The 282312-nt window shown below is 51.5% G+C and overlaps 5 protein-coding genes across 8 annotated transcripts in view; 2 read left to right on the top strand and 3 right to left on the bottom strand.

Annotated features, from left to right (window-relative positions):
• The first annotated feature begins 59839 nt into the window (after nt 1-59839).
• On the top strand, nt 59840-181749 carry CADM1 (cell adhesion molecule 1). 3 transcript variants are annotated; one of them, XM_034069516.1, is made up of 12 exons: nt 59840-59948; nt 138152-138298; nt 139216-139368; nt 142735-142872; nt 144588-144743; nt 152738-152837; nt 155006-155178; nt 158948-159019; nt 167713-167745; nt 172665-172718; nt 179014-179145; nt 179640-181749. In XM_034069516.1, exons 1-12 carry the CDS (start codon nt 59858-59860, stop codon nt 179756-179758), a joined length of 1368 nt encoding a protein of 455 aa, XP_033925407.1. In that variant the 5' UTR covers nt 59840-59857; the 3' UTR covers nt 179759-181749. The 3 variants fall into 3 exon arrangements, with proteins under 3 accessions (XP_033925407.1, XP_033925408.1, XP_033925409.1); XM_034069517.1 differs by lacking the exon at nt 172665-172718; XM_034069518.1 differs by lacking the exons at nt 167713-167745; nt 172665-172718.
• A 60744-nt stretch (nt 181750-242493) lies between these two features.
• REXO2 (RNA exonuclease 2) lies at nt 242494-247130 on the bottom strand. The gene is made up of 7 exons (XM_034069519.1): nt 246988-247130; nt 246821-246904; nt 246535-246612; nt 244881-244992; nt 244054-244162; nt 243722-243775; nt 242494-243012 (listed from the first exon to the last, which is right to left on the bottom strand). Exons 1-7 carry the CDS (start codon nt 247108-247110, stop codon nt 242883-242885), a joined length of 690 nt encoding a protein of 229 aa, XP_033925410.1. The 5' UTR covers nt 247111-247130; the 3' UTR covers nt 242494-242882.
• Nucleotides 247131-247330: 200 nt separating this feature from the next.
• On the bottom strand, nt 247331-249343 carry RBM7 (RNA binding motif protein 7). The gene is made up of 5 exons (XM_005143537.3): nt 249213-249343; nt 248966-249128; nt 248625-248718; nt 248413-248506; nt 247331-248040 (listed from the first exon to the last, which is right to left on the bottom strand). The coding sequence occupies exons 1-5, from the start codon at nt 249303-249305 to the stop codon at nt 247696-247698; spliced, it is 789 nt and encodes a 262-aa protein (XP_005143594.2). The 5' UTR covers nt 249306-249343; the 3' UTR covers nt 247331-247695.
• A 2669-nt stretch (nt 249344-252012) lies between these two features.
• NNMT (nicotinamide N-methyltransferase) lies at nt 252013-253295 on the bottom strand. The gene is made up of 3 exons (XM_005143538.3): nt 253085-253295; nt 252644-252851; nt 252013-252553 (listed from the first exon to the last, which is right to left on the bottom strand). The coding sequence occupies exons 1-3, from the start codon at nt 253242-253244 to the stop codon at nt 252118-252120; spliced, it is 804 nt and encodes a 267-aa protein (XP_005143595.2). The 5' UTR covers nt 253245-253295; the 3' UTR covers nt 252013-252117.
• A 17053-nt stretch (nt 253296-270348) lies between these two features.
• The window catches only part of ZBTB16 (zinc finger and BTB domain containing 16), a 52228-nt gene continuing 40264 nt past the window's right edge, over nt 270349-282312 (top strand). The window contains exons 1-2 of one of the 2 annotated variants that reach the window (XM_034069571.1): nt 270349-270451; nt 270814-272145. In XM_034069571.1, the coding sequence (XP_033925462.1) occupies nt 270884-272145 (1262 nt within the window). In that variant the 5' untranslated portion in view covers nt 270349-270451; nt 270814-270883. Of the gene's footprint in view, nt 270452-270813; nt 272146-282312 lie in introns of those variants that run through there. The other variant, XM_034069572.1, reaches the window with a different exon arrangement.

A 282312-nucleotide genomic window follows, 5' to 3' on the forward strand; every position in this document is an offset into this window, starting at 1 on the left:
CTGTGTTGAGAGGTGCTGCCCATGAGGAGGACTCCGGTCCCCCATGCCCTGTGCACACCCATTACCACTGTGAACGTTCCCATTCCGGGCTCTGCAGGGAACTGGATCCATTCTCTGAGCACAGGTATGGTCAGTTCATGTGTCAGTGGGTGCCAGCAGCTCAGCTGATATGTGCCAGGATAAATGCACTTATCTGCACCATCCCCAGTGGAAATCCATCCTGGATACCCTTCCTGGGATGTCCTCATCCCCAGGCAGAAACCCATCGCCACGTGCAGCAACTGGATTTGTATTCCCAGAGGGTGGATCCTTTGGAAGGCTCAGAAAACAGGGAGGAAAACCAAGATCCTGCCAGGCAAAACACAGGGAATAATGAAGCCCCTTTGGGTGGCAGTGGTGATAAATTCCCACTGCTTATCCTGATGAGCTGAAAGGTCATGGGCAGACCTTCCAAAATAATTATTAAGTAACTCTGCCATTTGTTCAGGATCAGTTGCAGCCTCATTACTGGGACCAGGAGATGATATCTCCGCATCCCGGGCACAGATCCAGAGAGGTCGTTAGTAACAATCGTCCCGGATTTCACAAGGGGAGGGACGATTCCCTTTGGTTCACACATGGAACCTTGCAGGCTTCTGTGTGGCTGGTAAACAACCAGCGAGCACTCGGGAGATCTGTCTTGTCTCCTTCCATCACTGTGTTCCTGAGGCCTTGGAGGGGGTGAAGGGCAGAGGCAGGAAGGAGCATCCCATCATTGCGAAGCTTTAAGCTCAGCAGAGTCAAGAGCCATAAATGTAAAGGTTTTTAGTGCACAGACCATTCTGCATTGTCCTCCCTGCACTGTGCTGCTGGGAGCTGCTCGCTCCTGCCCCACTGCAGCCTCCAGCAGTGTGCTGGGGACATGCAATGATGCAATGCTGCAGGAGGGCTGTGTGTTGATAACCCAGTGGTGAGCTCTGGCTCTCTGCCTTTCTGCCCCATTCCTGGACTCTTCTGCTGCTCCTCAGCCATCCGGATGTCCTGGCATCCCCCCTTGGAGCCCTGGCAGTGCAGCAGTGCTGGTAATGGGGTCAGCCGGCAAGAGCCATTAGTGGAACAGTTTGCCCTTCACTTTTATTGTGCAGGAAATTTAATTGGCTGCTGATTCAAAGGAGAGAAATCCGTCTTCTTCTGTGCCTTTAATCTGGCAGCCGCTTTTGTCCTCCTGGGATTCCAGCATCGGCCACCGATTCCTCGAGGACAATCAGAGCAGTCTTAGAAGGATTTCCAATACCTTGCATGCCTTTATTAGAAAGCGTGTGTCACACCAGCTAACAGCCAGCAGTGCTCCCATCCCGGGATCCTGCTCCCGGCGGAGCAGGGAGTGCTCAATAGCTCATCCTGATCCAAGTGGATTGGAAGCACAGCTTGGGGCTGGAGCTCAGCTGCCTGGTGCTACCTGTGCATCTGGGCTGAGCAGTGGCACAGGGAGCCAGGCTCTGGCATCATAAGGATGCTGGATGCCCTCGATATTTCTAACCTGTTCCCAGGTTGTTCCCCTCCACAACCACTCCTGATGGCTGCGGGTCCAGCCTGTCCCTGGAAAAGAGAGTTTCCATCCCAGGACTTAGCCAGCAGTGCCATTAGCAGCGTTCCCAGGCGCTCACTCATCTCGCTTTGGCATTAGATGCGTTTCTGATGTCGAACATGAATCCCCCTTGCTGCAGTTTAATGTTCCTCTTGTCACCCTCATAGCGAACATGAAAACCTGTTTATTTTCTTCCTTTCCAGAGCTTCCCTTTAAATGTTTGAAGACTCTTCGCATGTCTTCCCTCATCTTTCTTCTCCGGAATAAGCAAATTTCCTCCACTTTTATCATATAGCAGTGTTCTAAACTCTGCTTGCTCTGGTTGCTCTTCCCCAAACCATCCCTAGTAGATTCCCACCCACAGTAGCTCATCATCTGCGAGTAGCAATGGGAAGCTATGACCTATTCCCAAGAAAACCTGTCCTTTCCTTTGCCTTTCTTGCCCAGCTCACTGAAGGGCAGGAGTGTCCGGGTCCCATCCGGGCCCATGGCTATGTCACCTCTCCAGCTCATTGTGGGTACAGAGAAAAGCTGAGGTTTGATTTCTGGGGCTCTTTCCCTGGAGCAGCTCGGACTGGGGAGCACAGAGCAGGAGGGGGAGGCTCAGGGAAGCGGCAGGAGCAGCGCAGCACCTGAGCTTTCATTTCACTAAAGAGCACAGCAACACCGTGCTCCATTGATTACACATATTTTCTGACTGTTGTGACATTTGCAGGAAGGCTAATTTATTCAGGCATGGAAATCTTTAAAAACTTAATTAAGTTATTTCTGCTATTTCCATGCCTTATTGTTTCGACTTCACATTTAACTTTTATTTCTGGTTAATGGCTTTAAAAACACAACCCGAAGGAGAACACAAATGGAAAGAGAAAGGAAGACCCAGGGTGCATAACCTTTGTGAGTGATGGTTTGGGGGCCTGTCCCCCATGGTTTTGGCTGGCACGTGGGCATTGTATTGTCACAGCACAGAGTTCAGTAGGTGACCTTGGCCTTGCCATGGTGCTGCCTCATTGCAGGCAGTGCCAGGACAGCATCCTGGTTTGGAAGTAGATGGAAAGGTGGGAGGTTTCCAGGTTCACCCTGGGCAGGACACAATCCCCATCCTGCATCCATGCTGTCCTCACATCACTGTCTGCACCCTTCATTCTCCAAAGCAGGACAGGATGGATGTTCCTGGACCCCGAGCAGGCGGAAGAAAACCCCTGGTGTATTCCCACTGCTCCTTCACAGGGAATGCTGCCCCGGGAGCGGGTGTTTAGCTGAGCAGGATGCTTTGAAGGGTGCAAGATGCTGCCAGCAGAGCTAAATGCTGCGTTAATACAGTTTCTGACAGTAAATTCACTAATTAAGGCTCACAGATGGAGCTGGAAGCAATGCTTGCAGTGAAACCCAAGAAGTGTGAAAATTGCCTCCTTTTGGAGGCATGCTGCACGTCTGGGGAGAAACGAGGAGAAAGAAAAGCATCACCTGCTTCTTTCAGGGAAGCGGGATGGGACTGGGTTTGGTGGCTGAAAGCGTGGTTGGTCTTAGTGAGCTGGGGCCTGGCCAGATGCTGGGATCACAGCAAAGCTGCAGGAGCAGAGGTTTGGATGGAGTCCATGCTTCTCCAGTCCCACATTAGTTCCCTGAGCAACAGATTTCCTTGTCTGTGACAACAAAGACACATGCAAGGAGGAGCCGCGGCTGCTACCAAGCCCTCAGAGCCAGAAAGAGCTCCAGCCATAAAAGACAAAGTGCTACAAACTCTCCCCATGGGATCTGCAGGGTAATCCCTTCGCTGCTCAGCACTTGCTGAACATTAGGCTAATATCCCCTGGGCTTGCTGGCCAGAGATGCTGTGTTCTCACTGTATCAGTTTGCAGACATTGGCCTCTATTCTGACTCCAGAACTTGTTCAGGATGAATTTATGGCATTCCTCCCCGGAGCAGCGCAGTAATTCATGGCTGTGGTGAGCACTGGTGCTGATGGATGTTGCCCTGGGCTGGTTTTGTACTGAAAGGTGCTGCTTGGAAAGGCAAAGCTTGTTCCCTGATGCTGGAGGGGTTGGAGTCTCCTTGCTGTGCTCCAGATGCTGAGGTCTGTAGGTAGGAAAGGGGAAGAGCAGCCGCAGGAGCGGTCACATCCTGCCCCAGGCTGGGCAGGGAACAGTGAGAGCGTGGCTGCTGCCTGCTCTGCTCCCTCCCGCCGTAGCTAAGGCAACATTTGTACGTGTCAGCCTATGGCAACCCTTTGCATATGGAATACATTTGCTTTGGGTGTTTGCCATTAACATTTTCATTTCTGCTTAGTGTCAGGAGTTTTCGAGCCCTGGCCTTGCAGAGCAGCGAGCTGTTGTTGTCATGCTCTCTTTGTCACCAGCCTGGCAAATCACAGGATGGGAGCCCTGCCCTGCGGGAACACAGGGAGAAATCCAGTTACACACTGCACTTGGGGCTGGTTGCTCTCGGCAGTCACTGCTGGCAGGGCTTGCTGCATCCAAGACCACACATCCAAGACCAGCAGGGACTGGACAAATCCCTCTGTCCCCAGTCTCCATCTCTGCCTGCATCTCTGGGGCACACACAGGAAGGGGGCTGTGAACTGGGAGAAACTCGGTGCATGCATTACCCATCTGGTCTGTGCCAGCCTCTGGTGCATGGTCCTTCTGTCCCCTATCCCAGTCCTGCTTTGCTCTTCCTCCATTATGGCTCAAACTGAACTCCATGGAGTTGAGTAGAGATTGAATTGCTTTAGCCAGTGAAGAAATCAGGGCCAAGTGGGTGCAGACCCTGACGGCAGCAGGAAGTTCCATAGCTCTGAAGTGCTGCTGTCCTGAGATACCAGGAAGTTGTAATGTTTAGAAGTGAGCAATAAATAGCTCTCAGATTGGATGCTTGAGCATCCAGGATCATCCTCTGGGATCACCAGCCCACACAGGGGGCAGGGGAGGCACCACAAGCCTGCGAAGCTGTGGAGTTTTGCAACTGAACAAAACACTGTTAACCTCTGATTTAAAGTCTGGCTTCCCTTTGATTTCAAATGATTTTAAAGGTTCCTGCACTCCAGCAATCTAATTATCCCAAAGATTTCTGTTAGATTTTTACTCTCCCCCTTTGTTTCTAAAGAAGGCTTCCCAAGAATGCCACCAGGTTAGAGTCATTATGGTGTATAATGCTAACAGGGCCATTTATTGCATTTTTATGAGGGTACCGCTGCACCATCTAATAAATCTTCCAGGAAGGCTTCGCTAGAGAAAATGCTGAGATTGAGCCATGGTGGGGTCAGCCAGTGTGAGCTCTAATTCCACATCTAAGTAGTTAAGGGGGCAACATGTGTATTTTTCACTCTCCTGCTCTGGAAAGGGAAGGATGGGAGCTGAGGAGAAGCAAATGAATGCAAAGACGGGTGGGAGCTGATACAAATGAACTAGCAGAAACAGAACGGGAAGGTCCCGAGCTGCCAGTGCAAAGCTACATCTTAATAGCTGTTGCTGGCAAAGATTGGCTCCTTTCCCCATCAGCCTGCGTTTCTCTACAAGGTCTGAAGGGGTTGGCTTCTGCATAGCCACAGGACAGGTAGGTTTTGCCAAGGAGAGAGATGTGCTCGGTGGGAGAGGTGCAGGAGCCCCATCTCCATCCCAGATCGGGATCCAGAGCTGCTGCAGCAGCACTCCTGCAGATGTGTTTCTCTTAATCAGTTCATTACAGCAGGCGGGGAATCAATGAGAACAGGCTATTGATCCGAAATTCATACCTCAGATTGTGCTGCTGGTACCAGTTCATTTCTCAGTGGCAGAGACAAATTCACACCTCTCCTTCCCTGCAGGAACCTGGGCCAGTGCAGTTGGTGATAGCTCTGTTCCCATGCTGCCAGCACAGCCTTGCAACCAGGAAGAAGCAGAAGCTGCAGGTCTGCACGTGCCTGTGTCCTCACTGGGATGAAGCCCCAGCCTTACTGGTTCTTTCCATGTCATCAGTTAAGCAGAAGGCCCTCAGAGCATGTCCGTGGTGCTGCAGATCTCTCCCAGCTGTGTGAAGGTGCGATGCCCATGCACAGTTTGGGCAGCTCCTGCTCTCAGGCCTGGAGCGAGTGCAGGGATAAAAGGGGCTGCACAACACAGAGCATGTCCCCTCCTCATGCCTTGCACAGCTGCAGGGAGCCAGGGTCCCAGGATCCAGCTGTGCAGAGCCACAGCAGTGCCCCAGGGCCCATCCGCATGTGCTGAGCCTCTGGAAGTGTGCTCAGGGAGCCCATTGGGACACATGTGCTGGTGTGCGGCCCCTTCTATGCAGATCTCATGTGTGCAACAGCCCGAACGGGCTGCGGCTGCTGCTGGGGGAGCGAATGGAGGCTTGACAGCTAATCTGGTCCTTCATGCTTCTCTTGTTCTGCTGCTCACAAGCGGGAGATCAGAACTCCCTGCAAATGACCGGTTTCATGGGCTGTTTCCTCTCCTGCCAACACAAGGAGCTCAGAACTGTCATCACCGGCCTCCCCAGGAAAGGGAGGATTCAGTTACTTACCGCTGCCGCTCACAGCACTAATTGTATTGCTAACTGCCTGGTTCCTAGGAGGAATGTTACCTTTTTCCCAGGCAAATGGCTTCAGGTGGTTGAAGGGTTTATAAAGAGCATTTCATCAAACGTGTGGTTCGGGAAGGAGCTCATGGAGCTGCTGTTTCCTTTCCAATTCTCTGTTTGTATTATCGGAGTGGGGATTGTGGGAAGATCAGGGCTGGAGCTGCTAACCTGATTCATTCCTGACACAGGGATGGGGCCTGGGCAGGTGAATATCACCAAATTGGCTGGTGTTTGTAGGTAATGGTAACAATAACACGGTTTATCTGTCTCCTGTTGAACTCAAGAGGAGCTTTCCCAGGCACTTCAACAGGAAGAGGATCAAGCTGCTGCTGAGATTTCTCACTAGAGGACCCCAGGGTAAGTTTCTTCCAGCCCTTCAGACTCTTGGAAGCCTCAGGAGCAGCACTTGGGATCCGTGCATCCCTTACACACATGCGCATCCTTTACACATGTGTGCATCCCTGCACAAAAATGAGGTCAGAGAAGGAAAGGGCCAGGAGCTGCTCCCCCAAAGGCTGGGGCCCTCTGCCCGATGCAGCCCTATGGGAAGGTGAGGGCACAGCTGGAAGTGGGATGGGATGTGACAGCTTTGTAGGGATGGTTGTTAGGGATGAGCCTGCAGAGGATGGTTTTTAGCAGAGGCCCCTCCAAGGCTCCCTGTGAGTTGGAAGCTGAATTTGAGGGCTTTATTCTTCCTGTCTTTAGGGAAGGATGGGGTTCACTTGTCTGGGGAGGCTGCGGGCACCCCGATGAATGCAGGGAGCAATCCAAGGCACAGGAATGTCAAATCCATCCTGCATGAAAACATGAGTGTTTAAATGCTCCCTTCCTCAGCAGGCAGAAGCTCTCCTATCACATCTTCTGGCTTTCCAGAACCACGATCAATCTTCCCACTTAAAATACACCCCAAAGAGCGGCAGCATCCATCATTTATTAACTGGAATTAGTTTACAGGCTCCGTAACCCCTTCAGTGCCTGGCGTTCCTGCTGTCTGCCGGGGAGGAGATGCAGCCACTGAGCCTCAGCACTGCCTGCCCAGGTGTTCCAGCTCCTCCTGCATGGAGCCTCCCCCCCAAGCTGCCCAGGGCTCTGGGATGCACGGAGCTGCCCAGACCACAGCATCATTTTTCCCTGCAGGAAAAGAAAGGAGGAATGCCATCCTGTTCTCACCTCCACCACGTTAGGAGGAGAGAGGGAGCTTGTGCCAGGCCAATTCCGGAGGCAATGGGAGGCTCCCATTGGACCTGGCTGAGGCTCTTGGGATTCAGCTGGAGATGCAGCCATGGGGTATTTCAGCATTTACCCAGCTCTTCTCTGCCCCCTCCATTCCGTGGGATGCTCCAGACCCCATGTGTTGTCAGTGCCAATCCAAGAGGAACAGCTCTGTACCCGTAATGGGAGAGCTCTCAGGGATTCAACTGCAGCAGCATGATTCTGCATCTTACAGTAAATCGATGAATCTTCCGTGCATTGACAAGCCCTTGCCACTTAAATAGACAAGAAACAGGTAGAGATGGATACTGCGGGTTCCTCCAGATCATGAGGCATAAATCTCAAGAGAACAGCAGCAGAAAGATAAAACACTGCTGGAAACACGGGATAGGATTTAGGATTTCTTTAGAGGTTTTGGTGTTGACAGCAAGCAAGAAACAATAGCAGCATTTTTCTGCCGGGGGTTAGCAATTAGCATGGCAGCAGGAAAGGTAATTTCATGGCGAGCACAGCAAAGGCCTTGGCGCTGAGCAGCTCTTCTCAAGAAGCTCATTTGGAACGTCCTCTTTGACAACACATCCTCAGCCCATCCACTGCTTCAGCTTTGCCTAAATAAGAGCCGGGGAAGGTCCCCAGAAGGCAAGTCATGAGCACTCCAGCGGCCCTATCAGAACCCTTACAGGGCATCAGATGCTAAGCTAATGAGCTTGATGTAATTATCCCTGATGTAAGGAGATAGTGAAGTGTAAATGGGAACAAACAGATTAAACTGCCTGATGTGCTGCTGCTGTTTGAACAGGGGCCTGCCCCAGCCCTCCAGCTGCAAGAGACCAGTCCCGGGCACCCCTGCTATGAAGCATCAGGACAGGGCCAGCCGACCCTTCCCATCATGGGCTGTGCTGTCTTAGGGAGAACAAACCCTGCTTGTCTGGAGGAACAAGTGCTGGAGCTGTTGTGTCCCTTTCCTTCCCATTCTGAGGGAGCCGAGTGGAAATGTCATTTCTGCAATGTCATTTGGCTGGAGCAGGACAGCAGCAGCTGCAGAGCAAACCCAAATAATGCCTGGAACCATAATTGCATGTGTAAAGAAGAGAGAGAAAAGAGCAGGGGAAAGCGGCCTCCTCTCCTCGGCTCTGCTGGGTATTACAGATGTAGCTGTCATCCTCTCCCTCGCTGGAGGTGTTCACTCCTGGTACTCCACCGGGTGTTGTACAGAGATTGGAATCTAATTTCTGACACACAGAGGTCAAGCCATGAGGCTGTGCAGGCACATTGTGACTCTGACAAGGACTTATCCAGCTCAGGGCTTGATGCACAGCCTCTCCGTGAGGGGGGGTGAGCTGTGTGTGCCAATGGAGCTGGTGCAGGGCGGTGGGGACAGGCACAGAGATCTCACGGGGGGCTCCTGGGCCATCCTCAGCTTTGTCAGCATCTGGCATCATCCCGCTGGCTTCCCTAATGTCTTTGGGATCACAGGCCTGGGAGGTATTGGAGGTGGGCTCACTCCAGGGAGGGATGTGCGGATCAGTCCTCATTCTTGCTGCCCTCCCAACATAACCTGTGTCCTCTCAGTGTGCTGCCATCCGTTGTACCGGCTTGATGCTAAGATTCTGTGTTAAATCCCATCAGAAGGAATGCAGTGTGGTTTTGCTGTGCCCTAAATGAGGTGGCATGCTTTATACAGACATTAATCAATAGATAAAAGAGGCACCGCTGGGGAGGACAGGGTCCTTCGCTGTCAGATGAACTCTTTGCAGTGTTACATCCCAGCTCGTGAAAACCTGAAATCACTTTATCCATCTCATTTTCTGTCCGCAATTGATGCTCTTGTTTCCCAGTTCTCCCTAAATAGGCGGCAGAGCCAGGGAGCCATTTCCTCCATGTGTGGTCAGTGTCCTCCTCTTGGTTTCCCCTGATTCACACCATGTTGTTCCTATTCATGGTGGGGATGTGTGCTGCTAGATCGGATACAGAACTGATGTTTCCCTGTGGTACTAGGTCAGTAGAGCTTCTATGTTTTCTTTTTTGTGGTGCTGAGTTAACCCACTCCCATAATGCCATCCAGCTTCCCTGGATCATTAATCTTTCCCAACAGGCCAGGGGAGCCTTCTGCTCCCTCTCCTAAATCATCTGGCCGCAAACAGAGGAAGATCTCCATAGACTTTCCTCTCCATTCTGGGATGCTTTGAGGCTGGCTCACTCCCGCTTGCAGGCAGAAGCCTCCCGGGGATAAGGGACCATCAGAAGCATAAATCCTCCCTGTGATGGACTGAACGTTTCCGTCTGAAGGTATTAGCCAGGTAATCCCCGATGCTCTTTGCTGTCCTGTGCAGTGCCAGCTCTCGGCTCCTCCAGGCACTGAGTGTTTCCTATTTCTACCAAGCTGTGCAGCTGATGGGAGCGCAGAGAAGCCAGGACCCAGCGGCAGAGGACACAACAGCAGCACACACAGTCCCTTGCTCCTGCAGGGTGGCAGCAGGTTTGCCTCCGACTGCTCCGGCAGCTGTGGATCCAGCCAAAGCAGCGCTGCTCCGAAGGGCTGTAATTATGAATCTGCTAATGCAGACACAATGCACTCAGCCTCCCTCTCAGCCTCTCCTAGGAACGGGAAATAATGCTGGAGCGGCAATTACCTTAACGCAATTATCTGGGATGCAAAATGTCACAACAGCGCCTCGCGACCTGGCTTCTAGGGAATGGAGCAGGCAACAGGAGCTCCTCTCCTCCTGGAGGGACCAGAACAGGCACTGCCACATCCCACAGCCTGGCTGTCATCACAGCCTGGGATCAGGTGGCATCTATGAGCAGTGGAGGCAGGCATCAACCCAAACACTGGATAGAAGGAGCTTCCTCTCGTTCAGACACAGCTCTCCAAGGCCCTTCCCAAGGATCCAGCCATTGCGGTTAATGCTAACATCACCAAGGCGATGCCTCCAGCTTGCAGCACCCATGGCAACCCATCATTAAGGACACTCAGCAGGAAGATCTGAGCTGCAGAAAGTTCCTTGAAACACTCGCACATACCAATCAGGAGGGAAAACATGCTGCAATTTGTTGGAGGCGGACCAGCAGCCCTCATCTCCGAGGAAGGAAGGAACTAATTGCAAAGGATTTGTAAGAGAAAGACTGTAACCGGCCCCAAACAGTAAATGGATTTTACTTCCTCTCCTCTGATAAATATTTAATCATGGAACATAGCACAGGGCCTGGGGTTTGTCCCTGCCTGCTCCGATCGGCTTTGCTTTGCTTTCACACGTGTTTATTCCTATTCTGCACTCCCACCGCACCTGACATCCTTGTGTGGCATCCTCAAGGTGGTATCTCTCACAGTTGGACAGAAGGATGCTGAGCCCGGGGGCACCCATGAAAAGCCCATTTGTCACCGCAGCCTCCCAGCAGTCGGCTACCTGGGATTCTGGTGCAATCCCTCGCGATTCCTAATGTTTCATTATGAAAAACCTCAGCCCCATAATGTAATCGCTTGAAAACTTATTTACTTATTCACTTCTTTCCTGAAGGGATTCTTTACTGAAGACTCTAGGCTTTTGACTGCTAATGGCATACATTTATGTAATGGTGGCATCAGAACCCGAGTGACAAATGTGTGTTTAGGCTCCATTGCTTACTCATGCCTTCAGCTGGGGTTATTACTGCCCATTTGGGGTTATTCTGCCAGCCCGTGGCCCTGAGCAATGGCTCTCCCACACTGTGACCTTGCAAACCCCCCTTTCTGCTTCCCCCCAGCCTGCTCAATGCTGATGGATCATCTTTCATGGAAGATCCCAGGAAGATCCCAAGACTGGACAGAGCTATCCCACCCCATGGAGCCATTGTTGGAGCCGCATCTCTGGCCGACGGGCCCTGCTGGCTCCATCCCACAGCTGCTGCAGCCTTCCTGGACCTCAGTTCAGGCAGCTGGATTTTCCCAGCAGGACTGATAACAATATAGCCTTATAAATAATGTTCCCCAATGGGATGCTCTATTCATGCCTGGCTATTAATGGTTGTGTATTTTTCTTCATAATGTTCAACTGCCTTATTTATGATTAATGGGACTCGCTGTCTATCTAAGGAGCACTCAAATGGCTATTACTGCCTGCATTGTGGCTTTTAATATGTTTTTTCTAAATTAAAGTGGTTGTTGCTGTTAAAGGTCTCTACGTGTCCTTAAAGCCAGCTGGGAATGCCTGGATTTCACTCTTGGGCCACATGCGAAGCTCCTTCCTGCAGAGGTGACCCTCTCCTGCTGTGTGCCTGCAGCATCCCATGCTTTGACACAGAGAATATTCCCAACCGGTGTGGTAAAGCTTCTGCCTTGGCTCCAGTCTCAGCTTCACTTCTCACTGCATAAAGGTCTCTGTATCTGGCATTTGATGGCCTCAGCTTTGTAAGTAGCCATAAAAACATAAGGGCAACAAGCCCTCAAGGTATTGTTTCCCCATCATCCCCCCTGCGACACAGAGCACGTTGCTGTGTGCCCTCCTGGCTGCAGGGAAACAACAGCAAGCAGTTACAAGCAGTGCTAAAGGGGGGAGATTTAAAGGTCTTCTCCCCTTTACTGTTCATTAGGACCCCTTTGATAAGTGGCTTGTCCTGCATTACTCGCTGTAGCTGAGCAGAGGTAGCAGCAGCAGGGTATGGGCAGCACTGCCCAGGTACCCCCCCACCAAAGGAAGGGAAGAGAAGCACATCCCGGGAATCTGAAACCCACCAGGTCCCTGAGGAGCCCTGGGATGCCCTTGAGGCTGGTGGGTATCTTTGATGTCAGCTCTCACTGTCTCAAGATCCCCACTGAACCTACATCCCTCAGTCAGCACCTTTCAAAGTGCAGGGGAATAAAACTCCTATTTACAACGGCCTCCAAAATGCCTTTTGGCAGCTTTATTGCCTGTCACATGCAGGGAGAGGAGCAGATGCAGTTTAAGAACCAGAAAGCACTCAGGTAATTCCATTAATAACCAACCCAAGGCAAGGTGAGGGGAGCTTGGTTTTCACTAAGGAAGTGAGGGCAACCTTGGCTGCTGGAGCCCTGGCTTGGATCTGGAGCTGGTTTGGATCTGCACACTGCTGCTGGAGCCACAGGCACTGACTGGTGAGTGGGAAGAGGTTTGTACCAGCCGGGAAAACCAGACCCAGGGCTGGAGGGAATGAATCTCAAGAGGGGAGGTGTCAAGTCCCATTCATCCTGGACTTAAACACTTCCAGGGATGGGGCATATCCTGATTAGCATGGTGTGAACTGCATTGCCTTGATGGACATAGGGAAAGGGCTGCTGGGCCTGCCTGGGCAGTGGGCATAGACTGGCAGCAGCACAGCAGGTCTCAGCCTGACCTGCCTGTGCCATCATTATGAGCTGGCATCAAACCCAGCCCCAGAGCTCGGGCTCATCCTGCCCACTCACCCGCTTCACTGCTCCTGGCAGCACCACGCTGGAGACCGGCCCCTTCCTGTCCCTCTGTATGATGGATCTGGGTCTCACTGCATTCCCAGCCCCGTGAAAGAGGCAGGGAACTCAAGCACTGCTCAGTGCATGGGGTGCAGCCCCCTGACCCCCCAGCTGTCAGCCCCAGCAGCAGCAGCCACATGCCCCTGCCCGGCCCTGGGACACTGGTGGCAGATGGGCTCCTGCTGCCCAGATGTTGTCACTGGGAAGTCCTGTCAGGGGTTGCTGGCCGGGTCTCGTTCTCACCTGTCAGACTTGACATCTTCAGCGTCTAATTAAATGCCAGGCCGCGAGCAGCAGAGCAGGTGCATGCTAATGAGGAGATCAATTTTAATTATGATTTTAATTAAACACCCAATCCGGTAGGAAATATGACAAGCAGGTTAGAAACGCGAAAGTTATCATGGGGAGAGAGAACAGCGAGAAGATGGGGAAGATGGAAGTGAGGTGTGTGCACTGAGTGCGGTGGGGAAGCACTTCAGCAGGCTGAGAGCAAGGGGTGTCCCATGAGGAACAGGAGCCCCTAGGCTGGGAATGGGGATCCTAACTCCTTCTTTAGTCCATGGGGCAAGGGTGAATCCCTTCCACATCCTCCTTTCCTCTCTGCAAAGCATTTTGCCCTTCCCTGCTCCCCACAAGCCACACGACATCCATTTATTATTACAGGGTGGATGGATGGATGGATGGACAGATGGATGGATGGACGGATGACAACCCAGCTGGCTCCCTGGCTCTAGCAGTGCCCCTGCACATCTTACCCATGTGCTGTGAGAGGGGGTCAGGACACGTCTCTGCTCTGCAGTGAGGGCTGGCAGTGAATCACTTCTCAGCAGGATGCTCTCAGCACAATCAGCACACAAAAAAAAGAGCTGGAAATTTCTCCTCATTGCCATAATCTGATGAGGAAAGTTCACAAAACCACCCATTTAACATGCTGTTGTTTTTTCCAGCTCCTGTTTCCTGTACCCCTCTATAAACACTGCTTGGGCTGGCTTGGCTGCAGTGCTGCAAGGAGAGTGCCCGGGCATTGCCCTTGCTGCTGCGTGACCCCCACTGCAGTGGCTGGATGCCTTGCTCTGGAGCCCAATGGTGATGCTGTCACTCCTCCTCTTGAGGCAGATGTGTTGGTTCAGACTCGGTGGTAAACACAGGAGAAGGGGAAATGAGCTCCATGGGAAGCAGCTGAGGAGGTTGAGGAGAGGCTAATGGCCAGGGACCCGTGTGCTCTCCTAAACCACGGGCTGCGCGACCGCATGGCAGAAATGGGCTATAAAAGGAATTACCACTAAATGGAGAGCTTTGGCAAGAGGCTTTATAGCAGCCTGGGTCATGGGGGGGCTGTGGTTTTGGAGCACAGATCAGAAGGAGCCTTTGGGATCCCTCGGCACACAGCCCGGTACATTGGGCTGCTCCGGATTAACTCCTGCATCAACTCAGGCATGCTTCAAAAGAGCAAATCCCTTCCCAAATTATGGTCTCCCCAGAACAGGAAGCTCTGCACAGCTCCTGCCGTGGATAACGTCCACTGCGTTACTCATCCAAATCTGTCCGGCTCCAGCTCTTGAGCTTGCTGCCTTTGTGGTGTTATGGGATGCCTTTAATGGTGGGAAGAGGAGCCATGGGATGGAGCTGGTCCAGAGCCCCAGGAGAGGATGGGGAGCAGGGGGTACAGGCTGCCTCACTACAACTGAACGATGATGAGCGTGTATTTGACACAGCTCCAGAAGGCAGGAGTGGGGGTTTTGAGCTCATCAGTTATGTGAACTTGCCCCTGGCCCCCTCCCTCCCCAGCCTCCCCCCGACTCTGCAGTTATTGATTCTGCTGGTTTTCACTATTACATATTATAAATTGACTTCAGCAGCCCTTTTTCCTAACTAATGAGGCCATTAGCGGCAGGCTGTGGGCGGACAGGCAGCTCACCCCACATCAGTCAGAGAGGGGATCCAGCTGCCAAAGGCACAGTGAGGACGTGTGAGCCCTACAGGAATGTGCTGCATGCCCTACTTACCCCTTCCATCACTTCACTGCTGGTCCCCAGCCCCCAGAGGGATGTTACAGGCAGCAAGGCATGGTCACGGGGGGATGCACTGAGGACCAGTATGAGGACACAGAACCCAGGGTGCAGCGAGGCAGGGCAGAAACCAGCAGGTTCTGTGGGTAAATAGGAATGGGAGGTGGGTGTCCAGGGATCTGCTTGCAGTGCATTCATGCCTTTCCATGGCTCCTGGCCTTTTGAATGACTGTGATTGCAGCCATTTGGTTGGGACAGGCCCCACTTCCCACCTTCCCTAAGAGAAGGATGCTCAAAGGACAACCAGTGTCCTTCCTGCAACCCCTGCTGGGCCAGGCTCTTATCTGCTGGCTTCAAGTTTGCAGTGTGGGTTTGTCCCTCCCGTTTAATGAGCTGCTGCGAGAGCTCCTGCAGCAGCCGAAGAGCTCCAGCCTGCGGTTTTATATAGCACAGGATCCTTCCTGCGCCCTCTGCAAACGCCAGAGCAGTGGGGACCTCTGCGCCTGGAATAACCCCATGGCCCCCGAGCCTCCGCTGGCCCCTTCTGCCCACGGCAGCGAACACGAGCACCACGTCCGGCACCGGGAATCCCTGCGAGGAGGATGCGGAGCCACTGATCCGGGGCTCCCTTTCCCAGCCGGCGGGGGGGGGCTCACCTCGGGAGCAGGCGGTTGTTAGAGCTGAGGCACCTCTGGCTGCAGGAACCAATTTGTCTGACACGGCTCCTTTCTTCTCCACTTACTCCTTGCTCAGAACTAAAAGGGGCATCCGCTCACATGAAAAGCAGGGAAGGCTCCAGGTTTCCCTTGCAAGGTCTCTCCCAAGCTGGCACGGTCGGGCAATTTGTACAAATGACACTTCCCTGGGAGGGAAGAAAGAAGGAGAAGAACAAAGAGCCACCCCAGCTTCCAATTTGTGCCTCATCAGCCTGCTCCAGTTCCTCTTCTCCCCCACTTTCAACCTCCCGTGTGATGCTCTGGCTCTGGTCCCTTCTCCCGGTGCCTGGCAGCTCTCCCCAGTGAGTAGCTGTAGTCACAGGGGTGAGTGGAGCTGCCGGGATCAATGCTTTATCCTGCTCAGAGCCAGCTCCAGCATCAGCCCTTGGCTGGACGGGGATGTGCAGGCCAATGCATCCCAATTACCTCTCGAAGCGGATTAGTTAAACCTTCGCAGACTCCTTGGTGGGTGTTTTTCTTCGGTATTAGAGTGGTTCTAATTCGATTTATCTTAATTCACTTGCAATTTGCTTGTAATTAAACTACAGTGAACCAAGGGATCTGATTTACCCAGCGCACTGAAATCTGATGAGGATTGTGAATCAGCCATCCCAGTTCACTGCACAGTGTATTAATATAAATTGAAATCAATGGTGTTTTACATTAATGCTTTCTTGAATGTCCATATATGCGCAAGTCTGGGAGAGAGCACGGGAGGCATCTGTCTTTGGGGAGAAACACCATCTCCTGAGCTTCCCACCCGTGTTCCTCTCCTCCCGCATCTTCCCAGAGACCTCTGCAATGATCCCACCCCGCAAGAGGAGCTCCCACTTGGCTGGTGATGGGGAAACTCAACCCATCCTATCCCATGCCCCTGGCAGAGGAGGTGCTGCCCTCTCCCTGCCTGTTGCTCCTGCCTGCCCACCAAGGGCGCAATCATCGGCCTTGATTTGCAGAGTGAGCCCTATAATGGGACAAAAGAGTGAAGCAGAAGGATTTATTCCCCCCAAATCCCTCCTAATGGCCCCAGCACCTGGCAAAAGGGGGTCGTTATCACAAGATAATGGACCCTGCCAGCATTAAGCTCTCTCAGGGTGCAATTCTACACAGTCAGTTATCTCCTAATCGGGGCCATTTTGTCAGAGGGTATTGCCCTAAGGCATCAATGAGATTATATATACGTCATTAATATTTGATGGAAAATCATTCCCAGGAAAGTGTTAAACAGCTCCATGAACTTCCTTCCCTCTGCCCCGGGGACACGGCAGTCACAGGCTGCAGGGTCTGGGCCTCACCAAGCATCTGGCACAGGAAAGCAGCAGCATCCCTGCTCCGAGGATGCAGGTCCATCTCCTCACCTGCTCAGCCAGCTGAACTGCATCCCACAATGGGCCACGGGTGTCCTTGGTGGGATGTGGGGCTGGTACCCAGGGAAAACATCTCCATCCGACACCAGGGGAGGTGCCCTGTGGAAGGATGCTCTGAAGGTATTTTTGTGCTCTGAGTTATATTTAACTTGAGCCATAATATTTTGCCACTTGGAAACCTCTCTGTTTTATTAAGTAAAGCATTCGGGTACTTGCAAGTAGAGCTGTTTGGAAAATGGAACTGCAGAAAATTGCAGAGAGAATCATTTATTTTCATTGCTGTTTTTCCCAGAAACTATTGTTCCCTAGTACCTGGATATTCCTGCTCATCCAGGACATGCTGTGCCCTGGGCTAGGAGCTGGGGGGGCAAAGCCCTCTGCCCACTGCATGTGCACATATTGCTGCTGTGATGGGGCTGTGGCTTTGGTAAAGGCTTCTGAAACATAGCTCAGTGGACCTGTTACAGCAATTACGATTGTGCAGGCTGCCAAATGTCCTCAGCAGCCACAGAGTTCAGCTCCTGAGGAACAGCCGTTCAAATGAATGCCTTTGGAAGGTGTTTTCCAAACGTTTCTCTGGTGGCCTCATGCTGTTGCTGTTCTCTCAGGTGGGTTTCCATGCTGGCAAGAGCACAAAGAAAGAGTGAACTTCATAGAGGAAAAACCTCTACAGGAAGCAAGCAGTGCTACCAAACACTGTGATAGTCCTGCATCTTCTGAGATTTATGTGTGTAAATCAGGACTGCAGCTTTACTCCCTGTAATGGACCATTCGGAAGGAATAAAGCTCCTCACAAGGCACCAAAGTGGTCTGAGGCTGTGAGCCCTTTGCTGTGCTCCCATGGGCATCACGGGGCAGAGCGTATTCCAGGGCCAGTGGTGCAGTGACATTCCCTGCGATGATCCCTGTGTCCCTCCAGCGCACGAGGCGAGTGTTCCACATGAACAGGACTGACATATGGTGGGGTGGGCTTCTTTAAAACAGTTCTCCTCGTTCCCCAGGCACTTTTGATGTGAATATTAATATTAACATCATTCCATGATGATTAGAGAACACAATTAGCAACTATTAATAATGACACAAATAATGACATTTAAGGCCTCATTTCCATGTGAGTAATACTCTGTCTGGTGGTATTTAGGCAGCACTGTCAAGCACAATCACTGCAGTGCCAAGGTGCAGCCGTGTAACCACGGTACCTGTCAGCAGGGCTCCATCACTGTGAGGCAGCTGGAAGGGAAGAGGCTGCAGCCCATGGCCTGGAGCGATGGGGATGCTCCAAGCAAAGGCTGGTGGCTGTTTGCCTGCTCCAGGAGCTGACCCCTGTTTGTAGGAGGAAGAAGCTGCCACAATACTGGTCCCAGTGCCTGGCTGGGCTTCTGCAGCTGCCAGCTCCATGCCCCACTGTAAAAGCAGCTTAATGGGGCTGTTCAGCTGAACTCGATGGAGCTGGGCATTGAAAACGCCCCATTTCTCTTACAATGCACTCAGTGCCAAGCGCAGCCCCTGCGAGTGGCCGTGCTGTGCTAATGGGACTTAATGGAAACCTCCGAGGCAATTTTTCGCTCCCTGAAGAAAATCCCCCTGGTTTATTGCAGCAGAAGCTGAACTACTGCAAATAGCTCCCAATTCTGGGGAAGAGGGAAGGAGAGGAGGGAAAGGTGTGCTGCACTTCCACTGAAAGGGGGTCAAGTGAAAGGGGGTAAGTGACTGGTCCCTGTGCTGTGTCACAGGCTGTCCTCAGTGCTCTGCAGGGATGCAGCACATCCACCCGGTTCCATGGTAGCCCTCACTCCCAGTTACAAACTCCCACTCACAGGAGCACATGGGAGAAGGTTCCCTGATTCTGAGGATCACCTCTGGTGCCCAATGACTTGCACACTGTAGGAGTTAGGGCTGTATGGTACCTGCTCCTTCTTTACTGTCCTGCTATGGGTATGTGTGAGCCGGTACACATCTAATCCACTCAAACAGCATGCCACAGTAGACTAAACATTTCCATTAACTCCTGAGACAAACAGCTCCAGGCCAGTTTGCATTTCACTGCCCATGCAAACACCTCGGTACAATTCTGCTCCTTCAGCCTGAACGTTGACTTTCACAAAGCTTGTTTCCATCACCTTCCACTGGAGCATCTGCTCCAAGCCCTCTGTCCAACCTGGCCTTGAGCACTGCCAGGGATGGGGCAGCCACAGCTTCTCTGGGCACCCTGTGCCAGTGTTTCAGCACCCTAAACCCACAGACCCTCGTTGAATAATGGGGTGTTTATGGTGATTAAGCAGCTCATGGGGTTGCTGGGCTGAGCTCTCCTAAGAGCACATCACAGGCTCTTGCAGCTGAACCACTTTCTGCTCCCAAGCTCGCAGCTTGTGGGGTGCAGATGTCAGCTACCTTGGCCCACCCTTGGTGGAGAAAGGAGCATCAGAAGCAGCACACAGGTTCTGGACCAGCAAGAAGGAGAAAGCAGACACCGGCTGGTTTTCCCAGCTGAGGAGATGCTCCCAGTTTAGGATGCAGGCAGCACAGCATCCCAAACCACACAGCTGCGTGGAGCAATTCACAAATTGTCTTGTTGGACCACAATGTGCCAATTTCTCACATTTACAGCCATTTTCAGTAGTGCAGCTTGTGGTACCAGAGCCAGGAGGCTTTTCTTCATGGAGCAAGAATTGATGCTGAGGTTACCATTGCTGCACACTACTGCAGCACGGCTTCTCGTCCGTCTGCTCTAGGGGGAGGCACCAGGTTCCATCGGATCTGGGAGCAGTAGGATGATACCCGTCCACTGCAGGCACTGGGAATGCAATGCAAGGTTGGAGCACCCCATCTAGCCCAGGGGGGTTGGCAGCTGGTCCTGAGCCGTTTTAATATGCCTGGTTCAATTCCAGGCTTAGGAAAGTAAATGAGCCCTTGGGCTGGAGCCAGGGCCGTGGTACCTGTGTGCTTTGCCTGCAGCTCACAGGAGCAGTGGGAACTGATTGTAGCCATGCTGCAGGGTGCTGGGTGGGGGTCCCCGAGGCACATGCACTGACTGCAGCCCAAAGCACCCCAGTGTCACTGCTCCACGTGGGTTCAACCACGGGCATTTTGGCCACCTCCAGGCATCTCTGGCATTGATTTATTTACACTGAGGAGGGCTTTCAAAAAATCCCCATGGAAAGCATTGCGGGGCAGCCCCTGGCCCAGCTCAGAGCTAAGTTCATCACCAGCAACACCCACCCCAGCTCACAGCTCTGTCTGGCACAAACCAACACTGTATCAAACACACTCTGCTCCCTGGAGGCTGTGAAACCTTGGGCTTTGGTGGTTGTTTTCCATGTCCCCCCACCCAGCCAGTCCCATTCCCCTCCTCCACCAGTGCCCCACAGCCTCACATTCGTTTTATTACCGTTTATTTAGCAAGTATTTGTGTTTTTATGTGCAAACTTTGCTGTTACTGCTCAGGACAGCCCAGCTCCGCTCCAGCTGCACAGGGAGGCTGCAGGGCCAGGTGTAGCACATTGGGGCAGGCTGATGGTGATGCCCAGCACCTGGGTGGGGTTATATAAGGAGCATGGGGTGGAGATCCACCCCTTCCGCCGGAGCTGTGGGGCCGGAGGACGCTGCGGGACCGCGGTGAGTGTGGGGCCGTGCGGGCTGGGAGGGGGGGTTCGTACCGCTAAGTGCCGACAGGACGTCGCCGTCAACACAATGTTCTGCCTTGGTGAGCCTTCATCTCTAAAGATACTTAATGAATTAGTTAATTAATGAGTGCGGTTTGATTGATGGCTCATACCGAGTGCTCAGCAGGGTGAGCCTGACCCTGGGATATTGCTGCTGTTGCTTAACTGCGTCCCCTCGCTGGTCCGAGGCACTCCGTGTTCTGGCAATTTGCATGCGCTGACTGTAGCTGCTTAATAGGATGTAATGTTAGTGAAAAGCCAAAAGCATAGCAGCTGTAACTTAAAAGACAGCCCCATTACTGCAAGCCTTATAATTAGGGTAAGAGGGAGACTTGTGCTGCCATATGTTAAACTCTTTTGAGGTTAATAGCTCTGTAAGATTTTGCAATTTAAAAGAATTAGTCTTGAGGAAGGCTGACAAGGCTCGGCAGTGAGGATGCGCTCCCTGCTCCTGCCTTGCGGGGAGTGCTCATGGGCACCCTATGCCCTGGTCACTGTGCCCTTGCCCACCCGTTCTGTCACAAGCTCTCCCTTGCCCTCTCGGCTGTACGGGCAGCAGCAGTGCCTGTGAGCAGCCCTGCTCTTTGGAGGCCAGCTCGTTTAAATTACAAGTAATGGCTGGTGCCTCCAGGTCCCCAGCTGAGTGCTTGGCTGATAGGCTGGTGCTGGGGAAAATAACCCTTGTGCAATCCTTGTTTGCTAAAGCCCTTTTCCTGTGTAATCACTGCAAAGGGTCCTCTGCTTCATGCACCACAAACCCCTCGGTGCACAAGGACTGGCGAGTGTTTGGGGCAGAAAGCTCTTGGCTTTTCCCTTTGTTGCTTCTGCTGCTTTTCATCCTTTCCCCTATGGTGTGGGCAGATTATTCCACTGTACTGGTCCCAATTTCCTCATCCATAAAACTGAGACTAAACATGTGCTTGTTAAGGGTGTCGCAGGGCCTCAGAATCTACAAGGGCTTTGAAGTTGTCTTCTGTTAAAAGCACCATGGAATTGCAAGTCATCGGTTGCTTTCTTCCCATGAGATGGGTGGTATCAGGCAGCCACAAGGTGAGCTCTGTGATGGGCTGGATGCCGGCACCCTCGGGGGCACAGTGGCTGCCTGGCTGTGGGATTATGTGGGCACTGCCTTGTGTTCTGCTGTTGGCAGGTGATGGGTGAATAGTGTTTATAAGCAGCCAGGAGAGCAAAGATAGGATTGGGCTCGGGGAAGGTTGTGTGTGACTGTTATGGAGATCACAGCAAGCCTGTCCTGCTGTGCTGCCTGTGTAAGGATACATGGATATGAGGTGGATGGATGGATGCTGGGCTGGGATCAGGCCAGCCAGGCTTGCTGAACATTAATGATCCCAGCTACATAATGGAAGGTTTTAAGGTCATTCTGAAATCACTTTTGCAGTTTCCTTCCTGCCCCCCTCCCCTCACCCTATTAAAGTGTTTAATTGCTTTCTTATTTAAATGCATCAAGATTTGCTGATGGGCTCACCCGGTTGGCACAGGGGCTTGCTTTGGGAGAGCTGGGGGAGAAAATCATCCCGAAACTCCAGGTTACTGGGGGAGGTGTGAGGTTGTTAAAGCCTTCCCATCACAGCTGGAGCATCACCAAGTTTGGGGACTGTTTTGATTGCGAGCTGGGTTTCAGCTTTGCAAGCTCATTGCTTGTTCTTTTGCTGCTTGGAGAAAGAGGCTGCAGCTCTGTGTGGTTTCACTGCTTGTTACTGTTGCTCCTGGGGTTGTTCTGTGCTTGCTGAGGAGTCTGTGTACAACCTCTATTGGGAGTGGTAGTTTCAGGGATGTAGATCCCAAAGTGCTCTGGTGGGCAGGGCTGGTTTTCCTTGGGCATGATGGAGCTGTAGTGGCATCTATGAACCCACACAGCTCTCACAGCCTTCCCCTTGGGAACAGGCTGCCAGCTGCCTTTTTCCTTTCCCCATTGTGTGCTCCAATGTCAAAGGCAAAATCACTGTCTTCAGATCAATAGCAAAGCCATTAAAGGGCGTCTTCAATTTCTGTGTGTGATGCTGCTGTGTTCATCACTGCATTGGCAACTGTTCTATAACAAGTTCGTGTCTTTAGAGGGAAATACTTCACTGCCCTCTCTCCTGCGGGCTGACCATGAGGTGGTTGATCCTTATCAGGGAAGAGAGGGTCAGATTTGGGGAGCAGAGGAACTACTTGGCTGTGGATTCCCAATGTGAAGGAGGAGCTGCCAGCCTGCAGCTTGCTTGCATGTCAAAATACAGCTGCACCCAGTGCACAGGCGGTGCCAAGACATGTGGAACTGCTTAGGCTCCTTTTGCTTAAGGGGACTTGCACATTTGCAAGCATATTGGGAGCATGCAAAGCCCTTCGCTGCCCTCTTTGAGGCCTGTCATGCTCACTGGGAGCAAGCTGGATCAGCTGGCCCCAGCCTAGGGATTCATCTAGTACCGCTCTGCTGCCACTTGTGTTCAGTGCCTGGACAGAACCTGGTGCATTGTGAGATGCTCAGGGTGTTACTGGCTGTGGTGCCACGGTGCTGGGACACTCTTCAGTGCTGTGTTGAGCTGTGGATGCTCACCTGTGTCTGAAACCCTCCCCATCTCCCCTGAACTGCCTGTATGGAGAGGGGAGGATGCTCTGGTCCTGCGCTCCCCTTGCTTCCTCTGGCTGGGAACAAAGCTGACCCAGCAGTTCATTTGGGTTTCCATGTGCTGCTTCCACATTGGGAGGGAATGCTATCTTAGTTGTCTGAGGAGGGAGTAGTCTGTAATCATTCCTGGTGTGCGGGTCTGGGCCTCCTTGCCAGATAGTAGGAAGAAATCAATAATGTGTAAATTATTCAAGGAGCAGCACTGGCTCTGGTGCCAGTTCCTGTTCCTCGGATGCAGCTGGCTCTGGATGGAGGGGAGGGAAGGTGCATGTGTGTCCTACACCAGGACAATGAGTTGGGGTTCGGGGCACCCGGCCCATGTCAATGTATCAGCTCTGTTCCCACTGCTGCTGTTCGGGGTCCTGTTTAACACCTGGTTGTGGGGGAATATAGATCTGAACCTGATGGATGGGAGAACTCACTTTGGGAGCAGGGGACTTGCAGCCGGCACAGCGAGGGGCTGACTGGTGTGTGATGAGTGAGGACACCGAGTGCAACAGGAGGAGACAAAATGGAAATCCATCTTCTGGCACTGGGTAAATGATGACGGTGGTGTTTGGACAGCAAAGAAATATCCTTTGGGTAGCGTGACAGAAAACCTTATGGATGCTGTCAAACAGGCCCTTGCTCCTCGGAGAACATCGTTGATCTAGCTGCTCTGCGAGGGGAGACAAATAACCTCTGCGGCTAGCGCATGTCCGGTGTCCTCCATCCCTCTCCTCATGTGACAGCAGATGCTGAGACAAATGGGGTTTGCAGAATTCCATTGGGAATGGAGAACAGGCCAGGATGGAAGGGCCCCGAGCAGCTGCTGAGGTCCTTGGCTCTAGTTGCAGAGGTGGCTGTTGTCCCAGCTGTCCCATCGCCCTCTGACCCAGCTTGGGCTCCTTGATCTCCTCTGTGCTCGCCTGTATAAATAGAGGATGGTGGCAGTGGCTCAGCTGCTCTGGGGGGGATGGATTGGGGCTGTGCTGTCAGTGGGGGTGACAGGCGGGCAGCAGTGCATGGGCCTTTCCCAGCTATTGATAACTCCTGCTCACTGTTCCCTCCCTCTGCCATGTCCTGGCATTGCTGATGAGGTGCAAATCCTGGTCTGACCTCCAATTCCATCTGCACTTCCTCGGACAAGCCGCTCTGAGCAGCGGTTTAGCTGGAGTAATGCTGCTCACTGTTCTACACCTCTTTGCACCAGAGGGTTTCTGAGCCCTTTACAAACATCAGTGAAGAGAGCAGGTAGGGATTAGTGTGTTGATGTTCCTGCTTAACCCATAGGCATAGAGCAGAAGTGACTAAAGTGTCCTGTGGGATCAGGGCTCTTCTTCCCAGACCCCTGCTCTGTCTGTGCTGGGCTTTAGGAAGCTCCTTGCCTGGCATCCCTCCTGCAAGCCGTTGTGAGGAGCTGCTGCTCCTTGGGTTGTCGCATGTCCTGCAGGATAGGGGTGCTGGATTGTCTTGGGGATCTCCCATCTCTCAGAGCAAGGCACCAGAACTGAGAATCCGAAATGCAGAGCAACCTGTTGTGCTGTTTCATTTCAGTTTCTAAATGACTTAATTGATGAGCCCTTTCTCTTTATACATCCGCATAAAGCTGGTTTCCACAGTAACAGCCGAACCTGAGCCCAAAGCTTGGAGCCCTCGCTGACTAAATAATGCCAAAGCCAATCTTTGAATATTCAATTACATTCACTGCCATGCCCCTTTTATCTTTATTTGCTGTGGCTCTTCCGTAAACAGCTTTCATGGAAACATGGACTCTATGGAACACAGGGGAGGACTTCATTCAGGGGGATGCTCAGAAGAAGGTGCAGACCCCTTGGTAGCCTCAGCTCTGCTGGCAGCATCATTCCAGCTCCTTCATCTCTTGTAAAGCTGTGTTGGTAAATGCATCCCATGTGATGCCTCGTGCAGTTTGTGTTCAGTCCGTGACATGCAGTAATCCCGGGCTCCTTCCACAGTCTCGTTTTCCTAGCAATGCCTTCCAAGTTCGTTACCTTCCCTGAGTTCTTGGGTCACGCTTCCAGTTTCAGGATGGCAATTGATCCCAGACTTGCCCTCTGGTGTCCTGGTGTGTGGTCATCTGCAGATCTCATCATCCTTGCTAGTCCATTCTGCAGCCTGCAGTGGTTTGAGCCAAAGGGAATTCCTCCCCATGAAGTCCTTGCTGTCAGGAAAAGGAGGGCGGCCAGACCCGTGCTGTGGAGTGGGAGGCTTGTGAAGCAGCGTGTTCTGTCCCACATTTACCTTCCCACTCCCAGGTCAGCAGAGGCTGTTACACAGATGATTCCAGGGCAGAGAGCAGCAGCTGGATGTGGTAGGCTTGTAAATACCTGTAAAAACCCGGCCCCAGGCCCTCCCGAGTGGTTGGTCCCAGCGCCTTGTGATCTAACCCTAACCCTTGTGGTCCGCAGCCAGCTTTAAAGCCGGGTTTGTCCTGCACCCACCCCCAAAGCCCAACGAATTGCAGGGGTTTATTTTTGGGAACCTCCAAAGAGGTTTTCCTGGTTAGGACTGAGCCCAGGAGGGGTCTGAGCCTGGGTGCACAGGGTGGTTTTACTGAGTCCGGTGGCTGTGGAGGTGGTTTTGGTAGTGCCGGATCACAAGGAGGATGTGTGGACTGTCCAGGGGCAGGTTCAGCCTCCCCTGTTCTCCCAGTGCTGCTGTGTGGAGCAGGAGGAGGCTCAGCACTGTCAGCGTTGTCAAATGGCACTAATTGTCCTGGTTAACCTCGAGGCAGATCAATTATCCCTTCTGACAGGGAATATAATATTCAGACCCAGTTGTGTTGGTTTACTTACAATAGCTCTTTGGTGTTTTTCCATGAGATCGCAACACTTCTTAATCAGATGGTGAGTGGGCTTAATTAGGCAAAGTATAGGTTTTATTTTTGATTTCTATGACTACTTAATCTAATGGAAACACATTATCTGCTCCGAGGTCTGCAGTTTTCCATTTGTAATTATTGCTGCTCTTAATTGATGGTGCATCAGGGGTTGTGGCTGCAATATGGGAGTTGAAATATGTCGCCTTCCTTGAGCAGGGCTCCCAGTGCGCTGCTGTGGAAGAGGCTGTGCCCGGTGTGCTTGAGCAGATGGGCTCCATACCTGGCTCCTGCCAGAGGAAGGAGGAAATCCTTTGGAACTAAGGAATAGGAGGTGTGTGCGGTGTGGGAGCTCAGCATTGTCAAGCTTGTCGTGCCATTTTGTGCTGGAGATCAGGGAATTGAAATGCTTGGATGCAGTAGCTGGAAGCTGTTCAGGTGATGGAAGCAAAACAGTCTATAAACTTCCAAGAGGAGGCCTGGCATTTATGACTAAAACCTCGCATTTCAGGACGTGCAGATGGCTGGGGAGGAACAGCTTGGAGGGATGGGCTAATAGAGAATTATTAATTGTAGGGATTTTTGCACCTTCTCCTGAACGAGGGCTATGGGAGCCTGCTGCAGTGGGTCGGAGTTTGAGGGTGATGGGCAGCCGGTGCATGGTGATGCGGTGTCAGCATAGATGTACACCTTGTTAGATGTGCTTCACAAGTCCCAGCATCTCCATGAGGCTTTTGGGTGTTGCCTGTTCCGGCTTCTGCCAGCAGAGGGAATACAGAAGTGTGCCAAGTGCTCTTTTCTCCTCTATTTGCTGCCATTCCAGAGCCCCTGCTTTGCTGGGGAGCAGGGAGCTCACACCCTGGCAAGGGCCTTGCCGAGCACACGGAGGCAGGTTTTGTACATAACACTGGTACAGATTCCCTTGTGCCAGACCTGCTCTGGAGGCTGGAGGAGCTGAAGCTGTTCCCCAGCCTCTTGCAGGGTGACTGATCAGATAATGCTCCCTAAGCCAATGCACAAATAACGTGAATTGGGGTTGGCACTGAGCAGTGAGGTGTAAAACAGGCAATTTAAGGTGTTCTAGGAAATGCCATTGCTTCTAGGCTGGGACTGCTTGTCAGGAAGCTGTGCCCAGGGCATCAGACCCATGGGAGCAGCAGGGGAAGCACTGGAGCTGCCTTGGGAGACAGAGTCCAGATTCCCTCTGCATTCCCGGCTCCGTGTTTGACCTCCTTGTGCTCCGGTGTCATAAACTGCTCAGGGCATCCACCTGCAGCCCTTGGTGCGAAGGGAGTTGCAGCTTCAGGCAGGGCTCAAGGGAACTCAGTGGTTGCTTCCCCTGAGCAGAGGGTGAGCACACAGCACAGGGAGCTCAGCAGGGCTGGTACCAACCTGCGTGTTCCAGTTACGGCTCCGGCTCTGCCCAACCCATTCCTCTGCACGTGGTGGCTTTGATCCTGGGATGAATCCCGAAGCGATGCTCACACTGACCAGCTCCTCCTGCTCTTCTGCTCCATCCATGCCCTGGTGTGGTGGGAGCTGCTGCTCCTGCCTCCCTGTGCAGCCTGTGTGGGGAGAGGCAGATGCTATCGGAGATGGCAGCTTTCCATTTCTGCTCCATTTCCCTCCAAGCTCTGCTCCTCCCTCTCCCCAGTAACATTCATTAGCCGCAGATAGAGGCAAGGCTGGAGCACTGAACAGAGCAGTGTGTAACCTCTGAGTAACCCTGCCGCCGAAGCCTCCATCTCTGCACCCCCTCCCTGCTGCTCTCCATGGAGTAATAACTCCTCACCCCTGTGCCCTGCTGCCCTGTGTAATACCAGTGTTCCTCGTTAGCACAGCAGCACCACATCTGTCTCCTTTATGGAGCCTGCGTACACTGGGAAGCTCCCGGGGCAAGCTCTGCATTGCTGAAGTGAAAGGAGGGTTGTGAGAGGCTTGGGAATTCCATAGTATTGAGAAAGGCACAGCTTTGAAGTTTAATAGATGAGCTGCTTGTGGTCTTCCGGGTGTCACAGCCACTTGGGTGGCTGTTAATGTAAGTGGTGTTAGGTGGGGATGTGCTCAGCGCTGGGATGCTGGGGATAGCCTCCCTGCTCCAAGCCAAAGGTGATGGTGAGGCTTCAGGTGAGCAGCTGGCAAGGGGCTGCCTTCTCTATCCCCATTGGAGGCTCCTAGTGCTTTCCTCACATGTCTTTGCTGCTTGAGCATGGTGCCAGGACAGGAGCTAAAATACTCTTGCAGATAAGGATGCAAGGGAGTTATCTGGAAGCCTGCAGATGCTGTGTGTGAGGAGGAAGGTCACTGAAAAGAAGAAGGTGGCGGAGATGGAGATGAGGTGATTTGGAGATGGCTTGAGGGATTTAGTGGAGAGGCAGAGCTCCCATGGAGCATGAATGGGCAGCAGCACCTCTGATGGATTATAGGGAGCCTTGTTCAGAGGCTTTCCTTGCTGCTGCAGACACCAGCTGGGAAGAGATGGGGAAATCCTGCCTTGAGAGGAGGCTGCAGGGCTCCAGATAGCGGCATCCCTCGTTCTTCCTGCCCTGGAAGTGTGCTCACACACAGGCAGAGTGTGCCTCATGGTGCATCAGCACTGCTGCTGGCTCAGCTTGCAGTTGGGATTTACCCCTTTGTATCCTATTTCAAACCCTCTTATTTCAGTGAAAGCACGGGTTACAGACCTGCCCTGATGGACAATGTCCTGCTTATATTGTACTGGGGCTTTTCCATGCCCCTTCAGCACACGTGGCAAGCTGATAGTGCTGTGTGCTCACTGTCAGGGATATGAACTCCAGGTAATGGGCAGTGAGATGGTATCTTTCCAGCTGGACCTAAGCAGCAAGATCCCATCACAACCAGACAAACTGCATCTGACTTATCCTCTATTGTTGAGGACAAAGAGCAGGGATTTGTGTGCCGGCCTTAAGCTTTCTTAAGTCTCCAAGTGCATTGCCCAAATGTTTTTCCTGGCTGTTTTTATCCCAGTTGTTTGGTTTTGATGGATGTTGCAGTTTCTAATAGGTGCTTAGTAAATATCCTCAGTATCTTCCATTTGGAAATGAGTGCAAATGGAATGCTGTTTCCATTTGGAAGTGAATGCTTCTCCTGGGATGCTCTGCTCTCCCCATGGCAGGGCAGGGGACCCAGGAGCCTGATTCTGTTCACCCCTCTTGTAGCATGGCGCTTGCCTGGTGCTGGCATCATCTTGTGCCTCCTCTGACGCGCAGGAGGTGCCTGTATCCTGGAGAGCGTGTTAACATTTAAATCAGTGCACTGGTCTGGGAATAGCATCGAGTTAAAAGGACCTCTCCTGAAAAGAGCACAGCAGGGACCTGGCTGAAGAGTTCTCTCAGCCCTTCAAGCACACACGGCTGCATGGATTTTCATCAGCAGCCAGCTTCACGCAGCTCCATTAGGGCTTGATTTAGCTGCTTTTGGGGTGAGGAGGGAAGAGATTGAGGGGGCATCTCCCCCTTGATGGGGCCAACGGTGTGAGGGGATCCAAGGTCTGCTGGGCCCCTTCTGCTCCTGGGCTGTGTTCTCGGGGTCCTTCTCATGCAGGGGAGGCACACGATGAGCTCCTGGTGGGGTTTGTGCTGCTTTCACAGTCGCTGTCACGCTTCAGTCATGAAGCTCGAGGTTGAGTTAATAAATGTGTAATTATCTGCCGCGTGCACGAGGCTCCATCCGAGTCTCTCATAGTCTGAGGTGCTCTTCAGCATGAAAGGCACAGTTCAAAATGCTTCCCTGTGTGTGTCTATGAGCCTGGGTGCTCCCGGAGCTGTGTGAGTGCACAGCCCCACCGGGAGCCCTGCAAAGCCTTCGTCCTTGTGTCCCGTGGCAATAACTTCAGCAACTTCATTACTGTGCTGGAGGAATATTGCTTTTTATCAGCCTGGACGTTCTTCCTGCCTGGTTTTATTGAAAGCTCTGGTTCTCGTGTCCTGTGGGAAGATGGAGAGGTCCCAGTCTACCTCTTAGAGATCATCCATTGCCTTTTTATTGCCTCCTCTTACCAGTTGCCATTCCTAAGGCAGAGTCTCATTTTTTAAATGTGTGAAGGTCTTGGATAACTCTGAAATAAAGACCCTGCCCTCGGGAGATCCTTGTTTCTTTAGTCTCTGTTTTGTGGTAGGGATGTGGTACCATAGGTGGGATGTGGGATGCAGGATGCAGGAGCCATCCCCGCAGTGGTGCCAGCCCAGCCTGAGGCATCTTCCTGCCCTTCAGGAGCTTTCAGGGAGCTGTCTGTGGCGTTGGCAGCCCCTTCAGCTGAGCTGACAGGATTAATCTAAAATCCCATATGGTGCAAGACTTGGCTCTTCCCTCCCAGACTGCTCCCTGCATGGACAGCAACAGCATCGGGCATCTCACTGCCACCTGACCCGAGTTGCTGCTGCTGCCCAGAGCCCTTTTTTCCCCCCCCCAGCTGCCTGCACACGTGGCGTTGCCATTCTCGCCTTCCTGCTGTAATAAAGCACATCAAAGCCTGTAACCAGATGCTGGAGCATAGATGGGTTTTCAAGACCCTCCATGTAACAGTCTGATGTGGGGAGCTTGATGGAAGGGAGAAGCTTGAGTCTTTGACCCGACAGCAGTGGTTATAAAGGACAATAATCCAGTTGCTGAGTGGAATGTGCAGGGAGAGGCTCTGCTCCACATGGGCAGGCAGCCACACTGCCCCATGTGCTGTGCCACGTTCCCAGCAGGGTGGTGGGAGCGGGATTGTCTGGGGCCAGCAGCACACGGTGGGATCCAAGTCTGGATCCTGCTCGTGAGTGTGCCTTGATTTAATGCGACTGCGGGCAAGTGAATTCATCTTCCTGCATTTGTTGCTTTTGCAGCTCCCGTGCTGAGGTTTTGTTGCTTAATGTTTGCAAAGTCTTTTGAGTCAGGGCTGTTGGCGTGTGGGTCCAACGAAGGGAAGCAGTTGGGAACAATACAAGAATATTTCCCAAAATACGGTGTAGTAAAAGCAGCTGAGATAAGGGCTGCTCTTGTTAATTTAAAAAATGATATTTTTCCTCTTCCTTTCAATAAAAACTGATGAACTGACATCTTTAACAATTGTTTAAGCAGCGCAGGTTTAAATATACACTTCCTGCATTGGCTGCTGATGAGTCACTAGCACAGTTATTTATCAGGAGTAATCACTGTGTGCTAGACAGTGTAAGACGGGGCTCATGCTGCTCCTGCTGGAGCTGTGCGCTTACTGTGCTCGACTGCAGGGACCTCTGTGTGCTGCCCATCATTATATGGCTTTGAATCAACTTTAACATCTTTGGGGGTGCTGGAGGTGGTGCTGAGCATGCAGCATTGCGCATAGGCTGAAGGTATCCTCAAAGCTTCAGCTGTTCTCTGGGAGCATCATTACAAAGGTGTTTTGGGAATCTCAGGTGCTCCAAGCTGTGCTGTCAGTTTTTAAACACTTATGATCACATTTCTTTTGCTTTGCAATCCCAGCAATGCTGTTTGGTTAATGTAAGAGTAACTTGCTATGCAGAGAAAAGAACAAGGGCACTGTACTGAGGGCCGATGGTGAGAATATGGCTTTAATAAACGTCTGTAGGCAGCACACACCCAGCAGGCTTTTACTTGTGTCAACATGGGATGGTATCTAACAAGTATAGGCATTGTAAGGATGGTGCCTTGTGAGATACTTCCCAAAAGCTACCTCTGAAGTGTCACTTGAGAGCCTTGAAGAGGCCAGAGCTGTTGCATTTATGATTTGACTCCACCAGGGCAGGTCTTTGGCTGCAGTGAGCCAGGAGGGTGTTGGCAAACCTGTGTAAGGTGGATGGAGTAACAAGGAGGATGCTCGGTCGCTATGAACTGTGGTTGTTGCTCAGCAGAGCTCTGGGCATGCGGAGATGAGCACGGTGCTTTAGGGGGCAGCTGACCCTGTGGCTCATGGCAGAGCTGGTGTCCCTGCCAAGCTCCGTCTGCCTTTGGTGGCAGCGAGCCCCGAGCATCGCCGTGCCCTGGTGTGCCGGGGCCGGGGTCTCTTTGTGCGGCTGCAGCACGAAACACCTTTATTTCCTTTAATCAAATTGTCACCAGGAGACACATCTGTTCCTGCTCGCCTCGCCGCTTTCATCGGGGGTGAGCATGGAGCCGGCCCTTTGAGCGCACTGCTGCTTATGCAGAGCACTTGAGCCAGGCAGGGCTACTCGGATATCAAAGGCAGAGCCTGAAGAGGTGGCCTGCTGGAATTTGCATATGAAATTGCGAGCTGAAATCCAAACACCGGGAAGATGTGAAGATCAGTGGGAAGGGTGAGCATGAAAAGCATTGGCAGGCCGGGAAGGGGGGAGCGGCGAGGTATGAAAGAGGAGGAAAGCGAACACGCAGAATGCTTTAACGAACGGGAAAGTTTCTTGTAGTGCAGACAGATGATGAAAGAGAGACAGTGAGGAATTATTAGGCCAGAAGATAAGGAAACAGCAGAGATAGGAAATAATTATTTTTGTATCTGTCTTTATAAATGAAAATGAAGGGCATTAACTTAAATAGGATTTAGATTTTCAGGGACAGAAGGGGATGAATTAGGGAATGTTCAGATAACAGCAGAAATGATTATTAAAGGTCGGGGGCTCTTGAAACCGACTCTGAGATGAATGTGCGCAGGGTCTGTTTTCCCCCTCAAACCCCTCTCCTGTGACACACGGGTCCCCAGCAAAGGTGCTGGTGTTCAGGGTAATGATCATCAGGAACCCTTTCTAATAGTGCTGTGGGGTGAGAAAGCAAACCCAGCCTCGGGAAGAGCTTCCTAGAGGTGTGGTTTTATCCCCCTCACACACAGAGAGGGAAATTCAGCGAGTCAGGCGTTTTGATTAAGTTCTTAAGCCAAACAGCCCTGGGCCCTGTTACATTTTCATGTGCTCAGAAGAGCTCTTGCAGAGTTCTTTGCCTTTGCACTTACTTTCAGGTGATGCTTTCACAGATCAGCTTCTCCTCTTTGCGCGTGTGGTTTTGGAGCCGTGGTGCTCACGAGTGACAGCCTCCCGTGTGTCACTAATGAGGGTTGTGCGCCTGCTTCGCTGCGGCATAGGGAGGTTTGGATGTGCTTTAGTTACAGATGCGGAGCTTGGGCGGGTGGCTCATTTGAAGCAGAGCAGCGACATCAGGTTTAACATCGGACACTGCAAAGCCTGACCTTGGGAGGAGGCTGCATGCTAACGACTTCCTAAAATTGCTGCTGGAAGTGCTTTAGTTTGGGCGTTGAACCTCATGAGCCACTTGTGAAAATCCCTGCGGCTCCCCTGGCACTGGCTCTTAAACCTGATACAAACCTTCAACTTTTACCCCGATAAACAACATGTAATAGGCTTTAAATAAACCCAATAACAGTAATTTCTCTTAACCTCAGGCTCTTAATAGCACTTCTCTCTTGTATCGCTCTGATACCCTGAACTTCTCGGGTAATGGGTTTGGTGCTGATGCCACCGTAGTCTGTAGAGGATGAGAAGACCTTTCAGGGAGTCTGCAGGGGTTTGAGTATGGTTCTCCCCCGCCGGGGGCTGGATTTCGTGAGGGCTTTGCTCTGACTCTAAGTTCATCTGCTGACAGCATCAGATAAATCTCTGGCTGTGTCAGGCAGAGGTATTATTTGGTTGAGGGATGTGTGGGGATGCAGCTCGCTACCTGTCTGAGCCCTTGTGCCCTGTGGTGATTACACTCTGGCCACACAGAGATTGAGGGGACGTCTCTGTGTGATCCTCCTGTTGAAATCCTGTGTGGGAAGAGCTAGAGGAGTTCCATATGTCTGTTGCCTGAAAGAGGAGCGGGATCAACCTCTTGAGTGGGCGAGCTGCTTATTTATAACTCTCCTGCTGAGCACGAGCTTGTTTAATGCTTGGGAGCAGCTCAGTGCTGGAGAATGTGCTGTATACATTTGCTAACAATAGCGGCCGTGCCTATATATAAACCTGAAGACAGTGCGATCCATGGTGCATTCCAATTAACAGGATGATGCATGATGTATGGCATGTCACGGGGAATGTGGGACATTCCCTTGCTGCTGGTCTTATCACTCCTGAAACTCCCTGGGGGCAATCATTATGCCTCCCTCCTTCAGATGGCTTCTAAAACTTTTAATACCACCTGGTTTTGTGTTCTGCTGTTGTGTTTTAATGCTGCCTGCAGGAGAGGGGGATGCAGGGCACCATGCGGTGGCATTGCAGCATGGAAGGCAGCGGTTAGAGCACACTGCTCTGGGTGTTAAATACCTGGCACTGGAGAGAGGGGGGGTTTTACCCTATGTCCATTATAGTGTTAATTGTTAATGGCCAAAATGTGACACAGGAAAGGCCATAATTTGCATGAGGGAAGCTAAGCTTGGCCCCTAAATTACCCAAATGGGCTTGAGTCTCCTCCTTGGCTGTTCTGTCGGCAAGAAAGGGTCTGTTCATCTGCAAAAGAGCAAACCCATGGCTGAAATGAGATTTACAACACAGCTGTGGAGAGTGTGTAAAGGAGAGGCTGCCTTTTCCAACCGGGAACTGAGCAGAGGGGGGCCAGGGGAGTGTTCCTGGATATGGGATGGCTGTGGGGACTGTAGGGAGGCTCCGACAAAGCCTTGTGAGAACCAAATGGGAAACAAGCACTTGGTCAAAGGGAGGCTTCCTCCGGGACACTGTGGAGTGTGGTCTTTGTAGAGGAACTGGTTTGACTGCAACCTGAGCCGCGGTGAAGGCATTGGGAAGCCTGGAGGAGCAGACTTGCCTATTATGTGCTCTAAGGACAATTTATACCCTGCCTAAGTTTGCTGGGCACATGCACAGGCTCTGCTCAAAGCGGCTGTGCTCCCTGGCTGCTTGACATGCAGCAGCCATAGCAAGTTATGCACTGTCCTAATGGAGCAAAGTAAATTCCATCAGCTCCAGAGGCTGGAAGTGGACCTGGGGAGGGGCTGCCCCAACCTCCGGGTCAGCCCAGCCGCAATATCGCTGCCTCATGTCATGCAAAACAAAAGGTGCAATTTAAACTACCATCCTTCGGGTGCACTGAGCAGCATTTGGTTGTCAAACCTGGATTTCCTTAAGGCAGTGGTCCAGAATAAACTGGTAATGAAGAGTCATTTGACAGCAGGCAAGCTGGAAACAGGCATATGAAAATCAGATGTGGGTTTGTAGCTTGTGCCTTTAGCCAAGTTCTTCCACTTGCAGCTCCTTACCACAGGAGGTAAATCAGGTGGCTGTATTTTGGGGTGGGAGGCTGCAAAAGTAACTCGTACACATGGGAGACGTGTGAAGGGCCATGTTAGCACCAGCGTACATGTGTCTGAGGAGATGCTTGTGCTGGGCTGTGCACAGCTCTCAACTCCTCAGCTCGGGTGGTTGTGGTTGTGGAGCTTGGGAACAAAGGCTTGCTCTGGGCACACGGCTATGCTTGCACTGCAGCTGCTGCACAAGTGACTGTTCTCTTGGCCAGAGCTTTGGCGTGGCATCTTCCACATCAAATGCATGCTCATATGCAGGAACCTTGTCTCCTGCACAGCCAGTGTAGCAGATAAACACCCGGCTCCTCGATGCTCGCATCCTTCCTCTGCAGGCTGGGAGAAATGGCTGACAAGACCTATTATTTTTCCAGTTATCCAAACTGTCTGCATCTTAACAGCTTCCTACTTCAGTCGAGACAGTCTGCAAAGTTTAATATCATTTCAAATCAGAGCGCCAATAAAACTTGACATTATTAATATGATGTCAAGGGTTTTTCCAACTGCTTAGGGAAAAACAACGTGTCCCATTAAACAAAGCTCCCTGCATTGTGAAATATTAAGTGACTTTTCAACGAGTGCCAGCTGGAGCTATTAGTTTTCCTTTGCTGCCGTGGATGTGGAGAGGAGGTCTGACTGAGAACCTTTTATGAAGACATTAGCTGAATCCCTGCAGTCGGAAAGGCTCTTGCCTTGCGAGGGGCTGCGGTCTATCTGGGGCCGCATATGCAGCCATGAATTATTAAGTGCAGTAAATAGATTTGGTGGATGTGCACTCCCCCCCTTAATGTACTTGTTACACTGGGGAGTCTGCATCCTCTATGGGGATTAAATCTGGGATTGTAATGAACAGAACCCAGCAGGAGCCAGGAGCATCACTGGCTCCATCTCCCATTGTCCGACTCAGGGCTGGGCTGTGCTCCCTTGCTCCGGTGCTGCTGCTGGGCAGTGTCTGATCGCAGTCCTGTGCCTTGCCTGGTGCTGGGGGTTAATGTCTCAGAAAGGACTCCCCCAGTGCTGCTTTTCTGGCTGGGTTGTTCCTCCTGTGGGTGCTTCCAGCAGCCCTGATGTTTCTCCTGTCTTCCCTTTCCCTCCCGGGCACTGTAAAACACATTCACTTCATCTCTTTGTCCAGACCAAACACGTTCTGCACAGCAAAGCTGAAGTGTGGGGGCTTTTTTTAGACTGCCTTTGGTAGCACACCCGGGACCGAGCAGGTATGTGGTGTGCTTGAGGCTTTGTACCGCACATTAAAGCCTCATCCATACTAGATGTGTATAATGGGCACGTGTTGGTGCATGCTCTGAAACACACCTCTGAGTTCTGGTCTTGGCTCTGCCTCTGGTTTCCCCACCGGTGCAATAAACATCCCTTTGATGCCTCGCAGGGGAAGTGTAAGTGTTTAATTTAACTTTTATGAAGTTCTTTGACAATGTAAAGAGAGCCGCACATAAAGCAGAGTTCCAGGGAAGTCGAGGCACTGATGTCCCACTTTTATCTCCGGGAGAGCTCCTGCATCTGAGCACAGAGCTTCCAACCCCAGGCTTCCAGCCAGCCGCTCCTGCCTTGAGGCCAGAGCTATTTTTGCTGTTGTTAGCCAATAAACCCATAACCCCCTTTCACATTCTAATGCACCAGCACCGCTTCATGATCCCAGTGGTTAATGCCTCCTGCCCGGCATAGCAGTGATGTTCAGGGCTGGAAATCTCAGCTCCCTTCCCAAGGGTACTTGGAGCATGGGATTTGCCTCTCCAGTTGGAAGCTGCTCTGCTTGGATGTGGAAGCTCTTGACCATGGCCAGCTTTTGGGGTCCCTCTGGGCAGGAGCACGGGGCTCCGAGCTGGGCACTGTGCAGGCTCCAGGAAGGCAAGCAGGCAGTTAGGAGCCTTCAAGGAGGAGGAAGCCTCTCTCAGCCTTTTTCCTGCTGCACAACCTTCCTTCACCTTCCTTCTTTTAATGTCTTAATCAAGTGGCTGATAAGAGAAGTGATCCATGAAAAGGACGGGTATCTTGACAAGGCGCAGAGGCTTGTGGCAGCACTTTCCCCACAGATCAGCATCTTCCACGAGAGGGAGAGACAAAAAAGGCAGATTTTTGTACCCTTAAGCTTCCACCACTGCAGTTCAAAAGACCAATCTTTACAGAAAATAAATTTAAAGGAGAATTTTTGATGTATCTGATGGTCTCTTGTGGTCGACAGGAGTGCTGCTGGCAGTGTATGGAGTTATGCAAAGCCAGGGCTGGGATTACTTAAAAGTGTCTGTAGTTCTTTGATTAACCAGTGTGTATTTTATTTTTTATATGGCACAATCACAGCCCTACATTGGTAATATCTTGCTATTATTGTTCGATACGCGAAGCTCCCCCTTTTCCTGCAGCACACAGCTGCTTTTTAGGGCACTTTCTACAGACCTCACTCTCTGCATGTTAAATCCATGGTTCTGAGGAGGGTTTGTGTGCCTGGTTTGATGCTGTGCCCTCCTGGAAGGTGGTTTGTGGCTCTGGAACCACAGAAAGGGATGGGGGGAAGCACTGGACCAGGGGACTGGAGCATCCTCCCCCTGCTCCGAGGTGCATTTAGAGGTGTCGCAGCAGCAGCCATGCTGGTGATTGATGGTGCTGCTCTTGAGCACGATGCTCTGCCCCTTTAGGAGCGAGGCAGCAGGGGGGTGGCTGGCCCGAGGTGACACCTTGGGTCACCAGCATGGCCTGGAGCAGATGCGAGGGCTTTTCCCCTATGTGCCTGAGGTCCCTTTGCACCCCTGGTCAGCAGCAGCCTCCCTCAGCTGTCCCCTGCCCTGGACCAAGGCCGTGACAGGCATTTGCAAGCCACAGATATTAATAGTAAGCTCCAAGAGGGCAGAAGTGACTGATCCGCATCAGGGGTGGCTGAAGGGGAAGTCCAGCAGCTGAAGTGAAACAAAGGAGGAAGCTGGCTCCATGTGGAGGGGTGGCAGGGGCTTTGGGATGGCTGCTGCCTCCTGCTTGGTCCTGCCCTTCGGTGCCGTCCAGGGTTGGGGGAAAGCAGCGCAGAGCATCATGTGTGCCATAACACGTTTGTCCCTGCCCAGAAGTCCCTACAAACCTCTGCAGCTTTAAGCAAGGCTACAAGTCCCAGCTGGATCTGAGTCAAGCTGATCTCTTCTGCTTTTATCTTGTGACTGGCTTTTTGTTTGCTCTTTGCTTGTGGTCTCTCTGCAACACCAGTTCCCAAACTGGGACTGACCCAGCGTGGTGTTAACACTGAGGGTCTTGTGCGGGCTCTGCGTTCCATATGACACAGGGAGGCTCCGGCTCTCCCACTGTGGCTGTTGCCTTCATGGTGCCAATGGCTCTAATGGCTTCTTGTCAGGGGTTCCGGGCGTACTGCAGCCAGGGATGAGCTATGTCAAGGTGGCTTCTTTCCCTGCAGGCCTGCCTTTGGAAAGGGGAAGGAAAAAAGCATATGGAGCTTCTTTAGCACGCTTCTGAGGAGCAGGCTGTGCTCTGCATCACTTTGCCTTCGCTAAAGGCTTCTGTTTGCACTTAGTTTCTGCAGGCACAATGATGGTGTTAATAAAAGCTGTAGGACAGCCTCAGTTTGCTGCCCTCGGAGCAGTGCTGGGTGAGATGAGTGGTCCGAGAAGGAACAGGCGATGTGGGGTGCGGGAGTGGGTCAGGAGCAGTTTGTTCAGTGCCTTAGGAACAGAAAGGAAGGGGGAAAGGATGCACAGCCCTTTGATGATCTTCCTCCTTTTATAATGGCTTCACTTTAAATAGAAACGAAGGTATAGAGTAAATTTAAATCCAGAGATGGGGTCTGCTCCTGAATAGGCTCCATTCGGGGTCAGCGCCTCAGCAGTGCGCAGGATTGGGGTTTCAAAGGTTCCCAGGCATCGCTGCAGTCAGGTGGTTGTAAAGGGCCCAGCGTGATGACATTTACAGCCGGATCTTTCAAACCCAGCAGCAGTACTTCAGCTGCTGAACTCCTGAAACCTGCTCATTTAATTTGTTAAATGAGAGCGAAGGTCTCTTCAGATAATCTCCAGGCACTGCAAGAGCTGAGCTCTTGCGCGGGGAAAGCAGCTTGTTTGAGATGAAGCTCCTTTTGGTTTGAAGCACATCAGCCCGGAGTCACATAAAGTGTGTTTTAAAGGTGGAGAGGAACCTAAAGGGGCTAAGACGCGACCTAATATCAAAGAGCTGCTTTTGCATGGCTTGTCACTGCTATCTGGAGAGGGTTTGGTTTGCGACGGTGGTGCCTGTGCTCGTCAGGAGCCAAGCGTGGCATTCCCTGTGTGTGTGGGGCACTGCAGAAGGCTGTGAGTGAGCAATGGCTCTCCCAAGGCAAATAAAAGCACTTCTGTGACAACTCACTCCAAAGGTTTCAGATGCATCCTTTCCTGAAGAGCCTTTGGTGGGCTGAGGGCTGCTGGGGATGCACAAGGCTGAATTCATGGTGTGTGAGGAGGGCAATGCGCTCCATCTGCCTGCTCTGCAGCATGGGGCTGGTACCTCCTGAGCCCTGGGAGTGAGCCCTTCCTGCCTGTGTTTCGGGTTAGATCCCAACTGGGGTAGATTCCCAGCAGGAATCATTCTGTCCTTAGCTGTAATGATCCTCAAGAGGCAGAATCACTTCTGGCTGATCCCTGGTCCCTTCTCCGTTGTCTGCAGACCCTGGGGTGACTGCAGTGAGGTTCTGCCACATCCCTGCGCGTGCAGAGGGATTCAGGAAGAGGCGTCTCTGAGCACTGTGTGTTGATGTAGGGGGTGTGTAAATACCAGCTATGAGCTAAACCTCTTATTGACCTTTAACTACTTGGTAACTGATTCTCTCCTGCAATAAATATCTCCCGCAATTAATAGTCAATTGGTACTTAATTAACGAAGCAATAACAGTGGAACAGAACATTGTCACAGGATAATGGTCTCCCGCAGCCATTATGCTGTAGCTGTCCCACTAAATCAAGCTAAAGTGTGGTGTTCTGTGGGGAAAGCAGAGCCTGGCAGCTCCAGCTGCCTTGGTGCTGTGGCCCCGGCCCACTCGCATCCTCAGGCAGGCAAGGGGAAGGCAAAGAGGAGGCTCCGATGGGAATCGGGCAGGTAATTGCAGTGAAGGTTAAGAGTACAGAACAAATGGAAGCTTTAAATAATCTTCCCAAAGGTCTTTGAGGAGCTGCTGGTATGGCAGATGCTGGGAGCTGCTGCTGGAGCCTTGCGGGGAGCAAAGCTCAGCTCGCCCTAAGCCGAGTTTAATAACATGGACAGCACAGATCCTCTCTCCTCCTCTGCTCTCTTCTTCCTCATGCCAACCCTGCTCCGGCTGGCCAGGACACGTGCTTCCCTGCCAAGGGGGTTTTTGGAGTGATGCAAGAGCCTCTTCTTCTGGGGCTTTCTGGGAAGCGAGAGAGCTGCGCTGTAAAGCATCCCTGTGCTTGGTGCTGTGCCCTGTCCTCTCCAGTGCTTGCCTTAGAGGTGACTCCAGGCATGTGAACAGCAGCTTCCTTCCTGGTTTTTTTTTCCAAGTCCCATTTTTCTGTCTTGTCAGGTCTATTTAAGCATTTAATGAGGTGAGATAGTACCAATAAATTTAACACAGCACAATAACTCTGATGTGGGCCACAACCTAATAAACTCCCATCCTTGGGACGGTGCTGGCTTGCATCTGGTGCGATTGCTTCGCTCAGGTATTCCCGAGGTTGAGCAAGGACTTTGCAGGCACTGCAGGGTGTTCACTGGGATGGGCTGGAAATGGTTTCCAAGGGGCAAAGCTGGAGGTGGTTGATGGGCAGTGGGGGGGCTCCTTTCTCCTGTCTCCAGCTCTGCTTTGTCCCCCCTCCTTGGTTTCTGATGGTGCCTCTGCTGAAACACCTGCTGCTGGCTTCCAGCTCCAGCTGGTTTTTGCCCTGATGGTTCTGCTGCATCCGGCCTGGGTGAAACACGGGGAGGTTTCTGCTCTGTGTTGCAGTGTGGAGGGATTTGTACTTCGGCTGCTTTGAATGTCTCCTGAATGAGTAACTTAACAGATTGATTTTTATCTTTTTTATCCCCCTCACTACTTGTAAATCTGTTTGCAAGCAGCTTGCTTTCTTGGAGGAGGACTTGGAACCATCAGCTGGCTCCTGCATCCCCTTCAGTGAAGCATCCTTTCCTGTGACTGCCTTTGGCAATGCCTTTCTCTTGATCAGAATGGGGCTTCTAGGTGGAGAGAACAGGGAAAGCTGGGCTGAAGCCTTTTCATACAGGGGCACCGGCAAGGTTAAGGTTTATTCTGGCTCTTGGCATATGCATTTGTGGCTGGAGCAAAGCTAGGTTCAAGTGAGGAAGGACTGTCTCTCACTTTGCATCCAATGCCAGCCCATACTAAAACCCATCACACCCTGTAAGTGGCCAGGCAGTAGTGACACTGAAAGGGTAGGGCACAGTGAGGAAAACGCACATTGAGATTCCATCATCCAGTGGGTGGAAAGATACGGATTTGGAGCCCTAGAGCATGGCTTCCTCAGGCTGCTTCTCTTCTGGGTGTGCTGTGCTGAGGGACACACTGCAAGTGGTTTATTACAGCTCTCTCTTTGGTTCTGCTGCAGCACAGGAGCAGTAATGCAGTCATGCCTCGGCTCCATGTGGAGCCTGAGGAGCAGAACAACCTCTAGCTTTCTGGCATCCTGGCTGGGGAATCCTGCGGGATGGCTGGCTCTGCCCCACTGCCCATCACCATTCCTGCTTCCTAAAGCACCGTGCTGGGGAAACAGCTGCTGTTCCACTAAATACGTCTGTGCATGTGAGAGCTGGGAGCTGTGCCCATGATGTGGGCTCCGAAGGAGCAGGGGGACCCTACTGGGTTTGACATGGAAATGATGTGTGTGTGCAGGGTGTTGGGTGCTTGATCTGTCCAGAGCATCCAGAGGGATGCTTGTGCTTATTATCTGAGTGAGATGCTCCAAACAAGTCCAGAGAGAACTCGGTGCCCGGAGCAGGGGGTCTGTGTTCCAGAGAGAACTGAGCAGTGTGTGAACAGAGGGTTGCCAGGTGCGAGTGCTGTCAGGTACACAGTGAGTCAGTGCACAGCAATGCCTGGGCTGTGGGTCTGCTCTGCTGCAGAGGTCCTGAACTCCACTAAATTCTTGCAGCCTGTGCTCCTGGAGCTCCATGAAACAGACCTGGGGGGGAAGGAAAACATTCCCAGTGCCCCTGTGCCTCTGCAGCACCAACTGTTTCCAATTACTGTGTGGAGTGTGCATGTGCTGAGTTATTCCACCCAGTGCTGGAGGGTCTGAATTCCCCTGCTTGCTGTGGATGGAGCCTCTCAGCTGATGTCTATGGTCAGGGAAAACACAACATCCAGCCTTGTCCTTCATCATGAAAGTAAACTCTGCCCTGCACAACTGAAGAGCAAAGAGTGGTGTGGGGAGCAGGGATGCGGGGCATGCCCTGCATGTGGATGAGAGCTTCCTTGCTGCCTGGCAGCCCAAATGCAGTACAAATGCCGCATGCTTCTGGCTTTAGCCCTCTGGAGCAACCCACTTCCCTATGTTTGGCTCTTTTAGTTTACCTTTCTCAGACTTGCGCATCTCTGCCCCTCACCGTGGCTCCTGGGCAGTGCTCTCCTCTCCCATCCTTTGTTGCTGAGGCAAATTAAGCAGTGCCTCTGCTCCTTTGCCTTCCCACTCTCTGCCAAGTGAATCCCACAACTTTCCTGGGTGACGACATAAATTTGCAATGGTGTTGTACAAAAGCTCCCCACCAAACCGGAGCTGTCTCGCATCCCTAACAAGCTTATCAAAGGCTTTCTTTGCAGGGAGATCTGAGCCCTCCAGGTTTTGATTCGTAGCAGGTGAAGGCAGAATGTGCTGGAGCCTGATTGAAATGTGCGAGGTCAACAAAATAGAGCGGAGAGTGCACAATAATTGGGGAAGAAGCAGCAGCCTCGCTTTCTGCCCGTGTTCCTCTGATCCCTCGCCTGTAATCTCCCATTTCCAAAGGGAAGCCTGGCTTGCATACTTTATCACAGTGCACATTTGCACAGGAGGCCCCTTTGTACAGGAAAGGGAGAAACCCCCATGCTCAAACTGTCACTGACTTCATTCTCCCTCTTCTTGTGCAGCCCAGAAGGGAGACAGCTCCGAGTGCTGCGGGGCGAGCAGCAGCACCCAGCTTTCATTGTAAAGCATCTTGCTTCTCCCTGAGTTTGAGCCTTTTGTCTTACCAAAGGGCTGGCGTTTACTGCAGATCTGGGGTGAGGGGAGGTGTTCTGTGCTCTTCTGGAAGTTAATCTCTCAAAGTGTGAGGCATCAGGGCTGAAATAGCCGGGCTCCTTAAGGCAAAACATACGTGCTAGCTCATGTCCTTCCCTTGCTCTGGGAGCAGTTACTGTTTTGGGGATCTCTGCCCTTTCTCAGGCTTGGGAAGAGGTAGGAAGAGTTCCATTTGAAGTGCACGTTTTCCCCACAGGCTGTAGCACTTTGCTGGAAACGCTCCATTCCCCAACATCTGTGCACATTGAAGCCTTCCTTTGGGTTTGAGTGTGTGTTGGGGGGGGGGGGTTCCCTTCTCCTCCGCGTTCTGCAAAGGGAAGAGATTACAAAAAGCAAGAGGGAAGGGGGGAAAAATCTGTCCCCTTCCCCCTGCCTCCCATCTGTTGTTTAATCACCAGCTGTTTGTCCTTAAGCTTGGATTACAACCTCTCTGCCTGCCTGCTCCGTGCACGACGACGCGCAGTGGGGCTGCTGCATCTCGCGTGCTGCATTATGCATGCACTGCTGGTGGGAAGAGCATCGGCATTAAAACCTGGGGGAGGCTCCAGCCCCTCGCTGTGTCTCTGCAGAGGCATTAATCCCTGCTCTCTGTGCTCCTTGGTGCCCGGTGTGCAGAGCAGTGTCCTGTCCCAGCCGGGCTATGGGCCTGAGCAGGGCTTTGTGCCCTCGGATGCTCCTCCTGGCTCTCCGGAGGGAGCTGCGACAGGCGGAGGAGCTAATGGTGCCTGATGGAGTAAGGAGCCAAGAGTGACGCCGGGATTTTAGGATGGGTGCCAGCTCTGCCTCCATCTAGAAGAGCTGTAGGAGAAGTCAGCATAAAACCTAGGGATTGCTTAACAAGCTCTTTAGTGCTACTGAATGTGCTGAGCTCATCCCAGGAATCTGTGGGTGCCAAGGCTCACTTACTGATGGATTTAATACCATAGGGTGGGGAGCCATCGGTCTGCTACCTCTGCTTCCCATGTTCCCTTGGTCCCTGTGCTGCCTTAAGGGATGAGGCATTGTGCCCTGGGGCAGAGCTGGGCATTGACTGACTTCACCCTGAGTCATATAAAAACTAAGGTGGGGGGACAGGGGGAAGGTTTTGGTGATCCACCTGTGTGGGACACTGGCATTGAACACGGTGTTAGATACGTTCTGTTATGGTGGGGCAGGAGAGGAGGAATGGACTCCCTCTGTTTGGAGCAAACCATACGGGAATGCTTAGAGCTGGGATGAGTTCTGGACTGAAGGCTTGGCACATGGTTTAGGGCAGGATGGGCTCCAGTGCAGCCCTGTCCAGCTCTGATGGTAGAAGGAATGTCTGGAAGAAGGGCAAACACCACCTCATTCTTGATGCTGCCCACAGCCCCGTGACCACAGGGTAACCTGCCTCCCTGTGCTCCGAGCAGGGCTCATCTCACATTTCCTGGGAAACCCAACGATGCGAGCATAAGGAGCTCTCTGGAGCCAGGCAGGACATACGATCCTTAGTTAATACCTCACCAGAAAATGGGAGCCTCATTACATGAGGGCTAATCATTTACAAGCTATAGGTTTAGATGTGTGGCTTAAAGTCCATTACTTCATGCCGCGGGTATGTGCTCTGGTTTCCTGGCTCAGGGGTGGTGGCGTTGCCTCATCTTTGTCCCCCTGTGCGGAGGAGTCTGGTGATGGAGCGTGCATCAGAGTGCTGCAGGGGCTCTGTGCCGCTGGTCCTGTCTGGTACCCAGCACTGTCAGTCTCTGGGAAGAACAATGACATTGCAGCGTGGTGAGTCTCAGGGCGCTCGAGCAGCATCTGTCCTTTGGCTTCTGCGTGTGTGAAAGGGCATAAATGAGTGGAAACCTCAGCCTTCGACTTGCAGCAGGCTTTAGGATGCGACCCAGGAGAAGCCTCTCTATACTCCATGCTGGGCTTCACCCAGGCAGGAAGTGCCCTGTGGGAGGGTCTCAGCCTGGCCCCACTTGCTTCACAGCATCCTCCTCTTCCTCCTTCCCTGTGCCTCGGAGCTCCGTCCCTGTGCTTGCCTCTATGTTTCCCCTTCGAAGCAGCTATTGATTTTCCTGCCTAATGCGCCGGGCTGCATTGTGCACCACACACCAAACAAAACAAAGAGAACTCAATCAGCCACTTAAAAAAATCAAACCAAGCCCACCGCTTTCCATTACAGGCTGGGCAGATCACACAGTTACAACTTGAATGTGTTCCCATTGACCCACAGCACTCAGTTAAAATGATGGGAGCGGTGCAAACACAGGCTGGGGATGCAGGCTCGAGAGAGCTCTTCCCTTACATAAGAACACTTTGCTTTTCTCTTTCTTGTTACCTACAAATGAGAATGAAATGCTGCTCTCCTCCACTCTGCGCAGCGTTGTTCCAAGCGTATGAACGCTCAGCTCCCTTTTCCCTTAGCTAATAAGTAACCATGAGGAGGTTTGTGGCCTTGTTGGGTTATATTTAGCCCAGAAAACACTCTGTTTCTCCTCTCTCCTCCTCCCCCTGCCTCTTTCAGTGAAATGCTTTCTGAGATTTATTTGTAAGCCTGTAAATACAGAGTAAATAGCTTTAATTTACCAGGCTACTGTAAGGAACTGTATCTGCAAGCAGGAATTCCATCAGCCCCTGCTGAGTGAAGTGTCTGCGGATGCTGGATGCTCAGATCTTTCCCTCCTCCCCCCTGCTTCCCAAGGAGGAAGCTGCTTCCTCGCCTTCTGCTGCTCCCTTTAGAGGCTCTGGGTGCTGTCAGCGTGGGTCAGATGCTCGGTACCCAATGTGCAAAGGGCCTCTGTGACCCTGAGAAGGGGAAGGTTGTGAGCTGGTCCTTATGAAGCTGGTGAGGGCATCTCTGCCTGTCGCCAGCCCACACCCTGGGAGAGGCTGTTCCTGTGCTCTGGGGGTGTCTGGAACAGGCTCGGCATGGAGGGCTCAATGCTGGACTCATTCTGTGAGCAGTGTGTCCACAGAGCTGTGGCCAAGCAGCTGGCATGGGGATGAGGCAGCGTCTGGTTGGGGTAGGCTGGAGAAGGAAGATGGTTGTCTCGGCTCTGGCTGCTTTGCATGGCTCTGACAGCGAGAGCTGTTCTCTTCTGTGGTCATAGCAACTTGGAAATGAATTTTGCTTACTTTGAATGTGAAGTGTTTGCGGTTCCCGGGTGAGTTGTCCTCTCCGGCGCCCATCTCAATTACCCTGCTATGATCACAGTGTGTGTGGTGGCAGGGGAGAGCAGGAGTAAATCCTGCTGCTGCTCAGGGCTGGCATTTACAATGGGAGCGCGGGGGCTGATCTGTGAGGAGGGGTGAGGGGATGCCCTGCTTAATGCAGCTTGTCCCTGGGGCAGCCTCTCCAATACATCTGCCTGCCTATGGCCACTTACCTGGGGGAAAATCCAGTTTCTCCACAGTTCCAGTCTCCCTATTCAAGCCTCGGGATATGGACTCTGCAGGATGGAGGAGCCTCTTCTCCATCCTTTCCCTCTCCCATGCTGCAGTGAACAAATGCCATGGGAGGCTGTTCTCCATGGACCATCAGCCGCTGCCCCCGTGTCCCTGGGAGCAGAAACTGATGACACCAGGGTGCAAGCAGGGCACCATTTTTCCTAATTAGTCATGATGTCTTGCCCATCACAGGAATAAATAGCAAGCTTTCCCTGAGGATGTGAGATGAGAAGCACTATTTATCGTTCCTCTCAGAGGAAGCTGACAACATGACAGGTGAAATATCAGGAATAATTAAGAAAAATAAGGGCTTATGTACTTTATTGCACCACCAGCAGGGATGGATTGCCAGCATCCTTCTGTGGGCCCCATCCGCTGCACATCCCTGCCTTCTGGGCTGCGCTCCTGTGCTTGTGTGGTGCCTCTCACTGTGGTCCTGCCCAGTATTGACCAGCCCAGCAGCACCCGGTGCTGCTTCTGGCTTTAGCAGCTTGAAGGCACCAAAGCTGCCTGCTTGATGCAGGCTTGCAGTTGGAGTCCTGGCTCTAAAACATGAACATGTTGGATAGCAAATGTGTGTTCAGTAACTACTGTTTGAGCTCTTTGTCCTCGAGAGAGGGAGAGGGAAACCCAGTAACTTGTGTATGATATTGGGGGTTTTAGACTGTTTAAGCTGTTGTCTTGATGGAGGTGGATGGAAGCAGAGCCCTCAGGGATGTGTGGAGCTGACCGCCCCTGTTCTGCCCTTGGCTGTGTTAGGGAGGGCATCCCCTGGCTGGGAGCTGGAGCTTGCCGTGCTGTGTCCATGGAACCGATGATGGATGATGTGCTGGGGAGGGGGGATGGCTCTGCTGACCTGGTTTTCCATTGCTGCATTACCCTGGCCCCTGGGAGCACCCCAGGTCCATGCGGGTTAATGCCGGGCTCTGTATCCTTGCTGGGAATTGAGTTAAAGCTGCAGCCCGCCCGCACTGGGAGCTGTTTGCTTATGAGGCAGGACAGCTGGGAGCTCAGAGCTCTATCTGCTCCAGCAATGTGAAAACCTGATTACAGCGAGTGTAACCGGGCAGCTCGTAACTCTTCCACAGCAGCCCTGGCCTCACCTGACAGCACAATAGATCTCCTGGATGCATCGTGCACCCGAAGAAAATGCCCAGTCAAAAGTGCTTAAAATCCCTCTGGTTTGCCCTTTGCTGATGGTGCCTCTCGCTGTTGGGAGCAGCCTCCTTCAGCCTGGGCAGCAGCGTTCCCATGCGTGGTCACTAAGCCAGCCCTAGGAGAAAGGAAAGGTCTGTGCAGTCCTCATCTCGTCCCCTTTGACCGCGTGCCCCGAGTCGCTGGCACTGCTTTGGGGATGGTGAAAGGGACCCTTTGTTGGGGCAGGAGGAAGCCAGCAGCAAACAGCTCCCAGACGGGCAGTGCTGCTCCCGGGGCATTTATATTTAGCTCGCTTGTGGCATTGGCCCTTCAGTTTATGCTGATGCTTTTGTCCCTTTAAGCACCAGCACCAGAAGGACACCAGCCAGGAGCAGGCAGCTGCTTCTCGGAGGTGAGGGTATTTTTAACACAATGCCTGAGGAAAAAGGAATCTGCTTCCTCCATCCCTCAGTCCAAACCAGGCAGTGAGGAACCTCTGAAATCAAAGCTTCTGTGCACAGTGCTGGGAGCCAAATCCCACACAAAGGCTGAGGGTGTGCACTGGGGAACAAAGGGAGAGGTTCGTCCTGCCTGGGTGATGCTGTGCCTCGCTGCTGAAGGCAAGGGAGACAGGGACATCAGGTTAAAGCAGGCAGGATGGCTGGGATCCCAGCCCAGCGCAAGGAGCGGGTGAGGCTGAGCCTCAATGAGAGCCAGGCCCTGCCAAAATTAACACTGGCTTTTGTTCTGTCAAGTATTTATAGAGCGCTGTAGTACCTTGTGCCACGAGTGTTCCCTGAGGCTTTGCAATGGCAAAGAGTATCCAGAGTGGGCTTTGCATCCTCTGTGAGATGCTGCTCTGGAGCCTGACCTCAGCATCTCGCAGCTTCCCCATCCTGCCAAGGAAAGGCTTTATTCTCCCCTTCGCTACCTTGAAAATGTTTGTCTGCTTTATCAGGAGCTGGCTGGTATCAAGTCCAACAAGTCTGGAGTTTAACTGTGCGGCTCCTCAATTCTCCAAGCAAATAAGCCCACATAAGACCCAGACCTTTGAAGCCAATTGTAATTTAATACAGCTTAAACGGTAAACATCGAACAGTTGCAAAGGAAATATGATCAAAGCCATTGATCTTTTTGTAGTGACACAGTGTCTTTTTGAATCATTTCCAATAATGAGAAAACGCGAGGAAATGGAAACCTGCTTGCAGACATGATGGTCAAATAAATAATTAGCAAGGCGCTTGGTTAAGGTCTGTGTATGGAGGAGCAAGAGGCTGCTGATGGTCAAGTGCAAATGCTTGACTAAGCATCTTTTTGGGGGTAAACTGGGACAGAAAAAGTCACTCTGGGCAGTGTGGAAGATGGATTTGTGCCAGTGGAAGAGCAGGATGCTCTTGTGGAGAACAAACAGCCTTTTCCAAGCAGCATTGATCTAGTGCTACATGTTTTCCATGGCACAGCTCGTGTTTCTGGTCTGTGGGTTCATTTTGGAGCACTAATGAGCTGGCCTCTGTCGCATTTAGAGCCTGCAGGAGTTCTGAGGGGTTGTTGAGGGTATTTACACCTCCAGGGTAGGGAGCCTGGGCAGCACTGATGGGTTTGGGATGTCCTGCCCCAAGAAGTGAAGTGGGGCTGCCTGATGCCTGGTCTCTGTCTGGCTGCTGCATCCTGTCCACAGAGACCCATCCATCCTTATCCCATGCTCTAGCCCTGGGAGCAATGCTCAGCACGACACAGTGCTGAACTGCTCTGTCTCTCAAATGCTTCTTACTAATGGAAGCATCTCAGGAAGTGAGTATTTGGCTGTTTCCGTTAAGGAATGTGTTTGTAGCTGAATTTAAAACGTGCTGTCCGTGATGCCATATCAGAGGATAGTTTTAGAGCGCTGTTAGTGTCGTGTTGACTCCCTCTCTTCATTTTGAAAGGGCAAAGCACACCAGTGAAGAGCTTCGAGAAATAGGAGCTATTTGTTACCACTTCCCTGTGAGTACAGGGAAAGGAGATGCTCCGGCTCACGCTGAGCTCAGCACGGCATGTCTTGTGTCCTGGGGTCCTGTTCCCTTTGGGGGTCCTACACAGGCTGCAGGGCTGGGGACCCCAAGCCCTTGGTGCCTGCTGCTCTGTGAGCATCGATGCTGTGTGCTGCACCGTGGTCACAGCTCTTCCAAAAGGCAGCTCATGCTCTGTGGCCTAGAGCACTGATCCTGCCATTAGGCTGCACTGGGAGCAAATAAATGGTTTCTGGTTTACTTTCTGTTAGGTCCAGAAGCAGGACTTTTGTTTCTAGGCTGGAAACTGCAGGTGTAAGGTATTGGAGGCCTGTGTAACCCAGGGTGTGATGCTCTGTAATGTTCCACTTGTGGCAGATGCAGGGATTTAGTGGCACACATGAGAATTGCACACTGGAGGGCAAGAAAGTGAGGGTTCTGCTTTCTCCTGTGAGCACAATACCTGCCTGGCCATGGGTGCTGCTGAGGCTTCTGCTCCCTCCCCAGGCTGTGTTTCCCAGCAGGCATGTCCAGCGGGATGCTTGCCCGCATTCCCACACATTCAGGTTTGGGTTTTGAATGCAGTCCTGCTGGCTTTTGGGTGTTGGTGTTTGAGTTGGGTCTCAGGGCTGCTGCTCAAAGAGCCATCAGGATGTGGCAGATAATGCTGCCAGTCACATCGGGGCGATGCTGCCGCTTGGGGCAGGAAGCCCCCAGTTATTGTTAGTGCCAGGACCAGGCTCTCAGCGATGTCCTCAAAGCACAGTGTGCTCTTCCCCAGCCCTTCCGACAGCAATGAAAAAGCTTTCATGTTCCGCGGGGGAGGAGAGCACAATTTGTGGTGACCCGGCTCTGGCTGGTATTTGAAAGGTCACTTTGAGTGCCACACTATCGGAGCCCATTGATTGCACAAACCCCTCCTCCCCAGCGCTGTGCGGCGGGCGAGAGGGAGCAAAAATAGCTCTGGCAGCATCATTGTTTAAAACCAACAAAGAGGCACTGAAAGGCTCCCTGCTCACTGCTGTCAATAGCCACGGCAAGGGCACCGGCTGCGCTGCTCGGCCACGCTGCCATAGGCACGGCCTGGAGGTGCTGGGCTGGTGCTGAGGGTGGATGGGGTGCACCGCAGGGTGGGCACTGGAACCCCCAGCAGATCCATGGCTGTATGCGCTGATGGGCAGCACTTGTGTGTGCCCCTCTAATGCCACATGGAAATAGATGATCTTTGATGTGTTGTGTGGTCTGATCCTATGTCCTGCAAAGGGCCATGAGCCCGGATCGTGCTGTGGGCACTGCCTGCTCTTGCAGCAGAGACCCTATAGAGCAGAACAGTCTGCAGAGCCTCACCCTCGCTCATGGCTAAAGCATCACCTTGAAAGCATCCAGGGCTGGCAGAAACAAAGTGCCTTGAAGAGTCCAGCCCATTGTCAGCTCATTTGTGAGCATCAGTGAATGACCAGGAGCAAGAGCAGCACTGGCCTGCATCCTTGGAGTCATCTGTCACATAACAAGGGAAATATTGGCACATTGTCATGTTCCAAACACTGCTGATCAATGTTTGGATATATGAAAAATAACAATAGTAAAAGGCAGCCCTAAGGGAGCCTGGTAGTGGGGAACAGTGGAGGCAGCTCCTGCCCTCCAAGTGGGACCACATCAGGCCAGTGGTTGTGGAGCAGAGTGAGACCTTGCTCCTGTCCTGAGCTTCTGGAGCACATGGAGCTGCATTCCCCATGAGCATTGTGGCTGGTGTTCAAAGCAGGAGGACAGCGTTGCCTCACATGAATTGCTGCTCATCAGGGCTTATGGTATTTGCACTGGAAAGAAATGGGATGAGTTGAGCAGAGGAGGAGTGCATGCTCAGTGAGAAGGGAGTTTTAGTGGTAGGGATGCTGCAACAAGGTCTCTGTCTGTGAAATGGGGACAACAGCATCTGGGGGTGGTAAAGGCAGGTCAGAGTCAGAGGCTGCTCTACTGCTGCTGGTGGGAACAGTGTGAGTGTGGTGGGTGGGAGAAGCCCAGCAACTGCTCCCTGCTTTGTGCATCCACAGTGAGCTGCAGAAGGCAGGGGGAGAGGGGAAAGGGAAGAGTTGTGCTTGTAACTGGGTTAGTGGGGAGGGAAGCAGGGAGCTGTGCTCAGCCCAGCAGAGATGAGGAGGCAGCAGCTCCAGGCCTGGGTGCCTGGGGTGTGCTCAAATAGCAGAGCTGACTCTTGTGGAGGTGTCACTGGAAAGTGGTGTTTTCTTATTGACTCAGTAGGGAGTAGGAGGGCAGGAGGGAGGAGAACAAAGAGATCTCGACTGTTGCAGTGAGTGATGGAAACCCTTTCGCTCCAGGCACCAGCCCAGATGGGTCCCAGCCCATGAGGGAATACACAGGGAGGTGCCATTCATGGTGCCATGCAGGCACCAGGCAACACAACTGAATGGATTTATTCATCCAGTTCCCCTCAGCTCACCCGAGCTATATAAGATATAAGCAAGGAGAGCAAGTTAAGGCATAGATTATAAAAGTGATGGATCTATGGAAAAAGGAGATGGCTGAAATTTACTTCAAAGCCTGGCCCAGAAATGACCCTCTTCCTTCTCCTGCTCCGGATTTTTCCCATCTTGTGCAGAAAAATGCAGCTGGTCAGCTTGACAAGTGGAAACTGTAGCTTTGTCATTAATGCGCAGCGCTGAAACAATGATGTATGGCTGGCGATAGATCATGTTGGGTTTCCGGAGAGCAGGGAAGATGAAGGCATGAGACTAATTCATGATGCATGAACACATTGATCTTCCCAGCTCTGAAAATACAATGTAATGAACCCCTGCTAACAGATCATTTTTGTGCTGCTGCACTTCACTAATATCTAATGATTTCACCTTGCTCTGAGATAAAATATAATTGTATGGGAGTTCCAGCTTTGTTCTTTAATACTCGCGCAGACTTAACGAATTATGTTTTCCTCTGGAGCTGTCGGCAAGTTGAGACAAGCTTACAAAAGCCCTGCAATTACTGGGCTAGGATGCACCTTTAAACACGGCGTGTGCGGGTGTGTGTAGTGGTGTCTGCTGGGGACACGGTGGTTCCGTGTGCAGCCTGTGCATGTATGCTCTGAGGATGCTGAGGAGCGGGTGGCCACGCTCGGGGGTTACTGGGTCTCATCCATCCCATGAGGGAACAGCAATACCTGTAGAGGCTGTCACTTGCAGCATCCCCGCTGGTGAGAGCGCAGCAAGGCTTTGGTTATTTCCAGTACTCTGCAAGCCTTTTTGTCCATAAGCAAACGCTGTCTCCCTTCTGAGCCCACTCTGATGCTTGCAGCCCTTTCTGATGGTAAACAAGAAGGCTGCTTCTCAGTGGAAAGTAGGGCAGGCGCAAAGGGGAGGACAGGTAACCACTGCCTGCTTACTACAGCTGCGGGGTTCTGGGGGCCGGTACAACCAGCGCACATCCGTGTATCGGCAGCGGGGATGCTTCCAGCCGGGCTGTCAACACCTCCGGCAGTGTGACAGCCTGGGGCTGCCGCGTCTCGCTCCGAGCGACCCAAGCGCAGCAGCGCTTGTCTTGGCATCTTATCTGCAGCCTCCTGTCTGCTGCATTCGGTGTGGTGATGGGAGCGATCGGGGGCGAGCGGGCAGCAAACTCCTGTTTGTTGCACAGCATCTGCTGCAGTTGGGGTCCTGGCCCCTGGCTGTGGCTCCCGAGTGCTATCGCATTGCGAGCGATGAGCAGGAGCCTGCAGATGTGAGCTGAAGGTGAAGATGTTTGGGGATTCTTCAAAGGCGAGCCTCGCTGTTACAAAAGAAGTCAATGGAAATCTAACCGCTCTTGACAGCCAGAGCTGGAGTAATGCTGTTCCTCATTTGAAATTCCCTCTAGGCTAAGTAAGGCTTCTCCTTTCATGTGCGATGTTTGTATCCCTTCTGGGAGACCTTTCCTCTGTACCAGGCTTGGGTACGTGCCGTGTTGACAGATGATTAAGACATGAAGTCTCTTAAATCAGAGGAGCAGCCCAAGTTTTGCACTGTGGGCTCAGGTGTTTACCAACACCGTTTTTATCGTCTCAGCCTGACTTTGAGGTTTGGGACTTGCTGCCTCTTGCAGCTCAGGGTGTCCCTAGCAAAGCAGATGCTGAAGGGAGCAACAGACCGGAGCTGTACACGTGAGATGCCAGAGGGAAAATCAGGTCTTTGGCGGTAGCGGTGTATTTATAGCGATGATCTGAGTGGATTTGCTGTAGAAGCAGCCTCACGAGGTTTGCTTTGGGGTGACGAGGAGCAGGAGGTTCTCCCATGCTCCCTGTCCCCACCAAGCAAACCTTGGGAAACCTGCTGTGCCTTTTGGATGTCTGTGATGCCTGAGGTTGGTCGGCGTCGCTGTGTTGGGTCCATGCAGGGTTTGGGGAATGCAGGTGGGGCAGGCAACACCCACCAGGCAGCTTGTGGTGGGGAGATACGGCTTTTGATGGGATCAAAAGGGCTTTTTTCTTCCCAGCATCTCCTGTAGGATAACAAACAAACTGAGCCCCCAGCCCTGTCTGGAGCAGCATGGGAGCTGCCCTGCAAGCAGGGCTGCAGTTCCCTGGCATGTGTTTTGGTGGCTTGTGTGTCCCCCCTCCCTGTGGTCTCCATATCTGGACTCCTGCAGGCACTTTTTCCCTATAAGAATATTAAACGCATTTAAAACACACTTAAATGCTAATGCGCCGCCTGAAAAGAGGATGTCAAGCGCGAGAGGCGCTCAGAAGACAGGATGTCTCTGTAGAAGGGTTTGACCCCGGTAATCTAATTTGCTTTACGTTTCAAATGATACTTCATTCTCTTATTATAAGGCTCTGTGTCATTGGCTCATAAAGAGTACAATTTCTTGTCTTCCAATTGTAATAAATCCAACTCAAGCACCCTCTTGATTTGAAATTTGTCACAACAACACGCAGAGGGCACAGTTCCTGAGTTTTATGGCGCGGGTGCATTAGAGACTCATCTGCAGGAAAGATGATGCAAGACTATGAAATGATTTGTCCCTCTCCTTTCGCAATTAGATCCATGCTTCCAGAAAAAGAAATACCCCTCCCCATCCTAAATTATAGTGTATTCCTCATTATCCAGCAGTAAAAAGGTTAGGCTGGCAGGGGAGCCAGGCTGGCGAGCTTTGTCCTCACGCTAGGGAATAATATGGTTTCTTTAAAACCATCTGAAAATATTTCAGCAGACATGGGAGCTTAACCTTTCTGCTTGGAATTATTGGATATGATGGAAAACCCATCGCTGTTTTATGCATACATGTTACAGGCACTAATACACCCGCATTGCCCAGCGACGTGAGCGGTGCCAGCGGGACTGGGTCTCAATGGACAGACTGGCTTGAGGTGGTCAGTGTGAGGGAGGTTCTTGGCCTGTGTTTGCCCTGGCTGGGTCTGCTGGTGGTGCAGCAACGCCCTTTCTGGACCCTGTTGGATAAATGCACACTGAGACTTTGCTCACAGATAACTTTGTCACCTTTAGCGCTTGTTGTTCCTTGGGGGGGGTTGGGTTGGGGGTTTTTTGGCTGTTTTTAAACAGGTTTGAGGCGAGCAAACCCTCCCTTCTGCAGGGCTCTTTATTAAAAGATGAAAAGCTGGAGTTCACAGGAGTTAGCACTAAGTCACAGTACGCAGCAATCGAAGGTATTCACTGGCTGGGGACTCTCTCTGTTTATTTCAAACACCCTTTATCATTTGGTTGAAAGAGCGGTGTTCTCTGTAAAGCTCTGCCAATTGAAAACAGGATCAGATAATGAAGACTGATGCTGCACTGATGACAGCCCCTCCGATCCTCAATAGGGTTTCTCCAAAATCAAAAGACGTTTTTGTCTTATTGTCACACTTGTGGCTTCAAAATAATTAAATTTAATCTTTGAGCTCCAGAAACAAAAATGGAAATCTGCAGCCACCCCCCCCACGTGTGCAGGGGAGACAAAGCAAATGCAAATACACACTGGGTGGTGGGGAAAACTTTGTACCTTATAAAGGCAAACACTGTCCTTGTGGTGGGTGCCAGCACCCACACCTTGCAGTGACCACGTTACTGCTCCCAGGGCGTACGGCTGTGCCATGGTGTGTCCGCGGTGCTTGTCCCATTGGAATTGCTGTCAGTGCATTATACACTGTTGTATGTGTTGCTTTCGTCTATTGCTGTGGCACTGTTGTTGTCCAGAATCAGTTTGGAACATGCCATCCTTTCCATACCGATCCAAGCCTGATGCTTCTGGGGCCCTGTCCATGGCGAGGGATGGACAATCGGACAGAGCCCAAAACCTGAGCTGAGCATGGGGCTCCAGTGCGGGAGGATGTGGGCTCTGAGCAGGCAGAGATACTAGCACTGATGGGCTGGATGACACAACATCCCCTCCTCCCTTGGTGACAGTGAGCTGTGTTTGATGCTTCAGCATCCGTTTTATGCCTTTTAAAATGCTGAACAAATTTGTTGTTCATCACAGTGGGAGGCAGAGGAATGGAATCTATCGGGAGCTATTTGTACTGTAACTAAAGCCCCAAATTTATGGGGGGGAGCGTAGCGAGAGGTGATTTAGTCACAGTATGTGGAGGGCTGGAAACTGGGCTTTGGGATTCTGCCTGCTCTTTGGTGCGGCCGCACCGGGTTCCCAGGATGGGGACAGGTACCAGGAGCTGCTCCACTGAGCAGCGTGGCCCATCAGGGAAGTGCTGGATGCCTGTCAGGCGAGCCGTTAAATCCCAAATGCTATAACTTGATTATTCCTTCTCCGGTTCCTTCTGACAAACTCCTGCATCCTCAGAGTTACACAGGATTTAGCCCCACGTTGCCTTTCATGTGAATTGTGTGGCTAAACTTGCGTGCAGCTCTTTGGAAATCTCAGAGCCAGCTCCTTCCCCAAGATCGACAACTGTTTCATTCCTCTTGACAGAATACGTAGCAGGAACAAACGCTGCCATTCCTGGAGGAATCTTTTTGGTCGCAGTCTCTATATAGCACCTTTAATCTGAGGCTCAAAGAGCCGCTGAAGAATGGCGAGTCCCATGGTACCTGCAGAAGGGAGGTGCTGCTGTGCGGGTTCTTTTTCCCTTCTTGGTTGATGTAGGAAGGAATGGCAAAGGCAGGGGACTCTATGGAAGGCCACGGTGGCCAGTGAGTACTGTTGGTTCCCTTTCATGAGATTAAGACAAGGTAATTGATCATTGGCTTTGTAAAGCCATCTAAAACAGATCCTGCTGCAACTTCTTTTGCAGAGGATCTAATTGATGTCAGTTACTTAAAATCAGGCACCAGCTGGGTGATGCTGTGTCCTCTGATGCCATTCCCAGGGTGGTGGCAGCAGGACTGGTGCCAGTTTGTACTGGGACTGGTTCAGTGTCTGGCTGGGAGCATTAGCAGCTCATCCACACACCTATGGCTTCTGTTGCCAAACATCATTGCAGGCATATTGAAGCCTGTGGTCCAGGAAGGAGGAGCTCCAAGTGTATTTAAATCTGTGGGGCTCAGCTCTGCCTTTGGCAGTGCCACACTTTGGAGTTCTCATAGCTAAGTTCATTTTCTAAGTTCATCTTTGCTCCTGATTTGAATGCTGAGTTAACAAACAATTGATTATCGGCTCGAACATGCAAACCTGCCATCTGGTCTCTGAGATGCGCTCACTGGCGCCGGGGGGAGCTGGAATGACACATGTGAAGGATCTTTGCAAGTGGCTCAGGGAGAAGCTCCTGCTCTCCCATCCTCTGCAAAGTGGGTGAGGAACATGCTCTGTCCCGTGGGCACCTCTGAATGCGCTGCCTTTGTGCTGTTACATGGAGCTGGGTCACTGCATCCCATCATGGCAGTGGTACTGAGGCTGGAGCATGGCCCTGGGTACTCCTCCATCACTGGCTCCTTACCCCAGGTGCTGATGGTTTGGTTTTCCAAGGACTGTGGCCTGCTGGAGGAGCTTCCCAGCATCCCACATCCCTGTCAGTGTCCATTGGGAGATGCCTCCGAGTGAGCCACAGCAGTGGGTGGCTGTTTGTCAGCAGGATGTGTCACCTCATCCCAAGCTACCTACTGCATTCATGGTCAGGTCCCAACCCTTCTGTTCCCACCAGCCCTCCTGTGCCAGCTGCTGTCCTGGGACACAGCTACAAGCTGTACGACAGCTTCCATTCAGCACCCGCTTCCACTTAGCTGCTGCTGAACACGCTGTGACAAATAATCCAGGGCTAAGCTTTCAGGACAGAGGAAATTGTTTTCCTCTTGGTATTAAGGTCGATGCATAATGGAAAGCAGGAAGACGTTTCCAGCAGGAACACGGCCAGCTTCAGTGCATCTCGAGTCCCTTTCTGTCTGCTGAACGAGACGGAGGAGGTTAGAGAAGTCATTTCCTAGAGTTCAGGATTTGCAATTTACATTCTCTAATCTCCCGGCCATTTAGCAGCAGATAATTTGTCATGGTTTGTTTTAGCTGTTGTGATATTGATATTTATTATGCAAATTGTATTTCCTACTACTTATTGTTCTGCGCCCTATGAATACTTAAGTTATTATAAACCTTTTTAGTTAATGCAGGTTGCCTGTCGGCTGATGGCTGAGCTGAGCTGCAGTGGGCTGTGATGTGCGGTGCTGTGCAGAAGGGGCTGACCCAGGGAATGGGAAGAAGCAGGACAGTGGGTGCCTGATGCTGCAAAGGAAAATAGAGCTTCTCAGCCAGCTCCTGTTGGGCTCAGGTGCTGCTGGAGAGAGGGGTTTGGTGTCCCAGGCTGAGGGAAGTGCTTTATCCCAAACTGGTGGATGCATCTGGCTCAGTTATGAGATTGTAGTTGATTATGGTGACCTGAAACTCTGCTCCCATGGCACTCATTGGGTGGGATGGAGAGTTGTTGGGCATGGCTATGGAGCAGGAAGGCTTTCCAGTGTGGGAGAGGCTCTGTGTTGCAGTGGTGACGGTCACTGGTGACTGGGGATGCTCTGAGCTGAGCCCCAGAACACTGTTTGGCATTTTCTCAGGCTCTGGTGCCATGAAACCAGCTGGTTTCATGCTCCAGTGTGTGAAAGCTCTTCCCAGCTCCCCGCTGTGACTCAGCTCTCGCCCCCGATGGTTCCGGCCTTTGGGTGACAAAGTCAAGCTGACATCTCTCTGCCTCTGAACCTAATGAGCAGCGGTGGCATCTTCTGCCTTCCCCCACTCATGCTGCTGGTGGAGGCCCTGGTGTTCTGGGTGCCGTGGGTGGCGGGGGCCCCTGGTCCCTCGTGGCACGACGGCCGCGCATGGGCTGGGTGCTCTGGTCTGCAGTGACCGATGCACGGCCGGTACCGTGGGGGTTTGCTGCCCATCCCCTCGGTTTCAGGCGGAAACCCCCGCAGGAAGGCGCAGCCCCCGCTGCCGGTACCGGTGCCCTCCGCCGGGGGTGTCCGGGCTCCCGGCGCCGGGGAAGGCTCAACAGCGCCTCCAGCGGCCCGGGATGCTCGGGGGGCAAGGACAGCGGCGGGACCGGGACGAGAGTGCGGGGTGTGTGTGTGTGGGGGGGGGGGGGAGGGCTCCGCCTCCGCCTCTCGCCCTGTCGCGGGTGTCGCGATAGGAGGAGGAGCGCAGGGCCCGTGGGGTTGGTTTGGGTGCGGGTCCCGTTGTTTGTTCCGCCGCACGGAGCCGTTCTGCGGCTCCAGCTCCCTCCGGCTCCGCTCCCGGTATCCTTGCGCCCTCCCGCACCCCGGTGCGCCCCGCTCCGAGCGCAGCACTTTACCCCCGGCCCCTGGCTCGCAGGGCGGGGGGGGGGGGAGCGGTGGGTGCGCGGGGGGCGTGGCCAGCGCAGGCCCCGCCCCTCTGTGACGCGCACGCATCTCATTACGGTGTGGCGCGGTCGGCGGTGCCGGCGCGCGGGCAGAGCGGAGCCGGTGCCGGACATGGCGGGACGCGCCCAGCGCCGCCCCGCGCCCGGGCTCCTGCCGCCGGTGCTGCTGCTCATGGCCGCGGCCGCCGCCATCATCCGCACAGGTACGGACGGGGGGGGGACACCGGGGGGGGGCACCAGAGGGGGCACCGGGGGGGGGGGAGCGGGGGGTAGTCGGAAGAGCCGCTCGCTCCGCGCTGCCCCCGCCGCTGTCCCCGGCCCCAGCCCCGGTCCCCGGGGTCGGCGGCCGCGCGTGTCGGGCGGTGCGCGCACGCGGTTGCCATGGGAGCGGCTTCTCCCGCAGCCCCGGGCTCGTCGGGCGGCCCCGCAATTAAACGTTAATCACGGAGCGCGCCCCCGGTGCACGGGGGGGGTGGGGGGGGGAACGGCTGCGCCGCGCGGAACCTGTTGGAATCTGAGCGCAACTCGCGGGGCGCGTCCCCGTTACCCCCCCCCTCCCTCCGCCTTCCCTCCCCGGAGCGAACGGGGGTCCCGGGGAGCGCAGCCCGGACCCTCCGCGGCCGGCCCCGCTCCCGGCCGGTGGCGCTGAGCCCAAGAGCCGCAGGACGGAGCTGGGCTCGTGGCCGAGGCGCCGGTGGCTGCGGCCGCCGTTACCGGTACTTGACATGGGCAGCGTGTCCCTGGGGAGGCACAAGGCTCCTTCAGTGCCTGCCGCGGCCGGAGCACCGGGCAGCGTTTGCCCGGGACGCAGGTGAAGGAACAAGAGGGCCATTGAGTGGGCTGCAGCAGTTCGCTAATGGGAGAAGGGGGGATAAAGGAGCAGGCAGCTCGGCCGAACAAAGAGCTTTATTCACAGCCGTGTCGTACGCGCTCTGCCGGGCTTCCCCGCTGGCCTGTCTGGTGGGATTGGGGTGAGAGGGGGTGGGATAACGCCGGTTGTCGTTCTTATCCCGTTCCCTCGCTGCGAGAGATGCGCATCCTCCAGCCGGGGCTTCTGCCCAAGGCTGGCTCCGATGATGGAAACGACTCATTCCCTGGTCTCAGAAGTTCTGACGGGTGGCTCTGTTCTCCGAATCTGGCCGTTCCGCAGCCCGGTGCTCCCATGCAGGGCAACCAGAAACGATGGATGGATGGATGGACACCAGCCATCGGGATCAGCTCCTTCCACCGCACAGGGAAGCGCTTGCATCGCTTCGGTGCAGCTCGCTGGCACCTAGCGGCAGACGCCCAGATGTTTACGTAGTTGCTGTGTTCTCCTCCTAGTTTTCCAGGGAGATATTTGGTGGCAAGGTGCTTTCTGGGGAAGTTGCCTTTGCTTTAGCTCGATGTGTCTTCAGTTTCCCACGGGTTCGACCTGGAGACCTGCTGCTGCTGCGAGATGCCCCTATAAAAACAAAAGCCTGTTGCAGGACAGCCACCTCTGTGCTTTGTTTTGCTGTCTGACCCTATAAATGCCTTGCCTCCCATTCCGAATCCTTTCCTAAGCGCAGTTTGAACTCCAGGCTGATGCCTGCGATGGCCGCCTGGCTAACGGCACGGCAGCACGGCATGGAGCAACGCGGCAGCTTGAGAGGAACAAAAGCAGGGCTGGACGCCACTGCAGACGGCTGCGCCCGACTGTGCCAGGGCTTTTCCAGTGGTGAATTGGGATCGCGATGCTCCCGGGGGAAGATGCCTCTCCTGTGCTTGTGGTGCTCTGCTGTGCATCACAGGATGACATCCTGGGGCTCCTGCTTTAGCGCTGCGTAGACAGAGCTGCCTTTGCACCGAGGAGCTCGACGTTGTGGTGTTGTTTTTAATCCCCCCGTTTCAAAGCTGTGATTTGTGAGCTCCGGCGGGCTCAGAAGACAAAATGAGTGCTGTAGCAGTCATGCCTGGCGCTGATTGCAGCGCTGTCACCGCACCTTCCGTACGGGCTCTACCCAAGGCACGACAGTACCCCCACCACCGCGAGGTCCGGAGCAGGTCACGGTGGCTTTGCCACCCGTGTTCACTGGCAATGGCAACAGGCAGCGCCTGGACTCAGCTTAAGCTAAGCCGATAACTCAAGGTGGATCTGTGCCTTTTCGTGGTGCTTTTCTATCTCGTTTCAATGCTTTACAGTTAATTAAACTTCACAGTGCTTCTGCAAAGGAGGGAGAGGGCTGAGGAGCAGCGGCTGAGGGCTCCGGAGAGGTGGAAAACAGCATCCTCCTGACGATGTGGGCACCCCAGAAACAACAACTTCTCAGCCAAGGCCATGGGAGGCTTTGGGAGGCGGCACCGGCACCGCGCTGCAGCCCAGCCGTGGCACAGGCTCTGCATCCACCGGCATCACCCCAGCCCTTTGCCTGGACTGGGACCCCCTTGGAGGCAGGGAGGGCTCCCGCAGTGGCTGTGTCCTGCCAGGCTCCTTTGGAACACGGAGCAGTTTCCTTTGTGTGCCGGTTCCTGGCGTGCCGAGCTCCGGTGTTGACACACACGGTTGCGTTGTGCCTGCACCGCAGCGCTGAAGGAGCGTGGCGAGGCAGGGGCTGGTGAATACAGGGATCCATCTGGGTTGCAGCTTGGACTCATTTGTCTTGCATGTAGGTAGCTGAGTGCAGGTTTATGAGTGTGGCAATCTGGCTTAGAAACCAGTGCCAAGGAGGCTCCCGGGGATGGGATGACTGGGAGATGGCTCCGTGCAGAGCCGGGGTGGTTGCCAGCCCTTTTGGCTCCGTGGCCGCCCTCGATGCTTGCTGACCGTGGGCTGTTCCTGTGCTGTGTGTCTGGCAGAGGGGGCTCTGTGTGGGGAGCCAGGAAGAGCTGAGCTCCTCGGGGACCCCCGGGTTTATCAGCGGCTGCTCGCTGTTCTCTTTGTTTGCTTTCCCTGTCTTTCCCGGTGTGTAAATACAGGCGGGTTCATAACCAAACAGCTCCGGCTCCGTCACCCCGGTGGCTTGGTGTGCTGTTCTCCGGCCAGGCTGGGACTAAAGGTGGGTGCCTTCAGCTGGCCATGGTCTCTGCCCTATTGCTGGACTGAAAATGGGTCAGGTCTTTAACCCTGTATCTCCCTGCGGCCGTTGGGATGAAACGTTTTGTTCAGCCTGGATGTGCCCTCTTTTAAATGGAACATTAAATGCTCCTAAGGATGTGTTTGCTCAAAAAAACCCCTTTCTCATACTGCACTTAAGCAGATTTTTCTGGATGCTTCTGTGTAATGCTTGTTTTCCCAGGGATTATTGTCACACTTCTCAGAGGGGTTTTGCCAACCTGTTCCTCCTGTGGTTTCCGACAGCACCTGGCAGTACTTCTGTCTGGAATGCAGGGGCTCCCTTCTGTATCCAGAGTTAAGCAGCGTTCTGTGGTGCAGGGAGACGGGATTTTAGCAGGCTCCAGGGGCTGCGAGCGTGGCGCGGGCGGGAAGCCTGCAGCATTCACTGGAGCTGGAATGGGGCCAGTAAGTAAATACTTATGCAGTGGTTGAAGAGCACAGGCAAAGCTGGACACGCAGCCAGTGTCTCTGCTGAGAAACTGGATGCGCCGTGGTAAAAACCAACCCAACACAGACTGAGTTGTGTCTGCTTCTCTGGGGAGCATAGTGCGCTGTTCCCTGGTGGTGCAAACCCACCAGCGCTAAATAAAGAGGCTCTGCTTGGAGATGGGCGATGGGGGAGAGACCCGAGGTGGGATGGTGTAATTACCCGTGGTGTGTTCGTGCTTAGGCTGCTCAGATCAGCTGCTTTGCTGGGCTGTAATTGTGCGCCGAGCTCGCAGCTGTGGCTGTGGTGAATGGGGAGCCCCACCATGGAACGCTTTGAAGGTTGGCCAGCATGGGCTGGGATGCTGCGGCGTGCCCGGCGTCGAGGGAGCGTGCTGCTGGGATAGGGGATGTTTGCCCCTGTGGCTGGTCTTCATGAAGGGGAATGCCACGAGGCTTCAGTCAAAGCTCTGGTGCTTGAACCCAACCCGTTGGCTGGGGTGTGTGGTGGAGATGGTGGCCGTGCCGAGACGAGCTGGCGTTTGTGGCCAAGCCACCGGCTGCATTTAGATACTGCAGCTTCTAATCTGCAAGGGCAGGAGGAGCCCCAGCTGGAGGGGTGTGGGTCAGGCGAGCTCCTGCAAGGACCCTGGTTTCTCTTGGCTTTTTTCCCTATAATAACAGTTCTCCTCCTCCCTGGTCTATTTGCTGCCTGTTGAACTTGTCGGTTCTGCTGCCCTGTGCACATCAGGTTCTTGCCTTAAGTGCTGTGGCACTGGGTTAGGTGCTCAGGGAGCCCCCCCTCCCTGCTGCCTGTGGTCAGTGGCTTTCTTGTTCTATTTAAGGGCTTTGCTTGGCCTGCACACCCAGTTATTTTCAGTCAGTGACATTGCTTGGTGGGGCTGGACCAGTGTGCTGGTTTCACCTATGGGTTGGTTTTAATCTGTTGTGATCTTCTGAGGTTTAAGAACTTGGGTATTAAAAACATTCTGACTGTACTGAACTCTCAAGGTGATTCTTATCAGGAGACTTGAGTCCCCATTAAGATGCCAGTGTAAAGGATCAAAGTGATGCTTAAGTGTATCCCTGCTCAGAAACACAGAACTTTTCGAGGCTGTGGCTTAACTGAGACATCCCTTTCGTTTTGATCTTTGGGCTGGGTTTTGTCACTGGAATGGCTGGCACCCTCCCGGTGGTGTCCACTTGGCGACGGTCGCACATGATAGGTGCTGTTTTCTGGCAGGGTTTTGATGGGTTTGACCTGGCATTTTCACCTCTAAATACTGAAGAGAAAACAGGCTCTTAGCAATGTGTGATGGGGGCACTTTCTCAAACACAGAGGTATGTCTGGCAGTGGGAAATGGTTGCATTGGAACCTCACTGCCTCTGCCTGGGCCAGCTGTGAGGCTTACCCTGAGCACTGGCATTGCTGGCTTGTTCCTTCCCTAGGAGGGCAGAACGGTGGCATTTGTGTGATGTTCTCAGGGGTCCTTGGCTAAGCAGTGGGAGCAATGGGGCACAGTGAGGAGCAGGGGAATGTGAATGAGCCTGGGGAGCCAAGGATGCCTGCAGGGCCAGCATCGCCTCCGAAAGTTGTCCTTGGGCTTGACAAGTGTTGGGTATATAAAACCCTGGGTTCAGGTTACAGCAGCAAATGAATCTCTCTGGTCTCGTTGTGTCCTTTTTTAGCAGCATTAGTAAGCGCTTGACTGTGATTTATAATCTCTTCAAAGGTCTGCTTGCAGAATGGAAATGTCATTGTGTTCCCCAAGCCATCGGGGGGTCTCTGGGTGGGCTCTGGCAGTGGTGGATGCCAGTCACAAAGGTGGGCTTCAGTGCTTGTCCAGAACACCTCGGCTCTCTTCAGCTTGGACCCCAGATACCTCCAAGGCTGGTGTGGAAACACTCCTTTTTGTCAGAGCAGTAATGCTGTGCATCCCAGGAGCTTTTCCCGGAGAGCATGAGACCAAGCTGGGACTTGGCAGGCTGCAGCGAGAGAGGTCCAAGAGCAGCCACTTCATTCTAGCCCTTTGCAGTGCATATCCCTTCTCCAAAGTGTGACAGGCAAGAAAGAAATATGAGGCAGCGCAGTGACATTCCCCTGCTCCCCCCGTGCAGTAATAGAAATACGAGTCTGAGTCTGCAGCATCAAAAGAGAGATCAGAGTAATCGGATCAAGCATGAGAAACTGCTTGTTGCCGCTTTTCTGTTTTTAAATGAGGCTGCCTGGCAGCTTCCCTCGCAGAGCACTCTTAAATATCAGGGATGTTAAGCTCTGGAGCTGGGGTTGCAGCAAAGTAGGGCTCTGCTGAAACTGGGCTAGGAAGAAGACTTCCTTTGGCAGCTGAGCTTTAACATGTAGCCTCCGGGCTAATGCTCAAAGCTGAAGGAGCCTTGTGCCCTCCTGGCCCTTGTTCTGTATCTGAGCAGAGGGATGCTCATCCTTAACTCTGGTTGCAAGGAGCGTGCTCTCACCTTGTGTGTTTTATCTCTGGGATGCTGATGCTTCTGTGACCTAGAGAAGGCACTGGGGCTTCCTGAAAGCCGTTCCCTTCCCTGCTGCTCTGGCGTGGAATGGGATAGCTCTGGGGCAATGGCTGCCCTTGGTCCATTGAAGGTGTTGAGACTGTATGGCTGGGGGGAAGCTGCTAGCTGTGGTTCATGGCTGGGCTGCAATACTTCTGCTCTTCACATGGCTTGTCTCCATGCTGGCTGGGGACCCCACCTGGGCATCACCCCAGTCCTGTGTGGTTGCTCTGTGATGTCAGAACAGTCACCTCCCTGCGTGGTTGTGAAGCTTTAGTGCCTTTGGTTGCGCAGTGGTGTTTGCTCAGGCATTTGGTGTGGATTAGCTCACTTGGCTGAGGTTTGTAGGAGAATGGAAGTACTCGGTTCTTTATTCTCCTCAAGCAGAAAGCGATGCTGGATGTAATGGTGAGATGGCTTGTGCTCGGGGAGGGCTTCTGTGCTCGTGGGGGGACTGTTGTAGTCAGGAATGCTCTCAAAGGTGCTCATAGTGTCTTTTGCATCATTGTGTCAGGAGAGGGGTTTGTTAGGACACTGATGCAATTGGACAAGGCCAAGTTGCTCAAGCATACAGGGCAAACACAAACCCTGTCCTGCTCCATGGACACAGGCTATGAGGTCGGCCAGCTAATTCTGACTGGGTTTTTGTAATGAAGACCTGAAATGTTTGCATTTAGAGAGCTGTGCCTGTAGCCTGGTTTGGTGTGGGTTTGCAATTGAAGCTGTTTTGCTTGAAAACATGATTTGAGGTATCTGTACTCCTACCACTTGCCTTGTTGATACCCTTACTCACCTTGGCTGATGTGGAGGTAGGTCATGCTATTAGTAGCTCAGCAGGAGCAGGGAGGCTCTGCAGGGCTGCCCCTCCTGCGTTCACTGCTCTGTGTAAAGGAAGCTGCTCTTTTGAGCTGACTCGAGGGGAGGCACTGCATGCACCGCATGGGCTCTATTTAACAAGCAGGTGTTGCTGCCTTGTTTTAGGTGTCAGAGGCTCTTTAAAGACATTCCTGCCTGGATCGCTCTTCCTGCCTGACTCAGGGAAGGCTTTTGGATAACTTGATGTTTGCTTGATGCCAACATCCGGAGCAGCACCGGTTTTGTTACCACTGACTGCCAGTGACTGGGCTCTGTGGCACTGGGTGGAAGCTGGTGGACAAGCAGCAAACCGTGAGCACTGTCATGGAGTGAGTGCCAGCCTGGTCCAGCAGGCTCAGGAGTGCTGCTGGGAGCCAGCCTGCTCGCTCGGGATGGCACAGCAGGAGCTGGAAGCCCTGCTTGCCACGTGAAGCGCTCCGGTGGTGCTGGGCAGAATCTAGGTCGGGCTCACAGCGGCTCCAGCTCCCAGGCACAGTCGTGTTTTTGCCACCCTGGTTTGTTCCATGCTGCACAGAGCTTGGATGAGCTCTGCACGGTTCCTCTGCACGTGCTGCCCAACGGGGCTGGGGTTAAGCTCATGTATGGAGGGTGCTGTTTCCCATAGCAGCCGGTATTCCTGTGGTATTCACTGTCAGACTGCAGCACAGGATGCCCGTCCTCAGTGCCCGCTGGTGGCTGAAGGGGAAGGTAGATCCCAGCATGGAGCCAGGCGGTTGGTCCGGTCCCTATCCCTTGCGATGCCTGCACAGACTCCTGGTAGGGATGCGGCAGGACCTGTGGATGTACGGGTGCTTCTCGTCGGTGTGTAAACCCTGAGTGTAATTTCTCCTTTGTGACTTCACTTCTCGCTTCTGACCTCCATTTTCCAGCAGTTTACAGGCTGCTCCAAATGAAGACCTGTGCTGTGTCGTTCAGAGACCGTATCTATGGGGTCAGTGTGCGCGGCCGCTTTTCCTGCCGTGTTATCGCAGTTAAGGACCGTTTCCCCTCCTCGTTGCTCAGCTTCTGGTCTGCAAGTGGCTCTGACAGAGACATTGCTCATTAACCTGGTAGGCAGAGCTCCTGAGAGGGACTCCCACGCTGAGGTGTTTGAGCTCCATCCACATTAACAGCTTCTTGTTCGATTTAAAGGTCTTCTGCTCTTAATCGTTCCATAGAATCTTTAGCAAAAGGTCCACGTTTAATCAACTCTCCCCGAATCCATAACTGGCAGGAATTGCTGCTGCAGCATGTGCAGTGCAGTGGCATCTTCTCTCGGGAAGAGCACAGATTAAAGTGGGATAGATAGGAGATTAACACTGCTCCCCTTGGACATCTTCAGGGAAAAGGGGGAGAAGCTTGTAGGCAAGAAATGAAGAAAATGCTTGGAGGCAAATCCCTTATTGCTATGTAAGACCATACAGAGCCTTGTACACAGAGGGTTTGTAACAGAACCAGTGGTGGAGCTCTTAAATCACTCTGGAGAATTTCAGATGCACCATTACAGGATCACTGTCCCCCTCAGGCTGTCTCTGGTAAACTGGATCTCAAGTGTTAACCCAACGTGATGTATGTAGAATGCAGCTCTGGAAGGTGCCTGTGCTTTGTCAGCTAAAGCTGTCATCTTTTCTGGGAGGGATGTTGAGGTGGGATAGCACTGTTGAACTCATTCCTGTCTGAGATGGGGCAGGTTGTCTTTAGTGGGAGCTCTCTTTACGTATGATTCTGGTGTCTCCTATAGAATGGCTTTCTTTCATTCTTTGCCAGGACAAACACCTCATAGGCTCCCCGCTGTACTGACAACCCGCCACCCATGTACCCTGCTCCCCAAATCTATCAGCAGTGCCCTTTGAAGGGTCTTTGATGTGACTCTGCCTTGGTTTGCTGTGATGGACAGGGCTGCCTGGGTGACAACAGGTTCACTGTGTTGCGGGTACCTCGCTCTGCCACCCTCTCTCCAATGTTGTGTGTAAATCCCATCCTCATGCAGGGAGTAGCTTGAATTATCCCATGGTAAATAAATAAGGATTAGGAAGCTATTTTAAGGCTGGGCATCTGGCTCTTCCTCTGGAGAGCCCGGTAGACTGCCTGATGGAGTGGGTGTCTGCCACTCGTAGGGATGAGAGGATTTCACACCGGAATTGATGGGGACATGGGTGGGTGTGCACAGACGAGGGGGACGTTGGTGAGAAACCGTGTGGATTGTTCCTGCTTCTCCTGGGTTTCACTGCCCAGAGGGTGATGGTTGCACTGCAGAACGTCACTGAATTCGCTGGGGAAGGCTTTGGAAAAGCAGCTCCTCCTTGCCGTAGATAAAATGTCTTTAAGAAATCCATGTCCATTACAGATGCAGTCCAATCCAATGGGAAGGGTTTAATAATGTGGTGTTTTTGTTGTGGCAAAAATCAGATTCCTCACAGAATAACTTTTCCTTTATGAGGGTCTCGGAAATTGCTCACTAAACCTCTGGAGAAGCTGCATTTGAATGAACCAGCTAGAGAGTAATTTTTGTCACTTTAATAAGCATAATAAAGCGGAATGTCTTAGGGGGTGAAAAGCGCCTCTGAAATTGGTATCTTTTCATTTTAAATTGGTTCCTGGGATTTATGAGGGATTCAAAGGCAGATGGAGAGTGGAGTGCTCCAGAGAGGAATTGAAGCCACTCGTCCTCCTTTTTCTGGGGAACACATGGATCCTGCAGAAGAGAAGCCGTGCTCTGAGCAGCCCATGTGCCTGGATTATGGCTGCTGTGGACTGGGGCAGGAGCTCTGGTTTCCTGTTGCCTTCAGCAGTTCTGGAGCACCATCGGTTCTTGTTTCTTGCTGTAGGTGCTTTTGTATGCTCAGTCTCCTCCTGGAGTGGCTTTTTTCAGCCTGCATTTGTCCGGATTATCAGCATGCAGGGGAGAGCTGACTTGTATTTACATGATTTAGTTGTAAATATGGTAAGTGTTGATAGATATTGTTGTCATAAGTGCTTACAGCTACTGGACTGATTACTGAATTTCTTATGTGAAAATCTGTACAAGCTCTGCATACCAGCAGCTTCCCGAGGGAAGCGCATGCCACGAGCCTGTGGTTTCCATGTGGAAATGAAGCCCAAGATGTGGCTGGAGCAGGGGAATTTATTACATGGGAGAAGCGTGGCCGGGTATTGTGTGGTGCAGCTGGGGTTCCGAGCCCGTAACAGAGGAAAACCACGAGGTTCCTGTGTTCTGTGGGAGCAGATGCCACTGTGGGGTAGGGCAGTGCATGTAGGAAACATCTGTGAAGTTGTACATGGGGGCTTGGGGTGAGTAATGTTGATGGGGGCACTGGGGTTGAAGGAACTAAAGCATTATTTACTGGTAGCTTCTTCATTGCCTGACTGCTCTGCTTGAGCTGCTGTTGTTGAGGGGTATCATCTGCAGGCTGCCTTATGGACCTACCTGCATCCCTTGTGTTTCAAAGGAATATTTATGGGAAACATCTCTCCAATGCAAAAAGCTGGGATTTGGAGATCTGCAATCCAGGGCTGTGGATTGCAGAGGGCTCTCTGCAGCCTTAAGGCAGAACTTTATGTTTCTGACAGTCCTTCTTCTTGAGCATTCCACCAATGGAAGCAAAGATGTGGGGGGTGTAATTTGAGGTTTTGAGGTCATGTAAAGTGGGAATGGTTGTAATGTAAAGAAGAGAAGCAGGTTGTGTGCAGTGCAGAGGGAAGGCATAGACCTGACTGGTTGTGCAGCAACGTGGAATTCCCATGGCCTGGAATAGTCAGTTTGTAAGTGGCAAGGCAGCGGGTGGAGATGCAGTCGGTCCCTAGCTGCCCAGCTAGGCATGCTGGCTTTAGGGCATGGGTAGGAAGTCTTTTCCATGCACTGCTAACATTTAAAGTCCCATGTGTCTCTCTGTGGCTTGGGCTGTGCAGGAAAACCTGGAGCTGCATCCCAGTTCTCCTGCACTGTTGTTAGTTAGCAGTGTTGTATGTGTGAAATGGGAAGCAGTGCTTCCTGCCCACTGCCTGCGGGATGTATTCCTGGGTTTAGAGCTGCCTCTCTGGAGCACAGATGAGTCAGAAGGAGCATCCATTCCCTGTCCTCGGTGGGAGATGGAGGGGTTTGAGCATGGTTTGGCAGGTTGTGCCCTTGCAGCCCCGCAATCCAGGACTGCTTTGCCTTAAGGGGGGGGGAACCAGACAAAATCTCCTCTCCTGGGGTTGGGAGAATGGGAACCGTGGTACTTAGTATGGGCAGTGCGAGCTCTGTGGAGTCACATATCCAGATGGATTACATGAGGAACTTGACATCTTGTTTAAAAACAAATCATTCATTATGTAGCAATGAATAATCAAGCATTGCAGTTTCATCTCTGGAGGTTCCTTTTTTGGTTGGAATTTTGATAGTTCAGTAATTAAAAGCTGAAAGCTATTACACTGTCTACATGTTGATCAATTGGTAATTAAAAAGTTGATGATAGATATGGTATTTCATGGGACTGGTTTGTTACGATCGGATTTCCTTAGTGTGTTTTGAACATTGTCATTTAACTTGGCACTTCAGGATTTTTCAATATTCATGGACTATTTGACTGGAATTTTATAAATGCCTTTCCATTATCACGATTTGCATACAGCAATTTAAAGTCACAGGATCCTTTAGGTTGGAGAAGGCTGTTAAGTTCATCAGGTCCAATGGTTAACACAGCACTGCCATGGCCACCACTAAACCATGTCCCTGAGCACCTTTGCTCTAGTACCGTAATGTCTTTCGTGGAGTGAGGGGCCCAAAACTGAACACAGGATTTGAGGTGCAGCCTCACCAGTGCCCAGTGCAGGAGGACAATCACTGCCATAGGCTTTGTAAGAGCCATTCAGCTTCTGAGTCTGTACCTGATATCTAAGTGCTAACTGGGACAGAAGGGACTCTGGGGCTGCTGTCTTGACTCAGCCACCTGCATTTCCCTGCAGCGGTGGTTCCTCAGGCTGGGGTTAGGTTGGATCATTGCACAAGCATCATGGCCCAAGCACAGCCCTGAGGCTGTGCCCTCTGCAAAGTGTTCTATCAAATGCATGCATAGGATTCTTAAGGGATTTGGGAATCGTAAGTGGAGGAGCTATCAAAATACGATGTGATTTGCATTGGAGGATGTTGTCCTCCATTAGCAAAGGGACAGACAAGAGTGGTGAGGCCCATGGCTGGAAAGCAGAGTGCTGCGTGGCAGCACCAGAGCTGTGGGTCGCATGGGGCACCTTGCCCTGCCTTAGCATCTCTGGTGCTAAGAGCTTTGGCTGCTCTGCCCATGAGTATTTGAGAAGCCAGTGGGTGCTGAGCCCCTTGCAGCACGGGAGGGTTGGAGACAAGGTTGATAATACAATCAGGGAGGAAGCAGTGCAAAGTGAAGGAAAACTGTTGGTAATGGCCTCCGTGATGGAAGATTCATTGCTTCAGGAGTCTAATCTGAGACCAAAATGAAGCCCCAACCTGACACTCTGCAGAGCTTAATGCAAGATTTACTGCTCCTCCACACTCCAGAGATTAAAACCATAACAAACAGCCACCCCCTCACCTGCCCTTCCTTCGCTTGAGAAACTTGGGGAAAACCAAGGATTGTCTCCTTGCAAGTCAAAGGAATGAAGAACGGGTTCTGCTGTGTATTTGCAAGGGTGAGCAGTGGCCTCCTTTCCTTCTGCTGCCCACGGAAGTGGTGAGGCTGGGCAGCTTGGGGTGGCTCTGGTAGTGGTGGGGTGTGATGCTGTGCATGGGAGCATCCTCGCCCCATGGCTGCCCGTGCATTGGGTGAGCTCACCTGCAGGTTGCTGGGTTAGGAATGCTTCTAGAGCAGTCCTTGGTGGGGCTGGCGCTGAGCCCTCCCTGAGCTGCAGCCCTGGCACCCGTTCCCTGGGTTTGGCTCGGAAGCAGAGAGCTGTTGGAGATCACTGCCAGCCTGATCTAGTGGAAAATACCTCCCTATCGGTTCATCTGTCGGCCTCCAGTGAGGCTGGAAGGGGAGGCTGGGCTTCCTGAGAGGGCACCGCATTCAGGTTGTGGCCTCTCCTTCAGGATGCTGTGTCTGCAGCACCAGGTTACTTCCCAGGAGCCAGGAGGTAAAACCCCCAATGTTGGACCCTTCAGAAAGGAGAACACCTTCCCTGCTCTCACCTCTGACTCCTGGGATGTCCTCGTGTGCTCCAGGGCAGAGTGTTCTGCTCCCTCCTGATGCAGTAAATGCCTGGAATTGCTTCACCCACTCCTGGGACACAGGCAGCGTTTGAAATGACTGATTCCTGCAGCAGATGAAGATGTGACATTGGTGTCAATGCCAGCACCTTGGACACGTTCTGGAGAGCCCTCGGATTTAAAAGCGCTCTGTCCTTGGACACTTGTTGCTTCTGACAGCTGGTTCCAGTAATTTGTTTTTATAGGGCCGTTTGTAGCAAATGAATGACACATTGAATATTTTACCGAGATTTTAGATGATCTAAAGAATACTTTCCGCTTTACTAATTGGTAGATAATGCTGAATACATTGATGTTGACATGGGCAAATGGGTTTAAAATGATTTTGAAGTGAGCCTCATTAAAAGATGCTCTAATTCAGTCAACAGGAAGCATCAACTAACACGGCCATGCACGTGTTCTCTGACCAGATTGCGGCAGCACTGGGGTTGGTGCAGGTCTCTGTTAGGTACAGGCCAGTTCATGGCTGCCTGGGGCTGTTGGGTGTTGTGTTATGTTATAGATGGCAAGTTCTATCAGTTGCATTCGTTAGGAGTCAGTGAGTGTGAAAGCTGTGATTTCGGATGGTTTCTCCAAAGGCTGCTTGTTTGCTGTATTGTGGAGGGGCGATGTGGGCTGGCTGTGGGTGCCCATGGCAGCTCTGGAGATGAAACCCCGTGTTTCACATAGCTGGGTGTGCTGCTTGCACGTGTGATGTTAGCTGGAGTGCTGCGAAAAGGAAGCAGAAGTGCTGTACGGGGGCCAGCCAGTGTGTTTCTTTTGCTGTGATGCACAAGGCTTTTGTTGGCAGAGGTGATCGGATCTGAAGATCCTGATGAGCAGTGACAGTCCAAAAGCATCTTGGTTTTAATGCTACGGAAGGAGATGGATTTTGTTGTCTGCTCAGGTTTGCAGTAAATCACTAGCGCCTTTTCCTCCACGTCCCATTTGTTGTAGATAGGGGGAGATTTTTTACTCACCCAGATTGGGATCTGCCTTTTTTGGGCCTTCCATCAATAAAATGAACTTCTCCCTTTCTCTGCGAATCTATGAAGGATGTTGCTTAGATGTTTTGCAAGGAGCATCTGAAGTTTTGAATTCGTAAAACTGGATTTGCTTAAATCTCTTGTTTTCATTTCCTCAGGATAAATGGGGAAATTGGTGCATGTGGAGCTCTGGCCCAGCCTTAACCCTTTTCTCTTTCAGGGAAAACAAGCTTCTTTAAAGCTTAGGAAATAAGGGAAAGAATGCTTTGGAGACATGACTAACATACCAAATATGCACTGTATTGCATAAACCTATTATGGGTGTAATGTAATGTTCTCTCTAAAGAGATTCATGGCCGTTGGGGGGAGTGAGGAGCAGTGCTTTTCAGTAAATTGTGGCTGCATGAATGTATTTTGAAAGTAAACCAAAGACACTTACAAGTCTCTCCCAGCATCACTGTGCTGCTCTGCTGTTGCATCCCTCTGCTTGCAGTGCCTGGACTGCATAGGGAGCACAGTGCTCACTGGAGCAAGGCTAATGGGCCACATACTTGACTTTGCTAATTGGCTCAGTGTAAAGGAAAAGGTTGTCTGTGCCTTGGTCAGCAGTATTTCAGTCTCAGGGATGGGGAGCAGTGCGCTGCGGGTGACTCGAGGAATCACAGTCCCCTTCACAAGTGCAGGATGCGTGTAGGAGCCTCACTTACTGTGTGTGTGTGTGTGTGTCAGCTGCAGCTTTCCAACCATGCTTAAAGCATTGTGGCATCCAAAATAAGCTCCTGTGCTCCATGGGCAGCCTCTGTTACTGCATTTCCAAAGCCTGGGGTTCACATCTAATGTCTTTAGAGTGTTTGCTGTGCAGTTGCACACCAGGAAGGCAGCGTGCTCAGGATCACAGCTGGGATCATGCTGGCAGAGCTGCCGGTTGCTTTCCAGACCTTCTTGGTATCGGTGGGATAAACACTGGCAGTGTTTGCTTCTGTCCCCACTCTGTCCTCGTTTTCTAGAGAGCTGTGTGTGGTGATGATTTCTGCACCATGTGCATTGAACAGAGCCTGAAATGCCCAAAAGTGAAGAGATCCCTGAAAAAACCCTCAACACCCTTCAGGAGATCAGGTTTTGCCTTTCCCCTGTCATCATGGGGTTGAATTGTTATTAATGTCTAAAATTAATAAACAGGAGCGTTATCCATTTAGTGCCTAATCCTTTCTGCAGATTAAGTGTAGCCATAATCAAGGGATGCTTAATGTATTACAGTACCTGGGATATTTGGGGATATTTTTATTATGCTCAAAGTAATCTGCAAGATCTGATATGAAGAGACACAAAAGGTTAGTTGAAAGCAGACAAGAACCGAATCACTGAATTGAGCAGGAACTGCATTGTGCTGGCTCTAATGCTCCTTTCTATTCATTACTGCAATTATAATTATGGAACCCAAAGTATTTAATTGGCCTCACAGACTCTTCACATTGAATAGATTGCATTGTTACCATTAAAAAAAAGAAGATCCTCTTATGCATTGCAAATACACGTACGTGTTGCTCTCTGGTTCTCAAGAGGTTTCTTTGTTTATGTGATGAGCGATTAGCTGAATTACGGATCTTTCCGATGTTGTGTCAAACTGAAATCAAATGGAAGGAGAATTCTTCCTGCATCAGATGAAATTGGGCAGAAGCTTTAAAAGTCATGGCCTCAGGCATTAAATCCACCAAAACCAACGTAGCCTTGTCCAGTACCAGTGTTCCATGCTGCTCTGGGTTAGCGTGGTGCTGCCTGTTGGCTGGGGACCCTGCTGTGCAAGGTGCCTTCTCCTCACCTGGATAAGCTCAAGTCATTGTGCTTTACCAGCTTTGCTCCTTGTATACTGTGTGTGAAACCGGCAGCTTTAATTACAAAGCAGTAATTCCATCAGCAAGGCTCTAGTGAGCCCTTCCAATGCAGGGAAAGCCTGTTTGTTCCCATTAACAGCAGGAAGGTGTGGGAAGGTTTGTTTTTCCACCCTTATGGCGGCATCCCCGTTTGCCTCTCAGGCAGTATTCATTGTCCTTTCCTGACCTTTCCGTGTTTCCACAAATGGAAGGGCCGTGGGTTCCGATGTACCCAGATCATAACTTCCCATTTAAACGGCTTTGTCAATGGAGCGTTCCCTCTGAATTGCCATTTCTTCTCGCTGGCTAATCTTTGCTGTGGGGCACTGGGGGACGAGGGCTGAAATCGGCCTACACAAAGATGCTGTGTGTAACACTTGGCAGAAGGACTTGAAATTGGATTACAAGCCACTATTCCAGCAAGTAAATGTCCGTGGTGTTTTTATAGCTTATCTCTATTCATCTATGTTTGCAGGGCTTTGCTTGCCAAGCATTAATGTAAACACTCTATTTTGAGACCTGGGTCCATTCGCCTTCTGGAAATCCTTCTTTTATCAGGTGGTGGTAAACCTCTGTACATAAAAGCAAACCAGCCTCTGGTCATAGCTGCACAGAGATGAACGCTGGTGCTGCCGAGTGTCCGACAGCACTTGCCACCTGTGTTGGGAATTTGGTGCCTTCGGATCGGGGTCTGGATTCAGTGTAATGCTCTTGCTCTGGGCACCAGAGCTTACCACAGTGGCTCAGGAGCATCTCCTGGCCTTGGATGTGCTGCTTCAGGCTGTGGTGCACTGTGAAATGGATGATTGTTCCAACTCGGAAAGGGATTTAGGAAATGATTTTACTGTGTTACTGGTTTGGCTGAAAAATGGTGTGGAAACATCACCTGAAACTTGGACAGAAAAGGGAAAACGAGCGAATCTCGGTGCCCAGCCAAGCAGTTGATTACCTCAGGGCTGTAGTATGTTGCACAATATTTGGAAGGAACTGTGCAAACTCTGGGAAATATGGCCTGGAAAACGTGTGAAGAGTTGCAGTGTTGTGTGAATGTGCAATCTGTGTGGTTCTGAGAGGGAGCTTGGTGTCAAGTACGTAGAAGTGTTTTGTGCTCCAGAGCCTTCTCGTGTTTATTTTGGGATGCTTTGTGATGGGGGAAGAAAAAACAGTAAGTATTTAACATGCTTCCTTGCCTCTTTGGAGAGCACGAAGAGAAGGAAATGAGAAGGTAAAGGTGTAACTTCCCACTGGAGAGCTGGTGCTGGTATATTTGTATGGGAATAAAAGGAAAATGTGCTTTTGTAGCACTGGGGAATGTGCAGGAATGAGGGAAATCTGTAAATAAAGCTTAGTTGTTTTCCCCTCCATTTGCTCCAGTTCCCTGGAAGCTTGTAGACCTCTGAAATGATGTTAAACTCCCTTCCTTGGTGGCAGGTGCAGTTTGGTGTCTGTTTTGCCATATTCCCAATGGGAAGCGTGAGGATCGGCGGTGCTGTGCGTGATGGCATGAGCAATGTGCATGATCAGCTGCGTCATGACAAATGGCAACTGTCGCTTAATTTTTATCCCCTATTATGTAGCTCCAGGACCCATTTTTCAGGTGGAATGTTGGAGCCATTAAAAAGAAATAAGTAAACTACAGTGTATTCCATCATCCTTGGCAGCTACCCAGTGGTCTGTAGCCTTAATATGTGCATTTCTGCACAGGTATTTTTCATAAGGCTTCTGCGAGGTGACTTGTTTAACACTTTGCTTGTTGCCTCCATAGGTGGAAGATGCAAGTGTTACGTAAACCTTGAGCCAGGCGTTTGCATGTGGAGCTGTTGATGGTTCTGTGCTGGTGTTCTCATGGTTTGTAGGTGACTTGGTGATGGATACATTTAATACTTCCAGCTGCTGTATTTCTAGCCTCAAGTAGGCAAAAGCTGCTCGGAAGGGAAGTGACATTGTGTTGCTCCACTTGTTTTGCTGATCGGATTAGGGCTGCATGGACCGGTTTGTGCTTTCCACTCGCTGGCAGTGCGGCGCTTTCTGCTACACAGCTGTAATTTAAAGGCTGGTAGAGCCTTAGTTTCACTGGAAGCATTAATATACCGCACAGAGGCTTAAGCATTATCAAGCTTTGCCAGTTGCTCTTAGTATTTCCCTTGGAAAGCAGTAAGGATCATCGCTTTGGGCTGAGTCTTCAGCAGCGAGTGTTGTTGCCCCTCTGTTACAGGGCACAGCCCTATGCCAGCCGATGAGGTAGGATTTCCAGGCTTTAATTTGTGGCTTAAGCTGTTACAGTGTGGTGCAGATGATTTGACATTTGTAAAGGTCATATGAGGGAAGCTGGGTTGTCCTAATAGAAGTTTGCTTCAGGCTGCTGGTTCAGGCTTCAATGGGGGAACCTTCCACTTAGCCAGGAAACGTTCCCATGTATCTTCCTCTTTATAGATCTCAGTTTTTCCCTGCATCCGCCATGGATGTGGAGATTCCTTAATTTCAGTGGGGAATCTGATGCGTTGCTGTCTCCTCAATGACTTTCTGCATGACTGCTCATGCAGAAACTGGGGGCTGGGGGTTCACCCCAAAATAAGCATCCTCATCCACAGATCATCTCATCTCATGCAATTGAGATGCTCATCCCATCTGGAGCTTCAGGTTGGGTAGTTTCAGTGCACGCCTGGTAGCAGCAGGGAATAGGAAGGCTGATGGGACCAAGGGCTTGTGCCGTGCTCAGCAGTAGAACTGCAGATGGAATTGCAGCACGTGGGCAGCAGATTGCAGTGGGCTGGAGCACAGGTCCACTGCCAGAGAGTGTTTTCCTTGCAGCAGGCTCAGCCAGAGAGCAAAGGGATTCAGCAAACAGTGTTCAAGATAATGCGATTTGCTGGAAAAGTATATATTTTTAGGACATTTAGTGGAGAAGCCTGAAATTACGTGGACAATTTGCCACCCTCGGCAAGAAAAAAGTGCATCTCCGGTTAAATTTCACGCTAAAAGCAATCTTTTAATAGACCTTTCCTTTAAAAGCTCCTGGCTCCCAGCAGCAGCAGCAGCCCCGTGACCAGCACAGGGAGCTCTGGACCATGCCTGGATCCTGCTCCCTGCCCCTCTGCTTGCAGCGGATCGATGGGGTTTGGTTGTGGGGCAGATGCTGGAGCACAGAAATGTGCCTTCAGATCCCAGGGACCTGCTGCGGCCGCTGGTGTGCTGGGAGACCTTTGCTTGGCAATCCAAGGCATTAATGGGGTTTTTGTTGACCACCTGTTCCGGGGGAGGTTTTTAATTACCTTTCTGGTTGCTGGCCAGCCTGCTGATGCCTGTACATGGCTCTTTCCCTCTGTTTGGTTCCCCCAGCTTGAGCACAAAGCGAGCATTAAATTGCCTTTCCAGAAGCGTGGCAGCCTTTGGAAGGGGTGGCAGCTCTTCACCTATCTGAGTTGTATCTTGCAGTCTGGGGTGCCAGGAAGTGGTGTTTCAAGGGAAGGAGCTCACAAGAGGCTTCAGGAGCAGTTGGCAGCCGGGATGCTGCTGCTGTTACTCAGGTTTGTGTGATGGAGGGTGGCTTGGGAAAGGTGCATCCTTGCCATGGGTAGAGACTGGAGGAAGAAGGACAAACCGCTGTGCCTGCTGCTGGTTTTGGGCATGATCTCCTAACCCTAACCCTAATCCACAAGGTGGGAATGTGGAGTGATACCTGAAGTGTGTCTGTCCCAGCGTGTGGGCCTGGAGCTTGGTGGGGAGCTCATTGTGTAGGGGGAGCTGTGTGGGAGTGAGTGGGGTTTCAGCCCACCAGCGATTTCTGCATTGGCCTGGCTGTGCTTCCAGGGTGTCAGATGGTGGCTTTTGGTCCGTTTGGATTTGCTTTCCTTAGCTGTAGTGGGTGCCTTTAAACAGGGGTGCTCAGGGGGAGGGGGTAAGGTGGTACTGCTGAGGCTGACAAGGAGCTGCTGCAGCCACCGCTGTTGTCAGGGATGTCGCTGGTGTGGAAAGAGGATAAGTTGGATAACGCTGCCCTTCCTCTGAGGGCTGTTAGGGATTAATGTTTGCACAGAGCTTTGAGTATGTCAAGCTGTATGTAAATACCAGCTATGACTCTTTTATTCAGTCCCTCCTGCCTCAAGTAAACAACCTACATCATGGGTGCTTGCTGCAAGCCATGCTGCTTTATGGAAGGACTGGAGCAGGGCACTGGGATCCTGCAGCATGGTGTCACCTTCCAGGGTGGCTCTGACACCACCTGCTACTGCAGCCCATTTGGGCTGGAGTGCTGGCTTATCCCCATCCCTGTGAAATGCTGGTTCTGGGTTTAAGTGCACCTTCATACGGTAATCCTTGCATGGAGCAAGAGCTCCATTAGTCTGTATTGCTTTAGACTCAACACCCCATTAATTTATGACTTGGCTTACTCTTGATGTGGGATGTTTAAAGAGGGAGGATTAATCAGCGGTTTTTAGATGCTCTGCCCTTGTGTTTGTCTGTCTGTGACAGTGGCCAAAACACCATTAGAAGGAGTGGATGGGGAAGGAGAGATGGATGAGGCTGCGCTGGGTATTTTACTGCTGAGCTCAGGAGCTCATTTCCAAAAGTTAGCGTTGTGCCTAAAACTGCGGAGGGTGGGAATTGACTCACTGCCAGTTAGTTACTTAAACTTAAGAGATCTTTGCATTCAAATTACTTATCTGGAGTGCTGGCAGGCTAATAAATTCAAGGGACTGTTCTAAACACCCTCAGTCTCAAATGTAATCCTATTAAAATAATTGAGTATTTCCAGGGTAAAGAATTCCCTTGTCCCCCATGCCCAGGAGAAGACATGATGGGCAGCCTGGGTGTCCTCTGCGCATCATTGAGCCCTGCAATTCCCGGCAGCCAGGACTTGTTTGTCCCTGTTTCCCTGCCTTGTGGAATCAAGTGTGTTTTGTCCTCTCTCTGTGTCTGAATGGGACTGGTGCTCCTCCATTACAATGGGAAAATGCCATTTTCCTCTGGGATTCGTACCTAGAATGGAAGGAATGCCAAACCTAACCTACCTGCTCTAGCCAGGGTGTCCTGTGACACTCTGGGATGCAGCCTTATGCATTGGATGCAAATAGGATGCTGCTGAGATCACAACAAATGGCTTTTTCCCTGTTTTGATCCTCCCAGGCAGTTATTTTTGGATGGGTGCTGCCAAGTCCCCACTGCCTCTTGTTTTCCCAGTTGAAGACAGATCCGGTCTGTGGGCTATGCTGCTGAGCAGAGCTGGGGCAGTGGGCTCTCCTGGTGCTGAGGCCCTGGGGCATCAAAGTGTGGCCTCCCTTGCTTCTGTAAGGAGACAGCTTCTCCCGTTTGCCTTTTGATAATCTTCAAATGCAGGCGTGACCTGGATTTACAGCCCGGGGAAAGAAACAGCAAGAGGAAAAAATATCTCTGAAAGCTTTTAAGGTGGCTTTGACAGCAGTAAACCAGCGAAAATAAGCACGAGTTCTTCCCCTTGCTTTTGTAGGGCACTTCAGGGGAAACGGGAGCGAATCAGAGAACTTCAAACCCAAGCCCCAGCCCAGGCACTTCCACAGCTAACCAGAAAACTCTCTTCCTGCGCAGCCCACAGACCTCAGATGCTCACTGGCAGGCGCTGTGAAACCATCTCCCAAGAGCTTGCCACAGAGGACACAAAGTTCTCTGGATTGGGGAACGCAAACACATTCATTTTCATTGGCAGAAGCTTTTCTGTGGCAAGGCAGCTGACCCGTGTCCCTCCCTTGGTGTGCTTACCCTTGCACCAAGCAAGCTTGAAAGGCAAGGAGAGGAGAGGCTCCCATTGCTCATACCCTCATAGCCATGCAGTGGGATGATGCTCACCCCACTTTGCTGTGCAGAGCATGAGCCATGGTGCGCGCCTCATGCTTGTCACCCGTGAGCTTGGGTTACCTTGGGTTGAGCTGGTTTATGGCGTGGTGCTCTCGGTGAAGCAGGAGCAGAAATGGGCACATAACTCAGCAGGGCTTGCCCTTGGAGTGATTTAGCTGGGCTGGCTGATGGCCGAGGAGCCGTATTGATTTGGAGCTCCCGCTGGAGCTGGATTCGGAAAGCGCCGCAGCACCTGCAAGGCGCTCGCCTGAATAGAGCCACTGAGAAAAGCATTTCTGCTCCTGGCATCGCTCCTAATGCGTTTTGTATGTGTCTATACCACAGGGAGTAATGTGTGGTTATTGTTGAAATATTATCTACATGGGTTTCTAGAAGATGAAGAAAAGGCACTTTGCTGCAATAACTGTTGTGGACATGCTATTGTGATAATGCCTCGGTGCTTTTATATTGAGATATGTGGCTCAATATATTTTCTCCTCCCTGTGTATGGTTTTAAGCACAGCCGAGCAGATCTGTCTGATAAATGGGGCTTTGAGGGCTGCTTTCAGGTGGCCAGCAACTTTGCCTTGAAATGTTTATTTCCTCCAATCATTACTTAAGCCTAAGGTGCTCAGATCTCACAGGTAATGCCCATCAGCTGCTCTAGTAGCTGCCCGCGTATGAAGCATGAAATATTGTGGCTCGTAGGACTACGATGGAATAAACGAACCTCTCCAAATTGCTTTGAATCACTGCATTTAGTGAGGTGAGCTCATGGACAGAGGTTTTATCATGTCTTGGCTTTCCGTGCGGGATGCTGGCAATGGGAGTCTCCTCGCATCCACCCTGTGTGTGTGAGGAGGTGCCCATGGTGTGCTGTAACTGTGCAGGGAGGTTTTGTAACGTCCTCGGTGGCAGCACAAAGCGGCGGCTTCTGCTCAAAGCCATTTGAAATACAGCTCAAGCAATGCTTTGAGCAGGGGTGCTTGTGTGGAAGGCACTTGGGCAGATGCTGGTGTGGGGAGCCCAGAGGCAAAAGCTGTACCTCAGCTCCTGTCTTGCTCGCTCAGCTTTTCCCTTACAAAGCAGAATGGGGTTTATTGTCTCATCACCAGAGTTGCAGAGTAAGTACTTGTGTCCAGGGTGATGGCTGCCAGTGCCACAAGATGGACTGGACCAGCATGAAACCCAGACCCCATCAGTTTGGAGGATGCAGCAGGTGCTGGGATTGCAGCTGAAGCAAATGCAAATCCCCCCTTTAATTGTTTTTCCTTGATTAATACCATGCAGGTGAAGTATCAGTCAAGACTTTTAGAAGAAGGAGGCAACTTTCAAACATTACATTTGTTTTACCTTGGGAGAACTTAATTAGCTGTCAGCAGCACAACACATGACTGGTGGCTTTGGAATGAAATTATGAAATCTCAGCTCCTGAGGCATTTTTCTCCTTCCTTCCCAGGCAGAGGGAAAGGCAACAGATTAGTTTAGATAGGAGCTCAGTAACTTTGGGGAAAGGCTTTTTGCCTGTACAGTCTCCCTGTGTTAATTACAGATGTGTGTAACCCTTTGTTTTGTACTTGCAAGTGAGTGACTGACCCAGCGAGGGTATTAAAGCAGGGTGGAAGAGCACTTCAGGCAACACCGGGATTGCGGTCTTCCGGTTCTCCATTTAATGGGCTAATTTCTTAAGTGATTGAACTTCTGTCATTCAACCGGATTCTATGGTAATTTACGGGTTTGACCAATGCAATAAATAAAGCACAGCCGGCAAATCACTTGAACGGTCCTAATTTAGAGCTCCTCACTTGTGCCGACACATGATGGAAGCGTGGCATGGTTATCAGGGGGATTGATGCCTGGCTGAGCGTGGGGAAGGAGCACGTCTTGAGGTGCTGAAATATCTTCCTGTTGTGGTGGGTGTGCAGGGATGGGAGGTGGGGGGACAGCACGCCAGGATAAACAGCTTTGCTGGAGCACTAATGGTACGTAGAGCTCAGTGGTGTTACCCAAGCTTCCCTTGTGAAGCCTGGGATTCCTAAAGGGAACCTGGGAAACAGGAGGAGGATACTGCGGTCCAAGGGAAAATGTGCAGGAATGTTTGACCAACTCTGCACAGTGTGTTTGTGTGGAGTCACAGTGAAAGGGGGTGAAACTGGTCTGGTTGCTACAGATTTGCAGGATAAATATATCAGCATGGTTAAAGCAGTGAATAAAACTGACCCATGGAGCCAGCACTTTAATTATGAGCTTATGGGTGCTGCAGAGGGCTGGTATTTACTGCCCAGTAAAGAAAGGAAGAAAGGAAGAAAGAAAGAAAGAAAGAGCAAGCTCACTGACGGGTATGGGGCTTTCCTGTTGGAATGTGGTTTGACTTGAAAACAAGGAGGCTTCTTGCTGCTGCAGTAGGGATGGACACAGGGAGCTGCAGGGAGAGGTGGCTCCTGGCAGATTGGATGTGGTCTGTTACCTGTGCTTTTGGGGGGAGAACCAGAGTCCTCACTTGCAGCTTGATGTGTTTTGGGAGCAGGTGCCTGTTGTCATTTCAGGATACTGAGGTTTGGCCACGCGGCTGCTCCTTGGAGCATCCTACAGTGATGGGCAGCCAGGCACAGTTGATCTGGTGCATGTTGCATGTCTCTGCCATGCTGGCATTTCACCGGGGTGCCAACACCCCTCTGGTCCTGGCAGTGGTGCCCTCCTGTGCCCCCAGGGGTCAGATGTGTGCTAAAGCTGCTTGAAAACAGGGAGATGCAAGAGAAGGAGGAAGCAAAAGCATCAGTGTCTGATGGAGGTTGTGTTTCCAGCCCGGCTCTAACCTTCAGCCTTCTGTGACAAGTCCCTGTGGACCTTGTGATTGAGATTCCCTCTTTCCGAGGCGACGCTGAGAAGGATGGTGAAGGGCTCTCCACTTGTGGCAACTTGTGACAAACCATTTCAGATTTGGCAGATGCAACAAAATTGTTAGCTGTACCCTGACACTAGTGCTGGGCTCAGGAATGTGTTTTTGTAGCAGATGGAGCTATTAGTTAGCTGTGCTATCTTGAAGAATTGCTTTCCCAGGTAATCAGCTCTGCTCATTTAGGATGTCGTTTCCCCACCTCGATATGTCAGCCGCGGAAGCGGGAATGATTAATCACTGCGGCTTGGACACTGCACAGGAATAACTGCGAGGAGGGAATCGTTGTGCGAGCACCGATGCCACAGGGAGTTGAAAGTGCTCTGATGCAAAGCAAACAAGATGGAAAAGATGACCGTGATGCTTCCTGATGGCTGCGTGTCAGCCCGAAGAGTTTCTGTGGCAACCTCGGGATTTGCAATTCATGGGGAGCCTGGAGCGAGACAGAACTTTTCAGGCTGACCGGCAGCCTCCTTCCCCTCTGCCTGGCACGAGGGTCCACACCAAGTAATGCACCCAGGAAACCTGCCTGAAACACGGGTGCCTTCCCCATTCCCAATGGATCTGTGCTGCAGGAACTTAGGAGCTGTGTTAGCAATTAGCTCTTGATCCTGCTGTGGACTTCTTATTGAAGAGGTTGGGTCTTGTTGGACAGAGGAGAAGAACAGTGTGAAAGCAGCACATTTTACCCCTCCTGGGTTAAAGGTGGAAAATGAGATTTGCTGTTTCAGTTACTGGTATCCTAGTGAAGAACGTTGATCCTTCTTTAAATTTAGTTTGCTCTGGTAGATCTCAGGTTTAAGCCTTCTGGTGGCTGCCTCTGTTTTCATTTCATCCCTTTGCAAGTCATTTGGAGTATTTCACAAGACTTAGTGCTGCTCTGTACTGTATCAGCACAAGGTGCAAATGAGGGCAGCCTGGGGTTTGTGATGTGCAGGGGCTTTAGCTCCCAGGTGTGACCCAGCAATTTAAAGTGCTCAGGCAGCCTCTTCTGTGTAGCATGCAGGATGCTCAGAAGGCACTGCAGAGGGGTTCCTCTTCTGCGGGAGCCGATGGGAATGGTCCTGCCCCACCACTGCACTGAAAAGTTCCATCCCAACATTACCCAAAGCCCAGTGTGGAGCTGGAATGAACCTCCCCAAAACGGGCCCTGAGTGCTGCCTGTAGGGTGTTCCCTAGGGCTGCTTGGGATGATGGATGGGTTTCCCTGGAGCAGCTCGGCGTGTTCTGCAGGTCCACACCTCATCCCAGGTGCTTCCAAAGTTGAGTGTAAGGTCACGCGTGATTCCCAGGGGGAAGGGGCACACATTGGGATGGGGGAACTCCACAGCCCTTGGGCACGTGGTGTTTCAGAGCCTGTGCTGGCCTCACCAGGGAACTGAGAGGTGTAATTGGCAGCATGGTGAGGATGTTTATCTCTGAGCGTGTTTGTGAGCTTGGCTTCTCCTTACCCTGCTTAGGCACCTCTGCTGCTGGAAACCATCTCGATTGTTTCCAAAGCCCCTAATGCCTGTAGTGAAGTTCTGCACTTAATTGCCTGGATGCTGCAAGGAAGGCAGAGTGTTGCGAGGAGGTAGCCATAGATGGAGAGGCTGAGGCAGTAACCCAGGGCATCTGCCTCTGAGCAGGCGTGTAACAATACTGCTTTTTGAGCTTCTGACATGCCGTGGTTTACGTAGGAATGTGTAAGTGTGCTTCCTCCCCATCACATTTGATCTTCCTGAGTCGCGAGACCTTTTTGTGGTTGGCAGGGCTCCTGTAACGCGTTTCTCTTTAAACCAGCTCTGAAGTTGCTGAGCGTGTTGGTATGAAAGCACTCGATGGGAGGCAAAGCGCTCATTGAGTGAGGTGTTTGTGGTGGAAAGCGAAGGGGGTTTTGAAGCTCTCCTTCACGTCCAAGGGCAGTTTTGGTGTGCGAGGGCTCACAGGACGGCAGCACAAGCTGCTGCTTCGCTAGCCAACGTCCCAGCGTGGCAGCACGCTCGGGAGCTGTGATGTGGGCACCTGGCTCCTTCCTGAAATGGGAATGTCTTTCCTAAAATACCGACTAAAAACCACCGGGATGTGGGCCCCGTTGTTGAAAATGTTTCCATGTCAACTCCAGGGATCTGTCTGTGCCCCCATCTGCCGTCATCGTGACGGGCGAGCTGCTTGGCTCCTGCTTCCCCGCTTGTTTCGACTGAGTAGGAGCATCCTGCCGCGTGGAACCGCACCAGACTGCGGCTGAGTCAGACGGGATTGAACTAGTTAGATTAGCACTTCCCACGCGAGCTCTCGCACGCAGGGAGCTTCCATTGTAGGGGGGAGAGAGCTCTGAGGACATGGGGCAAGTCTCATTAAAACCCCCAGTGAATCACGCACAATGATTCCTGAATGTGGGAGAACAGAGAACCTGCCTGGTCCAAGGGAGGGTCCCTTGAAGGTGGCCTTGTAGACCTGTGTGTTGCTGAGCTTGTGCTTCTTGTGTGTTGAAGGTGACTTTGAGCTCTGATTTCTGGGGCTAAGAAACACACTGCGGAGTAACCAGTGGTGCTTGGTGTGAGTGTGTGCAGTGATTTGCAGCCCCAGTGATGGAGGTCCCGTCTTCAGTGCGTGTCTTACACGGTTCCCAGGCTCTCAGGGTGGATGCTGAGCACGTGGCAAAGTGTTTTGCTGAGTGTCAGGCTTGATGAGGTGCCATGTTGGGAGCAGAGCTGTGCTCCAGACTGGAGCTGGTGCTGCAGAGCACCTTTAATGTGAAGTGACGCTTGTCAAAATAAATGAGCGAGATTTTTATTGCATGTGCACTCGCTTGTAAAATCCGCTGGTCTGCAGTGGCTCTTAATCATTGATGGGAATTAGCCAGGTTCTCCTGCAGTTTAATTACTAGTATGTCATGTTTAAACTCTCCCTTGATGAACTAATGGCTGCATTACATGCACTGTTTTGTAATGGCTAGCAGGCAAAATAGAAGCACACGTGATGAGCGTGGATGGGGCAGGATGCTTGACCTGCAGAAGGCCGAGGTGTAGGTGCTGGGTGGAGGCTTGGGTTCACCACCACCAAGTGTCCACATTGCATTTAGGGCCGGGATGTGTTTTGCCCTCCCCCAGGAATCGTGTGTTGGTGTGACAAAGGGGCAGATTGAACTGGCTCTTTCCTTCTGCATCAGCATCCCTTGTGTCGCTGGCCTTGTGCTCTTCCTTCTGCTGATGCTGTGCTGGTTGATGTGGTGGTTTCTTGGTGTTCATTCTGTATTCACAGCTGGTTTCATAGTCAGGTTTAATTACTTTGATAAGCAAAAGCAGGAACACGTTGTGTTGTTTCCCTTGTCTTTGTCCTGGGGGTTAATGAGGAAACAGAGGAGTGACCAAAGACACAGAGTTTGGAGAGGAGTTTTTCTTTCCATGCGGTTACTTCCAGCCTTTGTGAGGGCGCTTCCAGGCTGGGGCTGTCATGCAGTTTGCACACTAATTGTTTCACAGGGTTCTCAGAAGATGACTGAGTAGTTAAACAGAATGGCAGGTGGAGCAATAGATAACAGTAAACTGAGATTTGCTGCAAGAGATGTACTCCTACAGGCTGTCTGGAATTCAGGCTGCCTCTGCCCATGGCTCCAGCTAAACACAACGGGGATGGCTGTGCCAGAGCCGCTCCAGTTGGAAACCTGGTCTGTTGGGAAAGAGCTTGTTGGCAGCTGCGCGCTCATCCTTCTGGGGAGTGGGAATTGCACCCCCTTGTCTAGGATGAAATTCCTGATTGCCGAGGAACCGGGTAACTGAGTCACGATGCGCGTTGTCAAGGAGACAAATACAGCCCGTTGAACTGTGCGGAATCCTATTGGAGGAGCTGGCACGTTTCCCCTTGGTTTGAGAAGCACTCTGAGGCAGCAAGGTTTTCCAGATGTTCTGTGCAGCTGTTGCCTTCACAATATAGCTTTCAGAATTGCATACCTGAGTACAAGGCAGCAAACTCATCCTCCCATCGCCTCCCTGCGCTCCAAAAATCCTCTGCGTGCCTTGAGAATGCTGTTTGCTAAGTAGCCACAGTTGGTAATGAGTAGGTAAGAGGAGACAAGATGTGCTGGCTTGTAATTGGGAAGCAAATAACGCTTAAGAAGTGAGAAAGTTGAAGATGCTTTCCATATGGAATAATATAGAATCAGCCTTTCAAATGCAAGGATCGCCTAACCGCTTTTGGAGGGGATTAAGGGGGGTGTCTGTAAAGCACCAGCAGTTCTGCTAAATAGGAGGTCTCATTGTCACTACCAAGGGAATTGGGCTGAGCTTCCAGCCTTAATTTCCTGCTTTTCCCTTGAGGTGTTTATTTACCTGCGGCCGAGGGGATGTGGGAATATTGAGGATGTGGCTGCATGGACACTGCTGTGGTGCTTCCTGCTGTCCTGAGCCTACTTCCCATAACGTTGCTGTTGGAATTCCCACGTTGGAGCAGTTCTTGCTGCTGGGAAGCCAAGGAGAGCAGGCTGTGGAAGCAGCCAAGGTGCCTCCTGATGCGGGGCTGCGAAGGATCCAGATGTGTGCCCATCAGCGCCTCTGCTCAAATCAGAGGTGACAAATTATTGATGATTAGCACTGCTTCGTGTTTCTCAAAGCCAGTTTGGTTTTATCTTTGGCCTCCGGAACTCCAAAGCAGTTTGTACTTACTCTTAATTGCTTGTTTTATGGGTGAGAATTAAGCTGTAATGTAAACGGCAGCGTGAAGATGAAGGGGCAGAACCGCTGTGGTGTTGGAGCAGCACAGATAGATGTGGGCACCAGGGTTGTCCTGCACTTACAAATTCCAGTGTTTATCAAGTTTAACCATGCAACCGTTTCCAAGCATTCTATAACTAAATATAGTAATGAAATTTCATTTGAAGTCAGGAACGTTACCCAGATCTGCCTTGATGTGTGCAAGATACCGCACATCAGCAGAGTGGTACAGATTGTGTTAAATGGGCCTGAAATAATCTTCAGGAAAGAAAATCGTTTTCTATTCTTCTTGACACAAAGTGTTTGTCACAGATATGCATTCTTATCCACATCTTGTTAGTAAAATCATTATACTTTTCATTACAACTTTTATGCAAATACGCCTGTTTTCCTTTATTAGCCTTACATGAATAAGCTGTAATTATAGGCTGAGGTGATATTAATGTGCAACAATTAAATATGTAATTACTGTGTGTAATTACTGCTTGAGGGATGTGTGGAGCAGCCTGCGCACGCGCTGACGTAGGGCTCGTGTTGCTGGTGTGTGGAAGGGGTGGATGAGCCTCGCTCCAAGGGCAGCATGGGCCCATCGCTCGGGGCTCTGCACAGGAGATCTGCTTTCCTCTTAGCCTGTTGTCACTCTGATGCTGTGAGGATCGTTTGGCTTTAGCTCCCTGCCATTGAAGTGGAAGCCAGGCAGTGAGATTGCCTCGAGGGTATGTCTTGAAGAGGGATGCAGGTGAAGCAGGAATGTTTCTGGGCTGGAACAGGGGCTTGAGGACGTGTGATTCAGGTTGTGCTGGATGCACACATGTCCTTTCTTACCTTGACTGAAGGAAGCAGCTTCTGTTCTGGGCTGGCTTTGGTTTGCTATCCAGTGGGATGGTTTTCAGTTGTCCTACTTGCGTCCCTCCTCTTGGCCGCTGCAGCACGCGTAGCCTTTGAAGTGGGATATTTAAGGAAACTTTTTTCCAGGCAGCTTATTATATCTCCTTTAATTTCTGTTAATCTCTTTGTGCACATGGCTCATAACGTTGAAGCAGTGGGAATTCTCCCTCTGTGTGACACACTTTGCTGCCTTTGCCGTTGGTACTGCAGAAGGAACACCAAAAACCAACCCCAAACCCAAAGGACCTCAAGGTACCTGCCAAGGTTGTCTTCTGGGCCAAAGGTCCAAGAGCTCTTCCAAAGGATGAGGAGGCAGTGAGACATTTTCTGACACAGAGGATATCAGAGTCTTGCTTTGGGAGCCATTCGAAGGGTTTGTTACTGTTTGTGGAGTCCCTGTGGTGGAGAAGGGTTTCGATATCACCAGCCATGGAACTGTGCTTTTAGGAGGGACTGTGAGTAATGAAGAGATAGGTTGGCAAAGGCTTTGCTGTTTTCACAGTAACCTTGTTCAAGAGTTCCCAGAGCTGTAATTCCCTTATCTTTGGATTTGGGTGAGGTTTTGTTGGCTGACAAGGCAGTGAAGCCTCATCCAGTGGCTCCTCTTTGGGCTCAGGCTCTTCTTGCTGCCTGATGATCTGCATCCCAGGACTTGTGCCCTGCTGGGATTCCCATGCTCCCTATCTCTGGCTTAAGAGAAGGAGCTATTGTGCCAGTAAGAGTTGTCTGAAGAATTAAACTTGACCTGTTTCCTTCGGGCAGGGAGCAGTTAATGCTCCACAGTGCTGGCATCACGGGAGCGATTTGAGAAGCATTACTCCTCAAATCCCTCTGCTGATGCGGATGGAGGTATAAATAAAAAGGCCTTAAAAGTTGTTGCAGCATTTATTAACCTCGCCTTGCCTGCGGGGGCTTAATGTGGCTGCAAAAGCTTGGTAAAGGCTTTAAATAGTTGCTGCATTTGTCCTAATTCTGCGTTTTCCCTTTGCTTTCCTTAGGTAAGTGAATACGTTGAGGCGTGTAACGTGAGTGGTGATGAGCATGGGGAGCTGCCGAGTGTGGATATTGGGAACCATCAGCCACAAGCTGCTTCATGCGTGAGTGTGGGAGCAATGGCCCCTGCGAGCTGCAGCGTGAGGATGGGGGGAAACAGTGGCAATAGCCTCGGGTGCTCCGGACACTGGGGCTGCAGCCTTTCCGCTTCCCAGCAGAGTGCCCATAGCCTCCAATGGGCTGGTGCTGTTCCAAAAACCTGTCCAAAATGTGCTTCAGCATCACTGAGCTTGTCTGGGATTGTCCCATTTGGGCAAGGAAAGGAGGACTCGGAACACGTCCTCTCCCAGCTCTGTACTGCAAAGCCTGTGGCCTTCCCCAGCTTGTTGGTTTTGGTTCTGGTTTCCCCTGGTATATTTAGGAGTGCTACTCTGCAGTGAGTAATTCTCAAGTACAGCTTGATTCCTTGTTTTGGGAGTGCTCTCCCGCTCCGTGCTGGAGGGGAGCAGGAGGAGGTGGGACGCGGGAAGGTTTGTTTGGACTGGTAAAGATATGCTTAACGTAGAATTAAGCTCAGAGGAGTGCCTGGAGAAAATACAATCACTCTGATCAGATTCTCTGCATCCTTTTTGTCTTCTCTAATAAGCAAGAAGAGCTGGTAGAGGGAATCGTGTGCTGGGAGGGGAAATTTAGCAGCAACAGATATGCAAAGAGGGAAGTGATTTCAGCAAACAGAGGATGCAGGCTGGCAAATGACAGATCATTTCCATGCTCCAAGGACACAGCCTTTCACTTCCTCAAGTTCAGCTACTCAGGAGGGGGTGCTGTGCTTTAGGGGGTGCAGTCATGGCTGGCCACCCCAGTGCAGAGGTGAGCATCGTCCTTCACTAGGGGTGGGGCCTGTTACAGTGAGATACAGGCACCTTGTGGAGGACGATGGATGCTTTGGGGAACTTTCTGTGTAAGAATCCAGTTAAATAATGCAGAATTTGGTTGCGGATGCCACTCAGGGTCAGTTACTTACAACTAATTCCAGTTAAAGCAGAAAGCTTGGTACATTTCCTAAAAAAGAAAGTATTAAAAGCTTTAATGTGTATCAGTCAGAACTCATGGTCTAAGCTGGGCAGGCTGGTCTGAATGTGCTAGCAGCATTCCTGATGGACTCATGCCTTCTTCACCTGGGAACTGAGCAGCGCTGGTGCCTGGCTTGCTTTGGGCAGGCTCTGTGCTCCAGTGAAGCAGGAACAGGGAGCATCAGTAGGCATGAGGCAGGCACAGGGGATGCCTGGTGGGAAGGAGAAGGGGAAAGCAAGGCCAGGAGCAGGATAGAGCAATGCTCCAAGGTGGACCCGTTAGTCAGAAGTACTCGTGTGATGTTCTAGAATCTCACCTTTGAGCAGTTGTATTCAAGCGCCGAGATAAATGCATCAATCTAAATTCATGATTGTGAGGGTTTTGATGCAGCGGCTAATTACTGAACGTAAGTACCTTATTCAGAATTCCCCTTCTCCGCCTGCGCGATAGCCATAATCCTGTATTTGTGCGGCTGTCATTCCCATGGTAACAGACGAGTGTCTGGAGCAGGAGATGATTAAATACAGAAAAGTACATTAAAATAATGTTAAGGCTCCGACTCGGAGACTTTCACATGGAGGCAAACTTCAAAAAAAGCGACCATTTCTACAAAAAGCAATTTACTCAGCAGTGCTGTTCCCTATTCCCAGCGCTATCACCAAAGGGATGGGTTGGAGTAGCAGCCGCTCCCTCGCAGCCCATCTCCTGCTCCTCCTGCTGTGGAGAAATCCTAATCTGATGTTTGTGTCATCAGTCTGTTGCCATGGAAACCTTGTCACCAGCATATCGTGACCTCACCGTGGGACGGCGGGGGAGGAGAATGTGGGCTGAAAGACGGTGTTAGAAATGATGATCAAAAGAAGGAAAACAGCCCCGAGCCTTAGTAGGTGTCACAGTGGGAGAGCAGGAGGCGGTGGGGCCGCAGCGGAGGTGCCAAGAGCTGTGGATGTCCATATGTGACTGCACTGCTCCATCTCCTGCTCGTGGTTTGCTTCAAGCCCTGCTGAAGCCCTGACCTTGTTGTCCACCCTTTGGGGTCCCAGCAGTGCCACCAACAGATGAGCAGTTCGCCTCCTCCAGCCTGTATGTTGGGTAGTGGGGTTGGTGCAGGATGCTCGTGCTGCCCATCCATAGCATCAGGTGTTTGTCATCCCGGCACCTGCCGTCTCTGTGCCCCATGGCACGTGTGGATGAGGGTGAAACAGCAGCTCTGGTTTTGCTGCAGTACTGTGGCTCTGTAGAAGGGGAGGGAGATCATGGTGATCTGGAATGCCAGATTTCAAGATGATGCTTTTTTATGCATTTTAAGAAATCAGGGTTTCATTAATGAAAGCCGCAGCTGAAATTTCAAAGGGGATTAAGCAAGGATTAATAAAGGAGAGGGAGTGAAGAGCTTTGATTACCTGTCATGGAGATGGCTGAACAATGTGCCATGGTGATGAGACTACACACAGGATTCTTGCATACCTGGGGTATTGACTGGTAAATGTTACAGCTTAGGATGCTTTTTGCTTGTTTGTGCTGACAACAGATTGGTGCAATGAATTTCACTAAGCAAAGAATTTCCCATAGGTGCTGCTGCTCCTTCCCTTGGCTCGGGGCAGGTGGGGGGTGTTTTGCTGTAGGGCAAAATGCCACATCCACTGGATGGCTGCTTTCTGACCCCTTTCAGAGCTGTCAATCAAGGTGTGCTGGTGGGGGTTTGGTATGTGTCAGAGGGTGGCTGCAGCATTGAGGACCTGCCTCTGAAGGGAAGTTCTCATCCCCATCCCAGCGCTGTGTGTGGTGGAGGCTGAGCCCGTGGGGAATGGCTGCAATTGATCTGCAGGAGTGGGACTTGGAGCAGGTGCTTGTGTCGCGCCGCCTTTGAGCTCAGCCACTTCCCAAACATCAATCCTGTAGCAAGCCAAGACGATAAAATAGCAGAGCGCATACAGAAAGTTGCTGTTCAAATGTTATCTCTGTTTGCAGGTGCTTAAAGCAATGAAGCCACATAAAGCAAGTGTGGTTGTCTGCATATTTCATGTATTTTTAATGCAATCCTTTGTAGTACTAATAAGATCTTGGCGCAGCTTGAACCTCAATGAGTGCTCATTGCCGTAGCGATGTCCTGATGGAGGTGTGTGCTTAACACAGGGAGCCTGCACCTTGGATCATCGCCTTGCCCCTCGGGATGGTTCACTGGGATATAGAAGGCAGGTGGCAGGGGTCCCATTTGGAGCTGGGCAGCCTGCCAGCAGGGAGGGTTTCTAAAGAGCTTAAGCATCATTTCCCTCTTGCAGTCAGTAATGCTGAAAGAGATGAGTAAATACAGACGTCTGCGGTCCATAAACTGTAAAGTCCTGCCTGCAACTTCAGCCTTCCCGTCTTTATTTGCGTAGTTATGGCTTTTCACATGTGTTAGGTTTTAACAAACAAGAGCTTTGCCTCCGGAGAGAGATGCTATAAGGAAAAGTATTGCTCTCGGAGCATCTTGTCTCACGCTTAGCCTTAAGAGATGTGCGACTTCAAAGGACACATAGCAGTAGGCCTGCTAGGCTCTTTCTGCTCTTCCTTTGTTCCATTTGCAATGTGTGCTGTCTAGGTTTGTGTTAGACTACAGCCTACAGTGGCTTTACAAGACAGCTGTGTAAAGTTAGGGTAGTGCCATAATGCTTTCTGCAGGGGTTTGGATGCTTCTTCCCGCAGCTGCTGCCGAGGGCTCCCCTGTTTGGAAGTCTTTTCCCGTATTGCTCTGAGATGCCTTCACTGTGCGCTGCAGACAGGGAAGTGATGGAGGTAGGAGCAGAATCCCCTTTGGAAGTAGGGCAGCCTCACTCTGCCGGGGTCGTGTAAGTGCAGCCTTCCCTCGCCCTCCTGCCCGCCCCTGCCTCCTGTGGGATTTATAACTGAGTTCCTGCAATTCTATATTTGGCTGATATATTGAAAACCACATTCGCTGACAGTGACTTCCTTTAATATAAAAGGAAGTAGATTTATGGGAAGAGGAGCCCTGGCATGGCAAGTACCCTTGGTCGCTGCCCTGTGTCCGAGCTGGGTGCGCTGTTCAGGAATAGGACTGGGAGCTGTGTGTGCACCTTGGATATGCAGCTCCTGGGAGACAGCCTGCAGGCATGGGGTTGCAGTTACACAAAGCGTGGAGCCTGGAGATGCCACCTTTGCTCAGTGTCATTTGGCTCCCAGAACAAAGGAGCTGTAGGTAAAAATCCTTCTAGAAAGAAGGGCTGTGAAAGCCACTGAGGTTGGCAGCAGAGCCCTTACTCTGAATTCATTGTAGAGGGTTTCACGGACAGATCACTTCCCATTTTTCGCTTGCAGAACAGGAATTCAGTGGAAAGTGTCTTTATTTTTGCTCTTCTTGATGAATTCTCTGAATTCTGTGTCTAATTGTGCTCAATTATTGCAGCCCAGCGCAGATAGGTTAATAGTTTCTAGGCAGTGATGTGCATTGATTTCTTTCAGAGGCCTTGAGACAATAGTCAATTTACAAAGAGGAGTAACTTTGGTTTACTGTCAGTTGTGGGGGGTTTGCGTTGCTGCTGCTGTGTGATTGGGAGCCTTTAGATTGATTCAATTTGAAAGTGAATGAGAAATGAGCGTGTTCTCGTGCGGACGAGTTTCAACTAAATTATTAAATGAAGTGGTTGACTCTTCCAGCTGAATTAAACCAGTAGAAAAACTATCATTAACTACTTCATTGACTGGGGAGAGGCTGCAAAATGGATGGGAGAAATTGAGTTCATAGATTTTTCTTCCCTGTACCATGGAAGTGAGGATGAGCTTTGGGGGATGAGGGTGAAGCACGGCTGGTCCGCTTTGTTCCCAGAATAAAGGCTCTTTCATTTCAATCTTGCAGCTCTCTCTCGCTTTGCTTCTTGCCTTAGCAGGGCTCTCGTGGTAGTTCTGGTTGGCTTTTCTTCAGGAGGAGAGATGCAGTGAGCAGTGCATCTGAGGATAGGGCATTTGTCTTTCAAAGCCACTTCCATTTTAGTGTAGCCAACTTTTCCAGGATTATCCCAGCAAGTCTCAAATGTCCATGAAGGTTACTTGGCTCCTGGGATGCCAGCAGATGCTCTGCACTGGGCTCTGCTGCCATGTACATCAGGGATGGTGGGTAGATGCTTCCTTAGCACAGCTGCTGGTCTTGGTTGAGCATTGGAAGAGGCATAGTGTGTGCTTTGTGCACGCAATGTGGCTGGGATGAACCAGGGATCCCACAGTGCATCCATAGGGTGTGGAGCCCTGCCAGGGCTCAGTGCAGGAGTCATTGTGGTCTAATAGCAGGCAGTTGTTTCTGTGGTTCTGCATGCAAAGTAACACATGCTTGTTTGAAAGCTGGGGCCATGTGGCTCTCTGCAATGCTGCAGGCCAGGGATGAAGGGTTGTGTTCCCTTAGCAGTGTGCTGCGGCACCCCGGGCCCCTCGGGGCAGCAGAATGTGTGCTTTTCATCAGCTCTATACTTCCTAATACAGAGTTATAGTAGCCACATAAAAGTGCACTTCTCAGCGCTGTGTGGCAGCAGTAATGGGGTTTATTGGCTCAAATGCAATACGTTTTTTGTATCCAAATACTGCATCTAAACACATAAACCAGTGTTACTACCTGCACTAACTTCATGTTTAATGCTTTATTAGGAAGTGCTTGGGTCCCTGTGGGGGATGCTGGATTTCAGTACGAGGCAGGAGCAGAGGTGCCTTTGGGATTGCCCCATTCACGAAGTAAACAGAGAAGGCTTCTTTCTTTTTAACTTCTCCCTCTTAAAGTCAGCCCAGCCCTGAAATTCGTGGAGGTCTGCGCCAACACCATGGGTCTGTGAAGCAGGTTCACCTATCTCTGTCTCATATGTGGCAGCTCCTTCAGCCTTATCTATTTTTAACGGCACTGTGCTGTAATAAGTATAGATGATAGCTGGCTTGGTAGGGGAGGCCAAAATCCCTGCAAATGCAGGTTTCTGAGAGCAACACTAGGGCACATTTAAGGTGTACTGCTAGGAGAAGGTGAGCGATCCATCAAAGGCACAATCTTGGATTTGAGTCTTCTATTTAGATTAAGCCCGTTAAGAAAGATGGATGGTACAGCTGTTTCAGCAGCATTGTCCCCAAACCAGAACGGAATATAAAGACTCTGGAAGAAGGATTCAATTACATTGGCAAATAGCTCCAACAAGAACTGGGTAGATGGAGCCGGTTCTGCATTAATATAGTTTTAAGGCAAAGCCATTGCTTTCATTAAACCCACCCATTCACGTAACAGCCCTACAAGCTGCTTACTTGTTTGGTGTGCTTTGTGGAGGAATACCTGTAAGTTACTTTAGGTAGTGAGATTTTATGCTACTTTACTTGTAGCATATGATACGTATACAGTAGTTGATACATATGGCACACCTAAATGTTTGTGAAATGCCTTACTGCAACCTGAATGGGGAGGGTGGTTCTGCTGGTTATGCCCAGAAAGCATCAAAAGAAGGAAACAAGTCATGCTCTCAACGTGTATAGGATGTGCTTTAAAGGTTGAAGGCAGGAGAGGCAACCATGTTACACTGCTTCCTCCCAGAATGAATCAGTGCCCAAGACAAACATGTACTGGATGGTATTTGGCTCTGTGGGCTGCAGCTTCAGTCGAGGTGTGCAGTTACGGCTGTGCTGGCTGCCGAGACGTCTCCTTGCTCTTGCTGTAACTGCAGTAGCTGGAACTTTGTTCTTTTCCTCCCAGTCTAGCACTTGGCAATTAAGGAAAGCACGTGATATTTGTCCTTTGATCTTCTTTACCTGCTTCTACCATCTCCAGCCTTGCTGTGATTCAGAGTGGGAAGGGATTAGCTGTTGCCGAGACCAAAGGCTAGCACAGGATGTCACTGTCAGGACAGGGTTTGGATGGCTGCATGTGTTAATACCCCCAAAACCTACCGGGGGAAACTCCTCAACAGACTCGATTTCTCTGCTGATGCCCCCTCAGAGGGAATTGTAGTGCAGTGAAGGGTTAACATGGTTTTATTCTCAGCTGTGGTTCTTTGCATTGAAGATAAATGATTGTTCTTCCTAAATTCGTGTTGCTGTTCTGTGCGTTCAGGTATTTTGTCCTCGTTTTGACAGCTGTGGAAAGCCAAGTGACAGCCTGATATTGAATGCTGAATGAGATTAGGATTAAATTAAGATGCAGGCAAACGGCTAAGTGGCTGCCGTGGTAGCTCATCTGTATGCCTTGCTCTCTGCCTGTAGACATGCCTAGCGTGGCAGTGCTTGTGCAGGACGGTGGCTTGTGGTTATCTTCCTCACCTCTTTGACCCATGCGCCCATTGTCCAGTGGGGCTGCATTTGTGTGTGTTTGTTTCAAGGAACCTGCCCCTGCTCCTGTGGCTGCTGGAGATTTCCCAAGGCAGCAAGACAAGTACGAGCTCTTTTAAGCAACAGGGTTGAATTCAGCTGCCTTTGGGTTTCTGGTATCACTCTTCCTGGTTGTTGCTATGCAGAATGTTTGAGGCTGGGAGGGACCTCTCAAAATCCAGTCCCGCAGCTTGAGACAGAGGTTTTGAGCCTCAGAAGAGCACCAGTCCAGTGATTCTGTAGCAGTAGAACCAGCAGGAGTCTGCCTGCAGCTGTGTTTGCCTGGGGCTCAGCAGCCATTCAGGTTTTCCTTCTTTCATCAGGTTCAGTGGCCAACCATTATTTAAGGTGTTTTTTCCCTTTATAGCCCAAATCTTTTAATGAAATCTGTGGGATTTAGGTCTGTTTCAGGGTGTGCAGCACTTCTGCTGTCAGGACACGGTCCCTGTGCTGTGAGCCAGGTCCCAAGCCTTCCCCTGTGGTCCTTGGAGGTGTCAGGGAAGGTTGTGTGGGTCAGCTTGGAATCGTCGTGCTCGCAAGGAAAAAATGAAAGCTGACTTCAAAGGACAACTCTGACACGGTCAATTAATAATTAAAACAGTGTTTTAATGAGCTGTGCAATTACCTGTGTGTCCCTGGAGATGATAGTTTATGGTATTAGTGCTCGGTGCCCTTTCTTTAGTCATGGCAGATGACATCTGTAATTTAAAGCGGGCTAGACATTAAAGTGACAGAACTTTCATTAACCTTGTCTAAAGTTTGTTAATGACAAATGGCTCATAAGGAAAAAAAGCTATTGTCAAAACACCATCTTAGCAAAGCGAGGAGCCTCTGATCCTGCAGCTCTTTGGGCCTTTTGGGCCCTTTGGAATGCAGGATGTTGGGAGAGGGCTGGTCTGTTGGGCATCCGACAGAGAGCTTGTGGGTGCTGCCCTGAACACCTTACAACACCCTGGCTGATCTGACAGCCTCAGCCTGTTCGCTGATGTGGTGCCTTGCATTTGAGGGACTGAGAAGTTCATTTGGTTTCCACTGGAGTCTAGATTAAAGACAGAAATTATCTGCTTGAATCACAAGCAACTTTGTAGGAAAGGGATCAGCCACGGGGAAGGCTGCTGGGGAGAGATGTGTTAGTGAGGAGATTGCTTTGAAAAGGGTAAGTCAGATCTTAACATCTCTGTATTGAACGTCAGGCTGCTCGGAAATGGAATTTGCACAGCAGGGTGTTGGTGAAGATACCACAGGAAAAAAGCCACGTTTTGTTGGGCATCCTCATGGTCTCCAAGATGGAATGGGGAGGAATTGCTTTGTGAAGTTCCTGCTCACCTTCAGGTGAACTTTGAGGAGTTTATGGCAGCAACCTGTGGCCTCAGACTTTGTTCAACTGCCTTAATTTCTGCTTCCAAGCCTGTGAGACTCAAAGCCCTATTAATAGTGACTGTGGCATCTTGGAAGTGCCTTTCATGCAGAGCACCTCTTCTCCTGGTGTGTTTGAGGATCCGGGACCTCTATTCCAGCTGGGGGGAAGAAATACTCTTCCCCTTGTGAAATTAACAATAAGGAATGCAAATGTGTGGGTAAGGGCAGCAATGTATTTCATGTCTTTGCTTGTCGTGGCAAATTGGATTTAAACAACTTGCTCCTGCAGAAGGGTTGTATTTGCCCTGAAGAAAGGCTTTGTGGTGTTTGCTGGGGCCTCTGCTGTTAAAGTAACTGTGTGTGTGTGTATATGCACCTACATACATGTATGCATCTGTGTGTGCATGGACACAGAAGGCTTGGGCAAGCATATGCTACTGGTTTTGCCTCAGCTTGGTCAGGATTAGAGGTGCTTTGAGCTGGTTCCTCCTGCCCATCCTCTCCGAGGAGATTTCCAGTTGCTCTTTCAGTGGCATGAAATCAATATCAAATTAATTTGGGAAGGAAACAAAACATCTGGATATTAATAATGTACTTACAGCAGGTTTAGGCTCTTCCTGCTTTATTCACTGCAGCTTCGCTGTGAATAATTGCCCAGTAGCAAAAGTGTGTTTCTTGGAAGAAGGGCAGCCTCTTGGGAAGGTGTTTTCTGTCTGGCTTCTTACTCATGTCATCGGTCTAATGCAGTGTGTGGAAGCCTGAGGATTGCCATAGAAATGCGAGTTGCTCCTGTAAACCACCACTTCTTAATAAAGACAAGGCAAACCAAACCAGATCCTATGGATTACTGTCATTGCAGCGCAGAGGAAAAGGGCAGTGGGGTCGCTGCGGGCAGCATTATTATTAGTGGATTTTGAAGGCAACTGAGCTTATTTACAGCCTTGTACGTGTGTCTGGTGATCCCAGAACACCGCTGGAAGCCTCCATACACCTAAGAGATGAAACGCTGCTTCCTGTTGGCAGGTCTGACCTTCCTCTGTGAAGGGAGCGAGCCTTTGTGGTTATTAGTCAATCCTTCTGTAATGGAGGAGTGGGAAGGAGATGGGCAATAGCTATTATGTATGTTTATCTAAGTAAGACATAATGTGTATTCCCTGGATAAACGTATTGTGTTGCCAGATTTTTGTCGACAAATTGCTAAAACCAGTTATGCAGGCACGTCTGCAAATGCAGGCAGCTCCAGGGAACGGCTTTAACATCAAATAGCCCATTAATTTGAACCAAATGTTTTAAATAGTTTTAGATGATTTGTTTCTAAGAGCTTCGCTGCTCCGGTGGAAGGAGGAGCTGATGTGCTGGTGCTGTACTTGCTCGTGGTGATGGGTTTGAGAGGAGCCTCAGCTTGCACCGATGGTGCAACTGCATAGCATCGGTCTGCTGGAGCCGGGTCATAGGAACACTGCAGCAGGCTCTCTGGTGCATGTAACTGCTGCTTTGCTAGTGAGAGCAACCAGGTTGGAGAATGTGGACCACTTGGTGGTTTGAATTACTTCAGACAACATTACAAGTTCAGGTGTAGTCCAGAGAGCCCTGACTTGCCTTAGAGGTTTGCCAAAATGAGCCAGTGTTCAGTGCAGAAGACAAGTACCACCCTGGTCAGTGAGCATCACTTCATACAGGGGATGAAGAAGTGACTGGTGTGGCTTGGCCAACATGGGTACCCGTTTACTGGGTACCTCTTTGCCTGTATTGCAGACAGTTCAGCTTTTGCCAGTCTTGAAGAAGGCTAAAATAGGAACAGGTTTGGTTTTACACATAGTGACATATCTGGCGCATAGTGAACTGGTGACTATTGCTGTGTTTCTTGGTGTTTTATAACCACAAAAATATCAAATGCTGTACAGTTCAGGGCTTATGATGTCGAGGGGGGAGCAAGGTTAAATAGCATCTCACACCTTTCACTTCACATCTCATTATTCATTGCTAATAGAAGCCTAGACCATCTGTCTCTGCAGAGAACATTTGGATGTGACAGGCATAGGAGATGCTACAAAACTTTCTCCCCAAGATGTTTATTCCTGGCGCGTTCTGCTCTCGGCATCCCTCTGCCTCCTGGAACTCCTGTGGATGAGGAAGCTCCGGCTCGGCCCCTGTTGCAGCGACCTGCTGGGGTGCCATGGCCTCCCTCAGCATTTTGGGGCCACCAAGAGCTATGAACGTTGCTTCCTTTCCTCTTAAATTCTGTACACTTGTTAACATCCCCCTGGAAAGCCCCATCAGTTTTGCCACATCTTAGACATGCTTGTTGGGCAAGGACCCCTGTGTTTCCACTGGTATCCAGCAGGTAGCCGGGTAGAGGCATCTCATCCTTTGGTGCTGGGGATCTGTCTGGGACTTTGGGATAGAAGCAGAATAGAATATCCTATCCAGGCTGCAGCAGTGTTGGGATCATTAACCCTCATGAGGAGCTTGCTGCGGGTCCTGTGCCCGGTCCAGCCCAGTCCGTGTTGGGATGTCTGCATGGGCTGGACCGAGGAGATGGGCCAGAGGGTGTTTTCCCTGCTACATAGTGCACACAGCACTCCTGAGAATGCTGCTTCTTTGTTTTCCTACATTTCTGCTGTAGGAATACTTAGAATATCAAATACCATCTTCCCTGGAGGGAAGAAAGTGCTGTGGGATTCTTTTATTCTTTTTATGTTTTCTTTCTGCAGTGGTGAGGAAAAATATCTGCTCTTTTCCATCATTAAATTGATGCTTGTAAAAGATTGAACAAATACCTTCTTTCCCCGTGTTTATCAGCCCTGTGGATTCAAGCAGTCGTTGGAAAAGAGAACATGAAGGGCCATGTTGAGTAAGAAATCTCTTCTGTTCTCGGTGGTCCTGGTGAGGTTCAGTTACTTTAGCAGCTGTTTGAGGCTCAGAGTCCTGAGCTGTGAGACCACATCTGTGTGCACACATCTGCGTGCACCGGGTGTCTCAGCGTGAGTGGTGGCCACGAAGGACAGGGATCGATTTAAATGCTGAATAATTTAAGGCCGGAGTGCAGCAGGCTAGACACTAGTGCTGGCTGCTTAAGTAAGAGATGATGGATTCCTGCAGAATCCCCTTTTCTCACTTTTTGATGGCATTTTAGGGAGACAGTCTTCCTAAGGGGATTGAGGGCATCGCTCTTTCCTTTTTAAGACCCGGTGAATTGCCTCTCGGGCACTTCATCATATGAATGACATGGTGTTCAGTCAAGGGGTTCTGCTGACAGCGAGAGCCACACGAGCAGGCTCAGGCTGTGAACATCAGCAGAATCTGAGATGGAAATACCACCGCAGTGCTTCTGATTTAGTCATGGAATGTAAAGAATTTTCAACAGTAAACGCTCCGGGTTTTGAAGTTGTCTTATCCTCTGCAGAGTTTTAAGTTCGATGGCACCAGGATATCAGTACTGGGTTTATAGAAGTCTTTGCAGAGATAGTTTTCCTATTTTTGCCAGTGTGATGTTGTTCACGTTTGCTCTCTGTTATCAATAACCGTAGCAGCAGTCCTAGCAGAGTTTGCAGAAATTGCTTTGTCTGTGCTTTACTCCTGCACTATTTATCGCTTGACACTGTAATGTGATTATTTTTCTGTGTCCTTGCTAAAGATACAGCTTTGAAAGATACTATCCCAAGGTGCAAAATCTGCACTTTTCCTCTGCTGATGAATTTGTACGAGAACAACCGGGTTTATTACAGGTACCTGCTTTGAAAATCACTGAGTTGGAAGCAGAAAATTAAGGAGCCTTGAATATTCTTTTATGTTTATGAAAGATGGGTCTCAGATACATGATGAAACAGCCGTAAGGCTTCCTTTGAGGTGATGCAGGCGATCGACACCGTTTATTTTGGGCTGAGTAAGAGCCACCTCCCTGCAAGGCTGGACTGGTCATGCTCTGTCTTCATTGCCGCAGTGTGGGTAGCAGGAGAGTGTCCCATCTGGTTAGGAAGGGGTCGTTCCCAAGGAGGATAACAAGGTGGATTGCTAGCTCAGATGAAGTTCTTGTGTAGGCTTTCGGGTGGGATTTGAAATTCTGGCATGATTTCAGTGGGTTATGCTCGCCAAAGATGGTAGGAGAGAAAAGTTTTAGTAGGGCAAGAAGCAAGTTGCTTAAGTTGCCATCTGCAATGAACCTCTATTGGCAATAGATGCCTTTGAGCAGTATATTTGGCCACTGAGCTGGAAAATTGTTATCGTTCGTGGAAGGGCTATTTTTAGTCAGTAACATCTGTGGAACACCATTTCCTCCAACTTTCACTATCTTTTGACAAGTCAGCCAGATGTGACTCACTTGAGCATATTGCATGGAGAGGAAAAAACAAAGCCTTGTGTTTACCAGAAATGCAAACATGACCTTTTTCGGATGAAGGCAGGCTTTATTCCCATCCTGTGGAAGATGCAATAAGGAAAGATTGATTTTCATCCTCGGTGTTAAGCTGGATGTTTAGTATTTGGTATAATGCTCATGCGGAAGTTGTGTTGAGCAGACTTCTGCAGAAATCCAATTTTCTCTCTCCCGACTTCACAAGGGAAGGCAGTATGGCTGATGAACACGTTCCTGTTCTCACCCCTGTGTCACCTTCTGGAACAAGACTGCCTGAGACATGCTTTTGGCTCTGCCTTGGGAAGCTGTTCCCACCTCAGTGATGGGTCTTTTCTGTGTTATCCCACCCTGGGAGCGGAGTGGTTCTGCTTGACAAGAACTCGTTGAGAGCCCCATGCTGGAGGTAGACGTAGGGTTTGGTTTTCTGCCTGTGTCATGGATGACTTGCTACAGAGTCTCCCCTGTGTGCAAGATGATGAGCGAGGACGCCGTGGAGCGTTGCTGGCTTCTTATGAATGATGAGCGCGTCTTCTCTCTGCTGAAGCTGTTTGGGTGTCTCCAGTCTGGAGGTTGTCCCAGTTTCGGAGCTGCGCTGACATCATTCATGGAAGCTGGTGCTTGGCTCGGGAGCTGCAGCTTCAGCTTCAAGCCCGTTCACAGCACAGACGGGTCGGGGGGCCCTGCTGTCATCGCACTCATTCCACATGGGAGCAGATTAGATCCTGGTGAAATGGCTTTGGCTTGAGGGGCTGCGAGTGGGAGCAGGACTTAAGCTGGAGAGCCAGGACCGGGTCTGCTGCTTATCACCTCCTCCCTGCTGCTACCGTGATCAGATTCATTTAAGTAACTTCCAGGCTTTGGTAGCAGAAGTTAACAGCAACACCTTCATCGCTCGCTTCCTGCTCTTGTGCCGGTGTCCTGAGAGGAGAACAGACCCTGAGGCTTGTAGCGATGCTTGGTGAGGCCTCGTGTGCCCAGTGTCATCCGTGAACTGTCACAAACCAAAATGGAATAGCTGTCATAGGCAACATGAAATAAACAGTGCATGGAAGAGGTTGCTGAATTAAGGACATCTTGTCCTTTCACATCGCTTAATCGAAGCAAATAAGCCCCAAGAAAATATTACCTGCCAGGCTTCGGCTGGGATGTTAGAACACGAGTCAGACCTTGACATTTGATGTCTCTGAGACAGGTTTTGGCTTAAATTCACTTGTTTACTCCCACAGTCAGGAGCAGATTTGTTAGACAGGGCTAATTACATGTGCATGTTCCAAAATCATTTGGAAACTGTAACATTTGTTGCTTTTCAAACACTTTAAAATATGCAAATATTTCATGCCATGGAGAGAACTGATTTTCCAAGAATCCACAAATGGAGTTGAAGCCAAATGGGATTTTAGGGGTGGCCCATAGCGAATCCATTGGATCCCATGGAAGGGTGGGCAGGAGAACAGACGGGTTGCGTGGCTGTGCAGACGTTTGTAATCCCAGGCGGAAAGGGAGATGCCGGAGCCTCCGGAAGCGCTGTCACTGCGGTCAGGGTCTCCCGTCCCTTGCGTGCTTTAAGTCTGGATGGTGTTTTCCAAAGGCTGCTTGTTTTGCTGTTTCCTTGCTGGAATCCATGTCTATGTGCCAACCTTTCTGAAATGCCGTGATGTAATTATTTTAACAGACAGGCTCCACTCCTTTATTTGGGGCTATTAACCTTTCTAAACAAAAGAAATGTTAATATACATTGAGGACGCTGCTAATGGGATTTCATTTTTCTTATTAGAACAGACTCGAGTTCTCTTTTTAAATTATTGTAAAAGAATTGGGCAAGTGAAGTAATTGCCTTCAGCTAATCCATGATAGCAAATTTGAATGTGAATATCCAGATCATTCTGGGTGGATTGGAAAAAGTAATGTGATTTTCTTGTTTTTTATTTGCTTTGGCTAAGCGGTGTTGAAGGATGATAGAAATTCATTGAATTTGAAACAAAGAAAGTGCTAATTATTAATGCGCTCAGCTCAGAGATGCTGTAAAGCTCAGAGTTTAATTTGCAGAGCCTGTTGAGGCCTATTTATATTCCATTGCCTATTGATTCCAAGTTTGTGTTTGTATTGGGTTCGGTACCTTCCCCTGATAGCCTTGGAATTTCAGCCGGATTTAGGGGCTTTTCCCTTTGGCACAGTAGTGTGCGGCAGGATGAGGTGCATGGTCTGTAATCTTGAGGAATACAACAGATGATGGTTCTTTGCGAAGGACAAACTGGCTTTCGGGAGGTGCCTGTTGATCCGAAAGCAGGGAACAGGGATTCTGTCATGACACTCCGTGCCTTATGTGGGGGGTGCATGCTCTTGGGCAATGGTTTATAGGGCTTGTCTCGAGTGGACTGAATTAATGAGAGGTTTATACATGTGCAATCTATACCTCGCGCTGTTTGCTGCTTACCAAAGAGCCATTTGGCTCACAGGGCTATTTTCAGTGCAAACAACTATTGCTTTTATGAGCTGATGCTGCATTTAAAGCCCTTCTTCTTTTCCCGGCGTGCCTTGCGGCTGGAACGCATCGAGGTAAATATCCCAGCCTCTAAAGGATTTATCTTTCCATCTTGATTTTAAAGGAGTGTTTCCAAGCTCTTTAATCTGCAGCAAACCTCCTGGATTTTGCAATGCTGTAACTGCACGCTGTTAAAGTTAGGAAGGAGTGATGCTGCCCATTAACAAATGCATAATAGAATTCAGTGTAACCCCCAATGCATAAAGGAGGATAAGTGGAAAGCCAAGTTGCTTGTGTGTCTGGAACAGTATTTGTGCCTGATTTATGTTCTAATTTTAGTATTGAGTTTGATTTGCAATAGTAAAATGTCACATTAGCATGGCCCTTTTCATCTAATAGGCTGAAAACAAATATGGGTGCTGGGCCTGTAGCGTGGGCTTTCCTGAACTTGGGAATCTGATGCCTTTCTTACAGCGTGGTCTTGCTGAAAGCAGGCTTTCTTTGTGCTTTCTTTATAACAAATACTTCCCCCCAGTCCCCAGAAATGCCCATGAGGAGCAAGCCCCATATCTGCTGCTCAGGGAGATCTGAGCCATCAGGGTGTTCATTAGAGGCTGAAATGAACCAGCCTCTAAAGCCTGCAGGCTTGCAGGCTGCCAAGCGTGTAGCACGGTAGAGATGTGCAGGTGGAGCTGCTTCTTCTTGGCACTCGGTACTTGCATTGGCTTCATGCTCTACATCAGACTGCTGTAGACTCCTCAGTGCCGCGAGCTGCTGGTGGGAGCATGGAGACCCAATCCTCGTGGCACCGGACACTGCTTCCGAACTAATTATGGTGCATGGGAATTGATAAATCATCTTGTGGCTGTAGGAGGAAAATGAGTGCTGGAATTGATTGGGAAATGACAGGTTTCAGCCTGGTAATTTGCAGTCTTTATTAACAAACTTGTAAAAATTATCAATAACACCAGAAGCCTCTTTATTTGGGTAGCTTTATTGCAGCTGCTGTCATTTTTTTTCCGGGATGAGAAGTGCTGGTATTCTTATCTTGAGTGAAGCTCATTAAGGCTCTGGGATCCATCTCACTTTTGCACGGTGCCTTTCTCTAGTTCAATGCCAGCGATGAGTCACGAGCCTGTTTTGATTCTTGTAGTAGTTCTCTGCGTGCTTTGCCAAATCCCCCCAGCTCTCTTTTTGAGATGATACTCAGCAGTTAGCCACGACTTCAAGCCCGGCCACAGATTTTCTGTGGGATTCTTGGGTTTCTATCAGGCGGTCGTATGAAATACGCTGCGGAGAAAATAGCCATATGCATACGCTGTCATCCAAAGCTGGATGAGGCTGCGGAGCCAAGCGCCCCCAAGTTTCCCCGAGGAAGAGACTTGCTGGCAGTGTTTGGGGAAAGCAGCGAGATGAGCCCTGGCAGAGGCTCCCAGTGCCGAGGAGAACACGGAGATTTATTATGCAAATCTGCAGTTTAAGAGTTGCATCGTGCTCGCTTGGGATGATGCTGTTGAAAGTTGTGCTGCTTTTGTAGATAAACACGGAGACATCCGCTTTCAACTTCTCATTCTTTAACCTTGTCTTGTTCCTTGTTAAGTGCTGGAGCTTTCAAGGCAGATGAAAATCAGGCTAAATTTAGCAGGGAGCGAAGCCCCCCGTTCCTGCTTCTCCACGCTACCCATTCCAGGCATAGCGCCTGCATCCCTTTGATTAGGTTTGCCCTTGGTTTCTGCTCTGGAAAGGAGTTCTGCAAAGTGATGCTGACAAGAAGCCTGCTGTATTTTGGGGGTTGTGGTGAGGGGACCCCTCGGCAGCACTGAGGTGTGACTGTCCATCCCATAGTTAACTTGCAGACAGCCTGGGAAGCCGCTGTGCTTGCAGCCCCATCCCAATGGCTCCCCATGGGATCTTGGTGTGGGATGGAGCCACTCATCTCCGGGACTTTCACTACTATAGTAATTGCAGGCACTTTGTTGCAGTGTTAACAGACCATGTGTGTGCTGATCCTCGCTGCACCTCTGAGGATGCCTCCTCTGCTGCTCCCCAGCTCGTTTAGTCCCATAGTTGGCTGGTTGAGCAGAGGTTAATTCTTTCTCTGTGTTGTGATGGCTATTCAAGCCTGAGCCTCAGAGAAAGGTGTTATTTAAAGCAGTTGAGCCTCAAGCTTTAATTTGAACTCTTGTCTTTGCATTTGGCGAAGCAAATTATTTGACCTTCAATAGTTGGAAGCTCTGCTCCAACTGATTACAGCTGCTGCAGCTGTACCTGGGAATGGATGGATAAGGAGGTGGGATGGGTAACATGGGATACCCAAACATCACCTTGTACCCCTGAAAAGGATAACTCAGGTGTCTCAAGGTGATGCCTGTGGGTTCGATCACCTCTGTGACCAGACCTGTGTCCTGGGGAGCCCTTGGAGGGTTGTGTTTGCAGGTGGCTGGTCCCCTCCACAGAGCCCCGGGTGGGTTGTTCCCGGTTAGCACACTGGAGAGCCCCTGTCTCTGCTCATGGGCCTCTGCTGTGACTTGATTGTTCATTGTTCGCCAGCCTTTCATCCAGCATCCTTGGTTTGCATTTCTAATGAGGAGAAATTGGTGACATCTCAGGATTAAATAACCCCCATCGGTTGGGAAATTAAGCCCTCTTGAGTGCTAAAATGCTGCTTCCATGGCAAGCCTGCATTGCTATTATTAGGCCTAAACATGCAGCTGAGAAATGAGACTTGCTGTCCTGTTATCTCCTCCTGTAGCCACTTGAACTTGCGCGTGTCTGTCTTGCAGTGAGCTGCACCAGTGTCAATATTCCTGCTCTCTTTGCTCTTGGAACAAAAGGCATGTATGTAGTATTTCAAATGAGGTTTGAAACTTGAATTTCCCCAACCCAATTCACTTCTTTATTACTGTTTAGAAGAAAATTATGACTTCTGTAAATTCTCTTCCAGGACTGATAGGTTTTGTAGCTACTACACTGATAACATTCTCGAGCAAAGCATAGCAGCGGCTCTCCAGTATGATAAATTGGCACTGGTTTGCAGGTCCTCTATTGACTTTGTTCCCGAGTAATCAAATTAAAGTAATCTTCTATTACAGCAGGGTAGAACCTGCACACACAGCTCTTTTTTATGGTAGCCTTAGTTCTTAAGGTAAGTTAAAGTTATTTCAGTTGTTACTGATCTTTGGAATGACTGGCGTGACAAATGGCTGGTGTAATTTCTTTCCTTGGTAGATGGATATAAACTGAAGATATTACACGGGCTTCTCGCTGAATTCATAAATTTTTAGATTGGGAACATTGGGTTAGATATTGAAACATTTAACTTGACAAGATGATAGAGAATTGTTTTCTGATCTTGTTGGGGCCATAAAGCGAAACTCGGTTGATGAACTTTGTCAGCAGCTTTTGGTTGCTGTGTCCTTTAGATGAGAGAGGCAAATAACCCAGGAGATAAAGGTACCTTTGATTTTCCTTGCCTTGCCTGCTGCCTAAATGAGCTGTGAATTAAGCTGGGGAGGCTGTAGGATGGGTGGATCCCCCAAAAGGCCCCTGAAGGGAGGACACAGGGATGTTCGCTGGCATTCTGGTGCAGATGTGATAGGCAAGGGCTTTGGTAACACTCGCAGAGTGGTTCTGGGGCACCTTTGGGATGCCTTGTTATATAGAGCAAATAGCAAAATGTTATTTGAGTGTCTTTTCGAGCAGTATCTGGTTTAGCTACGTGTCCTCTAGTTCAAAAGGATAATGATGTTTGGTTTAAAGCACAAGTCACACAGAGATGAGCCCTCCTTAGCTGTCTGTTGGCTCAGTGATACAGACAGGAGCAGCAGAAGGGACGTGCAGGACCTGAAGTGACTTGGCATGGAGCTGCAGAGCGATGTCTTGAGCAGTGCCAGCATGGTGATGGGACTGAACCCTGTCCCTCAGTCCTGGCCTGTCTCCTTTCCTTGTTGGCCAAGGTACTAATGGATGTGGTAGCACAGAGCCTCTTCCCTGGTGTCACAGTTTGTATCCTGATATAGAGCCAGGCAGTGCCGGTGTGGGTCCATTAGGTTTGCTGATGGGCACTTTTTTCTGCATGAAATCAAGTTCTATTTAGCGTGATGCTAATTGGGTATTGCCCTTCAAAGTGCATCGTGTGAGTCTTTCAGCTTGCAGGAGGGATGGGGAAGGAGCCACTCGGCTGAAATGCAGAGCTGCCACTTGCAGCTCCCTGACTGTGTGTGCAGCACGCAGCTTGTGCTTCCATTCCTAAGAGGGAAGGGAAATTTGGCTTCAGATGTTGCCAATAAAGACAATATTTTGAATGAGCTCGTGAGTCATCGGAGGTGAGGGGAGGGAGCCTGAGCACGAGAGAACAAGCAGAGGATGAAGTGCAGTACACAGGGATCTGAGGAGCTGCTTGCTCAGTGCCTGGGGGTGCCCCGTGGTCCTTCCGATGACTGCAGCTCTGCCATGGACCAACCCTTGCGGCCGCATTGGTTCCCAGCACCTCTCATCATAACCCTGTACAGACCCCAACTCCAGTAAAACACGGTGTTGTTAGGCCACAATATTCCCAATTGGCTGCAGGCTGGCTCTCACCACACACTGACAAACAGATTGGCAGGATATTAAATCAGTGCCTGTGGTACCTGGGAGGTCCCAGGAGGGTCCAGGCGAACGGTCAACCAGCATGAGAAGTCTCTTCCACTTGTCCTTTGTGATGTTCTGGTTTCTAAAGGGTACAAACTTGCTGCTCATCTTTCATGGGATGGGTAGCTGTGCAGAAAAGATCAGTGTTTCATGTTCCCTGTGCTTCTGGATGGCTTCAGTCACAACATACAAGCTGCTGCCTGTCTTTTGAGATGGTGGCAGGGAAAGTGGCTCTTAGAATATATAAATGAGCGTAAATTGGAGGCAGTTCGGGGGGGGGAAGGAAAGGCTATCGCATGGAAACCAGGGAAGACGTGTCTCTCAGTGTATCCCTTAAAGGTGAGGCCTGGTTATGTGTGCATAACACCATTTATTTCTTCAGAGCAGAATATTGGATGTTAATTTGAAACCTTATCAGTGCAGTGGGTACGTGGTGATGTGCCAGTGAATGGAGCGCTTTGGTCTTCCAGGGGTGACTGTTGGGTAGAGCTGCAGCTTTAAACAAAGTCAGTGGCCAGGAAGCTGTAAAACATTTGCAGGCAAGAGCATGCTTTGAATATTCATCTTCTTGAAGTGTCACCCAGTGCCATCTAAGACTAACTGGGCAGATCTGGGTGCCAGGCAAAACAGGGAGCAGGGAATGTTACTTGCTAATTCGTATTCTAGACGTAAATCTGGAATTAGTTTGAGGTTCTGAAATGGATTTTTAAATGCCAGGCACATAGGAGGCAGAATTGATGTTAATATTAATAGGCTGTAAGAGATATTTAGTGAAATATTTGTGTAATCTAATTTGCTTCATGATCAAGTCAGTAAAGCATCAACTGACCGCGGGGCTCGGAAGCCTCAGTTGCACAGTCCATCTGATGGCCTGGATACTGAACACGTGTGATTGCGTGACCCCTTCCTGGGTTTCCAAGGGTGGCCCATTCCCAATATCCCCACTCTCAAACCTTGAATGTAGTTGATCTGTTGGTAGCATTAAGTTGCCATCGAAGCACAGGTGCTGTATCAGTCCCACTGGTCTCCGGGTAGGAATGTTCCCATGCTGAAAAGCAGAGGCAGCCTGGGGGGGATGCGATCAGGTTCAGATCACTGCAGCAGCCTGGGTGGCTGGTGCTGAAGGAATGAACAGGCAAGTCCATGGTGTGCTTCTTAATGAGCTGAGGAGCAATTAGTGAGCTTACCCAGTGCAGGGGTGGGCTTGCTTCCCTGGGAGCATTTCTTGGAGCAAACAAGAGCTCAGGAGAGGTGGGATTGGAATCCTGCAGACAGAAGTAAAACCGGGACAGGAGATGGGAGAAGCTGCAATATTAATGAGGATCTAAAGCACTGCACCTGCACTGGGAGCAGTGTGATGTTCTCGTTCATCTCGCTCATGTTGAGCTAGCTGGAGCTTTACATCTTAAAGCCTGGCTGGCGCAGAGGGGCAAGGTTAGGCAGCTTACAGTGCTGTGGTTGCACTCACGGCTAGCTCAGCAGCTCTAAAGGGAAAGAAGCTTTGGGTACCAGGGCTCAGCACCTGCCCCCGTGTGTCTGAGCCTTGTTCCCTTATCCCTGCTCTGATGCAGCTCTGTTCCGGAGTAGGATAGAGCCCATGGATGGGATATCTGCACCCCTGGAGCTTGCTGCAGGCCGATGCTGACAGCGTGGCATTGGTGAGGGTGCTCTTCAGCAGAAGTCATCACACAACAGGGATGCGCTGGTACCTTCTAGCCCTGTTTTCTGAACATCCTCCTCTTTTCAGCAAGGAGTTTGCCTCCACCTACAGGAAGCAGAAAGCAAGAAAAAACCCACCCCATCATCACACAGCACGGCCTGTTAGTCCTCATCTTTCAGAGACGCTCTGTAAAGCATCTCATCAGCCTCCATTGCCACGTGAAGCACTCAGATGTGCTCCTGAAAGCTGCCATGGCCGTCTGAAGACTTCTTGCCCATTAGACAGGTTTTAATTCACCTTTCCTCATAGCCTGAGCCTCAAAAGAAAATGTGCAAAAGCTGACAAGCCAGTAATTGGATTTTGGTCAGCATTAGCGAGTCTTCTGCCGGGGTCCATGGCTGAAAGACAAAGCACATGTTTCCGAGGAGAACAATAACGGTGCTGGGAAACAGCAGCTTTGGGAAGTGGGGTGTTGAGTGTGGTGTGCTGGAGTAATCGGTAGGCAAGCGGCAGGGAAAAGGGGGCTGGGGTCAGTCTTTCACATCTGTCACAGCAGACGGGCTGGGCAGGGGCTTGGGAGGAGTGGAAGCACTGGAAATCCCTCTCCACACAGCCATGATTACTGAAGGGGCATGCGGGACCGTTCCTGTCACTCCAGGCCATGGTTGCTCTGTGTTGTTTCAGTCACGTTCCAGTTTTATGGTTCCGTTTCCCTTTTCTCTGCAGAAGAAAAAGAAACCAAGGGCAGGTGACTCCCTCGTGCCTTCCCTTCAGGCAATGTCTCTGTTCCCATTTCCCTCCAGCAGTTCTGCTGGGTTCGTACCCACCCTGTCTGCTGCATTGGAGCAGTCACTCCTATGGGGGTGTGCAGAAGTTGTTCTGCTGTGAATGTCAGGCAGTGCTTCAATAGGCCACATTTCCATGGGGAATGATGTCCCTGTAGAGGGATGACCTGGGCAAAAGCTTTTAGTTAGGACATCATGGATAGGTGTGGTGTTTGTCCCGGTGTTCCAGGTCTTTGGAGCTGTGATGTCCAGATGCTCAGAGCAGAGCGAGGAGGGGTCAAGGCGCTGGAGCTAAGGGTGCCCACCACAGCCTGGTTGAGCCCCACCAGCAGCACACTCGTGCTGAAGGAGCAGGCAGTGCCTTGGGCTTTGCAGTCCATCCACTCGCTGTCAGTCCAGAATCACGGCATCGATCCGGTGTCACGCTGCTAGGGTGATGTTTTTGTCTGCTGGGCGGATGGGGCAGGCTTTGAGTGATGTCTGGGCGAACGAAACTCCAGCCTCCGCGTTTTATATACAGGGTACCTGATGGTAAAGCTGTGTGATGACCTTTATCTTTATGAGCTGTGAGAATTAAGGAGTCCTGTATTTTAGTTTAATTAAGCTATAAGGCATAACAGATGGTGCTTTTCTGGGTGATTATTGAATGTCTCTGGTTTGACTGAGAAGTGCAGTAACAGTGCGCTCGTAAGCGTATTGTGATTTGAGAGCTTTGAGGTCTTGGAGAGTGTGTGCCTGGAGCTAGATACCTGTCACCAGTTGTGCTAGCAGCCTCTCCTCTGCACCCATCCATGTGATGGTGTGTGATCCGCGCAAGGGATGGGGCCTCTGTTCACAGCCCTATCTGGCCAGGGTCTGCAGGGGATGCTGGACTTGCTGTTGCCCCATCCAGCCTGGCTGCTGTGGGTAAGAGTGGAGTCATCTGCTTCCCTTTCACGTTCCTCCACGATGTCTGAGTATGAAAATCTGCGGGGAAATATTGTGGTTTTATGAAGTGCCCTGAGCGGAGGCGAGGCTTTGATGCGTTCCTTAATAAAATTGACAAATAAATTACCCTACAACTTGCAAAATGAGACAGACTGAGAAAACACCCAGCGCTCCGTGTTTAGAAACAGCTTGCGTTAGGAAGCACGAGATCCCGTTGTTACCAGCACGATGCTTGGGAACCCAGAGCAGAGCCTCAGTGCTTGGGCTGTTCCTATATTTGCCCTGCATGAACAGGGTATTGAAGATGCCTTGTATTACCTGAGCAAACGTGGCCAGTTTGTGGTTGTTGGAACAGGCTGCCAGGCTGTGACCTCAAGCTGTGGTTTCTTCTCCTGCTGTGTCATAACCTTCCCCTTTTCTGGCCCCCATCACCACCAGAGATGTGAGTTGCTCAGGACCTGTCACCGAACTTGCCCTTCTGCAGTGTTTTAGATCACTGACTAATAAGCCTCAATTTTTCTCATTAATGGAGTATTTAAAATGATCAAAGTGAAACAGATTCACTTATTGGCTGTAAAGTTGTTACAGGGATGATCTATGAGGAGTTTTTAGCAGAGCTGTGGTCTTTTGGGGAGAAAATCGCCTGTTTGTCTCAATCTTGTGCTGTTCTGAGATTTGGGATCGTACCTGTGGGCTTTGAAGATCCAGTTACACGAGTAAGCTCTAAGCCTCAGGTCCCAGGGGCTGTGGTCCCTTCTTGGCCCTTTGGCTCATTACATGAGCCATCGCCCCTTGGCATGTGGTGGTCCCTTGAAGCAGGACACACCGTCCCATGTCAGGCTCTGTCCTGGAGGGAGCCCTCAGCTCCCGAGCTGCTGTTTTGGATGGAGCAGTGCAGCACAGCCCCAGTTCTTGGTTGTAGATGGCTTGGCTTGACGCCACGTTCGGAGACAATGTCCCGCTTAAATAGCCTGGATTGGGCTGAGGAGAATAATTGCTGCTATGAAATAATTTTGCAATTAGCGCTGTAATTAAGGGCAGTTTGTTAATGGAGGCACTTGGTGAGTGATGACTGCAGGGCGCTCCATCCTGCGGCACCGCAGCAGCCGCGGGGGCCAGGGCTGCGGGATGGGGATGGATGCGGGCACCCGCTGCTGCTCGTGATGAAGTGCTGTCATTACCTCCTGCCCCACGGGAGCCGGGCAGGCGAGGAAAAATAAACCCAAAACATCATGGCAAAGGCTGCCCACGGCCCCCTCCTCCCGCCTGTGTGCCTGGGTATGCAGATGCCCTCACCCAGCTGATTCATTGTTCAGCTGCGAAGCCCCGAAGCCATTTTTCAGCAAAATGAGCTTATTCAGGCTGTTATTTTTGTAGCTTTGCATGTTTCAAGCTTGCTTTTCCACATCGTGTTTTCCTCTTAGAACACAAACCGGTGCAGGTTTTCGCTTTGTATGGGTTTGAAGAGAGAATGTTGCTGTGTTTGCATGTTGAGTGTACACAGAACTGTTGACTGTCAAGGCTGGCACGGTCTGTTTGTAGGTAAGCACTCGTGACAATATTTGTGTGTTCAGGGGCAGCAGATAAGCTAACCAAGTGTTTTAAAGCATTGAATGGGGGTAGCAGTGATAGATGTGCCTGCCATGGACTTGGGGGATGAGTAGGGACTTATGGAAGCCAACCTGGTAATGATGCAACATCGACCTGTCACTTCCAGGAGGCTCCTGTTTCCTGTGTGACCCAATCCCAGTGACTCTTGGCTCTTTGTGTGGCTCACAGGCAGATTTCCCAGCATGACAGAAGGGTTGGGGTTGGGGGTCTCGCCATCCCTAAAATGGGGTGGCCCTCCCAAGGACTCCAGGTACCAGGTGGCTCTCCTGATGTGATGTTTCGGTGCCAGGTTAGCAACAAGAAGCGCCGGTGTCGATGCGAGGAAGCAGCCTGTCTGCCTTTTGTACCAGGCTTGTCAGAGGCTTTATAGATCTCCATAATGAAGATGGATCAGGTTCATTCTCATTGCCAGTTGCTCTATCAAAATAGTCCTAATTACCGCAGGCACACGTGTTACACACCACCATCCTCTTCCTTAAAGCGTAAAAGCACACTTTGTACGGTGTAGGAAAGCTAAACTTGAGGCAACTTTTCTTATTCTATTTTTGGGAGAGTAGTTCGTAAAGGAGAAGGAAATTGATTTTGGTGTCAGAAAGGACATTTCTGACAGGAGCATACTTTGAAATGATTCAAGGCATCTGTTTCTGTTGCAGACGCCCAACGCTGCTAAGAGCTGTACCTAAATTAAACTGTTTAAGATGTCAGCTCTGGGTATGAATGCAATTTACATCCCAGTAGCACGGTTGGAATTTTTATCATTTAATGAACTTTCTCACTCTGTTTGCGAACAAAGTCTCTCCTATGGCAGCTATTCTTATAGTAGCTTTGGTTTCAAGAGCGGCTTGGATGCTCATTGTGGGAATGAATGGGGCAGGGCTTGAAGGCCTGGGCAGGTTCGTGGGAGCTTTGGTGGGCTGGGTTAACAGTGGCTCTCTTTGGGATGTCCTTTTTGTTGCCTTCCTGCTATAAGCTTGGTTATCCCGCAGTCAGGCATCAGGCAGGAGTGTGCCACCTTGCTGAAGTGGTGTCCCCTGTCCTCTGTGCTCTGCTGAGGGCCTGAAGAAAGCATGAGTGTTTCAAGGGGCATGTTAAATGAATATGAAAGACTTGTAGAGCTCTACAATTAAAAGGTCTTTTACTTTCCCCACATCAGGATAGATCTGCCGGTTTATTGCTGGAGCCTTGGCTCCGAGCCTGGCTGACCTTGGATCCATGCCTTTCAAGTACCAGCAGGGCTTCTTGTGCGCCGTGGTGGCCTTTTATGTGAAGAACAAGCCTCTACTGTGGCTACCGGCTTTGCAGAAGAATTGGTGATGCTGGGTGGGTGCTGGATTTTCCCTTTCACAAGCATCTCACAGTTGGTGCTTATTGTGCCCGCGAGGTGTTTGTGACCGTAGATACGTTTTCTATTTGCTTACCTTTGAAGTTCTCCTGACCTGCTCCAGGCAGATGAGGAGTCCAAGCCTGTGCAGGCTGTTTGCCTCTCACAGACCTGGATGTTCAGTTTCTGGTTGCTATAGTGCCCTTCGTGTTTCCAGTCCTGACGCACCTTTGGCAAACAGTCCAGAATCGGTAGCAGAGCTGATCCGATCCCCTTGAAATCAGCTTTCCGTGTTCCTGCTCCGCAGGCTTCAGTTACAGCCTGGGCTGTTAAAGCATTCAGATTGTGTTGAAAATCCTGGCTTAGAGTCTCAAAAGCAGGCATTAAATGTACCGGTGCTGCTGGGGGCCTGTTAGGAGATGGCACTGATGCACTTGAGGTATTCCTTTGCCCAAAGTGAATTTCTTTTCCACCTGACTCATGTGCTTGAGGGGGAGAATCAATATTAGACTGCTAACAGGAGGAGCGTGCTTAAGAGGTCACGGGTGACATGTCATTATCATTTGTATTAGTTTATATTGGCTGAAAGGATGAAAGGGGAAACAAGAATATTGACTTATGTTACCTCATATGGAATTAGCATCCCTTGCAAAGGGCTCCTGGCTTAAGTCGTAGCTGTAACTAGGTCCTGTTGCAGCAGGGACTGGGCAGTTGTGGAGCAGGGACTGGGCAGTTGTGGAGCAGGGACTGGGCAGTTGTGGAGCAGGGACTGGGCAGTTGTGGAGCAGGGACCAGCAGTTGTGGAGCAGGAACCCGCAGTTGTGGAGCAGGGATTGGGCAGTTGTGGAGCAGGGACCGGCAGTTGTGGAGCAGGGACTGGGCAGTTGTGGAGCAGGGACTGGCAGCTGTGGAGCAGGGACTGGGCAGTTGTGGAGCAGGGACCGGCAGTTGTGGAGCAGGGACTGGGCAGTTGTGGAGCAGGGACCGGCAGCTGTGGAGCAGGGATGCCTTCCTCCCTCCCAAGTGCTCCTCTCTGCCTTCCACCACTGCCCCGAGTATCTTCAAATCTGTAAGACCTCGTGATGCTGTAACTGGAGTGAAGTTTGTTTAAGCTTTGGCTTCAAGCAGTGGATTACCTTTTATGATATTACATGATGAATTATTGATCTGAATATTTCAGTAAAGGTGCGCTGGCAAATCCCATGCCAGCTCTGTGGCTGGGGAGTTGCTGGCTTGGATGCGATACCGAAACATGTGCCATTCTAAATCTCAGCTTCACTGGGTACATGTAGGTGAGGTGCTCTGGAGGGACCAGTTCTGACTGCAGCAGGCATTTCCAGAGCAAAAATCATACCTACTTCTGGCTTAAAGCTGCTTGGACAAGCTGTCTGGGAACTGTTTGCACTGAGACTAAGATGTACAGTGCGTGCAAGAGGAGTGCTGGAGTCTACTCATCACTTGCAAGCACAAAAGATGGTATCGCTGGAAACGGAGAGGATTTTAAGGCTTTGAGATGAGTTTCTGCTTGTGTGGCTCCGTGCATCCTCCACAGTTCCAGCAGTGTGGTAGCATTCAGCTGCATTGCTGTGGCTGCATGCATCGATCCAGCCCTTCCCCACGTGCCCTATTGACAGGCAGCATGACTAGTGCTCACTTTCAGCAGTGCAGCACGGGTAATTAAGCAATGCACTCTGCGAGCTGATGATCAGCTTCTTGTGGAGGACCAGTAATGGAGAAGAAGTACATTAACTAAATTAAACTCTTGGTGCCTGTAGGTCTGTGACTGTGGAGTTGCCTTTATGAAATTCATTACAGTTTGTGAAACTTCTGTTAATCAAAAGCCTCCTGCAGAAAACATTCTGGGAATTAAAGTTGATGTTATTTCTGTATTGTTTAGGACAGAGATGAGTGTTGTTGCTGTTGCTCGGGCTGAATCCTTAACTGTGCCCAACTCTGAGCCCATTACATGCGGAGGAATCGAATTTGAACAATTAGATGGTCCCACCCCTCTAAATCTGCTTAATGAGACTTTATGCTCTTTCCTAACAGCATCTTCTCTTTGAATGCAAGTGCTGTGCTTGGTTGTGTATTCAGTGCAGCTAAACGTGTACTCAGGCTGATTGCTTCAGCATCTGCAAGACACTGTGCACATGGTTTTGTATTGTTTAATGTGTGCTGCTTGAGGCTCTGGCAACTGTCTGAAACTGTTCCTGTGCTTGGTGGATGGACATTTGTTGGGTGGTTTCTTTAGATTTCTTTCTGTAATCCCCATAAACCAGTCAAGATGCAGGCGATAACTAACAGACAACATCAGAAGGTGTGCTTGGGTAGTGTTGTGGATAGGGTTTGGTATCTCAAAGGCATGTGGAGCAGGGACACTGGGCTTTGCCCTGGTTTGGGGCTTCCTGCCTGCACCTGATGGTGTTGTGCTGGGGCTCAGCACCCGCTCTGGCCAGTGAGCACGAATGGCAGGAGGATTTGCACACATGTAACTGTGCTGTAGCGAACAGTAGTGCAATCACCACTGCACCCAGAGCACTGCAGCGACCGCAGCGGGGCCCAATGGAAGCTCTGTCTGCAGACCATTGAGCCAGGCAGGTTCTCTTCTTGCTGTCCAGATGTGGGAATGTTTCTGACCAACACAAACATGTGCAAAACCCATGTTTGCTTCCCAAGTTCTTTTTGTGAGAGGCTGCCAACTGCCAGCTTGGACGGGAGCCATTTATTTGTAGCACAGTCAATCTTCCCTTAAAGAAAACCACCAGTGAATTAGCTTTTGCATAGTGTTTCAATCAAAGCATTTGATCCTTGTTTCTGCGAGATAATCCTAAGAACTTCTTATTTGGAGAATAGAAGACCGTGATGGATTTAATTTATAAAGGGAAGCGGCCGTAAGGAATGTAAATGTAAGAGGCTGATAAGGTAGGATTTCCTAGTTGCCATGACAACCCCTCGGTCATGAGCCTGAGAAAATATAAAGTAAGTCCTGGAGCTGTGAAGATGATTATAAAATTTAACTGTCATTCTTCATTTGGAGTTGATGGCAAACATTATTTACTTAAGTTTATCTCCAGGCAGGCGAGGATCCTTTCTTCCTCCCTTAAATCGGAGGCTTGGATCACAAATGAACGTGTCGTGCGCGGCCGACATTATAAAGCAAACCTGCTATTTATTATTCTAACCAGACAATTTGCACGTAATATCCCTGCGGATTCGGTCAGGCTCCTGGACGAAGTGGAGCCTTTATCCGGCATATCCTTGATGATGACGTCCCAGTGCAGGGATGCTCCCGGCGGGGGGGGGGGTTGGTTTTGCCAGGGATGCTTCCCTGCACCAGGGACACCCTTATTCCTCTTTTCTCACCCCAAATCCAGTTCTTGGCTTCCATAGGGAAAGAAAAGCTCAGACCTCATTATTTGTTCTGCCCAGTGGAAGAGCACAGGGAGTCATGGACAACCTCTGCATCCACTGCGCTGTGTCTCTGGCACTGCTCAACCTTCACTCTCCCTCGCATGAGAAACTTGGGGTTATTTATGCTTTTGTTGTTGCTGTCCTTCAGTTTTAAAGCAGTGTATGGTTCCGTCTGTCAGAGGGACCTTCTGTATGTGCAGCAGGTTATGGTGAGTTCTGGGGAGGATCAGGGTTTATGGCTGTTACTAAAGAGAAGCAGCTCGTGTGGAAATGGAGCAGAGAATTATTGCTGTGGGAAGAGAACCAGAGTTCATTGCTTTTCCTAGTGGAAACTTCCTGAAGGCGCTTGCCTAGGCAGCAGCTGAAGCAACCTGAAGTTGCGCTTGGAGTACTCATATGAGCCCATGATTGGCATCACCCAGTGCTGCTGATTCCACCTCTTGCCTTGGGCATTCCTAGGGGTGTTTTGGTTTGATTTAGACTGTGTTGTTTCTCCTTGGGACGCCCATGGAAGTGATCACATTGGCCTTCTGCAGATTCCCAATAGACATCCCTTTTATCTCAGCCCTCACACTTGCTGGGTGTGACGGCTCTTAGCTTGAAGTCAGTGGTTAGCAGGGACAGGGGCTTCTGTCACCACCAGCTCTAATGTGTTTGCTTGAAGCAAAGACAGCTTTTTCACTCTCCAAGTCTCTGTGCATCCAGGCATCTCGGCAGGGGCTGATGCTCTCAGTGAGGCATCCAGGCTGCATTGAGGGTCTGTATTTCCGGGTGTTTTAACAGCAGGAGTTTTGGACCAGGCCATCACAGAACGTGTGGTAGGCAATATTCCACTGAGAACGAGGGTGGGCTTTGCCACTGAGGTGCCTTGCCTGGAGAATTGTGGTGGAAAGTGATGAGACACCAGAGAAGAAGATCATGTTGCCTTAGCTGTTGCTGCTTATGCTTTTAACATTTGCTTTGGGGGCTGAAGACTGTTTTACTGCGTGTCAGAAAGGCTTCAAGTGATACCTAAATGTAAAATAACATCATCTGTTCTCATTTCTCAAGCGCTACGGAGCGCCTGGGAAGCTCATCTTCACCATGGCTCCCGCCTGGGCTGGCAGGGGCTGAGCAAGGCAGCACGTTCCTGCTCTTGGCTGTGATGGCAGCTAGTCCTAGTTCTGGTTTCAGCACAGCTGTTTGCTCCTTGGAAATGCCTCTTTGCCTCCCTGGTGCGGACAAGCACAGGAATCTCAGGTTTATTCCCCATGTCACCTGCTACAGCCCAGGCACTACAGCATCCATCCATCTCTGGACCAGGCTTTCCCTCCTGGATGCTGAGTGCATCTGCCCCCCTTGTGTTAGTATCCCATCTAGTACACCACAGGAAACCAGGATGGCACAGGGGCTGAACGGGCATCTTGTTAGGTAGCAACCTTCAGTAATATATCCCACTATAACCCAAGTCAACCATGTTTTTCTACATGATAAAATCTGTTTGGGCAGGGAAAAACCAACCCATTGCAAATGCTTGTGTTTCTGTCCGCATCCAGCCTGGCTTCCTGCAGTAGGTTATTTTCAGACATCTTCACTCGCTCCCAACCTGGTAGTTCTGTCCCTGGAGCAGTGGAGACGTTAGCTTCCCGGTTTATGACCTAATTTAGCCAGGATAAAAATAAAGCTGTTTTATTTGCATCTACCATCCACTCAAAGTAGCTACTCTGAAATCATGTTTTTCTATCAGAATGGGATTTTGATGGCTTCTGTGCAGAGGGAGCTTTAAAGTCTTTTAAAAGGAAGAAAACAAATTCTTCCTTTGCCTGAGTAAAAGCAGGACCAGATCTGTTCCCATCCTCAGAAAAGGCCCATTCTGGGGAGGCTGGTGGCCAGTGTGTCTCAGTCATTGGCATTCCCGCTGTTGGAAGGACCGATCCCAGTCTTTGCTGAGAATGACTTGGCACAACCTGAACACCTCTTGGAGCAGATCCCCATCCCTAGAAATTCCTTGAACAGGCATGGACAAGCTGTTGCACATCCCTGAACCGAAGAACATCTTTAGTTCCTCATCAGTTCTTCTTAAGCATCGCGGTGTCTCTACCTTGATGGGAGATTTAGCTCAACCACCTTTATTATCCCTAGTTTAAGATGGAAGGTACTTTTTTGCACATGTGAAGACAAAAGCCTTTCAAGTTAATGGAGCATATGAGGAAACAGCCTGGGAGCTGTAGCTTTCCAGCCCTTTTCAGCGTGAACCGTGGCACTCCGGTGCTGTCAGTATGCTGATCCAGCCTGGCCTCTTCAGGTAACACCAGATTCCTCAGCAAAGCAGAGAGTTCAAGCAATGTGCATGTAAAAGCGAGCCAGAAATAGCTGCTCTTCCACAGACTGACAGGTACATGCCATTCTCTTCATCTGGCACTCGCTGCCTGCGATGCCGCTACGGGAGCTGGCACCAACCTTGCAATGGTGGGTGGCGAACAAAGGCTGTTCTCATGAAGATTTTCCAGGCAAAGCTGGAATTGAAAGCACGAGAGGATAGAAAAGAACAAGGATAAAGATACGGATGAGGGGAGTTGGTGGAAATACACAACTAAGCTGAAATTTGTAAAATGAGGCTTTCTTTCTGTCCTTGTGCTGAGGTTTGCGGTGGGGTTTCTCCTTTTTGTGAAGCGCAATTGCTTGGGATCTGCTTTGCCTGCCTGTTATTGAGACAGCAGCAGAGAGCAAGGATTTGTGAACGTATGGAATGGAATCAGCTCTGGAGATGAGGCTGCTTCATGACTGGGGAAGAGGGTGGTGTTGCTGGTCCATCTCAGCTGGCCATGACGTGAGATGCTCACCTCTGCCCAAGACTTTGGCTCATCTTTGACTCACCTCCAGAAGGCTGGGATGGAGAGGAGCGTAGTCACCTGCCAGATCCCTTTGGAGAGCACACAGAGCTCGGTGCAGACGCTCACTCTTCCCTCCCACAGCCCCGTACGCACTGCCTCGAGCTTTCCTCTCATCACCCACACTTAGTGTTGGTCCTGAGAGCTCAGCAGAGCCCACTCGCCGCCCTCCTCTGCAATGGTAACCGAGGGAAGGCTGCTACTAGCTTACCATCTTTGGCAATGGGAGGAATACGGGATATCTGCTCATCAGCAGGACTGGGAGTGTCTGGGATGATCCATGCTGTTCACATGCTCACTTCCTTTGCCGGTTTCAGATCTGTTTCCCTGTTCTCTGTGTACCAAACATTCACCAGAGACAGAAGCAGTCAGGGATGCTGAGGGCTCTGTCCCATCAACCTGTGCAGGGATCAAAGTGCTCCTTCACGCAGGTTTCCCTGCCTGCCATGGGAGGTGACCAGACAAAGATCCACTTTGGACCCTCCACCGGTGTCCAGCCTGACCTGGAATAAGGTATTTGCTGGGATTGGTGAAGGGCAATGTGCCCCTTTGCTCATGTCCCTGCTGAGGGATGGTTCCTAGGGCTGTGTGAGCTCCTCCTCAGGCTAACCTGCCTGGCAGGAGGCATTGTGAGGCAAGGTGGAGATGCTGAGCATTGCTGGCCGTAGCCAGGTTGGGCAGCAGCGGGTGTGGATGGAATCCCTTGCTGACATTTCAGGTACCTTCAGCTGAACTAAGGTAATTGGAAAGCAGCAGTGGTAAATGTCGTATGTTCTCCTCCTGTAAGAGGGATGGAGCAGTGCAAACAAGTAGGTAAAGATCATGCAGCCAATAAAGATCATTATGAGTAAGTACAGAGGTAGAAGATCAACCTGTGTTCATGTTGCCAGCGTTTTCAGCTGCCAGAACGTAATGATTATGTTAAATACGTGGCTTTCCCAGCAAATCCCATTAAGCCTGCTTGTGGGTGTGCTGTATCAGGATGTGATGCTTCTGTTCCTTCACTGCCTCGGATGGGAACACAGCATCCACACCCCATGGGGGTCTCTGTCTTTTTGGGGTGCTTTGTGTGTGGGGTTTGTGGTCTTGAGTAGGTGAAATGGAGTGGGATTGAACCCTGAGGACTCCACAGCTCCATCCTCCACCCTGTGCTCAGCTCCAAGTCTATGTGTTTTCCATGTTGACTCCGGTTTTGATTTGGGTCTTTCATGGATGTTAAGAAACTGAAAGGTTTTGAGAGGATGGGTCTTTTTTCTCGCTGTCAAGTTTCCTGCTTTGTATCCTCTTCATCTCCAACAGTGCCACTGAGAATCCTCATTCCCAGGAGCCGGTATCACCCTGATACCATGCTAGCAAATGTGAAGTGGTGATGGGCTTGGCGTGCGGGACCTCGGTGGTTGTATGCTGCAGGAGTGTGTAACGATGGTATCAAGACTGCTTTTAATTTATGGAAAAGGAGGTTAACACATGAGAGGCAGAAATGCACTGCTCTCTTTGTATGGAAAGGTCATGTTCTGGAGCACGGCAGGGTGGATCTGTGAGAAACGAGCTCCTCTTTGCGAGGAATCACAATCAGCCTCTTGGTTTGATTTTTCTCCCCACTTGTGACCTTTAGAGATGCTGCTCTCAGATTGATAAGCAGGTGGATGCTTTTAGCTACCCAATCCACAAGCTCTTTCCCCTAAAGAGACTCTCATTCAAGCACCATGGGTGTTGTTGCCTGCAGAAAGCGTTCCTTTCTGTGACCCTTCTGGGAGAGAAGGGCCACAGTGCTGGGATCATGGCTGGAAAACCAGGAAAACTCAGATGAGTAAATGGCAGGTATAGGGTGGGTTGGAGCCGGTGCATGTGGTACCTCGCATGCTGTGCCTGTGATGCACGGGCACGCTTTAGATGGCTTGTGCTGGTTGGTAGCAGCTGAGCAATGGCTTCCCTGGATGCTGTGGGTATCCATGCATTCTCTCAGCTTCCACACTGCTGTCCTATGGTGAGGGTGGGGTTTGCCCAATGCTGTAGCAGGACTCCCCCAGGCCGCTTGTTCCATCAGTTGTATCATTGTACAGTCAATCTGTGGCTGTCCTGGGTGGTCGGGCAGGAGCGTGTGAAAGCTGGTGATGGAGAAGTAGATGCTTTCCTGGTGATGCCTGCTCTCATTGCCCAGAGGCAGCAGGACCACTCTTGCCCTCGCACAGTGTTGGTTTGGGAATGTGGACTCAGTGCAGTGGAAATCCGAGGTTTCTGGGTTGGAGCCAGGCAGCTGGGCTGGGGGTTTCATGGCCCTCTTCAGTGGCATTAGGACAGCTCATAAAGCAGCCTCTCGGGGGTATTGTGCTGAGAGCCACATTCCCAAGCAATTAGAGAGCTGGCCTACATCAGTAATGAGCCCCTGTTCGGGAAGGGACACGGGAAGACAAAAGGAAAACTTCCACTGAAAGCGTGTGAGTGTGAATAGATGAGGGCTGTTAATTGGGATCACCCTTTGAAGCGCTCCCTCCGGCACTGGCTGCGTGTCCCAGGCTCCAGCCAGGGGAATGGTAGCAAGGGAAAATGGCCAGGAAGCTGCAGCTCTTTAGGGTTGTGCTGTTAATGATTTTGGGTGGTGGGGATGAGGCGTTTTCAGACCAGAGCAGTGCTGCAAGTGGTTTTGTCAGCCGAGCAGGTCTCACCCTCACAATACACTCAGTACCTGGAGGAAGGTTTGCTTTCTGTCTCCAGCACCATCCTCATTAGCCATGATGTGGGAGGAGGTGGAGGAGCTGCTCTGGCCAAGCTTTTTACTCCCCAGTGCCCACATCCTGGCTTTGGGAAGTGGCAGCCAGGACACAAGCACAGGCTGGTGATGGGCTCTGTGTCACGTAGCCCTGTGGCAAAGGTCCCATTTGGGTTATGAGTGTGCACAAACCCAGCAGTTCTCTGCTGTACCAGGCAGCCCTGGGGTACAGGGTGAGTATTCCTGTGCCGCACCATGTGTGAGCTGTGCCTTGGGTGCTGCTGGAGGGGCAGTCCAGTCCCAAAGCACCAAAACCTGCTGGTTTTGAATCAGATGGGACCGGCTGGAAACCAGAGCAGTGTGGGAGCTTGGCAGATGGGGGTGAGCTTGTGCTGACTGGGTCCTGTTCACAAGTAATCCCAAGCACAAGGGCAGGCAATGGGGCTGGTGCAGTAGCAGGGTGCTTCCAGGTGATAAAGCCTGTTAGAATGGAGATCTCATTAATAAACAGCCCCACTGCTGTGTAGACCCAGTGATGACATGGGTTTGTACTTAGGTATGTTCAGCTTGCTTCTTCTGAATGCTTTTGTTAGAGTTTGGTAGGTACCAGGCAAGAAATGAGGTTTGATTGAAAATCCCTTTGGTTTCTGCCATTTGTGATTGCCAGGTCTGCTCAGAGCTGGGTGTCCCTATCTCTGCACTGGTAACTTGCCTATCAAAGTACATTCTGCTGTTGTTTGCTTAGAAAACAAACCAAAAGACCTGAACCAGCATAAAGAACTCATCCCACTGGGATTTTGTGTGGGACAACAGGTATAGTGTGCATACAGTGTGCATTGTGCTTCACTCTGAGACACAGCAGTGCAACTGCGTCCCCAGTAACGTGGTGCATCCTCTGAGCTGCAGATTTGGGTGAATGGATGCAGACACAGTTCCACATTAGCCATGCCTGGTACAAGGTTTGGGGGGGCTGTGTTTCCCATCCTGCGGCTCACAAACACCCTGGCTGGCACAAGGACCCACGGGGCTGTATCGTGGGGCTCTGTGCTTGAAGGGTGACCAGTTCCATTCCTTACACCACATTTGGGATTGAAATGAAGAGTGAGGCAGCAGCACTTCCTGCTTCTCTGCTTCCCTGCCCCGTTATTTGATGAGGCTGTTGTCTCTTTGGATGCCTGGAAATGGGGTTTTACTTCCCTCATTGCCCCACATGCTATGTAATCGCCTCGCTCCCCAAATCCTCCTGTTGTGCAGCCAGGTTTGCTAATGAGCAGGGTGTACTTCGATTCTTAGGGAATTATCCAAAGCAGCACACCCATAAAACCTTATGATTCATGAGGACTGTTTTGTTCTGTAACACCATCCAATCTCAGTAGGCGTTCATCAACCCATGAGGTCTGCTCCAGGCTGCCTGGGCAGCAGGCGAGGGGTAGTTCATCCCGATGGAGCAGAGCATGTGCCCGCTGCTCCCATTCCAGGCGTGCTGCTTCACTCTCATGTTTGGGGTGGCGAATCTGTGCAGCAGCAAAACAAAATCTTCCTGCTTGAAGTAACCCAGCTCATCATTGGTGCTGAGCATATGGTGTCTGTGTCAAAGTGTTTTTCCGCACACCCCTAGTGTTTTATCTCACTGGCTGAGTGTAATAAATCCCGTTCACAGGATCGTTATTCCATGGTAATGAATTCCAAGCAGCAGCCCAAGGAGCTGAGCTGGGAGGAGCTGGGATCACTGCACTTGTTGCAGGCAGGAGGTGGCTGCAACAGGCCCAGGGAGTTATTACCATAACTTGGGAGGCGGAACCTGTGGGCGCATCAGATGGGCTCTGTGATTTATGGTACCTGCAGGCTGGGGCAGCTCTTCAGCTCCCAGCCAGGCTGCCGGGTGGGAAACACCTCAGGAATAGGCAGCTCTGGCAGGTTCCAAAGGATAAACCAAGCCAGAAGCACCTTTGGTGCAGCAGCTCCCCATGCTGTGACTCTGATTCTAAGTGGTGTTGCAGCAAAAGCCATGTTCAAGTGCAGAAAGTGCTTTTAGAAGGCACATTGAGCCAGGCTGTAATTCCAGTCACACTTAATGGTCACAGTTCCCAAACCGAGGTGTCGTGGAGCTCGGTTCCGAGCTTCAGGGCAGGGTCTTTATTCTCAGCAGACCTTGCTGTGAGTTGGAGGGGTTTTAACATGTTTTTGGCACAAGTGATTAAGGGGAATTTCTCTTGCTCTCGGATGTGAGTGCAGCTCCTGACTAAAACAGCTGCAGAAAGCTGGGACTGCCAGGGCTGTGCTGCCGGGTTGTTTATTGTCCCCTCGCTCCTCTGGAATGAGGCTTGCTGTTCAATATTCCCCCTTGATGTGCTGAGTACGAGAGGCCAGGCTCCCAGTTCCTTGCAAGTTGGCAAGGATCAGCAGATCTTTTCCAGCTGCCGGGGTCTGAGTGAGGAGCTGTGAAGAATGAGTGTGATTTACATTGTTCTTGCCAGGGATGCCAAGCAGCTGTCTATAGCTGGTCCTCAACTGCTGGTTCAACATCTGGCCAAGGCCTCATCTCTCTCATGCGGGATGGAGTGAGTGTGCTCAGCTCTGGGATCCGGACACAAGGGGAGGGGTTGTAGAGCACTATTACTGCATTCACAGAGGTCCTGGACATGGTTGTTGGGTAATACCCAAGCGGGCCATGCTGTGAATGACTAGCAAGGTATCAAGCCTTCAGGATGCTTTTCAGTGCTCCAATGGATTGCATTGGTTTATTGGAACAGCGCTGACTTTGTGCTTGCTGTAATGAATTCCCTTTTCCGGGCTGGGGGAAGGTTGGTTATAATTTCCTGCATTCTTTTATCGTAAGGCCAAAGGAGAAGCTCAGAAGAGCGGGCAGATAGGAGTGCTGCATACATGCATTTTAATTCAGTTTCAAGCAGTTAAGAAGATAGATTTTTAGTGAAGTGCTCTCTCTGTATTGCTCAGTTTCAAAACAAGGTGACCCAGGGAGTTGGAGCTAGGATATAGTGCCCATTTCCAAGATCCCTGGCTGTCCTCCCACCTGGCTCTGCCTGTAAATCTGAACCCTTCCTTTCTAAGGGCTATTTAGGAGGCCAGAAGACAGGAGTTTTATCTGTTGGTACTTCTTAAGCTGCAGGATGGGCATCAGGAGGACTGTTGGGAGGGATTACAGGTTTATACCAGCCCAACTGTTTTCACCTCCAGAGCCTGGTCTTTGAGCTTGGGAAAGGGAGGAGGCATTGCTGTTCATCTGCTGCGGTCCATCCCTTCTCCCTGCTCCGGGCACTGATGCCGAGCAGGATCATTCCCGAAGCCCCGCACTGATGCCAGTTGCCTTGCCAACTGTGTGAGGAAGGTGTTTGAGTGGGCAGAGCTTGTGTCTGCCATAGAGCCGGGGTGGTGGGAGAGGAGGAGGAGGAAAAGGAGATCCTCAGCCGCCTGGAGCAGCCCTTCCCACTGCTGCAGAGGGGCAGATGGAGTAAATAACAGCTCCTTGGTGCTCCTGCAGCATATCTTGTAATGATGGGAGATGATGAAACACGCATTTCAAAACTGTTTGGGTGGTTCTTTTTGCCTTCTGTGTAAAGGTGCAGAGTCAGGGAGCTCGCTGTAGTTTACAGTCACCTGGGTGCCCACGAGCCTCATTGATGGAGCTGATGCCTGCTGGTGTTTACCATGTGAATATCAAGGAGGAGCAGTAAATTGAAAATTGCCTCTAATGGGCTCAGTTTGCCTGTTTTAATGCTCCTCGGGAGGAAACAAGCGATGGTGAGATTTTAAAGCAGCACAGGCACGGCAGTGTCTGGTAACGTGCGTTGCTTGTGTTTCCCTTTCTTTACAGTTCACATCCCCTTTGTGGTAGCTCAGACGTGCCCCTCACAGAAAGCAGACCCTCAGGAATGCAGTTTTACCTTAGGCTTCCTACAGCAGCAGGAGCATGGGGCCAGCATCCCTGTGGATTAGAGGCTGCCAGTTCCCACTGGGCAGCTGGATGTGCCATGGAGCTGCACTGGTCCCGCTGTCCTCAGGGAGGAGGTGATGGCACAGTGCCCTGCGCTGGGCAGCAGCAACCCTGCCACCAGCATAAGGGTCCTTGGCCAGAGGCTTTGATTTCGCACTGTGCTCCATGGTGCAACCAGAGGTGTAGCTTGAGAGGGTGGGAAAGGGGAAGGTCCTAGAGAAGAATGGGATCCTTCCCATCCTGCTGTGTGCAGGAACTTAGCAGCAAATTACCATTTCCATCAAAAAGATGCAAATATGAAGTGGGAAGCCGTTCCATGCCAGGGTTCTGCCTTGGAGCACGCTGCTCCAGAGACAGCAGCGGATTGAAGTCACTGGTTGTGGCTGTCTTGTTCTTTCTGGAGGCAGTGTTTTGATAAATGTTGATGAGTTTAACTGTAAAACTAAATGACATTTATAGCACGATGTATGCTTTACCCATTGCTTAATTATATCTAATGGTGTTGCGTGTAAAAGGCATTTACCATGCTGCTTTTGTTTAAAACGACAAGCTAAACCTCAAGGCCGGGTGTGTGTGTGCACAAAGAGAGCTGCTTAATTAAGAACTAAATGCAATCTGGTTTTGAAAGGCAACTGCAACTTTGAGAAATGAGTGTGAATGTTCTGGAAGCACTGATGGGAGCAGGGGCACCAAAGGGGGTTTGGGCTGATGACATTTATGAAGCCTGTGTAAGGAGCATCTGCCCTTTCCCTTCTTTTCATGGCTTCGGTTAAAGCAAATCCCACTGATGAAGGGAGGGAAAGAAATACAGAGCTCATGGAGGCTGGGGAGGATGATCACAACCTGCACTGACTGATGAATGCTTCGGGATGTGAGTGCTGGTCTTCTGCTAACAGTTATAAATCTGATGGGTAGCAGATCGAGGGCTGATTCCATGGTTTTTCTTCCTCTTCTGGCAAATAATATATGGTAACCCAGCTCCCAGAACAGCCTTTATCACTGGGAGCAATCAGGACAGTTGGTGTTGCAGGAGACTTCAAACTTACAAATACGTTGCCCTTTAGGCTAGCATTTGTCATTGTGTCTGAGCCAGACCGAGACTAAAGGCTTTTGTTGTAACATACCTTGTTATCCGTTCCGGGAGGGTGAGCTGGGAGGAGCTCTCTTGGATTGGAATGCCACTGCTGAGATGGTTTCCCCCTGCGTTTTTTGGGGAGGGAATGCATAACCCTCATGGTTATGTGATGTATAACCCTCACTGAGAGTGGCTGTTGTGCCGTGGCAGAAGATCTCTCTGATCTCTAAAGATTAAAATGAAAGGGGGGTGGCATCACTTGTGTGGATAGTGTAGCAAGTAAAGTGGTGTCCTTTAAAGCTGTCTCTTAGCCAAGGAACGGGAATTGGCCAGAATACTCCAAGAAATATAGTGTATCCCAATATTATCTATTATCTCTGCAAGAAATGGGTTACAAGAACGGATATCAGACGTATCTGCTTATTAGAGTAAAACAAAACCCATCATCAGCCTTGAAACAGTCTTCCTGGGTCTTGGAGAATCCTGTTATCCTGAGTAACCCCTGTTGGCAGTTTGGGGAGTGTGGGTGTTGTGCCTGGAGCCGGTGCTGAGGTGCTTAAGTATGGAGCATCCCTGTGGCAGAGATGGAAATGTGTGAGGCAGCAAGTGCTGGGAATGTTGTGATAATGTGAATGCGCCCAACGTGCTCATCGTCTGGGAAAGCTATTTCACCCTCTTACCTGCACATCAGGCTCGGGCTCCTGGACCACGTCATGACAGAGAGAGGACATTCCATGTGTGTGTGTGAAGCTCTGGATTAATGAAGGTCTCCCTCCTCAGATCCAGGCCGCGAGTGTCCTTGGCAGCGATGCAGCTGGAAGATAAAATGCAGATCCGGGATTGTGTGTTAGGGCGCTGTTAATAATAAATGAGTGTTGATCCTAGACGGGTGTTATTTAAACACACTGAGCGGAGGCAACAGTCTGCTGGGACCCTCGCGTGTTGGCAGCCTCCTCCCTCGCTGGAGCTGCTTCCGAGCAGTGGAGGGGGGAATGGAGCAGTGGGTTTCAGGGGGTGCCCTTGATGGGTGATGGCTCAGTACTGGGAGGAACAGGAGTGCAGGTCTTGCCTCGTGTTTGTTCTGAGGCTGTGCGCAGCTTTGCCCTTTGCTGGACTTCTGCTTGCTCCTCCTCATGCCCTTCAACCTTTTATTGTGTTGGTGATGGACCTGCGACTTCCACAGTGAAAGCAAGAGATGAGGTGCTGCTATTTCTGGAACGCGCTGCTTCTAGGCAGTTGGTTAAACTGTTTGAGCATCCCTAGATAGATAGATATAAAAAAGTAAAAGGAAAAGCTGCAGTAGCAACATCTTTTATTTAAGAACTGTCCAATGGGTTAAGGAATTAGTTCTAAACCAGGCGTGCAGCTTCCCAATCTATCTATGGCAGCAAAATGTGTGAACTGTGCTTTCAGACAGCAGAAGCTCCATTGTGGTGAGCGTGGCTCATAGGATTCTTCCTTCAAAGAATCCAAACCTATTAACTGTGCAAGAATGATCGTTTTCTGAAAGACTGCATTTTGGTGGTTATGAATTGCTTTCCATCCCAAGATTTGGTTAGAAAAGTGGAACAAAACCCCAGAGTTACAAAGAACAACAGGCTCTATGGCAAAACCCAGTTACTGATGCTGCGAGCTGTGCCAGGTCCTTCCCCCCCCACAGCAGCCTTGTTTGCTCTGTTCCTCCCAGCCAGCGACAGATGAGATGGGTATCGATCCTCAGCATCCCCAGGGGTAACCTTTGAAGGGAGAAGCAGTGTATGGCCGTGGAATTTTATCTATCAATATGTGGGTAATAGAAAGACAAGGCTGACATCTAATCCCAGCACAGGTGGCAGATCATAAATCTGCACTGATGTGGTTCCTGGTAGCAGCAGCAACAGCAGCAGTGTGAGAGGAGCAGCACGATGGGCCTGGCAGGTCAGGAGATGCTCTGGGTTGAGACACCTGTGGCCAGCAATGCTCAGGGCTTCATAGGAAGGGAAAAAGGGGGTTTAATTCTTAGGGTGAAAAGAAATGCTTCCTTTTGCTTGTTCAGGATGTGGGTTATTTCTGCCTCTGTGCTGCTTTGGTTACAATCCAGTGGAAAGAATTCCCCAATGCCACTTCATCATGCAGAAATTCACAAATGTTTAAAGTAAATACAGCCGCTGGTGTCAGCTCCGAGCTGTTGTCATCTTTTATTCTTCCTCTTTAAGCCAGAAAAGCCATAAAGGTGGCTGTAGCGTTCTTTCCTCCAGGAATTGAATAGCTGTGCCCAACTTGCTTGACTTTGCAGTGTATTTGAGTGAAGTGTGTGTGTGTCACAGCGTAAACGTGCTCCCCGCAGTAAGGAATTTTTAGCACGCTCCTGCATGCTGTCTCATGAGAGCCGTGGAGCAGGGAAGTGTGAGCTGTGGCTCGGCGAGGAGCCGGGCGCAGCGCCGCAGAAAGGTGCTGAAAGCATTCACACGCCTGCTAAAATATGGGCTGGGAAAGAGGGAAACGGGTCCCTGTGGTGACAAGGCAGCTTGGTGAGCCCATGACAGCGAGCTGGCGGTGCTTGGCTCCCTGCAGACTGCGCCAGACATCCGCTCGATCCCAGGATTGGTGATCCCAAGTGGTGCACAAGTTCTGCACCCAAGGTTTGGTGGGGAAGCTATGGGGAAACCAACCCGCCTTTAGCCAAGTTGGGTGCAGAAGCATCTCCCACCGACCTCGCTCCTGGGGACCGGTGGCTGGACCAGGGTCAGTCGTGGCTCTGATGTGACCCTTTAATCTGGTGCTGCTGTCACCTCTTCCGTTTCCTCTTAAAAGCAATCAACCTTTGGCCAAGCTCTTCTGTGCTTGGAAAGTAGAAGACATCGTGCGCTGCTGAGGAGCAGTTCCTTCATCGGCAGTGCCCTTCCTTAGCCAGCAGCAGTACCTGCACTTTCACACATCCATGGGACTAATGTTTTGGGGATAGTTTCTGTGAATGCTAATTCCAGCCACACCTCCTTTCTCCCCATCCTAAATAGGAACTGATTCTTTTAGCATCATCAAGTGATACCAGAACTGGTGCCATCAGCAGCATCCTTTCTTAAAGCAGTTCTATCAAACCTAGCTGTAGTGGTGAAGAAAGAATAATACACATTAAATCTGAAGGCAAGGATATTTGTACCAGGTGAGTGTTGCCACATCGATTTGCTGCAGTCTCTGCTTTGAGAGAGAGAAGCAGAGCTGCAAGATCCCTTTCCTTGGTGTCCCTGGAACAAGATCTGCTCCCTGTGTGGCTCCTTGGCCTCATCAGGCTTCCAAGAGGGTTACACATGGGTGTAAGTAGCAGCAGGCTACGTCTGCTGCTCTCCTTCACCCGGAAGTGCTCATAATTAATGCAAGTGGATGGCAACATCCCTGTCTCTGCACATGATGTGGACTGCAGACTGGGTTTCACTGTGTGGTGCTGCTCTCCAGCCCCAATCCATCCCATTGCTGATGTGGGACTAGCTCACTGCAGCAGTGCTTACCCTGCTGCCAGCCATGCCCCTCACTCGCACGTGCATGGTCTGTAGGCAGCCTCATCCGAAACTGTCATTCTTTTGCCCATGAAAAGCTGTCATGAAATTAACTCTGCAGGAAGCAATTGCCTTTTCTCACCAGCACAATTAGCGCGGATTGTCCATTCTTCTCCAAAGTTCAAGTGTGACGACTGCAGCTTTCTGAAAGAGCCTCTGAAGACTTGGAGACCAGGTGCACTGAGCTCCTCTCCTCCCTCCCTGAAGCAAATGTGCAGGGAAGTGAAGCAGTGATTTGATTTCCTCCTCTTTCCTGCTCTGCAAGGCTCCTCTTATCTGATCACGACAAGAAGCCTCTCTGGCTCCTGAAGTCCTCCCAAACAGGCGGTTCCTGACGTTTCCTTTAGAGGGATGCTATCTTCATGATGGATGGAGACAGCGTAGGCACTGCTCGGGGAGAGGAACATCAAGTAGATGAAGCGCCTGCAGTAGGTGGATCACGAGGTGTTTATCAAACCCTCCTCATGTTTGTCGCAACTGGGGCTGGGTATTTAAGCACCACGTTCCTTGTAGGAGCTGGAACTGAGAGATGAGTTGTGGCATTCAAATTACATTAATTCTGTGGACTGGTCGCCAGGTCGCTTGCTGCTGGAGCACACGAACTGTTTGTGCATCCATGTGGGTTGTTTCCCTGACTCCGGTGATGAAGAGGAGTTCTATTTGAGTCTCTGGGCATACATGGCTCCTGTACGGTGAGGATTACTCTTCCTTGGAAGGCCTTTGTGCTACTATCCCATAGGCTGGATCAGCAGCTCGTGTTTCCCTGGAAATGTGGGAATCGTGCTCACGAGCACGTAGTTTTCATCTCTCCCTCTTTCTCCCTGGCGCTCCCCTTGCTCCCGGTGCGCTGCAAGTGGAGAAGGAATTGATTTTAAATGTGACCACTGCATATGAGCCAAGGTCCCTGGGCTGTGTCCAGCTAAGAGGAACTCATTTGAAACACAATTTACTCATCGATGTTTGTCTTTGCAGTCTGAAAAGCGGAGACTGTGGTGGTCTGAGGCAGAAAGAGAAGTGGGGAAATGAATTGCATAGGCTCCAGACACGGCTCTTCCCAGGCTGCTGTACTTGCTCATTAATGCTGCTACAGACATTGCATATGTAGGGCAGTTCACCCTGAACCTGGCTTCTTCTGTGTTCCTTTCTCCCTTCTTCTCCATAGCAATGCCTTACATTGGAGATAAGGATGATCCTGACTCTGGGCCAGGGCCTGGAGTCTGTCTGTTGTGTGCATTGAATGCTGGAGAGGGGATTTGGGCTTAGTTTTGGACTTCCCAGCAGGAGACCACCACCCAGTACAGAGACAGAGCATGGGGGCTGTGACAGTCTGCTCCCATGGAACAGGTAAAAACCTATCCCATGTAATTCTGCTGGGTTTTTCGCATTGGCTCTGCTCGTGGACCCCAGATGCATTGGGAACTGGGAGCTGATTTAAAGTTGGTTTCAGTAGCAGCTTTCCCTTGCTTCTTTCAACTTCTGCCATTCTCTGTTGGGTCCATAAGCTTCGTTTCCCCTCCCCAGTCTTCCCTTTTCTGTCACAACATGTCGTAGTGCTGTGAATGTGTCTAATGCTCCTCAAACACACTGCCAGTAAATATTTACTGAGAAACTCTCTGGAACGTTGACGTGAAGATGGGTCTGGAGCTCTCACTTCATGTTGCCTTTGATTTAATTCAGCGTCTGTACTTGATGCAGGTCACGGCAATGCCCTTCTTGTCTTGGTAAGCGGGAGCAGATCGGAATCCAGATCCCCCAAAGCGTTATCGTGCACGGTCTGGTGCTCTCAGCCACAGAAGCATATTTAGGTCAGCAGAGCAATGGGAGCTTTGCAGCCAAGGGCCAGATTAGACGCCCTTTGGTTCAGAACAAATACGCAAAGTCTGCTGGGCTGGTGATGCTGTTGGCTTTGGACCATGGCTCGGCGTGTCCTTACGTGCACTCGGCCGGCCTGGCGTTGTCCTCAGGGAGATAAATGCCTTCTGGAGAGGGGGATCCTGATGCCAGCCTGGCCAGAGATGCTGGACTTCCAAAGCCATCAGTCAGCAGGCTTAATGTAGCAGCATCCCGGCATGAAAAGCTTCAGTGGCTTGAACTTCAAATAATTTATTTCTAAATTACTTCTACTGTAATTCTTATTAATTCAAATAGGCTTCTAAGCTGATGTAAAATTCAGTAAATGCAAGGAACAGTTTAATGAATTGAAAATAGGATTGAGTCTTTTAAAGTAAATGTAAAAAAATATGCTAGCAATAATTGCTGAGGTGGAAATCGAATCTTAATAGCTTTGTTAATGATTTGTAGTGAATATTGCGTTTATGAGAACATATCAAGCTGATCCTTGTGCAAGAACCTTGTTTTGAATGGCTTTGATAAAATTATTCCCCAGGAGCAGTTAGTACCATTGACTATTTGTGCTAGCACTGCTCCGGAGGCATCCGAGCGCCTGGTGTTGGCTCTCATGGACCGGGGCTGCTTGGGCACAGCCATGGTCCTCCGGTGCCCAGGCAGGATGCGGCTGTGGCCCCTCATGGATCGGTGGCTTTGGGTCTGCGCTGTTGGTACGTGGGTGATGGGTGCAGGATCCCAGGTGCCAAGCACTGTTTTCAGATTCCCATCCTCTGCATCCCTTAACATGGGAAGTGACTTTCTCTGCGTGCATGTGATAGGGTGACCCTGTTCATTAGGAGGAGAGTTTGAGGTGGTCTCCTGTAAATGATTACATGGTTCCCGCTGCATAATTGCATTGAATTCTCTTTTTCTTGCCTCTGGATGTTAATATCGCCTACTGATTACACAGAGTGAGTAAAAACTGGTCCCCCAAAGTCTGTGTGCTCCAGTCAAAGGGTAAAACCTCCTTACAGCAAACTGCTCTTTGAGGTAACATAACAGAATTAATCTGTTGAGAGAGGAAGCAGATTTCTGGTGTTGCTGCACATGTGGAACGTGTGTATTAGAGCATCAGGGGTTGTGTGGTGTCTGGGAGCCCCACTTCGGCTGCTCCGCTGGACATTCAGGCTAGGTCTGGCTTTCCCAGGGTGCTGGGTACACAAACAGGACTTGCAGACATCATTTCTGATGTTGCTGTTTGTTCTGTGCTCTCTCCTGAAGGTGATGGCCAGAATCTGGTTACAGAAGATGTGACGGTGGTGGAGGGGGACGTTGCCACCATCAGCTGCCGCGTCAAGAACAGCGACGACTCGGTGATTCAGCTCCTGAATCCCAACAGGCAAACCATCTATTTCCGAGATTTCAGACGTAAGTCCCATCATTTCTTGTTTGATAACAACTTTTCCTGCGCCTCGCTCGCACTTGGGAGAAAGCGTTTGCCAAGAGCTCGTCCTTTAATGCAATGCTGGATGCTTCGAGTTTAGTCAATTCTTCAGAGGGTAGATGAGACAGGCAATCATAATCTTTCTCCTTAATGGAAACCTTGACGGTCCCCTTTAAAAGTTAGACCGTCTTACTTTGCAATAGGAATTGATTGTAGTAATTCAGGGTGAATTGCAATTGAGTGCCAAATATTTAGCTGACACAAACAAATTGAACAGGGCAACACCGAGACAGCGCAATGTTCTCAGAGGTAATCTGTTGGCTTTGAAGACTGAGGATTTCAAGGCAGTCTGTGCTGCTTTGTAACCAAACCAGCATCTCCCATCAGTGCTGTATCCAGCGGATGAGGCTGGCTTTGTTTCCTGTGATGGTCATGCCCCAGAGCATGGTACCTGCAGTGAAACCCTCTCAGTTACACCAGTAATGGGCAGCTGTTACTGGACAGGAGACTTTAAACCCATATGCTTTAAACCCAATGCTTTTCCCAGGTCTTTTCTCTCTCATACTGCTCCTAGTCCACTGACTGCAAACACTCAGAAATGGGGCCACGTAAAAGTGATTTACTCAACAGACATTATACGTACAGGTCCCTAGGCCATCTGATATGAGCTTATCAGCTGATAAGCACCTCATAAGGTGCTGGGTTTACGTTGAGTCCTTGTAATGATATGGGAACTGAAATATCTTAGGGGACTGGGCTTAAAGGTCAGAGGCAGGATGGAAGCTGCCATTAGGAGCCCAGGGGGTGGGTGTCTCTGCTGGTTTTATGTGAAGACCTTTGCTGGGAGAGGGGATGCTGTGTCTCTTTTGTCACGGTCACTGAGGCTGTGCTTGCTCCACAGCGCTGAAGGACAGCAGGTTCCAGCTGGTGAACTTCTCCAACAGTGAGCTCCGGGTGTCCCTGACAAACGTCTCCATTTCTGATGAGGGAAGGTACTTCTGCCAGCTCTACACTGATCCTCCCCAGGAAATCTACACCACCATCACAGTGCTCGGTAAGGACCAAACAGGTGCTTGTGGTGAGCTTTGGGGTCAGCAGGATGGGGCTGCAGCTCTCCAGTGATACAGCACAGACAGGATTTGAACACCCAGCACTCTCCCACTGGAGACCAGCTCAGCCCTTCAGCAGCTCTAAGCAGCCTAGGACTTGAACCTGCAGGCACAGGGTTTTCAAGGGCAAGTACCAAGCAGGTCATTCGGTGGCATCATCCTCACATAGCCTTCCTGTCCTGCAAGGTGTCCCTGGCTGCACCCAGAGCCTCTCTCTGCAGGTTGCATTGTATTTAGTGTGATTCTCAGGTCTTCCCTTTCTGTTCAGGCAGGTTTTGGCTTCAAAGAGTGAGCCGAGGTCTTGTGCCCTTCCAAGCCTCTCCTTTACTTGGGCAGGTCCCTTGGAAAGCTGTGAGGTTCTGCTGCCATTTGTGGAGTGAGGCTTAATACCAGCCTTGGTTTGCACCCAGCCTGCAGGGATTAGTCATTAGTGCTGCCACTGCTCTGTAAGAGTATCCCAGTGAATCATTTGGTGTTCTGGACCCGCTGGTGTCCTGGCAGGAATGTCCTCCTCTGTCTCGTGGCTGCTGCTGTAGGGCAAGAGAAGGCACACGTCATAGGGAGAGAGGAAGACGGGTTGCAGTGGGTGCATCTCATCTAGCAGAGTGAGAAAGAAGTCAGCCAGAAAGGAAGAGCTGTAGGAAACGTCTTTCAATAATTATCTGATATGCAGAGGGAAAATAAATTGACAGGAATGCCTCGTAGCGTGGTGGAACTGTTCAGTTTATGGATGTTGTGTTTTCAGTAATCAGACTACTCTGATCACACACTGACTCTTCCCTTCCAAAACTGGGGGATTTGAGAGATTACATTTTAATGGCAAATGACAGCATCTTTGCCCATCTGTGATACTCCTTAAGGGCTGATGTTACTAACGGCCTCGCTGGTGAACCTCCAGCATGGTGAAGTTCTCGCATCTCTGTCAGTTGATGTATATAGTCAGAGAAACCTCGAGCTCAGCTAATGGAAAGTGATAGCTTCCTATTAATTTTAGCAAAAATTTGTTTCACGTGTGAAAGAACACGAGGTCCCTCGTTTGACACCATCAGTTTGCTCATTTGCTTTGAAATGGCTGTTTGCAGAGCTGAGGCTGGTGCTGCTGCTCCCCTCCATCCCGTCCCATCCCCGGAATGTGCTCAGGCACGCTGGGCTGAGCTCTCCCCTTTCCTTTGCTCCCCTGCACAGGCAGCTCAGCCTGATGCTGTTACCAGTAATAGCAGCTCATGCCATTAGAGCTGCTTCTGCAGATTAGCAGCAGCTTTTAAGACTCTATTAATAGGAGAACCTGAATCACAGAGGGTGACTTAATGTAAGATCTCACTTGCTGATTAGTTTAAATCTTCCTTCTTCTGTATAATGAGATTTGGTTCTTAGGTTTTTATACGTTGTTTAAATAATGTTTATAAGCAGTTCTACTCATGCCATTACATTTATCAACATCTTCAAAGTTTCAGTGTGCTTTCTGGTGTTTGTAGGCATAGGAAGCTCTCCCCCACCTTTCCTCTCTGAATCACACACGAAAAATAGTTTGTTGGATTTCATTTCACTGCTAACAATGCTAAGAAGGTGTTTGAAATAGGAGTACTTACTGTATTCACCTAGAAGCCAGCACGGTGTGTCCTTCAAATGGGAGACAAAACACAGTTTCATAGAAGCAGAGAATGGTTTGGTTTGAAGGGACCTTTAAAGCTCATACAGTTCTAACCCCCTGCCATGGGCAGGAACACCTTCCACTAGAGCAGGCACAGTAGATGTTCATTGTGGGGAGATGGAGGAGGGTCTGTTTCTCTTGGCTGCAGTTTGTATGGAGAGGTTGGGTACCACCATGCCAAAGGTGATGCCTTTCCTGTGTCGTGTTCTACTGACTCCCTAATGAGGAGAAGAAATGAGCTGGGGCAGAGGAGTGGTTCTCTGTGTCGGTATATGTCTGGTCCTGCTGGGAATGCATCCCCCACCAAAGATCTCATGGCTGTCCCTCCGACTTTGATACAGAGTAAGGTCTATCAAGGAGTAATGTCACTGATCTGCATCTTCCAGTGCCAGTGCTGCATCCTTCTTTGGAGCCAGTGTCGGAGAGAGCTTCAGCAGCGCTTCCCCCTCTCGCCCATGTGCTTTAATGTCTTCTGTGACACAATATGTAGATTTATTCATGCTTAATTGGAACATGTGAAGATCTCAAATGTGTAGCCTGTTCTGCTCTTGTTAGAGAAAAGCCACAAGTGACTAATTAGTCCATTTGATCATCTGGATGGTATTTATACATATTTGTTCTTCATTAGCTCCAAAACGTGTTAGTCACATTTGAACTATGCAGTTGCTTAATCATATTGATCAGAGCAAAGTTGAGTTTCCCTTGGAAATTCCGGGGTTTTTCTGAGCTGCAGCTTTGTGCAATGATCCCTTGATGTTCATTTTCCTTGTACTGGTGCTTTCAGGGGAAAGGAGACTCCTTGTTCCTGCCTGGGAACTTTTAAGCTGGTTGGTCACAGTCTCAGAGACACTGCAGTGGTTGTTATCTCCTGAAGCTATAGCCTGTTTCTCAGTATTACTGGGTGATTTTCACTGTGCATAGTCTCCTAGCGTGGTGTTTGGAAGAGTCTTGATCTATAGGTGCCTGAGGCGAAGGGCAAACTGCCATGCTGAAGGAATGGCCATACAGTGGAGGTACCCATCCCTGGGTGCAGAGCTGGCTCGCTCCCCTCGCTGGGTCGGTGGCTGGTGCATGGTGCTGCAATGGATGGGGATGCAGGGTGTGGTTCATTCCATCCCAGGCTGGGGCTCAGCAGCCCCTCGAGCCTTTTAAATGAGCTTGATGCTTGCTGGCCTAGTTCCACTCCCTGCGGCTGAGGCTTGAAGCTGAACAGCAGGAGAGAAAACTTGCCTCACGAGGTTCGAGGCACGGTAAGCAATGCACTCCCAAACGTCAGCTCTTGTGTTCCGTCTCCTTGTCAGAAGAAGTCAAGAAGTGTGTGCAGAGTCAAGCTGTACCTTCAAATAGCAGCACGGAGTAGCTCAGAAGCTACAGCTCTTCCCTGGAATGGTGCCCGCCTGGGATTGGGAACAGAAAGTTACAGACTTGATAAGTAATAATTTGCTCCACCACGATGGTTGTTAGGTGAAGAGTGGAAGCACTTACTCTGGTTACTGAGAAACCACCTATGAAGGGTTTGATTGATTGAAAGATGAAGTAAATCCCGATTGCTGCTTTCCTTTAGTCGGTTTTATGGGTTTTCCTGGAGGTTTTGTCTTGTGTTAGTGATCCCAAAATGGTTTCTCATCAAGCACATGCTCTGTTGTCTCTCTCATTGCAGTCCCACCACGCAATCTGGTAATCGATATCCAGAAAGAAATCGCTGTCGAGGGAGAAGAGATCGAGGTGAACTGCACTGCCATGGCCAGCAGACCAGCCACCACCATCAGATGGTTCAAAGGAAACAAGGAGCTCACCGGTAGGTGCATCCTCTCAGCCACTTGCTTTTTCCAGAGGTGACATCTCAGGCAGCTGAGATGATTTATGTAATGCCAGGGATTTGTTCTCTGTTGCCAGTTTAAGGGGAGAAAATAAAAGGAGAAAGAGTGGAGTGAGCTACTTTGAATGCCAGCTCAGGAACAAAGGAGCGTGTGGGCAGACAGCTTGTTCTCTAATGCAGAAGGGTGGACTGCGTTTGGGGCTCTGCCTGCCTGCCAGGCACCAGTACAGGGCTCTGGAGCCTTTCTATAACTGGAGGTGACCTTGAGCAGCCGCAAAGCTGGGTTTTCTTCCGCAGTGGTTTCTGCAGCTTTCCGCCCAGTTTAAGGTGCAGGCAGGATCATCCGTGCTTTGGGCTGTGAGGATTTTGAGCTCACCTTTGCTTTCAGCTCTGTTGTTTATAGGGTGTTTTCTCTGTGTTTGGTTGAATATTCATGTGAGATGGGTTTCTCCGACTCCCTGAAGTCTGCCTGCTCCTGGTATTTGCACTTTCAAGTCACTGACTCGGATTGCATGTGACATGCTGTTAGTTTAAGCTTGCATGTAGATGTGAGCTTGGTTGACAGCACCTTTGTGCTTTACCCAGCCTGAGACACTGAAGGGCTCTCTATACAGGTCCGGACTTACTACTTCAAATCCTCCCCCTCCAAGGGCAGGATGAAATCCTCTCTTTAAGTCAAACACCTGCGAGCATCCGAGCAGGACACATCTGAGAGCGTGCTGAGAAAGGTGGAATGCAAACCTGTTGCCACTTGAAGGGCTGTTCCACTGATTCCCAGCACCAGTTGTCGCCAGTGCAGATCTTCCCATTCTGGGGCCCCTTTCTGGCTTCCTTCCCCGTTCTGGTGGGCAGCAGTGCAGCAGTAATGACCCTTTGTGCTTGTCCTGCCCGGCTTCTTGATTGAGTTTTCTTGTGCTGGCAAATGAATCCCAGTTTCCCTTTCCCTTTGAAGACTGCTGAGCTGGGTGGTAGCTCCCTGCTCACCCTGCTGATTTGTTCCAGTTTTGGTGTTTTACACAGAAGTAGGGAATCTGCAATACCTGCCCGTGGGTTGTGAAGAGCAGGACAGCGCGGCTTTGTGGATCAGAAAGCCTTTCTTTAAACATCATGGGGTGTTGCTTTCTGCATCTGGCCTCTCTTTCACTTCAATAGATTACACAGAGTATTTTGTGTTTGAAAGACCTCTGCTACAGGAGTTGCCCTTAACGTTTACACTGAGAATTCTTAAACACAAAGCCACAGATGAGAGTATCTGAAGACAAAGCGGAGGTGCATTGTCAGCAGGTGCCTGCTGTGTTCCTTTTCCTCCTGCCTTGTCTGCTGCTTCTCCGTGTCTCCATGCTGTGCCTTACTGCATCCTTCCAGCAGCCAGCCTGGAATAGTGCTTTGCTCTGACCAGCACCTCTGAAACACTTCCGCCCATCAATACCGCTTTTAATGGAGTTAATCTGGTTAATCACTTCTGTAGCTAATTGTGGATTCAGGAGTGGGAGGGATTTGCAGCTCATTGATTTAAGAGTTTGGGGATTTGGGGATGGTGTGAGAGGATCGTTAATCATTGCGGTAACACAGCATTGACTTCAACTGGCAACAGCCCCAATAGCTAACCCTGGGAGACTGACGAGCAGGGATGGATGGCACCCAAAGGGGATGTGCTCCCTCCACCATCACCCACCCTCTGCTCTCTCCCCCAGGCAAGTCAGAGGTGGAGCAGTGGTCCGACATGTACACAGTGACCAGCCAGCTGCTGCTGAAGGTGGGACGGGAGGATGATGGGGTCCCTGTCATCTGCCTGGTGGACCACCCCGCTGTCAAGGACCTGCAGACGCAGCGCTACCTGGAAGTTATGTGTGAGTAGCAACACTTTTCATTCTCCTAACATATCAAATCCCTCACTTCAGAGTTCAGGAACTACTCTGAAGGTAAAATGACAGCATTGATTGCACTTCTATATTGTTGCTCAAAATGGTGGGTACCACTTCAGGGGCTAAGCCACGACTTCTCCTGGCCCTTCTGCAGTACAATAGATACATACCTTTATACTCTGAAGAAATAACTTTCTGTACATAGAATCTGCACTGTCAAAGGTTCCTGGCTGGGCTTTATACTTGTCAGAACAGATTAAACCTGAGTATTTTTCTCTTAGCAACCTACCTATCTCTTTGAAAAATGCTTCTCTACTGCCACATCAAAGTGACTGGTCACCACTGGGAGTTCACTGACAAAAACTCGGCTCTGTGCAAAAGCAACCCAGTGTTGTGCACTGCAAACACACAGGACCAGGTGCTTTTTTAAGTCAGAGGAACATGATGGATGTGGAATCTTCAGTAATGCTGCTGATGAAGGCCAGCCTGTTTTCTGTAACACTTCTAACATGTCTGCTGTTAATAACATCTCACTTTGTTCAGGAACTGGGCTGCTGTATATGACAATAACAAGGTTTAGGAGCAGGTGCCTGGGAGTGCTGCTGGTCCCAAGTGCAGCTGCTAGGGATGAAGGTGGGAGCTGCTGCACCATCTGAGCAGCAAGCAGCTCCCAGAGCATCATCACAGAGTCCTCACAAAGCCGGGGTGCTGGGGCCTGCAGGGGGCTTGTTTATGGAGGCTCACTTCAACTGGAACATCACTTCAGAAGGAGAAGAGGATGTTTCGTATTAATTTATTTCATCTGCTTCATTATGTAGTTTCATTATGAACATCTTGGTTACAATTGTCATATCTCTGAAACTAGCGGGAAGTAATGTTCCTGTAATGAGGAAAACAGAAATGATCAGATACCACCTAAATTGGCAGATACGAGATTTCATGCGACCGAGCTAATGTGTAATTCATTTATGCAAACTTAATGTCCATTAACATTTCTTGTAGAGCTCCATTAGCTTTAATAATACATTAGCACCTTTGTGAGGCTTGATCAAATACTTAACGGGGGGAAAAAAATCCCATCTCCCCTGTTTATGCAGAGGTATTGAAACCTTGCTGGGTTCTTCCCCTTGTTCGCAAGGACATCAGCTCACCTTTAGGCTTCCTTTCAGCAATCCTTCTGGAATCCCAATTGTCTGATGGGACAGGAGGTGGCCGCTGTCCTTTTTCTGCAAAAACATTAACATCTTTTCCACTCTTCCTCAGATAAACCCATTCTGACCTCTTTTGTTTGCAGCCTTTGCAGGTTTCTCCATGCTGTGAAGGCAGAGCACACACAAACTGCAGTTACTTGGATGTCCTACAGGACACATGCCTACTCCAGTGAACACGTTGGAGGCTGCACTCGCTGCCCATGTTTCTGCCCTTAGCACTGATGGTAGCATCCTTGTATGTCATTCCAGAGCCGTCTGTTGGACTGGAACTAGCGCAGAGCCTCCTTGGAGGGGAGCAGGGATGAGCAGGAGAAGGGCTTTCAGGCTGCTTTGTGTTTATGGTCTGGTCTGCACTGAACTCTGAGCTTCTTAAAAGTGATTATGGGGATATACTGGGGACCTGACCCATGCTGGTCTGGTCAGGTCCTGCAGTGGGCAGCAGCAGATGGCTTGAGAAGAGAGCACAGGCAGAAGAGCATGTCATGCATCATAACCTGGCGGCTCCCAGCAGGTAGCAGCTTTGGGACTCCATGTGCTGGATGGCATCCAGACAATTGCATTTAATACTTGCTGCTGAGCCTGAGCTCCGAGTGGGAGAGGCTGTTGCAGAGCAAACTTTACCCTTCACACTGATGGTGTGTTGGGCAGGAGGAAGACCCTGTGGTCTTCACAGAGAGGCATCTCCATCAGTGCTGCTGTGGACACGTGCTTGCCCTCCTGGGGAGCTGAGGTGCCTACAATGAGGCCTAATTGATATGTGCTTGATGGCTTTTTAGGGATGGGCTTTTGCAGTTGGAGCATAGGACTCCTGCAGCTGCTGGTGGTGCAGTTCCCCTGGCCATGGTGTATTTCCTGCTCCAGACCCATTAGCTGTGCTGCTCGTTCATTCCCTGCTCTTCCATCCTCTCCCCATGAGTCCTGCCCATTCCCTCCAAGGTCACAGCAGATCCGCTTCGTTGGGACATCAGCAGGGAACAGGAAAATGTTTTTCTCAGCTGATGTTGTATTTCTCTGCATTTAATGTATCCAAGTGGAGCATGACATGTTTTGGGGAAGGACAGGAGGATGATGGATGGAGCCTTCCTAATGAGGTGGGTTTTGTCTGACTAAATTTCGGAGCTCAAGGAGGTTTTTTCCAAGATGCAGCTCCAAAGTTGTGTGTTGGTTGTGTTGTTTTCCAAGGAGCTCCAGGCAGGAGCCTGCACAGCAGCATGTGCTGAGAGGAAGGGCTGTTCTGCTGCGCTCAGCAAAAGTGGCCCATGATCACTATTAGCTTGTCCTGCTCCTGGAGTAAGCTATTTGTTACATATGTAATGCGGCACAGCCTGGCCCTTTGTGAAGTTGGGAGATAAATGCTTCTGTGTGCATGGAAGGGATGCTGTTGAAAAGAAATCTGTGCAAACAGACACTGAGGAATACGTCTGAGAGGCTCCTGTGATGCCTCCCAAAGCAAACAGAGTTTGAGCAGTGGTGAGAACATCCAGAACATTAACAGTACACAGGGAACCGGGGGCAGCGGCAGCCGCAGTGTGCTGCCCAGTCCAGGTTTGGGAGAGATTCCAGCTGGAGCTGCTTTCCCTGTGGGATTGTGGTCCACCGGTGAGGGATGGAAGAGCAGCGCGTTGAGTGTAATTTTAGAAAGGAAATGAAGCAACAAAACGCATTAAAATATCATTAAGGAATGGAATGGAACCAGATATTCTCGGGGACATTTAAGTTCAGCCTTTGTGGAGCTTATCTCATTTCGTGAGGCTGGAAGCAGAAGTGTCGGGGTCTTGATGTGGCGTTTTCTATGCATTGCTCCATTTTTTGCCTTTCTGAAGTTCTAATTAATTGCTTATTCATTCTTCATAACATCTGCACATGTCCTGTTAAAATACGCACCGATGGAATCTGTTACAGCCTCTGCTGTTAGGAAGGGAGGATTTTTTGTGCCAAATGATGTTCAGAATGGGCCATATAGATGTATGTGTGCTGCTGCATCTCCAGCAAACCTTACATCGGTTGCGTACAAGTATTAATTGCATAGTATGCAGCGAAGTGATTAACATCAGTGTAATTTATCATCTGGAGATTTGTGAAAAGGACTAAATGAGTTGTTTTGTTCAGTGAGGTGTTGACCCCTTCAGAAACTTTGATTTAAGGCTTTTTTCTCTCTCCCTTCCAGAGCATATGAAAAGCGCCAGGATCAGCCAAGTGTTGAGTTATTTGATTTTCTGGGGCGTTAGCCACTCTTGTTTGTGACATTTCCCAGTTGGGTGCTCATTTGCAAGCTCATTAAGAAGGTTTTCTCCGAGGGGTGTTGTTGGGGGTGAGGAGCTCCCACGTTGGGCTGGACGCAGGCATTAGGCAGCAGAACTCACTTAAATACTGATGTGTTTGTAGCCTGCCTGGCCTTGGCTTCCCTTTTCCTGCTGCAGGCTTTCAGTCCCTTCTGCCCAGGGTGAATTATGCAGAGTGGCCTTTGCAAGGCTCTTCCAGACGAGTTGGGAGCTGCTGGTCCCACACTTATTATTGCAAGCATGGGAGCTATTTACTTACAAGGTTTGTGCCTTTTGGCTGAAAACAGCCACGCAGAGTCCTGCCCTTGTGAGAGGTGAGGGGAAGATTCAGGCTCGCCAGGTCTGGGCTGTCTTTGACGCAGGCTTCATTTCCTGATAAGCAGTCCTGTGTGGTTTCAGAACAGAGGGGACAGTTGTGTTCAACCCGTGTATAAACGCTTGCTTGGCTGCTGCCTTCTAATAGTGAGGGATGCGCTCCTCCTGCCCTTCTCCATGTAGTCAGCATGGAAGCTGCCAGTAGTCAGGGTCTGGATTGTTGCTTTGGGGCGCAGATGAAAGCAGAGGTGAGGAGCTGGGTAAAATAGTGCCCATTGGCAGGTGAAGTATTTTCTGGGTGGCTCTGAAGCCACGAGTGCTACCCAGAATGTTTTCACTGTGTTATTCCGACTGTTTCAGTGTGGGTTTGAGTTCAGGGTGGACAGATTGCTGCATTGTAGGAGCTGTATCACTCGCATGGAGATTGCTGGAGGACTGGGAGCTGCTGCAGTGCAATGATTGAATGCTGGCAGCATTGGCACAGCCCCAAGGAACATGTACGTGGAGTGCAATGCAGGTTGTCTGTGGCAGCTTTTGGTAGCTCTTGTGCACAGTGAAATTAGCAGGTACAGCTACAGAGTTGAAATCACTGCACGTAGCTTCCTCATGATGCACTTTGTGATTGTATTCCGTGGGAGAGGCGCAAGGATGAGGATGTAACCACCTTTCACATGCTGCCTTGCCTTTCCCAAGGAAACCAAACATCTGTTTAAGTCCATGGTTGTACTCACAGATAGAGTCATGCATCCTGGCTCTTCCCCCTTGGGAAGAGGCGCTTAAGGGGCAGCAGGAAGCTTGCCCACAGCTTGATGGACCTGTCTGGAGCATCGTGGTACCCTGGGCACAGGAGGAGGTCAGGCTGGTGCTGGGCTTTGAGATGGTAAGCGTGCCTGCTTTGGAGATCGTAGGCTGGCCTGATGAAAGGGCACGGGTAGGAATAATAGGCTTAGGCCTTTGTAAGGCACTGAGCTCGATGTAGGGTTTTATCTTGACTGATTAATGACATGTAAGCATTATCGATGGAGCACACATTTAAATGGATTATGGAATTGCTAACCGGCAGATCTCAAAGGAAAGTCCTTAGGGAGTAATCAGCAAACGATGGTATTTTTAGAGTGAATGCACCAGCCCAAGTGCTCGGCCTGATGCTGTTCAGTGCTCTCAAGAAGTCACCATTAATAATCTCTGCTGATGGCACAAAAGCTGGGCAGGAGGCTGATAAAAGGAAGGATGGGGACAAATGCAGAACTGGGGAGTTCTGGTAACTTCCACAACACGGAGCTTTAAAGCTGGGAAACATCAGCATGGAGAGCCCAGGATGGCCAGTGGAATTGGAGGGGAGGTGTGGTCTCCTGCCTTGGCCTCCCTCTGTCTGAGCTATCAGCATGACCTGTCAGTTGGAGGAGTCTTCAGCATCTGGAGGAATGAAAGCAGAGGTGGTGGGACAAGGAGCAGGGCAAGGAATGGGGTGCATGGTCCCGTTGGGATGGCCGCAGCTCCCACACCGGCAGGCACACGGGTGCCTGCTGGAAAAGAAATCTCATCAGACACAGAATGGGTTTGTAATAAGTTTTTCAAATTGGTTGCTGCTACAGTGTAACCTTTAGACTACTGGTATTTAACCTTGTATATCACTCTTAGCTTTTGAATGAATTGAGCTTAATAAAGGTGCCTTATTAAATTACCAGGCTGGTTTTTTAAGCCGCTGGAAATAGGAGCACGAGGAAATAGCTTTGGGTTGTTAGATCTAATTGCCTGCCAGTGGTGTACGTAGTGGCCTGGATGCATAGATGCGAGTGCTTGTTTTTATGGAGTATTCAGTGGTATGACAACATTGAAGCTCCAAGTCGAGTATCTCAGGCTGCTGAAATGAACTCGGGGGGGGTGAATTTCTTGCTTTGAGTTCTGGGTCACCATCCTGGATTGTCCTTGCTCAGCTCATGCAGCTGCAGAGGCCACCACTCGAACACGGTCTTACAGTGGTTAACGGGCAGCAAACTGCGTCCAGGCTTTGAAACCATCGCAGCTTTACTGGCAGGGGCTCCTAAATGTCACAGTCTCATGCAGGAGCTGAGCTGGGGATCCCACGGTGCTTGGCATTTCACAGAGCTTCACTAGCAGAGTCCATCATCTGAGGGAAATAGACTGGCTTTGTCCAAGACGGGATGCTTTGCCTTAGCAGTAGAAAGGCATGTCCTTAAAGGAGAAAATGATGCCACTGCCACTCCAGTTCTTGGTGGGAGCAAGTGGAGTTCTTTCATAATTGAAAGGTCGGCTTTCCTGAGTGCCTTCTGAACCCTTCAGACTTGGCAAGTGTGTTCATGGTGCCCGCTGTCATCACTGGTGTGCTGGTGAGTACTGTGCAGGAGTGATGCTCGCTGTGAATAGCTCCATGGGAATGCTCTTGTTGCCCTGAGTGCATGCATGGGTGCTGATAAAGCCCCAGGTTCCGTTGCAGGTGTCACTTCTGTGGTGTCCAGACCAACACAGTGGGGTAGCTGTGCTGCTCTCATTTGCTCAATGAAGGCTGTGGGGCCAGAGAGTTGACACGGCAAGGCTCACCTATCCCCTGCACTCAGGAGAGCTCATTCCAAGGCAATGTGCAGCACATTCCCAGTGCAGCAAACCTTCAGCGTATCCCTCTTGGTTTCCATCAGGAATTGTCAGCTGGGGAGCAGCTCATTAGGAATAGTGGAGTCTATGGAAAGCAGGCAGGCTGGGAGCAGCAGGGGAGGCAAGCTTCCTCGGCGCAGGGTGCCGTCGTCTTTGTGTGCCCATGGAAATCAGGCAGGGAAGGTTTTCTGTTCTCTCTACAGCACTGAGCACAATAGCATCGTGTTGCTGGCATGGGCTCACAGGTACTGCTGCAAAGCAAATCATAAATAGGGAGCAGATGGCTGGGGGGTGGGAATTGTGAGCTGGAGTGGTGAGCCTGAGCACGGCGTCTAAGATGCTGCCTGTGCTTCACTTGCTGCCTAATCCTTGGTTTACGTTGCCTTCCCGGGTCTGTGGTTGTGTGGGCACTTGTGGCTCAGACCCACTTCCACCTCTATATTTGGCACATGCAGAGCATGGTTTGGGGCAGGGTTGCAGTGGCACAGGCACTCTGCACCCCAGATGTGTGACACCCCGGCACAGCAGGATCCCACTTCCAGCCTGCAGAGACACCGTATTCCATAGCATCTGCAGCGGGATTAGTTCATGAAGTGTTTGTGGTGTAGTCATCTCAGTAGGGGATTTACTTGCGTTGCTTATTCCATTACTGGAAATTATGAGAGTTTAAATTGGTTAAATCCTGACACAGGTTTTTTTTCTAATCTCTATTATTCCATAGGAAGCATGTTAATGAGTTAAACACAGTTAATAAAATGCAGCAAGCCAGTGGTTTTGGTAGCAGTTACTCTCAAAGGAAATAGAAACATTTAAATGGCTTCAACCTCTATGCATACTGATTTCTTGCCTCCCTTTGTTCCTTACAGTTGAGTAAATTCCTGAAAAATGTGTATGGCTCAATGGCAGTTGTAGCACTGAATTGATTTCTCGCGCTGATAACGTTTTAGCTACAGCTTAGATTGAGTTTTTAATCTGTGTTTCAGTTGTAGGAGGTAATGAATGTTTTAATTGTGGACTCCAGCTCTGTGGTATGGCTGTGGTTTCTCCTCCTGCAGGGTCTTACTGAGGAGTTTTTGAGTTGGCTCCATAACTATCAATGCCTTAATGCTCTCTGTTTGTTTTAGGATTTAGAAGAGCTTCGCTTGGACCAAATAAACCCTTCTGTTGCTGAAACAGCAGCAGCGGCTCTGACTTCTTTTTGTGCTTCTAACAAGCATCTCCCATAAGGCCCAGCATATTAATGTGTGCGGATGCCAAGTGTTGTACAGTAATACTGGATGCACAGTACAACCTGTCAGTTCCAAGCACCATGGATACCTCTGGTTCACCTTAGCGGGAAGGCAAATGAGTTCCTTTTAGCTTGGGCTTGTTCACAGGTGGACTATGGCACAGCAAGCTGCATTTCCCAGGAAGCCTGGTGCTCTGGTCGGTGCAGGAAGCGCTGCCAGGTCCCCCTCTTTCCTGCTGCCAGCCGAGAGGAGAGCGGCTCCGGTTGGCATGGATGTGACCCAGCTTGGTGCTTGGTGATGTCTTACAGAGGCTGTTTTCTGTCCTGCAGATAAGCCTCAAGTGCGGGTCTCACAGAACTACCCGGTGCAAGGCCTTACGAGAGAGGGGGAGCCGCTGGAACTGTCGTGCGCAGCCTTTGGAAAACCACAGTAAGTTGGGCATTCCCTAGGATGGGCAGGTCGTGGTGGGGCCGTGCCGTGCTGCAGGACCTCTGCTGCTGTTGCAGGCACCCAATGTGCCACTCTCTGCTGCAAAGATAATGTCACAGTGCAAAAGAGAGAGATGCTTTCTGCACCTGAGCATCTGCTGCTCCATTTGGTTTTACTTTATTGCTATGTAACCAGTGGCCGAAGGATTCCCATTGGAAGAGCTCCCAGGAGAGCCCTTCGTGGTCACTGCGCAGTGAGCCCTTGGGTGCAGAATGAAGTGCCCTGCAGCCATGTGCCTCTTCCCCAGGGAATGTCTTGGGTTGCAATGGCACTTGACCTGCAAGAGCTGGGCCAGGGGCCTGTGTATCGCATCCCAGTGAGGTGCTGGTACGCAGGAGTCAGGCTGGCCCCAAAGCACTGAGCACTGGTGAAAGTGGAATGGATCCCAAGGTAAGGCAGTCTGTCTTTTTGCTGCTATTGACTGTGGGATGATCTTGCTGCCTTTTGGTGCCCTGCATGATTTTTAGGACATGCAGGTTTTATTCTTTCTCCTCCTCTTGCCATGCGCTTGAGGCTTTCTGACATAGTTGAAGGAGTTCCTGCATCAGGAAACCCCTGGCAAGGCAGGGTAGATTTTCTTGCACACTTCCATTTGCTGTTGTAATTTAAGTTTTGTTGACTTCATTTTTTTAAGAACACTTTCTCTTCCACTTGGATTTGTGGCTGTCAAGTATTGACTATCCTGTTTTATTTCCATCATGTCCATGAGATTCCTGCCAACATCCCTGAAGTCTGTCAGCGTCTCCTTGGTAGCATGCCCAGGGTGGGAGTCCTGGCAGGGGTAGGGGCACAGGAGCCATGGGGAGTGATGGTGCTGCTGGGGGCAGGGGCAGGCAGGGTGCAGTGAGGAGCTGCCTCCCCTCATTCCGTGCATTCCTGCTTCCCAGTGCCTTCTGTTCAGCACAAGGCTGGTTCCTGCCCCATACATTAGAGACTGGCACATCCCCTGCTGAATTCCACTGTAATACCTGGCCCCTGCTCAGAGCCTGTCAGTGCCCCTTTGCACACCTCCTCCCTGGGCAGCTGCAGTTCCTCCCATTTGCTATCACCTGGGAATTTAATGGATAGGCTGCTTTTTTTCCTGCAGGCTATGAGTAAGACACACACACATTCAGACAGACACATCTCCCCCGCAGCACACTTCTTAATGTTACATTGGTGCCAGTAATGTGCTGTAGGTCGCTTCACCTGGGTCTCTCCAAGCATAAGAAGATGCACACTCAGCTAATGGCAGTGTTTGGTTCTGGGGTTTTGAGACAGAGATTTCATAAACTCCTTTGCAGTGGTTTAAGGTGAAGAGGGATGTTTCTCCACTTAAAGTCATTTCTCTGCAAGACTGAGCAACAGAAACATTGGAGAGAAACTCAGGAGAAGAAAGGCCAGAGAGTAGGAATTTCTATATTGGCATTTAACAGAGGTTTCTTGTGAGGTTTGACACAACTCCCCCTGCCCCAAGACTATGACAACAGTGGGAGGACAGTAAAACAGCTGCTGTTAGGAGACCCGGGGTGAGGGACATCCCTCTGTGTCATGCACGCAGCATGGGAAACCTGGGGACTCTGAAATCACAAATGGCCTTTTGAAGCCCATAGCCAGGAGCACCAAAACCCTTTCCACCATGTGGAAGTTAAGCCATGTTTCCAGAGCTGCTGCTGCCCATGTGGCAGTGCTGAGGGGAGCACCCAGCCCCTGTGCAGAAGCAGACCTCAGCCGGTACCCAGCTGGCGTTGCTCAGTGCTGTGTCCATGCCAGAGCATCCTGGTTTTGCCACGTGCTGGCCGGATGGGCGCTCAGGGGTGCACAGGTCATCCGTGGCCTCACAGGTTTAATGAACAAGTGAATGATTAACCACTAATGAACTTTCTTCCTGCTTGCATTAGTGTTTTCAGAAAATTTAAGGTCTGGATACAGTTTCCTGTTGGGTTAAAGTAAATTTAAATTGAGGAAGCCCGAGAGCATCGGGGCTTGAGTAGTGCAAAAAAGTGTGTGTTATTTCTTTACAGTTTTTCTTGGTTTGGGCTTTCTGTCTGTGGATGAACTATTGAAGATGCCATCTTTACCATAGGAAAATAGTAATGTGCTTGTTTCTTTCTCTCCCTCCTCTGTAGGCCTACGGACATGAGGTGGTTAAGAGTAGATGATGAGATGCCTCAACACGTTGTAGTGTCTGGTTCAAACCTTCTCATTAGTAACCTAAACAAAACAGATAATGGTACATACCGCTGTGAGGCTTCCAACGCGGTGGGGAAATCACATGCGGATTACATGCTGTTTGTATACGGTACGTGAGAAAACCACCGTTCTTCTAGACTCATTTCCACATAATTGCAACATTCCTGCTCTGAAAGCTTTGACAAAGTTAACTTTTGGCTTAATGCAAGATTTACAGCCGGCTCCTGACACCTGCATTGTCCCGGGCTGGGGCCGGGCCTGCCAAACCCTTCCTTTGCTCCTGGAACTCTCGGGTCGGGAGCAGAGCCTATTCCAGTGTCCGGTGCGCTCCTTCCTCCGGAGCCGGGCTCTCCATGGCACTTGGTGCTTCCCCGAAGCTGAAGGAAAAGCCAGAGCAGGGCCATGGGGAGAACTGGGAAGTTCTCTGGCCTGACAGTTCCCCTAGGGCTTCTCTGATAACTCCTTTTCCTTCTCGTAATGTCAGTGTCTGCAGCAGTGGTCCGGGAGGGGAGGGTATGTCCAGGCTCTTTGTTAGGGAGTTCAATTGCCGAAGGCTCAGCCAGCATCCCAGGCAATTACAATGCAGTAAATAAACTGGAGGAATGAGATGCCTTAAGCCTGTCTGGCGGCTGAGCAGGCACTAAACCATGCCTCAGCATCTTTCCTAAGTGCTGTTAAGTACCTACCTCAATTCTTCAGTCCCTCTGCATTATTTTGCCGTTGCTTTAGACCTTGTGCTCCTGTCACCAGGCATTGCATATAATGAAGATTCAGTAGGCACTTGGGAGAGTGACCCCCCTGTTTAATTATGAGCAATTCCCTTGGGCTGCGTATTTAAACTTTATGGGTTCAGAGTGGTTGTTGTGTGCCTGGGCTAAGCTTGCGGTGGGTGCTGCACTTGAGGATCTTAAAGGTCTTTTCCAACCTGAACGATTGTATGGTTCTACTGAGATGGGACAGGAGCTTGTTTTGCTTTGAAGTTCAGGCTATGTAACAGCAGCTTGAAGCTCTGCAGTCCACCTTCTCTTGTTCTTGCTCCAATCCACATTAATAGTCAAGGACCTCGTTGCCTGTCTAAATGCCACTTGCATGTGAGTGAGTTTAAGCCCAGTCCTAGAAACTCGCCCAAAGGCTGAAGGTAACAACAATGCTACAGCTTTTGGGCTGAAACTGAGCTCATCTGCCACCTCACACGGGTAGTGCCTGTAGGGCCAGGAGACTCTAGTTTGCAAAATGAAGTCAGATATGCATTTATGATGGAATACTTTGTGTGCTCATGGTGTTAAAAAATACCTGGTTTACATTGGTGTTTAAAGAAACACTAATGTTTCGGAGCATAAAAAAGTTGGGGTAGGACATGAGCAGTTCCCTAGTGCATGGAAACCAGGGAGAGCTGCTGCCATGGAGCCTTTGGAGGCAAGGTGCTTTCACTTGTTGTAGAGTTTATGTACCTGTTTCAGCCCAGGCGAGTGCTGGATGAGCCCTCTCCAGTGTTAGTGACTTGGATTTAGGGCTTATAGAAACACACTGTTAATTCTGTGGTTTAGATGTGCGTGAGAACTAGACTGTGCAGGACTCATGCAGTGCAGCTCCCTCCAGATTAAATCCATGGGAGGAGACCTGGGACAGTGTTGTTTTAAAGGAGGTGCATGGCCCCGGGGGATATGAACCTGTGGACCCTATTTGGGGCATTTTAGCCACACAGGAGAGCACTTTTGGGGTCTGTCAGGGGCTTGTGGGCAGGTAATGGTTTTACATCCCATCCCCCCCGGTTTCTGCATGTTTGGGAGCATCCCATGAGCATCCAGCACTCTGGAGTCCATAAAGAATCCAAACCCAGAGGCTTTGATGTGGTGGTGGAGCTGCAGCCGTCAGCTGAAGGCCCTGGGACTGACCCAGCTCAGGCTGTCACTTGAGGAAGGTGCTGCCACTGATCGCATCCCACTCGGCAATGGGAGTGTTTCCATCTCCAGCCCTCAGCTCCTTCCCCACTGCAGTGTGATCTTGCAGCAGCCCCAGAGTCCGTGTCCTCCCAGACACATCTCTATAGGTGCCGTATGGATGTTGGCTCTCACCAGTGCAGGGCTCCCCAAATCCCATTAACTTGGGAACTGGGGTGATAATGGAAACAGTCCCTCTGCACCCAGGGGCTGTGTGGGCATGCAGCTGTATGGCTGTATGCAGTGATAGCTGCAGCAGAGCCGTGCTCTAGTGTGTTTCCACGAGAGGCAGTTAGATGGTTTTCCATGTGGATGGATTCCAGCAGGCAAGGCTTGCAGAATAACTGCTGCCAAGCTGTGCTGAAGGCACACATGGGGCAGGGGTGCCCAATCCCACTGATACACCAAACCATGCCTGGTTTTAGAGCTCGTTCCGTGCTTCTCCTCCCTGTGGGAATGGGCAGGCAGGTTTGCTAGAACCTTTAGCACAATTGGCAACCTTCTTTTGGTTTTATTTTATGGAGGAAGATTTTATGCAGGATGATCTCTGCTTAGCATCATCCCATGCGTGGTGAAAGGCCAGGGCCTTAATGCCCCTGGTTCTGCTGTTTCAGTCTCCGAGACTCCTAGGGTTTGCATTATGAGCAAGGAAGAAGTTCCCTGTCCTAGGTGCAGGGACCGGGATGCTTTGAACGTAGGGAAGGGATAACAACTGCTCCTAGTACAAGTGCTCCACAGCAAAGCAAATGCTGAGGTTTCTTAACTTTGGGGAAGTTGTATGGAATATAAGAAAGGGGCAGCATATAATTAAAGTTCAGATGTCTTAATTAGGGAATCTGAGAGAGCTTGCTTGGAGATAAAAGAGTAGCAGATGCGTTAGTGATGAAAAGTTGACGTGCTATAGAGGAGACGTAAAATCAAAAGCCCATGAAATGTTTCATGCTCTATTATTGGCGAATGAATTCATAGTTCAAAGTCTCCCCAACTGCTTAACACATTCAGTTTGATCACCTGGGCATCAATACGTATTATTCACTGACATCTTCTCATATGCCTGCTCCTGCCCAGTACTCATGAGGAGGATGTGCCCCTGTACGGAACGCGAGCACAGTGAGGAGCGGCACTGTTGGAGCCTCTGCAGCCCAGGCATGTCTGGGACATGGTGGTTGTTCACAAGTGGAACAGTCCTTGTAGCCGTGTTCCTCCGTAACAATGCCCCAGTAGCCAAACCCTTCAGCTGCAGCAAACATTGGCTCTTTGGAATGAAAAGATCTCGGTGAATTTCCTCATTGGTTGGTACTTAGGAAGGACGTTCTCATTCCTGTGTATCTGTGACTACCACTGAAGTAGTTTTTAGCATCCTGCTGACGTGCATTCCTGCAAGAGGGATGTCAGTGGCCCTGGGAGGGAAGGGAGATGTTCTCATGGGCTGTTAACATTAAGCCTTCAGGCACAGCGGCTCCCCTCACACAAACCTGCCTGGGTTTTCAGGGGTATACGTAGAAACCCAACCAAGCCCCCCTGTGTCTCTGCGTGTACCTGTGAACTGTTCTTTGTGTTGTGGAAAGCGTGCAGTTTATTTTCCTTATGCCTCTCCCATCCCATTTCTGTCTCTCTCTCATTGACTAATTTATGCTGGGCTTTATTTGTTGTTTTACTTTGGTTTTTTATTGCTGTGGAAGGCAAGAGGGGGAGGGTTTCTGGGACCACGCTTTCCAGCTCAGCACACCCTTGTGCTGTGGTGCTGCTCGCGGCCGTGCCCTGCTGTGGGCTCTGGCCCCTGGCTCTTGGAGAAGGAAAGCAGGAAAGGTCCCCAAAGCCGCGCCGCTTCTTTGCGTCCTTGGTTGTCTGTGCTCCCTATTGACCACTGTTGTGTTCTGCTTGGGTTTTCTTAATTTGCTTTTTTATTATTATTTTTCCTTTTTATATTTTATCCAGATCCCCCCACAACTATCCCTCCTCCCACAACAACCACCACCACTACCACCACCATCCCTACCACCATCACAGGTACGGTACCTTCATAACCATTGGAAATGTCCTGAATGTTTATTGTCTTTTGTGTATATAAACCGAGCATGAAGCCTGGGGAAAAACAACAAACAGGTCACTTGCACTTTACCTTTTTCTCTGCAAACACCCCCCCAAGCCCTGGTCGGGCAGTTGGATGGTCCCTGCTGCAGGGGTTGTGACAGGCAGGGGTTGCTGTGGCAGGACAAGCTGTTCATGCGGTTACTGGTGGCTGGTGCTGGGTGCTTTCAGGTGAAGGATGCAGACAGCCGTAGAGCTCAGTTAATCCAGGCTGTTGTTTCTGCCTCATCCCCATCGCTGTCAGTTTCTGAGCAGTTCATACTTGGAAGCAGAAAGTTGGGTCTTGAGTAATGTAATTCGCCTGGTGTGACTCTGGATGTTATCATGTCTCAGTGTTCACTCTGTCTCTGTAATAAGGCCTCTGCCTTGCTCTCCCAGAAAAGGGAATTCTACCAGTCAGTTTAGATCCAGTCATAGGACCCTTTTTGAGGAGCTGGCTTTTAGTGGGTTTTTCCCTGTCTCATGAGACAGGAGGAACAAACCCAGCCAGCCCATCATGAGGCACCTTGTGCTGTTACCTGCATCCATCACCCTTCCCCACTAGACCTGACCCTCCCCTCATGCCGAAGGCCTTTCCAAGTTCTTTGTAATCATTTGCATTGCCATTTCCCCAATCTTTTCTATGTCAGCTGCTGCTTTTGCTTTTGCTTGCTTTTCGTTTTGTTTGTCCTTTGGGGTTTTTGAGGTAGGGGTGGCAAACCCAAGGTGAGCATGGAGTGTTGAGTAGCTAATGGCATAATGTTTATCGCTGCTGTAAAGCATCCCCTGTGTAAATGCCTTCACCTTTTATTTGCTCTTCTGCCGTTGCTCAGCTGACCTGACTGTCCTGCTCGGGGTGTGTGGCTTCTCTCCCTGAGGTTTTGGCACCCAAGTCAGACCCGGCTGGCATGGACGAGCAATTGAAGCCTTCCTCCCAGTGTGCCTTACTGTGCGCCATGGGCCACCTGCCATCGCGCTCTCTGGACCTGGCCCTTCTCTGTCTTCCTCCTTCCAGGTGGTTATGGATAAACCCGGACTCCAGGCACCCGGGTCTGGCTGCTTGAGATGCTCCACTGTGAATGTGCTCCCGTTTTGCCATTCGGTCGCCTTGTTTTGGTTCTGTTTTTACTTTAACTTAACCAGCTTTCATTTCAGAGTAGTGTCAAGCTTGATGAAAGTCCCTGCTTACCGAGAAGCCTGGTCCCTGGGGCTGGGTGTCATGGACATGTATACTGTTCTCTTCTGCTTTATGGTGATTTGTTAATGCTTTCAGTGAATTTCGGAAGGCTGAAAGGACGAATTGGTGCTTCATCGACTCCGTCAAGTCCATGTGGGTGCCAGCAAATGCGTGCCCCTTCCCTGGGAGCTGGATTGTTATCAGCCTGTCACTTTAGGGATGATGGTCTTCAAAGGGAGGGAGGACCTTTGGCAGGATATTATCCCAGCTGTTTTTCCTTGGTAGCTTTCCATCGGAGCAAACTGCAACCCTCAGGATCAGCATGGCCCTTTGTGAGGGTGCTGCTCTATGGGGAGGCACCCAAAGATGCATTGACCAGAAACTCTTTATTTCCTGTGCCAGCAGAAGTGTGGGCTACTCTTTCATGAGCATGGCAGAAGTGCCTTGAGCTCAGGAGTGTGTGGCTGCCCCATTTTCTGTCCTTTGTTTGCCATGGTGGAGGATCTAAAACTCAAAGCTTGCTGTTGGCAAAACCCGGCTGGGTCTCCATCGTCTCCTTAATTCATTTTGTTATTGGCTCTGAGCTGCTGAAGAGGCTGGGAAAGTAATGAAAATGTTATATTGTTCACTGATTCCAGCAGTTACTGCTCACGGGGTGTAGGAAGAAGATTGGTTAATGCCGATAAGAGTGATTTTTATATTCCTCCCTGACACGGAGCTGGCGCTGAGTCTTCTTGATGTGTGTCTTCACATCTTCTGCCCACCACTTCGGTGTGCTTTGCCCACAAAAGGCAGCTGAGGCTTTGCTGGGACGTGCCTGGGTATGTTTTCCAGCAGCCAGGCAGTGTGAGGCTGCGGCAACTTCTGCTCTTCAATAGTTAAGAGACTTTGTCACTGGGAAGAATTAGGTCAAATTAACATAATCTCTAGAATTACGTAGCATAGCAGTGTTGAAACCCTTTTTAAAGCCTTGAGAGACAAATGATACCTTAATTCCCATCCTCACCAAAGCACTGAGATACTACTGTGGCGTGACAGAAGTGCTTAGGAGGCAGACAGGGTGTTCTTGCCTCTGCTGGCAGGTTGGCTGCAGCTTGGAATCGGTTTTAGTTCGCCCTTTCCCTCCTGCTGCTTGTATAACCCCAGCCTAGTTCGCATCCCCTGGAACCAGAGTGTCCTGGAAAACAATAGTCTTGCTTTAACGTAAAGTATTGTTAAGACAGGGTTAGGGAGAGCCCTGCACTGAGCTGTTTCCGTGTCCCACGCTCAGGCTGTGGGTGTGCTGTCAGCTCCTGCAGCTGCCCCTAGGAATTCTTGGAACTGCTCCTTCTGAGATACTGGAGATAACTTGTCCTGAATTCACTTTCCTCTGTTGAAACTCTCCTGTGGAACAATCTCAAAGGGCTGCATTTGCTCCTCTGCGTTCATGGTGAGTTAGCTGCTGTCAGGTTCCCGTGACAGACATCTTTCTTTTCTTGCCTATGTGCGTTGTTTCTACTCCAGATGTGTTTGGACATGAAATGGAAAAGCAGCCCTGTCCTGTTATCCCTGCGCAGGGATAGATGCTGCTCAGCCAACATGAGCTGGAGCAGTGGGTGCAAGTGGGGGAGGACAGGTAGTGTGATGTGCAGGAATGAGATGGAGCACGGGTGTTATCCCTGTGCTTGTGGGATGCACTGTGCTTCCTGGGTGCTCTGAGATCCCCCCCAGACCCAGCCAGGTCCATGCCTAGAGCCATGCATCAGCCCCAATTGCTTGGCACATCCAAGTCGTGTTCTGTTTCTGCAGGCTCCGTGCAGGGAGGTGGGGAAGGTGCCTGTGAGTTAACCTGCTGCTTCCTTCCAGGAGAGGGGAAAGCCGAGCAGCGGTCAAGGTTCCGCACAGCACGACCTTTAAAGCTTTGCCTCTGTCCCTGTTGCTTTGCTTCACTGTAGGTGCTTGAAAAGATTTCCTGTGTGACAGCGTGATCTTTTCCATATATCCTCCAACTGCATTGATATTCCAGCCATCCTTCAGTGCTTCAGCTGTTATCGCTGGCAAGCCCTTTCTGATCGGTTCAAATTGTCCTTGTGGCTTTGTTCATTAAGATGTACAATACGATACAGCAGAGCAAACTGCATAATTTGAATTACCCCTGGAGTTGTCCCCTGAAATGCTGGCTTTGGGCAGCTCTTGTTTCCTGGGAGATAAAGGTTCTTAATAACAGCTTGGCCCTCATCCGTGGTTATGGCGCAGAGCAGGGCTTTCTGCTTCCCCTCCTGGGCATCCTTTACTCTTCCGGGATCCACGGGGTTACTTGTCCATGCATGGTTGCCTTTATCACACTCTCTTTGCAGATGGGTCATGCAGGTACCTTGGCAACGGCTTTGGTGGAGGCCTGGGGGTGACATACACGCACTGAGCTTTGCAATGGGTGCTACTGATGCTGCAGAGCTGCTGTCGGTCTTACAACTGCCAGCAGCTTCCACTGTGGCCTCTCTTCAAGGGCCTTTTAGACTGTGCTTTAACCTCCTGTGTCTCGGATATACCATAGCAGGGTTGGTATGCATGGAGGGGCTGACACACTGCAGGCAGCAAGTTTAGCTTGAGAATTCCCAGGGATGCTCAGGCCCCACGATGAGCTTCTCTGGGCAGCACCAAGCCCGTGCTGTGGAAACACTGTGCTCCTCGAGGCTGGGGATCTTTACAAGCAGGAGCAAGCAAGCTCTGTTTAACCAGAGGGGTTGCTGTTAGATGAGGAAACTGGTGATGTCCTCAGCAGAAGCTGGTTCTTTCCTGGTGGCAGCGGCACAGGGTTCATTCCCACAGTAATCCAAAGTGGGGGTGGCTGGGAAGGGTGCAGCGAGAGGTGCTGGGTGCTGACATTCCCTTGCGGTAGGTCTGTGGGAGGTGCGGAGGAAGTGTGGGAATCACTGGTCCACATGGATTGCAGGCCCTGCATCCCTTTGGGTTCGGCTGCTCATGCCAGTGGCTGCATGTGATGGTGCTCAGCCCATCCAGGGGCTCAATGGCACCACGCAGGGCTCAGCCCACCGCCTTGTGCCCCCGCATTATTTAGTACCATCTGGCTTTGGCTTTTCAGCAGGTCCCCGGTAAAATGTCAAGTTAATTTAAAGATGATGCTGCTCTCTCCTGACATTTTCATCCAGGATGTGACCGCATTAAAGGGAATAAAGGAAGAGAGAGTAGCTGACAGGCCCGTTACAGGGAAATAAAATGAGATAAAATTCAGTCTTTTAGTGCTCTGTCCAGTCAGCAGCAGGTTGTACCTGTCACACCTGGTTGTACCGGTGGTAGCAGCACAGAAACTGCCCTGCTGGGCAGATATGTGTGTGTTTAGGAGAGCATCTATTAGGCATATTTCTGTGCTTGTCACACGCAACCCCCATGCAGATTGTGATTGGTTTTGTGAAACATCTGGTCCACAAATCAAGGCATCTCGGGGGTGCACTGTGACATGCTGGTACCCAGAAGCTTTCAGCACAAGATGGAGATGCTTTACAGAGGCTCATTGTTGAGGATCGTAACTCAGGGTGCGTGTCCATCCATCCTCCAAGGGGCAGCTCCTCTGCCCCTGGGACAGCACTGTGATGCTGTTACTGAAACAGAGCATCTCTGCTGATGTCCAACACCAGCAGGTGCTTGTCCAGTGGGAATGGCAGGGAATTTTGTAGGGCTTTCTCCAAGCCTTGAGGACCTGGGGTGAAGCAGATACCACTTGTAACTGTGCTGGTCCCCAGGGCTGCTGTGAGAACAGCCACGTGAAGGAATTCAGGCTTTCCATGGGCACTCCAGGCAAAGTAGTCTGGAAAATGGGGAAGAATCAGAGTTCCACAAGTCAGTGATCAGATCAGCTCTTGTTTTCAGTTCAGAAAGCAATTGAGAAAGTAATATATCAAATAGATATATACACTGACTAATACCTCCTTAAGTCTGAAAAGTATGTTTTACCATTATACTGGTGATGAGGGGCTGTAATTGTCTTTACAATAGCTGTGTGGTTTTCAGCCCCATCGTATCGTGTGCTTCTCTGAGGCTGCAGCTCAGACATTCAAGTTGGTGAATGGAAGTTCGCTGCTGGGGTTTTAATATTCCTCCCTCATGCTCATTCTGTTTGAGGCCGTGGACTCCTTATGGACAGGTTTAAAGGGCCTGGTCTGTGACACTGCACAAACAGTTTGAAGTTGGAGAGAATCCATTTGAGGAAATGCGGGGGCCCAGTGATGGAGCTCGGAACTCACCCAAGTGCTGCCCAGATGCCTTCATGTAAATATGTGTGAATATATGTGTGTGTGTGCACGCTTGTGTAGCTGCCTAATGAAGTGGTGAGTGCCAAAACCTTGGGTGTCATTCAAGTTTTCTTAGCTGCAGATAGCACCATGTGTATCACAAGATGATGCGTGATGGTGTCTTTGTCGCAGAGCTAGCAGCGTTAAACTCAGTTCCTAGAGCAATGCTAAAAGACATCATGATTATGGAGCTTTATAGAGGCCAGTGGCTCCTTTCTGGGCACCTCCTTTAATTATAAACCAGTGCTCTGGTGAGTTTCTGTACACGTAGCTATCAAAGGTCTATTGCATTGTTTTCCTTCTCCTCAGACAGCACGCTTCGTTGCCTTACCGATTAGAATTGGGAAGAGAAGCCTTACTCTTAAGAGGGAAAGTACCACGCTGAGGCTTTTTGTGTGCTTTCCATGTCCTCTCTGCTTTGCACATCCTGTGAATGAGCCTGTTTTCAGCACCAACTTGCCATTTTAAATGATAAACATCAGCTCTGTGTGATGGTGTGACTGCTTTTCACACCTGGGGCTCAGGACCAGAACAGTGCTTTTTGGTGCTTCCTTCAACCTTAGCTAAGTCAGGAGTGTATCTAGGACTCTCTTATCGGTCTATATTTGAGGAGGCGAGATGATTTTTATTCTAGGATTATACAGCATACGTATGCCTGGTCTAACATATGAAGGTGGCTCTCAGAAGTGAATGGCACGTACCCAGAATTCAGGGGAGCACAGTTAAAGTGAGCCAGTCCCTCTCAAAAGGGTGGACGGTTGTAGCAGCAGTGTTGCAGGGCTGGGGTGTTCCTTCCCATGCTGGGCAGAGCAGTGGGGGAGTTGGCTACACGCAGTTTGATTCACTTCATACCAAAGCAATGGTGATGATTCTTCTCTCCTTTGCCATGTAACCACTGTGTTGTGTGCTGCTGTTGGGGGACATTCTTTGCTTTGCTTTAACACGGGATTATTCCTCTCGGAGCATGGTGTGTGTAGAACCTTCTTCTCAAAGAAGACTCTGGGCTGGAAAAGGACTGCCGGAAAACTCATGCTAAACTTTAACTGGTCTGTGTTTCCTCTTGCTACCATCCAACCCATTTGCTAATCATAACTTTGTCATTCCAGCTGCAGCCAACATGTTGTTTGACTTGGATATTTGTTCGCACTTACAACCGCTTGAGAACTTTGTGTTCTGTAACCTGTCGGTCTCTGTCCCCAGCCGGGGAAGCGAGATGCACTGTCCATTTGCACTGTTTCCTCACCGCTATCTCTTCCAGCACGTGAATACAAGTTTGCTTTCAGCAGATTCTCTGTTGAGCGTAAAAGCTGACATAACTTCTTTTGTTTCAGGAAGACAGTAAATTGAGACTATTTATAGATGGCAAGAGGCTATCTCAGGAATTAATGCTCAGGTTTACAGCCCTTTCTAAATGACAGCTTCCCCCCCCCTCCCTTCACCACCATTTTCCCCTCCACCATGTGCTTGGTTAAACCAAAGCCTCGCTTGGGGACGGCTGCCCGACAGCAAAGCAGAGCCTGGCTTTTGCTCTCCCTTGGCTTTGGGAAGCTCCCTTCCCGCGGGAGCGCGGGCTGGCGCCTCTAAGCGTGCGTTAGGCTGGGTTGCCAAGACGAGAACAGTGTGCACTGGCAGCGCAAGCAGGCTAATGACAGCTTGATAATCTGTTATGCAAATCTTGGTGCAGTTTGTTAAATTGTGCAGGGTTTATTTGTTTTGCTTTCATAATTAAAGCATGTAGACCTTGTATCTGTAAGTATTGTGTATTCCTTGTATGATTCTTGTCTCCACTGGTGCTTCACAAATCCAGACCTGGGCTGTCCTCAGCTAAATTGCAAAGGAGCAGGGGGTCCTTTTCCCATTGCTGCCTTGGAACGTGCAGGGGGATGCCCCGTGTGGGGTGCTCCCGACAGCATGTGAGCGAGGGGAAGCACCTATGTGACTGTTGGTTGTTGTGTCTCAAGACTCAAGCTCCAGGCTGCTTTGCAGGAGCAGGCAGGAGAGTTCGTCTCTATGCTTATGGGGGTTTATGCATTTAAACATTGCCTGCATCAGTCGAGCTGTGCAAACCCTGGGCTTTGCTGTGGGCTCCAGGGATATGTGGGGTTACAGTAACATTGGGAGGAGCGAGCCCCACTAATGCAAGGAGCCAGCATCACAGGATGTGTAGAACCAGACACAAAGCAGATGAGTCTCAGTAGCTAAATAAGCCAGTAATTTGGATAATGCAAGTAAATATGATTTAGAGCTGGTGGTGTAGGGCAATAGCATAGGAGGCTGTCAGTAAAAGCCTTCAGATTTGGTCAGTCTTTAAAATAGCCTGTTGCAAACATCCATGAGGAGATGAAGCATCTCTCCCTTGGCAAGGCAGCAGATCCCAAGACATTTCTGATGGTGGGTAATAGGTGTGGGGTGAAATCAGCTTCAGATTCCCAACCAGAAAAGGTCAGTTTGTTGTAATTAGCCATAGCTGTTAACCAGGTGGCTGTTGCAGTAGAGGGCTTGGTAATGTCCCTCTGCATTTGCCAGTTGTAGAACATTTCTACACCTAAAAGTATCTGGCAGGTGTGAGGCTTGGTGTGGCCAAGGCAGAGTCACTGCTCACACCTTCAGTACCAGACATGAGGTTTCCAGCAGCCCCTTTGGCTCTAGCCCTGGCTTGCCACCTCGGCAGGGCTCCAGGTTAGGAGGCTGGGCCATGTGCAAACATGCCTGGAGGTTCCCTGCGTTGGGTGAAGGAGGAGGAGAGGTGGGAGTGGATGAAGGCAATGTTTGAATGCATAAAAGCCCCGTGCCAAGCGTGGGCTCTTTGTCCTGGTCCTGAGCTTCTGCTTTGGTCCTTACCAACTGCAGCGCTGGTGTGGGTGTTCTCCCCCGCCTCCTGCTCCCCCGACTTTGCAACCACCAGTAATCATTGTGGCAAGGTCCTGGAAAAAGAGGCAAATTTACTGTTTTCCTCAGGCTCATAGCTTTTGAACTGGAGGCATGTCTTCTAAACAGTGCAACTCACTTCAAATGCTTTTTGCCTTTCATTTGATTATTGCTTGTCACGCAATGTTCTTTGAAAGCTTGCTCATATATTATCTGTTCCATTTTTTCCATTTTCCCTTTTTTTGCATGCTGTTCCTCCTGTTTCTTCCCTTCCTCCAATCCTCTGTTCCCGTGTGTAGACACAACGGCGACGACAGAACCGGCAGTTCACGGTTGGTATCACATTCCTGTTTCTCTTATTTCTCAGCGCTGCTGAGTGGCAAGACAAGCCTGGGAAGGGGAAGCAAAAAGGGAACTGCGGTCTTCAAGGGAAAACCAGGCTTCAGGTGGACTCACCTCATACATATAACATGGGTTTTAAGGCTGGAAAGTCTGTCTGGTTTTGTCATTCCTGTTGTGAGCTTTGCAGCTGTTCCAGTGCCAGGCAGGTCCCAATCCCCCAAACCCCATGGAAATGGTGCATGTCTGTGAGCAGTGCTGAGGCAGTGAGCGGTTCTCTGCTCATCTTGCTTACTGGGGCTGTTGCTTCATGCATGGAGAAGAAATCTGTTGTCTTTTGGAAACAGGAGCTCAGATTTAATTCTTTAAGTCCAGTGGCAAGGGCAGCGTTTGGCATCCTGGGGATGCTCCACAGAGGGGCCAAGGACAGAAGCACAGTTCCCATCATTGCAGTGCAGAAGGGGGCTTGGAAAACAAGTCGCAGCACTTCCCTATCGGCATAGCAGTCTAGCAAAGTAACCCTGCTCATCTGCTGGAGGCAGCCGAGCCAACAGCTTGACAGCTTCCTTCGCTTCCGAAGCGAGCCGCAGTACTCACGTCAGGCTGGAAGCTGAGCATGCTGCTTTTGGCACGAGCTCACTTTTCAGCTAAAGAACCCAAATCCCTGACAACTTTAATGAAGGCTAACCCATATCTGGGTTTGCTATTTTAGTTGGTTTCAGCTGATAAATCAGCCCTTTCTTTTATCAATAGAAGTCTGTGACACAGAGCCACTTCTCCTTGGTGTATCTGGGGCAGTGACAGAGGTAGGACTGAGTGAAGTGACAGTTGAGTAGTGAGGCCCCTTATCGAGTGGAGGGACATGCAGTTCTTGTCCTGGATAACTTACCTGCTCCATGCCTTTTCCCCCTTGCCATGAGAGCTGGCAGCCTGCAGGTGTAACTTGTGTTCTCTGTACATTGCCTGTCTCCCTCTTCATGTTTGACATCAGATGAAGGCAAAATGTTGGTCACCCAGTGGCTGGGCCACAGGGAAAGCCTTGAAGAGCTGCCTCTGAGGGTGCTGGCACCATTTCATTGCCTGCAGGTCTGCTCAGCTGTGTTTGCTCTGGTGCTGAGGATCTGGCTGTGCCATAAGCACCAGCCTGGCACTTTGCTTCCCTGGAAGGGTCTGAGAGCAGTCAGGAGAGACCCAGGCTTGGTCTGGAAGGAAGCCAGGCTCCATCCACCGCTTACTGTCATGGTGAGTGCTGTGTACCGTGGGGTGCAGCAGGAAGGTGTCCTGCTTCAGCAGCACCTTGATGCAGAGTGCAGGGAGCACAGTTGGTACAGAGCCTTCAGCATGGCTCTAGGGACTCAGTGCAATCCCATTCCAGTGACCTGCCACAGACTTTCCTGCCATAGATCCCAGCCGGGCGGCACCAAGCCCCCTGCGCTTGCCCATGGGGCTGCTTTTCCCATGAAGACTTGGGGGGTTCTTTCCAAGCTTGTGTTGCTGGAGTGTGTATGGAGTATACCAGGTGTTTCTGTATGTTGGCCATTTGTTCTTACCGATGTCCAATGGGAGTGAGCATGTCTGTGAATGACTAGAAATGCATGGGCATGAACTACAGCCAAATGGATTTTCTCCAAAAACGAATCCAAATGAATTGGGGGAATTAAAACTAAAACCAAAAGAAAAAGAAAGACACAAAAAAATTGGTAGCAAAGAAAACAAAACGTAAGGCTAGTGGGAACCAGCACAATACTTCAATTGGGGAAAGGATTTTTGAGTCATGTAGTGTTTTGGAGTGTATCCTAGAGGACTGGGGGGAAGGAGTCCTGTATATGTGTGCATGTAAAGGCGGTAGCAAAGCCCCTGCCATTCCCCTCTGGAATGGAGCTGACGGCAGCGCTGCATGAGTGACCTAAAGCACGAACATTGTTAACTCTTTCTGTTGAAACCTGAGAGCTGAACTGTGAGTTTTCTGATGCACTTTCTCCTTTCTCTGCACTGTTCATTGCCAGAACTCCAATAACAGCATGGTCATGGCCGGCAGGAAGGCTTGTGCTTCTGCTGCAGCGCACTCAGCCGGGTTTACCGAGCTGAAGCCCTCCTTCCCTCCCTCCCGTGGTGCCCCGTCAGGGTCCCTGGTCCCTGCTGATGTGCAGCTGGAGCCTCCCACCACCGTGCATGGAGAGCAGGCGCTTTCCCTTCCATGTCCCTGCTTTCCATCTCTCCTGCCCCTCTCCCCCTCAAAGCCCACAGGCCAGGTTTGATCCCTTGGCCGCTGTCACCACTCACAGGCTGGGATCTCCTCCCTGCAAGGATCCCATCGGACGAGATGTCCGGCTCACGCTTTGCCCCCTGCACAAGCAGGACATGTATAAGCAGCCATGACCTTATACATGACCAGCGAGAGCAATGACTTAATTCCTCCACTTTTTCCCAAATTCTGACCCTGCCCTGTCAAAAGCCAAGAGCTGAAGGAGCTCCTGAAGGATCTTCCAGGCCTCGGGCATCACCCGTTGCAGGGGGTTACGCTGCGGTGTAGCTGTGGTGGGGCAGCCCCACGTGCACGTACGTGTGCTTGGCTCAGAGCTGCCTTCGGCTCCACACTGGGGCAGAGACAAGGTGCTGCTGCCTCAGCACAGGCAGGATCTCTGCTTGTCCCCATGGAAAGGTAGGGCGAGAAAAATCTCTTCTGAAGCTGGCAAAGCAGGAACCCGGAGTGGAGGTTAAAATAACGAAAGCATCCCAGGCGTGAACGAAGAGGGACGAAAGTGCCTTGCCCATAATCTAGCAGGTAAATGATTTTCTAAGCTGGAAATTCTTCCCCAAAGGCCCATATGAGTTTTTAATTAGGGCCTTAGCAGGGTTTTGGGTGAGAACATTTAACACTGCTGTGTTAAGCTCTTGTTGCCTTTGCTGATAGCGCTCGGTCTCTGAAATGAGTTTTACTCGTGTGAAGCCTGAAGCTGAGCCAGAAGCTGCTGGGCTCTCGTGGGTCTCACCATAGGCAGCAGCATACAGGGAGAAAGCCTCAGTGCCTTCTGCAGTGTTGTTGGCACGCAGCCCTGCTTGTCCAGCTGCCTTGTTCCCCTTTGAAGGTGCAACTGAGAGTAAATACATTCCTCAATGTACTTCACAGCTCCAGCCCTCGGGAGATGGAGTAAAACATCACAAAGCTCCTGGCACATGTTGAGGTTCCTGAACAATGCCATGGAACTGGCAGCATGAAATATATCCCCTAATTGATATTTACAGCTTGGTACAAAGAGGAATTGTCTTTTCCTTACACCTGGAGGCAGCTCAGGCAGCATTGTGCAGCTCTGGGGCTAGAGATGTGCATCTGACCAGTGTGTTGGGTCTGAGTAGCAAGTCAGCTTCCATTCCTTCTGCAGGAGGTGCAGATTTGGAGTTCTTCCTGGCGAGGGGTGAAAAGGAGGAGCTTTCATAGCTCAGGTCAAGGTTTAACAGGAGAAACCAAGCAGTAATTTACTGTGTTTAAAGTGCCTCGCAGCAGGCTTTAATACAGGTTGGTGGCATTTTGAAGTGTAGCAGACACAGGGAGAACCTGGATCACTGAAATGTTACATTTTCGCTTCTAAAAAAAGGTGTTTTGGCTGCATGGAAAATGCAGCTCTGCCCTTCCTTGTTATTGAGAACCTGTAGAGAAAGGGAAGGCTGTACAGAAGGAAGTCTGGAGAGAGAAAAGTCAACCGGCTCTTCTTTGAGCCCAGGTTGGCATGCCCAGTGCTTCTGGAGTCACCTGTAATGGTATTTATGTATTGTATTCCAGTAAAAGAGAGGCTCCCTGAAGCCAAGAGCAGCACACAGACAAAAATCCAGCCATTAATCTAAACACTTCCCACTTCAGAAGGTAAATCCCATCCCAGCTTCCAGGTGACTTGATGTGTTTCACCAGCAGTCACTAAGAGCCAAGTTTACCTTTAATGTGTTCCCTCCATGCGAGGATTGCTGCTTCCCCTGGGCACAGGCTGCACACACCAGCATCGCAGTGACCTCCTGGCTGTTTAAAGGCAGGTTGGTGTTCCTGGGGTCTCCCAGCTCACGATGCCACTTCCCAAATGCATGCCCAGTGATGCCAGTGTTTCTCCATGGGGAACACTTCTGTTTTCTCCTATAACACCTGTGCTTTAGCAGCCAGAGGAAGCTACCGCAGGTCCTGCTGCATTGATCCTGCTTTAAAGGGATCTCTGTGGCCTTCAGGCACGGGTTTGCCCTATAACCTGTGCAGAGGAGGGCATTGGAGATACTCTGCCCTCCCGAGCAGCTCCCAACATCAGACTCCTCAAGAGAGTAGGAAAGAAGAGTGTCTCACCTAACTGCTTTATCAGCTTTGAGGAGAGAGACTTCTCCCATGAATGCATCAGATTTGGGAAAAGGGAAAAAGGAGCCTGTGTGCGATGCGTTAGCGGAAGCCCCAGCCTGCAGCCTGCACATACAGGTGCCTGGCAGCTCTGAAATGCGACCCACAATATTCCCGGATCAGTAAACTGCCAGGCTTGTCAGCATTCCCAAACCAAGACTGAATTGTGTGGCAAATTGGAAGGGCTTTTTCCAGTGCTGTCTGTGCACAGAGCCCAAATTGGCCTGGCCTCAATTGGAAATTGCTCCCCATGGGGGCTAAAAGGCAGAGTCTGGGGGTCGCTGCATGCTGTTATGAGTGAGTGGTTTTGATGCCATGTTTGGTGTGCCAGTAGTGTAGACTGAGGAATGTTTCTGTCTGTTACAAAGGGAATGATTGCAGTTCTGCCCTGCGGGTTACTCTGCCCTATCTGGCAGATGGTGGCGAGTGATTGACGCATTATTTCTGTCCCCCTCAAGAAATCCATCCTCAGTTCTCAAGTGTGTTGTTTTTTGTCACTCGAGGAACGCAGAGAAAAATGAGTTTGTTTTTACTTGTAAGGCTTTACTCACTTGCCCAATTCGGCAGAGGAGCTGGACTATGGGGATCTCTCAGGTAAGGGCTAGTACGTAGGTAAATGCTGCTCTTCTACCCTAGATACTGGTTCCACTCTGATTTCTGCACCCTGGCCACGTTGCGTTGTCCCCTTGCTGTGGCACAGCCATCCCCCCACTCATGGTCTCATTGCTTGGTGTTCTGTGTGCCCACGTCTCCTGACATGGGGTGAAAAGGGGGCGATTGCCTGAAACTCTTTATCCATGCTGGGCTGAAAGCTGCATAAACCCATCCTCAGAGTCAGTCCTTGCAACTTAGCACTGGCCCAGATGGAGAAGTGAAAGCATCTTCTGTGGATGCAGTTGGTATATTTGAAACAGGGCTGCAGATAGAGCCTGGAGCCCTGATCTCTGTTTCACCTGTCTTCCCAAGTGTCTTTAGGAATGCCCTGATTTTCCAGTGCATATGGAGAGGAAGCCCAGAGTGGGCAGTGCAGCACAGGGCAGCCCCACAGCTGCTTCCAGCCAGGAAGAGCCCGGCCAAGGGCCAGGATTCACCCCATTCTCTTGGTACCTGAACCCAGTGCAGAAACACTGGCAAAAAAACCCAAACCCCTAAATCCTCATCCTGTTCTATAAAACGCTCACCCTTTATCTGATCCAAGCAGCAGCATCCACTGTGAGCCACTAAGGGCATGCTTTGGCCAAGAGGTCAGAAATGACTGCTGAATTCAGTGTGTGTTCTAACACGTGAGCAGTACTAATGGTTGTTATTGCAGGCCTGGCAAGGTAAGCAGCGCTGTGTGTGCAGTAGCTCTCTGTGGATGGGCAGGGATGGTTCTGCTCAGAGATGTTTGGTTACTTCTTAAACTTGGGGGGGGGTTTATTGAAGAAAAAGGCACCATTTGGTGGTTGAGGGGAGGAACAGGAAACAATTCCACAAAGGAATTCCTCAAAGTGGGAGTCTGCTGGCAGCCCTGCTTTCCCCCGTGCAGGCTCCTGCCTGTTCCGGAGTATCGGGTGCATGATCCAGCTTTCTGGATCTTGAATGCAAGGCAAGATTTCCCCACCGCACACCCATTTTGGAGCATCCCTTTGGGCTCCTGTTTTTCTTTCCCCTAGGAATTTCCCATTTTACTTGTTGCTTTCTGGGTTGCTGACTCCCCCCCAGGGGTAATGGTATCGAGTCAAAGAGAGAAGGAGCCCCAGGCCATTCCCTGCCTCGAACACAGCTGTCCTCTGCCCCATAGCTCATGCCCAACTCTGGGAAGCTGCAATAGATCCATTTGGCCACCGGGGTCGGCACATTTGGGCTGTCGGGCGGTGGTCCAGGTGAGTGCCAGAGCCGAGCTCTCCATGGAGAGCACTGGGAGCCAGTGGGACCAGCCCAGGGGTATGTGGGAATGCCGGGGTGCGTGCTCATGGCTCGTGGAACGTGTGGCTGCTGCTGTGGGTTTGCTCAGTGTGCTGTTCCTTCCAGGTACTCCTGTCCTGCTAAATGCTTCAACGGAGGCTCTGCCAACTGTGCAATTAAGTAATGCATCCCTTGCCTTCCGTCCAGGTAGCTAGTTTGCAGAGCTGTCTTCGCTTCTCCTGGTCCAGCTGTGTGTGTGTCCGTGCCACTCGCAATGCTCCTCCCATTCCTACCGTGTAGAAACTGCAAACTATGGCAAGGAACAGGGTCTCTTCCTCACAAACCAGTGTCCTGCAGTAGTCGGGATGGCTGGGGCACACGGCTGTATGTCCGGTTGTGCATACAGGCGTATGGCTGTGTGTGTGCATCACCGCACTGCTGCCTGCTCCAGTTGTGAGCACCGGACTAGGCGGATGCAGCACGTCTGGACCCCTGCCCAGTCAGGGAGGGCCAGTGTAGCTCCACTGATCAGCACCTGGTTCAGGGGGATGCTGATGAATCGGCTGCTATTGATTGTGAGTGGGCTCTGTTCCCTAGCAGAGAGGAGGCTCAAGAAGCCACCAGAGAACATTGAGCGCCTGTCATAGGGATTAAATTGATTGAAGCAAAGCGCAGTATTTCTTACGAAGCGATCTTGAAATGGGTCGCTGAAGGGGCACTTATTGATTGACGAAGGGTGAACTCCTCAAATCTCTCTGGCTTAAATGAGACCAAATGCAATTATAATACAACAAACAGGTTAATGCTACTCTTTAACAGCCCATCAATAAATTAGAGTAGGGGCAGAGCGCTTAATGCCGCTCCGTAGTAATGAATAATGGTATTGCTCATCCTGTCATACACAGGCAAGGATTTCTGTCCTCCCACATCATGGTGGGGTGGTTTATAGTGTTTCTAATGCAGTGACAGCCTGTTCCTCCCCCAGCCCCAACCTCTAGTGCTGCTCTAGCATTTGGAAACCACAAATTCAGTGGGGAAGTGTTAGTGTGAGCTGTAGGTGCCCTACCTTGTAGTGAGGAGGAATAGCTGGCTGGCCAGTTGTTCAAAGCACAGCAGGGACTTAAGGCCATTCGCACACACACCGTGACCTGGGGAAGCCTGAGTCACATCAGTGCCTTCCTTATTTAGTGAACTAAACTTTCAGTTTAGAGGGAAACAAAATAGCCAAGTTAGGAATTCTTCACAGAAATGAATAGGTTTTCTGTTCCCCACCCTGCTGCAGATGTTCTGTTAGCATCTGGGCAGCATGGAGCTGTCAGTGGAGTTAGTGTGTGTATAAGCTTAGATATGCACACACAAATATAGCCCGTGTTGTCCTACCTCAAGGGCTTCACGTTAATTCTCACCCAGAAATAGAAATGTTCGCAGGAGTGCAGCAGTAACTCATTAAACCAGAACTGAGAGGAACCTTTTTACTGGGAAGTTAGGAGGAGAGCAGTCTTCCCTCCGCTACAGCTTGCTGTGAGGGCTGACCCACATTGTTAGGATCCTGCTAACCAAATCTGCACGCTTTTGAGAGTTGATTTAAGCAATTACGGCTGTAGAAGTGTTAGAAAAGTGGAGATTGTTAATACCTTTATTTTTAAAAGGCCTCTCCCCCTGCAAATAAAGCCCATAGGTAAGAACCTGCAGGCTTCCAGCGCAGGTGTGGGTTGGCAGTGCTCATGTGGAAGATAAACCCCCCGCTGTGTATTGCTCCTCACTCAGTACATCCCGCTGGTACGGTGAGGAGCAGGGATGGGTTGGAAGTGCCTCTTCTCTGCCTGTATAGTGTTCTATGAGCTGCACTGTTGGGTTAAAGGAAAACTTCAGTGGCATCATCTCACTTCTGTTAATGACATGAGCAGTTGGCTAAAATACTGAGTGCAACCGAACTGAAAGCTACCAAAGCCTCGTGTTGTCCACCAACAGCAGTGCTCTCTGCTGATGTGTGTAGGTCTGCGTCTCACACAGACCAGTTCAGTGCTATACCAGGGAAAACTGTGGGATCCCTCTATCACGGGGCAGTGCTGCAGTTTGTCTGCATCTGTTCAGTTATTGCAGGTGGATTGTGCCATTGGTGCTGTAGTTTTCCTTTAAGGTGCTTTGGCACCAAGCAAAGCACCAGCCCACAGCAGTAGGTGCAGCAAGGTGTGGAGTAGCTGCAGAGTAGCCACACTGCGGTGCATGTTCATCACAACATGCAGCTGTGGCAGCCCCTTCCCTGCTCTTCCTTCCCTCCTCCCGCTCCCACCAAAAATCCCCCAGCAAAGCCAGAACCAGACCGTGGCAGGGAGATTCCTGAGTGCTCCATGCAAAGGCCAGCACACTCCTTAACATCTTAATGGAAAGCTCTGCATGTATACATTTAGTGCGCTCCGACAAGAGGGAATTAAATGTCAGAAGGATTTGTAGCATCTATAATTGAATTGGTGCTGAGAAAAGCAAATCTTCAGGAAGAATAACATATTAGGATTAGCAAATAACGTGGCATTTTGTCAGTTCCTGCCATCTCGTCTGCTCCCTCTTCAGTAATAAAGTTGTGATCTCTTTTTTAATCATAGATCTGAAGCGGGAATAGCTTTTGTGAATCAGAGGCAGCATTTCAAAGCAGATCCCAAGGTTTAAGGTCAGGTCTCTCATTCTCAATACAAATTGGGGGAATTACTCCTTGCCCCATAGACTCGAAACTTTTAGATTACCATAGAAATGCCAAGTGGCAGCAAACTTCTGTGCTGGAAGGCAGAACGGGGTTGATGTTCGGTCACCGCATTGGAGCACATGGAGCGTGGTGAGGTGTTGAAGATGAGGCAGAGAGGAGATGTTGAAGGAGGAGTATCCAGCAAAGGGATCAACCGGAGCAGCTTGTGTAGGGAAGTTATATATTGGGGTGAGAAAGCAGCATTGTCCTGCACGCGGTGCTCCTGGGGCATCAGCATCCTGCATGTTGGCAGGAGAGCCATCCACTGGCTTATCCAATGGAAATACACATACATCACTCACTAAGAGCCCGCTGCCACCTCCCCACAGGCCTGGCACTGGATGGCTGGCAGCCACCAGACATCCTCAGAAGGCATCTAATTCTGATGTAGTCTGTTAAGCTTGAAGATAAACTGGTTAGCCACACGCATAATAAAATGAACTCGTGCTGGCTCTTCGCAGAGGTCTCTTTTAACAGGAATAATGAAGAAAAATGGCCCTGCGTGTCCCAGTAGACAAAATCATACTCAGTAAACTGCTCTGCACAGACTGTTTGCCACAGTCGCTTAGGGAAGGGCTGTTTCCCTTGTGCTGGCAGGCAGCAGAGCCAGAACTGCAGCCGAATGAGCTGGATTAGGTGATGGGGCAGCCGGTGCTTTTGGCTTGCAGGGCCATTTTTGGGGCAGTTTCAGCTTTCCAGGTAAGCTTGGAAAGGGGCTCCCTGCTCCTGCTGCCCATGCCAAAGCTCATGGAAGTTACTCGAAGAAGCACTCGAAGGGGTTTTGTCTCAAATTGTTTTAATTAAAAGGCGCTTTATGGTGCTCTCAGTCACGAGTTATTCACTTAGGGCCCCTGCTCCTTAATCTTGGAGCAGAATTGGAAATATCGATAGAAAGCGTAAATCCCGGGCTGCTGCTCGCAAGCTTTGTATCAGGTTTCGGCTCCAAAGAGCACCATTACCTTTAGCTGTCACGGATCTGTACGCTTGATCGATAAACTTCAAATATTATTAGAGGTGGAGGCTTCAGAGATTTGCTCTGCTCCTTGGAGGGAGACGGAGATAAATCTTTCTTAGAAATGGACTTGCATTTGCACTCTCAGTCTTCCTGGTAAAATGCATTTCTCTTAGGTGTCTGGGCAACTGCATGCAGGGCAGATTTATAGGCCATGTGCTTCTTGTAGTGAAAGATTTAAATGGTAAATCCTTCACATATGACTTCACAAATCATGTAAAGTTAAAAGATTTTTACCGTTTCTGTTGCTGCTGTGCTTAAATTGTAAGGTATGGCCAGTAAATCATTTTAATGGAGGTGTCGTGCTTGACTCCATGGAAAAAAGAGACAATGGTTTAGCTTCTATTCCAAAATGTTAATGTATTAATCAGCGGGAGAATAATTGTGTTTTACTACATTATAAATCTCGCTTGCCATTAGGATTGCAGTGAGGGTTGATGTAGCTGCGTTCTTAAATTAAAATTGTTTACACTGCCATACATTCATTTTACATGGCCATAGCTCATTGTGGGTTCATTTCGGAGCTGTTCCCCTGCCAAACAAGTCATTCCTCTCCCCAGTGACGGCGTCCTAAGGGAGAGGAGCTTCTGAAAGAAAACTGATTGTGTGCTGAAGGCTTAAATAAGCGCAGTAAAGCAGTTGGAGGCCTCCACAATTATCACTCGCTTTCAAAGAGCTTTCTGTACTGTGGGTCAGGAGTTCCGTGTCTCCGGACATTGCAGATGCTTTGGACAGCAAAAGCATCAGCTTGGTGGGACGGGGCAAGGACGGTTGTGAATGGTTTCACTGGCCTGGCTTGGCTGGGTTGTGGTTCTTTGGGCCGAAGTGGAATGTTTTCAACAGGGCCATTGTTAGCGATGCTCCTCCGGAGCTCATGTTCCTGTACTGGCCTGCTGCTCCCTGCATCCCCATCCCCAGGGAGGTGGGAACTTGGGGAGCACTCAAGGGAAACCTCCCAGATCCGCAGCCACCTCCGGCTCTATCTCTCCTCTCCCAGCTGCCTCCCACCTGCGTAGTCTTAGCCCTGCTGCTTCTAGTGGAAAACCCCTTGGAGTTGAGCCGCCACATGAGTTGGGCTCCAGACCGAGCTCCTCTGCCCCAACTCATCTGGGAGGCAGCTCTGTGCTTTACCCCTCTTCCTTTTGAGAGCACAGGGGTGGCTTTTCCAGCCCCAAGAGCAGCCGCAGCCAGACCCTTCAGAGCGCATCGTAGTAAGTCCCCAATTCTTATTCCTCTTCTGATCTCAACAGATTCTCGTGCAGGTGAGGAAGGGGCGATCCGGAGCGTGGACCACGCGGTGGTCGGCGGCGTCGTGGCCGTGGTCGTGTTTGCAATGCTTTGCCTGCTCATCATTTTAGGGCGATATTTTGCCAGACATAAAGGTAAGACAAAAGTGGGAGAGGAACGGACGTGGCGTGTGCATCCCTTTGCTCGCAGCGGGGTCTTGTCTTGTGCAAGGGACCCCGGCTGCTCTTGGAAGAGTCCTGAAAGCCTTTGGGAGCAGGGAATGGAGGAGGGCTGGAGCTGCCCCCCCATGTTCTGTGTGCTGGGTCAGGAGGACAGGTTTCCCAACGCTGGCTTCCTGTTGCAGCCTGGTATTGTCGTGGTTGTGGAGGCCAAGTGCCCAGCTCCTGCTATAATAAATGGGTTGCTCCTCTGGATGCCCAGGGCAGGACTGGACGCACACTTGCCTCAGTGCCATTGGGCTTGCAGCATGGTCTTGCTGCTGAAGAGCCTCTCAGTGGCTCAGTCCCTCATACTCAGCATCCCCTGCTCTCCCGTTAGGGGTTTGCTTTCCCCTGGCACTCGCAGCTTCATGGCTTGTGGTCTTGCAGAGACCTGCGAGGAGTCACACAACCTCCCGCTTCCCTTCCAGGTACATACTTCACTCACGAAGCCAAAGGAGCAGATGATGCGGCCGACGCAGACACAGCCATCATCAATGCAGAAGGAGGACAAAACAACTCCGAAGAGAAGAAAGAGTACTTCATCTAGAGCAGCCTTGGTTTGTTGAGGTGTCCAACCGTGGACGGTTACTATTTAAACGCTCAAGAGACAGTGATATTGGAAGTTGCAACCAGCTTGTGTCTTTTCTTTTCCAAGAACAAAAGCCAATGTGTGGAGAGTCGGAGGCTGGGAGGGTCCGGGATTGGCTGTGTAAAAATATTCCTCGCAAAGTACACTCTGCTGTTCGACACCTCAGTTCGTTTGGGTTTTCTTTTTTTGGCCAAGTCCGGCTTGGATTTAGTTTAGTGAAGTCATTTGCAGAAGATTCTGTGCCTTGTTTAATTTCTGTTTGTTCGGGTCGGGGGGAGGCTGGGAAGAAGAGGGGCTTCTGTGCGTTAGTTCCCTTCGGGTTTCTGTGGCTCTTCGTTTCCCCTTTCCCCTTGGGCTCCGGGAGCTGCCTGCCGGGACCCCTTGGAGTAGGTGCGTTTCCTTGAAGGTGTTTCTTTTTCTCGTCACCGGTTTCCGTTCAGAACTCGAGCTCATCGGAGGAGAACCAGCACATTTTAGACTTCGTAGTTTGCAGTTCAGTGTGCCCATGTCCCATTCCCTCTATCGTCCTAAAGGCTCGGATAAAGACCGGTGAGAACCCACTCGTGGCTGCCCGTGTTTCAGGTGCTCTCAATGGTGGTGACCAGGAAATCGGCTGGAGCTCAGCAAAGGTGCCCTTCGGCCCTGGGGTATCCTCCGGGAGGGATGCGGGATGTCCGCTCCTGCCCCGTGCCTTGTGGATGCTCCATCCCGCTCTCGGGGCTAGGCCCCCCTGTCCCGCTTTGCCAGAGCCGGCACAGCCCGGCCCTTGTCGTCCTCCCCCCATTGCAGCCATGGGGCATGGGGAGTGCAGTGGCCTCGTGTCCTGCCCGTGGGACACTACGGGAGCGCTGACCGACTTACAAAGCCATAGGTGAAACGGGGACTCGAGGTCCGGTAGAACCGTAAGTGAGAGGCGGCAGAGCACCAGGACAAGGCGGTGTTAAAGTCTCTATGCTGAATCTTTTGTTTCTTGTGAGTAATCCGGGATTTGGAGCGATTCTTGCTTTGTTTTTACTGTGTTTCTGTGGAAAATGTTTGCTGATTTATTTAAGGGAGGCATTAATCTTAGCGTCAGGTTTGGGTTTTTGGGGGGCTTTGGGGGGAGCGTTTCCGTGCGTTTGGGTTTTTCTTGTTTAGCTGTTGTTTTTGGCAGCCCCGTCACACCGCGGGATTCCTTTGGGATCGGGACGGCAGAGAGCAGGCTGTACTCTGGCATCATTCCGCCTTTCCCCTCCATGCGACAAGGACCTCGCAGGGATACCCCTTGTTCCAAGCCGATTTTGCCGAGCTCCTGTCCGAGCCCCCCATGCCATGGCTGGGAGCAGGCAGCAGTGGGGGCTCTCCGGCCGCCGGGACGGGCACCCTGGCTTTGAGCAGCCCATCTTTGTTTGGAGTGTACCGTAGTGCAGTGTTACCGATGTAACTTTGACTTACGCTGTTGACATGTCTCAGGTTCATGTGTTTTGATTGGTGTTTTCCGTCTCAGGTAGATTGCAAATTTTGGCCCCACGCATTCGAAACAAACCCTAGGAACAGGATAAGAACCAGGAAATTGCGACTTTGAGTTGTATATTGGGTTATGTATTTTTTCTTCAGTATACAGTGCACTGTTTGAAATGTATTGTTGAGTATTACTTTGTACAGCTTTAGATCATTAGGATTTTGAAGCGTGAAGAAAGAACAACCTTGTTTAAGGGATATTACAAATGAAGGACGCGGAACTGATGATAAACAACCTTGTTCTTTATTTACCCGGCCTTTTTGGTTTTTCCCCTTAGGCCAGTTCTGTTTTAAGGTGTCCATGGAAGGTGTTACAATGTAAGAAAATACATATCCATCTGTTCCCATTCACATTTTGTATTGGTTCATGTATACCATTTTTACAAAGGAAAAGAAGTACTATAAAATATCTGTCTTCTTAATAAAAAAAAGATTAATGTTACAAAACTCCATCTCTCTGTGCTCTCTGTATTCCTGCCATCTGCAGACACGGTCGTAGCCATCCTCTAATGCTGTTTTTATCCTGCGTCGGTGTTTACTTAAGGAGCAAATCGACCTGTAACTGATATTCCAGTCTTCCTGAGGTGCTCCGGAGGCAGCCCAGTATGGAAGCTTTAATAGCAGACCAATATTTACATTCTGTAACAGCAGGTGAGCATTGAGGGACCCTGTTCCCATCTCCACTTCAGTTCTGGCTGCTGCCAGATACATCACACCTCCCTTTATAACACTTGGGATTTCCAAACCATGATCTGAGGTGGCTCCTTGCCCCAAGACATCAACTGCAGTGAAGAGAACTGGTACCAAGGGCCTCTGCTCATTGTCCCCCCTGAAATCAGGTTACGAGGCAGCTGCAGCAGCGGAACTGGAAGCATCAATCTTTGATGTTTTGGACAAAGGAGGAGGAGAAAAGCGGTTGCTTTCCAGTGAGGAGATGCTGCCGAGAGGCACGCTGCCATCATCCCTGTGCGTAAACAGGCTGCTGTGTACAGTGAAGCTGTTCTATGTACAACTGGCCCGTGTCTCATAACATAGAGATGTTACAGCAGGCCAGCACCCCGGAATGCCACAACCCACATTCTCCTGCACACACTTTGCCATGAGCTGCCTCGAGTGTCCCACTCTGGATGTCGCAGTGGGGAGAGGTTCTTTGTGATTCCTCATTCAACATGTGCTGCTGGAGCCAGCCTCCCTCCCCGAGGGCTTTGAGCCATGATTAATGCTGTGTCTGAGATGCCTGCTGCACACAGACCTGCTGCTGCTGCCGGGCTGCAGTGGCTCTCAATAATTCAGCATGCTCGGAGGTGATGTGCTGTGGTGGGAGGGGAGAGGATGGGGAGCCCTGGGTTATGGCTGCTTCTTGTTTCCAGTGTCAAACCAGTTCGAGGGTGTTTGAACACCAAGAGCTTGTTGAGGATGCAGTTGTGAGCATCGCTCAGTGCGGGTGCTGCCAGCCCCAGCCCTGCTGTGGACAGATCGGAGGCTCATCCCCATCCCAGCATCATCCTTGGTGGGTTTGCCAGTGCCTCTGTGTGCGACTGCCTTGCTCTGGGGCTGTTTACCTTCTGTGAGTGCTGAGCGGAGCCTGTGCCAGAGCTCTGGATCCCTGTCCTCCAATGGCACAACCATTTCATGTCCCCAGTCGCCTGTACTGAACCGCTGCTGCCTTTAATCTTGGCAATTTCATGCCGCAGTATCCATCTGTTTGGGAAAGAAACCCAAACAGGGAGTGCTGCTTGCAAAGATCACAGGCTTACTTAGCCACGGCTTCTAAAGGTTCTCATTTCTATCTCGTTATGGGCCTGGGAACAAGGGGGTCTGTGTGGACAACCAGAGCTCAGCCCTTCCTCTCAAGCAGCATGGGCTCATGCCACCATCCCACATCTGACTGTAGGGTTACACTGTGAGCCATTGCTTTAGCCATTTGTCTGTCCGTTTAGCACCACACAGAGAACTACATCTGCTCAGAAACCTCCTTGAGTTCGTCTGTGAGGGCTTCAGAAGCTGCAGTGGTTTCCCTGTGCCCGGGGTTGTGTGCCCCCTTCCACCCTTTGCTGTGTTGGGGCTTTGCTGCTGAGCGTCTCAGCTTCTGTGGAGCTTCCTATGGCCTCCCTGGTCCTCAGAAAGAACAAAGTCTGTGCTTTATCCTATCTGTGGTCCTCATCCTTTGGGCTTTCAGGGGTCACCTACTACCCCTTTTCTGCCTCTTTCCTCCTGGCACCTGAACACTTCAGGCCTTTCTCCTGTGGCCCTGCCCAGGCAGCACAAATGGACAAGAAGAATGTGCAAATGTACCATTTGTAATCAGTTTCTCAGTGAAACAGCTGCTTGAACAGACATCAGGACACACAAACACTGAGGGGGAAAGCTGAAAAGAGGAACAGTAAGAAACTAGACTCAGTGGATCGAATATCCCTGGTGACCAGTGGCAGGAACGTGCTCCCTTCCAGAGCGAGCCTACAGCTGTTGAGCCTTTTGCATGAAGAGGACCTGAGGATGCTTCTGGGTTGTTATAAAATCAAAGAATAAAGTCCCAGCTTCGAGTGCTCTGCCTCATAAGGTAATTAGTGATAGATGACACTTTAACCTAGATCAGATAAAACGAACCTGAATTCCAGGCTCAGGTTGAAACGCACTTGCTATAGAAAGGAGGAGCGGGGCGCTGGGGCCGGCAGCATTGATCCATGCTGGCCAGGCAGCTCCCATCACTGCCTGACAACGGGCTAATAGCTTTTCCTGAAGATCCAATCCCATTTTCTCGGCAGCAGCTGCAGGCGGCATCGATCGGGCAGGACGTGCCCCCAGTGCTGGGTCCTGGCGATGGGACTGGGTAAGCAGGGATGCTGGGAGCTGGTGCAGCAGCAGCCCCATGGTGTAAGGACCAGAGCTGCTGCTCCGCCATGCACAGAGTGCAGCGGTAAGCACACAATAACCCTGGGTGAGCAGTGTGCTGGGAGCACAGTGTGGGCACTCACTGCACATGAGTTAGAACCAGCTCAGATTGAGCCCAGGATCCAGGGCAAAGCCACTCACTCCTTTGCCCTGAGCAAGGTCGTGATGGGTCCAAATGATCAGGTGTTTGCAGCAGAGCATCCTCATCGCACACATCCCCCCTTCACAGTGCTGCACTGTCTGCATGGAACTGCAGAACCTCCTTGGGAAGGTTTAATTCAACAAACAAACTGTAATTGGACAAAACAGCTTCAGTTAAATAAACCAAGTCCAGTCAAATAGCCAAACTTTAGAGAAATACCCAGGCTGTAGGTAAATAAACCAACTTCAGTTACACAAACACACTTCAGTTCAATAAACACACTGCAGTTAAACAACCACACTGTCCTTAGGAAGGTGACTAAGGGCAGGAAGCAGAGCCCCAGTCTGTCCCACTGCTGGGAGCAGGGGTGAACATGCCCAGTGCCAGGGAAGAGCTGGTTGAAAGACCCACAGGCAGTTTCCTGTGCTCCGTTATGATCCCCATTCCTTTCTGGAAATGCTGTTTTCATCTGACTGGCTTCAACAAAGACTTGCTTTGTGTCCCAGCAGTACCAGTGCTGTCCTAGGCATCTCCCCCAAGGCCCCACACACTTGCTCTCAGCATCCAGAGAGCACCGAGCTTGGATTCCCTCACTGCTTTTGCCTGCACAGCCTGGGTGTTGGTGGCTGGTGTTACTGGTTCGTGTTTGGGTACAGAGCTTCTGCTTGGGTACCAGGGTTCAGCATCCCCATGGCAGCATCATCCCTCCTCCAGGAGCCCTCGCATCTGCCTCTGTGCTGCAACAGGCAGGGTGAGCATCGCCTCTCCTGCTGGAGCACGCATGGAGCATGCACATGTGGGCCGGGCGAGCAGGAGCCACGGAGCTGCAAGGAGCAAAGGGAATATTTGATCACACACCCTCGTCTGTACTCGGCTCCGGCTCCCTCGGGGCTGGCACCGCACTGGCTCCTGCCTGCGACAGGATGGCAGCAGCTCCTCAGCATGGCAGCGGCACCGGCACTGGAATCTCAATCAGGTGCGGAAGGAAAGCTCTGCGTGCTGCCCTTCCTGCTCTCCTGTCTGCCACACTGCTCCCATCCCAGTGTCCAGAGCATCACTCTGATGGTGAGGATGCAGCTTCCCTTCCCCAGCTGCTCTGTGCCCGCACTCAGCCCTGTTACTGTGGGTAATTGTCCCTCCTCCAGGTAACGCTGCTGTGGAGCAGGAACAAGGAGCCCAGCGCTGTTTTTCTGTGACTAAGAAAAGGTGTACGTGGCCTTGATTGCAAATGAACAATTAGGGCCCCGCGCCTTGCATTCATTCCTACTTGATTACACACCGTACGTAAACACATCTTCACCCTGTTGCCTGAGGGGTGGCAATGATCCACCTTTTCTTTCACTCGCCTCTCCTCCAGCAGATCTATAACACGTTTAATCTTCACCAGTCACTCTCCTCAGCTTTTAAATGTCTAATTTGCTGCCGAGTGCTGCTCCAACTCTTTCTGTGCCACTGCTTTGACTCCCTGGCTCGTGTTTGCACAATTGCTTGTTGGCTCCAGTGCAGAACAGAGGAGGACACTGATGTGCTCCAGGGTGCACTTCAGCCCATACCAACCGGCTATGAGGCAGAAGCTTGCCAGCAGCCTGGTCCCAGCAAGCACCCTTCCACCCCAGACCCAACCCATTCGCCTCATGCCATGGTTAGCAGGGTGGTTTTGAGCAGGGTCTGACAACGCTTTCTGGTCTGTGTGCAAGTGCTCAGTGCTCAAGGGGTACAGACTCATAGATTTTTGAGCATAAACTTTGGGTACTTTAAACAGAATTGAATTGGGTTGGAGCTGGTGCTCGTCTATCAGCTGTGCCTTTTAGCCCAGGAAAACACACATATGCTTAAGGCAAACCAAGGACTGGTACAAGGGGAGGCTTTCACCACCCTCCTGCCCTGCCCCTGCTCAGCTGCAGCCACTTTCCATCCCCACCTGCAGGTACTTAGTGCTCACCTCAGCCCCAGTGCCTGGCTTGGATGCAGGGACCTGGCTCTGCAGGTAAGAGGGTGTTCAGGGGGGTTGGGGTGCTCCTGGATGTGTTTCTGTTTGTGGGGGTGGCTCAGGCAGGGAGGGTTGTGAAACCCTAAGCTCCCCCATTCATTGGTTAGCTGTGGTTGTGTTTGCACATGGCTGTGCTGCAGCACTGCTTGCCTGGGTGCCTCTGTGAAAGCAAACCTGAGACCAACAGGATTGGGAAAACTGGCAACCAGTGAGAGGGAAATGAAATCTGCACTAGCCTGGCAAGCACCAGTTCAGCTGCTGGGTGGCTGGAGTGCTTCAGTGCTTTAGCAGATGGGTATGCATTGATGTGAAGGGAAAGGAGGAGAGTGGAGCAGGAATGGCGAAGCACGTTCCACCCGTTGCATGTTCCATGGAGCCTCCTTATGTGCCCATCAGCTGGGCCAACAGCTTTCCCTCTGGGACAAGGGGGGTCAAGAGCAGACAGCACAGTGTCCTTGAGCTCTGAGGGGTGGTTGTTACCCAGCTCTATAGTAGTGAATGCATTCCCATTGTCTACCTCGGCCTCCTGTGCAAACTGTGTGTGAATTGTGGTTATCTGTGTGCAGGCACCTCTGAGTGGAGGCCATCATCTCCCAGCCCTGCTGAGGAGAGCAGTTTGCTGCTGCCTTCAAGCTCCTTTAGCTGGTGTCTTGTCCCTGCAGGCTGCAGAGCAGGCTCCACACAGCTTCTAAACCAGACACATGTCCTGGGGTTAAACAAAGAGTATTTGATGCAGTTCTTTGTTGTGTGCTCTGTGCTCTGCTCTTACCCTGTGTGTATAAAGCTGGCTCTAAAACGCTGCCCTGGTGATGGGCTCCCCTCCTGTGGAGCTGCTGCCTCTGCTGTGGGAGCAGAGCAAGGCAATGATGCTCCTTCCTCCTCCCAAGGGCTGTCTCTTTGGCTATAGGCATATGAGTGAATTGGGGACCCTGACCCAGGGGCTGCCTTCCCCCTGCAGTCACTGGGAGTTCTGCTGGGGTGGGGAGGATACTTTCTGAGGTCTGAGACTTTCCTTCCGCAGCTTTTATCTGGCCATGACTCCTACAATATTTAATCTTGATCAGAAACTGTAAGCCTTGTATTTATTTTATGGGTCAGTTGTTCATCCTTTTCCCTTGATGTTCTCACTGGCAGTGGATGGTGTGGAGGGGGAAGAAAAGAAAGCAGAAGGGAGGGGAAGAAAGCAAGCCCTGCTTGTTTCTGCCTGTCAACATTTGTCCAAATGACAGGCAGACAAATCAGGCTCTGAAGGCTAATAGCAGGCAGATAAATCTGGCAGAGAGTAAGCTGTTGCATGAAAGGGATGTTGGAAATTTCCACCCAGGCAGTGACTGGGAAGAATGGGAAGATTGTGATCCACAACTCAGGCCTCTCTGCATGACCTGGTTTCTCCTAGGGCAGGGTATGGATGATGCTGGAACCTGGGCACCCACATCCTTATTGGCGCAGGAGGGAGGCTGTGGGTGGTACACAGGGAGCATCCACAGTCCTGGTGCCTGACAGCAAGGCAAAATACCTGCTGTGCTCGTTGTCATCTTCACTATCTGGAAAGTCTTTGCTCAGAATTGAGATGAATAAAAGATTAGTGTTACAGGGGAGAGACAGCGCTGAAGGTAAAGGCGATCCACTGAATTGACTAGAGAAGCTGCAGAGACATAAATCAGGAGGAGATAAGTGCTGCCTGGGCATCCCAAATCTGTTTTAAGGGTCCCCTGCATAGCCTCTAGTCCTTGGGGTGCAGGAGTGTCCTCCAGAGGGTTCCCATCTTCTCCAAGGTACAAGAGAGAAGCAAGGCCCAGGAGCTGCTGCCAGCTTGGGGACTGGGAAGGAGCAGTGCTGTGTTATTTGGGGTCACAGAAGCACTTACCAGCTTGTAGACCGTGGTTGAGAGGCAATGAATATTTCATGTCTGAAGCACTATCTGAAGCGTGGCAGCTAAGATTCTTCTTATCCCCCACCCCTTGCTCTCTTTGTTTTTACCACCAAAGTCAGGAAAATCTGTCAAAACCATAATCAGGATCTATATAAATGGGCTAAACTGTGCAAAGAGCTGATCTGGCCAGAGTTAATCTGAGCCAAGTCACCAGGCACTTGCCATGGGTGCTCCCAATTGGGATTTCTCACAGGGATTTCAGGTGAAACACAAACCATCTCTGGAACTTGGGATGCAAATACTTTGGCACAGGTATGGCTTGGGAAGCTGATCTAGGAAGGACTACTGAGGTCCCCTATTTTGATAGAAATCCACTTGTAAATAAGCTTGCCCTGATGATGTGCCTTTATGAGCCTTGGGGAGCCGCTGGGTGATCTCATGTTTGACTCACAATGTAAATAGCCTGGCTGGGGTACTGTTGGACCTGTCTGGGAAGCCCTTGTTCGGGAGGAGAAACCTCTTGGTCCCCTATCAATTAATGTTGGGCTGCGGGAGGCTGGAGCTCACGGGTCGATGGGAAGATTGGCAGCTGGGAAATGGCACGGAAGGAAAACAGCTGAAGGGATCAGTGGGGGAAAGGGGAAGGGAAAGGAAAGTTGTGCCAGAGAGAGGGTGGAGTCGGGAATCCGAGCCCCTTTCCCTGCCTGGGAGCACCGTAACCCCCTGAGCTCTCCCCATGCTCTCCTATGGTTCCCCATGCACCCCGAGCAGGGGTACACTGCCTGCACATCGGTTCAGACTCCCTGTAAATGATAACGTAGCTTGTGCAGGTAGCTCAGTGCTGCTGCCTAAAGGCAGGAGAGCCAAAGGCAGCTGTGCTGTGCCATTTGCACTCTGCCTTCATTCCCATCCTCCCGGGCCATGTGAGCCAGCGCCGGAGCCCCCTCCTGTCCTGTGGCTCTGGCGCCAGCACAGGTAACTTGTTCCGCTTCGGTTTCCATCCTCTCTGCCGGACCCTGAGTTAGGATGAAGGCGTTTCCTCTGTGAAGTCAGCCCACAGGGAAGAGCAGGGGCTGGAGCACACGTTGCTCTCCGGGTCTAACAGCGGCTCCGCTCCTGCCGCCCAGCTCGGGGTCCCCTCCCGCATCCCCTCTCAGGCTCCGGGAAGCTCATCCGCTCCCTTCCGCCCAGGTTGGGGGCATTGAACCCTCCTGGCAGCGCTCCCCTTCCCCGTCTCTGTGCTTGACCCGCGGGCAGGCGGCTAGGGGAAGTGGGGGGTTCGGAACCGGTGTCCACAGGCTCCTGCGTTACTGGTTTGCATGGGGGTTGTTGGCGCTGGGCAGCTGTGGAGGCTCCGTCTGGTTGATCACCATCGCTCGCAGGGTCCTCGATGCTGCTGCATCCGCTCTGCTGGGCTCCCAACCAGGCTTTGAAGCCTTTTGCAGCCCACTCCTTCCAGTTTGAATCTGTCTTCACCTTCTGACCTTGCAAAGCCTCACCCATGCAGCATCCTCAGGCCGTGTGTTGCATGGAGGCTGTCAGTGTCCCTATGGGAAGGCTGAGCAGATCCTCAGGGGTGGCCACACATGTCCTGAGCTTTACTCTTAACCTCCTGCAGAGCACAACAGGCCGGCCCTGCACCCTGCCTTTGCTTTAAGAAGCACTGAGCTGGTGTAATGCTGGAATAACAGCCCAAGCATTGTCTGGAGACAAGTAGCCAAGATAGGGCAGAGAGACAACATTTTAAAACCTCATTTAAGAGAACACAATGAGAGGGCTCTTGGGTAGAAGGAGAATTAATTAATCTCATTCCCACGTAGATACTTTTAATTAAATGTAAGTGCGTGGTCCTTAAAAGGAACTGTCTATGGAAGAGAGCCGGTGCCCTTGTGCGAGGCTGACTGGTGGGGGGTGATGGGGGGAGTGTGATTTGTCTGTTTTTGAGTGTTTTCAAGTGCATCACAGCAGGAAAGGTCCGTTCTGTGTGCTGAGCTCTTCCTGCCTGCATCCTTCAATGCACAATGCAGGGAGCACAGGGATGGAGAGGAGCAAGAGCATCCTCTGTCCATGATGCCTGCTCAGGAGGAACACCTAGGCAGGGTGGCCAGGGACATGGGAAAAGGCAGTGCCTCAGTTTTCCCGTCTGTGCCATGAGGGTGGCACTGCCTTGCTGGTAACACTGTTGGTCACCTAAAGACTCTGCCCAAACCCCTCCCTGGTCACTTATGGTTCCGGTAATTGCTACCCCAGACACTGGAGGAAAGCAGAACTACAGGTTCATTTTATTTTACTTGCTGAAACTTAATTTCTTTCCTCATCCCACCTCCCCAGAGCTCCCAGCTTCTCCAGAGCAGTTGGATCCTTGGGGCAGCAATAGGAAGGAAAGCGAAGCTTTGCCTCCTGCTTATTACCGAGCTCCATGCAGAGGTTCGCGATGATTCCCTGGCTCCTGGAAGCCCAAACCACCAGCAGGTGATAGATAGGCGCAATTACATATTTATGAAGTGTTGGTTTTTGACAGGCACAGGGAATTCAGCCAAATATTACTCCTTTTTCCCCACCCCGTGCTTCAAATATGAAGCAGATAAACAAGGAAGGGGAGTTGTGGTAGCTCATCTGTGAGAGCGCATCTCCTCCAGCCTGCCCCGGGGAGCAGCTCTCACCAAACATTTGCTATGTTTTTCCCTCTTAGATTTAAGAGGAGGAAAACTGAAGATGGAAGAGCTTTGATGGGGCTCTGTGGGCTGTGTGCAGTATGGCTGCAGCAGTGTTCGCACATGGAGGAGGCAAAGCTACCCCAAAGCACCCCGATCTCCTGTGGCTCTCAGCCCCTGTCCTGCCATGAGCACAGCCAGACCCTCTGGGAGGGGAGGGAAAAGGTGTTTTCCTTGTAAGCTGGTCAAGGAGATTTGTTCTGTTCCTGGTTGGATGGCTCCATGTGTGCTGGGAGAGTTGATGCCAGTGTGCAGGGATGGTCTTCAACATGGGGTCTGGATGTGCTCCTGCCTCCCTGTTGCCTTCTTGCCTTCTCGGCATCTCACTCTGTCTTCCTCTCCCTTTGCTGGTTCCTTACCCCGTTAGCTTGCCCCCACTCGGCCATGAAGCCTATTTAACATCAGGGAGTGCTGTCAGCCGTGGAGAGATGACAGAATCGGGGCCGCTCAGGAGGCAGTGGCTGGATGTGCTGACTGCATTTTCACAGCTCAGACGGTGTTGTGCTGCAGCTGGGGCTGAAAGGGAAGCGAGCTGCGAGCAGAGGCGGAGAGAGTGAAATTCAATAAGAGAAGTGCGAGGTCTGTGGGTCTGGATGCTGCCAACACTTGTCTGTCCTGCTCTGCCGCAGAGCCAGGGCCCTTACCCTGGACCACGCTTTGCTGGAGTGGTTGTAGGGAGGGAGAAGGGATTTATCTTGGGCAGGGACCTCCTGGCTGCTTTGCCATACTGGTGTCTGCCAAACCTACTGCGTGTGAGCATCTCACAGAAGCTGATGCTGCTGTTTGCTTCCCAGGGGCCCCTCATGCCAAGAGGGCTGTACATTGTCACCCCATTGCAGCAGCATCTCGGGGACTCCAAAACCTCCTGTTTGAGGAGGGAGAGGCCTTTGCTGTGCTGAGCCATGTCTTGTTCCCCTCCCTCCCTGCCTGCAGAGGGTCACAGAGCTGGGTGAGAGCAATTCCACAGCTGGAAACCAGGTTATTGCTTCTCAGTGTCTGCTCCTTGTTTCCTGGGTTATCCCGAATTGGCCTGTTTTGTGGGTGGATGTTTTCCAAAGCTCTATGCCAGCTGTTTGGTGCCCACAGCTTTGGAGCCTGCCGGGCTCACCCTGTGCTGCTGTTATTTCCCACTTGGATGAGGAAGCCGCTATCAGGAGAACGGAGATTGGCAAATTCTGCATCTCCACAGAGTTAGCAAATACCTGCATGAGCTTCACGGCTCATCTGAGTGTCTGCCAGTAACATATGGCCCCAGTCAGAGCACAGGAGTCGAGTTTAGATACCGTGCTGATAGAAGTAGTGCAGAAACCTGAGCACAGCGGTGCCGGCTGCTGCAGTTGTGTTAAAGAACCTGGCTCAGCTATTATCACATTAACTCGGGAGCCCATCGGATGGTTCAGTGACTGGATTTCCTAACCAAGAACTGGTTATGGCTTACTCCATCCTTTCGGAGAACATGCCTGCTCTGAATTCAGGAGTGAAATGGGCTTCTTGCTACATTGAGCTGCTAGAATAAGTCTGTCCCACTGAAGAGGTGTGTTGGTGCCTGTGTTAGGACACATTTGCCTTTATCTGTGGCCGCCTGGTTGCCTGCACTGATGTACTCGGTGATTTGATAAACACTGAACCACCAGCATCACCATTTGTTCCTACAGATTTGTTGGGGTTTGGGGTTTTTGAATGGATAAGGTGAAAACATCAGGTGTTTCTGGACCCACAGAAGGGTTGGGAGATGTGGAACCCCCTGCCAGGCTGCCACTGGGAAAAAGCATCTGCTTGTTTTCTGTAGAACTAATGTGCAGCATTGCTAACAGGGGAAGTATTGCAATGTGCTCAGGATTAACACACCACTGAGAGCAGGGGTGCGCCGTGAGTCTTCGCTGTTGCTCATTCGGGTGCTGGGGTGTTGCTCTGTTGTTTTCTGTTCCATTTTAGGGGCTTGTAACAACTGCTGAGCTTAAGGAAAGCGTTTGGCTTTTCCCCCGGATGGGAAATAGCCTTGCTTTATTATCCTGTCATGTTCTGGTGAAAGGTGGGAATGTGGGAACATGGGTCTCTGCAGTCACCCCTTGGAGTGACAGGATGCTAATGAATTGAGAAATGGCTGCGGAGGGCGCTGCCCGCATCACATCTTCATTAGCATCCGCTGTGATGAGCAGTGCCACCACAAACGGGAAACAAAGGAACAATCAGTGCCCATCCACTGGAACGTGTTGCTGGTGCTTCTGCAGCAGCAGAGCAGAGACCCTGTGGAGAACCTCCAGTCGTGGGTTAGATCCTTCCAGGCTGCCTTTATTGGTGTTTATTAGCCAGGGGAGGCTCTCTGTCTATGGCTGGAATGGCCTTTTTCCTTGGGGCTGAGTGAGGGGGAATTGGTGACTGCTGTGCTGGAACAGAGTCGGTTTGGATGCCAATGCCTGAACTTGTTTAAAGTCAGGGAAGAAAGAGGGATGCTTTGGGATGCACATCAGTGCAGGCATCTAAACAATGACATGGGTGTTTGTTGCCTAAGGTGGCAGCTCGGAGCACTGGCTCGGATGCAGGTAACCGGGATGCAGGCTGTCCTGCTGCTGCATCCCAAAGCAGCCTCACTGCACTGGCTCCCTCTGCAAAATAAACCTGACAGGCTGTGGGAGAAGCCAGCTTGAGCTCCAGGCCCTGTCATCCCCAACACCTCCTGCTTACCCAACAGGCTTGACAGCTCAGCGGAGGGACCATGATGAGTCTCTTGCTTTCACAAGGAGCTTTTTATGAGACGCCTGAGTCAAAAGCTCTGCTTGTCATGCAGATGCCATACATGTAGTGAACCGTTGGAGAGGTGAGGGGAATGGAGTCATTTGTAATGTGCCAGCACCTGCTTCTTTGAAGCGCACTGAGCAGGGAAGCATCCCATTGCATGAAGGAGGCTGAAGTTGCATAAAACTGAGAAACTCATAGAGGTCAAAAGAATAAATGACTCTGATTTTTAGGGGTTTGTGGGTTGTTTATCTCCCCTGTTTCCACGTCAATCTAATCAGATGCGGTTTGCCACAATCACAGCTCATGCTAACCTTCACCTGGAGGGTATTAATATGCATGATGCTTGTTAAGTGTTTGTTTAATTTTTATTTATGGAAAGGAGAATGTGCTGAGTGTAGCTGAGCTGCATGTGCTGCAGCCGTGCTGGCACAGGAGGCTGGAGCAGTAAGCATGTCACTGTGTGGTGTTGGCCAAAGGATGCCTAATCCTGAGCCTTACTGCAGAGCGAGACCTCAAATGCAGTTACTGTTGTTTGGATAACCCAGAATTGGCTCAGAGCTTCCCTGCTCCATGAACATGCATCACTTGGACGGTCCTAAAGATCATTGCTTTAAAAAGGCAATAGGAATGCAGTCACCCTCCATGTGCAGGAGGTGAGCTGACGTGCAGAAGGGCTCCATGCCACAGCAGGTCTGGCACTTGGGGCACTAACCCCTGATTGCTGCATCAGCATCCTGCTTTCCCCAAGCCCAAAGCGGACACAGGAGGGGTCAGGGGGTTCACTTTGCCATGCTCAGCTGCAGAGCCAAAGGGAGCAGTGTGCCCAAGGGGAACTCGAGGCTTTCACCAACCGCTTCCAGGGAGAAGCAGGACCCAGACAAACCCTAACAGACCATCTCCATCAGCAGCGGAGTCTGCGCTCATCTCCCGGCAGGCTAAAGAGCTGGCACCGGGAGCAGGCTGTTAAATAGAACTGCTTGACCCCCAGCCCTGACTTACTGTCTAATGATGTGAACCTTGTGTGCCATCCTTCTCGTGTAGTGAAGATGTGCTCACAGCTCACATAAATGGTGATAACGTTGGATCCCTGGGAGAGAGCAGCTTCTGTGATGGGGGATTTGTCTGCAAATGGCTCCTGTTTTCCAAGCTGGCACTTGGGAAGGGGAAGAGAAGGAAAGGACAGTGTTGATTTGTAGTGCTGTGGTCCCTGTGGCTGTGTCTTGGGAAGGGGCTGTTGAGGTAACACAGGTCTGATGTATTACTGAGAGCTTCCCCCAGCACCTGCCAGGAGTGACCTTGTGCAGCCTGAGCACACGGTTAACCAGCTAACACTGGCTGAGCAAAGGCACATGGGGAGGCTTCTCTGATGTCTGATTCGAGGATGTGAATGAAGCCAGGGCTCAGTTTCAGTGGGGTATTCCTGGTCCTGTGCCCAGGAGCAGCGCTCATGGGGTTCAGGGTGCTTAGAGCCTGTCTGGGGGGTTCCTGGGAGATATCTCAATAACCAGTATGAGATGAAAAGAGCCTAAATAAGCACAGGGTGGAAAACCACACAGGAAACCAGATCCACTGATTAGTGGGTCTTTTATGGCTGAAAGGTTCCACTGCCCCGTTCCTTAAATCAAAGCAACATCTTCCCAAACCTGCCCCACAGTGCAGCCTGTGGCATGGGAAGGGATTAACCGGGGCCGTGATGGGCTTCTCCTCCACCTTTGCAACCAGTCTATAAATAATAATTTCCCATTGACCTCGGATCTGTGCGCTTTATTATGTGCGAGCCACGGGATCGACTGGTTCTGCAGCAGCCTGGCTGAGTTCCGGCAGTCAATCCTAATCTGGAAATTGATTTCAGAGTCAATATTTGCCCGGGTTTTTATTGTGATGTCTCCGGAGCAGCCGGTGGGTGGTGGCTCTGCCTGGCGCATCCTGCTTTTGCTGGGCTCCAGCACCTCGATCCTCGCACAATAGCGGCTGATGGGAATGCTGCTGATAGCAGCCAGCTCCCGAAACGAGCCCGTGGAGCTGTCTCCTGGAAACCCTTAACGCATTCATAATAGGAGTATTTATGTATCTGAATTAAAAAAGAAAGGAAAAAAGCCTTAACCCTGGGGAGGGGGGAGCTGGGGGGAGGCAGAAAGGTTGCGGTGATTAAAGCAAGCTCCGTTCATTTGAGCAATATTAAATACGACGGGCATAATGACGACTGTGAGATCTGATAGAATAGAGAGAAGGCTGGAAATAAAGGGCTTGTATTTTTCCCTGATGTAACATAATGGTCACATTTTTCTTTCACAATGGTTTTTCTGAGATAAAGAACAAATTATACTGATTTGATTGCTACTTAGAAATACTTAAAATTGCAAAAGACAGCAGGTGGGCATGGTTAGGAGGGGTGGTTATTTTAGCAGAACAGATGCAGGCATAAAGCAGCACAGAGCCAATCTTTTAAGCCTGAGACCCCCCAAAAATTCCTTTGGAGTCTTTCTGTGCATGCTGGGGGGTGTGAGGAGGAGTGGGGGGGGGATACAGGGGATGGAGGGGATGGTGCTGCCATCCATGCTTATGTGGAGTGGGATAAGCCATGGGAATGGTCCTTGCACCGTCCTGGTGGGAAATAAATCCCAGTGCAGACTAGGCATTAGGGATGTGTTGTTAGGATGCAGCTGGCAAGCCAAGGGAGTGACTTTACAGGGAGAGCTGAAAGGGGACGTGGCACAGCCCATGGTGCTGGGCAGGGAAGGACAAAGCTAAGGCACAGCCCTGCTTGAGTGTTCTCTGGAATAGAAGTAGTCCCTCACTTTTAATTATTGCCACCATTAGAAATAACTGGTTGACTCAGATTTACACAGTGCTAAGAAACATGCCTTGGAAATCACTTACTAAACCTTAGTTACTTAATAAACCCACTATATATAAAGCAAGTGCATCACTTGGTAAATCAATTAATTCACATGTAATTGCTGGAAATCACTGCCGGTGACCGGCCATCACTCCAGTTTGCTCCCACCATGGACACGCTTGTTTATAACCCCCAGGAAATGCTCTGGGTAGGGCTGAGGTGGGCAAGGCTGTGGCCGACGTGGGTGGTGTGGCTCTGCAGGTGTGCTGGGAGGGCTCCAGTCCCAATGGAGACCTATGGCAGCTTCCCCTGCTGCCTCAGGGGCTTTCGGTGGGCAACCAGGGCAGGAGGGACCTCCAGGGGCTGGGAATAGCGGTTGGTGCTTCCAGCCTGTGCCAAAGCCACTGGGGGGGTTGCTGCTCCCAAGCAGGGTGCCAAGCAATGGGAGGGTGCAGCAAAGCCAGGACCAGCAGCCGCTGCCAAGCCAGGACCAGCAGCCGCTGCCAGGCCAGGACTGCAAGCAGCTGGGTGCAGGGAGTGAAAGATGCTGAGTTTGTCCTTCCCAAGGGGTTCTCCCAGCACAGGACATGCCAGGAGTGGGGATTGCTGCCAGGCAGCTGGAGCTGAGGCTCCTGCTTACACTGCAAAAGCATCTGGGGGATTTGCATCAATAATCCAGATGTTTGGCAAAAACTGGCACAGCCTTACCAATGAACTGCAGCCTGTGCCACGGGGCTTTAACCAGGGCAGGGCTGGCAAAGAGCACTCCAGGGCTGCTGGGCATGGAGCCACCAGGTCAGAGTCCCCCTGCACCCTGCTGCTGGGGGCGCAGGGATGGCTCCAGGGTGCTGTGGGATTTGCTGTGTTGAGGATGCTTCCAGGCTGTGCAAACTAATGCTCTGCTTCTTTATGGTTCTTACTTTAAGGAAGGTTCAGACCCGAATGTCTGTTTTCAGCAGTTTCCAAACAAAACTCCCATCGTTCATTTTGATAGTCCCATGAAGGGTGTTAGGCAAAAAGCTGTGGTAGCAGCAGAGCTGCTAATTCCAAGGCTGTGATCCCGTAAAATCTCAAAGTGTCATTTAGTGATAAAGTGTATTTTATGTGTCGTTTCTAATGGTATTTTGGAAACACCTCTGATTCCTCTGGGATAGTAAATCAGATTCTTATCTCCTTGTTATTATGAACTCCTTGCCCGAGCCTGCCTTCCGCAGCCGTTACTGCAATGGAAAGAAATAAACCCACCTTGCCTCCGAGGGAGGGCTTTGCAGGCTCAGTGCTGACACCAGGGCTCATGGTAAGCCAGAGGAGATGTTTGATTAGCTAGCCTGGCCCCCTGTTATATATTACACACGCAATTCCATCGGGCATGCTGGGTTTGAGCTTCCTTTGGCTAAGGAAGGGGAATACCTCATAAACTAAGAGTTTTAGGTTAAAAACCCAAACCTTGCATCCTGGAATTCCCAAGCTGCTGCTGTGAGCCTGGGCAGCTGATACTTCCTGCTGCTGCTGTTTCCAGCCATATGCTGCAGTGGCTGGAACACTGTCCAGGAGAGGCTGCACCTCACTGAGGGCACCGGGGAGGGAGGCTGAGCAGGGAAAAGTGGGATCTGGCCCATTCAGACAGGGAGCAGCATCCCAATGGGAGGAGATGGGAGAGGGACCCTGGTCCCCATGGAGCAGGGGAGAGAGCGGGCTGAGATCAGCAGGATCAGGGGCTCTGTTCCAGCTGCAGCAGCAAACTCCTGGTGTGGGCAGAAGATGCCCAATTTTGTATGCATCTCCATCTTCTTCCCTTTTCTCTTTTTCCCAATCCTGCCCATCCAGATGCATCTGCTGGGGCCATATGGATTTGTCTGGCTTTAGTGTTTAATCCCGAATCTGTCAAGCTGTGTTAGATTTGATGGTGCCTAGAAGGTCGAGTGTTAAGCAAATCCATAGTGAGTACAGCCTTTGATTGGAATGAGGTGGAAGCCTGATTCAAAGGTAAAGGCTTTTCCGTAAACCAGGAAGGCCCCAGGGTAAGCAGGAGGAGGAGAGCTCGGAGCGATGCTGCAATGCTGCTCACACACTTTCCCTGGGATGGATGTCCCAGAGCTGGGCTCTGGGTGGTCATTAACACATCCCTCCTGATGGCTGAGGGGCATCGCAGCATCCATCCCTCCAGCCTGCCCCTGGTAAGGAGGGGAGACAAGGGGCCAGCCTGGAGCAGACCCAGTGCGTGGGGCTCCATTCCCAGGTGTTCCCTCCTCCATGCCTGTCTCCCATGGAGGGCTGCTCCATGTTTCAGTCTGGGCTGAGGCTGATGGCTCCTTGTTGAGGGCGATTTATCCTCTCCCTGTCAGAAAATCCTTTCCAATGAAGCAGGCGGGAGCTGTCGCTCCGGCTCCGGCTGCTTCCCAGGGGAAAGCTGCTGGGAAGAGTGCAAGGGTATCTGATTAAACATTCATGCAAAAGACATAAACACTCTGCAAAGAGATGCTTTAGCAATCAGAAGCTGGAGGAAGTGGGGAGCAGTGTGCAGCCTGGGTCACCAGCCGGATCTGCTGTGCATCCCGAGCCCCCCTGTGGCCATTGAGCCCATTTTGTGGGGTTGTTCTGTTTTGGAATCCCCTGTTTTCTGGATTTGCAGGATGCATTGCTCCTTATTTAAAAGGAGGAATGGGGTAGGAGGGCCAGGGGGGCTGGAGCCTCACCTTACTCCCCAATGGCTGCTAATGTTCACAGATGAGAGCAGAAATGAAGACGTCTCCTTTCCCATCTGCAGATAAACCAGGCCTTTTTGGTAAATTGAAGTAATTCATTGTGCATCTCCAGCCAAATACGTGTTTGTGCGTGGTTATTAATATGGTCTCTGGTTTTCATTTGTGTTTTTTCTGCAGCTAATTACCTGCCAGATACAGAGTTATGTGCTGTTTCATGTGCACGGAATAGCTGGTTGGGTAGCAAGCGAAAGGGAGGTGGTTTTCTGACCAGTCTGAATGGAGCCAGGTACACAGGTGATGCAGGCAAGGAAGAAGAAAGTTGCTGGATACTGGATAATTCCTAGTCAGTCACTGGGATGTCCCATATGGCTCCAGGCAAACACCAGCAAAACCCAGGCATAGTCCCAAAGTGTTCTGCAATGGAAATGCTTTGGGTGCTCAGGTACAGAGGGTGCACAGCTCTGGTTTCTCTTGGTAAAGTTGCTGCTCATGGACTCAGGAGTCTCCTTCATGTTTGTTTTCTGTGTCATGTTTTGGTTACGTGGGGCTGACAAGCGAGTGAATGGCTGTTGTGAGATGCAAGTGGGTGCGAGTGAGATGATTATGAGCATATTAGCAGAATGAATTATGTATGTGGTTATGAGAAATTATTGATCTTTTGGGTCCTGATCATGCAATTACTCATCAAATGACCTATTTCCCACACATTAACCCTTCGCAACCAGCTGCAAGGGGACCTTGTGGAGAAGTTGTGACAAGTGGAAGTAAATGGGGTCTATGGGCATCATGCTGATACCATGGTGGGAATCTGTGACTCCTGTCACACGCCAGTGCCTCGGGTGAATATTTAGCATCTCTAAGGTAACAAATCCTCCTGACACATGAAATCTCCAGGCCTGAATGCTGCTGGGCCTGGGGTTTGGTGTCCCAGCTGCCGGGATGGGGCTGGCGATGCAGGCACAGCACGAGCCCCAGCAGCCAGTGCACAGCACTATGCCAAGCTCACTTGGAGCCTGCGGATGGAAGTGGCTCTGCAGGCAGCCTCTGGGGACCCCGTGAGTGTTGTGTTGCTTTCAGCAGAATAATGCAATTCCTCATATTTTATTAACTGTAATAACCACCAGTCTCTAGCCGTTAATATATCCCCATCCACTTTTTATCCAGCTTTCCCATTATTTCAGCTCCTTGTGCGAGGCTGACAGAAACCATGTTTTTAGCATGGTGTGTTTGCTGGCACCTTGAGAGCCGGGCACTGGGATTCCCTGCAGCTGGTGTCCGGGATACAGCCCTGCACCATGCTGCCAGCCCAGAATGTCCCTCACACCCACCTCAGGTCACACTGGGAATCAGACTCCCGCAGGGATTTGCTCACCATAAGGTCTGTGTGACTGGTGCCAAGCTGTTGTGTTTGCTGGCTTTTGCTTTAATGGGTGATAAACCTGATTGACTCTCCAGCTTTAGACAACTCCACAGGATATTAGTTGGGGAGGGATTGATTTTCCCCCCTTCCCTCCACGTTTTTTAATGGAGCGGGCACCTGACGACTTGAAGTTACGAACTTTGAGTTAAATTATGAACCTCTTAGTTTCGCATTACGAGGAGTATCTGAAACCTGATTTGCTACATCAAACCACATTAGTTGTGTTATGTTATTTTCCAAAAACACATTTTGGAGAAATAACTTCAGTCTGTGTTGCATTTTATAGAGCAAAATAATTGAATGGCGGCTGTTTGTAATTTTAGCAATCTCTTAACCTTAATCATATTTAATGGCTTTTCTCTTCAGGCTAACAGGAGGGAAAAAAACATATTTCAGCTCCATTATGTACCAGCACTACAGTAATGCACTCCTGGCTCTGGCAGGCACTGTAAATTCCTGCTTTCTGAATTGTTGGTTCAGGATAATCATTCAGCAGGGAATTACTTTCTCATCTAGGAAATAAATGAGATGTTAAACTAGTTTTCTGCTTCCCGCGGTAGGAGCGTGGGCCTGCGGAAGGCATCAGTGTGCCCCTGGCCTGGAAGGGGAGAAGGAACAAGACCCAGGCAAAAGCCAAGCAAGCGGAAAGGGAGCCGTGCTCACCGGCCTCTGCCCGCAGCTCGCAACAGGGAGAACCAAAGTTGTTAGAGATGGAGCTGCTCTTTGCTGCTTAGAAACCAGCGCATCCTGAATGGATGTGTTGAAAAGCCAGGAAAGGACAAGGATGCTGAAGGCTGTGCCTGCTGGAGCATTGAGGGGTTTCATTCCTGGATTGTTTGTGCAGTTCCTGCACAGCCGACTGAGCCCAGAGCACTTCCATGGTGTCACTAATTAAAACTTCAGTGGCCTCAGTAATTGAAATGAGTCTCAGGGATGAGTGTTTGGAACTTCCCCATACAGGTGATTGCTGCCCGGTTGTTTTGGGGCACTTGCACTCCAAAGTGATGCCAGGAGCAGATGGGGCACATGTACATGGTGGAGCTCACAGGGCAGCTCCATTCTGCATGGATGATCCAGGGAAATGGCCTTGGAGGGATCTACAGGTACGGTTGGTTTCTGGTTTTTAGGTTGTGCGTGTGTGTCCAGGCTGGGGGGATCCCTTTGGGTGCCTCATAGCATTTGCAGTGAGATCCATAGGGAATGACTGGGGTTCCCAGCAGCGAGGGCATGGGAATATTCACAGCACAAACCAGCCAAAGTCCTGCTTCTCCTTCACTCTCTCTTTGGAGCCTGGCTAAGGATGGAAAAGGGACCAACAGAGTAGCTGGTGTGCGTGGGCCACGTCCCCTGCCCTCTGCCGCACTGTATTGCTCTTGTTCTGCTGCAAATGATGGTGCCTCCAGGAGGAATAAACAGCCGCTGTGTCTCAGCACATGTCAGGTGGTTAATTTTTCCCTGTTGGAGCTCTGTTCCTCTGGAACTCTCACATTGTACTCCTGGAAAATAGGTTAGTGTAATTACTGGTCCAGGCAGAGGCAAGGCACGATGGTGATTAACTCTGTGCGTGTGGGAGAGGTCACCTCTCCTCACCCCACACGAGTGACAGGGGGATATCCATGACAATATGCATGAGGTGGCAAACCTGCCAAGAGTGCAGGAAATGCCCCTGAATTTCTGGCTTCTCTCCACTGGAATATTAATGCTGGTTTAGCAGAGGCCTTTACCATCCATTGCTACAGATGGGGGCTTTTCTTTCCAAAGATGGCATTACAAAGTAGAACTCCTCCCCTGCCTCCTGGTCGCTGGCTCCTGGTGGCATCAGAGCAAGCTGCTAAGGAGGTCTGCGATATCTCATACACAGTAATGGCTCCTGAAATCAATTTGTACTACAGAGAAGTCAATGAACAGGTCTGGCACAACGCAGTGTCCCTTTAGACTCTGACAGGCACCTTGTGGACCGAGGCCAAGGTCAGGGTCCACCAGGATGAAGCCAGTGGAGCCACCCTGGTCCCACTGCAAACTCTTCCTTACAAAGGAAAGGTGGTGCAGTGCATACTGCAAACCAAGCCCTGGTTTGCTGAAAGGAGGTGATAGGAGAGCACTGGGAGGGGAGAGGAGAAGAAAGGAAAGGAGAGGAGAGGGTGCTCACCTGCTCCCTCCTCGCTGGGCTGGAACAAGGGGTTTCTTGCTTCCCGTCTGTGTGGCACCAGGTACAAGGGAGCCTCTGTTGGGACTGCTGGGGACAAGTGACACGTGATGGTCCTCGACAAAGGACCCAGCATCCCTTTGCGCTTGGCAGCCTCTGAGGCTTTACTGGAGGAAAACGATAATTGCCTTTTTATTCATTTCAATAGCATCATGAAACACTAAAATTGGGTTTGGTTGCTCACATGGGAGCACCATCCATCAGTAATGTGGTGCTGGAGAGGTTCTGCCACTGCGGAAGGCGTTATTAAAGAAACTAATCATTGAAAAAACTCATACAAATAACCTCGTTGTCTCGTGAGCCTAATGGCTTTATTTCCCTATTCTCCACCATAATGAGAGCAGTCGGGGCTGCTTGAACCTGCCTCTCCCAGAGCCTGATTGCTTTCAGTGTCCCTGCTAAAGACTTTATGGAGAGCCCATCGGTCTGGTTTGGGTAACTGGAGCTCCCTTGCGGGATGGCACATTTGTGTGTTAGTTAAAAGCATGCTCAGGAAGGTGGAATCCTCCCATCTTAATGGTGCTGTCATCTGCTGTGCTGGTGTGGGGCCAGGCCTTGGGTCCCCCTCGGTGCCCACCAAGCATGGTGCTGGTGACCCTCGGCAGCAGTGGCTGCCCTGAGGGGCTCAGCACGGTGAATGGTCCCTAAGGAAGACCGAGATGATGCGTTCCTGGCTGTGATGTACCTGCCCTGGCTTTGGAGGAGCCCTGGTTGATTCAATGCTTGCAGCCTGTTTTCCTCCCAAGCTGTTCCATCCCAATTATGGTGACAGGGAATGTGGTTTTATTTAATGGTGCCTTATGGCTGAACTGTGAGGCTCTGCTGCTGTTCCCAGACAGGCTCTTTCCTAGAACATAAGTCCTTTGAAGGTAAACAGCACAGAAAACCTGAAGAGGGCAAGGTGAAGGGATCAGGTAAACACGTCCAATTTTGGAATGGTGGAAGGATGTAAAGTGTCCAAAGGATGAGCCTCAGTGTTGCTCAACTTCCTGGTGTGCCACCAGAAACCAAAACCCACAGCCAGACCCAGCTACCCCAGTGACTTTATACCAGCAAAATACCCAAAGCAGCCAGAGGTGTGTTTTGGGGCAGAGCCCCACAGCCAGGAGTGGGTGATGCTGTTACCCAGCCTCACTCATGTGCAGCTGGGTGCTAACCCCCTATGGCTGCAAGAGAAGTTTTGAGGGCAAATCCAGACTCTTCTGGTGAGCAGAAATGGTACCAGCATGGGGAGAGGGCAGCCACTGGGCTGTGCTGCTCTGGTAACACTCCACATCCCTTTAGAAACCAGAGATACAGCCCTTAATTAAATGTAACCTGTGTTTTCTCTGTTAAATTAAATGAGACCTGAAATGTGTTGTGACCTTGACCCTTGGGCTGTGTTTAACCTCAAGCAGCACAAAAACACCCAATTTTTTTCAATCTAGGTGCTGAGTTTTCTCCTTCTTGGAGGCAAAATATTACCCATTTCTGCTTTGACGCAGTTGTGATTCAATTGGCCCTCTACCTGAACCGCCAGATGAAGCTAATGCGGAGGGATTGAAGCCAGGCATGGCTCCCAAACTGTTTTCTTTTAAGCAGCCCATTAGACATTAACCTGCAAGAGGATGTGTTTTAAGAGAGCCTTGTTCATCACCTCGGAAAAGTCAAATTACCATAATTTCTGGAAGAGAACAATGGGATGGGAACTGTTAGTCAGTGTTGATTGAACAGGTGAGTTTCAGTGGCATGATCTGCTTGAATATTCATACTAGATTGTTTTTGACATTTAAGAACTCAATTACCAGTTGACTAATCAGTCTTTTACAGCTCGTTGTTTTCGTGATAGGAGGTGAAGCTCTGGTAAGCCTCCGGGGAGGACTATTCAGGTAGATTTTGGGGTTTGGTTTTACTTTAAGGCAGGGTTTTGCTTTGTTCAGTGGATTAATTTAGCACTTGTGCTAGCAGGCTGGGTAGCTTTAATCCAGGCTTTCCAGCCCAATGGCATTGAGCTTCACAGCATCCTGCCAGTGGAAGCCCAGGGGCTGGACCAGCAGATGCTCCCATGGAAGGGGACCAGCCCCTGGTCCAGACAGGAGCTTCCATCCCTTTGGAAGGCTGCATGCTTTGCAGCCTCCCGGCTGTTCCTCAGCACTAGGTGACAGTAATGACAATGAAGACTGGGGAAACGGTGGCTAATGAGCTCCCTGCTGCTTTCTGCTCAGGAACCAGTCCCAGTGCTCGGACAGGAGCATTTCCCCTCTCTTTCTGGGCAAGGAAGGGGTAGTAGCATCAGCAGCGCGGCACCGTGTCCAAACTTGTCTCCACTCAGGTTTGAAGATGCAGATGTGCCACAGCCCATACTCCTGTGGGAGAAGCAGCAGGGGAGGAGAGGAAGGAAAGGCAGGATCTGGTATAACACGAGCTTTAAAAAGGTGTGAAAAACATTGAGAAAGCTCCATTGATTGCAAACATATTGCAAAGCAAGACAGGGATGGGAGCTGTCTAGGCATTACTAAGAATCCCCCAAACCTTGTCCTTTGTTTCCTTGCTTTCTGGAATATAATTTGAAATCTAGTCATAATCCTTGTGTAACTTCTTCCATTGAACAGCTCAGGGACCAGCTTTCCACTTGATAGCTTATTTTGACATATTTACTCATAGTTATGTCTGTCTCAGCAGCATCCACATAAAACCCTCAAACTTTAAATTAATACGTAGGGACTGACACTTTCTGCCTGCAGTTTTACAGTCTCTTAAACACAGTCTCCTCCCTTTGGCTTCTGGTTATATTTAGGCCTAAAAGTGTAACTACAGCAAAGCAGCAAGTGTGGGGTTTTGTGGGGTGAAAACAGGCATTATTCCACAGTGAGTGTTGTAAGGGAGCAAGCTCTGTCCATCCTGGGAAGGCTGGTTCTGCTGAAGGGAATTAGGCTTGGCCATCCCAAAGGAATCATCCATCGTGTCAGTGGTTCACTCCTTTTGCTGTTCCTCTGTGCTGCCTTTGGGATGCAAAGGGTGGGAGCAGGAGGCCTGGGACACAGCCCTGTGGGTTTTGTTTTAATCTAGGAAGGAAAGTGAGTGCATTCTTGCACCTCCTTGGAGCGTGACAGTTATTAATAACCCCATCAAGAGCAGCGCTCGTGCTCCCTGTGTGTAGGCAATGCCCAATGATGGCTGTGGAGTGGGAACGCTCCCCCAGCTTCCTGACTTAACAAGATGAACATTGGTTTTCTCCTTGTGTTCTTAAACGAGCTCTGCTCGGGGTGTGCAGGTCAGATCAATAGGAGCACACGTGCCTTCCATCACCGTGTGGAGAGGGGAAGGGACAGCAGCTCAAGGCTATTGTTGGTTTTGAACATAAGCACTTTCCTTTGCACTCTGGTTTATTGCACCCTTGAAGGATTTGGGGTTTCTTTGTTTTTAAGGACCCTTAGCCCTCTGACAAGCAGCCTGGGTGTTGAGGGGTGTGAGTGGGTGCTGTGCTCCCCACTGCTCCGATCGGGTGCTCCAGGCAGTGTGCCCATCAGTGTGCGGCTGGATCAGCCAACCCTGTGGGGCACCGTGGCATCTTGGTTTGAACTGGGCTCACTGGTTTGAACTGGGCTCACTCTTTGCTGCTTTGCTTTGGAGGAAAAGAGCATTTTGCCTTGTTTGGGAGGAGAAGACTGCGAATTGTGATGCTTTTTAAAGCTGCTGTTATATCTACATCCATGTGTATGTGCAGCCGCCTTTTTATCTCTCCCGAGAATAATGCTGTCTGGTTTTACACAACTTGAATAATTCATCAGTGTAAACGCTTTGTGCCCAGCGCCCCACAGCCCTCCTGGTAAACAGAAACAAGCCCACAAAGGTGTTAATGGATAATTACATTTCCCAGTCACTGGACCTGGGCAATAGGGAATCTGGGGGGGTCTGTGCAGCCACTGAGGTCTCTCCTCTGCCCCTCACCTGAGTGGGAAGCAGGCACAGGTAACCAGGAGGAGGGTGCTGTGGCTGGCCCCGCTCCACCCTGGGCCATGGGGTTTGTGTTTGGTTTCTCAGATAAGTCTCAAACCGTACTTGTGTGTTATTTCAAGTAAGTGCTACATTGCTTAGGCCCAGAAACCTTTCCTCTTTCCAGAGGATAAAATAGGCACGTTTTTCTCTGCAAATACATGTATTGTGCAGAAAGGAATCAAAATACCATTTAATCCTGAAGATTAAAACCTGTGTTGTCAGGGGATGCTTATGTGGAGCACTTGTTTTCTCTGCGCTTGTTTTCTCTTTCTTCTCTGATGGATACAGCTGTTTTCCTTGTCGCCAGCCAGACCCCTTCACACCAATCCCAGGGCTATTACTCCATCGTGTCGCCGCTCTGCAGAAAGAAGGTATTAAGCAAAATAGCATTCTCAGAAGCAGGAATTGCTATTGTTAGCAAAACAATACCTGCAAAATCGTTTCCTCCCGGCTGAAGCCTCATTCCTCCCAGCAGCCAGGCAGGAGGGACGATTCATTAACTGCTGTTTGTGCTGGTGGCTGCTGCTGACCCCACTGATGCCTCTGCTTTGGGCTGATGGCTTAGCTGGCAGGGGAAGGCACCTCCGTCCTGAGCTGCTCTCCTATATGGCCAAGGTGCCCCGATCCGTGTAGGATGTTGTTTTTCCCCCTGGTTTTGACACTTTAGAGGTAACTTTGCCACTGGCTTGAAGAGTTTCTCTGAAATGATCCCAGAGTTTGCACCCGCTCACAACCCTGAATTGTTCTGTGGGTAGGAACTGGGGGAGGAAAAAATATGGTTCTAATGGGGGGGGGGGATATGGGTTTGTTGGGGAATATTATTGCACCTGCAGAAGGAAGGGCCGCAGTGCCTTGCAGTCAATAAGCCCAGCTCCTGGGGTGGCAGAGTGCCAGGCATGAGGATTCACTGCTCGCTTCTTCAACAACAACAATTAGCTTCTTGAGCTAATGAGGGGTTTCATAAGCAACCATGAATAACAGTGCTCTGGGACTCCTGGCAAGCCCACTGCTTGGAATCACAGAGCCACGTGTTGTTAAGATCAAAGCTGAGACTCCTTGTGCAGCAGTTTCCTCCGGATCCATCCCTGGGCACACAGGATGCTCCGGCCACGGGTTGATGGAGCTGCGGGACTGACACCCACAGGCTTTGCACGTGATGGTCTGGGCAGTCTGGTTGTAGGCATCTCCAAGGAGTCCCTGCGGGAACAACGATCCAGTTCTGCAGAGGCTGCCGGAGCTATCGGAATACGATGGCCACATTAGGAGACACGGAGAGACCCTTTGACTCCATTGATGAGAAGGGGAGAGATATCAATTCTGTCTCTTTGAATTAATGAACTATAGTCTGAAACTCACAGCCTGGTTAAAAACATTATGGATTTCTCCTGCCTGCTGCTCTAAGAGGGTTTCTGTTCCCCCCACGTGCTATCTGCAGCCTGTGAGCATCGGGAGGAGCATCCCTTCCCGTTGGGAAGCAGCAGTGTGCCGGGCTGCCTTCAGGGCACAGCAGCCAGCCCGTCCCTGAGCCACAGACAGCTCCTAAAGATTCAGCTATCCCTTAACATCATAATTTGCCATTTGCTGTGTGTGGTTGAGCTCTAGGATGTCCTCATGGGCTTGGATTCCAGCAGGACTTGCTGCTTGCCTTGAAAGGCAGCAAGCAGAGATGCTCCTGAACCAAAGGGCTGCTCAAAGAAGTAGGACAGGGGGCCCAGCCTCTGGCTGAAGCGATCAGTGTTGCCCACAGTAACGTGGCCTTCACTGTGCAGCATCTCCCCAAGTGCGAGGCAGCATCAGCTCTGGTTTTAATTTTATTCATGGAGCCGCTATTACTCCATGTGGATCACACGGGAGGAATACTAATGGCTCTCTGGATTGTTTTAAGTGCAGATCTGAACCAGATAGCTGCTTTCATTTTGTCAGGAGCTGTTGCTTCACACAGAGATTTGTGGCTTTTTCCCTCTAATGGATCCTGCTCAGCTCCAGCGCCGGACCCCGAGGTGTGTGATAGGTGCCAGGGTAGAACAAACCTGCACAAAGCAGGGAAGGGGGACATGGGGAAACCTCCTCTGAAGACCAACAGTCATTAATGCTGATATCTAGTTACACAGGCAGAAAGGCTCTGATGGAAGAGGGTGGCCAAGGATGAGGTGCTTAACTGGGATCAGTGCACCCTGCCCATGCTGCAGGCTTGTTGCTGTGCTCCAGCCCCATGTGGCACCCATCTGAACCATTATCTGGGCAGGGCAGGACCCTCCTCTTGTGCTGCATGGCTCTGGGGGACCCCAGGCCAGCCGTTCTTGGTGCTCCTGTAGCACTAATAGCAATTAGCAGTGATAAATCACTTCTCACATAGACTTCCCCCTTAGTCTGCCTTCTCTGTTTCCTCTGAAGGTTGATCTATGCCCCTGTAATCGCTGGCTGCCCCAGCCAAGGATGCACCAGGGAACACCTCGACCTTGCCACGAGGCCCTGGGATGCAGGAGCTCCTCTGCTCCTTCAGTAATTGCCTGCACAGGAGGGTGCCCCCGGCTCTGCTCCAGCCTCACGCTGCATCCGAGGTGGGAATTATTCCATTTAGCAGAGAGGATTAATGTTTCCCAACAAAAGGTAATTTATTCAATTGTATGCAAAAGAGGTAGCAGTAACCGCGTGTACAAAGCTTGCTTTATTTTTGGCTATTGTATTGTAAGCTTAAACCCTGTGAAAACATTGGTAACTCCCTTGTGCACCTCTAGGGAGAACCTGACCAGTCCCAGCCTGAATCGTATCGCCTTAATTAAACACACTTGACTTTGACAGAGGTGGAACAGGCTCGAGTTCAGCAGCACCTCCTGCACAATGGTTTCTAGGAGTACTCACATGCAGGCTGTGAACTGACTGCAGAGCCAGAGGCATGAAGATAGCAAACAGACATTAAGTTGGTCCCTGCAATACAGGAACCCTTGTTTCAGGAGACCCATCTGCTCCCTGGGCTTTCACCTCTTGGCTGTGTTTGCCTTCACTTTGCCTTTAGGAAGCGGTAGTACTAATATGAGCAATCCCAAACATCCTTTCCTGCAGGACTTCTTCCTTCATGCTGTTCTGCTCTGGCTCTAAAATAGCCTCATGCCACAGGCACTGATCTCTCCTCCTGCATGTCCTAGTTCCAAGGTTATCTGCACCACTGGCTGTGTTATGGCCCTTGAACACACCTCGGCTGGGTCTCACATCTGTATCCATCACCTTCTTAGGACAGATGTGCATCCCCATTCCATACTCAGCCTGGCTTCAGCTCCAGATGTTCACCTGTGCTCTGTGGGATGTGTTTTCAGTTGGTACCTGCAGCCTGGGTCTAACAGAAAGTGATGCTGTGGTTGGCTCTGAAAGAGCACGTTTGTGTTTAGGGTTTTGTTGGTTCTTTTATTAAATCTAGACCACAGAGAAATGGTAAAAGACCACAGAGAAATGCTGTCCCTGGCCCTGTGCAGAGGCTCTGCAGGTCCTGACTCCTATTCCAGGCTTTTCCATGTCACACTGATGGCATCATGTGCCTCTCCAGCATCTCAGAAGGTATTTATAGCATTTTGAGATGTTTTGTGTGGCCTGAACTCCTAGAATAAGCAAGTCAGGCAGAGGATGGGGTTGCTGGGTAGGTACCAGCCACCTCCAGCGCTGTCCCAAGCCAGCTGCCTTTGTTTTACCCAGAGCATCTCCTATTTTCTCCTCTGCCTCCTCACTCCCTGTCTGGTTTTCTCTCTGGCATTCTGAAGCTCTCTGGGTCATCTGTGCTGAACATGCCTTGTTCTGCAGGTGACACTCACCCAGGTGGAAAGGAGCTGTTAGTTGTGAGAGCATTGCTAACCCAGACAGCAATTCCTCCTGAGCTGTCATGTCACCCGCACTGGACAGCAAGCACAGGGCAGGTCGATAATCCTAACTTGAGTAAGAGACACAAGATATTGCTCCTGCCAGAAAACAAGGGTGAAAAATGAGTCATTGCCTGCTGGTTTTGCCAAAGTCAGAACAGAGGTGAAAGGAGTTTGAGTCCTCTGCCCCCTTCTGCTCTCACCAAGAAGAGAATCACCCCTGGCTGATGGTGGCTGGGGGAGGCTGTGCAGAGCCAGGGCTGAGGCCACTGCTCTGCACATGGCTGCTCCAATGCTGCGGTGGAGAACATGGGGAAACAGCTCTGGGATGGAAATTACCCCTTGGTGGGAGAAGTTTTGCTCTGCTGTGCAGACTGCAGAGGAAAAGCTTAAACTGGGGAGGCTGGGAGCAGTTGTGCAGTTCTCTGGTACCCGTGGGCTCCTTGGGGAGCTGCCTGATGTCCCTCTCTCCGCTTCTCCATCCACAGGGCAATCCTGGCCTCCCTCCTGCCAGGACACTGCGGATGGTGGCCTGGTGCAGTGATTGGCACAGCCCGGATCCATCAGAGCTCCCATCAGGACACAGCCAGCAGCACCAAGGTGGCAGCATGGCCAGAGCTGCTGCCAGCTCCAGGTAAGCTCAGAGTCCTCATGGAGCTGTTCCTGGCATGTCAAAGCCCTTCCTCCTGCTGCCCAGCTCCCATCTGCCTCACTGAAGGGTTATATAGGAGTGAGTGTGTGTCTCTGCCTTCAAGTTGTTTCTGCAGCTCACCCCAGCCTGGAGGATGGGCTCTCTGTGGGGATGCTGCTTTTATTGCTGCTTTGCTGGCCGTGGCATCAAAGAGAATAGCAGATAAATTGTGGCTGGAGACAATGAGGGTAGCGCGCCTCTGGGATTTGTACCAGATCCAGGACTCTGCCATGCAGTCATTAACGATCTAGGCAAGCAATAGGCTGTGAAGGAGCAGGATCTGCAGATGCCAGACTGCTGTTTGGAATGGGCCAGTTTAAAGGAGATGGAGGAATTTTAAGGACATCTCCAGTGAACAAGCGCCTGGCGTGGGGGTGACATTTGGATTGCCCAATGCAAAGCAATGAACAGGGATTGCAATTACCTGAGCTATTTGCACACGTTTGTGTGTTCTGAGTTAACTCTGCCAGCTCAGGAAGCTAAAATACATCTGCGTTAGAGGAAACCCCTGCACCCATAATCCAAAAAGCCAAGGAATCCAGCACTCTGTATAGCATGGGGCAGGGAAACCCCAACCCTGGAAACAGGGTGTTTTAATGCAATGGCTTATTCTCACCCAGCAATGTGGGTTGAGATCAGACTGAGATACCTCAGAAAAGGTGCAGGAGAGCTAAAAATCACAGTGTTACTTTCCTGAGGAAGCTGTAATGACCTCATGCTCAGGAGGCTCCAGCTGAACCCTGATGTCTGAGGTACCCATTCCAGGCCATGCTGCATTGTGCTGCCACCGCAGCAGTGATGGCTGTAGCTGGGATGTGGGAAGGATGAGGTGGCTCACGAGCAGCCGTGCCCCCAGTTAAACCTCCAGCATGGGGTCTCTGACATGCCATGGGGATGAGTTACCAGCTGTGGCAAGATTCATGGCACTGCTGCTCCCTCGATAACTCATAACTCCAGAGCAACATTCAGCCTTGCAATTTATTCTGGTTGTAAAGCACAGGAAGGTAAATCACAGAGGGGATAATCATTCCTTTGCTTTCTTATAAATCAGGCCACATCTAAAAACTTGTCCTCTGCCTTCCCACATGGACCCTTTTATCCTGGGGGCGGCAGGAAAGGGAAGGGGTGAACTGTCCCATGTGCACAGATCTGATGGCAGCTTGAGGCAGGACAAACCCTCTTGGAATTGCTGAATTTCAGCCCATTGACCAGCAGTTCCTGGCATGCTCAGTGAGATTTGTGTTTTCCCTGCCTTGCAGTGATCCCATTTTGCAGTCCCTGATCCCTTATACCTCAGTTGCAGAGAGGGCCCTGCAGACACGGGGTCGTTGGCCCGAGGGACACTCAGCAAGCTGGCAGTAAAGTGATGCTTCCAAAAGAGCCTCGTGCTGAGGGGTTTGCAGCCAAGCTCAGCACAGATCAGCTCTGTGCTTGGAGCAGCAGAGTTGAAGCTGTCTGTGGTGAAATTCCAGTCTGGAAATGATTCCCTTTCTGGTGCAGGCAGGTCCCCCTGCCCCTGTCAGCATCTGTGTGGTGAAGATAATTGTTGGGACGTTGCTCGTGGGACAGGACAGGATTAGTGGGATGAAAAGCACTGTGCTGGATTAGCTTCCCTTGCTTCCAGCCTTGCCTTGCCTTCCACTGCCAAAAGCTGTTTTGAAAAGCGTGTCCTTAGCACTCGTACAGTGCTTGGCTGCTACTGGGAGTGATCTGGGAGCACAGGGACTGCCTGTGTCCTCCACCGGTGCACGGGACTGCTCATGCTCCTCTGTCATAGGAAAATAGCCTGTCTGTTCATTGGAGCCCTTTCCTGTGCCCATCTGTGCAGGTTATGGCCATTCACATACACCAGCATGCAGGTTGCTCTTTCCAGGTTTCCAACTGATCTTTCAAAACAGCTACTTGAATTCCCAATGCTGTGGGATCAGCAACAAAAGCATCCACATCTCTTATGGAATTGCTGTGGATTTACTACACAGAAGGCCTGAAGGGGGGTTTTTCAAAGGCTGGGCCATCCTTTAGGAAAGCCATCGCACGTACATCCCTGACTCTTCTGCACTGCACAGCATGGTGCCCTGGGTCTGGCCCCTCACGGGGGCATTCCCAAAGCTGGGAATGACCTCTTGCTTTGTAGCAGTGATGCCTGATCCTGCCCTGGTTGGAAACATCCCCGAGCACCACAGCTTCCTGCTGGTACTGGGAAGGTGCAGCAGAGGAGCAGGTCCCTGCTGCTGTGGTCCTCAGGCAGGAGGCAGGGATGAGCAGCAGTTCTCCGAGCCCAGCATCACTCTATTTTTTCCCTCTAACAACTGAACTGATTAGAGTGAAACTTTGACTTGATGAGCGATTATTGTCTCAATGCAGTGGCTGCTCACAGCCCTTTCATTTCCTTGGTTTGTTGTTAAAAACACATTGGCAGGCGTTTCATCCCCCATTTAATGCTCGGGCTCTCTGCTCCATATTCATTTCTCCCTCTCTTCTTCCCCCCCCTCATGCTTAAAAGAACCAAGTTATTGTTTTGTTTGTCTTTACACGTACAAAGCAGGGGTTGTGAGGTGGCTGCTGCCCTTGCTCCGTGTCACCGGAGGGAGAACGGGTGTGCTCTGTCACACAGGGACAGGGACAAAGCTGCAGCAAGCCCTAATTACAGAATAACATGCAAGAGCAGCTCCATATTTCCTTCTCCTGGGTTCCAGCTCAGTGCAGTCCTTTACTCTTCAAGCTCGGATGTGCTGGAGGCTTATTCAGCGTTATTGCTGTTAATTATTGGCATTGGAGCAGTTTCTGGGAGCCCTGGATGAGCTCAGAGCTGTTGCTGTTATAATCTATTGCTTTCCATTGTCCTCCCAGGTCAGGTCCTGCGGCTATTGCTCTTCCAGCAGAAAACATGAGGTGGCCCCAATCCATGGTATTCCCAGGCCTGGGATGAGGCAGGGGCTGGCCCAGCAAGGTAAAGGCAGAGCACAACGTTAAATACCTGTCCTGTGGCTGCTGCTGCTGTTCTTCCTCTGCTAAGAGCCCAGTCGGTTCTGACACTGGAGCACCCACCCCTGCAAACAGTGGGGCCAGGCTGGATCCCAGCTCCCCCTGGGAACACAGCTCATGTGCCGTAGGTTTCAACAACAGGGCCTTATTAAATAATAACTGACATTTACCTAGGTGCTGCTTGTCCTCAGAGCCCCCAGGACCTGGCAAACTTTAATTAATGGTTGTTTTAATAGTTAAATAACCTTTATAACTGCATTGCGTTTGTTCTGGGGCTGTCAGAGATAAAGCCGTAATGATCCGAGTCAAGTGATAAAATACAACACCTGGTTTAATGTCTGTGGGTTATTTAATGAACTGAGGAGCCTGGCAGAGGCATGAGGTATTTATTTCTTTGTCTTCTTGTAAGAGCCTACATTTTGTGGTGAAATACTGCTTGGCTGTTGTGCTTTGCCTCCTGCTTGTGGCTCGGTGTTTTCCAGCTGCGGGTTCATTCCTAAGGACCCCAGAGGGAATGGGGTGCTGGGAGCACTGCTCTATTGGCTATGTCTGGGGTCACAGTGGTGGCAGTGCTGTTGATTTATGCCTGGGCACGGTCTTTGCCATCTGTTTCCATACGGCTCTTGGCACAGGGCAAGTTCTCACATAGTGCCTGGTGCTGCCTCCAGATGTTTCTGCCCCTTGCCCCAGCTGCAACACCTGAGCCTCAGGTGCAGCTCCTGCCCTTAAACCTCCTCCTGTCCCTGGCTAACCCTGGCTCAGTATTACCTGCCCCCATCCAGCTCCCTGCTTGGGTTTCCTCATCTTTCTCAGCAGCCTCTTGAGAGCATCCTGACTAATGTTGCTTAGCGCAGCTCCCGCTCCATGCATCCCACAGCATCGTCTGCACCACAAAATTAGCTTGCTTGGGTTCTTGGCTCCCCCTGCAATGTTACCTATTAATTGCACAGAGAACATTTTCCAGAACCTTACTCGTGCCCCTGAGCTATGTTCGTGTTTATTTCCATAATTCTTTGATACAATATTTGTCTTTGCCTGAGACGGTTTGCCAAAAGGAAAGGGAGAAGGAGGAGAAGCATATGAGGGATTTGGATTGCCTCACATCTGCCTTTCTTTAAGCAGCCCATATGGGAAAACATATTCTTCCGCACAGAATTTGTTAAAGGTTTCCCGAAACGCGTTGCGTACACATTTAACACAGAACCTGGCAATATTGATACTTAAAATGGGCCCAAACAGATCCATTTGGAAGAGCTTTCGAAGGGTGGCAGCGCACATTGCAAACGGAATAGTCTCATTGGCTGGCTCAGCTTGGGGGCTGGTGGGAGGAGAGGAAGCTGCCCACTGTGCTAAGTATATAAACCATAATGTATGCAACAGGATGGGCATATTTCATCCATGATGCTCAGAAACGGTGACATTATCCGAGGTCCCCTTTCAGACAGAGTAGCTGAGTAAATGGGACTGGACAGGAGAAGATACTTCATCTCTTGCTTTGTGTTGGTGTAAATCACACAGGGCAGGTTGCAAACGCCTCGTGCTATCGGAGCATGGTTACTCACACGGGCAGTCCCATCGACTTCCTTGTGATAACTCCTGGAAGTTATGAATCGTGGAGGCTGATTCACAGCTCAGCCACAGAAAGAGTGCGGTCATGGGTGTCTGTGCTGCGATTTCAGTGGGGCTGTGGCTCCAGCTGTAGGTTTATTTTGTAGGAATGAGATTTAAACCCATCCCATGTGTGTTTCATTAATCACACCCCATTCACTGGTTTCAGACTTTTGTTTGGTCTGGTTTGTCTGAATCTGTATTAGATAAGCTTGAATTGGCAGCAGGGTGTTTGATGCTGCAGCCGATGTGATCTCCACTCGTAAAGGCAGGAGCAGCTCACAGCGTCCTGTGCACGCAGCCAGCCCTGCCTGCCCCGAGATCCTGTTATTGCATCTTGGCAATCTTCCGCTAGATACTTAAGTAAACAGAGATCAAGCTACTCACAACCTTAATTAGGCTACACATAAATAATAGATTACTGGATTGGCTGGGTGTGTGCATGGGAGAGTAACAATCACAACAACAGTCCCCACCGCAGTGTTTTCCTTGCAGCGCAGCCCTGCAGATCATCCCTCTCCCTTCCCACCCCACACTTCTCATTTGCTTCCTGGCCAAACCAAGGGTGTGAGCTGAGCTCTATAGGGTGGCAGAAGGATGGATCCCATGGAGAAGTGGCGGTGGCCAGTCCTGCAGCTGTGCCAGGAGGAGAGCTGCTGAAAGCACTGTGCATTGGGATGTGCATGGCTCCCTCACTGAAGGTCAGCCATGGTGATGGCCAGGACAAGCCTGGACAAAGGCAGGCTGCTTTGCTGCTGGCACCCATGGAGAGGCTGTAGGTCTCATTCAAAGATCTCCCACACCTTGCAAAGCAGCATCCCAAAAGCTCTGGAGCTCTTCAGCAAATGCAGGTTGTGGGGCTCAGTCTGCCAAGGCAGCAGTGACAGGATCATATCAACTCCTTTTGTGCAGTGCTGGCCATTGGAGAGGACACAGGCAGGGAGCCCAGGCTCCCAGAACGTTGACAGCAGCAGAAAGGATCATGTCCCTGGGCACGTTACTCACCAGCACCTTCTGCCGTGACATGATGGAGCACCTCAGCCCCGTCAGAAACAACTCCCGGCTGCGGCAGTTCATCCTGGAGCAGCAGCCCGTGTGGTCCCTATCTGTCAAGGCCTGTCCTGCCCTAGCGATGTGATGGCTGTGAGAAGTTGAGCTATTTACACAAGGTCACTTTATTAGTAGGGAAATGGCTCTTATGACAAACGAGCACTCTGAAGCCTGTCATGGGTGCTCCAGTCACGCTCAGCTCCCAGCCTGTGCAGAAAAATGGGCCTTGGGTAGGAACCACGGCAGCAAACAGTGTGTTTTCCAGCCCGCTCTTCTTCTTGGAGGGAGAAAGGGAAGGAGCAACCCATGAGCAGTGACCACTTCATTGTTTCCCACTTGCAGCACCACAGGGGAACGGGGATACATCACCAAAAGGCATACAACAGCGCAAGAAGATATTATCTCAGCCAATGTGCTGACACAGCACCATCTTGGTTTCTTAACTGGGGGTGATGTATGAATTATCTCAACCTAAAGGCTGAAGTATACATTATAGGCTGTATCTTTCTGTGGTTTATTTGGGCTGTAAAGCGATACCTTATTATTTCTCCCCCCCCCCCCAGGCATCCTTTAATGAATCTAGATTTGAAAGTGAAATATTTATTGTATTTCAGGAGCTTAACCATGGAAGGAGAGGAGGAGGGATATGCAAATCCTGCATTAAAAAAGAGCTCCTCTATATTAGCAGAAAAAGGTGCAAGCGCACATCTGCCAAGACACCCAACTGCTGTCCTTAAAAAGGGATTTGATGGGGATGGGGGGAGCAGGAGTGTCCCTGGGAACCTATCCCATTCTCACCCCTCTCAGCTGCCCTTTAGCATGTGAGCCCCAGCCCAGGCTGGCTTTTGGTGTAAGATGTAAAATGCTACCCCGGGTGCCCCAAGGCACTGCAGAGAAACACCAAGAACTGGGCATTAGAGATGTTGTCCTCAGGCTCCAGCCTGGGCAATGCAGTGCTTTGGAAGAACACAGCAGAACCTATTTCTCCTGCAAGTAAACTGCTCCTTGGCAAACAAGCAGATAAATCCACCCAGATAAATGGTGTCAAGAGTTGTCAGCAGCTCCCCCCTACCTGAGCCCTGAGTTTCCAAACCTCAGGTCTGCAGCTGCAGTTGTATCCCATGAGCCCTGGCTTCATCACAATGAGCACCATTGGTTTAAAAATAGGAATCTTGTGCCATCTTCCAGCAGCCCAAATGAAGCAAGCTATTAAAGGATTATGATTCTGTGACTTCAGCCCCATTGTAGTCTTGATATTTCATGGTGCATTGACACAGAGTACATAATATGCTGAGCAGCACTGTGGGCTTCAGCTGTTGCAAACAATATGGTGCAGAAATAATTGAACTAAGAAGAAATTGCAGCTCTTGGGGGAGGTGGCAGCTCTGCTTTGTAGGGTGAGGCTGCGGGCACCAGCTCAAATGCACGCTGTATAAAAGAGAAGGGATTAAAATGGCAGGGTTTGATGCTGAAAGGTTTGTGGTGGGTTCTCCTTTTGGTAGCAGTGCTACACCCATGGAGGCAGAGGGGGTTTGTCAGCATTAGATGAAGGGAAAGAGGCCACAATGAGGCTTCATCTATACAGGGAACTGTGTTCACTTCAGGCAAGCTGGTGGGAATCCCTGGTTATGCTTTGGAGCCTCAGATGTACCTTCCAGTTATGGCAGCTCTAACAAGTCGCTGTGGCCGTGATCCAGCGTGGCGGCAGCATCAGGCACGGCACATTGCACCTTTCATCCCCTCTCATTGTGGTTCTTTTAGCTTCAATGAGTTCCTCCTCATTAAAATCCCAAATGAAGCGAGTTTCCAACAAAACAGCTCTGTGCAGCCTTCTCGCTGCTTTGCCATGTCCTGTTCCAAGCCAGGCTGGCTATGTGTGTGTGGGAGATTCCTTGGATATCACACACCAGCAGGAAAACCCTCCTGCACCCTACCTGTGCAACAGGGAATGGACAGAGGTGTTGGGAGACACTGCAGAACAGGGGGGATCTTGCCTTGATCTCATCCCCTAAGGCAAGGAACAGGAGAGGAAGGGGCAGCGCTGCAGCAGGATTGAAATGTTGCTGCGCTGCTGGAATGCCGCATGGTGATATTTCATTCCAGGGGAGATTTTTCACTTGGATTTTGTTAAATGGTGGGTGTCAGCTGTGGGAAACTCGCTGCTTTGATTGCTGGTAAGCGGCTGTTGGAAGGGGGACTGTTTCCACAGTGGATTTTGAAGTGTCTCCAGGTCGGAACAAAGACACGTTTCACCTGCAGCAGTAAATGATGATGGAAGTCAACTCACCTGCTCCTCATTCAGCCAAAGGACTTTCCAGTCTTAACATATCCCTCTGCATGGCAATCTACAGCAATGTTTTGCAATTAAAAATCTAAGCTAAAGCACAGATCCTAGAGAAACCCGATGAAGCTGTTACTGAAACACAGCCGCCTGTGGCAGGAAACACAGCGACTGCTTCGTTAAAGGCCAAAACCCCTGGCACTATTGAAGAAGCAGCAGAGAACTGGGTATTCTCATGGTGGAGATGGTTAAAGCAATCCCAGAGGCTCAGGATGTATTTCAGCCTGCTGGAAGGGTACTGCATATTCAGGACTGGCATTAGTTTTCCCTAAAAAAGGACAGTGGGATCTCTATTGGAAGGAGTGGCATGTTTGCACCCCTTCCAGTAGCTGGAGCATCCTTTCAGTGCTGGCATAGAACAGATAACACTGAGGCTGCTTCTCCTGGGCCTGGATCTCTCTGCTGTTGTCTGGCAGTGGAAAGGAGCCTCTGCCACCTGCTAAAGGAGGTGCCTCTCCCCTGGCAGCCGCTGTGATGCTGCTCCCAGGAAATGATCTGTTTGCTGCTGTCAAGTAGAGAAACTCTGCTCTGTGACCCAACTGCTTGACGTGAGATGGGCTCTTAGGAGAGGGAAAACTGAAGAAATGACGTTTTCCCTTTGTTTGCTGGGCAATGGTACAGGGAAAGCAGGAGATGTCTCCAGATAACCACTCCGGATCTTCTCATGGTCACCCACAGTCCTTAACCTTTCTCTTTGCTGCAGCGAGCGCCCTTGGGGCTGTTTGCATTTCCATTTCAAGGCTTCCCCTCTGCAAGCAAACAGGGGAGGGGGAGATTATCATGCAGACACTTTATTCTTCCTGAATTCCTGTGTCTCCTGGCATCATAGAGGTGGAGGCAGGTCAGGGAATGGGAGCCCATGGGATCCTGGGATCTGGTGGTGTAGAAGCTTTTGTTGTACAAACCTGCTGGCTCCATTGGAGGTGACAAGTGAGATTGTTCCGCTTTACATCAGGTGACAATCTGGCTTAAAATACCTCTGAGGGTTTGGTCACATATGTGTTATCATTACAATGTTTGGGTGTTGGTTTGGGTTTTTCCCCCAAAGAACCTGTATTAACCTCCAACCACCACAGAGAAACTACAGCCAATGTTGGAGCTGCCAGGATGAGGGGTACGTGTCCCTCCATCTGAACCCACTGGTACCACTGTAAACATTACAGCATGCAATTGCTGCTAAAAAGGCAAAGGGCAGGCAGGCTGGGAACACATAGGGTCCTGGCTCAGATGTGTGACCAAAGGAATCCCCCCCTCTCTTGGTCCCTGCTCTGCTCTGGGAATGCTGTATTTATCTCAATGTCATTTTCTTTGAGATGTGAGCTGGAACAAATCCGGAGCAGCTGCTCCATCTCTAAGTGTCCTTTAGGGATCCCTTCAGCAGACACTTTGCAGGATATAATGATGACATCCTAACGAGCGCTAATGCACATGTTGTCATCTTTCTGTATTTACACTTCCCACAGGAGGTATCCTTCTGAGAAGGAAAAGTGAGGGATGGAAACTTCCATGCAGGAACTCTGGCATCGGAGCCGGGCTCAGCTGGGGAATCCACCTACCCAGAAAAAGCCATAAGGATCAAGCACAGGACATGTTCATGGCCTTTGTGGTGGATGCTTTTTAGCAACATCACTGTACGAACCCTGTAATGGCTTCAGTAAGCAACAGAGTTATGGGGGTGTGTGTCTGTACATAAATAACTGAGAAGCTACCAAACGAAGTGAGAGGCAAGTGTATGTATTTGCATGCTATGTCCTGATATCAGCAGTCATAACTGATAAGATCGTCACTTTGTCCTCTGCTGCCTGATCTTAGCGGGGGAAGATTGTATCAAACACACAGTATATCAACAGGGTTCTGTCTCCATCTCTCCCTGCACACAGGCTCCACCGCTGCTGCTGCGGTACCCGGATGGGGAGTGAGGATCCAGCCCCTGGGATAAGTGTAATGAACAGCTCTGCTTGTCGGTGGAGATTCCGCTGGCAAATTTCCGACCCAGATTAAAAAGTAAATTAGATTTCTTCTGGAGGGTTGTGTTCAAGGGGTTTGTCTGCTGACGTCCTCGTGCAAGGCTGCAGCTTTGCCAAGGGGGAGAGAGAACAAAAGGGGAGGATAAAGACTCGAGGTTGCAATTACTTGAGTGAACAGGGCTCCCTGGTGGAAGGCTCCTCATCAGGGAAGGCTCAGATTTGCTTAAAATACAAGGTGCAATACAACATTTATTTATAATCTGCCTCGAAAGCTGTTTCTAAAGCCAGGCAATTGCAGGAGATGAACTGTAAAATGGAACAAATGGAATCAGATCGGCTGTTAATACGGCAGAATGAAATCGTGACAAAAGTGGGTCTTTCAGCAGAGCAAATCTCTGCTCCGCACAAGGCGCAGGTGGAACAGCATGGGACCAAGCAGTGGCACGAGCTGGGAATGCCAGTGGGATGAGGGAGATGGGGATGCCAGAGTGTGGGAATCCCTGGGCATCATCAGGAAGGGGGCAGGGCCCAGGTGCTTGCAGGTGAGTAATGAGGTGAGGGATGAGGCTGCCCTATAGGCAGGTGAAGCTACTTATGTCCCAGCAGTGGGGAGGAGCTCAGCCCCTCAGAGCTGGGTGCAGAATGGGGCTGCTCCTCCAGAGTCTGCTCCAGGGACCCTGGGTAAGTGTCTTGGTCTTTTGTTTCTCCATTTATGCATCAGAAATGGCTTTGGTTTGGTTATTTGATGTATGCCGTTAGCCTGTGTGCTCTTAGGGCCCAGTACTGTCTGTTGTTGGCCTCGCTTAGAAGCTCAAGGAGTGACTGTGGTAGGAAGAAAGTAGGGAATAAGCTGGATGTGGAACTGAGCTGGCTTTGCCTATGTTGAGGAACCCTTGCTCCTATGGCATTGTGAGAGTTGGTCATGAGGTGTTACTTCAGTTTTTGGTGTCTCTGTGCTTGTGGAAGGCAAGGTCATTGCTGAGAAACACACCGGGACTAGAGCTGGGGCAGTGTCTTTACACTCAAACCTTGAGAAAGCCATTTGCCCTACAGAGACAGGCTTGTGGTTGCCCTTCGGTGTTAGGGGAACTCATCAGTCTGCTGGGTTTGGCACAGGACAGTGATGGTTGGAGACTGAGCAGCTGCTGCAGCTCATAAATACCAGGCAGGTGGCTACTTGGGTGTTTGTTTGGAGCTGTGTGCTTTGGCAGGATGGAAACTGTGCACACAAACAACCCCTCTGTGTTTATGAGCCGTGCCTCTGGGGAAGGTGCTTGCTGCTGCCTCCTGTGACCCGTGCTCCTCTGTGGCTCAGCTGCAGTGCAACCCTGCAATGAATAAAGGTGATTCCTCGTCCTGGTTCTCACACCACAACAGTGGGGTAGGGAGCAGGTACTGGTTCCAGGCTGTGCAGGAGCAATGTGGGTGTCTGTGGGTCTGGGCATGGCTATGCAGCTATGTAGCTGAGGGCTACACAGCAGTGGCAATTGGTTCTTGCTACAGATAACACCCCCCAATAGATGGAGTTGAGCACACAGAGCTCTTGCTGGTACCCGCAGTGGAGGACGTGTGGCCACCAGAGCTGGGCTGGCCTGGCTTTCCCCCCTCCTTCCCATGCCTGGACCCACTCCCAGCACCTTCCAAGCAGTGAAAAGGACAGGGCAATGAGGCACAAGCAGTCTCCTCCCCACTTTGGAATGCTGGAGCTCGTGTCCAGGCAGGAGCCCTGCAGCATCCTGGAAAGCTGAGCACCCCTTTGCCCCGCATCCCCTCCTCACAGCCCCCGTCTGATGGGGCTGAGCAGAGTCCGTGAGCTCCGGAGCCGCAGGAGAAGCTCGGGGCAGGGGGAGGCTCTGCTTTCTGAGGCGGTGCTGTTGAGATAAATACATGAGCACATAGATCATTCCTGCTTCCTTTTGCTAACCCCGCAAGTCAGTGACAAAGGAGCAGGGGACCTTTCATGGAGATAAATACAGTGCAAGGGGGTAATTAAAGTGACTGATTTCTCCGCAGCAGGAGCTTTCCAAGGCTCCGCTTCCCACCGTGTCCTTGTGCTGGAGCAGGGAGCCAGAGGGGCTGGTGTGGTTGGGAGCAGATGAGCCGGGGGCAGCATCTCCGAGGGGACCTCTCCTCGCCGGTCACCTCTCATCAGAGGCACTTAGCGAGCCCAGGAGGTCTGCGAGCAGCCATCTAAACCCACCCCTAATAACAATCTCATTTCCCTGCCAGGCTGCATCAGTGAGACCTTTCCCATCTCCTTTCTCCCCTTCTCTATCACAACTACGACCCTGGGAAAGGTCCTCGGCTCCAATTTGGCTTCTGGGGTTTGCCCTGAGCTGCTTTTGTGCTCTCCAGAACACGGAATAGGTGGAGCGGGTCCGGGCTGTGCGCTGGGGTGCAGCAAACAGCAGCTCCTCCTCTGCAAGAGCTGGGCACGGTGAGGAAGGGACCGCTCCGCTGTGTGCTCCCCAGTGCCTTCTGCCTCTTTGTCTCTGTACTGCCCAGTTATGGCCCTTCCATCACTTATCAAAAGAGAAAGGGTCTTGCCTTGTTTACGAACAATAAAGGGTTTATATGAGGTGTGTTAATCATTGCCCTGCACCTTTAGTCTAAAGCCTTATCCAGATCTGCAACTGGGGGCTCATTTAGGTTTCTTGTTTGTAGCAGTGATATCCTTTTAATATGCTCAATGAGAAGCAAATGAACCTGCCTTACACTTATGAGTGTTCAAGTCCATGTCGCTTCAGTGAGTGAAGGTCACTCTTGGCAGATGGGTGCCAAGAACACAGCCCCGCTGGCTGCCTGGGCTCAGCGCTGCTGCTGGCACCATGTGTGAGGATGGGCAGTTTGGGACCCACTGGGACCCGGGACAGCCCGAATGGGGCTCAGCTCCTGGGGCTCCAGTGTGCAGGTTCCCTTCTCTTGTCCCCCAGGTCCCCAGCCATCTCCCAGCCCCATTCATACACTGGGCTTCAATGAGGCTTTTCCTTTTTCCCAGCAGCAGACATGTCTCTTCTGATGCTGCTGCACATTCCTCTCTCTTTTCTTTGTTGCTCTTCCTAGGAGCTTGTGTCCTGGTGATCTATGAGTTGTTTGGAGAAGCAGCAAACACTACTTATGCATTATATACATGTCTTGTCTGTTCCACTTGATAATGCCATTCTTTAATATGCTCAGCAGTAGCTTTTTGGCTGGCTCTACCCCCTGCTCCCCCAAAGGCTGCCTGGCACGCACTGAGGCCCTTTTCTTCTTCAAATAATTTAGGGGATTTTATATCTAACTTTGTTTTCCAACATCCTTGTGCACGGAGAAGAAACCAAACAAAGCACAAATCCGCCTCGGTAGCCTGGAGCAGTCCTGTCCCTTCCCTTGCTAAGGTGTAGTGGCTCTGAGGCTTGCCTGGAGATGAAAGGAAGGAAGGGGATGACAGGTTAGCACATCTCAAAGTTAACATTGGGCTGTAGTGAGGCGGCAGCAGTGCCTTCCCCCAGTGTGACTGCCAAACACCCAGGGATGACACAGGCTCTCTCAGAAATGGAGAGCTATTTGAAGACAGGGGACAAAAGCTTTCTCGGCTCTCTTTTTCCAGCTGAGAGGATCTGGCATCACCAGTCCGTTTCATGAAAATCTATCTGACCTCTCGTATTGATAGTCTCAGCTCTCCAAAGCCACAGGAATCGTGGCCTCATCCCTGAACTCAGTTATTTTACCTGTTCTCTCTCCAGATACACTCAATAAAGCACTCGATGTACTGTACTCGGGGCTCTCGGGCTGAGCTCAGTGCATGATGACAGCATGTTCCTTCTGATTCCCATGCAAACATCTCCACTATTCCTTGCTTTCTGTTTGCTCAGCTCCTGAATTCCGCAGAGCAAGATGTGCATGTCTGTTCTCACATCGGTCTGGCACAGCGAATGCTGCAGGGGCTCTGCAGAACATGACATCCAGGCTGGGTCAGCTATCCCAGGAGTGGGATTTGGGAGGGGGTTTCCTTGATGCTGAGTGTATCCATGGTCTGAAGCTGTGAATAAATCCTGCATCCCTCCCCACACAGTGCCCTGTTCTCAGCTTGACGATGAGCAGGAGTCCATGATGGATAAGCTTTAAAAAGGAGTCCAGGGTCACAGCTTTGTCTATAAAAAGTAAATAATGTGAAGAGCAGAGACCCATCTCCCGGCTGGCGCACGCGATGAGCAGAGAACGTGCTCTGCCTTGTGATGATGAGCTCGTTCAGGGCCTTGGACCCGCCACAGGTGAGAGCTCTGTGGGATGAGTCTCCCCTCTGCTCTGCCCAGGGCAGAGAGGCAGTGTCAGTGTAGGGAACTAGTGATGGGGAGTGAGTTAGAGGCTGTAAAGGTGTTTCTGGCTTGCATGGTATTTCTTCCTTTTACATTTCCAGTTGACAAATGGCTCTGATAGGGCTCCATACAGAAAACTTCCCCATCTCTGAGCAGGCGTTGCTGCATGAATAAATGATGTGGGGAAGCCCTGCAAGCTTTGGCAAAGAGCAGCATGCTGCCCAAAGTGGGTATGCTCCTGCCGGTGGGATGCGGATGGGAGATGCTGCATGGCTGGAAGCCTGTGGCCGCGATGCCAGGCGTGCTGAGGCAGCATCCCAGTGCCTCGCTGGGAACAGCATCCCGGCCACCTGAGTCAGCAGCTGCAGAGCACAACTTGACCTTGCGTGGAGAGAGATGTCAAACAAATCTTGGTGCTGTCACACACGGTTTCACACACGCACGTGCAGCTCCCGCAAATCAATATCTTGCTTTGGCCTGGCCACTGGAGGGATGTGAGCCTGGTGGTGCTACACACACCTCCCACCTCACCTCCATCCTGACACAGAGTGGGGTTATGGAGAAGCTTCACTGCGCAGCACCACGAGGGTGATGAGCAGGTCATAGGAGCTCAGGCAGTAACATTGAGCAGCATAATTATGCCTTGAAATGTCCTTGGAGAGTCTGCAGGGGCTACAGGAAAACGAGGAGAGCAGAGAAAATGGCTCCTTACCCTAATGCTCTGCATTACCCAGAAATGGCTTTGAGGACATAAGGGGGGGACAGGGAAGTGAGGAAACGCCAGCACAGTCTCGTTCCCCATCGTGTGCCCCGCTCCGGGCGGGCACAGGGGCTCACTGGGGTCAGCTCCTTCAGCGGCTTCCCCGTGTTCAGTGCCTGATTCGACAAACTCCATGGCAACGCGGCCGCGCTCTGCTTCCCCGACCTCCCCGGCCCCGTGTTAACGGCTCCGGCCCCGCAGCGCTGCGGAGCTGCCTCCGCTCGCACTCACACAGCACGGAGGTGCTGCGGGACGAGCCGGGGATGTCGGGGTGAAAGCTGCTCTGGGATGGGCTCTGTGCTGGTCTGGGCTCTGTGCTGCTCTGGGATGGACTCTGTGCTGGTCTGGGATGGACTCTGTGCTGGTTTGGGATGGACTCTGTGCTGCTCTGGGATGGACTCTGTGCTGGTCTGGGATGGGCTCTGTGCTGGTTTGGGATGGACTCTGTGCTGGTCTGGGATGGGCTCTGTGCTGGTTTGGGATGGGCTCTGTGCTGATTTGGGGTGGCCTGCATGTGTGCTCCTTGGTATTTACACTGCTGCTGAGCCATACGTAAACAGTGAGGAACCCAGCCTAAATCCTCAACCACCGTCATTTGGGTTCAAACCCTCCCCAACTTGCTGTCTTGAGCTTTAGGCTGTATACAGGGAGTGAAAAAATTACTTAATATATGCCTTATACCATAAGCACATATTGTTGTGGCTCTGTGCAGTGGAAATGAGGCAAAATTGAGTGCCCTGTGAAGGCAAGTGCTGTTCTTGAGCTGAACTTGGCCCTTCCTTGTCCCATCTCAGCCCAGACAGTTCGATTGGTGATGTCGTTAAGTGGTGGGAAATGGGTTTGGAATGGGCAATGATGAGCTGCTTTGACACCAGCGGTCCCACCTGCTCCGGCTGCAACAGCTCCTTTATTGGGACCTGTCCAGGCTATTTTCAGCAAATGATGAAATTGGAATGGTGTCAAATGCACAAGGATAAAAGGGTTTGGGTTTTTTTTTCCTCTTGGGAACAGAAAGGTTAATTAAAAAGAAACAGAAAGAAAGTCTTTGTCCATTCCTGAATGGATTTGAGTACAGGAACCTGTAGTGTTTCCTCTAGGGAGAAGCTCGACCTGATCCCCACAGGGCAGCATCCCCAGCCTGTTCCTCAAACCTTCGGCCTCATGCAGCATCAGCTGCCTCCTTCCCCTGCTGCTTGGGGCAGGGAAGGGTTTTAATAGTTTTTTTTGTGCAAAGACATAATTATACTTCCCTGATTAATGCCAAAGCTGCGCCGAGCACTTGCCATCAATCTTAGAAACAAACATGTCTATTTATATTTTAATCATCCTTCTTCCATAGAAAGTTCAGGTTGATTTCAGCTTCTCCCATGTATTCATTGAGGGAGCGAGTCTCTGTGCCTCTCCTGGGGGTCTTGCAGGTGAGAGCACAGTGTCTGCTTGCACGGCAGTGGCTGCACCGTCACTCCTTGATGCCAGACCACTTCTGTAGGCTTGGAACAGGTCCCTATGGGGCAGCATTTGGTTTTGGTGTGTTTCCAATGGGAAGAGAAAATGTGCCTCCAAGGGATGCCACATTGCAGAGAGTCTGCTTTCCCTGGATAACTGCTCCAACAGGTAGAGGCTGCAATGGGCTGGGAGGCCAGTAAGAAGGCAGAGGCTGAAATGTGTAACCATTAATAACCAGTATTACCCTGAAGAAAGAAGGGAATCCAGTAGCCCCATCACTAGTTACTTTGAGTGTTTCCAATGAGCCCCAGTTCATCTCCCCACAGCTTTCTGTCCCTGCTCTTTCCCTCACCCCTTCCATGGGGAAGGTGCATCCTTCATCCCGGTGCCAGTACCCAGTGGCTTTTCCTCTCCCATGCCCCAGAGGACCATTTCCCTCCCCACACCAGTGCCCATGTGCTGTTCCAATGAAGCCTTTAAACTGAATGTTGTTGGTGGCATTTCACATGGGGGAAATTGCTCCAGTATTTACTGCTGTTAAATTAATTTCTCGGCGGAGGATTTTAGACTCTTGTAATTCATGAGGATATTTTGGGTCCTGTTTACTCTCTGGTGCTTAAAAAAATTGTCTCCAGCATTTGTTTGCCGAATATAAGGCTGTTATTACATTAGCTTGCTCTCGCAGGAGAGACAGGGGTTCATTAATGTTGATGTGGAGCTTATTGTATCTCTGAGCTCTCCGAGCAGCGGGTAATTTTTCATAACATATGTGTGGCAATATCCAGGCCCAGAAGGATGAGTGGGAAATGGTTGGAGCCACGTGCCTGTATGCACCCTGGAAGGCTGTGGCTCTGCGGAGCACCAAGGGGACACACTTTAAATCCTCTACTATGGGAGTAGAGGACTCTAGTATATAAGCAGACTATACTATAGAAGTAGAGAAGTGCTCCACTGTATATTCAAGTTCTCTGCTAGATATTTAAGTCCTCCAGTATATACATAGATATATATAGTGCAGAAACTCCTTCATGCCTGGGCATGGGACTGTGACCTCTTAAAAGGAGAAATCTCTCTTTTTCTCAAAGAACAGACAGCAAAACACTGGAAGAGACACAGCCTGAGGTGGGGTGGAGAGAGACAGGCATAAAAGGGCTTCATTTGAAATGTTATGGGTATCTTTTCCTTACTAATGCCTTCCCCTCCAAATGGCTGCATTTCTGCAGCGGAAATTGGCAGCAATCAGGCTCACAAGTGTTGGGAAGAGATTGACTCGGACAGATGAAAGAAAGCCATTTTCTCCTAAATGCCGGTGCCCGGAGCAAGAGAATCTGGTGTTCCCTGACTGTGCAGGCAGGCAGCTCCTTTCCTTATGGAGCAGAGCTGCCCGGGCAGGGGAGAACCCAGTGCTGTCCTCTGCTCACCATGGCCCTGCGGCGTTGTTTTGTCTGTCAAGAATGAAAAGCCCCAATTTGGTCCCTTCATGTGGGCCCGTGTTTAGTGCAGGGTTTTGATCAACAAAATGATGCTATTTGGGAGTTCTTCCCTTCTGCTTTGAAGTTGCAATGTGAGGAGGCGGGGAAGGGAGCACCAAAAGCCTGTGAAGATCCAGCCCACCGGACGTCTCACAGCAAAAACCCATAATTATGATCCCCCTGAGAAAAGAGCTTTTCTCTGAGCCCTATCAAAGCCGCATCCTCCAGATGAAAGCCTCGCTTTTTGGTTCCCCCCTTTTTGCACCTCGCTTGGTTTTAAGTTCCGTTGTTCCTAACTGAGTACAGTGGCTGCTGGTGAAGCTGTGGGGTCTGGAGAAGGCTGGGGCAGGCAGAGGGGAGAGCTTGGGGTGCAGTGCAGGACCCCATGCAGGATGATGGGTGTCCCTGAGCAGAGGGAGCACACTGGGGTGAAGCCAGGGCTGCAGCTCACCCGCACCTCACTGTCCATAGCCCTTCCCAACACACGCTCCCGGGTGATTCCCAGGTGCGCCTGGAAAATGAGGCCTGGAAGCTTCATTCTCTGTGAATCAATACTTATCTTCAATCTCTGCTGCTGTGGTGAAATGAACTGCGTGGTGGATGAGAGGAGAGTGGGGCGAGCAGCGTTCGGAGGGGCTCAGCTCATTGCTGCTCTGTTTGCTGGGAGGCTGAGCAGCACGGCCCGGGATTACTCCTTATGAAATCCATATGTGCTTTGAGTTTACACTTGCTGGAGGCTCCCGGATCCTCAACACCCCCTCTCCTTTTCTGCATGTGGTTTCCTTTGTTTAAACTGGTTTTAAGCAGAAGTGCTGGAGGGAGCTGCAGTGCTTGGACCAGCTCTTTGCATCTGGGGGTTGGGATATTGTGATGTACCACCAGGACAAGCAGTGCTGCAGGGATCCACATCCCAGCCTTGCACACACAGAGTGGTCTCCCTCCTCCTCTTCTTCCCCTCCCCAGACCCAAGAGGGAGACAGCAGTTGGAGAGGGATGGCAGTGCTGTATCCTGGCTGGCACATCTGGAGCTGACACCGCTCCTGCCTAGTTTGGTTGGTGATTTTCCTATCTGGAGAAGGAACACATCCATACGTCTGCTAGTGATGGGCAGTGCTGCCAACAAGGCAGGGGAGCAGAAACGTATGATTGTGCCTCCGGAAAATGGTGTTCTTAGAGAAAACAGTGCTTTGGCTGCTTTGTGTTTGCTTTAATACTGTGGGTGAACACTGGGGTTGATCTCCCTCCCTGTGCTCGGAAGAGAGCAGGAGGCTTTCAAGTGGCATTTCAATTAAGATTTTAAACTGGTGAGATGCAAGCAGATCAGAGCAGAGCCTGATCTCAGCAGCTCCCCTTCGCACCCTGTTTGGTACTGGGAAATGTCGCTGTTCGTACGCTGGCACTATCGCTGCTGCTCACACACTGCTGCTCACTGCACTGTGTGCACATCACCCATAAAGATGTGAAGGGAAAGCACTTGTTTCCCTCCACATGCAGCTCCCACCCTCCCAAAAGCAGCCTTGGCAAGGGGGGAATGGTGCAAGGAAAGAAACTGGGCCATGAAATTCATCATTTGGGTCTGGAGATAATTGCTTGGTAGTTAGAGGTAACTTTAGAGGGCGAGTTCTCGTCGAGTGATAACACATCTATAGTCTCTATTCTTTTTAACTTGTATGGGTTTGGGGGAAAATGCACCTTGTCCTGTGTGTCTGGTGCCTTGCACAAAGGGCTGTTCAGTACCCAGGGCCTCTTGGCAGTGTGAAAATACAAAGGATAACCAACAGTAGACATCCAGAGCTCCATCTGACGCCTTTCCAATCCCCTTCCCCATGCCTGTAAAGGCACAGCTGCACAGAAATGTCTCCCCCAGCAGAATCTATGGAGTTCAGGGAATGCAAGCTGCAGACCTGGAGGCCCGAGGTGCTTTTGTCTTTGGAGTTTTCCCTTGGTGGTGTTGCTTATCCCGTTGCTGTGTGCTCGCTGCTGGCATCTCCTGGGCTCTGCAGGCACAGAGGCGTCCCAAACACCTCCAAGCCACAGAACTGGTCTCCAGCTCTTTCTTTCATCTCTCCTTGGATGTGCTTTATTTAAGGAATGAAAGTTGCTTGTACCTGCTGTTTGCTTGGAGGGAATAACAATTTAAACCAAGCAGGCAGGCAAAAAGCTCCAGGGGCCTCATAGCTAATTAGTCTTACAGTGACAAACGGTGACCACCCATCGGTACAATATAATCGCCCTCCAGTAATGAATTAGCTGGTGCAGCAGGCTTTGTAGTGCCAGGCTTTGGTGTGGGGAGCCAGGGCCCTGCCTTCCCAAAGGGAACGGGAACATTTTCAGTGGGATATTTGCAGGTCCAACCCTTTCCTCCCAGACCTTGCTCCAGACCCTGCACCAGCTCCATTGCCCTTCTCTGGACCTGCTCCAGCCCCTCAATATCTCTCTTGTAGTGAGGAGCCCGGAACTGAGCTCAGGACTTGAGGTGATGCCTCACTGAGGATGATCACTGCCCTCATCCTGCTGGCCACAGCATTGCTGATAGCAGCCAGGGTGCTCTTGGCCACCTGGGCACACTGCAGCTCGTGTTCAGCTGGCAATCAACCGGTAATGGTCTCATCTGAATTTTATCTGCACCATATAATTTAATAGTTTCGCTGGAATGGGCTCTTCACACTGTCACAACATAGGGATGCTTGGGAAGGCTGCAGAGGTGGTTTAATTAGCAAAGCTACTAGGGAGGGCATCTTGCAGAATCTTCCTCCTATTCCTTCTCCTAATGCTCTGTAATTTATGTCAGCCAAGAAGCGCGTAAGCTTTGCCACACATAACAAACAGAGGGGCTTCAAAGCCAGCATCCAGCTTAGCTTCAAAGGACACAGGAAGGGAGGCCACGGTGGGCAGTTTATTAGATGTCATTTTCTGCACCGTCCCAGGGAAACAAATCAATAAGAGAGAGCGGAGCAGAGCAGAACCATGCCATGGTGCTGAGCTGGGCATCACCACTGAGCAGCCGGGATGCAGGCAGGAAGCAGGGGCAGGAGGGGACTCACCGTGCCAAGCAATGCCAGATTCCCAAGGGGAGGTCTGGAGGGATTCCCCAGAAGCAGCAGTGCTGTGAAGAGCTGTGCTCGTGTCCTCTGTGCAGCAAAACCCACTTGTGCATCCGCAAGGGAGTCCTGCGGCAGCTCTGCTTTCCGTCTGTCTTTCCGTCTTGCATCCGAGGAGCTCAATGCACCGTTCACCGTCTGGCTGAACGCCCAGGGGAGCCCATGGGAAGGTTTCCACTGGCTTCAATCTGGTTTGGATCAGATCCAGGGGCGGGAGCAGGATGAAGACATCCTCTCGCTCCCTGCACTGGCTGGGTGATGGCCATGCCTCCTGGCATCCCATCCTGCCCAAAGCCATCCTGGCTCCTTGGCTCATGGAAGTGCCACAGCCCTCAGAGAGAGCTAAAAGCTGCACAGTGGCTGTGCTACAGAAAACCTCAATGTCTGCCTCGCTGAGGATGGACCTGCTTTGGAGCAGGGGTTATCCACATGCAAGTGTTTCCAACAAAGCAGCCTGCGCCTCACATAAATCACAACAAGGAACAAGGTTTTCTTGCTGCACTGGTGGGCAAAACAAATTCAGATTAACTTTCCCTCTTCTTTACTTTCTTTCCCTGCATCTTAGAGAGAGGAACAGCACTGATTGCAGTCCTACCAAATTAGTGCTGCAGATCAGGCTTTAAGGGTCAATCATGATCAGCAGCAGAGCACTGGCCTCAGCCAGGAGCTCAAGGTGCTTTGTTTCTGCTGATGCTTTCCTGCAGGGCACATTCCAGACGTGGGCAGCAATGGGAAGAGATGTGAAGGCTCCTGGTGAGGCCTCAGGGCCTGGCACATTGAGTTGGAAAAGAGCAGGGGTAGGAGAGCAGGGAGGAAGGCAGGGATGAGGAACCAGGCACTGGGAGTGCCTGGCTGAGGGTGGTGGAGTCTTGTGCAGGATGGTCCTGGGTGATGAGCAGTGAAGAGCAGGGATTCCAGAGGTCCCTGTGAGCAGCTCTGCTTCATCCAGCAAACATGGGCAGGTTTCAGAGCCCTACCCAGAGCAGACAGGCAAACATTTGGTGTTCAGAGGGAAACGTGTTGGGAAAACAGGAGAACAGGCGGATGTGGGGCTGGGCTCTCGGGCCAGCTTGAGTGAACACAGGCCAATTAGGTTTTGGACTGAACTCGTGCCAGATTCACTGGGTTCCAGTGGATTTTTTTTACCAGGGACTTGTGAGAATGGAATATGTGCATTGAAAGGGAGAAAAATATTCCCACAAACTATTGAGGATTTACCCCCCATGGCTCTGTTTTCATGCCCATTGCTCCTTCCGTGAGCTGGTTCACATGAAAGGCTCCTTGGAGCCGCTCCTCCGGCCTCGTCCTCTGTTTGCCCCTTGGGAAGTATTCCAGAAGGATGCCAAGCTGAAGCCTCTGTGCTCCATGCAGTCTGGCTCCTCTCACGTGAAGGAGATTTACAGAGGTTGTATTCTTAAGGAAGATGATTCCATTGCCTGCGTTAACAGAAGTGAGTCACTTTTGATGGAGGATGTCATTTGATGAGTCCCAGCTGTCAGTCAGACTGGAGCATAGAGCCCTCGTGACCTGCCACCCTGTGCCAACGCCACCCTTGTTTATGGGCAGCTGTCACCCTCGTAGCTTTGATCCCTGATCAAGGAAAAAGCCAAGGAAAACCTGCAGGTTCTGAAGGGCATATCTTAAAGATTGCAGAGAGATGTCTAGTTATGTAGATATAAAATATGAATTTTAATGCGAGGCATTAACATGAGCTCTTTTAGGAATAACTACAGGACTTCATGATGAACGTATTAGAGCACTGCTTCAGCACAGGTGCCTGCCAGTCTTCATAAATCAGCTCCAACAAGTTAATTCTTCATAAAGGAGGATGGATTTGAATCTCGGGGACGGATGAATAGGTACATAATAAAAGAAGCGGCATAACTTAGAGGCAGGTGGGAAGAGCAGGACATCATCAGATGACAAAGGGGTGAGGAAGACATTTAGGAGACACCCTGTGAACCCCAGCCAAGAAGTGTAGATGGCAAGGACAGTGCTGACCTGTTGCTTGTATTGTGGTAGTTTCCAGAGGTGCCTGGGTTGACTCGGTGCCCTTAGAAGTGCAGGGATGCTCCTCATCCCATGCACAGCAGCAGACTGATCAGAAGTGTGGGGTTGCCTTGGGGAGCGGGGTGGGCTGATGCTGCCTTGCGTGCCCTCATCTGTTAATGTCCATCATGGCTGCGTGGGGATGCTTCTCCCCCCAAAGCCTGTTTAGAAGGCAGCTGAGATGCTTCCCCTTGAACAGAGCTCGCTGCCAAGCCAGGCTGCTTTCTATTTGTTGTTGATTTTATTGATGTTATTGACTTTTTCATGGGGCACTTTGGGGACGTTTGCATGATAGCATGTGCAGGCGCTACAAATTGCTTGATGTTACACAGTGTTTAACTCACGCTCTGCACCGGTGAGAGACACACATTTTTATTAAGAGCCAGTTGTATTCATTGCTTTTGGTTTTATGATAAAATATACAACGCAGCCATCACCACTGCCATCCCACTGTGGCCACCGGAGGAGGCAAAGTAATGGCGTGTCACATCAGCACTTCCCAGGCAGTAACAGAGGTATATAGTGCATGGACTCATTGCAAAGAGCATCCCAGTGGATAGGTGATGTAAGGGGGCTATCAGCACATCCCACATGGGACACGGCAGGTGTGTGTCCTCTGGCCCCCAGAAATACAGTGTATTGCATATGGAGGGGGGTAAGATGCAGATGACTGTGGCTGCAGCCTCTCCAAGGCACTGCCTCATGTCCTTGCTGCTCTGCCCTCCGCAGCTCTGCCGTTCGCTTCTCCGCGCAGCTGGTAGCATCGTGCCGAGGGGGTTGACAAGAGGTTTTATAGATTGAGCTCTGGAAATGTGATGTTAACACAGCAGCATGCACAAACACCATAAATATTTCAATAGGTGGGTGAGGACAGGGAGAACAGGCCTTTGTTTTTTCTCCCTCCCGGTAAAGGAAACAGGACGCTTGTTTTCTATTCCAAGACTCGCCGCCTGCCTGAGACAGTAATATTTTAAAGTTGATTGGATCTTAACACTGTAAGAGGTCCCTGGTGGCCTGACTTTAGCTGGCATTATCAGCTCAGCCATTGTCTTATGAAGCAATCTCCTCTTGAACCATCCTGTGCTCCCTCATCCTTTAAAGACGCGCAGCTCGGAAACGGCTCGGTTCTCTCTGGCTAAGGCTGCGGATGGGGATGGTGAGGAATGAAGATGAATATCACCGTGCCTGTGACCTTGGCAGCAGCCAGCCTTGTCCTTGGGACTCGGAGCACTTCCCAAGGTCTCTGTTTGCTTTGCTTTATTCACCAGGGACGGGTTGACAGTCCCATCCTTCAGGGTGGAAAACACTCTGAAGGGGGAGAGCTGGAGGGGGGTGATGGAGCAGATGAGGTCCCAAAGCTCATGTGGGGCCGGCTGGACCGTGCTGTTGCAAGCACAGGGCATCGAGGGGATGCTGGCAGCCTGCTGATGGGGTGTGCTGTTACTCTTGCACAGCTGTCTGTCATAGAGAAGGACCAGCGTCGAGGTGTATCCCCCTTAAATATGGGACACTGCATGTGCCGCTGCTCTTGCTGTTGTGATGGGGTTAAACCTGGTCCTGCTGTTGAGAGGAGAAAGGAGAAGGTCCTGGAGGTGGGTGAGATGTGAGCCCTGGTGCTTCAGACAAGAAAGACCTTTTCAGGCTTTGTGAGGCTGATCTTGGCATGTCCCCACCTGCAGTTACGTGGGGTTCACACGGTCAAATGGTAATGGCAGTTTCCAGAAAGTGGGAATTGACAGCTCTGGAAAACCGTGGACTCAACCCAGTCTCTGTGTTGAAAACTGACTGGAAAAAGAAACTGGGTGAGATGTGCTGAGAGGGTTGGCTAAGGGAGCACTTGTCTTCAGCCTGGTTATAGGGGGAGATGGGGGTTCTGGCAGCATGTGGCTCTCGAGCAGAGCAGGGAGAGGCAGAACCATACCTTGTGGGAAGAGTTTACCTAGGGATGGCTTCTTGGAGTCCTTAAATCAGTGCCAGGTATCCATGAACATGACTTCTGAAGGCTGCTTCCCCTTTGCTGCATTAACTCTGCTCCCAATCCGCTGTTTTGTTTCCTTCTGGTTTTAATATAAAGCCGTACTGGTCGGTTGGCCTTTGTGGTGAATCTTCCCTTTGGTTTGCATCCGAGCCCTGTGGAACCGGGACTGTGTGTCTGCAGTTTCCATTATCGGCTTTAAACAGTCCTTCCAAAGTGCCCTCTCGTACAAAATGAGACCCGTGCTTCTGAGCCTGTGGTAGCTAGGAGACTGGCAGCACCACTGCTCTGCCTGATTATCCAAAGCAGTTGTCATGTTATTCTCATCGCTAATGGTATATAATTATGTATTAAGGCTCTCCCCAGGTAGAGCATCTCAGGGCAATTACAGCACACAGCAGAGGACACAACGAAGAGCCCAGGCCAGGCAACTTTGTTCCTCTGGAAAGGGAAATAATTGTTCCAACACATATTGTTTGCATTTTGGCTGCCTGACATTAAAGGGGATCCATTAGAGAGAGATGATCTTCTAGAAAGACCTCGGCTGAGCTCATCTGAGAGCTGAGCTGCTGTAGGCTTGGGTTGGCTGCAGGAACCTTCTACCTGGGTGTGTATCTGTGTGTTTAAGTGGATTCCCATAGGATGCTGTTGATGGGATGCTCCTTGGGTGAGCCAGGAGCAGCGGAGTTCACACATCACTGAAGGAGGGCTGGTGATGGCTGGGCACACACGGAGGAAGCAGGGGAGAAGGTGGGAATGATGATGCCTGACACATGGGAATTGGAGCAGTGGGATGCTCACCTTCTCCATGGCACGGGGCAGGGCTCGTGCAGGCACTTCCACAGCACAGGGATGCAACCAGGGCTCCTCTTTCCTACTCCAAATGAGGAGCAAGACAATCTCCATTCCTGCAGGATCTTCTCATTCCACTTTGAAGCTAAGGGGACTGTACCTGGAAGGATAATACGTACCTTTAGTACCTCCCTTTGACCAGAGCAGCTGTGCCGCCTTACAATAGCCATCCAAGGGAAACCCGTGAGCTCCCAGTGGTGTTTCTGTCCTGCTCCCTAAACAGAGCCGCTCTTCCTCCCGCTCCCTCCACTCGCAGCTCTGCAGCTCTGTCTTCGGGAGACACCACCAGACCAAACGCAGCAACAGCATCCATGTGTCAGGAGCCTGCCTGGGGCTGCTTTGGGGCTGTGCTGGGCTCAGGGATGTGTCCTGGGGCTGTGTCCGTAGGCAGAGGTTTGAGCATCAAAACTCGTGTGGGGGAAACAGGAGGGTGTTTGTGGGTGCGCTCTGTAGCCTGACCTTGCAGCCTGTGCACCTCCAGGGTGAAGGAGGCAGGGGTAGGGAGAGGCAATCCCACAGCGATCCCAGCTTCCCAGCAGACAATGGCAGCAGCAGGTTGTGATGTGCCACAAGCCAAAGGAAGCTCCCATCTGGTTCACATGGCACGGATTGCACTGGCAAACCAAAGCCTTCATCTCCTGGTTCTCTGCCCTCCCCGCGCTGCAAGGGGGGCAGTTCTGGTATCCCAGCACAGGCTTTGGCAGCGCTGGGGACCAAAAGCCTTGTTCTGCACCATTATCAGGAGGAGTTTTGTTCCGACTGAAGGGAACAATGTGAACGGGAGCCACAGAGCGCTGGCTGGCAATGAAAGTTCCTCTGAAGTGACAGAGATTTGCCTCAAAGGGGCCGGTGAAGAGGTTCTGCTTTAATTCTGGGGAGGAAAGTGCCGCATTACCTAATTAATACATGCAAACAAATGTATATACATACACACATCCCTTAAGGCCACAGAGCATGGGAGCAGTGCAGACAAACAGCAGCATCCTGGTGATGCTGCGGCCCAGGCAGTTCACAGACTTCCTCACTGAAGTCGTATTGCTGCTAAAGGGAAAGGAAATGCAGTTTTATTTTTAGCTGGGCTATCCAGAGGCAAGGAGGAAGGGATGTGCAGCAGTGGAAGAAGTAGATGAGGACCCTGGAGATCTCAGCTCCGTTCCTGGCTCCTCTGCAAACTCCCCATGCGACCTTAAGCAGGTCACTTCATCTCTCTGCGCTTCATTTCCCTTCTGCAAAGTTTGGAGAGCGTGATCCTCCCTCCGGTCGTGTCTGCCTGGGTCGGGAGCACACGTTATTGCACTTGATTTGCTTTGATTCCGGTGCAGTGCACGGAGCTGGCGCAGTGCGGAGAGGAGCTGTGGCCAGGGGAGTTGCAGGGAGACATCAGTTGTGCCTTCATGCAGGCTGTGCTTTCATTACATTAGAGTTGTGCAGGGGAAAGGCTTTGTTTTTCACTCAGTAAGACCTTGCATTGGGTTAGAGCTGGGTACAGTGACTGCTTCCTGCAGCCTGATCTGCACTGGCAATCATTTCTGTGGTTCCCTCTCCTTTACCTATCCCTCTGCAAACATTGGCTTTAGAGGAAGAGGGAGGCTCAGCCCTGGTGAATCCTGCCTCGTGTGCAGTGTCATCAGAAGTCCTTGGGAAACTCTTATCCCATGATGTGCTGTGGGTGGCCCCAGGGAGTGACCGTGGGCTGGGAGCAGCACTGCTTGGGAGGCACAGGCACCCTGGGCTGCACTGTGCATGGGGAGCTGCTCACAAACAGGGATTCGTGTCCCAGCCCAGGCACAGCTTTGGGGTCTCTGAGGAGAGCATCTGCAATGGGCAGGCGCCTCCTATTATAAGTGCTGAAGGTTTTGCACATGGATCGTTCATTTGCTGTGTGGCCCTTTGGAGTCATCACAATAATTTCTCTGTTGGGCTCTATCCCACTCTTAACTGCATCCGGCTGCTTGTGCCTATTCCCTTTTCCCTGATAGTGCTGGGGAGGGTCTGTCCAACCGTCACCTCTCCCTCCCCACCTCCCTTGGCACTTGACTGACAGTCGGCATCCCGCACACAGCACTGAGCTCTGTCAGCACAACACCTAAAGCATCAGTTCAGCACCCAGCAGTTCCCAGCCACTTGGCTCCCATCCATTACTGAGGGGCAGGAAGAGGCAGCTCTGCCTATGGAAGCGCCGGTTCCCTTATGCCCGAAGGAGGCTCCATCCTCCTCAGGAGGTTCTTCCTCGCCATAACCCATGTTTTTCCCTCTGTTCCCCTTTCCCTCTGCCCATGCTGGCTGTTCCATGGGCAGGATTGCCCCAGGCAGGCTGGGCTGGCCTGTCCTCACAGCACAGTGCTTTGTGACAGGTTGTGTTACACGGAATACTGGTGGGGTAATTCTGCACGTCCTTGTTTTGTCGTGTAGGGCACTTAAAGTGTCACGGAGATTTCACCCTCCTGAAAGCTCATCTGTCAGCAGCAGTGAGTTGTTCCAGTAAAAGGGTATCATCAACTGCTGCGGGAGGGAAAAGACACATGGGAAAGGACCTGTGTGAAGGGTTTCTGTTCCAGGCTCTCTTCTGCCAACCTTGAGCCTGTGCAGCAGCACCGGTGCCAGCGCTGGCTGCTGCAGCATCCCTGTCCCCTGTGCATGCAGATGGGGGGGTTGCACCCAGGTAGTACAGAGAGGATGGATGGGCACACTGAGAGGTGCAGGGAGGGAAGCAGAGGGTTGTGGAGGGACGTGGAAGGTGTCAGTGCTGCTCCGGAGTGGTGTGTGTGAGGAGGGTGAGAATGCTGTCACTAACATGGACAGAGAGCTGGTGTGGGAACTGTAAGTGGGATTTTAAGCGTGCTGAAACCTCCCACAGGATTTGGAGCCAGTCAGCAACTGTTCTGGCTGTCTGGGTGGGTTGTTTTGGGTTTGGGGTATTTTTGTCAGATATATATAACTAAAGCTTGATAGAGCGTGGGGGAAATGTTGATTTATGGCTGGAAAAGGGAAGCACGCAGTATTTGCCTGCTTATTTATCAGTAAACCTCCGCCTTGGGGCAGGCTGCACTGGGGTTACTGGTGATGCTTAACTGCAAGATGATGCTTCTGCTGCGCCAGGGTGGGTGCGCCAGCTGGAGCAGTCGTGTGCTCAGTGTGAGAACGGCTCAAACCCTGGTCGGGGTAAGTGCTGCAGTCCGTTAGCTTGCTCTGGAATTGTACCAGTAATCTGTGGTTACATTATTAATGTAATATTAAAAGAACTTGGGGCCTCTGAGCAAATTCCTGTTTCAAATAAATAATTACTGGAGCCAAGATAATTTATTAAATTAAATTGAAAAACCCAAGCACACTGTGTGTTTGCCTTCAGGTGATTCTGCTTTCTTAACTACCATGTCCAAATATCCACTGTTACTCACATCACCATTCCCAGGGGCTGCAGGCAGGCTGGAGCGCCGATGCAGCCACAGCCTGGGTACCACATTGCTGGGTGAGATCCAGGATGGGCATGGAAAGCCTTCCTGTGGAAGAGGTGTCCTCGTGTTAGCATGGACAGGGCTTTGTTGTGTGTTGTGGTTGGCTGTTTATGAGCGAGGCCATTTCAATCAGTTGGTATTTTCACACAGCACTTTGATGAAGTGAGTCCCGAGCCCAGTGCAGGACAGGGCTCCGCTGCTGCTCACAAGTGCCACCTGCTTTGGTGGGTTTTATCTCCGCTTTGCCGAGGCGTGTGACAAATTAGGACTAAATCAGAACCTCAAAGGATGCCGGAGCGCAGAAACAGGGATGCTACTGCAGGGAACAGATAAAACCCCCTCAGACAGCACCGTGGCTTCAGAAGCAGAATAAACAACGTTTAAAAATGGATAAACACAGATGGCAGATTTCCCTATAAGAGAGAAGTGTTTTGAGGAAAATAAAAGCCCCTTAAAAAGGAATAAAATATGACAAGGAGGAGAAGTGGGTCAGGAAGGAGCCGTCAAAGGGAAGTGGGAAACGAACAAAACGGAAATCAAAGACAAAGCAGATCCTGCCGGCTTGTGGCTCCAGGCAGCTTCCTGCTGGGTGCACCGCGTGGCCTTGGTCTCATCCAGCTCCGTTCCTTGGGCATCTACACAGGCACCGGCTGTGGCAAATAACCCCTAACAGTGTGTGGGCTTGGAGGGCTGGAGGCTGCTGAAGATGCCCCTTGGAACCAGTGGCCAGAGGGGTCCGAGCCCTCCCGCAGGTACCAGGGTGCAGGAAATAAAGGAACCACATTTCCCACTCAGCCAGCATCGGTGGCAGAGGAGAGGGATGTTTCAAAGACTCATTTATTTGCCCCATTAACCATTTTAATGGCCTCTCTCCAGGAACAACCGTTCCCATGGTTAGAAGAGCAGGTGTTCAAATAATCAGAGTGATTGAGAAGCCTCAGATGGTCATTATTATTAATACCTGTAATAAAAGCAAACGAGGGAGACATACACCCCATGTGCTCTTTAATACCCTTCTGGTTCGTAGCCTGGCAGGACTCTCCCTGGGGTGGCTGGTAGCAGGTTGGTGGTAGCAGTGACCAATGGTGCAGTGCAGCAGGGAGAGGGGGATCTCCTCCAGCAAATGCCTCCCCAAAAGCAACGTGGGGCTAAGAGTTTTTCTGTCCACTGTGCTGTTGGCTAAAACTGACTCTGTTTAGGAGGGGCAGGATGTTTTTAATGGCCAGTCCTGTGAGCTGATGTGGGGATTTGCAAATTCGCTTATTGCTGGCAATGAGTTGTCTTTTAGGCAGCATTTCTGGTGATGTGAGAGGCTGTGGTGATATTGGTAACAGGAGGGAAAACCTGCCCATGTGCCACCAGGACAGATCACAGCCTGCACAGCACCTTGTGGCTGTCATCGTGTATATGGGAGTGTATGTACTAACCCATGTAGGAAACACTGAGCACGCAAATAGCTTCAGTATTTATACTTCCATTAAATCAATGTGCCCCCTTGGGTGCTTCATGTGAAGCTTACACAGTGTTCAGTTTTTAGCCTGTTCACTCACACTGCTGAGGGAGCAATGGCAGTACCAGGCACCAGAGAGGGAACTGAAGAGGGGAAAACAGAGGAAATGTTGGTGCTGGGGAATTGCTCAATGTCCTGCAGCAACTAATGGTGAGAAGGGACACCCAGCCACATTGTGACCTGCCCGCTAACAGTGCTCGTGGCAATGCTGCCCATGCTTTCATCCATGGAGGAGGAAACCCCCCTTCTTGTCCTTAGCAAAGAGCTCAGTCTGTAGAATGAAAATCACTTCCCAAAGTATTTTCTTTTGCCAAGTTACCAAACACCAGTTCACCCAGTTACAGTGAGCGCAAAAACAAGGCTGCACAAACACACCATCTTTCAACAGAACTCTATTTTAACTGTGTTGGGAAAGACTGCATCTAAAACTGGGCAAAGAGGAGGATCAAGCCATGTGCTTTACCTAGGAGACAGACAAGGGCACTGCTGAGGCTTGCACGCATTGACTCCATCCTCCAACAGAAAAGCAGAGGTAACTTGGGCTTCCACCTGCATGTTAACAGCTGATAAGAAATAAGGTAAGGAAAGGGCACAGCTTCTCAAGAAGCTGGCAAACAGAAAAGAACCAGGAGATGCTTCTAAGCATTTGCTATGGGCTGCAGGGAGAGGCGAGCGATCAACTGGCGCTCCTCTCGCTTTCTCCATTCTCTATCAGCTTCCTTTTCTTTTCATCCGTTTTCCTCTTGAAGATGCTATCTCTGTAGAACTGAAGCTCTTTGATGCTTTCCCTGATGTCATCCAGTGCTCTGAAAGAGAATTGAGAAGGGTCATCTCCAGCTATATCTTGGTTCTGGCTTAACAGACCCGGCTCTGGCAGGCAGGGATCACACCTCCATTGGAAATCGAAAGAGCCCTTGCAGCCTCAGCTACATGAAGAGCAATAAAAGTCCAGCAGCACTGACAGGAACACACGGCTTATTAGTTTATGGCACCGTGGGACATGGAAGCTCCCGAACGCTAACAGGTTCTCCAGCTTCCTCTATTAAAAGCAATTCAATCTGAGACAAGAGATGGGGGCCCTGGAGACCTGCTCCAGCTCCTGCTTTGTTCTGCTGCACCAGACAGCAAGGTCCATATGAAGCAGTGACCTCGCTGTGCAACAGACACCCACCCACCACTTCAGTGGAGACCACCACAACAGTCATTCCTCCTTTCCTTGTACCTGATCCTCCTCGCCTGCCCAGCATCACTGTGCCAGAGCAGAGGTTCCGTGACTCCTTCCCACTGCCTCTTAGGACAGTCAAAGCTCCAAGCACCAAACAGGACCCTGACACAATGAACTCCTGAAACTGTTCTAATAATCACTTTCCCTACACTAACCAGGCTTCAGACAGGAAAATGGGGAACAGCAGCACCACTGCCTGAAGCAGCGTGCCTGCAACTCAAAAGGAAGCTCCATGTTCTGCTTGGGATGTCCCTGCACGACTCCAGTACAGACAGAAGCAGCAAGCTCACCTGTGAGAAGCCGCCTTCTTTGGTGCAAACTCATATTCTTCTGGATACCAGCGTCTGTAAGTGGGGAAAAAGGGAAATGGGATTCAAAAACACATCAGGTGGTTGCTGTGGGCCTGTTGCCATTGCAAACCCCAGCACGCACCACTTGGAGCAGCTCAGGGCTCATCCTGTGCCCCCACCAGAGAGGAACAGACAACAGGAGGAGAAAGCTGGCAGCAGCCCTCCTGCCCCTTCAGCCTTCAACCTCATCTGAGAAGAGCATCATTAGCACCACATGAACAGGCTTCCCCAGATCATCCCTCACAGGACTGGTTCTTGCAGGGAACACTGACCTGCAAAGTTCTTTGACAGTGCTCACGTCGATGATCCGGTAATGAAGATGCCTCATGAACTGTGGCATGTATTTGTCAAGAAATTTCTTATCTGCGTGAACAGAGTTACCTACAGAGACACAAAACAAGATGTTAGCTCAGCGATGTTGCAAAGCTCCTGCAAATGACAGCTAAGGGGAACGGCTGAGCGAGCTGGGCAGAGATGAGGGGTAGGACAAGCTATTCCCAAGCAGCTTGTTTAGCCCTTTTTCTAGCAAATATGATTGCAAAGGTTTGTCAGCTTTTCCTTGTGGGCTCAGGCATGGTGTAAATACTTAATTCCTCTATAATAATTCAGATTGCTCCTACCATTTCTGTCACACAGGTAAAAGTATCCAAGTATTTACCTGTGTAACAAGTATTTACACAAGCATCACCATTTCTGCTGAAGGAAAATGGGCCCTGGTATTAATTTCACTTAACACCAGTCCCAAGACTGTATGTGAATGGCTGGAACGTTGTGGCAGGACAATGGGAAGATCTGTATTTGATGTCTGGTTCCACCACTGTGAGAAGACTCCTTTGGGTTGCTGCTGGGATTCAATGCTCAGAGATAGCTTTCAGCAGTTAGGCTGCCTGCCTCAATTGCAAGTGTACACAGAAATGTTAATGCACAAAAGAAATGAAACGCAACAATGTGCAACAGCCACTTTAGGGAGCCTGCACTGGTGATGGGAGCCAGCACAATGGGTGATGCCCTGGCTTAGCCCCTCCTTACTGAGCAGGACTTGACCTGCCTTACAGACACCAGCACCACTGTCGCTGTGGGTAAGACAGAACACGTGTACCTGCGAGGGGACAGACGCCCGGTGGGGTCTGCTGCCGCACGAAGGACAGGAACTCGTACTCCGCCTGCTGCAGGGATATCTTACTCTCCTTCACAGCCTTGGTAAGGCCAGACTGCAAAAAAGAGCCAGGTGTCATCAACGGTAAACACATGAAAATCCTCCCAGAAAGTAAAACTCAACAGGAGTTAAGGCGGCTGCAGCATAAGCCTCACAACACTGCCACTGCTGGCGGCTGGGGGCTCTCTGTTCCTGGGGGCTGTCATTTCTGGGGGTGCTTCTCAGTTACTGAGGCGTTACAGAGGCCTCGTGTATCCGCCTGCACCTGGGTGACCCAGGAGTGTCCTGCTCCTCCCTGCCTCAGAAGCAGCACTCACCTGTCCCAGCACAGCACAGAGGTAGAAACCAACACAAAGAATCAGGACCCTGCTCAAGTGTTTACCAAGAGTCCTATAAATCAGAAACATTCCCTCCCCCTTTCCCACCAGTTAAATGTCAAACCTGCTGCACGCGCTCGCAGTGATTTATTTCCATCTGGCTGCACTATATATTTCCACGCCTGTGCCGCAAAACTCTACTTGACAGATCCAAGTGGTGGTTAAAAAATTCATTATGTGGCTGCATTTTCATCTATATTCTAATTGCTTCGCTTTTCTTAGGCAATTAAAAGTAAGTAGCTCCTGAGGAGCAGCGGCTGCGTGCGCTGCCGTCTCCAGCCCACTCCTGAAGCACGGCCGAGCTCCAGTCCTCCGCTGGGGAAGGGGAAACGCACCCAGCACGGTAAATTAATATTCCTTTTCCAAACTCCTGCTAATCCTCCCCGGGGAGAGCAATGTGCCAGAGGGAGGGGGACTTACAGCATCCTCAGACTTCAGCCTTAATTGAAAAGTAACTTGAATTTCAATTCTCTATCAGGGATTGGAAAATCCGCTCGCTTTCTTGCTGCTGGCAAGGAGGAGGCTTTCCTCGGTGGCTGGAAGAACTAATAAGAATAATCCCTTGCTGCTGAAGTTCAGCTTTCAGTGAAAACCTGACAGTGCTGAGGGGTCAGGCAGAAACAACAACCCCCCTCTTCACAGCACATCGACCTCTTTTATCCTGCAGGTACCTGAATCTGCACCAAGGAATGTGCATTCTGTCGGCTCTGGGCTACTCTACACCCATCCCGTGCCTGTTTGCAGCTGGGACTGCAGCAACACCTTCCCCTTCCCCACTGGAATGGTTTTGCTTTATTCTGTGCAGCACAGAACAGGCTTCACCCAGAGGAGCTGCAGAGTCGCCTGTCTCACCCTGCCTGCAGCTCCCCTGTGAGCTGCTGCTCCGGCCGCTGCAGCCCACACAGCATCTCCCACACTGTTCTAACTGATCCAAAACCAGGCTAAGAGGCAAGGGCCACTTCAAGGCCATCGTGCGGCTGAGACACTGGATGAGGTTCTGGGATGCAATCTGCAGCTGCACGTGAGACCTTGGACAACGCAGTACCCATCAGCTCCGCAGCACAAACGAGGGGTGATACTTACTGTCTGCTGTTCGTTATCCCCTGACTGCAAACTGCCCAGCACAGCTTTTTAGGTGGCTGTACCCCAGCTCCTCATCCTGAAGGCCACATCACTCCCACCGCGGCAGAGAGAGGGGAATTACAGCGTAAGAGGGTTACCTTGCCGTGGTGCTCCTTGCACCAGTCGGACATGCTCTCCAGCAGCTCGTCGGGCTGATTGATGATGAGGTTCGGGCCCTGGCAGGAGCAGAACACCACAAAGGTAACACCCCCGGGCCTGCAACCGGGCGGTCTGCACCCGGAGAGGGCCCGGCGGAGGAGCGGCCGTTCTGAGGGCGTGAAGCGGCGGCTCAGCCCTGCCCAGGGCCGGGGCCGCCCCACGCCGTTATCATCCCCCAGCACCGCCGGGAGCCGGCAGGGCTGTGCCGGCCGCAGGGCCGCTCACCTCGGCCAGCACGTTGAGGTCGCAGTCGGTGATGAGGCAGGCCATCTCCAGGATCTGGTCCTTCTCCACGTCCAGGCCCGTCATCTGCCACAGAGCGCAGCGGCCCCGTCAGCGCGGCCGCGGCTCCCCTGTCCCCCCCGCCGCCTCCCTCCCCGTGCTGCCCGCACCTCCAGGTCCACCCACACCATGCGCTGGCCCATGTGGCCGCCGGCCATGGCCGCCGCCCGCCGCCGGCCCCGCCACAGCCGCCAGCCGCAGCTCCGCAGGCCGGCGCGGCTGCCGCCCAGCATCGCCGCCAGGCCGCAAAGCGCCGCCGCCGAACTACAGCTCCCGGCAGGCCCCGCGGCGCCGCGACCCGCGGGCAGGCGGGGGGCGGGCGCGGGGGATGCTGGGAGTTGTAGTCGTGGGGGCATCAGGAGTGAGGCTGCGCCGAGCTGGACCGCGGCCTCCCCCCCCCCGCTAGCGGTAGAGGAGGCTCCGAGGGAAGGGAAAGCACAGTTGGCACACGGGGGGTTTCCAGGGAGAATTTAATGCTTTTCTCTGAGACACTCGAGGGTTCTGCACCGGTGACACCATCAGAGATATTAAAGACACCAGGAAACAGACGTGGCGCCTTCCCATGGAACACAAATGGCATTGGCAGCTTCTCCATCACACCCGCAAACGGCTGTGCCTGCTCCAGACCACTGGTTCCCCCATAAAAAACCCTGAGGTACAATTAATACGTTCAAAGTGGAGGTGCCGGTTTCGGGACTTGTACAAACAGTAAAAGGTAACACTGTCGGGTTGTGTGGGGGGGGTTCCACACATACACTTGCTACAAAAGGGGTTGCACTTTCTGTGCCATGGAGTCCATGAGAGCCCCCTCCGAGGGGCTAATGCCGCGCCGGGTGCCACCTGGGCTCTCTCCGGTAGTCGTGGCTCCAGCTATCCCGGTGCCGGTTGTCGTAGGCAGGCTCCTCTCTGCCGGTGCGGTAGCGGTGCTCGTGCTCGTGGTCACGCTCCCTGAAGCGGGGCTGTTCGCGGCTGCTGTGCCGCCCGTCGGGGTGGTAGGGGTGGGTGCCCAGCCGGCCCTTGCGCAGCAGCTCTGGGTGCCGTGGCAGCGGGCAGCCCAGTGTGGGGTGGTAGCTGTGCGCAGGGGGCTGGTAGCCGGGAGGGCTGAAGCCGGGCTGCTCGTACTTGCCCCCGAAGTGAGGCTGCTGCCACAGGGCACTGTTCAGCTGTGGGGAGAAGAGGAAAAAGGTCAGTGGGTTTGGTGCTCTTGCTTGAGCCATTCTGTGGTGGAGAAACCGGCCTTCATCCCACTCTAAATACAAGGGAATTGAAGGGCTTTGGCTCCGAAACAGAGCTAAACACTACCTTAGAGCAGCTGTTACTGGCTGCTTCCACTACAGCAACACTCTTAAACTTCAACACCCCCCCCATGTCACCCATCTCGGCAGCAGGAAACATAATTCCATCTTACCCCCCCCAAACCTCATTCCCACAACCTCTCAGGGTCATTATAGGAAACAAATGCTCAAAAGCAGAGACAACACCATCGTGCATCACTTGCCAGCTACAGCCACCATTAGGACAAGTGGAGAGCATACCATCGCCTTCCTCTGGAGGTTGTCAGCCGGCGGCAGAGACCGCTGCGTTGATGGTAACCCCGCTGGTACCATGCCATCAGGACTCCTGTCATATCTGCAGGAGAAGAGAAACACGAGGAATGTCAGCCTTAAACACAAGACTACAGGAGTCCTGGGGACACTGGCATCACAGCTGTGTTTTGCTATTGGAAACTAAACACCGGGACCCATACCTGGTGCCGGCGGATACTGAGTGCGGCACACCCGAGGGGCTGGGGCCAGTGGTGCCGTGTGGGGAACAAGACTCCTGAGCTGCGTGGCTGCTCCCTGCAGAGAAACAAACGTTCTGAGACCGGGAAACACGTTGGGAGCACTTGGGGAAGAAGTGAACGTGCGAGATGCTTTTCCCCCAGGCTTCATTAGCTCTTAAGGCTCACCAGTGACCTGCAAAAGCACACAGCCCAGCAGGACAACGGCTGTCCTGCCCACCAGGCAGGGTACCATTGGATGCTGTCCGCAGGGGGATGCAGACAGAGTTTTGCTTCCGCCTTCCCTTGTCCCCCATCGCCGGTACCTGCTCGGAACTGGATCTTGATGGGCCGCCCGTACAACTTGATCCCGTTTAACAAGTTGAGCCCGTACGGGACTGATTCCTCGTGCTTGAAGTTCACGAACGCGAACTGCTTGGGCCGCCCATCCCGGTCCTTGGGGATCTTCACCTTAATCACGGGGCCCGCCTGCAACCGACCAGCACACGCGTTACACCCCAGGTGTGTCCTGCGGCGGCCGCCGTCCCGGGGCTGCTCCCGGTGCTCCGGTACCTGGTGGAACAGCTCGAAGATGAGCTCCTCGGTGACGCGCGGGTCCAGGTTCCCCACGAACAGCGTCCGGTCCAGCTCGGCCGCAGCGCCCATGGCCGCGCACGGGAGCGCGCGCTCTGCGGCACCGCCCGCCTGACGTCAGCGCGGCGCGTGCGTCGCCACGCCCCTTCCGTAGGCGTGGCCGGGACCGGAGGCCGGGACCGGGCACCAACGGCCGGTACCCAGCTCCGTGCTCGGCCGGTACCCAGCGCCGTGCTCGGTCGGCGGTTGTCGCAGTGAATCCGGGTTCTCGCCGCAGCCCGGTGCGCTTGGCACCGACCGCGGCCGCAGCAGGGCACGGCCGCTGCGTTCGTCCGGTAGAACCGGCACCGAGGTTTGACCGGCCCGGTCGGCTGTGTGCGGGGGACCCGGGATCCCCGCCGGGGTGCGGGGTGGCCGCCCCTGGGGCTCCTGCCCCTTGTCTCCCATGGGTGCCGCTGCAGGCGCCCCCCGGGCCGGACCCCCCATGTGCCATGGCCAGCTCGGAGGGCAGGTGTCACGGAAGGGGTGTCTCTGGGTCCCTGGTTAGACCGGGCAGCCTCTCCCGGCTGTTTCAGGCCTCCCTGTGCCTCCTCCAACGGCTCTTCCAGTGCCAGCTATCCCAGAGCTGCCTCGGAAGGTGCGGGATGTAAACCCAGGGCATTTCCCATCTGGATAAAGTTTGGCAGGGGACACTGAGCCTTCATCTCCCATTCGGTTGTGCTGCGTTACGGCGGATCCTGTTTTCTTTGTTAATGAGGTGCTGTTCATTCTCTTCACTCCATTACTTGCTGCCGCACCTAGGATTTATATTCATCTGCTTTAATCGTGTGCGCCTGGTTAGATCCTCACCACTTACTCGTTCAGAAAGGGAATGATTACCTCGCGCTGCCAGGGCTCCCACTTTGCCTTAATTTCCCTGGAGCCTCATTTACTTCCCTCTGCTTTCTTCCCTTCCTGCGTTCTGGGTCCCACTGGGCTCACTGGGAGTATGTGCCATGTTCACAGCACCACCAGCTCGCTCCATGCAGCGGGTACCCTGTGGCCAGGCCAGGCCCATCTGCAGCCAACCTCGACCTGCAGCAGGTACTGATGGCTCAGGTATTGCACAGCGCATCCCAGACCCAAGAAACCACGAGGTTAGGAAGCAGGGAACTGTTTTTCCCTTCTTGTGTTACTGGTTTGGGCTCTTTTTGCTCTTCAAAGCAGCAAAATGGAAAACCAAAAGGTTTTTTGCTTTGGGGGGCAAACCACACTTCTTCAGTGCCTGTTTTCCCCCCAAATCCACAGGCACTCATGAGATTTCAGCCACTTCTGCTTTCTGTTTGCAGCATTGGAAGAGACACTGGGTGTTTTACTCCTCCTGTGTCCCTGTGTCCATAGCCTGACATGGTGGTCCAGGACACATCAATGTGCCTGCAAACAAGCACCACATCACTTCAGCCGTGGAGCATCTGAGGCTGCACAGAGAGGGAGTAGAGCAGCCAAAACCAGCACCTGTGGCTGGTACTGAACACACTGGGCTTGGGCCATGATCTTGCTTCACTGCTACAACTGTGTGCTCAGACAGGGCACACACAGCAGCAGAACAGCACAGGGCTCTTGGCCGGGAGAGCTGTTCAGCACCTCCTCAGGCTGTGACAGAAGGGGAATTGCAGCTACAAACTTCCCTGTGAAGGGAATCGTTGTGCTTTGAAGCAGACCATAAAAACACGGTGATACCCATGTTGGAACAGTTAAACAGCAACTAAAGGCAGCAGCGTGTTCCAGGGAGCGTGGCAGCAGCTGCTGAATTCCTGCCTCTGCAGCACCCCTGGCAGGCACAGTGGGGCTTTATGGCCCCCAGAAGCAGCAGCTTCTCTCCAGCATTAACTATTACATCCAGAGGTAAGCAGTGAGTGGGGCAGCCTCTGAGCCACCACTGGTGTCCAGCTCCATGTCTTGGAGCTGGGCAACAAGGTTGTTCCCAGTGCTTGTGGCAGTGCTGAAAACGAGCACCACTGTCTCCAGGGAGGGTTTAGTGGAGGGGTTCTAATCAGGTTCTTGTCAACAGGCTGAAAGGCAGGGGGTGGAGAGGAAGGCAAGTGCCACTGATCCCTGTGCACTTTGTACAGCATCTGGGGAATGTGACTCATTCCAACCTTCCGTTTCACACTCCCTCACTGCTGCCATAAGGCAGTGACAGGACTTGGCCTGTGTATTGGGTGGGAAAATGTCTCACTTCCATATTCACTCTTGAACCAAAACTACCCCAAAAGAAAGTGGGTATGAGCAAGGGAGGAGCTTCAGCCACCAATCCCACACTGCCCCTAAGAGCTGCTGCAGGTTGAGGCATGTGGAGTGCACTGAGACAAAGTCTTACTGAAAATGCCTTGGCTCGAGTGTCTCTAAGCTGAATCCCCGCAGGTCTGGCTGTCTGCAATGGCAGCAGAGCTGCTGTGTGTGGCCAGCAGGGCTGCAAACAGAGGAGGTTGCTTTGGGAAGAGCATCCTTGCCATGCACCAACCCTCTGAGCCCCATCCCTGCAGCTCTGCCAGTGCCCAGCGGGTCAAGACTGCTGTGGCCACAGCATTGTCCCCAGCACTTGTTACACCCAGAAGGATGGGCAGGCACCCCTGGTCCTGCGGGAGCTGGGGCCTGTCTGGGTGCACCATGTGATGCTCCCCTTGACAGCACCCATTCTCCCCCTGCATTTCAGCAGGCACATGGGATGTGCCAAGAAACCAGAAATGGGTCTGGGTTTGGACAAGTTCCCAGCACAAATCTCATCCCACAACACCACCGGAGCACTCATGAGTTTATTTGCTGTCAGGTAAAGGGATGGGTTTCATGGGCAAGGATTTAGGAGCCGGGGCACACCGCTGCCTCCCCTGCCAGAGCCCATGTGCTATGCAGTGGTGGAGGCACGCCGGCGTGCCATGAGGGTCAGCATGCCTCTGCAGTCCGTGCGGGCATCACTGAGCACATACGGCTGCACCTCGCTGAGCTTCACATCAAAGCCAGCGCCCTCCACAGCCTCCTCCACCATGCTGCTCTCCAGGTAGAGGCACGAGAAGACCTGCTTGTTGAAGGCGTAGAAGGTTTCCTGGAGGACTGTCACCAGCACCAAGTGCCCCCCTGGCTTCACCAGGGTGCTGATGTTCCTCAGGGCACTGCGGAACGTGGCCAGGTCCTTGCAGGCTGCCTCCAGGCAGAGGGTGGACACGATGCAGTCAGCGGGAGGCAGGGACACGGGGGCTGTGGGGTTGGCTTTGGTCACGTCGCACTTGAGAACTTGCTTCACCTTCTTCCTCACTTTCTCCTCTTTCTCAGCCCACTTCTCCCTGGCAAGTCAATAAACAGACAGACAGAGGCTCATGATGAGGTTATTCAGCACCTTCATGTGCTCCGTGGCCGGTGGCAGCCAGCCTCACCTGTCCCCTTCCAGCTCACACACGTATTTCACCACCGGGCTCCAGTCGAAGGCTCCCGGTTCATTCCTGAGCCACTTCTCCAGCTCCTGGCGGTTTCGGTCTGTGTAGTCCAAGGAGATGATCTCCTGGAAGCGCTCACAGGCAGACAGAAGCTGGTAGATGGTGGGGCCGCAGCCGACATCTATCAGGGTATGGCCACTGAGCTCATCTGGTGTGGGGGAGGGAAAAGCCATCCCGGTGAGGCTGTGCCCCGGGACAGCAACATCCAGCCAGATATCCCTGCTCTATAATGCACTATACTGTATGTAATACACGGTATGTGTGCATGTTTATATACATATCTAACCACTCGCTGTGCGGGGCACACACCCAGCAGCCTCCAGCCCTGCAAATGGCGCTGGCTGCGGCTGTCCAGCTCCAGGAAGTGTGTGGGATACTCACCCAGGGCAAACACATTGAAGAGGCTCCTGAGGCTCTGTGTGAGCAGCGTGTTTGGCTGCCCCTGCACACTGCTCAGGCTGTAGAACTCCCGCAGATACTCCTGCGGGTCGAAGCTCTGCTGGTAGAACTGCGCATCCGTGAATGCAGCCGGAGCGTCCATCCCTCCGGAGCGAGCTCCGTGCTCACTGCTCCTGCCGCACGCAGCACAGCCCTTGTGTACTTTCGGTTTCCCCCCCCCCCCCCCCGCCTGTGTCCTCTGCTCCGGACACGCTCCCATGCCCGAGCAGGGCCCTCTCCCACACTGCATTGCTGCACTCAGCTCCACCCTGCCTGGATTCCCTGTGGACGCCTCCGTTATTAGCAGCACTCCCTGGGATCACATTCCCACCCTGTTTGTACAGTAACCGACGGCAGTGAAGCAGTGTGAGCCATCACCGGCGCTCACAGCCCCACGGCTCCGTGACCATCAGCCCGTCCAGCACCTCTGCTCCTCAATTGCAGATTGAAGCTGGCGTGTTTGGTAATAGGATGTGCAAGGAAGTTTTAAGGCCGTTAGATGCCCTGGCGTGAAGGAGAGCTCGCTGCCAGCCCATGGGAAGTGCCTGCTGACGTTCCCGATCTGGTTCAGTTTGTTGCTTTCATTTTTACCACCTTTTCCTTGGAAAACCGAAGCTTCTCTCCCCGTCCCCAGTAACCAGCACGTTCCCAGCCTTGCTGGCCGGGCTTTGCCTCCAGCGCTGGCCGCAGACCCTACCCCTGCCTGCGCCAGGCCCCGGCAGCCCCACGCCGTGTCCCGGTGGCACGGAAGGGACCCGGTGGTAGCGGCTCCTTCGCCGTCCTCACCACGAAGAGGCAGCAGAGTCCCACGCTTCTCGTCCTCTGCCCACTGCACAGCAATGATCAAACAGTTCTAGGCTCATTACCGACCAAACCTATGGGCTTGGCCTTTGGGTTTTCTAAAGAGCCGCATTAGGAGTGACTGGCAGAGGAGCCGCCGCCGCATCCCCAAATAAGCGCTATTTTAGACCCCAAAGTGACATTGTTTTACAAACCCTGCTCACCACACCGCATGCACTGCCAGGCCTGCCTATGCAGAACATGCTGAGGATGATGACAAGAAGCGTGGAAAGGATGTGAGCTCGAAAGATAAGCACATTGAAAATGTTTTCTCCTGAGAGCAAAGTGCTCCCTGTTACTCCACTGACAAGACCCCAGCTAAAAGCCACGGACCCCATGAGAGCACCCTGGCCACAGGAAGCAGACCTGGGCTGTGTTTACCATGGGACATCAGCCCCTGAAGCAGACACGGGCACTCCCAGCCTTGCTGCTGGAAGCCCTAAGATAAACCCCATTGATGCCGGTGGTTTTCTCCCTGCTGCCTGCACCTCAGCATAGCAAAGGGACCAGGAGGAGGAGAGGAGAGCTCAAGGAAGCTGCACACCATACCCAGGCTCACATCCTGCCTGTCACACAAGCCAGGCTGCGAGGGGATGCTCTCCTGAAAGGGAAGGTGCCAGCAGCGAAGTGATACTAAAAATCAGATACTAAACCCCAGAGATGCTTCAGTCTGTGCCCCTGGGAAGTGCTAGCGATGGGAATGAGCCCCAGGGCCACCCCAGAGCAGGTCCCTGTTCTCAATCCTCCTGGCATAGTTCTATTTTCCCTTGGCTCACTCTCTTCTCCCTCCCAGCTCAGCAGCGCTGGAGGCTCCATCCAACCATTCCCAGGGAACCTGCCCAGGGCCTGAGCCCCAGAGCCAAGCCTAACCGCAGATGCCTGTTCCAGCCTCTGGATTGATGACTTCTTAAGCTGAGCTGAGGTGTGTGGAAGCAGCGTAGCCCTGTGGCTGCCTGCTATGGGGGGCTCCTGCTTGTCTCCAGTGCTGTTTGCCAGTTTCAGCCCCTAGAGCCTGTTTCATTCATTGAGGGACATGATTTGGGGCTGTAAACTGCCAGCACCCGGAGCAGCTTGGGGTGTTTGTGAGCATCTCATGGCCCCACTCCGCATGCCCAGCTCCTGGCAGTGGGATGCAGATCCTTACTCCATGGCCCCCTGGACCATTCTGCTGCTGGTGCTTCCACCTCCATTGAAACACCAGCTCCAGGTGCCTGATTTCCACACACCCCCCCCCCCCGTACTTTTATTTCTATCAGTGTGATTAGAGCTCCGCAGGCTCCATTGTCATCTCCACCTAAGTGCTCCTCTGATGGATACAAACAGCATTCCGGTATTCACGCTGCGGAACGCACTGCTCCGCTTGCAGCCGTGGGTAACACAACATCTGCCATTGCAGGGAGCAAAAACCATGCACAGAAAGGAGAAGTGCCTGCAGAAAGGTGCCGAGGGCAGGGGAGGAGCAAAGCCCTCCCTGATGAGATAGGGCTGTGTCCCATCAGCCTAAGGAGCAGCACCTTGGCCTCATCCCATCACCTGTGAGCAGCATCCAGGGAAGTTATAAAGGGCAGGGGGAGGTCTCAGCAGTTGCAGCATCTCATAGTAGTTGAGGTTTGGGCTTTGGTAGTGTCTGCTGTGAGAGAAAAGCTTGTTTCCATGCTTGAGACCTCATCTGAAAGCAGCAGGCTTGTGTCTCAGAGTGGGATCTCCACCTGGGACCTGGCTTTAAGCCTTAGTAGCCCCAGAGCTCATCCCAGCCTTTGCAGCAGCATCAGAGCCGTGCAGCATACTCCAGCCCATCCCTGCACCCTTCCCATCCTCCTGCTGAGCCCACATCCCAGGACAGAGGTAAGTGAAGCAGCAGGAATATCGGGAGGCACAGTGGAGCTGGTGTGCTGGAATGGTGCTCAGAGGGTGGGAGCAGAAGCGTCCTCTGGTTTATGTGCTTTTTACTGGTCTGAGCTTTGGATGCTCCTCTCCTTCATGTTTGCAGGGGTGTGTGTAAAGAAAGCACCCGAAAAGCAAATACTTCCAGGCTCAGGTACTTGATGGAGAAAGGAGCAACAGTTTTCCATTGGCAATACCGGTTGTTTGAGGGAGGTGGAGACAGTTGTGCTTCTTCAGGATAAAATGTGCTTGGTTTCTGAAATGTAGCAGCCTCTCCAGGGCTTTTGCAGGCTCCACAGCTTTCTCTTGCAAGCATCATTAGGATTCCAAGGGTGGAAGCTTCTGGGCTGGTTGTAATGCCTTGAGTCCTGGTGGGGTGGGTTGAAGTGCAGTGGTTGGTTGGTTGCTTTGGTGGTTGTGGAGAACACTTTCAGGTGTTCCTGTATTTCACTTGGTCAAAAGCATTGCACTTGGAATTTCCCCATTGGACCTGGAGGAATAACGCCCTGGTGCTGTGCCTTTCCCTGTGCCACTTCCTCCTGGGGCAGACGCAAGCACTGGTGCTGCCTGATTGTCTCTGTTGTGTGGGCATTGATGTGATTTAGTTATGTTCTAAGTCCTTGAGGAAGGAGCAGGCTGCTGGGGTCCTGCCCGCTCTCACCCCATGGCTTTGCTCCCAAAGCAGCTTCAGTGGGAGCAGTGCTGGGAATCAGATCCATGCAGAGGATCCCAAACAAAAGGTTCATGTTCCTGGTGCTCTTCTCCCTTTGCTCCCCTTTCTTTTCTCCTGCTCTTCAATGGAGATTTACACCACTCTTTTCCTGGCTTCCATCTCACTGTGCTGCAGCAAGGAACTGGCAATTAGCTGTTACAAGGCTGTTTTACAGTCCTGTGGAAACCCTTTCCATCCGCTTTGTTTCGGTTGGGTATATCTTTTATTCCTAGTTTTTGGGAGTGTAAAACTTTACAGCATTTGCTGCAAACCTTCATACTTCACTTTGTGGTTTATTGCTCCCTCTGCAGATATATCTTACTCATAAATAAGGTTTTCATCTCTACAGTACTAGGGTAGGATCTGCAATGCCTCTGAGCAGTTGCATTAATGGGACCTTGCCTAGAATTCACGTTGTGATTCATCTCCAGCCTCAGCCTTCCCTTTGCCTGACAGCACAGAGCTCTGCAGAAGGGCTGGGGGTGGCAGCAGGATGCTCGGCTGGGTTATTCATACCCCAGCTGGCAAATAAACCCCTTTGGCATGGGGGGATGTGGAAGGTGGCTGCAGCAAGTGGGGTGCTGGCTGGGTGTGTGCCCCGGGGCTGCTTGGGGTGCTGGAGCCTGTTGGGCTGGTGCAGGAGCTCCTCCAGTGCATGTCTGAGGGAGAAGGCACCATGGTGCAGGGTGACACGTTCCTTCACTCCTCAGGTAGCAGTAGAGCTGATGGGGCAGAGGTTCCTTTGGGTTCAGTGCTGGTGTCGTGTGACTGCCCTGAGCTCTTTGATGGCAATGCTATGAGTAGCTCTAGTTTAGGCTACAGAAGCTTGCAGAGATGTGCTGTGCTCGACACCCTGAATGTGGCTGATGTTGGCTCAGATGCCCAAGCATCAAGTGGGCATCAGTGCCTTTATCCTTTAGAAGTGAGCCAACATCCATGGTGAGGAAGGAGAGACAAATGGGGATCTCCTGCATCACTGATTCTGTCTGTGTGTAGAGGAAGGGGATGAGGTTCTTGGCTTCCAGGCGTTCGTTGTGGGTCCAAGGGGAGGGCAGACACTGGTCCCTAATGCAGACCCAGAGCAGCTGCTGTTTTTCCAGCACTGTCATGACACAAAGGATTGGGAAAGGTGTGGGATATTAATTGCAGCTTTCAGCCCCCTGCATGCTACATGGTAATTTCATCGCATTACGGTGATAGTGGTTTAAAACCCGCCCTCCTCCCGGCCCCTTTTAACAAAACACTTCTTGCTTCGCAAAAACACATTTAGGGCCAATTTGTTTGGTGTCCAGAATGGCAGCAATTAATGGAGTGCTGTGCTTTGGGGATAAATGGAGAGACACTGGCAGCAGCGTGACCTCTGCCAAAGGGATGGAACCAGGCGGGGAGGTTGTTGTGGCTCAGTGGCATGGGGTGCTGCATGGCACTGAGCTCAGGGTGCCTTTTATTGTACCTTTGAGCATCCCACCACTGCCCTGCTGAAAGCTCCTAAGTGCATTGGATGCATGAGTTCATCCCCACCAGCCAGGCACAGTGCTCCCCTTGGTGCCCATGCATGGCAGCACCCACAGCAGGGACCATGGCAGGCATCCCATTAGCGATGCTTTATGGGAGCATTTGCCGGTGCCGGTACCTGCTGCCACGGCTCCAAATGTCAGTGCCGGGTGCGGGGAGGCGCGTGGTGGGAACATGTGGGATGTGAGCATCTCTGGGGCCCCACTAATTCACAGGCTATAAATCAATGGCAGGAAGTGGGACAAAGTCCTGTTCTGGGTGCAGGTGACTGAGATATTCCCTCTTGGCAGGTGGAGGCAGGCAGGGAGACCTGTCAGCATCAGGCTGCCTTTGATTTTACTGTCTGAGCCAGCCTTAAAGGTATCCTGTGTTCGGTGCTGGCTTTGCTCTTGTTCAGGGGTTTGGAAACAGTGGCAAGTCTCACTTAAAATAATGAGCAGCTCTAATTGCACGAGGCTGCCTGTTCTCAACACGGGCGTCTTGCATCTTCCTCATAAAGGAACCAAAGGTTTCCTTCACTTGGAGATGGGCGATGGTTGGAGCTGGTGGCATAAACCCAGCTGCACCCACACAGACCTGGTCTCTCTCTTTCACAGCAGACGTGGGGTGGGAGCTCTTCCTCAGCCCACTCCCCTCATTCTATAGCATCCCAGCTGCCTCCCAGGAGCAGGGTCAGTGCTGTGCAGGAGGGATGGTGAAAGGGTGCTCTGGTAAGGTATGGAGCCAAAATCACTGGGGAAAGGGACAAATACAGGAGGGACACTTTATTAAGCAAGGTGTGTAGCAAGCTGTTACCTGGAGCTCACTTTTGGTTGTGTCTGTGAACCTGTAGCCGGCTCGGAGGGAGCCGTGGATGATTGGAGCTGTGCTGGTGGGAGGCAGGGAGCGTTGGGCACTCTCCAGCTCTGCCTCTAGGAAGCACTCTGACCTCAGGGAATCACTGCCGCTCTTCCCAAAACAGGGAATGTCGCTCCCAGTGCATGCGCAGCTCCGGTAGCGGTTGCAAAGCACTCTCTTGGTCACCCTTGGCGAGGGGGTGATGGATGCTCCCCGTTATGGAATAGCCCCCACTCAGCAGTTCATGATCCAGTCAAGGGAGAAGATGCTGGGAGATGGCCCTGCTCTGTCCCAGAGCAGGAAATCCTTTCCTATATGGGGCTTCCCCTCTGAAACAGGGTGCATGGGGCAAGTGAAAGCCTGATTTGGTGGCTGCAGTGAGAGATGAGGGGTGCTGGGTGCTGCTGAGGACCCCCCTCACCCTGCAGAAGCACAGGAGCAGGCAGCTGCCACCCGGCCCAATGAGCCCGCGCAGATGGTGGGAGATGAATGGTGCCATCTCCGTACTGTAGTGGCTCGGCTGTAATTTCTGGGAGACATTTATTAGAGGCATCCTTCCCTTTTTCGCGGACTGTGACTCCTCGGGCAGGGGGAATTGCGATGGGGAAGGTGGGAAGTGCAACCCGGTATTACCGATGAGTGCGGTGCCCAAACCCCCATCCATTCCTCTCCTCCAATTTTCTCCTCTGACAATTTATAGGTTAGTTTGATGCTTGAATAGCTGAGTCTCTCTAGTAATATGTATTCTCTGTAAGTATTCCCTGCTGTGGCATATCCTAAGAGAACTCCATCAAATAATTATCTTCCCTTTTATTTATTCACAGTCTTTTCACTCGATCTGCATCACGATAAAATATTCCAATGGTTCCCTCTTAGCACCGAGCCTTCCCCCGATTGTAAAGTGTATTTATGTACAGTATTAAATCCGCCCAGCACGGCTCTTTATCTCTGCACTCTTCCCCGTTGAATGCTACCACCGGGTGCTGGCTGCGGCCACCTCCTACCTTGACACCGGCATTCCTGGGGCTTGCCTGGAGCATGGGGTCTGCAGGTGGCCAAGGACAGGGCTGCAGGCTGGCACGGAGGGGTGGAGAAGGGCAGCCTCACCCGGAACCTTCTCACCTCCTCCCTGGTGCTTCCAGCCGGGATGCGGCTGCCTTGCCGAGCTGTCAGCACCAGGACGTGACTGCAGGATGGCCGAGTGCAATCAGAGCAGGGAAGAAACCAATAACCTCTGGTTTCCCCCCTCTGGAGCCAGTGAAGGAGCAGCGCTGCTCTTCTCCGAGGGATGGCCAGGGCTCCCTGCACCGGCCTCTCAAGGCTGCAGCCTGAATAAGGGCTTGTTGTCAGTGGGCAGCTTTGTAGGTATAAAGATGGGGTTAGAGGGGATGGAGTTAGACGGAACATGGACTTTGAGGGGTGGTTTCCCATGCTGCCTTGGAGGAGCTCTGAGCATGCATATTCTATTTCCTGTATGTCCCTTTAACCAGCCCCTGTGTGAGAGGGCAGAAGCAGTGGCTACCCCTACCCGAGATGTGCAGGCAGCATAGTGCCAATGCCACTCTGCAGGCTTGAGCTGTCCAAGGCTTTTCCAGGCTGACAGGGCTCACGTTTTGAAACTCCCACTCGTAGCAATGCCAGGGATCTCATTGACAGACAAGCTCCTGCGGGGCTCGGGGAGTCAAGGTGAGTTTAACTTTATTCCTAAGTTTGCTCCCGCTGCTATTCCCAGGCTTATGAGCACTTCTCAGCATCCTCTGCACTGCACTTCCAGCCTCATCTGACCACCGTGGGGCAAGCACAGCAGTTAATGTTAGTCATAGAGGGAACAGTGGTGACCATTCCTAATCATGGCTTTCAGGCCCCTTTTGCCTATGATCAGCCTGGCTGATAGGTGGAGAGGCCTGGAACAGGGGTTGCCCCCACAAGAGGGAGATGCCGGGGAGAGGACCCATCTTGGTAAGGATGATGGTGGCTGTGATGCTCCACTCACTTGGCTCCGGCATCTCCTCGGAGGGGCTCTCCCTCACATCGTGGGCAGAGAGGCGAGTTCCCTAGCAAGGGTTAACTGAGTGTGTAAAATTGATTGCGATTTTAGTAATTCAGTATAATCACAGTCTACCAGCAGGTTGCTTTTCCAGCAGGAGGGTTTGGAATTATTTTCTGGAGTTTGCAATATAGAACTTAAATTAAGCCTCAGAAGTCAGAGGAGCTCTGCTGCATCTCTAATGTGGTGCTAAATTCTCAGCAGCACATTCCCTGTATTAAAGCCTTTGCTAGCAATTAGGTTCATTAACTATCACAATACCTTATTTATTACTCGGCATGCCATATGGTTTCCCAGCTAAAGAATGGCACCCGTTCTAGCACAGACCATTTGGCATCATAAAAATGTTAACAAATAATGTTATGGCTCTCAAGGGCAAAAGGGCTCGCCGGGTTGCAGGTCTGAACGGCAGGAGAGAATATGAAAACATTTTTCTTCTATGGCAAAATAAAGAATTCCTCGAGACAGAAGTATTCAAAGAATATCACGCTTGCATCACGCAAATGGGAGTTTTATACATGCCCATAATGGTTCTGTCAATATTTGCAGCAGGCAGCGCGCTCACTCATCTCCTTTCCTTCCCCCCTTCTTCTCCCTCCCAGCATGGACCTTGTTGGAAGCTCAACAGTAAAGGACCCACCTTCTGTGTAAGCTTCATCTTTACCTCCTGACTGTTTCAGGGGTGTGATGGCCCCAACCTTCTGGTGTCTGCAGCTCTTGGGTGGCATTAATTGTCCTTTATTACCATCCAAACTTCATCCCTGCAGAACAGTTCTGGCCACAGCATTGGGATGCTCTGGGCTGCAGAGTGTGTATGCAGTGCTGATTCCCACACTGCAGAAGGACCTCTAAGGGGTGGAGGTGTCAGCAGAATGAGCAAATCTGAATGCCCAGTTAAGTGTTCTGACCCTGCAAAGGAAAGATCTTGGTCACACACTTCTTTAGTGGCCTTTGGGGGGTATCTAGAGCTGCAAGCAGCCCAGGCTGCGAGCACTGCGCCACGTACACTTGTGCTTGGTTCCTATTTCCAGCAGGATTAGGATTACCAGTGACAGGGGCAGTATTTCAGGTCACAGGGACTTGAATTGTCTCATCTTGAGCACCACGTGGCCAACACATAAGGAAAATGTATTTATTTCTGCCCTGTGACCGGATTCCCTCACACTCTCCGTGCTCAAAAAGTGACACTGAGAAAGTACAATTTAAATCAGAGTAGTGTGGAAGCCCAGATTAAACCAGACTTTCTGATCCTCTTGCAGTATCCCATCACAGCCTCCAAATTTCAGGAAATGGGGCAAAATGCATGGGTTTGAAGCAGGAGTAACTTCCTGGCCAATGCCTGCTCTGTGCCTATGTGAGGCGGATTCTTCCCTACCCTGCTTCAGGCTGGTTCCTGGCTTTGGCTTTCTGGCTTTGGGTTGGGTCTATGCAGCTGATCTGTCAGTGCTTACTGTGGGGCTGCCTGTGTCCTGCTGGATGTGCCCTTCCTGGGCAGGGATGAGGTGAGGAACGGCATCACTGCAGAACTCAGGGGCTTCAGAGCCAGCGAGGATGATTCCTCATCAGCTGAGCTGAGCTCTGGAGCTGAGCTGAGCTCTGGAGCAGTGCTGGGAAGGATTTCACCTGCAGTTGATGCAGCAGCACTCCACGGCTGAAATAAAGCCAGTGTTTAGGGAGCACATGCACCTTGTTCATCACTGAACCTTATGGCACATAGCACTGTATGCAAAGCCAGGCCTGGGGAATTAAAGTGCTCGACTGGAGGATGAGTGTAGCCAAAGATGGGGTCCCAGAGCTGGGTATGGTGCATGCTTGGGATGTGCATTGTTTCCAGCCTTGACAAAAACATCTGAAATCAGGCATTTCTCACCTGGAAAACTGTATTAAATAACTCCCCTTGCTCAGTGTCATCATACGGGTTCTGCTGATCAGCTGGCCAGGGGATAAACTTTCCTTTCCATATCCTGTTTCCACAACCACGAGTCATTCACATGCCCCTGATCTGCCACCAGGGTTGAGCTTCTCCCCCCCGGCGGTCACTTTGACATCCCCTGTCTGTGTCCTCAGTGTCCGTCTCTCAAGGCTGCAAATTCCTCTTCCATCTGGTATCTTGGTGCTGCTGCTGTGTAGTGCATCCTGTGTGCCACCCGTGTGCTGTTGGGGAGCATGGCTATTGAGCCAGGTGCCCCTGGGGAGGAAAGGTGCTGGCTGGTTTTGCCATCTTCCTTTTTCATGAGCTGTGGTTTATTTTCCCCCCCTTTGGATGCTCAAAGGGATGTTTCCAAAATGACCTTTCAAAAGGCTCCAGAGCTGAAATCCCCCAAAGCCACTTCACTTTGTGGTGCCAGGAGCAGGCTCCCTGCCCTCCCAGTCGATCCCTCTGCCCAGCACCAAGGACCTGCAGCAACCCAGTGGTGCTGGATCCATTTCTGCACTGTGAGTGGTGAATGTGAATGCTCTGGTGACCCTTCAAATAGTGGAGAGAAATGGTATTCTGGTTCATCTGCGGTGGGATTGGCATTTCCCAGCCTAAGGATGAGGTACCCTAAGCAGCAGAGGCACTGGGGGAGGTGTGTGCAGTGGGAAAAACTGGGCTGTGTTTCCAAAGGGACTTTGTACCCCAAGAGGAGTCGGGGGTATTGTGGACGCAGCCGCTGGCATCACAACCCTTGTGTCTCCCTGTTTGCATCCCGAGTGCCTGCGGGAGCACGTGTGAACCTCTGGCCCTGGGCAGATAGGCCTTATCCAGGAAGGGCTTTGCAGGAGTGTTTACTTTCATTCTTGGGAGGCCGATCGAGCCGTTCCAGCAGGGAATGTGGCCGGGCTGAGGGCGGACGGTGCCAAGCCCCATCCAGCATGAGCAAACTCCATGTGGTCCAAGGGCACCACAGCTCCTCCGTGCTCACCTCCCAGTGCTGACCCCACCACACAGCCAGGCTGCAGAGCCCGTGGGACCCGTGGTGATGAACGTGTCTGCTGGGACTGAGCTCGAAGGTGCTGATTACTCCAGACCTTCACAAGGGATTCATAAATACCCACTCTGAAAAGGGTGGTTTGGGAGCCATCCTGACGCACCAATGTTATCTGGGGTTTCAGTCACTTAGGAATCTGTGACCAGATAAGATACTGGGGGTTTATTGTGTCTTCTGGCAATTAAGAAAATAAAATCAGTTAATATCTAACCTTGAACCTAGGCTGTAGCGTTTGGCCTCACGCTTTGCTCTGACTCTCTCATACATGCTGGGGTTGTACAGTTTAGACGGCTGTTAGCAGTGATGGAAGAGATGAACAGGGATTTAATCTGAGACTAAAATACCTTCATTATGCAGCTCCATCATCTTAGAAATGAGATCTGTGATGTGTGATTCAGCCACTAGATTTTTTTTGTCCTGGTGCAAGGAAGGGAAGGAGGAGGAGCCCATTTTGGCAGAAGTTTCCCCAGCTGTGAATGTGTTTTGTATGAATATCTAATGCACAGATATGTTGGGAAGGGAAGGGGGGAAGGAAGGGCTTCCACAAGCGGGGGCTTTTGTTTGCACTGTCAGAAACAGGAGTGCATTTCTGTGTGCACCCACACACAGGCACATATATATATATGTATATATATGTATATAGTTTCCCTTTGGAAAAGGAACAGGTGACTCATGCAACTGGAAATGGGTCATGGAGCTTGTCCTTGCTGGAAAGGAAAGATGAAATCAGGGGTAAAGGTGCTCGCTTGGTGATTGGAATTCAGGATTTGGCTCTCTCCCTCCAGTGAATGGACTTGATTACCATGAAGGCATGGGAACTGGCTGCTTCCCATGTGATGGCTCATGCCACTTGTGGTCCTAAGTGACTTTGGGTTTTGAAACTCCAGAGTCACTCAGGGGCTCTTGGAAACTGTCCTGTTTCAAGGCAGGAAGAGGTTTCAGCAATAGGCTAATGACATTCATCAGAAAAGCACCAAGTGGGTGTTTAACTCACAGCTCTTGTTAGTGCCCAGACCTGGGCATCCTCCTGCTGCAGGAGGAAGGCCCTGGGTGGAGGTGCAGCCCTGCTCCCTGCTGTGGGAGGACCGGTCAGCACTGGGAATGTCTTCACACTGACACCGTCTCCTTTGCCAGCACTGAGTTAATCCTGCAGAGAACCAGCAGCCGGTTTAGGGGGATGGAGAGAAATCAGGCCACAAGTGGGGAACGCACCATGTCAGAGCATCCCCCATCTTGGTGGGCAAAGAGTCCCCAGTGCAGATCCTGCTCTGCTCAAAGGGCTTCATTCTGGGATGAACTTTACCGAGCCCACAGCCGCTGCCTCGGGGCTGTGTGGTTGGGGCTGACATTTAACACTACAGCACATCCTGCTCCTCGTCCCGTATCCTGCACATATTTGAGGCCGAGGGATGGGGGGAAGAGGAGAAATAATCACACAGTAAATTACACAAAGGAGACCCCCTCCTGCTCGTTAGGGCTTCAGAAGTCGCTGCCTCTGGCTGGGGCTCACTCGCATACGTACAAAGGGTAACGCTAAAAATAGGTGCTGTGCAAATGATTAGGTCAGAGCCTGCGAGAGGCAGACACTTATTTAATTACTGAGGCAGCAGCACATTGCTGGGGATGGGGGATACATAAACACGGAGCTCAGGCCCGGCTGTAAAGTTTGTGCTCCTTCGCTGAGTCACTGTGGCTAAATTCCCTTTTGTGTGGGGGATTTAGGGCAGGAATGCGGGAAGGCTGCCCCAGGCTGCGCCCTCCTGAGTCACAGCTCCACTCATCTGCCGGCCTCGCAGGCTCAGGGCCCTGAGCTGCTAATGAGCCCGTTGTCTCGGGGGCTGTGTGGCATCTATTGCCCACACAAAGCCGGGGGGATGGAGGGAGTGCTCCTGGGAATGCATTGGATCTGCTTTCACCCATGTTGTGTGCATCACAACCTGGCCCTTGGTGTCCAGGAGGGATGGAAGGATGCTACCCGCTCCTTTGATGTGATGGCATCGATGTGGTTGTGCCCAAGTTCAGTTGTCCCTGCTACAGCAGAAATGTACAGTCAGGAGCCACTGCACACGTGAGCAAAGTTGTAACTCGGAGCACTGTAAGGTTTTAGTGCCCCCCATTTACTGCTCAGATGCTGTATCCCTTAAAGGAGCCTGGCTTAAAGGGAGGATTTTTCCAGCTGGGAAGCACAGACTCACATGCAGCAGCACTGCTCAGGCCAGCAGAGATGTGCAGTGATGCAAGACCAGGTTGGACAGGGCTTGGAGCACCCTGTTCTAGTGGAAGGTGTCCCTGCCTCTGGCAGAGCTTTGGAACTAAATGAGCTTTAAGGTTGCTTCCAACCCAAACCATTCCACGATTCATGACTGCCAGGCTGCATGGGTGACGAGGTCGGTGATGCTGTTACCCTTGTTGCTGCTGCCATGCCTTTGTCGTGTGCTCCAGCACCAGCCAGACCCTATCCCTTGCCAAGCCAGGGCTGGTAGGTTGTAGGGAAGAGGCAGGCGCATGGGGCAGGGTGGACAATGGTTTCTGCAGTGCGCTAGTCCATGTGTGTCCAGCCTGCTCCGTCTCAGTTACTGGATTTACATGTTCACCTCTCCTGTGGCACTGGGAGAGCTCCTGCATGGGTCCCTTGGCTTTGGCTGCAGCTGTGCTCCTGCAGGTTCTCCTCTGGCATCAATTGCAGGAGAGCGCAAAGCCTGCGCCCGAACCAGCTGCATCCTCGCAGTGACTCTCAGGTTCCCTTTGTGCTGTGGGGGCACAATAAGGAGCCTGTTCCCTGCTCCTCCACTCCCCCGTGCTGCCACAATGCACCCGGGTCCGGTGTCCATGCGGCTCCCGGAGCAGATCAATGGGGTTTGCAGGAAGCTTAACGCGCCGTGGCCGCACGCTGTGCAGCCTTCCAGGGCTGTCCCTCCTCCCCCTGCCCATCAGCTTTCTGCCCTCGGACCGGGGCTTTGGAAGCAAACTCTGACACATTCAATCATCTTTTCATAAGCTGACAGCTCACCGTGTGTGAAAGGCAGGCATAAAGTGCAGGAGACTTCCAGGTCCGGTGTGCACGCGAGGGTTGGGATGCTGCGAGCTGTCAGTGTCTGGAGTGGTACCGAGAATCAGGGTTTAGGAGTCGTGGGCTGTTGACTGGGGTTCAAACTGATCTGATGTTGTGTGTGGTGCACGAATTCCTGCACTGGTATTTCAGGATTCAGCTCCAGTCCAGCAAGACTGGGAAACCTCCCAGTACACTGAAACAAAGCTAGGAACATGTAGGGTTGTGACACAGGAAAGTCACTGTGCTCTCGCCCTGTGCCCTCACAAGGCAACTCTGTGACAGAAGAGGTCCATGGGGAAGGGGGGGGGCAACTCGAGTTGGGGCCCACCAAGCTTGGGGACCTTCTTTCTGAAGCCATCTCCTGTGATGTTTATTTGTGGTCTGAGCATCCTGATCAAGGAATTTCCTTTCTTGTGATCCTGGAGGTGCTTCTGTTTTCTCCTTCTCCTTCTCTGTCTGGCACATCCTGAAGCTGCTTCTGTCTCTTGGAGTACTTATGGGTCATTGCTTTGTCCCATCCATGCTTTGCAGTTTTCCTTCCCTGTGTCTGCTGATCCTTGCCAGGCTGTTCTGTCGGGAAAGTGGATGTTGGCATCTCCCTGTCCCAGAGAAGGAAGTGTTGGGAGGGAGAAGGGAATGTGCAGGGATCTGTAGGCTTCCCAGGAAGGATGCCTTTGCTCTGCCTGGTCCTTGCAGGGAAGACCTTCCTGGGAAAGCATGGATGTTTCCCCAGTTTAATGCTGGAGGTTAATAATAATCGCACCAGGCAGCACATCATTGCCCCCGTATCTGGTTGAGAGATTTACAACTGAAACTCGTGGCGGAGGAAGAAATTGCCTCAATCACTTGGAGTAATGGCACATGGAGAGGCACTTGGGCGTGACTGCTATTTAACACGAGAGCCCAGCTTGGCTTCATTTAACGTGCCGGTTCCTTTCTAATAAACACGTTACACTACAAGGTGGGGATTAACATCAGAAAAGTAAATAAATTGGAAACTGATGGGGAGGGAGAGATGGAGGGAAATGGAAGGTGCTTGGGGGGGGTGATGTGGGATTAACTCCTGTGCCGGGGGGTGGGGAATGACCCTACAGGCTGTGGCTTCCCCAGCAACGTGTGGGCACCTCTGGGGGCTGCAGGTGCTGGGCAGCTCTGTGAGCATCTCCCATGCAGAGCAGGACTGGTGCCCGAGCCTGGGAGGTGGCAGCTCTTCCCTTCTCAGGGACACTGAGGCAAGCAGCTTTTGGCTTGTGAATGCACCCAGGTCAGTCTGCTGCAGAGCAGGGTGTGGGTGCCTTGGCTGAGGCTCTGCAGGGAGGAGTGGGGCATTGATGGGGAAAAGGGGGCTGAGAGTTGAGGTCACGGGCAAGAGTTTTTGGCTTTTCTTGGTTTACATGTATTATGATCAATGCCGTCTTCCCAGTGAGACATCTCTGTGTGCACATGGGTTTGGGGGGCACTGTGTGAGTTCTGGTAGAATCTGGACTTGAGCATGGGCAGAGCCAGCATGGGCTGGGCAGAGGGGTCATGGGGAAGAGCCTCATGGTGCTCTGGGGAGCTCAGAGGCTTCCAGAGCCGGCTGTGGTGCAATGGAAATGGAGGTGGGCAAGGGAGGAAAGCCCTGAGAGAAGGGGGATCCCTCTGGCTTTGGCTGCCACCTGTCACCAGCTCTGCTGTCTTGCTTCACCTCTCAAAGCAAAGCAGCCTCTGCTCTCCAGGGAGGTCTCCAAAGGCATCGGCACACAGTGAACCTGGCATGGGAATGCAGGTTCCCTGCTTGGGGCAGACACGCTGCCCGGTGCCACTGCAGGAATTCAGTCTCTTAACCAGCCCAGTAGTTTTTACTGTATGTGTTAGAGTAACACAAAGTGCCACGCACCAGTTGACAGGGAGGGCTGGGGGGTTAATTTTCAGGATGCTGCCTGGGAATTTAGCCGTGGGATTTCCATTATTGCTAATGGGACTCACGCAGCTTAATTTCATGCGAGCTACGCTAAAAAAACACCCCTATCCGCCTGCAAAATCCCAGCCCTGAAATGGAGCCTTTCAGAAGTAGGAGGAGGGTAAACAACCACCTGAACCGGTGCCTCGCTATTCCCCCCCCCTTCCCCTGTTGCTCAGAGTTAGAAGTCAGGGAGGGGGAGGAATTCGAGCAGTCTGGGGCAATTCCCAGCCCAAGAAGCGCTGCCTGAACGTGCACCGCATCCCTGCTCTTGCCAATTACACCAGCGAGTTATAACCCCCAAAATATAAGGGTAGCGGCTGCCTCCCCTAGAGCACACCACGAGCATCTAACAGCCCCAGCAGCGCCGCCTTCCGTGGTGGGGCTGCCGTTATTAGGCTGTTCTCGTTAAATGACTGCTATCATCTGCTCCCAAAGTACATTAAATCCCATTATAATTATAAACACACTTCCCCATAACGTTCTCCTTAGATTACATTTGCGCTGCTTTACCCCAAGGGGATCTTTGTACTAATACCGTCCGTAGTTGTTGTTTTAGCTGACGACGCCGGGCCCGGCGCTGGCTGCGTTGAGCCGTGGTGCTGCTGGGGAGGGAGGGAGGAAGAGGTCTGTGTCGCTGCAGCCCTAAAAGCGATGTGAGGGGGTTAAGTGCTTCAGTGCTCCCCCTGGCATGGGGCATTTGTTGGCAGCATGGTGTCGTGGCTGGCATTACCCTTCCCCTTGTTTTGCTGCCATTACCAGTCTTTGCTGGTGGACCTCTGCTGCCCGACATGGGGTGTGGGGACCTGTGGGAACCCTGCATCAGTGCGGGGTACATGTTTCATCTGGGCTGCATGTGCCTTGCTGGGGTGATGTGTGCCTGGCACAGGGCATCTCATGGTGTTTTGTGGATGCTGGCAGCGTGGCCAGCGTTCCCTCTCCCATTGTTTGCTCCCTTTGGGAGCTGCTATTGCCAATCTTTGCCCGTCTCTCACCCTGGGTGCTGGAACCCTGCACACGGGTGATGCTGCCGTGGGGTCCGCAGCGGCTCAGGCGCCCCTTTGGGGTGACTTGTGCTGAGCCGAGCCCGCACCGCGGCCACCGATGGGACCCGCTGGGGCTGTGCCCCAGCCCCGGGTGCGCGGCGGCGGCGCCGGCTCCCCCCGCGGCCGCTGTTGTGTGGCGTGGGGGGGCCCGGGGGCAGCCTCTCCGCTCCGCTCGGTGTCGGCGGCGGCTCCTCCATGTTGGCTGCCGGCAGCGCTGTCCAAGCGCCGGTGCCGCCCCGCAAGGTGCCGGTGTGCGGGGCGGGGCCGGGGGGGGGCGCCCGCACGCAGGACCGGGCGGCGGCGGCGGGGGGGGGGGGGGGGCGGCGGGGGGCGGGGGCCGCCTGACGTGGTGCCGGGGCGGCCCGGGGGCCGGCGCCGCCGTGATTTGCTGCGCGGCGCGGCGAGCGGCGGCGGCGGCGATGAGAGCGGGCAGTGCGAACTGCGGGAGCAGCCGGCGGCCGCCGTGAGTGCGGGACCCCCCCCCGCGCCCGCCGTGCACCTGATGGGGCTGCGCGGCCGGGACGGGACGGGATGGGACGGGATGGGACGGGAAGGGCTGGGCTGGGTGCGAACGGACGGGACCGGACGGGAGGCGGCGGAGTCCGCGAGCGGCAGCGGTGGGGACGCGGCTCCCCGAGCCCGGAGAGAAAGTTTGCGGCGAGCGGCCGGCGGCTGCGAGCTGACGGCCTCCCCTCCGCTCCCCTCCGCTCCCCTCCCCTCCGCTCCCCTCTCCCCCCGGTGCTCCTCTTGTCCCCCTTCCCTCCCGTCCCTCCCTCCCGCTCCTCTCCGCTCCTTTCCCCCTCCGCCTTTTGTTTCCGCAGATAGCCGGCACACAAAGCTGGTCCCGCATTCGGCCGCCGCCGAGGCACCCTGATGAGCGAGCCCCGGGCGCGCCATGGATGTGACTAAGATGGGCACGATCCAGCTGCAGAACCCCTGCCACCCCACCGGGCTGCTGCACAAAGCCAACCAGATGCGCCTGGCGGGGACGCTGTGCGACGTGGTCATCATGGTGGACAGCCAGGAGTTCCACGCGCACCGGACGGTGCTGGCCTGCACTAGCAAGATGTTCGAGATCCTCTTCCACCGCAACAGCCAGCACTACACCCTGGACTTCCTCTCGCCAAAGACGTTCCAGCAGATCCTGGAGTATGCCTACACCGCCACCCTGCAGGCCAAGGTCGAAGACTTGGACGACCTGCTCTACGCCGCTGAGATCCTGGAGATTGAGTACCTGGAGGAGCAGTGCCTGAAGATCCTGGAGACCATCCAGGCCTCCGAGGACAATGACACCGAGGGCGCCGCTGCTGATGGAGGCACCGCCACTGAGGAAGAGGAGGAGAGGAAATCGAGGTACATCAAGGGCCTCTTCATCTCTAAGCCTGCCAACGAAGAGAGCGGCTACGCTGGGGTGGCCGGCCAGAGCCTGCCAGTGGCCACATCAGAGCAGAGCCCCACTGCCTCGTCTTCCTTCGGCCCCCTCTCGGCCATGAGCCCCACCAAGGCGGCGGTGGACAGCCTGATGACCATTGGGCAGTCCCTGCTGCAGGGCACGCTGCCGCCCACCGGCCCCGAGGACTCACGTCCCGCAGCCTCCCGCCGCCCCCCCGGCCTCACCGAGGCCAAAACCGAAGCGATGCAGGTGGACGACACCTCCGGCCGTGACAGCCCCCGGGCGGCCGAGTCCGGTGCCTCTGGTGGGGAGAAGCCCGATGAGAAGGGCAAGGACGGGCCTGGCACCCCAACCCGTGGCAGCGTCATCACCAGTGCCCGTGAACTGCACTATGCCCGTGAGGAGGGCACCGAGCTGCCCCCCGAGCCCGGCCAGGGGCTGCCGATGGGGCCGGAGCCATCTGCTGCTGCCCAGGGCGAGAAGCCGCTGGGCATCTACTCTCTGCTGCCGAACCACAAGACTGAGCCGGTGCTCGGTGTGCCACCCGCCGTGGCATCTGCCCTGCACGTGCAGCCAGCCCTGGCTGTCTCTATGGACTTCAGTGCCTATGGGGGGCTGCTGCCCCAGGGCTTTATCCAGCGGGAGCTGTTCAGCAAGCTGGGGGAGCTGGCAGCCGGCATGAAGACAGAGAGCAGAGCCCTGGGTGAGCAGTGCAGTGTGTGCGGAGCAGAGCTGCCGGACAACGAGACCCTCGAGCAGCACCGGTGAGTGCCCAAGCCACGATGCTGCCTCTGTGCTGGGTGGGAGGGAGGGGGCTTGCTTTGGGGTTGGGTTTCTGGATGGGTATCGTGTGTGCCAGTGCAAAGTTCTTGCCATGTACTCAAAACCGTCCTCGCAGGGACAGATGTTGCAACTGTCCCACATCCAGCAGCTGTGCCAGAAGGTTCTTTCTAGCAAGCACTGGTCGGGAGGGCAGCCTGGACGGGGCTTTGCTGTAGGTGTTTCCCACTAGCATGAACCCCAGTGGTTTCCCTGGCCAGCATCTGCTAAATGGTTCATGTTTGCTGCCCTTTGAGTTCAGGGATCTGTGTGTGAAGGGATGCTGTGGGGTTGGGCAGTCCTCGCTCACCCACTACCGAGAGCCAATCCCTCCTGCGCCATCACCATTGCATCCGTGTGGGGCTGGGAGGGAAAGACTGGTGGGATCCCTGTGCCTGGCTGCAGCGGTGATGTTTGGGATGGCTGCGTGCAGCGCCCTGTTCCCTGCGGTTCCGTGCTGGTTGGCTCGGGGATGTTTGCACTTTGCACGAAGTAGTGTGTGGGTCAGGGTGGGGAGCGCAGTGGGTCCAGCACTGCAGGCACTGGTTCAGGGTTGAACCTCCGGTGGCTGTGGGTGTGATTTCAGGGCTCCCCTGCTTGCATTGGGGGGGTCTTTGTGCTCACCCACACCTCAGGACCTGCTGCGGGTGGGAGTGCAGTGGTGGCTGTCGGTGGCTTGTGAGTTCAGTGCTCTCCTGTTTGCTGCTTCCCGATCGCGGCAGCAGGGACCGAGCTCCTTCCCAGATTTGCCTGGGGAATGGAGCCACGTTGATCACAGCACCTAAATCGGCATCACTGGTCAGCCCCCTTGGTGTGGGCATGCTTCAGTGAGCACTGTGCAGTGCTGGCCCCAGCACGGCTGCAGCCCCGCAGCAGGACAGCAGTGTTCTGCCTGGAGAACGGCAGCACCGAGCGGTGCCAGAGCCGCTCGCAGCTTCCCCTTGCTCTGCACCCTGTTAGGTTTTTAATGAATCAACAGGTTCATTAGTCCGATGCCCATAACACGCTCCGGGGATGGCGGTGCTGCCGCAGGCTCGCTGCCTGCGTGCGGGGCAGGAGGCACTGGAGCTGTGTCGGGTGCCAGAGCAGCAGCTCCCCGCGTGTTCAGCCCATGATGTTTGCAGTGTGGGGCACAGCCGCTGAGCGCCGGCAGCATCGCTCCTCAGTCTGGAGCTGCCGTACACACCATGGGAGCAGCCCTGGCCCCTGTGGGTGCTCAGCTCCTTTCTGCTTTGTTCCCTCACCTCGCAAGCAGGGAGCCGGTGCTGGGGCCGGTTGGTGTGCCTGGAGCTGCCCCGGTGCAGCTCTTGGCCGTGCCGTGCGGTGATGCAGACCGAACGTCACTGGAGGAGAGCTGCAGTGAGGGCTCAGGGAGAATGTTAACGTGCCTTTCTGCCACATCTCACTTCCCTCTGAGCCGGAGAGCAGGGACTGACACAGCTGCAGGGGTCTGCTCCGAGGCAGGGTGGGCTGGAAGGATGGATCCTTCCCCACACACAAGGTTGGGAGATGGGGGGCACGGCCCAGGCTGTCCAGTGCAGCAGCCCCTGTGTCAGTGCCTCCTGAGCTTGGCTCGTTCTGACAAGTACGGCCAGGGCCACAGCTTATTTCTTGTTTACTCCTGATGGTTATCAGGAGGCTGGGTACGCGCTGTGCTCCCATGGGCTGACCCCAGCACCGCGCTGAGTGAAGCCTCGAAGGCAACTGCTTCAGCCAGAGCCTGGCTCCGCTCGCCCGTTCCTGCTGTCACAGATGAGCTGGTGCTGGCCAACTTTGCAGGGAGAGCCAAATCCTTTGAGCCATTTTTAAACTGCTCCGTAAGACCATCCATGTTGAAAGGCATTGAGCAACGGTGAGATGAGCTCACTGCCCCTGTCCTCCCCTCAAGTCTAAATCCAGGCAGTCTGTGTGCGGATGGGGTCTCATGTGGCTTTTTTATAGTGTTTGCTTTCTAGTACGTTGTGAAAATTACCATTTAGGGAGGATTTGTGGGATCCTATTGTGTTCCTGGAGCTGTTAAACAGCTTCTGAGCTGGACTGGGATCTGTAAGTCCCTGCTGGAGCGGTTCTGGTGGTGGCAGCAGCTGCACTGTGCTGGCTACAGGCGCCTGCTCACCCCAGTGCCTGGCGGTGAGGTGGTCTGGGGGAGCCTGTGTGCTGCACTGGGGCCCTGGCACCCCCTCCCTGGGCTGCCTGGTGGCAGGGGCAGGATGTGCTGGGGACACCACAGTGTCGCTCGTTGAGCAGTGGCTTTCGCTGACCTCCTTCTGCTGTGCATTCGCTGCTGTGGTTTTGCTCTGTGATGCTGAGGAGAGCACGAGGTGCCCAGAGCTGAGCTGTTCCCAGCTGCTGGGGGGGGACCATGCAGCACCATAGGATGCTCGCCTGCCTGGTGCTCTGCTCCCGTGTGCTGAGCCCCAGCAGGTGACAGGCAAAGTCCCCCCAAGCTGCTGCCACTCTCGGCACTGAGCTCAGTGAGTCAACGTGCACCGTGCCTGTTTACATCGTGCAGGCGAGCGTATACATATGGTGGGTCTGTTTGTTTACACACACACATGCCTAGATAAGGGTAAATATATATGTTTAGAGTCTTGGAGCCTTCTGAGTGCTGTTCCCTCTTCACTGGTATGGGAAGTGCACACATGAATGAGGGGAGCAGGGGGCTGAGCTGGCCTTTCACCAGCTTTGGCAAGCATGGGGGGTGCTCACCCCAGTGATGGAGGGGACCTGAGGGACATGGTCTGCCCCATCACCATGCAGGAGCACAGCTCCACAGCCACCCTTGGCTCGTGGCAGCATTGTCTGTCCCGTGGCACACCACATGGGTGAGTTGAGGGGGCCAAAGTGTGACCTTTTGGTGGCCAAGTGGCTGCAAGCCACGGCGCTGGCTCTCACTGGGGCTTTCAGGTCCCTGAATGCACTGAGTGCTGCATGGTCCCTGTTTCTTCCTCACCGAGCTTATGATTTTGAGTAATCGAGTGTATATTGAGTGGGCAACTCTTTAATTTTTTTAATAAAAGATTTCCTTTTAGGTTCAGCAAAGTTCAAACTTAATCTAATGTTAGCATCGATCGCTGCTTCTAATTGCAGGCAAAAAAGCCATAGTACAGCAGCCCTTTTTGGGCCTGTTTGTGTGAAGGGAAACCACCCGAGCTGTGGCGCGAGTGCCGCACTGAGCCCACAGTAATTTGTCATTGGGATGTCAAATACCTTAAAACTTTACAAAAGGCATGGTTTTATTTTTAATGTCAATAGGAAAGGATGGGGATGTGGTTCAGTTGGGTTCATTAGTGCATGCTGAGCATCCACAGCCCCATTATACAGAGGTGTCTACCCACTATGGTGATGAGCTTGCTGGCAGCCTTTGCCACATGTGTCTGGATGGAGATGCTCGGCTGGAAAATGAAAGTGCTTTGTGACCATGGTCCTGGTGGAGGCTGCAAATGCTCACTGTGGAGTGGTTTGGGCCAGGAGGTGCCTGTTCTCGCTCTTGGTTTTGGGTCTGAATTTTGCATTTTGAGGCTATATGGCTGAGCTATTGCTTAAAAGACAGTGCTAAGGGTAGGAGTGAGGGGGCTTTGCTCTTCCACCGTGGCTGCTGGCAGCCACAGCACCCCAAAATGCACATTTCTGTCCTCTTGTCCTGTTTCTGAAGTGCCAAGGAGCAACAGATCTATCCAGCTGCTACCAGCAGGACCAGGAGTTGATGTTCCCATTGGTCCAAAGTATTCCTGCTTGGGGAACCCACAGCTTCCCGTGGGATCCTGCAGTCTCCGTGGTGTGTAGCTGGTCAGTCTGCCATCCACACAGAGCTATACGTTAACACCAGAGCAAACCTGAAGTAGCCACATAGGAAAACATTCTGGCATTTGGCTCTTCCCTCACCAGCCTCGCTGCCTGGATTAGCTGAGCCTCATGCTCCTAATGCCATTAGGCACGTTGGCACTGCTCGGCGTGGCACAGTGAGAAACAGATGCAGTATACCATTAAGGCAATAAACGTGATAAATCGGATCCCAAGTGCTTTGTGAGATGTTATTAGTGTTCATTTTGGTCGCCTGGTACAGTAGTTGTTTTTTATTTTATTTTAAGCATTCGGCGATTTATGTCACATTGCGGCCGAAACTTGAAATAAGGAGGAAAAAGGATGGGGGGAGGGAGGGAAAACCCGAACCAGAGCCCCCCAAACTCTGCCCGTGATTACTTCCAGAGTCCGAGGATGACTTGGCAGCTCTTGTTTCTTGCTGATGGGCCTTATTAGCAGCACCTGGCATCATAAGGGGCTAATGGAAACCAGCGTTGCTGCTGCCTGGCCGCTGCCGCACGGCGCGGGGCGAGGAAGCTCTTATTAGCTTTATGGGCAGGGGGACGTGCCCCGCTCAGGAAATGAATGTTGCAGCTAAGGTCCGCGGCGCTGACCCCGAGCGTGTAACCTGTGAGCGCGGCCGAGACCCCGCTCAGGATGCTTGGGATTTCGGGGGCTCTCTGGTTCTTGTCATAGGCAGAGGGGGAATACAGCAGGCTATGGGCAGCCTTGAACTTTTGATTTATTCAGTGGGGGACTTAACCGTTTCCATACTTGGCTCCTGGTGCGGAGGGGGAAAAGCTCCCTTGGCTTCCGTGTTATTCCATCAATTATCCTGCATTGGTTTAGCTGTGTGTGTGATGCTCTTTAAAGCAAACCCCTGAGAGTCCCATCATAGAAAACATCAGTGTTATATGTTTTAGTTCTATTTCCCCTTGCCCAGTGATGACTTCTGTGTGTTCCTTCCTGCCAGCGATGCCTGGTGGTGTTCTGATGCCTTGTGGCTCACTGATGGCAGAGGGGCTTCCAGGGAAGGGGCAGTGGGGATGCTGCTGCTTCCTGGAGCCCAGGGCAGGCAGATCTGCACCAGCTGATCCCCATCGGCTGCAAGATGGGACCCTGATGCATAAAACCTGCCTGCCTGAGGGCTGTTTGCCTGGAGCATGCTCCTTGGCATTGCCTGCAGCAGGTCGATCAGCTTTGTGGAGCCTTTTCAGTTCTGGTTACAACTCACAGAGTGATGCTGGTTAAAAAGGTGCTCACTGGCTGCGCAGGGGGGACCCTCGGGGAGCCTGTGCTGGTTCAGGGGTGACGCTATTGGCTCTTCCTTTCCTTTCCCCATGGAAGCAGTGCGGAGCAGCCCGGGTAGTTCGTGATGGAGCATCCCTGCATCCTTCCCCACAGGGCTGGCTCTTTAGTTACACCGGTGCGTAAATCTGTTTTCCTTGCACGGAGTAAAATGATCTGCATTTTCCTTTTTGCTCACAATTAGCAGGATTTTTCTTTTACCCCCTCCCCCCCCCAGGCTTGACAGCTTCAAGAGAGGCTTTAAATGAGTAATTACTAAATATTTCCCGGCAGCCAAACACGGGGCCATGGCATCTCCTGTTGCAAAAGTGAAAAATATTTCTGTTTGCAGTTAATTTTAGTGGCAGGCAGATCATGTTAACTGGGTGTAATTGCTTCCAGATATGGCAGAGGGTTTTGTGTGTTGGGATGAAGGGTCTGGTAAGTGCTCACTTCCTGTGTAAATTAGCCTATTCCATTCATTCCTCCTCACCCGGCAGTCCTGGCTTGTGTCACTCTGCCTGCGAGGGGGTTTTTCCCCCTGCCCCGTGTTCAGTGCTTTATGGAGGGTTCAGCCCTTTGCTGGGCATTGCTCCCTCCTGCGCCATCACAGGCATCGGCAGGCGGCGGTTGATGGGAGATGCCAATGCAGGCAGCAGCATCCTCCACCTCCTGTTCGGCTTTGCCAGGCTGGGATTGTGCTGCAGCCTTGGTAGAGACCAGCAGCTGCAAAGCAGCCGTTCAATGGGTAGCAAGGAGGGTGGCACATAGGGAGATTCAGATGGGAGAGGTTGGTGTAGGATGAGGGATGCAGCAGGGTTCGTGCATCCCTTTGACCGAATGCAAACAAGGCAGGCGGATCTGTGTGTGGTTGTGCACCTTCTCATATGGTTTATGAGCTTCCAGTGCAGTCGTGACTCTACTGCCCAGGCTCGAGCTTGCTTGTCGAGACCTGCCTCGGGGTGTTGAGGAACACTGTGTGCCTATTTGTTCTGGATCATCTTTATCTAAGCCAAAACGTGCCCGGAACGCGTGGCGTGGGTTTGAGCACTGGTTTGTGCTCGCGGTGTTTTGGGTGCCATGGGGGGCAGCCGGTCCCTTTGCGAGGGCAGGATGTGCTGTTGGACCACATGCTGCAATGAGTGAAGGTGGATTCCTCTTTCTGCCTGGTCGCTGTGCAGCTGAAGGAGGGAGCTTTGCTGTATGTACCATTTGGGTTGAGGAGCGAGCCTTGCAGCCCAGGCACTTGTGCTGGCTAGGGGCCAGGGCCGCCTGTATCATTTTCGCTGTAGTGTTCTTAACTGATTTTAAGTAGATTATGGCTGGATACACTCCCCGCTGGGCTGGTGTAGTTTTCCACCGGCCTTTGCCGTGTCGTTGCTGTTTTATTGGCACGTTTTTAGCAAACAAGTCAGTGATATGCAATTGAGGAAATACCTCTCCACGTAGGCACGAGCTCTGTAAGGCGCACTGAGCCTCGCTAGAGCCACCCTCCATAAATCAGCGTTAAACACCCTGCTTTGTTGCTGGTGTCAGCGCGGGAGATGGGCTGGTTATCGGCGTGTATCAGCCGTGCTGATAACCCCGTGCTCTGTTGAGTGCTGTGCGAGGAGCGGCTGCCTTGCTGTACACCGTGTGCAAGGCATTGTGCCGGGGAGCACTGTTGGGTCCCAGCACGTGTAATGGGCTATGGCACTTGTGGTAGGTGCCAAGGAGAGGACTCTACATCCCCTCAACAAAACACACCTCTATCCCCCTGCAGCTGCAGCTTGCAGTGGGGAGGAGGAGGTCTGTTTTCACCTTGGTGACCTATAATGAAGGCAAACATCAACTGAGCGGAAAAGCAAAGAGAAACTCAAAACAACCCCACAAAACACCAGATCATTTCCATCATCTCATGCTCATGAGGTTGGGAAGAGCACAAAGGTGGGTGCAGGGTCCCTGCTGGCACTGCCACTGGCTTTCATGTGAGATAACCATGTGATGCCACCAGCTCCAAGCCAGTTTTCCTGCAGAAAGGCAATGGGAAGCCACCCACCAGGCTGTCGGCATCGTGCCCCTCAGCTGGCACAGCCGACCCTGGCATGGCAGATGTCCTCATGCCCAATGCTGGGGCTCTGCGAAGGCTACAAATGGTTTCCCATTGCTGAGGGCCTGTGTTGATTTTTAAGTGGAATTACTTAAAATGAGAGGCTTGTCTAAAGGCACAGTGCAGTTAACGTGTAGGGATCTAAAACAAACACATCACTTTCACCTGTCATTGAACTTTGATTCAGATTCACATCTGGGCGCCAGGTACTACACCAGTTACAACCCACATGCTGTTTGCAGCCCCATCACAACTGTTGAAAGTGCTTTTATCCTCTTGCTGCCAAGTTTGGGGACAGGGCTGAGCTTTGTGTGCTTTGCCCTTTGTCACCTTCCCTTGTTCTTTTCCCCACGCATTATTTATAGTAAATCATATTAAAAGGAGTGCTAGGGAGGAAGCGTGATTCATCCCCCTGAAACCAGTGCTGACATAAATCAAGGCAAAGAGCTTACTACAATTTTTATTATGGTATTTAGGAACAGGTTGCACTAATTCTGGCGTGCGCAGACCAAACGCATGAGACCTGCTACTCAGAAATGCCATTTTACCACAGCACATCAAAAAGTCCAACTAGACACATTCAGTGCTCTTGGAAGAGCACACACGTGGCAGCATGAGGATTTTGGGCCAGCTCATCCAGGTCAGTCTGTTGGCTTTGCTGGGACCTGCTGTGGTGCAGGAGCAGGGACAGCTGTGATTCAGGCATCCTCATTGCTGGGATACATTGTGGGTCTGGAGCAAGATGCTTGAGGGGGTCCAGAGAAGGGCCTCCTGCTGGGGGCACAGCAGCCAGGGGATGTGCAGTGGGGATGCTGGGTGCAGGCAGAGCCAGCAACCGGCTCACAAATGGTGTGAATTCGGGCTGGCTGCGTGTGAATTCACTTCACCGTCAGCGCGGCGCAGCCAGCACCGGTGATGGATCTTATCTCCGGCTGGGCACGGGCTGCGGTCGCAGCCTCTGCGCAACACACACAAACTGCCTTGGCGTGGGAGAGATAAGGCACAGGCTTTGTGCACCGCCTGAGCCTCGCCGGCCCCATCCACCCGTGCCGGCACCGGTGCACCATCCTGCTCACATCACACTGCGGTCATGGTGCCACAGCATTGCCAGCACCGGGGCAGGTCCTCCCTGCTGGTGGAACAAGGCAAGCCCGGTGCACCGCAGCGTGGGGTGGTCGGGGGGTGCATGTGGGGGCCCCTTTCTGTGCAGCGGTGCAGGGCTCTGAGCAGAAACCCCCGTACCTCCCGTGGGTGCTCTGCTGGTTTCACCACTACCGCAGTGATTTCCTCTTCTCTTTCTTCCTTCCCCCTGCTCATAGAAAACATTCCAAGTGCCAAGAGCAGGCGGGAGGGGAGGGCCCCTCTGCGAACAAGGTGCTGTAGTGTGCAATGCTCCCGCTTGGCTTGTATGTGGGTTACTTTGCATGGGCAGAGCCCTTCCTTCCGGCACGAATCTTCCTCGGGAGCATCTTGACTTAGGTGAAAACTTTACCTTGATAAAAAGCCCAAAGGATTTGTTGGTTTGCTTCCCTGTGTCCTCTTGCTCTCAGGGGGAGGGATGGGGAAGAACCATTCGGGCTTTCCCACACCTTCTGGTTCAATGCTGCACTGGCTGAAGGGCAGCACTTGGTTGGGGTTTTCTGGGGAGATTTGGGCTTTGCATTGCTAGGGGCTGCTGGTAACATCACGTGTAGGGCAGGGGCTGTGGGAAATGGGTGTTGTGGTGGGAACTGGGCCACCAGCAGCTCCCAGGGGCAGATTGCTCAGTCAGTGGCACCGGAGCAGGGCAATGCTGGGGCTGCCCATGCCCTGCCCTGGCCTTGGGAGCTGTGGAGCAGCACCAGGACCTCGAGATGCAGAGGCGATCGCTTGTATTGATTTCTGGCTTATCTGACCCTTTAGCTGGAGGCAGCTCTTCCCTCAACGTCTAACCAAACATAACTTAAAGCAGCCCAGGAATGTATATCATCCTCCTTCGCCTCATCAGGGCTGGCCAATGATTATTTAGCAGGGTGGGAGTTGCTGCGGGCTGCCCCGGAGCAGAGCGGGTGCAGTGGTGCATGTGGATGGTGGGTTGTGTGCCACCGGTGCAGGCATCGCTCTGCAAGAGCCAGGAGGATTGCTCCTGTTGGACCTTGCCATTGGGAGAGGGACTCATCCAGCATGTGAGTACGGAGGACTGTGGGTGCCTGTGTGCCAGAGCCTGTTTGCTCACTGCCCTGCAACGGGTGTGCACCGTGGACTGGGAACTGTTTCCTTTCCTTCTCTCCTGCTTTATTTGGTTGGGTGTTTGATGCCACCCACAAATACAGTTGGTGGTGGCTGATAAGGATCGCTGACCTAGGCAAGTGATGGGCACTTTCTGCCTGCTAAAGTTAAAGCAACCCACAACTCATTGTGTTTGTATGGCCGGGGTGGTGGTCTCTGGGGCTGGTTGGGCCCAGGCACCAGTCCTCAGCACTGCAGCTTCTTGTGTGGATGTGCCACAAGTAGGGTTTGCATCCTCAGTGTGCCTATGGATGAGTGTTTTTCAGTCCATGGGACTGAGCCCTTTGAGCTTTGGTGCGGGGCAGTGATTTTCCACCTGACCAAAAGGATGACATGTGTGTGCAAGCAGGATTTCTTGTGCAGAGTCATGCTTTGCCATAACCCACTGTGGGAAGGGGGATGCTCCTCATGGCGTTTCACCAGCATGTGCCGTCCACTGTCTCCTGCTGCTGCCAGTGGGGTTTGGGGGTTTCAGTTCCTCCTCGCTGGGTGTAACACACACAAACCCATCCTTGCACAGGCCTTTGTGCTGCGACAGCTCACGCGGAAACCACGTTTTCCGCATAAGTAAGCGGAGGGCGAGAGAAGCAACAGCAGTGACAAGGCCAGAGCCAGGCAGGGGCGAGCAGACAAAGAGTGGCCGGACACAGCCAGGCATCCCCGG

The sequence above is a fragment of the Melopsittacus undulatus genome, chromosome 15 (genome assembly GCF_012275295.1).
Source record: "Melopsittacus undulatus isolate bMelUnd1 chromosome 15, bMelUnd1.mat.Z, whole genome shotgun sequence".
Lineage (NCBI taxonomy): Eukaryota > Metazoa > Chordata > Aves > Psittaciformes > Psittaculidae > Melopsittacus > Melopsittacus undulatus.

Bases quoted from the DNA above. Each gene is read 5' to 3' on its own strand.
- CADM1 (XM_034069516.1), top strand. From the start codon at position 59,858: ATGGCGGGACGCGCCCAGCGCCGCCCCGCGCCCGGGCTCCTGCCGCCG. The intron at 144,744-152,737 runs GTGAGTAGCAAC...TCTGTCCTGCAG, and splicing joins GCGCTACCTGGAAGTTATGT to ATAAGCCTCAAGTGCGGGTC. The intron at 155,179-158,947 runs GTACGTGAGAAA...TATTTTATCCAG, and splicing joins TTACATGCTGTTTGTATACG to ATCCCCCCACAACTATCCCT.
- REXO2 (XM_034069519.1), bottom strand. From the start codon at position 247,110: ATGCTGGGCGGCAGCCGCGCCGGCCTGCGGAGCTGCGGCTGGCGGCTG. The intron at 244,163-244,880 runs GTACACGTGTTC...GTGTCTCTGTAG, and splicing joins GGGCGTCTGTCCCCTCGCAG to GTAACTCTGTTCACGCAGAT. The intron at 243,013-243,721 runs GTGAGCTTGCTG...ATTCTCTTTCAG, and splicing joins AAGAAGGCGGCTTCTCACAG to AGCACTGGATGACATCAGGG.
- RBM7 (XM_005143537.3), bottom strand. From the start codon at position 249,305: ATGGGCGCTGCGGCCGAGCTGGACCGGACGCTGTTCGTGGGGAACCTG. The intron at 249,129-249,212 runs GTACCGGAGCAC...GGTCGGTTGCAG, and splicing joins TCTTCGAGCTGTTCCACCAG to GCGGGCCCCGTGATTAAGGT. The intron at 248,719-248,965 runs GTACCGGCGATG...GTTTCTCTGCAG, and splicing joins CAAGATCCAGTTCCGAGCAG to GGAGCAGCCACGCAGCTCAG.
- NNMT (XM_005143538.3), bottom strand. From the start codon at position 253,244: ATGGACGCTCCGGCTGCATTCACGGATGCGCAGTTCTACCAGCAGAGC. The intron at 252,852-253,084 runs GTGAGTATCCCA...CCCCCACACCAG, and splicing joins CTTCAATGTGTTTGCCCTGG to ATGAGCTCAGTGGCCATACC. The intron at 252,554-252,643 runs GTGAGGCTGGCT...TTGACTTGCCAG, and splicing joins TGTGAGCTGGAAGGGGACAG to GGAGAAGTGGGCTGAGAAAG.